The sequence below is a fragment of the Podarcis pityusensis genome (genome assembly GCF_964106645.2).
Source record: "Podarcis pityusensis genome assembly, chromosome: 5".
Taxonomy (NCBI): Eukaryota; Metazoa; Chordata; class Lepidosauria; order Squamata; family Lacertidae; genus Podarcis; species Podarcis pityusensis.
The window spans coordinates 77878347-78129982 of NC_138032.1; the positions used below are offsets into that span (position 1 = coordinate 77878347).

General features: G+C 41.6%; 7 protein-coding genes and 1 long non-coding RNA gene across 14 annotated transcripts; 5 read left to right on the plus strand and 3 right to left on the minus strand.

Annotated features, from left to right (window-relative positions):
- The first annotated feature begins 4641 nt into the window (after positions 1-4641).
- On the plus strand, positions 4642-32366 carry GPRIN2 (G protein regulated inducer of neurite outgrowth 2). Of its 2 annotated transcripts, XM_081004997.1 has the most exons (3): positions 4642-4967; positions 13190-13356; positions 29184-32366. In XM_081004997.1, the coding sequence occupies exon 3, from the start codon at positions 29198-29200 to the stop codon at positions 30965-30967; it is 1770 nt and encodes a 589-aa protein (XP_080861123.1). In that variant the 5' UTR covers positions 4642-4967; positions 13190-13356; positions 29184-29197; the 3' UTR covers positions 30968-32366. The 2 variants fall into 2 exon arrangements, with proteins under 2 accessions (XP_080861123.1, XP_080861122.1); XM_081004996.1 differs by lacking the exon at positions 13190-13356.
- Positions 32367-37957: 5591 nt separating this feature from the next.
- On the plus strand, positions 37958-44507 carry LOC308476930 (chymotrypsin-like elastase family member 1). The gene is made up of 6 exons (XM_081005133.1): positions 37958-38149; positions 39863-39972; positions 40904-40998; positions 42127-42407; positions 43238-43404; positions 44320-44507. Exons 1-6 carry the CDS (start codon positions 37990-37992, stop codon positions 44494-44496), a joined length of 990 nt encoding a protein of 329 aa, XP_080861259.1. The 5' UTR covers positions 37958-37989; the 3' UTR covers positions 44497-44507.
- Positions 44508-46432: 1925 nt separating this feature from the next.
- NCOA4 (nuclear receptor coactivator 4) lies at positions 46433-63916 on the plus strand. 4 transcript variants are annotated; one of them, XM_081004990.1, is made up of 10 exons: positions 46433-46573; positions 57115-57266; positions 57669-57809; positions 57987-58075; positions 58989-59097; positions 59323-59400; positions 60225-60371; positions 60537-61523; positions 61901-61990; positions 62755-63916. In XM_081004990.1, exons 2-10 carry the CDS (start codon positions 57117-57119, stop codon positions 62758-62760), a joined length of 1797 nt encoding a protein of 598 aa, XP_080861116.1. In that variant the 5' UTR covers positions 46433-46573; positions 57115-57116; the 3' UTR covers positions 62761-63916. The 4 variants fall into 4 exon arrangements, with proteins under 4 accessions (XP_080861116.1, XP_080861119.1, XP_080861118.1 ...); XM_081004993.1 differs by having other exon boundaries at positions 60228-60371; XM_081004992.1 differs by having other exon boundaries at positions 46482-46585.
- On the minus strand, positions 48546-51615 carry LOC308476986. The gene is made up of 2 exons (XR_013986314.1): positions 50709-51615; positions 48546-50646 (listed from the first exon to the last, which is right to left on the minus strand). It is a non-coding gene; the product is annotated as an uncharacterized lncRNA (long non-coding RNA).
- A 729-nt stretch (positions 63917-64645) lies between the features above and the next one.
- LOC308476918 (mitochondrial import inner membrane translocase subunit Tim23) lies at positions 64646-82344 on the minus strand. The gene is made up of 7 exons (XM_081005111.1): positions 82083-82344; positions 80136-80194; positions 76346-76439; positions 75000-75084; positions 70586-70644; positions 69115-69225; positions 64646-65095 (listed from the first exon to the last, which is right to left on the minus strand). Exons 1-7 carry the CDS (start codon positions 82189-82191, stop codon positions 64980-64982), a joined length of 633 nt encoding a protein of 210 aa, XP_080861237.1. The 5' UTR covers positions 82192-82344; the 3' UTR covers positions 64646-64979.
- A 140-nt stretch (positions 82345-82484) lies between these two features.
- Positions 82485-152662, plus strand: PARG (poly(ADP-ribose) glycohydrolase). 2 transcript variants are annotated; one of them, XM_081004911.1, is made up of 18 exons: positions 82485-83070; positions 85117-85183; positions 86002-86997; positions 88797-88983; positions 89842-89964; positions 92607-92690; positions 96867-96941; positions 115166-115258; positions 121642-121799; positions 130150-130229; positions 132536-132596; positions 134599-134674; positions 139526-139673; positions 142197-142275; positions 143724-143832; positions 146926-147031; positions 150245-150373; positions 150596-152662. In XM_081004911.1, the coding sequence occupies exons 1-18, from the start codon at positions 82851-82853 to the stop codon at positions 150751-150753; spliced, it is 2949 nt and encodes a 982-aa protein (XP_080861037.1). In that variant the 5' UTR covers positions 82485-82850; the 3' UTR covers positions 150754-152662. The 2 variants fall into 2 exon arrangements, with proteins under 2 accessions (XP_080861037.1, XP_080861038.1); XM_081004912.1 differs by having other exon boundaries at positions 88800-88983.
- A 19927-nt stretch (positions 152663-172589) lies between these two features.
- OGDHL (oxoglutarate dehydrogenase L) lies at positions 172590-236630 on the plus strand. Of its 2 annotated transcripts, none has more exons than XM_081004909.1 (23): positions 172590-172716; positions 181620-181851; positions 187675-187866; positions 192508-192610; positions 194669-194784; positions 195692-195846; positions 200481-200627; positions 201086-201176; positions 201916-202095; positions 202662-202790; positions 203336-203515; positions 204683-204835; positions 206859-206961; positions 207898-208026; positions 210147-210297; positions 213638-213765; positions 225940-226118; positions 226991-227062; positions 227977-228102; positions 228657-228729; positions 229302-229465; positions 231999-232153; positions 234349-236630. In XM_081004909.1, exons 2-23 carry the CDS (start codon positions 181645-181647, stop codon positions 234470-234472), a joined length of 3057 nt encoding a protein of 1018 aa, XP_080861035.1. In that variant the 5' UTR covers positions 172590-172716; positions 181620-181644; the 3' UTR covers positions 234473-236630. The 2 variants fall into 2 exon arrangements, with proteins under 2 accessions (XP_080861035.1, XP_080861034.1); XM_081004908.1 differs by lacking the exon at positions 172590-172716 and adding an exon at positions 180190-180300.
- A 1440-nt stretch (positions 236631-238070) lies between these two features.
- On the minus strand, positions 238071-245657 carry LOC308476925 (UPF0728 protein C10orf53 homolog). The gene is made up of 3 exons (XM_081005121.1): positions 245390-245657; positions 240168-240287; positions 238071-238925 (listed from the first exon to the last, which is right to left on the minus strand). Exons 1-3 carry the CDS (start codon positions 245481-245483, stop codon positions 238861-238863), a joined length of 279 nt encoding a protein of 92 aa, XP_080861247.1. The 5' UTR covers positions 245484-245657; the 3' UTR covers positions 238071-238860.
- Positions 245658-251636: the final 5979 nt, after the last annotated feature.

Sequence of the window (251636 nt, forward strand, 5' to 3'; positions counted from 1 at the left end):
TGCCACTGAAGGCAAATGAACATAACGGTCACAAATCCAATACATTCAGGATTGCTACTGTCCATAAGAAATCCAGTTGCATCAGACTTATCTTAAACTTAACAAGAACTTATAGTAAGACTAAACCTTAACACTATAGCATACAGAACAGAACAGTACACCACACCAAAACAAAGAGTTAGAAAGAGAAAGTGTGAAACCCAGGCTCCTCCTGGCCTATTAGAGTCAGCATGACCTTGACACAAAGTATAACAGAACCAGTTTAAACCAGCTGTATTCAGCTTCCCAGATGGAATAACCCAAACAAGAACCTTCTGCTTGCCCCCCCCCCCCGCGAGCCTTTTTTTGTGACTAAGTCTGGCTGGATTGTGCTCTGCATATCCACAGGGTGGCAGTGCTGTGCTAATCATTTACGACAATGTTTTTTGTTTTTTTTACAACTACTGTATTTGTTTTGTTATTATTATTTAGCACAATGTGCTTTTATTTTTTTAAAAATTACCAGCTTCATCCTCACAGTGTCTCTGGAGTTAGTGAATGAGTAGTCCCATTTTACACGTGGCAGACTTGACCTTGGAAGAGAATGACTCAGTTACATGGAATGACATTCGAATCTGATCTGATTCAGCGTGTGTGACCCTTTGTGTATTAGGGTGTGTCCAGATAGCAGCCTGGTTTTTGTGCAGGAGCACTAACACAGATCCAGCATACGGATTCACGGTTGCCAAGTTGCAACCTCCAATTCCCCCTGTACCTTTCGGCCTCTTACTGAATCAGGAGATGGGGCAGCTACAGTTTTTATGTGTTTCCCTCCCCACTCCCAATAATTTTGTCTCTCTTCCCTGGTGTGACCTGGCAACCTTAAGGCACCAACTAGCACAGGATTTCTGTTCAGCTGAACCTGCCTTGTACAGAATGAGACCAATATTTCATGTAGCTCAGTATTACCTCCACCATCTAGCTGTGGCTCTTGAGGGTTTGGGGGCAGGAGTATTTTACAGCCTAACAGTAAGAGCTGTTTGACAGTTGAACGGACTCCCTCAGAAGGTGATGGACACTCCTTCCTTGCAGGTTTTTAAGCAGAGGTTGTGATAGTCATGGATGCTTTAATTGAGATTCCTGCATTGCAGCGGGTTGGACTAGATGACCCTCGGGATCCCTTCCAACTCTACCTGTTAAGTTGTGGGCGAACATATCAGACGACACAGCGATTCTTCCAAAGCAGCTCTTTATTTGTAAGCTGGAACAGAACTGAACTGAGGAGCTCAGTCAGCCTGCTTATATAGAGCTCCACTAGAATGCAACAGTAACCATTTTCTGTAACTAGCCAATCACTGAACGTCACTTTCGATCCTTCATTTGCATAACTATCTACAGTATCCCCCTGCTGGCCCAGGGTGAGAACTTCACTATATAACACTACCATTCTACGATTCTAACCTGGAGATGCTGGGAATTGAATATGGGACCTCCTGAATGCAATGCAGACCCACTGGGCTATGGCTCATGAAGCTTTTCAGGTATTTTAAAAGAAATTCACCAAAATCTACACTCCTGACATGGGCTGTCGTACGTCCAGATTTTCCCAGACATTTCAGCAATTTTCATCCGGACAGTTTCCAATGGTCAAATCATGGCTACGTCCAGGATGTATGGTAGCCCTAACCACTTGCAATTAGAACCCAGACTTATCAGTGCAAAATTTAGCATGAGAACCAGCAGGGTCCCCATTTGGCTTGTGGTATAGGGTGGTGGTGATTCGGTGTGGCTGATGTTCTCAAGGCAACATTAATGGACCTAGATGTTCCAAACTGTACAAAGTTAAAATTAGCAACATAGCCTTTTGACAATAACATTAAAACACTTTCAATATGCCTCCCTCCCGGACTTGATTAAAATTAATTGTGGCAGGTGGAATTCAAGCAAACAAGCAATGTTGCCCACAAAATGGCATCTCTTTACTTTCCCTGGAAGCCTACATTATTTTCACTTTATAAATCAGACTTTTTAAAAACACACCAAGCCTGCCTCAAGGCGAACGTTAAGTGGTGGAAGTGCAATTCTACCAGCTTAAATGGGTTTGGGCTCTAATGTGAATGGTAGAAGCTTTCCCGTGCTCTTCAGATCACAGAGCCTGGGGCCATCATGAGCCAGCACACAAGTAGAGCCATGACTGCTGTGACCTTCGCAAGAGACAACTGGGTGGTAAGTTTTCTGCTTACCCAGAGTGCATGCAAGGGGAAGACGCTGGAGTACGAAGGCCATTAAATTCAAAGATCAAGTGGCAATCAATGGGGTGAAAGTAGTCCCTTTTCAAAGTGAGGCCAAGAACTAAACCATCACAATAAAACAATCTGCACATGCAGATGAATCACATGGTGCAATTATTCCTGGAATGTACTATTCAGACTGGAGGGGAATTTTTTATCAGCAGGTGTCAGGGTGGGGGTGGAGGAGAAGCCTCGTGTCAAAATGCTTCTGTGTAATGTGCACACTCAAAACCAGCATATTCTGAAACAGGATGCAGGCTAGCCTTTTCCACATCGTGCTGGTTTTGCATGTATACTGCATAAACGAACTTTCAAACATTTCATCCCCCATTCACATTCTGAAGTGGTACTTACTGTCCAGCATCAAGATGCATCATGTGAATCTGCAGATCAGGTAGCTCAGCTCTAAAGTCATTTCCTACGTTACAGGAGCAGCGTGGCTGTGGTCCCCAGTGATACAGCAGCTCCCAAAGCTACCCCAATAATGAGGGATAAAGTGAAAAGCCACCTACCATACAAGGATGGCATGACTAGATTAGGGAAACTAACTGTAGGTATGCTCTCACATCTATTAAGGCTGCAGCTAATCCAAAATTTAATGATGTTTTTAAAATATTTCTCACTGGACTCCTTTGTCCCTATAACCATGTGAACTCTTTTCATTCATTTTACCATTCCTGATTATTCTGGTTTTTCCAGTTAAAAATGCCTATTTATTCATTTATATATTCTGCTTCCTCCCCAGTTCCTTCTTTTTAGGGAATTTTCACCATATTCTTAACTAAATAACAGAGTCTTGCTTTTACGGTGTGTGTTTTAGACTAACAAATGCCTCACTCCAACAGCACCCGTGGCTGGGAATGAAGAGAAGGATTCAAATTAAGAGAATATGACATTACAGATCCAGCTGTCCTTCACTTTATCTTAACTGAGGCTTTTGTGCAAGCCTTTGGGGCATGGCAGGAGTGTCCCCATGACACGCAGTTGTCATATTTTATGGTGAACTGTGGTTAGGAAATTTTGCTTTTAACGTGGTTTTACAAACGTTGTTAGCTGCTCTGTGTGCAGAAGAGTACGATGCAATAAAATAAATTACCTCCACCTTCAAATTCAGTTCTGCTCTACTGTAATATTTTCTTTCCTCCCACCTATCCCCTGAGGCTGACAAGACAAGGAGGAGGACAAGAAGGTGTAACTTTCAGCATTGCATGGGAGAGGGAACTTCAGGAGAGGCCTGCTTTTTCTCTCAGCCCTTCAAACTGCCTCTTCTGCACAAATATGAAACGCCAACGTCCTTTGCAGCCAGCCACCCGAATATACTCTGAATTGACCCGATTATTATTATTATTATTTTGAATTGCCTTTTGCATGCACCTCAAGTCAATTTACAAATATATCTAAGGCTAAGAATAGTTTTTAAAAGGGTGCAAAAAAACCAGCTAAAGACAGCTGCTCATTTTGTGCTGTTTTTAAACCTAAAGCCAGTGCTTTTTTCCTTAAAAAATGTTTAGGGGTACTCTCATTTTCCTATTCATATTGAAATACTGCCCCTCAATGAGGTCAGATTCACAAAATGTTTAGGGGTATGTGTACCCCTGCGTCCCCCCAGAAAAAAGCACTGCATATGGCAGAGACCTTTCCACCCGGCTGGAAAAGCTAGTCAAAACAAAAAAATGTCTTTGACTGCTTCCAGAAAATACAGATTGTGGGTGCCCATCGTCTTTTGACAAATATTCTGCCACTCTGTGAGCATGGGCGCCCGGACTGAAAGCCCTGCCACGGAGCAGGCTTCCGTATTTTAGGGACGTGAAGGAAGAGCTCTCCTGCAAAACACAGCGACCTCCTGAGAATATGAAGGACAAGGAACACTTCTCATTATCCATAGAGCCGGCATCGAACATTTTTCCAGCATGAGGCGAAGCTGAAAATGCACCCCTGCCTCCTGTGACTGTGCCCATCGCAGTTATTTTGGCACCCGAGGCCGAAAACCCCACAAGCCGCCTTCCCCTTCGGTGGCGGTAGAAGGTGATAATAAATAAACAAACGAAGCAGCTCCTTGCCCTTGGATGAGGCCTCAAATCAGCTCCCTGAGGCAGCCCTCTCCCTCTGCTTAATGGTAGAGCCGGCCCTGTCTGTGCCACTTCCTCCGTACACACAAACACACCTCATTTCTTCTTATATATATATATATGTCTATATACATACAAATATGTGCCCCTTTATCCTTTCCCTGACACTTTTCTTCCTCCCTGCCTTCCTCCCTCTCTCCTCCCCTCGGTTTGCACAGGCCCAGTAATCAGATGAGGCAACCGGATTATCTCTAGTCCCTCTGCTGCCAGTCTCCATTTTGTTTCCTCACAGCCTTTGGGGTGGCAGGCACTCCCAAAGTGGCTCACCTGGAGATGTGAAGAGGGGGGAAACACACGCACAACACCTCGGGCTATTTATTATTATTATTTTATCCGCCCCCCCCTCCCGCGCGCCCTCTTCCCTTCTCGCTTCGAGGGCTGTTTTGCCGCCTTCCCTCAGCCTCATCCCCTGGTGGCCGTTCCCAAAGGGAGACTTCGAGCAAGAGATCGCGCGCCATTCCGGTCCTCTCTCTTCGCCTATCGAGCATCCTCATCCTTCGTGGGAATCCCCCAAGAGCTGGAGGCGTCTGCGGCCTGGATGTGAAACCTCCGTGACTTGGAGGGAAAGGTAAGGTCTGCGGAGGCCGGCGCTTGTTTCCCTCTGCCCTCTATCAAAGAGGGAGAAACCTCGTCGGAGAAACCTCTCTTCTTTTTTTACACACAAAGCGTGCGCGTGAAAAGGGGCTGTCGAGGTTTTCCCAGGGAAACCTAGCAGTGACTGCGTAGCCATGATGGGCTTCCTTTTCCCAGCGGTGGCGGGAAAAAAGAGCCCCTTGAGACGCCAGTAAGGAAACTCGCCGGATTCAACGCGGATTCATAAGTGTCTTTTCTCGACCCCCCTTTGCCAGATGTGTGCCAGCTTTTGCTTAACTATCCCTTTCGTCCCGTGGAGGATTTCCAAAGTTTGATTTGCGCGTTTCAGCTTGGCCCCCTCTAGTCCTCATCTTCGTCCCAGCTTAGGCCACTGTGGCGGGGGGGGGGTGTACTTTGCACATGCTCAGGGGCACCCACGTCTGCTTTTGAGGGTTCCAGAATTAAACACAGGTTGTGGGACTGAGTTAACACCCCTCTGGTGCTGGGCCATGTGGCCGGAGTCAAGTCTCTGCTGTGCTTGTGTTGTGTAGTGATTTTGTTTCCATTCTTTGATGTTTTAGGGATGCTCAGCTGGGGCGCTGGAGGTTATGTTCTATTTGTTTATTATTATTATTATTGATTGATTGACTTTATATACCACTCTGTACCCCGGGGTCTCAGGGTGGTTCACAGAATAAGATCAAGATATAAAACCACAAAATACATGATAAAAATAAAAATAACAACCCACTAGGCCCCCCACATACAAAAAACATGTTTTAAAAGGGCATAGGATGTTGAATTATTGCTGTTGAATGTGGTCTGTGAGAAATGGGAGGGAACAAGCACTCCCCTTTTTTGCTATGAGGTCGCAACCAATAACCTTTGAATTGCCCCAGAATTATAATCAAGAGATATGCTGTGCTAGGAGTGCCAACATGGCCCCACGATCATGGGTGCCCGGGGCTGTGGGTGCTGTGCAGCATGCATGGCCCTGGCACCGGAATTTGTGGGTGCCCGGCCCCTTGGGGAAATTTGTGGGTGCTCGGGCACCCAGGGCCTCAGGGACTTGGCACCTATGCACTGTGCAAATATTAGTGCTGTACATTTTGTTACGCCCCCTTCTGGAATAAAAATTGACACTTCCACATTGTTTCTTCCTTAGATGGAATTCACTAAAGTTTTGGTGCTTTTTTAAAACGGCAATCTGGAGATGGATCTCTGAGATCTTTGTATTGTTGACTTTAAATGAGACAGAGTTCTTCTGCTGGTGGGTAAATGTAGACTATGACGGCAGATACTATAGCTGGGAAAATGTATTGATTGTGCACTGGCAGGAGGTGTGCATTCAGTTACTGCCCTGTGTGTTTCTTTAACTAGCTTTTGCTTAATTGCTGGAACCAGGAAAAAAACAATATTGGGAGGGCTCAGAAACAGCAGCATGCATGATGCGTGAATATGTGTGAAATGCTTTTCCTTGTAAATACATGGGTCCAACAATGGGGGTTGGGGGTGTGAACTGGTTATCTGGGAGCAGGAGGAGAACCCTCTGGGTCCCAGCATTGGCTCCTCTGCTTTTAAGGGCAGTGTGGTTTGCAGAGATTTAGCAAGCAGAGCTTTCCCAGCATAGAAAACATATGGTGGGAGAGAGCATATCTGCTTAATCTGGCTGCAAGCACAGAGCTGGTAAAAATGTTGGCAACACTACATGCAGCTTGCTCTTGAATACACTGCATGCCCACACACTGGTTGCTCCAAAAGGTGCAATACCGCAAGATTTGGCAGTTTGTGTTGTGCTCACTGAACTAGAGAACTGCAGGAGAAAAGTCAAACACGTTTTCTTTAGGAAAATTGCACCTTTGAAATGTTAAATTATAGGAAAGAGTCATTGCTGAATGCAACAGGCTTGTGTGTTAGGAAAACATACAGGACAACTTTCCAAAAGATACCTGTATTAGTAACCAATGAATTTTTAAGTCAAATCTTACAGCTGTTTTGTGCCTAATAGGCACAAATAGGATCTGAATCTACACAGATTTTTTTTAAACGCTGTGAAAATGCCTTTTTAAAAAAACGTAAAGTATATATGGAATCTGCCATTAGCTTATCAGCTCCATCTAGTGTCACATTTGTATAATGCACTTAAAACACACTTAAAATGTTATCAGTTACAGATAGGTAGCTGTGTTGGTCTGCCATAGTCAAAATAAAAAAAATCCTTCCAGTAGCACCTTTAAGACCAACTAAGTTAGTTCTTGGTATGAGCTTTCGTGTGCAAGCACACTTCTTTCGTGTGCAAGCACACTTCACTTCTTCTTCTGTTTCAGTGTATCTGAAGAAGTGTGCTTGCACACGAAAGCTCATACCAAGAACTAACTTAGTTGGTCTTAAAGGTGCTACTGGAAGGATTTTTTTTATTTAAAATGTTATATTTGCAGCTGTATAACTGAGTCCATAATAAAGACGCCCAAACTGTACTTTAACAGATAGTTAAGGAGGCATCTTGGAAGTGAAAGCCATACATAAAAGTGGAAAGAAGGCTACCATTACAACAAAATTATATGCATATTTACTCAGCTTGCACTGATGGAACATACTTATAAATTATTGCATCCAGAACTGCAACATTAGTTGCCAGTATTCAAAATCCTGTAATAAGTCAAGACTGAAGCAATATCATGCTCTCCCCACCACAATTATCATTTTTTCATATTTTTTAAAAAATGCTACTTTTAATACGTATATTCTACACATTTTTTTTATTTCCAGGAAATAGAAATTATTTTTAAGAAGATGGTAGCAATTAGTATTCCACTGGGGATTAGAGAGGCCAGATGCAAAGAAAGACAGGACTCTCCATGCCACCTTTAATAGCAGAATTCCAGCAGATGCAGCTTAATGCTCAGAGGTGAGAAGAGCTGTGCTACCAAAATTTCTCCTCTCTGTACAACTATTAAAGGTACAGGAGGCTTCCTTTTTTGCATCCTAGTGAGGATTGTGGTGGTTATGTGGTTTCTAGATTAATCTGACAGCAGCTTGGAAGAAGTAACTTTTTTATTTTCCAATGCTTCCATTATAACTTTGCTGGAATATCATTCTGGCTAATATAAGATGATAGATAGATAGATAGATAGATAGATAGATAGATAGATGTTGTTGTTGTTGTTTAGTAATGTCCAACTCTTCGTGACCCCATGGACCAGAGCACGCCAGGCACTCCTGTCTTCCACTGCCTCCCACGGTTTGGTCAAACTCATGTTGGTAGCTTCAACTACTGTGCTGGACTAGTGCTAATTAATATGGGCACAGCTATTGTTTAAGTAGAATCGGTGCGTCTGGATACCAGCTAAAAGCTGATCTGTGCATGCAGCAGGATCAGGGATGAATCTACACACGGGGGGGGGAACGCTATAAATAAATCAGAAATTAAATTGTTATAACAAAATAAAAAAAGCTATGTAAAAATCACATCAAATTTTTTTTGCTCTCCACCGCCATCTGGTGTTGCATGTTTATAACACGTTCAAAATGTTGTTTGTTGACTAATGTAGCTGAGTCCCAGGTCATATAGTTTCCACCCACCTAGACTATACTATTGTGGTGGGAATATCTCTGTATATAGAAAGCTAGGGCACCAGGGAGAAGGCCAGCCTAGAACTATGCTCCATGATATGCTAGTTTTCTATGTTCAGGATGTTGGACGTTGGTGGTTCGTTTTTTGTGGGGAAGCACTCAAATATGCAATTGCTACCTGCACTTTGAATAGCACAGTCCATTCACCACGTGATTCTGCTGCATGTGAAAATCAAGTATCAACCCCCTTTTGCTAAAAAGTCACACTTCATCTGACAGTACCGGTGCTTGAAAAGTTAGTTTTAAACAGGAGAATGTTATAGTTCTAGTTCACCTTGTCCAAAAAGGAACACCTGTGACTCTTCACCAGCCTGACTCGTGTCTGCATCTTGGCCTCCCTCATTCCACTCTCCTGCTTCAGCTTCTGCCCCTGATTCTGGACTTCTCTCTGCCACAGACTCTCCCAGCTCACTAAGCCATGTTACCCCTTCAACTTCTGACACCTCCTCCTCCCAGTCTTCTCTCTCTTCTCCCTCTGACCTCTCATTGGTGCCCCACCACCAATCCCCAAGCTCTGGGCCTTCTTCTCTTGGGGGTTCCCCACTGGCCTACTCTCACCATTCCTACTTTTCATTCTAAGCACTGGACAATATCATCTGCATTCAAGTATAAGAGACTTGTACTTGAATACTTAATCAGGTTTCATAATTCAAGTTACACAAGCCCTGCTCCACACACCCCTCAAGTGCTTTTGCCCAAGTGGAGGATGGAGAGTTTAAGTGTGTAGAAACCACTGGTGCCTGCATAGCTGGTTAGTAGCCTGTTATGGAAGTAAAAGTAACAGTCGCCTCCACTGTTCCATCCACATTTGCCTCTGGCTGCCACACCCACCATTGGCATGTGGTGCCCAGAAAAGAAGCCCACAAGGAAACGTAGCCCACAGTCTGAAAAAGGTCGCCCACCTTTGCTCTAAACCATCTTCCTTAACCAATGCCAAAACTGGCATGTCACGTGGATATTGAAACCAGTGATCCACAGAGCTTAAACTCAGTTATCACATGCATTTCAGACAAGGGCATCTGTTAAACTTCATTTATTTGGTATAAATGATGGGGAAATGGGGAAGAGTTTAGGAAAAGTCAGGAAGCAGGGGTGGATATAGAACAGCATGAACGGTTCCCTCACACTGGGCACTGGGCACTGAGCTGAAGGGGGCACTGCGACCAGGATGTTGTGTGTGTGCTGAGCATAAGGCAATAGGCGGGGAGGGCATCGAATTTTATCCTCACACAGGGTGCCACTGAAATTTGAAAGAAGGCTGAGGTTGAACCAGTTCTCCAGTTGGAGGTCCTGTCTCACTTATTATTTTGAGAACAAAGGCTACACAATAAAATTGGATTGGTTTTATATAAGTTGAACACATGCTGCCCCCTTCCCTCAAAGAAACCTAAGAATTGTTTTTGGATTCTGACAAATATCCCTTAGAAGTACAATTTCCACAGGTTCGTTTGAAGAAGGGTTAATGATAAACCAGTTTTAAGTCTCCAGTGTAGATTTATTAGCCTTTCCATTAAGTCTCTGTCAGTTCCCTCCTCCTTAATAGATGGTACCTATTCTTGCCAATTCATGTTAGCACAGCAAAATGGCTGGGCAGTGCATGCCAAAACCCCTTTGTGCAGGTTGGGGTGTGGGTGTGTGTGGGTGTGTGTGTGTGTGTGTGTGGATTGGGCAGAGGGGTCCTCAGAGTTTCTACCTGCAAAGCAACGCCGGTGTCACTCTGCTGGCCTGGAGTTCCCAGTGGGACCACTACTGGCAGCAGCCCATAGAAAACCCCCAAACAGGTGCAGGAGGGGGTTGCAGCAGCCCAGAGTGCGCTGGATCCTGAGCTGGCCCCACTGGCATTGTGAGATGTCATTGGGCCTGATCTGGGTCTGGTCATTGCACCAACTCCATGCTCCACCCCACCCACTGGCACCCTCCACCCCAACCAGCATGATTGGCAGGGCTATGGACACAGTGGTGCCCTCCCTGCTCTCTGGCCAGGGTTTAGGCTGCAGCTTTAGCCTTGTTGTACAAAAGTATAGATTTAACACAAGTAGTAAAAAATCAGATATATCATATAACTTAATTCTACTTCACCAGTACTGGCACAGTTGTTAATCCAATTTAAGAATGTGAGAAGAGCCCTTTTGTACAGTTGTAGTCACAGCCCCTTTTCATTGTAGCTATGGAGCACCACTTCATATGCCTTGGACAGCAGCTGGTGTCAATTTAATTTACACTCAGCCTGTTCCTGTTCCACTTTTCTAATTGCACAAGGGATTAACTAGACAACTTCACAAAAAGATTACAGTTTGATGAAGAGGTCTTTCATGTGGCTGCAGGTGTTCCTCTTCAACAGCACGCTAGCAGGTCTCTCTTTTTTGAAACAACAACAACCCAAGTGCGTGCACATTCAGACTTTATTGATCTCAATGCTAAGCAACACCGAAGCTCTTCTTTATCTACAGTTTCCCTTCCTACCTAAACTCTTTTTCAATCGGCAATTTTAATGTTCACAAGCAGTAGTAGTGCCAGGTGAATAGATGTGGGGGAAATGACATTTCTCACTACCACAGCCACCACCTCTATCCAACCAATGCTACTCAGTGCTCCCTGCATAGCTGGCACTTTGATTTAATTCTTAGTTGTCTACAGCAAGCCAGGACCCACAGCTTCGCTTCTACCTCCCTGCATGATTACAAACAATGGATAGCAGAGTTTTTTTCATTATTGCTGTTAGGTCATGACGCTTAACATTCTATATTGGTGCAACTGACTTTCTGGAGGTATAGGCTGCTTGAAATATCTCTTAAGATCCCATGCCTGTGGTCCACTGCTGTGTCCCGTTCTTACAGGGCTAGTGAAAGTTGGCAGTGTTTTGTTTTGCTCTGATGCTAGAAGTTGGTTTTGCCAGCTGGCTTTTCCCTTTCCATTGAGGGAGCATCAGCAGTCAGTTATAGCCCTTAAACTTCATTTATTTCTTGTGCAGTGGACTTCCTTAGGGTGGCAAGGAGCAGGGTGGCGCTGTGGGTTAAACCACAGAGCCTAGGACTTGCCAATCAGAAGGTCAGCAGTTCAAGTCCCCATGATGAGGTGAGCTCCCGTTGCTCGGTCCCTGCTCATGCCAACCTAGCAGTTCGAAAGCATGTCAGAGTGCAAGTAGATAAATAGGTACCGCTCCGGCGGGAAGGTAAACGGCATTTCCGTGCGCTGCTCTGGTTCGCCAGAAGCGGCTTAGTCATGCTGGCCACATGACCCGGAAGCTGTCTGCGGACAAATGCAGGCTCCCTCGGCCTATAGAGCGAGATGAGCGTGCAACCCCAGAGTTGGTCACAACTGGACCTAATGATCAGGGGTCCCTTTACCTTTACCTTTATACCCCATTCAAAGGGCTTCTTGTTAGCAGACTTCCCCCTCACCTGCCACCACCAATTCTTTACTTCCTATAGCATCTACAATGTGTTTTACAGAGTAGCATAAACAGAAGGGAGGGGCACTGAGGTATCTGCAGTCTAATATTTCACAATGGGGTGACAAGGGTGGGGTGGGGATTTGAAAACATCAGGGCTAAGGGGAGCAATATGCCCAAATTCATTTGACTTGGAGTGAAATATTAGACCACAGTTAGATGGAGCATCATCCAGAGAAGCAGTTTGTCTCCTAGCTTGTGTTGACTTTTACAATTGTCATTGAAGTTGAGTTAGGCTGTCCAAAGCACAGTATGCTCCACAGGCAATGATTATTGCATGAGTATCCTGGCTGGATGTTTATACTGCTTACCCCAGGGTCCCTAACTTTTTGGAGCCCAGGGGACACATACACAAATCTAAGAAACTGACGTGGACACCAGAATATACCCATTTCACAGAAGAAAAGCTGGTGCTGCTCAGTCATAAAAAAGAGAAACCAAGCAAAACACAAGTATCTCAGACCAAAGGAAACATTAAAAAAACATCAGGCAACACCCAACAATGACACACACACCCTGCCAAAAAAAAACCCCCATGAAAAATAAAAAATATTGGGCAGGGGCCTTGGTGAGCACCAAGGTGTGTGTGTGAAGGCACTATGGTGCCCGTGGATGCCACGTTGGAGACACTAGGATCACTCAATTAGACCATACACACGGTCCTATGCAAGCCCCTCCCCCCTCCTTTAATCGCAACCATTTAGTACCAGTCATCTGCAGTTATGACCCTTCTTGAAAGAAATATGAATCGGTAGCGGCCAATCTGGTGAGATGGAGCCCATGCAGCCCTGATCTCACACTGCCTCCCTAGTGTGAATTGCCTGGTTAGTTTTCTGCTGCAGTTCTCAAGTTGGATCAAAGCTGGCTTGCAGTATCAAACGGCAGTATTTCACGAGAAACCACAGGCTATCTTCATTCTGGGTAATGTATGTACACAGATGCAAAAACCAGTGGTGGGAGCACATTGCAACCAGAGCAAATGGTAATTGGATGCAGACTTGTATAGGATTGCATTGTTTAAAAAAAGGAAAAGTATCCTTTAGATAGAGATCTAAAAATAAGCAAAACCCTGGCATCAACACCTTGAAGAGGGGATTAACTCAGTTAACTTTTGTTTCTTTCTCACTCTCAAGGCTTCCAAAAGAATAAATGACCACCTGTCAATATTTGTGTTCCAAAGCTTTCAGCATAATCTGTGAAGATTAATCCTATCAGAAGTTGCCTCAAGCTCAGCAAGTGCTGTATAAAAAGCTCCCTTTGCTCTCAGAATATTTAATCTTATGGCAACTGAGAATATAAGGTCAGTCAACCCTTCCCCACATCTTAAACTTATCTGTTCTTCTGAAATTACAGTATATTAAACTTGATCTAAATTTCCAGATTATTCAGCAAGAAGCCCAGGTAAAGTTTTGAAAGAACCACCAAGAAAACTTATTGGCCTAGTAATTACTAGGGTAGCTTTAGTCTTATTTTCTTTATTTATAGTATTTGTACCTCACTCTTCATCCAAAAAGGATCCCAGAGTGGGTTACATAAAATCAAAACAAAACATTTTGCCTTTCGAAAAAAATAAACCAATAATTGGCTCATAATACTCATCTTCAAAATATTGAGAATCTTACCACAAGTAAACAGCTTTTTTCCTTTTTCTTTTTTAGTACAGGTGCTAAATTTATGCAACAAAGTGTCTGAACATAAAAGAGGGCTATCACAGATTAAGGAGCCATTTACCGCATTAGATTCAATGGCACATTTACATCCGCCAGCAAATACTTCCTTTGGTTTCAAGGTTCTGAAAATTGAGGTGCACATTAAATTTGATGGCACATTAGACTTGAGTGAATACAGTATTTTTATTAGGTCATTCTGAATCCCCAAAGGGTCTGATAAATGAAAACTGAGGCTTGATATTTGTAAGCGTCTGCTCACTGTCTGTTCTTTAATTAACAACTTTCCCACAGCCTTCCCAGTCAACAAAGTGTAGATATCCTCTAACATGCACCAATAACTCCTCTAAAAGTAGAATTTGCCAAGCATGGTAGATTTGTGTTTATAAATGGGACTTTGCGCCCTCCACCCCTGGCTGTTCATCTTGTATTCCAACAAGAATGCTTGTTTAGGCTAGAAAAAATGGCTTGCATTCTCATTCTGAATGCTCCATTTCTCAGTTTGTGAGCAGAAAGAACGGTATATAAATTTAATAAATAAAATAAAATATGGTTGATTTGGGGATTTTTTTGGGGGGGGAGTGTTATTGGGTTGTTGTTGTTTATTTTGATCATATATATTGTGGTTTTATATTTTGATTTTGTTCTGTGAACTGCCCTGAGACCTCTGGGTATAAAAAGGTAAAGGGACCCTTGACCATTAGGTCCAGTCGCAGACGACTCTGGGGTTGCGGTGCTCAACTCGCTTTACTGGCCAAGGAAGCCGGTGTTTGTCTGCAGACAGCTTCCGGGTCATGTGGCCAGCATGACTAAGCCGCTTCTGGCAAACCAGAGCGGTGCACGGAAATGCAGTTTACCTTCCCGCCGGAGTGGTACCTATTTATCTACTTGCACTTTGACATGCTTTTGAACTGCTAGGCTGGCAGGAGCTGGGACCGAGCAATGGGAGCTCACCCCGTTGCGGGGATTCGAACCGCTAGCCTTCTGATCGGCAAGCCCTAGGCTCGGTGGTTTAGACCACAGCACCACCCGCATCCTCTGGTTATAGAGTGGTATATAAATTCAGTAAATAATAAATAAAATAATAAAATAAAGAGCTCTTCAGAGGATTTAAGTAATACGACATACATTTAAAAGGAGAGGAATCTCCATTAATCATGTCCATGATTTGGGAAACTGTTGGAATTCTAGTTCAAACCATAATGGCTGAAACCCTTTCGTGTTTTGTTATGTTTATTTACAATGACCCTCATTGCATAATTGACTTTTTCCAAAACTTCCTTCTCACTTTGCATAATATGGCAAGATTAGCTAATACATGTATTTTAACAGCTTCATGTGGTGTGATATAATACAGTCACATTATGCTTACAGAACTATAGCGTTGGAAGAGAATGCAGGCAATCTTTTACCCAACGTGGGGCTCAAACCCACAACCCTGAGATTAAGTCTCATGCTGTACCGAAGGAAACTCTTATATGCATGTTATACCCAGTTTACAGTCTCTTACACAGTATGATATGCAGGGACAAGAAGGAAGCATGTGTTAAATCAAATTGGTTAAATCAAACAGAGATGCCCAGGTGTAACAAAAACTTTAGGCCAAAGTCTCTCTTCCCTTTTTTCATGGAGTAGTTACTAGAGGTCTTGGTTAACAGTTTTGTTTAAGAAATCGAACACATAACCCATATTTTAACAATTATAGCAGAGCTTTTCAAACTTTTCATGTTGAGGACACACTTTTCAGACATGCATCATTTCACGACACAGTAATTCAGTTTTACTAGCAAACCGGGAGGGCTGCCCGCTCCCTTTGCAGCCTCGGGGGGAGCACAGGGAGCGTTCGTGCGACACACCTACACATTGCAGCCAAAACACTAACGTGTCACGACACACCGTTTGGAAAGTTCTGAATTACAGCCTTTATACCTGTCTAGTGTGATGGATGTGGCTGGGTTTTCAGAGGTGAAAGTCAGGTCAGGTTCATCAGTCACCTTTAACTGGTTTTTTTTTTTGGGGGGGGGGCAGAATCAGTGTGCTGTGTTATGAAAATTACGGGGCCAAGCCTGGGCCCTTGATGACCTGTCCGATAACCCAGCCCTGCCCAAAACGGCCTCAATATCTGTCAATGGGAAAAAATTAACCAAGTGCAAATGTTCTCAGCTGCTCTCCAGCCTTTCAGCAGCCCACCTGAATGGAGCTTGTGGACCACAATTTGGGAACCTCCAGTTTAAAGCTTGTTTTTCTGTTTTAAAAAAACAAGTCTGCAAGCTCTGAAATAGAATATGGGCAAATATTCTTGCTGACCTACATTTAAACACACATTGCCTTTGGTTTATTTGCTCGAACAAGATTATTTCAAGTGCAGCTAGAAGTAAGAGGAAGGTCAGTCTAAGCATTAAATAAAACCTAGCGCAGTGATTTGATTAGTAGCAATTTACCATCTGGAAGGAAGGACATTTTAAAGGCAGCTGCATTTGGAGACAAAATTGCAGGTCATTTTTGTTTTTCATTTTTAAATTAGAGAAACTATATTACCTGTCAGGAAAACAAAACACTTGAGTAATCCTTTCGGTTACGTGTACGAAATCCTCAGGATTAGCCACCCCACCTGACACATCAGGAGCAGGGAAGGAGAAAAGATGGCTGAGTCCCATATGCTGATATGCAGCTGGCAATGGCTGATGAAACAAAACAAAAACTCAAATAGTTTTTTGTGCGTGTCGTGTCGCCCAAATCTCATTATGAACACGGAAGGATGAAATTATTGTATTAGTTTGTGGCAGGAGCAGGAGGGGAATTTATCTTTGATTTTAGTCAGAGATCACCCCTCCCCACCCTCCAGCCTTGTCTTAATGCGCTGTATAAACATAACATTCCAAGAAAGATATTGGGAATGCTTTGCAAACACGAATTAAACCTTGGGGTGGATGGGTGGGAAATCTTATCCCCTTATTGTGATTAAGTAAACAGAATGACAATTAGATTAAGGAGCCTTCAAAGTCGTACACAGGTGGCTCTCAACTTATCCTGGGGTTACCTTCCGGAGACGGCACCCGGAGCCAAAATTGTGTACAGTCAAAGTGCATTGGGTTCAGTGGCAGCCCGGACACTGAGACCCAGCGCCGAGGGCCTTCTGGCAGTTCCCTCATTGCGAGAAGTGAGGTTACAGGGAACCAGACAGAGGGCCTTCTCAGTAGTGGAATGCCCTCCCATCAGATGTCAAGGAAATAAGCAGCTATCCTATTTTTAAAAGACACCTGAAAGCAGCCCTGTTTAGGGAAGTTTTTAATATTTAATGCTTTATTGTTTTTAACACTTGATTGGGAGCCACCCAGAGTGGCTGGGAAAACTCAGCCAGATGGGAGGGGTATAAATAATAATTTATTATTATTATTATTATTATTATTATTATTATTATTATTTAGGATTGCCAAAGTTTCTTCCTCCAGGTACCTTCCCCCCTTTCCAATTTCTTTTGCCAAGTGCAAATAGCTGAATGTGCGCAAGTTAAATGTGTGATAGGAATTTTATGGTTTTAGATATATGGCAACATTCATAACCACACGTACATGGATCAGCACAGGAAGGCCAACCTGGAACCATTTTGATTCCTAAACTGAGCAAATGTTTCTCTGCATGGTAAAGATGGAAAAGCCTCCCCATTGTCTCTTTCCTCACAGTTCCTGTCTCAAGGATATGTCTGTTTGAATAAGGTGTGAGCCTGTGACCTGGCCCAGGAAATAAGTATTTTACCACTACAAAAGAATGGCCAGGCTCCCCAGGCAATCCAATCAAGTAACTTGCCAGACAGGAGATAAACTGTGACAGGAGAAAAACAACATTTAAATTTCTGTGATGTAGGTGGGATGTATCTGAGGGGTGGTCTTAGGTTACACCCCTTCTGTGATGTATGCATAATGTTTCTGGGGGTGGTCTTGATCTAGAGGATGGGAATTTCAAAAGTCTTTATAAGCCCTTGCACAGCATTTTTGTGGGTCCTCTTCCTCTCCTGCGTGTGAGGGGAGCACCCTGTTGCAACAGATTAATAAAGATCAAGCTTACTAGCTGCTTTGCTTCTCAATATTCTCTGGTTGGCCTCTGTTATTTTCTCCTACCAATAGGGAACCTATGTAAGGACTCTATATGGGCTCTTGGATACCCCATAAGGGAAAAGGGCATATTTTTATTTACAACAGATGCCCACAAGGTGCAAGTTACCTGTAGTGAAGTACTGATCAGTTTTAAAATAGACTAAATTCCTGTTTTATTATTCAGATTTTTGTGGGGAAGGAGGCATGTTTCATAATTTTTAAATTGAGGGCTTGAAATGATATTGTTGATGGTTTATGCCTTCTCAGTAGTTTGTCCATACTGTAAATATGCTGCATAGAAGTCTGGACAAGCTATTAAATTACAAGGCCTAGCCTGGTAGGTAATTGGCTTTTGACAGCAGTGGGGTGTGACTTACCCCCTATTCCCTGCACGTACAATTTGTGACCTGCAGAAACTGAACGGAATCACCACCCAATGGACTTCATGGCTCTTCTCTCCCTCCCCACCCCCTTTGTAGTTTCTAGAAAGTTTTTAAAACTCCATACATGTCGAGCAGACTTTTCTTATTTTCAGGTCCAGAGCACAAGAAATACTTGCCCCCCCCCCGATACTTGTGTTGGAAGAGATGGTTTGCTACTGCCATGTATTATTTAGGTAGTGGTGAAACTGATCTTTTGCATAATCGAGAGATTTCGGTGTAGTTCACAAATTGTGGATTCTTTTGCACACTTATTTCTTCACAAGCAATGCTTCCCAGAAGTTGCCGGTTGTAATCAGGGTGTCTGTAATGAGCTTACGAACAGATAAGAACCTAGATACAGCAGCCTTCTACGAGAGTCAATCTTATAAGTAAATTAAAATCACACTGCCCTTCTTGGTGTAAAACGAGGCATGTGGTTGCCTTGGTGTTAAAAGTAGAGCTCCTTGCCCTCTATTATTTCTGCACAGGCTTCTGTCTCATGGACACTGCTGTTATAAAGTCAGTAACGGTTACCAGGAGGAGGTCTCAGTAGTCTCCTTAGATGTGGCAGGCAAATAGGTTCCTGTGAATCCTCTGTGGATGCTGAAAATGGTACTACAGTGGTACCTAGGGTTAAGTACTTAATTTGTTCCGGAGGTCCGTTCTTAACCTGAAACTGTTCTTAACCTGAAGCACCACTTTAGCTAATGGGGCCTCCTGCTGCTGCCACGCCGCCGGAGCACAATTTCTGTTCTCATCCTGAAGCAAAGTTCTTAACCTGAAGCACTATTTCTGGGTTAGTGGAGTCTGTAACCTGAAGCGTATGTAACCCGAGGTACCACTGTCCTGGTTTCTTGACTTCTACCAGGCTTTGCCTACCATTTTGTTTACCTGAGTTTCCCACACTTTTTCGGTTCATATGGAATGGGGAAATTTTATTTCCAATTGGTTGAAATTTGGAGGGCTTCCCAGCATTTAAAGCCACAATCTTCTACCAGTTGCTTGGGGCAGCTAGGTGATACTCACTCCCAAACCCCACAGGAGAACTTGAGCTAATGGGATCATTTTGTTGGATGGAGCCCAGAAGCTTTGGCATAGAGTTTGGTGGGAAACCAGATTTCAGACTTCCGGAGGCGGCGCGAAACGGCAATGGCGGTCCTCTTCAGCTGCTGAAGAGGGGCTCCGCGGAAAAGGGTCGTGCGCTGCGGCACAGCGACGACCCACTTAGAAAAACCACGGGTAGAGTGAGCCCGTGGCCGTGGGATTCGGCGGGCACCAGGAGCGACCTCCGAAACGAAGAAGGGACCCCGTAAGGAGCCCCGGAACGTGGAGGGGGTAGCGGTGCTGTGAATCCATCGCTCTTTCCGCGGAAGTGAAGCCGCGCGGCTGCTGCTGATGAGCGCTGACCTTTCTTCTTTCAACATTTGATTCTGAAACTACTTACTCGTGAGTAAGAAATCTGAGACTCTATTTGAACTCAAATTTGTAAATTTTGGCTGAAAGCGGGAGACGCTAAAAAGGAAGTCAGTCTTCCGTCTTTGTTTAAAGTATCAAGCAAAGTTTTTTTTAAAACTGAAGCTTGGAAAGGAGCTTAAAAGAAGTTGGAATATACCCTGCAAATTCGGACTTGATTGGATAAAAGTAAAAGAAAAGTTAAAACTATATTATAAGTGGACAGAGACTGTGATTTTTCTCTCTACTTTTTGTGGATTACAAAGTTACGAACTCAGCTCTCGGGCTGCCTGGATACAAAGTAACATCAGACAGCGGTAACTGTGTATGAGGCATTAAAGTTACATTGGGCTACTTTGTAAATTACAAGAAAGGAACTGTGGTGTGCACCTTTGTAAAGAACTTTTATTTCTGCAGCTTAAAGTGAACCCAGAGGGCTCTCTCCCTTGTTTTGGTTTTTATTCAATTTTTATTTGGGAACTTAATGGTGGAAAATTTCTATCCTTATCCCTAATTTTTTGGGGAGCTCCCCCTGCTGGATTGTGGAACTATTTGTCTCTGAGAACTGCTGCCTGCCTTGGAATTTTTTTTTTGTGTTTGGATGTTTACTTTCTAGATTGCTTTTCCCATGGGATTTACAATTTGACCTTGAAACTTGGACAGCTGTGGAATGAGTGGTGCAGCAAAAACAAGGGCTGCTAAGAAAGCAAAACAAACTGAACTGTTGCAATCAACTCTGCCAGTGCAGGTACGTAGGTCATCTGTTCCAATTGTGACAGGTCTACAAGAAGGCCAATCTAGACAGCCAGCTTTTGGGGATATGGCTGCAGGAGGGCTAGACCCTGTTTCTAAAGAAATATTGGACCAGCTGGCGGCATTAAACAAGAAAGCAGATGAACAAGCGACCAAATTTGACCAGGTGACAGCTACAATAAATAGATTGACAGACCAAGTTGCCCAAAACACACAGGCAATAGGAAATTTTGAAAAAAGCATAACAGAAAATCGAAAATTAGCTGAGGAAGCAAGTACAAAAGCAGACCTTAATAAAAAAAGGATAGAGGAACTTAGTGGGGAAGTAAGACCACTGAGTAGACAGGTTACTGAACAGCAAGCGTATCTGTCGATGGCAGAATTGAAAAATAGGGAAAGCAATCTTAGGCTTAGAAATATCCCAGAACTAGAAAAAGAAGACTTGATTGGCTATTTGACAGCAGAAATATCTAAGTTCTGGGGTTTGGCAGAAGAGAAGGATTTTAAAATTGTCACCGCTTTTAGATTGGGAAGAGTGGTCAAAAAGGACAAACCAAGAGATTGCTTGATCATTTTGAGATATAAGCAAGAAAAAGAGAACATACTCGGCCTACATTTTAAAAATCCATTGGTGATACAGGGAAAGACAGCAGAAATCTTTAGAGATATACCAAAACAGTTGTTGGATTTAAGAACTACATATAAAGACCTGGCAAGCTTGCTGAGAAACAACTCAATCCGATACAGGTGGGAATTCCCTCAAGGACTATCTTTTAGTGTGAAAGGGAAGAAGGTAAAAATTAGAACAGCAGAAGAGCAAGAAAAGTTCCTAAACGACTACGGGGAGGACCTTCGGAAAGGAACAATAGGTACTTGGCCACCCCCCACGCCTGGTGCAAAACCAGATCCACCTCTGGATATAGACGACAAGGGAGACAACCCCACTGGTTGACAAATTGAGCCAGGATGTCTTTGCAGCTTTTTAGTTGGAATATTAATGGCGCAAATTCCCCCGAGAAAAGGAAGAGAATTTTTCATATATTGAGGAAAGAACAATTAGACGTCATTTGCCTTCAAGAAACTCATGTAACTAGGCTCCATAGAAGAGTATTAACTAACAAGAGACTAGGCCAAGAATTTACATCATTAGATAAAGTCAAAAAAAGAGGAGTGGTGATATATGCAAAGGAGAGCCTAGTACCAAAATTTGTGTTTAAAGATGAACAAGGAAGAATTTTGGCGATTGAAATACAATCACAAGGAGAAAAATTTCTGATAGTAGGAATTTATGCACCAAACGAGGGGAAATCGGAATTTTATAAGAAGCTGCATGAGATAATGCTGGAATATATTGACTATACTAACATCATTTTGATGGGAGATATGAATGGGGTTGTCTCCACGCATATGGATAAGTCACAAAATCAAAATTTGACTAAAGTTGGCAGACTACCTAAGACTTTTTTTGAACTTACAGACAATATGGACTTGATTGATATTTGGAGGACAAAAAACCCTCTAGGTAAAGAGGGAACATTCTTTTCTGAAGCCCACCTATCTTGGACAAGAATCGACCAAATCTGGATATCTAGAGGACTGGCTCCTAAGACTAAAAAAATAGAGATCTGCCCTAAAACTTGCTCCGACCATAATGCTTTGAAAATAGATTTAAGACTTACACCAGCTGGATCCTTCAGATGGAGAATGAATGACTCTCTGTTTAGAGATCAGGAGATTGTGAAGAAGGCCCAAAAAACGATGAAAGATTATTTTGAAATAAATTTGAACACTTCGGTGGAAAAGAAAACAATCTGGGACGCGAGTAAAGCTGTTATGAGAGGGTTCCTGATACAACAGAATACCATAAAGAAAAAACTCTGGAATGGTAAAAAGGACAAGATTTTGGAGAAGATAAGAGACGGAGAGAAAAAGTTGAGACTTAATCCAAAATCAAAAGAGGTTTTAAGAGAAATAAAGTTCCATCAAGCACAATATGTGAAATTGACAAATCAAGAAATTGAATGGAAAATTAAACAGATGAAACAAAGATCATTTGAGTCTGCTAATAAATGTGGGAAGCTGCTGGCATGGCAGCTGAAAAAGAGACAAAAATTGAACTTTGTTACCAATCTAGAGGTTGAAGGAGAATGTATTCAGAAACCAGAAGAAATTAGAAAGTGTTTCCAGAGATACTTTAAAAAATTGTTCACCCAAGGACCCCAAGTGGAGATGGAGATAAATAAATTTTTAAAAAGTCATGGCCTGCAAAAACTTACACAAGATAAACAAACAGCCCTGAATTACAAAATATCACAACAGGAAATTGAAAGTGCCATTCAGAACATGCAGTTGGGCAAATCCCCAGGCCCAGATGGACTTACCTCCAAATATTATAAGACATTGAAGGAATATTTGGTTCAACCATTAATGGAGGTATGTAACCAAATTATGGAAGGGAAGGGGGCACCAGAATCGTGGAAAGAGGCATTCATCACCTTGATACCAAAATTGGAATCTGAAAAGACTCAACTTAAGAATTACCGTCCCATCTCACTCCTAAACGTGGATTACAAAATTTTTGCTGATATCTTGGCAAATAGACTGAAAAAAGTTTTAAAAGAAGTAATTCATAAAGACCAAGCAGGCTTTCTCCCCGGCAGGCATTTGTCTGACAACACCAGGAATATTGTTGATGTTTTGGAGTTACTGCAGACAAATTTGAATACGAAAGCAGCTTTGATTTTTATAGATGCGGAGAAGGCCTTTGATAATATATCTTGGAAGTTTATGAAGAAAAATTTGGAAGGGATGGGAGTGGGAAGGGCGTTCCAAAATGGTATTGAAGCAATCTATTCAGAGCAAAAAGCTAAATTGATAGTAAATAATGTGGTGACAGAGGAGTTTAAAATTGAAAAAGGAACACGACAGGGGTGCCCCTTATCACCCTTGCTATTTATTTCTGTCCTGGAGGTGCTGCTTAACTTGATCAGGAAGGATCAGCAGGTGGAAGGAATACAGGTCGGAGGAAAACAATATAAACTGAAGGCTTTTGCAGACGATTTGGTTTTGACATTACAGGAGCCAGAATCTAGCACAAAAAGAGCTTTAGAACTAATTTCTGAGTTTGGTCGGGTGGCGGGATTTAGGTTAAACAAACAAAAAACTAAGGTCTTGGTAAAAAATTTGACACCTTCAGAAATAGATGGGTTTCAAAAGGAAACAGAATTAAATGTGGTTAAAAAAGTGAAATACCTGGGGGTTAACTTGACCGGGAAAAATTTGAATCTATTTAAAGATAATTATGTAAAATGTTGGACCGAAATCAAAAAGGACCTAGAAATTTGGTCAAGATTGAAACTTTCCTTGTTGGGAAGAATTGCTGCCGTTAAGATGAATGTATTGCCAAGAATGCTGTTTCTGTTTCAGGCCCTGCAGATCGTGGACAGAGTGGAGTGTTTTGGAAAGTGGCAGAGGGACATTATGAAGTTTGTCTGGCAGGGCAAAAAGCCCAGAATAAAATTTAAAATATTAACAGATGCAAAGGAAAGAGGGGGATTTGCCCTGCCGGACTTAAGGTTGTATTATGAAGCTGCATCCTTCTGCTGGATGAAAGATTGGTTTTTGCTAGAAAACACTGATGTCCTAGATCTGGAAGGGTTTAACAATGCTTTTGGATGGCATGCATATTTGTGGTACGACAAGGTGAAGTCTCACAAGATGTTTAAAAACCATATTGTCAGAAAATCTTTGTTCATTGTCTGGACTAAATACAAGGACTTAATTGAAAATAAAACTCCGAGGTGGTTATCACCGATGGAGGCTAAGGCCACAAAAATACTTAATATGGGGGGTGGATGGGCAAAATATTGTGAAATAATAGAAAGAGAAGGTGACACTTGGAGGTTGCAGTTTTGAAAAATTGAAAGGAAAGGTGCGAGACTGGTTGCATTATGCCCAAATTTTAGAGATATTTAAAAAAGACAAAAAAATCGGCTTCCAGGTGGAAAAATCAGAATTAGAGTTGGAATTACCTGAACCTAAGACGAAAGTGCTTTCAAGAATGTATAACGTGTTGCTTAAATGGAATACTCAAGATGAGATGGTTAAATCAGCCATGATTAAATGGGCACAAGACATTGGATACAACATTATGTTTGAAGACTGGGAAAGGTTATGGACCACCGGTATGAAATTTACGGCATGTAGTGCCTTAAAAGAAAACATTATGAAAATGATATACAGGTGGTACATGACCCCAGTCGAACTCGCAAAGATATACCATTTGTCAGACAATAAATGTTGGAAATGTAAAGAGGCTGAAGGAACATTTTTTCACCTCTGGTGGACATGTCTGAAAGTGAAGGCTTTTTGGGAAATGATTTATAACGAGTTGAAAAAGGTATTTAGGTATACCTTTAATAAGAAACCAGAAGCCTTCCTCCTGGGCATTGTGGGCCAGAGAGTGTTAAAGAAAGATAGAACTTTCTTTTTATATGCAACTACAGCAGCAAGAATTCTTATAGCTAAATATTGGAAGGCACAGGAGCTACCCACACTGGAAGAGTGGCACACGCAACTGATGGACTACATGGAATTAGCCGAAATGACGGGCAGAATCCGAGACCTGGGAGAAGAGGCAGTAGAAGAGGATTGGAAAAAATTTAAGGACTATCTACAAAAACATTATAAGCTATATGAAAGTTGAGAATTTGCTAAGTTTTGAGGAAACACGCTTCAGTATTGAGAATTGAAAATGATTGAAATTAAGTCATAACGGTGAAAAGTTTTAATTTAGAATATATAAACAGATGAAAGTACAAAAACATACGAAACAAGGTGTTAATTTGCTGTATAATATTCTTTTATTGTAAAGAATGCAGGGATGGAAGATTTGGGGAAGTCCAGTTGAATATGAAAAAAGATGTGGAAAAGTGAATTTTCTTTTTTCTAACTTTTTCTTTTTTTGTAAAACTGCTTTTGTTGTGTAAATTGATGATGGATTTTGACTTTGGAAAATAAGCAATAAAAAATATTATTAAAAAAAAAAAAAAAGGAAACCAGATTTCAGAGCTCAAGTGTTTCTGCTTGTGGGTGTCAGGGGTGCTTCTCAGCAAAAGCAATGCACATGGCAGATAGTTAACGATTTATTGTCAAAGATAAGACTTGCAGTCGCTTCTGCTGCTTTGGATATCTACACACACCAATCCCCATCTCAATCCCGATTTTCCTGGGACATCCCGGAATTACAGAAGCCATCCCAGCTTCTGATTTGATCCCATAATGTCCCATTTCCCCCCTCCGGCGCTGCCGCCACTGAGCTTGAGGAGGAGGATGAGCCAGCGCTTGCAGTGGTGCTGTGCTCTCACACGAGTGTGGCGCCAAAAGACATTCTCATCCGAGGAATGTTGGAGGGTATGTAGCCTAATGGCTAGGCAGCTATTCCCAGGTCCATGCTCTACGGAGCAGTTGCAGCAACTGGGGACCACTCCCCCTCCTCTGGTTTATATACCTTCCCTCAATGGGCTGCACGCATGTAGCTGGAAACTAAGCCTACATGGAAGCTGCCTCTGCTCTTCCCCCTTCAGTTCTCTCCTGGCTCTGGGAGGCAGTGGTGCAGGAGAGGGTGAGGAAGCACCCAGCCCTTCACTTGTGTGCCTGTCTCTTCTTCCTCCAGCCCTGACATGTCCCATGCTTCTGATTCTTACCTCTTGGCTGGTATAGAATCCCCACAAACCATTGCCCCCCTCTAGTGAGTCAGACTCCGGCCCCCTTTCCCCCCCATGGCACACTTGTCAGTGTTCTCCTGCCAGTGGGGCTCCCAAGACCAAAAGAAACTCATGCTTAGAGAAAAATAGCTTTAGAGAAGCCATTTGTGGGGTGGGAATAGTAAACCCTCCTACCTTTCCAGAATAAAGCAACAACACTTGCAGTAAGTTACTTGAACTTGGGACGAGGGGGAACTCTTGAGACCTGCCAAGCTCTGTCCTAAATATCTGTACCAGCCTCTGACCTCTTGCCTATTTTACTTCTGTGGTGCCATGCAATATACAGAGGGAAGTACTATCCTATAGAGATGGCCATGGAGATTCTGCACTAAGGCCAGTCTATCTGCTTGGGAGGTAAGACTAAGGAACGTAGAGAACAAAGTAACCCTCCCTTTGTGCAACCAGCTCTCCAATGTCTGTAGCCTGTTGGCCTGACTTTTCACGTATTCAAAAAGCAACGACTTTGCAGTTTGATCAATCTGCTGTTCTTACAGGCTGAACCTCAAAAGATTAGCAGTGTGTTGTTGTTTTTTATGTGCATCTCTCAAATGCTTTGTGGGTTGTTTGTACTTATTGTTGTACATACACTCTGTTTCAAAAATAAAACAGGCTGTTAATTTTTTAAAAATCACATATGAATTCAAATATGTACAGGTGTGGCGTATTCAGGTCTTGTTTGAATGCAGGAAAAGTGGATTAACAGCTGAAAAACGCTCAGATGTGGGCAAGCCCAAAGCCTTCTCTACCAAAGCCAGCTTCTAAGCTGGGTGTGAAATGCATCAGGATGGATGAACTGTCCTGGTGAATAGGATAGGGAACCAGGGAAGAGGGCCTTATTTGCATATGTGGACCTGAGTGGAAACTATCTACAGTTTCCCCCTGCTGGCCCAGGGTGAGAACTTCAGTACATAACAAGGGCCTTCTCGGCAGTGGCGCCCTCCCTGTGGAATGCTCTCCCACCAGATGTCAAGGGGATAAATAACTCTACAACTTTTAGAAGGCATCTGAAGGCATCCCTGTATGGGAAGTTTTGAATGTTTGATGTTTTATTGTGTTTTTGTATGTGTTGGAAGCCGCACAGAGTGGCTGGGGCAACCCAGCCAGACTGGCAGCATATTATTATTATTATTATTATTATTATTATTATTATTATTTAGCATGGAGGGGCATGCTGAGTAGAGGAGAAGCTGAAGCAAGGAAGGCAGGTTGGGAGGAAGAGAAGGCAAGGAGAAGATGGGTGTCTATTACCCCTTCTGGCATCACCACCCAACACTTTGGCCTATCTATGAAATTTCCTAAGCCTTTACACAACAGGGGCGAAGAATAGATGGTGGCCTTTCAGGTGTTGCTGGTCTACAGTTCTCCCTATCCCACTCTATTGGCCATGCTGGAATGAAGTTGATACTGGAGTTGGAGTTGAACACCTGGAAGCCAGACCAGCAGGTTCCAATCCCTGCTATACACTTTATAAAGTATACAGCAAATTTATTTCTTAAAAATAAAAATGGGTTTTTTGTTGGTTTCTGCTGTCTGGATATTGTTTTTGTTCCAGTGTGTTTAATCTTTTTTGTCAAGATGGAAAACTTGGCTCTTTATCTGAAGTGTCAGTCAAATACAACTTTTAGTTTAATACTTTAAAGATGAACTTTCCCAGTGCTTACTCTTGAATAAAAGATTAGCACTGGTGCATTGCTAGGCTTTCCTAAGCTCTTTGTTGACAGCAACACGTGCTCTAAAAAATCTCCTCCCAATTCTCCATAATTTAATTAAATCCTTATGTATTTCATCTGCCTACTTTCCATTTTCCAAATTGCTATTCAGACCCTGCAGGTTATTCAGAGTTCCTTTAAAAAAAATAACATTTTTTTTAAAAAAAGATTGTCCAGGGATTTCAGTAATTTGCCACCAGATCAACATCAGCAATCAAAACAGAAAATCTAATAATAATTCAGATTCTATATTTACTAGTACATTAAATAGGTCACTGCTTTAATCATAACTCATAGAGGAGACACACACGCACACATGCATTTGTTGGTTTCAAGCAAAGCAGTTCAGTGCAATTAGCAAACGCATTTCAGATCCGCTTCTGAAGCTAAGCCAAAAATAGTGGATGTTAATTCCATTTCTATCCTAATCCTTCTTCTGCTTGTCTAATGTTTTGGTACTCATAAGTCATAACATGTCCACTTCAAATTGCATGTTTCCTGTTTGCTGTGCCCAAATACAGATTTGTTGCAGATTTCCAAACATAAGTACCATATTAAGAGTGAATTCAATGTTAATATTATTTTTTTTGCTTGGAAACTGGTTTCATAACACTGCGATTGGTTGTGAACCTGTCAGCCGTGGAACTAAATGTAGTCTCCACACAGGCGTGCACACACACACACACACACACACACACACGTTTAATCTTACTCCTAAGTGAATATTCTCCTATCATGTTGCCTCCATGGCAGGAAAGTTCCACCTTAATAAATTTAAGGGATTATATCCTACCTTTTGACTTAGAAAGCTGTCAGGGTGGCTTTCAGACTAATTTGTAACCATCAAAAAAGCAGCTGAAAACAAACAACAAAATTAAAAACAGCTGAACACTAAAATATAATTAAAAACCTGAAAAAAACAGGTGGGTTTTTGCTGGCATCTAAAAAGAAAAGTCTCTTGGAAAATAGAAGCTTTTGACTCGTTAAAATGCCAGATAAGTAGCAGGGATTACGACATATGTGAGCTGTAGTATGGTTGCGTATACACTATACATTACATTTTCCACCCCTCCCACAAAATCCTAGGAATAGTAGTTTGCCCCTCTCATAGCATCCTCAATAAACTACAATTCCCAGGACTATTTGGACGGGGGATGTGAGTATATGCACGGCCTTGGGTGTGACTTTATTTTAGAACCTGCGCAAAGCTGTTTTAACACATGAACTGCTTTTAATTGTCTCTTTTCCCCCCTTTCTTGCCCTAGAACTCTCCTGTGCCATGGAAACAAACAGCCACCAACTCCGCCCTCATCAGGAAACCTTGAACTCTGTTTGCCACAGCACTCTGAACCTGAACTATCACCCTCTCTCAAAGAGCTCCACAAATCTGGCCGGCGTTGGGCAAGTGGGTTCTGAGGAGGGACACAACAGCAGGCAGGAGCTGCGAAAGAGCCTCAGCAGCTCTGCCTGCCAAGCCCAGGCGAGGGAGAATGACCTGGGAAGCACACCTAGCTCTGCATGGTCTTCAACCCGCTCGGAAATTGCATCCACTCTCCGAACTGTGAGCAGCCTGTCTCCAAGCGACAGCGTGCAGAGCACCACCAAAAGCACAAACCACTTCCTGGGTGTTGAGCAACCCCCAGCGACTGCGGGGGGGTTTGGCCCTAGGACACACACCAAGAGCAGTACCGCTGAGGATGGGTCCGCAACCTGTGATGCAAATCCGCAGCAGGTGAGCACGATGGAAGCACTGGGAGCTGCTGTCCAGAGAAGCCTTTCTGACCTAACGTGCAGCTGTAAGCAGCAGAGCTCCACTCCCCACATGGAGACAAGTGCCACATACTCTGCCATGCGCTCCAGCAGCAGTTACGGGGCTGCGGCCGGCAGCGTAGCATTCCCAAGACCGAGATATGGATCAGACACATGTGAAAATGCCCCCAGTTTTCAAAGTCACATGAGCCGGGCCCCAAGTTTGCCTAGAGACCAAGATGTGCCCACTAGCGTCTTTGACAATGGTGCTGTATCGCAAAACGTGAACGTTTTTGCGGACCCTGGAGCGTATCACTCAGCTGTTCTTGGGCCGCATATGCCTGGAGACCACTTCTCAAACAGGGCTATGTACGCCCAGGGTGGAATTGTGTATAGCAACTTTGCAGCTGGCATGTACCCACCTGGCATGGTGGCCATCCATAATAGTACTGCTCTTCCTTACGGCATGAGGCCGGAGTCTTCAATGAAGATGGAGGGCACCGTCCCGGCCTACTGCCATTCCTTGCCCATCCCTTCCCTTCAGTTCATCCCACGGTTGGTCTGCTCAGTTAGTGAATCGGGGAAAGGACAAGTGACCCCCGGGTATTGCCAGTCCTTGCCGGCTGCTGAAACGGCAACGCTTCCAAAGCTCGTGTCGTCCGTGAGTGAGTCGGGTCTGGATGCAAAGCGCATCCTGCGCTGCTGCAGTGTGCGTGGGGAGCACATGATGCACATGCAGCCTTGCGTGCAACCGAGCAGGGCCCAAGAGGAAATGAAGACGACGTACATGGTGTTGAATAGCTGCCAGGACGGCGTCAACGCTGTCCTGAAGACCAAGGACACAGGGACGATGACCTCCATGAATGACCTCACCCGGGGACTGCAGCCCCTTCTAGAGTGCAGAGATGCAGAGGTACAAACCATCCCAACGAAGGAATGTAAATCTGCAGCAACGAGCCCCTCGGTCGCAGCAGAAGGCCACCCTCACGTGTTCCCAGAGGTTAATCTGGAGCCCGAGGCAGAGGGTGAGAAGTCTCCGGTGCGGGAGGTGAGGTGGGACGATGAAGGCATGACATGGGAAGTGTATGGTGCGGCTGTAGACCCCGAGGTCCTTGGCTTGGCCATCCAGAAGCACCTTGAAATTCAGATAGAACAGTTTCAAACTGAACCGGAAGAGATCTCTAGGAAAAGTACTGAGGAGCTGCCGGCTAAACAGGAAAAGAAAACCTCTTTCAGAACAATGATGCATTGCCTAAGAAATCCAGGCTGCTGTGCCCGTTCCAGCACAGCAGTGGAATAAACTTTCCTAGCAGACTGCAAGACCGTTGTTGTTTTTTAATAGTTGCAAATAAACACGGGTACACAATATGGAGTCCCTTTGGAATCAAACTGGAAACTGTGAGCTGGTCTAAAATAGAACTCTGCAAAGCAGAGGCTCCAGGGACAGTTTTAAGTACATATATCCCTGATCTACATGTTACTCAGAATGAAGTACAGTAGTAGAATTTTGGACTGTTTCGCTTCAGATTACAGGTGGGGTTGGGCTCTTGTTTTTGAATGCTCTTCCACATGAATAAACCCTAACAACATGCATTGAACTAGCGCATGAGAGAGAGAACTGTGTTAAATCTTCCTCCCTGCTGTGCTAGTTTGCTACACTTAAAGAGTGTTTTTGAGGATGTGTGTATTGTTTTTAGGGGGAAAGCACTCAGTTTAATCAGTTGTCTTGAAGCTATGGACTCATGTCTTCCTGACCCCTTCCTTGCTGCATAGGTTAAATATGCTTTAAGTGAAATAAACAAATAAAATACTATTATTCCTCAACCTGTAGCCTAAAGTGCTACAGAATTATATAAATTGTTAAAATATATTATTCTCTTCCTCTACCCTCAGCTTGAAGTGGTCCAGAATTGTACCACCTTATTTTGAGTAATGTGTAGATCTATTAAAAGAAGAAGAAAGCCCAAATACCTGCATTTTATATATGGTATTGCTTTATCCAGGTGATCTAGCTCTGAATAATACTTCAAGCAAATACTGTGTTTTTCTGAACGACAGCTTGAAGCACATCATTGTATTTCCCTGTACATGTATGAATTGTAAGAACCTTTTAAAAACCATGTATAGAGAGAAAATACTGACTTAGTGTTAATCTTTGGTCCCTGCATTTGTCTTACTGCAACATTGTGCAGGTAGTTTTAAATACTAGAATTCCATTTTATACTTTTTACACAGATGGCATGTAGTAATTTATGAAAGCACATAATTGCGTACACTCCTTGTTACTAGATAGCTTATTGAATTACAATGCTGTGTACAATAAAACCTGTGACTTCAGTGCAATTAGTCTTTCCTCTAGACCGGATGCATTGCAGATCATTGCACAGCTCTTTGCAGAACATCACATCCAGTTTCTTCAGCCATGAGGAATTGCATCCTAAATACACAGGGGAGTCGGTGCTTACACTGTTACCAAGGCACAACTGTACCAGTGTTCCCAGAGAAGAGTCACAAATGCCTGGTTTACTATGAATTTTAATCTCAGGTTAACCTGTCATTATGCGACACGGCTACTTTTGTTTTCCTGGCATTAAATGTAATTGTCCTCTTGAGCTGATGTCCACCAGACTGAAACAGGTGGCAGTTGATGAGGAAAGCCAGCAAGGCAATGAGCTCAGTGTCTGCTAATTGGGAAAAGTAAATAAAACAGATGTTTCCTTATTTTGCATATTGCAGGTCATTTGGTTATTAATTGTGTTGCTCTTGCGTGTACAGCAGAGTTTCTCCAGGGGTGTTCCTGCTGCTTTTTGAAAAGCATTAAAGCATAAAGGATTTTCAAGGGGGGATTTAGGAAGTCAAAAAACCCACCCAGACACTCATCTATGTGCTGGCTGCATTTGTACATAACGCTAAACCATGGTTTATGAGAGTGAGCCTCAGACATGCATGCTTCCATTACACACACCCCGGCCTAAGGTTGGCAGTGGGGAAGAATGGGGGTGGGGAGACCTTTACCTCCATTTTTGACTAACCGCAAGATAAAGTTATGTCTGAACCTAGACAGACTGTGGTTTAGTCATAACTATGGTTTACTACAATGCACTAACGCCAAACTGTGGTTTATAAAGCTGGCCAAAGTTAAGATTAACCACAATTTAGGGTTCAGACATAACCCTAAGCTATGGTTAAATTGGAAGCTTTCCATCTCTTCATGACCCTCCCAGAAGGAGGGAATACACGAGCCTGAATTTTGCACAGGCTCACTGTCATACCACCAAGCCATGGCTACCTAAATGTTGAAAATAGCAGATACTTTTTAAAGCCCCGTCCCATAAAAACATGGCTCTGATTAAGCCTAAGGATGGCCTTTTAGAAAAATAAATGTTCTGAACTGGGATGCTTACTGGATTAATACTGTCTTTTTCAGTCTCCTCTGATGTGTGAAATTATTTGATGTAGATAAACAAGTGATGACCTTTCAGAAGGACGCGGGTGGCGCTGTGGGTTAAACTACAGAGCCTAGGACTTGCCGATAAGAAGGTTGGCAGTTCGAATCCCCGCGACGGGGTGAGCTCCAGTTGCTCGGTCCCAGCTCCTGTCCACCTAGCAGTTCGAAAGCACATCAAAATGCAAGTAGATAAATAGGTACCGCTCCGGCGGGAAGGTAAACGGCGTTTCCGTGCACTGCTCTGGTTTGCCAGAAGCGGCTTAGTCATGCTGACCACATGACCTGGAAGCTATACGCCGGCTCCCTCGGCCAGTAAAGCGAGATGAGCGCCGCAACCCCAGAGTTGGCCACGACTGGACCTAATGGTCAGGGATCCCTTTACCTTTTTAAACAAGTAGTTCTCGATGAGTAGATTCACCTTTTCCCAGAATCCTCCAATTCTACTTGGATGGGGAGTTGCTTTGCCATCCTGCTGTTACTTTGGATGTAATTATTCTTTCTGCGTTCTGGTTTCTCGGTTTTTGATTCACATGCTAGCCTAGCTGTGCCATAGACCTTCATCGTGAGCTAGGGCAGACCAGCCAATCGTTTAAAGGTGCAACTGAAAGGACAATAACATAAGCTCTGGGGATACCCCTCATGGAAGAGTGTTCCACAGGTCTTTTGGGGGGGCACCACTCTCTCTAGCAGCCACCCAAGTATCTTTCTGCGCAAGCAAGTCGATATGGAGACAGCTTGCCTTCCTTGGTGCTAAGCCATTAAGGGCTTTAGCCCAGGCATCATATGATCATAACACCCATAATCTTGTCACCTGCCCAGTAGGGCAGATCTCAGAAGCCATGTGGATCAGCTGATACTGATCCTCTGGCACCATAGCGGGTTTCCTTCTGCAACACCTGTCATGGTGGGCCTTTGCAGAGGCACAGCAAGGTCCGTGCGGAGGAGCTGCCGCATTGGCGGGAAGACCTATCAGGGGATCTAAAGCATAATTCCCATCAGCTGCCACTGCCACTGCTAATGTGATGCAGTTGTTAAAGTATATTTGTGCTGTGGAGAAAACATTCAACTCCCTGCTCACGTTTTTGAAAGTCACTGGGTTGCTCTATTAGGCTTGACATTCTCTCTCTGCCTAACCTATCTCACAGGCTTGTTTTAGGGTAAAATTGGGATAACTCCCTCATATAACCTGACCTCGGAGGAAAAGGCAGGATACAGTGGTACCTCGGGTTAAGTACTTAATTCGTTCCAGAGGTCCGTTCTTAACCTGAAACTGTTCTTAACCTGAAACACTGCTTTAGCTAATGGGGCCTCCTGCTGCTGCCGTGCTGCCGGAGCACGATTTCTGTTCTCATCCTGAAGCAAAGTTCTTAACCCGAGGTACTATTTCTGGGTTAGCGGAGTCTGTAACCTGAAGCATCTGTAACCCGAGGTACCACTGTACAAGTTTGATCGCTTTTTAAATTGTGACCAGTGTGTACAAAGGAGCTGGGCGTATGATAGGGATTTGAAACCTGTACATGCTGACATCTTGCAGACATCCTCAGCGAGGCCCCTGGGAGTTGATTCTGAGCCTCATGGTTGTTGTGGAAGATTGTGCTCTGACTGCAACGCTGTACAGCGCTTTAGTTTTCCTTCTAGGCATGTGTGAGTGTGTGTGGCAGAGTCTTCCCATCCAGCCCATTTACTTTGAACTATAGAAACTTTTCGAGAATGTTCATCTGCGTGAATCCTGACCCAGGATTCTCTTTCTTACTCACCCAACAATATTAGGAACTGGCTTTTATATGCATAGATTTGTGAAGCCTTCACCACATCAGAGCACTGCTGAATAACTTGATCCCACTGCATACAGTGGTACCTCGGGTTACATACGCTTCAGGTTACAGACTCTGCTAACCCAGAAATAGTACCTTGGGTTAAGAACTTTGCTTCAGGATGAGAACGGAAATCGCACGGCGGCGGCACGGCAGCAGCGGGAGGCTCCATTAGCTAAAGTGGTGCTTCAGGTTAAGAACAGTTTCAGGTTAAGAATGGACCTCCAAAACGAATTAAGTTCTTAACCCGAGGTACCACTGTATCTCCACCCATTTTTACTGATGGGGTGTTTTGTCACCCTTAAGATACCATGTCCCATCGTAGGCCCGGCTCAACCAGTTAGAAGAAGACTATCTGCTGCACTTTGTCGTTATTTCCCAACCTTTCAAAACTCACACGCAGAAAAAGGATGGATGGAGGTTGCAGAATCCTGAGCTGCAGCTTGCGAGTCTTAGATGCATTAATCCCATGTCTAATATGTGAGCTAAGCAGATGTCACCTGTCTGCTTATCGAACTCCTAATAAATCACAGAGCATGCTCCGCCTTCAACAATGTTTGAAATAACACTAGCATTTCAAGACAGAAATGAAGAAAAACTCCCTGTGCAAATCATAGGCAATAAGAAAACGAAGCTACCCTTTGTAGCTTGCCAGCATTTTCACGGCAGCCTCTTCAGCTGCATAATCAGGCTGGCCAGCAACCAGCCCTCCTCCTTCCCTCTACACACAAACACTTGATGCAGTTAGAGGCAGTGTAATTTAACGAATCTGGGTCAAGAGCTGCCAAGTGCATTAAATTGGCTTTACCGCCTTCATAGAAATATGAAGAAGCTTCTTCACGCCACCTAGTGTTCACCTGGTGAACAGTCATGAATTTCTAGCAAGTGACCTACAATGGTACCTCAGGTTACATATGCTTCAGGTTACAGACTCCGCTAACCCAGAAATAGTGCTTCAGGTTAAGAACTTTGCTTCAGGATGAGAACAGAAATCGTGCTCTGGCAGTGCGGCAGCAGCAGGAGGCCCCATTAGCTAAAGTGGTGCTTCAGGTTAAGAACAGTTTCAGGTTAAGAACGGACCTCCGTTCTTACTTAACCTGAGGTACCACTGTATAATGTTCCATAGTTCCAAATACAGTGGTACCTTGGTTTACGAACTTAATCCATTCCAGAAGTCTGTCCTTAAACCAAAGCTTTCTTAAACCAAGGCGTGCTTTCCCATAGCAAAGGGGAACTCAGTTTACAAATGGAACACACTCAACAGGAAACGAAACATGTTCTGCTTCCAAGGCAAAGTTCACAAAGGAAAACACCTACTTCTGGGTTTGAGCGTTCTTAATCCAAGTTTGTTCATAAACTAAGCTGTTCTTAAACCGAGGTACCACTGTAGTTGTTTTGGTCCACTGGAGCAAGATTCAAACGGTGAGTAAAAAAGAAGACACCTTGAACCAAGCATTGTTGAAAATGCAATGTGCAAGCTTTTGAGTTACACAAAGAGCTTTCCCCAGTCTGAGTACAGCAGCTCTGCCCTGACTGACCCAGCCCCTCTTTGCTACTCCTGACCTTCCCACATTCAGCAGGAAGGTTTGAAGAAAGCCTTTAAGCACCGTCAACTGAACTGTTTGGGGATTGTGCTCCTTCCTCCCATATTCACTGAATGTGGCTATCGGAAATTAGACACAGTCCCTTTTTATTCCTTCAGGAAGAGTGTGCAGGAGGCTCAATGTGTGCAAAGCATGGGCATAGCCAAGGAGGGGCATAGGGGTAGTTGCCTCCTAAATGAATAAGAAATAACAAATGGAAGTTCTGTGTCTTTTTGGTGTTTGTCTAAAAACAGCTCAGCAACTCAGGGTGTCCTGGTTTTTACTTTTTGAAATATACCTAACATGAAGCCTGCCCACCCACCAACATAAATTCTGGTTATGCCAACGGTGCAAAGCGGATTGGAATTGTACCAGCTGTCCTCATCCCAATCCCATGAGAGTGGGAACAGATCCTGAATATGCACATAAGTTGTATGCACTTATGTTGTATGCACACAGGCTCTCAGCTACATTAGTAAAGAAACAACAACATGAATGTGCTTTAAGCATTCAACACCAGATGGCGCCAGAGAGCAGGAATAGTTTAAAACGACATTTCCCATAGGAATTTTTTTCTTTCGTTAAAACCATCTAATTTCTGACTTATTTATAGCATGTTTCCCCCCCCAGCGTTTAGATCCACCCCCTGCAATTAGGGTGCTGAATTTTGCAGGGTTCCTGACTGCAGCCATGGATGCTGATGCACAGCCTATGCGCATGTAATTGCATCTACAGAGGCTCGTTCTGACATTCAGATAAAGGTATGGAGATTAGAGGCAGAACTAGTGGGCGTGATCCCCCTCCTCCCATTTTAATCTATGAAAAAAGCTTGTCCCCTCTCTTAAAAGGGAAAGTGTCAATGATATTTTCTTGATCATCCTCCCCCTCTAATTCCAAAATCCCTGCAATAAATCCTATCATTTTCTCCCTTGCATATGACTGACCTCGTACACTTAGGGTTGCCAACTTTAAACTCAGCTTTGGCTCTTCTGCCTTTAACTGCAACCCAATGCCCAGGCAGTAGCAAGCTGGAGCTTTTCACTGCAGGAAGATGAGTGTTATCTGGAGTCAGTGAACAGCTTCCTTCTGCTAATGAGGGCAGATTAATCTGCACTTAAAAGCGCAAGAGCCGAGCCAATAAAGAAAGTAGCAACATTATCTCTGCATTCACTTCCGCTTGTGGGAGTTACGGTCAACACTTGACTAATTTCTTTTCCTGGTCAGTTGGCAATCCTTCTGTGCATACCCCATATCTTGCAGCAGCTGCTACCTGACTTGTTTGGGCCTTTTGGTGTAAAATTGCTGATGAGAACGGCTCTCTTGCAGCCAGCCATAGAAAGGAGTGTCGCGTCCATGCAGAAGCTTCTAGACCTCATTGTTTTGATCCTCTGTGCTTTGTCTGAGTGCATTAACAGGGACAGCAACAACGAGCAGCAGTCCCCTTTTCTCTCACGCTGGACCCAGCCATCCTGTTCACATGCAAACTCAGTTTCCCTTTGCACAATTCCTGGATCCAGTCTTTTTTTCTTTTCTTTTGGCAATGATTTTGGACAGATTCTTTGCTTGGCTTTCTGTGCTTTCCTTGGCCAAGGTGTCTTTGACACAGGCGGTATTTCTTCCCAGACGCCTGGATTTAGGTAAGATGGGATTGTCATTTCTTGGTAGCAGTTATTACATAGGAGCACAGGAAACTTGCTTATACGGAGTCAGAACGTTGCATCATATAGTTCAGTTTATTCTTACCATTGTGCAAATTATGAAGAAGATTGCCATGTTTTGTTCCTAGTCTTGCTCTTGTACCTTTAACAGAAAGCTTTGGTGACATTAAGGTAAAGGATGCTATCCTATAATACCTACCAGGGCATACTTTGAAGTAGACACGCATGGGATTCCACTGGAAAAGATGGGAGATTTCACACCTCCAACACATACCCAATTTCTTTTTGCAGATAGACACAGAAAAAGGTTGGGATATGCATCAGGAATGGTTTAACAATCAATCTGTATTCCCAGGGCACTTTGAAAACAGTTAACTCTGTGAGGGGAATAGGGGTCTGCTAACAATTCTCACCACCACCAAATGTTGCTTCAGCAACGGGTAACCCCAAACTGAGCATGACAAAAGATTTCATACCTTTCAGAAACAAATCATTCACAAATATTTTTTTTGCGATGATTTTTTGGTGTGGTTTTTATTGGATTTTTTATGCGTCATGTGTGTATTGGCATATTGCTTTGTTATTGTAAATGAGAAAGGGTATATCATAAGAAGTAATAATAATAATTATTATTATTATTATTATTTATTATTTCTACCCCGCCCATCTGGCTGGGCTTCCCCAGGCACTCTGGGCGGCTTCCAAAAAAATATTACAATACTGTAATACATCAAACATTAAAAGCTTCCCTAAACAGGGCTGCCTTCAGGTGTCTTCTAAAAGTCTGGTAGTTGTTGTTCTCTTTGACATCTGGTGGGAGGGCGTTGCACAGGGAGGGCGCCACTACCGTGAAGGCCCTTTATTTCATGGCCACTACCGAGAAGGCCCTTTATTTATTTCATTTCCTTTATTTCATGGGCAATGAAACATTATGGCCATTACTTTAGTGTAATATGTGAACAAACAACTCAGACCCACCCCAGGCGTGAATTTTTGGAGGTGGATCAAAAGAGGTTTGCAAATACCGTGGGTTGACGCACACCCTCCAACATTTCTCTGATGAAAATAGGGACGTCCTAAGGAAAAGCGGGACATTCTGGGATCAAATCAGAAACTGTGATGGCTTATGCAAATCTGTGACTGTCCCTGGAAAACAGGGACACTTCGAGGGTCTTGGCATCAATAAAGAAGGTGGAAGGGCGTAGGATTGTACCCTTTGGCTCTACCCAATCGCTGTGTGTATGCGAGGGGCTTCCACATGTGGCTTACGAAGAAGCCTCTTTCACGCTTCTGCTAAATGTATGGAGGGACAGACTGGGACACTACATTTATTAGATACATGGAGGGGCGATCTCAAAAGGACTTGCAGCACTTTTCGGACCATTTAACGCATGTGGAAAGGACCACAATCAGACTTGCTTTATCATGTTTTAAATATTCTGTCGGGAGCCGCCCAGAGTGGTTGGGGAAATATGAGTGGCATACAAATATTATTATTATCCCTGCACACACACCCATTCATTGTACTGTACTGAAAAGACCCCTCTGTACACACAAAGGACTCTTCTCTGCACAGTTGGGAACTGTGAATATCTATCTATCATCTATCTATCTCTATCATATATCTATCACTGGCTTAAATATCCCCCTTGCTTTTCTGTATAACCCCATTATTTTTCTTTCGGATTTCAGACTGGCCTAAAAACTGCGGTGTTGCGTATTTCCAACCAAACATATTTGCTAAGATTATTGCCGGCAATGAAGCGAGGCCTCATTCTTGGCCGTGGCAAGTCTCCTTACAGGTACGAAATGTTTCAGTGATTCCCAAACCTTGGGCATGTACAAAATTTGGAGGAGGGCTTGGAGTCTACGAGAGAGACCTCCAACCTGTCTGTTCAGAAGCTAGGTCCAACCAGAAGTAGTTCCAATCAGAAACTAAGTTCAAATCAGCAAAGGCTCTTTCTAAATTTGCTTGACACTTTCCTGTTTGTAGGTTCAGCTAATTTTATTACTTCCCTGTTCAGCATGGCTGGGAGATGAGTTGCTAGCTGCCCATTGTTTTGCTCCCAGGGTGGCGTGGTCATGAATTACTGGTTTCTTTGTACAGTCGTACATTGGAAGTCAAACGGAATCCATTCCGGAAGTCCATTCAACTTCCAAAACATTCGAAAACAAAAGTGCAACTTCTGCTTGGCTGCAGGAACCTCCTGCAGCCAATCGGAAGCTGCGGAAGCCCCGTCGGACGTTTGGCTTCCAAAAACAGTTTGCAAACCATAACAGTCACTTCTGGGTTTGCAACGTTCGGGAGACAAAACGTTTGGGAACGAAGCTGTTTGATTTCCAAGGTACTACTGTACAGTGGTACCTCGGGTTAAGTACTTAATTCGTTCTGGAGGTCTGTTCTTAACCTGAAACTGTTCTTAACCTGAAGCACCACTTTAGCTAATGGGGCCTCCTGCTGCCGCCGTGCCACCAGAGCACGATTTCTGTTCTCATCCTGAAACAAAGTTCTTAACCAGAGGTACTATTTCTGGGTTAGCGGAGTCTGTAACCTGAAGCATATGTAACCTGAGGTACCACTGTATCTGTTTCTTCCTTCTTTAATCTCCACCACAGCAAATTGTACTTCACCCTGCAGTTTGGGAACCGCTGTTGCAGAGGTTACTTTTGCCCTACTTCCAATTCCTTCCTGTGATTCAGCTCTGCATTTTCTCCCTCCATTTTCCTTCCCAGGTCCGTTCTAAACCAAGCGATAAATTCGTCCATGTCTGTGGTGGCACCCTCATTCACAAAAACTGGGTTCTCACTGCTGCCCACTGCTTCCAGAAGTAAGTTATCTACTGTGTGTGAATTTGTGGAGGCAGATCAAAACAATGTGGGTGGCTCATGCAAAATGGTATGCCTTTTGGCATCGATAAAGCAGGTGGGGCGTACCTACTATCATGCAATGCTTAGAGGACTCACCAGTCAGGAAGAACGTTATTGATTTTCTTAAACAAGTACAGAACACCAACAGGAAACCCCTAACCCCACCCAAAGACAATTAAGTACAGTGCCACCTGCTGGCTAAACTATATAATGACATTATCCACACACTAACTTTTCTCTTCTCCGTCACTTTTTCTCCCCCTATTTTCTGTCTGGCTAAGCTTCTTTCTGGTCATTGAGCCTGTCTTGTGGGAAAGCCATTGGAGGAGAGGAGATGAAGGAGTGGGAAGCAGTGGGCAGGAGAAAGACTTGAACAGCTTTCCTCCTACCTGTTGTTTATCCCTTAAGTATAACGTCCACCTCCACATGTGGCAAAAGGGTTGGGAACCTGCGTTGGCCACTGTAATCATTCATATATATTTTTTTCTACATGTAGAAAACAGAGTGGTTTTATTAACTTGTCCCCCAGTGAAAAACTATACTTGGGAACTTCTTGTGGGAACATTTTTTTCTGAGTCCCCATGCGGTTTCGCTCATTTATGGTAGCGATACTAGTCTGGGTGGAGAATGAGACTTAAGTATGAAGGCAGGTGGGGTGCGGGTGGCGCTGTGGGTTAAACCACAGAGCCTAGGACTTGCTGATCAGAAGGTCAGCAGTTCGAATCCCCGTGATGGGGTGAGCTCCCGTTGCTCGGTCCCTGCTCCTGCCAACCTAGCAGTTCGAAAGCATGTCAAAGTGCAAGTAGATAAATAGGTACTGCTCTGGCGGGAAGGTAAATGGCGTTTCCGTGCGCTGCTCTGGTTCGCCAGAAGCGGCTTAGTCATGCTGGCCACATGACCCGGAAGCTGTATGCCGGCTCCCTCGGCCAATAAAGCGAGATGAGCGCCGCAACCCCAGAGTTGGCCACGACTGGACCTAATGGTCAGGGGTCTCTTTACCTTTACTTTACTATGAAGTCAGGTAAAAGCAGATCGGGGCGGGGGGCATGTGAGACAACACACCCAACCCTACGGTGCATCATTTTCAGGGGACAGGAAGAAGATGTCACCAACTGGCGAATTCTTCTCGGCAAGCATCACCTTAACTACCCGGAATCCACAGAAAGAAGCTACCGGGTGAAGCGAATTTATCGGCACGAACGTTTTCAGTACCCTCAGCTGAATGAGCTAGAGTATGACATTGCTTTGGTCAAGCCAGTGGAAGAGATTACTGCCAACAGGTTTATCCATTATGCCTGCCTGCCAAAAAGAGGCAGTTTTCTCCGTCCGGGACACTCCTGCTGGGTGACTGGCTGGGGGGGCACGAGAGGTATTTCAGAGTGTCGTGTGCCACCAATAAGAATTACATTGTTTTCAATAAGTGTCTATAGCTCTGCAGCCTTAATTTGTGCAAAGTTAAAAGAATTTGGCCCTGGAATCCGTTTTTGGTAGCCAAGTTGAGTCTTGGAATATGTTAAAGAGTCTCTAAACATGTGCAGAGTGCATTTCCTTGACAACCAAGAAGTCCAAATCAGCCACACATGCTTAGGACTAAAAACCAGGCCTTCTAACACAAGTGTTGTTATTCTGAGACAGGTTTGAGCCCTGACATGATACCGTATTTTTCGCTCTATAGGATGGACTTTTTCCCCTCCAAAAATTAAGGGGAAATGTGTGTGCATCCTATGGAGCGAATGCAGGCTCCTTGGCTTCAGCGATAGCAATGTGAAGCCTCCGAAGTGCAGAGGGAGCGCTCCTTCCGCGCTCCGGAGGCTTCAAGTTCCTTTTGCTGAAGCCGGGAGAGCAAGACTCTCTTGGCTTCAGCAGAGAGGGAGAGCTGCGCAGCGCCCCTTCAGCCAAGCGGGAGGAGAAATGGAAGGGGCTCCGTTTCTCCTGCTGCTTCGCTGAAGGGGCGCTGAGCAGAGAGGGGGAGATTTGTTTTTTCTTGTTCTCCCCTTCTAAAACAAGGTGCGTCCTATGGTCCGGTGCGTCCTATAGAGCGAAAAATACGGCAATTTTCTTTAGAATTTAAGGACTTGTAGAATATAGAAAATTCGAAGTATTTACCATTTCCAGCGTAATGCAAAGTCACAAAATGCTAATCTTCAAGGTTCTAAAAATGTTCTGGTTCTTACTCTTCTTCTGTTTTATGCACTGAAGGTGGACAAGATGAAAACTTCTCTCTCTCCGAGGTTTTGAATCAGGCCAAGTTGCCAGTCATAGATTTCAACACATGCCACCTCAAGAAGTTCTGGGGAAGCAAAATCCAAACATCAATGCTCTGTGCTGGACTGAAAGATACGGCAAGGTCTTCAGCTGCCTGCCAGGTACCAAAATGGGATATTCATGCAGAGCCTTTCCACACAAATCTGGTTTTAGGTGCTATCAGTAGACAAATCTCCCTGTCACTGTCGGTTTGAAAAATTTGCAACTTCAATAGCCAAAGATTTAAGAGCTTATCATGCTACTACAGTGGTACCTCGGGTTAAGATCTTAATTCATTCCAGAGGTCTGTTCTTAATATGAAACTGTTCTTAACCTGAAGCACCACTTTAGCTAATGGGGCCACCTGCTGCTGCTGCGCCGCTGCGCCAAGATTTCTGTTCTCATCCTGAAGCAAAGTTCTTAACCTGAGGTAATATTTCTGGGTTAGCAGAGTCTGTAACCTGAAGCGCCTGTAACCTGAAGCGTATGTAACCTGAGCAACCACTGTACTGTTAATTGGGTCCAGATTTTCACTTTGGGAAGTATGGCAACCCTATTATGTCACTACTTAGAATACGACTGTTTCAAGATCAAGCCAGGTATGTATGACAAAGGAGATCTGTGAATAGGATCTCCAATAGTTTCTTAGAGGGTGAATACTAGGGGCTGGGGAGTGTTTCAGAACTATGGCACTGGGACACTGTGGCCTAACTCTCCTCCTGTACCTCCTATTGCTATGTGTTGCGTTGGTCAATACATACAGGTATCAAATTGATACCTTCATGTTTTGCCATGTGAGAAAAGACATTTGGGGTGGATGCTTTTAACTGGGAGGGTAGCACAGAGGAAGAGTTAACCTCATGCAGCCAACACTGTGATCTTGAGATGCTAATAACATTGCTAATAACCTCGAAAAACTGTGGAAGATTTTACTCCTGGATATTTAGCATCCCATCTAGATCGACACTCAAGTCTACCACTGAACCCTCACTGGCATATGAACATGTTTCAACTCTTGGACGATATTTTATTTTCAGGGAGACTCGGGTGGCCCACTGCTTTGCCAAACTGGGAGAGAGACATGGGAAGTCCATGGGGTCGTGAGCTTCGGGCCAGTTGGGTGCCAGGTGCAGAACAAGCCTACTGTCTTTACTAGGACATCTGCGTATATTCCTTGGATTGAAGCAATCAGAATGCGGGATTTTTTTTTGTAAAGGACAGGAAAGAGAAGGGAAGTCCAGGGATATCAATAAAATCCTTTGCAAATTTAGGAATGTGTGCTTATTTTAATACTGAAATTCTGGAAATGAGATTTGGGAAATGAGATTTGAGTTCATGGCTGAGCTGAAATTGGAATCTAGGGCCAACCCTGCAATCCTACTCACAAACGAGTCTACCAACTAGAACAGCTGACTTTCCAAAGACGCCTTTTTCCATTTTGGTTTGTGGTAGGATGCCTCCCAGCAAGTTCTTCCGCAGACCGTTGTGCAACTTACCGTTACATCTGAAATGTATGGAAAATAAAGTCAGAAAAATATTTGGGGTGCTTTATCCTGATTGGTTTGCAGGCTGGTAAGATGGAAGTTGGCTATTTAAAGAGCATTCATTTTTATTTTTGTGTGTGTGTGTGTGTGTGAAATTAGGTGATGTCGCGCCAAACAAGTGTTATCACATACTTTCCAGTCCATTTCTCCATCCAGTCTTTTGAGGAAGCGTGTTTCTTGTGTTAGACCTCCCCATCAACTATAATCGTGCAACCTGAATTTGCCAGAGACGGTCTGGAGGTGTCTGTTGATTTCTGCGCTTAATAGAGGGAGGAAAGCCTCTTTCTCGGCAGCCACCATGGAAACACAGAACAGAGGCAGAACAGTATCCTCCTCAAACAGGAGGCTTTAAAAAAAATAGGTCAACGAAAGGCAGGAAGCTTGTGTTTGCATACGGGCTCCAGAAAATGGGGTTTCCCATCTTCCTTGACCAGCAGGAAAAATGCAAGCAACTAGGCCTTATCGCAAGCTAGTAAAAATTACCTTCAGGGTATATATAGAGAGAAAAAGAAAAAAAGAAAGTGAGGTTAGAGGGAGACAAAAAAACACTCAACACACAACCCTGCATCTGAAATAAGGACAGCAACCATTCACATAGCAGCATTGACATGTCACTCAAGGCATGATGAACAGCAACAACGGGGGAAAAGATAGACGTAACATTTTACAAGGACAGGAACACTATGGACAGAGTAATTGCCACACACAGAAAGAGCAAGGATATAGCTTGACTGCCTCACTTGTAGTTCTATAAATCATTTAATGTGTCAACATGAACAGACGTTATTAATATTGCAGTTGTTGTATAAGGGATTATTATTTTGACTGGAATGCAATTTAAATTAGTAAGATTTTGAAACGCAGAAATAAAATCATCAAACCATCAATTCTAGCATGCGGGAGGCCACCTAAGTTATATACAGAATTCGGTGTTTGAACAATTGATATTAGTAACTGTATTCTAATTTGGTTCTGTTATAGTGAGGGTATTATTGGATTGAAATTGAAAATTAATGAAAATTATTATAAAAAAGTAGCGTTGACACATATATCATGGCAATGGTGAGTGAATGCAAGCTTGTTTTTCCAACACTGTACAACTGTCATTTAATTCAGTCTACAAGCTATTAGGAAATGCTTGTTCGTTTGCTTTTATTTTGCTAAATTTGTATACCGCCCTTCTTCCAAAGGCCACAGGGGGGTTTACAACGCAAAACACATAATATAATAACAAATAATAACAACTCCTACACGACACATTTTCATAGCTGTCAACGTTTCCCTTTTTAAAGGAAAATTCCCTTACTCCGAATAGGATTCCTCGCAAGAAAAGGGAAAAGTTGACAGCTATGCATTTTTTTAAAAAGCTTAGTAAGCCCAAGGCCAAGGGGAAAGCCTTGAACCAAACAACCTCCCTGGCTATTTCTTTGAGCTACGAGCTATTTCCCTCCTCCCGGCCTGCTTTACGTAAAGAGGAGGTGGAAGCGACGTCGCCCACAATTGAGTCCCGGCAGCGGCTTCTGGAGGCGCGAGTGCGCATGCCTCTTCTCCCGGGAGCTTCCGTTGGTGCCTCTAACCAACGGGAGGGGGCGGCCGAATACCGTCACCCGAAGGCGCCGGGCCTCCGCCGAAATCTCGCGATATCTTGCCCCCGCTCCACCCCGCGAACCCTCTTTTCCGGCCTGAGCTCCTTGAGGGGAAAGTCGCTTCGTCGCCTTTGCGCCGGCCGCTGTCTGCAGGTTGCCGGGTGAGTCAGAAGGTGGGAGCCGCGGGTTGGGAGAAAGGGCCTCGGCCGCTGACCGGCATGAGGGTGTTGAGTGAGGTGGGGCGGAGAGGCTCGCCTTGACCTATATTGCCCTCCGCTTTCCGTCCCAGGAGCCGGTTACGTAACTGCACGTGGGAAGAGTCCAACGCGTGTCAATCTTTCTTGGCGTTCACCGTGAAATGTAACGCCCTGCGTTGCTTCCTTATGCTGAAAGTGTCTGGTATTTCTGCGGTTGGGGATTGAACGTAAGCCCCTCCCCCTGCCAAATAAAATATAAAAAAATGTTTTTGGTGTCGTTGGGGGCCTAAGAAAACCCGTGGCGAGGGTGGCTCACATTCTCACCTGTTTATTAATGCCATTTATCGATCGCATTCATAGCCCAAGCAGCTCAGAATGCATGGAGCTTTCCCCCATTCTGCTCATTTAAGCCCCACAACAATCAGTGGTTTTTTTCCTGGGGGTACTCAAGGGTACGCAGTACCAGCAGCTCCCCCAACAGATCATCTTAAAAGTGTGGCACTTACTGTAACAACTTCATGGTGAGTACCAGTACCATATTTTTCCTTTATAAAAGCAGTGACAACAACCTTGTGAGGTAGGCTAGGCAGAGAAGCAGCGAGTGGCCCAAGGCCACCCAGTGAGTTTCATGACCCAAGTGGGGGATTTGAACCTGGGTCTTCCGGGTGCTCGTTCCTGTGAGAGGGTCTGGATTCATTTATTGGCTACACAGTATTGATGCTCTTAAACAATGCTGGGCGGACTTATGTCTTACAGGATTTCCTTCGTTGTCATTGTTTTTGCTTGATCCAGCAACTGGAACATTGTGTGGGGACAGGATGGGAAATTATATATTTAGAATTAAGGAATGACAAGCCTGTTGCTTTTCAGTAGCAGAACTGGGTTCATAGCAATCTCCACCTGGTTTTCTTCATTTTAGCCATCTAATTGAGGATGAGGTGGGAGCTTTGCTGCCGCTATCATTAAATAATCTGAGAGTCAAACTCTTGCAAGTCTACCATAAATTGCCCAGATCTCAATCTACCTTCAGCCCACCTCAGTACATGATTTTGAATATGCAGCTATCCTTATCCCTCAGTCTAGCCTCCCCACATCAGCAAAATTGGAATTATGATGCCCTGTACCACATAGGAAGGGTGGAATTATGACCTCTGCCTTTTATATAAATAAATCCAAACATTGGACATGATCAAGCCAGAGTTAAGTGTTTCTCTGGTTGGTTACTTATATTAGGAATTAAGAGGCAGTGGTGGCAAGCTGTAGCTGATGTGGATAGGGGAAAGTTGTTTAGTACGGTTGTTATGGAGTGGGTGGGGTTGCCTCTCAAAAAGGCCAGAACTTCCCTGGCAGGTGCAGCCACACCTTGCAATTCCTTGCGTGGTATGATTGCAGCACCAGTCTCTCTGGTGCATTATTGAAAGCTTTGAGGTTACACTGGCTGGTGCAAGTCTTGTCTTCTGGTATTCTCAAAATAATTTGGTTGCAGATATGAGTGCCATGGTAGATACAGCAGGGCTGTATACCCCGCCAGATGGGTGGAGTATAAATAATAACAATAATATAATATGCTTATCACTACAGTTGGGGTTGTGGGGCACAGGGAGAACTTTCAGCCCCTGCTAAGAAGCAAGAATGTAGAACTGCATGACAGCAAGAGCTATTTAAATGTTTGAGATTAAGTGTCTGCATGCTGAAAGCTACAGGGAAATGGAGTTGTTGGATATAAGATTATCTTGGGCTTTGAAAAGGGAGAGAAATTTCTTTAAGTGAAACGGCATTTACATTCATCTCTGCTTAATACTCTCTCACCCTGGTATCAAGGTAAAGGAAATTTAGGAAAGGAAACCCCAGCTCTGCCTTAGTGATGACATAGTGGCCTGTGTGCATCTCAGGAAGCTTCACTTGCACAGCAGTTAGGAGTAATTATTTTCAGCAGCAGCAGCAGCAGCAGCCTTCTTTATTGCCTACTATTCTCCTAAAAGCTAGAATTGGGACTAGTCTTTGTCATAATGCTGGAAGTGATGTGTGTAGAAAATTGGGAAGTGCATGCATTTAAGAGTCTCTGAATCTTGGTCTTAATGTAAAAGGCACTTACCACACCTTCCAGAGTTTGTATCTTAAAATTATATGCTCCAGCAGATTTAGTTTATTGTGAAACAACAACAAAACCATACATCTATAAATCAAGAACCAATTAATCTTCAACATGTCTTGTTTTCTGTCACCAATGTTCTGTGTTGGGGGTAAAAGGAAGTATACTTGGTTTCAGTGATATATGTTTATTAAAAGTTGAGTCCTGTTGTTGAGACATGGGCAAGTGGCTTTTTGTTGAAGCTTCTGGGTTTTTAGGGGAAATTCCTGAGGCTTTATGCTGCAGCTTTTATTTGCATGTGTTTTATGTTTTTCTCTCTTGTATTGGATTAAGAGGAAAGGTTGTCAAAATAGAACAAAGTTGTTTTTTCCCTTTGGTCTCTTTTTAATAGAAACACATAGATAATGGAAAACTGGCAAGTCATAAAGTAGGTGACTTGATGATTCTGTAAGAATATAATCTTGTGTTTACGAGCATGCGAAGAATGTGACCACAAAACCTTTCAGGCACCACATGTTTTGAAGGTGGGATTGGATTTGCAGTCCCTTCAAAATGATTTGTTGGAAAACCACACAGAGCATTATGCTTCTATTAAAATAACCTAGAGGAGCACTGGGTAACATGAAGTGGTTGTGTTTATTTTACTTCACATTGTATTTCAAATGTCCCCCCCCCCCCATTGCTGCACACACCGTAAGGATATAACCCCATGCATGTACTGGCTGTGATGGGGACACTCCAGTTCCTACTTACAACCTTAGAAAATACTATCAGTGTTAGGACAGACAGTTGTCAAGAATGTCAGTGCTAACTTCCTTTTGCTTTGATAGGCTTTGTCTGGCGTGTGCAAGTTGTATGGAGCAGGGAATGTCTTTAGCTTGTAAACAGCCTCTTGACTATAAGGTTCACTGGGCAGTTCCCCCCTTTCCTTGTAGGCCCCAAGTGACTGACATAAATACTGTATGTGTGGGTAAGTTGGCTTGGTCTTTCCTTTCCCCTCCTTCCTCCAACCCCTCATGAACACCATGAGTCTTTGCATGAGGATCCTCCAGACTGCGTGAGGGGCAGTCCAAGCTCACAAAGTTGGATTCCACTCATAGTTTTTATTTGTCTTGTGCTCTTTGTTTTTAAGAAGCTGGGCAGGAAAAAGTTATATGGGAAGAAGTGTTTGGTTTTAGTTTCAAGCGATCAGAGCATTAATTAGGTTTAGTAAAATGATGTTGCTGCTGGATTATCTGATACAGAGATACTTAATGGTGCGTGTAAAACAGTTGTATCCATACAGTATTCCTTGTGGTTGCATGCAGGTACTTGGTTAACTATTTGTGCTCATGTAGATGGGAAGGGGAGGACTTAGCTATGCTGGAAATTTAGGTTCTCTAACATAACACAGTGCCAGAATATAGGAGGCGGGAGGCCTATGGTATTGCTAATAAGTGCTTCTTTCCACAACCTACTTTAGAAATGATATATTCTGTGAAACAGGAACACAATGTTGCAAGAGTTGCAGTTCCTCTTGTAATGAACCTAAAATATCTTCTAGTTCCGTTATAGAAGGTTATTTGAACTAACTTGTACCTATACGTCTGCTTTCAGTCTTTGGCACAGTGAGTTGTGTGTTTCAAGGAAAAGCCATTATGCTTTTAGGAACATCCTGACCCATTTTGTCTGCATATGTAACACAGCTTCTTCTTGTGTCTTGGTCCTACAGTCATTAACAATCCTTGAGCTTTTATGGAAGTCTTGTGACTTATAGGATCTATAGTTTGTTGACTATAGTTGACTATGGAGTTAGGATACATTTCAGAAGGCAAGGTAGCTTAGAGCTCATATGTGGGAGGTGTTTTGGAATAGATAGGGTTGCCATATTTCAAAGGGTGAAAATTTGGACACAAAAGTTGTTGAGCTGTTTTCAAGGAGACTTCTGGCAGATATGACACTCAAGCTATTTCCACCCAGACACTGTTTCCAACTGCTGTATTCTGGCTATGTCCGGGAATTCCGGACGTATGGCAACCCTAGAATAGGAGAAACTTGGGAGAGGTGGCTGGGGTAGGATATCTGCTTCCTTGTCCTGATGAGTGGGTAATCTGGAACATTCCTATTATTAAAGTCTGCATGCTGCTTGTGATATGTGTGAACATGCTGCAATAATAATAATAATAATAATAATAATAATACCACCCTATACCCACAGGTCTCAGGGCAGTTCACAGGATGAAATCAGAATATAAAACCACAAAATACAGAATCAAAATAAAAAAACTGAAGTCAACCTTAACCCTATCTGAAGTCAAATATCACAAGAACTCTGATATCTCCTCACATACCAGTGAGATCATAGCATGGTAGAGTTGGGACCTTGAGGGTAATCCAACCCCTTGCAGCACACATTTTGTTTTCCAAGTACCAAACAAGCAATAATTCCATTATACACATGTCTGTGCTTGAATTATGTAAGCTTTGTCAGGTAGGGCATAACAGTGGGATATATTGCAACATTTTGTGGTTTAAGCTGGCAGATGGATATTAGTATGATTCTTCAGGCAAAACAAACTAAACCTAGAATGATCTAACTGAACACCTGCATTAAGCAGGCAAGAAGGACTGTCATCTTGTAAGCAATAAAAAAACAAACATTCTTGAGTAATGCAGGTTTATTTAAATGCTGATTATGAGTAATAAGGACTACATTTGAGAAAACTGCTCGTAGTTTGTCCCACAAATGCATAGCAGACAAACTTACAAAAGAATTATGTTATCTGCAGCCTTAATTGGCTTAGCATTTTAATTTGTTTCGTTTGATCATTCAAGCATTGCTGCAGTAAAATAAAGAAAGAAATAGGAAGGGGTATAAACCACTTATATGCCCAGGGTTGGCTGCAAAAGTACAAATGGTGAAAGTTGAGCTAATAGTTTACCGTATTTTTCGTTCTATAGGACGCACATTTCCCCCTCCAAAAACTAAGGGGAAATGTGTGTGCGTCCTATAGAGCGAATGCAGGCTGCGCCGCTAAGCCCAAAGCCAGAACAGGAAGACGGAGCACTGCAGAGCGCTCCGTCTCGCTGTTCTGGCTTGGGAACAGCCTTGCTAGCTTCTGCAGGACAGCGGGGTGAAGGCACCCTGCTGCCCTGCAGAGGTTTGCGCGCAGCCCTCCCCAAGCTAGAGCAGACGGCTGCGCGCAAACCTCTGCAGGGCAGCGGGGTGCCTTCACCCCGCTGTCCTGCAGAAGCTAGCAAGGCTGTTCCCAAGCCAGAACAGCGAGACGGAGGGCTCCGTCTCGCTGCTCTAGCTTGGGGAGGGCTGCGCACAAACCTCTGCAGGGCAGTGGGGTGCCTTCACCCCGCTGTCCTGCAGAAGCTAGCAAGGCTGTTCCCAAGCCAGAACAGCGAGACGGAGGGCTCCGTCTCGCTGCTCTAGCTTGGGGAGGGCTGCGCGCAAACCTCTGCAGGGCAGCGGGGTGCCTTCACCCCGCTGTCCTGCAGAAGCTAGCAAGGCTGTTCCCAAGCCAGAACAGCGAGACGGAGGGCTCCGTCTCACTGCTCTAGCTTGGGGACGGCTGCGCGCAAACCTGTGCAGGGCAGCGGGGCGCTGCGCTCCAAAGGCTTCAGGGATCTTTGAGGCTGGCGGTGGGGGAAAGCAGCGCTTCCCCCCACCGCCAGCCCCACAAGCTCTGGTGAATGCACCTTGAACGCACCTTGTTTTGGAGGGTTAGAACAAGAAAAAAAATCTTTTTCCCTGTTCTCGCCCTCCTATGATCCGGTGCGTCCTATGGTCCGGTGCGTCCAATGGAGCGAAAAATACAGTATATTTGATTTTTGGGTGTATGCTACACTTGTTGATTTGAGAGAAGGCTGGTGTGTTGTTGTGTCTGGAGTGCTCAGCAATAACGTTCACCTGATGGCCTCAGAAAATTTGTGCCCTCACAGCCTAACTTTGTAGGCTGGTTGAGATGATAGAATTGGGTGGCTGGGGTAGAACTATGTATATTGCCTTCAGCTCTTGGAGGAAAAGAGGTGTGAATAAGTGTAAAAAGAATTTATTATATACTAAAAATGTGCTAGAGACGCAGGTGGCGCTGTGGGTTAAACCACAGAGTCTAGGGCTTCCCGATCAGAAGGTCAGTGGTTCAAATCTCTGCGACAGCGTGAGCTCCCGTTGCTTGGTCCCACCTCCTGCCCACCTAGCAGTTCGAAAGCACATCAAAGTGCAAGTAGATAAATAGGTACCACTCCGGTGGGAAGGTAAACGGCGTTTCCGTGCGCTGCTCTGGTTTGCCAGAAGCGGCTTATCATGCTGGCCACATGACTCGGAAGCTGTATGCCGGCTCCCTCGGCCAATAAAGCGAGATGAGCGCCGCAACCCCAGAGTCAGCCACGACTGGACCTAATGGTCAGCGGTCCCCTTTACTCCTTACTAAAAATGAACTTCTTCCAAACACGGAGTCTTCCATAGTCAAAACAGCACTGCTTACACAGGGAGCAAGTTTTGGGGGGAGCGCCATGCTTTGCAGAAGTAACAGAGAATCTTTTGAGAGTGTGCTTCCTTAGGGTTGACTCTTAATAGCGACGTGAGGGCAATGTATGCTCTGCGCACATGGATTGCTGGCTGGCTGTTGGTGGGGGATGGAGTGCCCTGGAAAATGGTCTGGCAAGCTCTCTGGAAGGCTGAACAGGAGCACGCCACCATGTGCGATTTTGTACCACTGGTCCTTGGATGGTAATTCTAATAGCCACACTTATTAGGCTGGTTTGGACACCTAATCCTATGCATGTTCTCTTGCAACATTTAAAGATGCCTCATACTGAGCTGGACCATAGATCCATCTAGCTCAGTAGAAGGAAACCTGTGCTTGGAAACCTAGACACTTGGACTTCAGCTTCCATCAGCCCCTGCCAAGCTGGCTAATGGTTGGGGGGGGGTGCAAGTTACAGTCCCAACAGCAACTGATGCAGCTCAACACCCCACCTCCACCCCCTTAGCCAATACCAGCTCTTCTGAAAGTGGATCCCTGCAGAAATATTTCTCAATCCTGCTTCCTGAAATCCTTTCAATCAGGGCTTGAACGTGGCACTTTCTACATGCGTGCAAAGCATGTGTTTTGCCCTTGAGGAAGGAAGGAAGCTCTGCATGCCTTTCAAATATGCATATAGGATCAGGCCAATGGTTGCATTTTGGAGGGGCCGTAGTGGAAGCACTTGGCATAGCAAAGGCTTGAAGAAACAGGCCTCTTTTAATGCACACCTTTTGGTAGTCTCAAGATTGAAACCTAATTAAGAATGCCACATTTCTGTGTCTCTCTCTTTAGTGGATAACTTTCCAGTATGTTGAAGGCATGTGTGTGCAGTAAGTAGTCTTTAGCTATTGTTGTAAAAAAAAAATCTGCTCTTTTTCCCTTATGGGGTATCCAAGAGCCTGTATAATTCTTATAACACTATGTTAAGACTTTTCTTTCCTGATATGCCGCTTCTAAAGTTCTAACACTGAAACCAGTATCCTTCTAAGCTTCCAAAAGATGGCATCTGCTATCTTTGAATTTTTTTACTTTGCATTAAACATCATCATAAGTAATCCTGTTTATAGCACATGTATGCAAGCACTACTTCACATTTTGGACATTCATAGCTGTAAGGCCATATCTTGCTTTGGCCAGCAATATAGTTTGGGTAAAACCTCAGCGCCTAGGGCTCACCGATCGCATGGTCGGCGGTTTGAATCCCCACGGCGGGGTGAGCTCCCGTCTTCCGGTCCCAGCTCCTGCCCACCTAGCAGTTCGAAAGCACCCCTAAGTGCAAGTAGATAAATAGGTACGGCTTTATATCGGGAAGGTAAACGGCGTTTCCATGTGCTGCGTTGGTGCCGGCTCGCCAGAGCAGCTTCGTCACGCTGGCCACGTGACCCGGAAGTGTCTCCGGACAGCGCTGGCCCCCAGCCTCTTAAGTGAGATGGGCGCACAACCCTAGAGTCGGACACGACTGGCCCGTATGGGCAGGGGTACCTTTACCTTACCTTTATAGTTTGAAGATACACTTTTGTGCATGAATGTTTAATAATTTGAAAATTTAAAACACCTTTTCAAATCTCTGAATCTCTACTGGAGAAACAATGTGGCTATATTTGACATGCTTGCGGGAAATGCTTTTCACATCATTTTCAAACAGTGGCCATTGTGGCCCAACTCTCGTGCCGGATCTCCTCCGGCTCAGAAGAGCTGGCTATCTCTGCACACTTTGCTGGATCCCATATTTCAAACACTGTGCAGAAGCAATGTACAGTATAAATAAAAGGAAACATGCATAATAACCTCTAAACCAAGCCTTAGGTTCCACATGGAGGGTTGGAATATGGCAATAGCTCTGGCTGCACCCAAACCATCTTAGAGATGGTCCTGTGAACCACCCTGAGACCTGCGGGTATAGGGCGCTATACAGATTTTATTATTATTAATAATAGTCGTAAATCTATAAAGGCATGCATGCGCCTAGTGGCAGATCCTCTTTTAGGAGGCGGATTTCCCCTCTTTGGAACAAGCCTACGTGCCTCTCGGTTCCATTTGCATTTGGCCTTTCGCCCCCGATCTGCAGGACGGATCGGGCTCCCTCCCCGCGAGAGTTGCTGGGCAGTTTTCAAGCCTCCTCGCTCCCTCCCTCCCTCCGCGAAGACGTGCAAGGCTCCGTCCCAGCTGTGGCGGCTCTGGCCACGTGGGCGAGGAGGGCGGGAGCGGGGGAGGAGCCGGGGGGTGGGCCCGGAATGTGCTCTGGGAAGCAGGCGCTTTTAAAGCAGCCTTGCGCTGGGCGGATAGCGTTTTATCTCGTGCTGCAGGCGCCGGCCCCTGGCTCGGGAGGAAGCGGCCCTCGTCCTCCCTAGAAACGTGAGAGACCGGTGCATAAGGTATGCAGGATTGCAGGGCGGGAGGGAAGCGAAGGGGCAGCCCAAGGCAGCCAAAATGGTCCCAAGGATGCACAATTGGGATCAAGCCCCCTTCCGGGAGAAATGTGCGCAGGGCCGGCCGCTTCCGATGCCAGGAAGCAGAGAAGCGCCCGGCTCTGAACACTGCACACGCGAGCAAGCCCCCTGGATCTTAGCGGGGAAATAAACGTAGCACCGGGCTGCCGAGGTTGCCTGGTTTCATTTCGCGTGCTGGTTAATATTAACAGAAGCTGCTGCTCGTTTCCACATTCCTCAGGAGTGCAGGGGCTAGAAGTCTTGATTTCTTTACAGGCTACGTCTGCTTCTCTGATCTGCTACTTGGAGCAAGGTTCATGCTCGTTAAGCTCTGAGTCAACTCACTGAGTAAAACTTGGCCGAGTGGCACCTATTATTCTTAAAGCTGGTGTCTGAATTCTTTGCTGGATTTACATTCGAAAGAATGCCAGTAGCATAGACTGGCTGTGAGCATGACCAGGATTTTTGTTGGGGGAGGGGAGTCGTTGAGCTTTTTAGGGGGGATCACGGTTAAAAAAATCCCTCCAAAAAGAAGATATTAGGGGGCAGGCCCCTGCCTCCCCTTGGCTATGCCCATGTCTGTGAGGCATCTTAAACTGAACTAAATTTTAGTTCTGTGTGCTGGGAATCACATCTGTGTCATCTTGGGTTCAATGATGGAAGAAAAGAGGGGTGAAAATGTAATAAAATAAAAAGTAATGGGGCTGAAAACTTTTTTTAAAAAGGTGAGTGCAATATGCATGTTCCCTCAAAAGCATGGTCTATTGCAGACAATGGAATTTCTGCTAAGTAAGTGTAGGAGTGCTGCTTTAATCACCCAAAAAAATGCTTCAAGGGGCATGGAATATGGCCTTGTGGAATTGAACAGGGGGCTAGTATTGAAAAACTGGTCCCTGCTGGGTTCTGGCAAGTGCAGGTGATTTGCTTTAATAGGGGAAAACATTTATTGAAACATTCTTTCCAATTACAATCTGAAGTCCTGTAAAACATAGTTGAGTTTGTTGGTTGTGTAACTTGACTCTAGGAATGTGCTAGTATCGTGGGTGTCTGAAAGAATATTTTAGAGTTTTTGGGAAGCCTATGTACAACTTGAATTTATAATCTGTGGTCATGAGCATTAGTTAAACTTGTTGTGAGCAAGGCAGGAGTGTGCAAAGATGATAGAAGCCATCTCTGAAGCCAGCTGGATAATGCAGCTGCTGCTTCCACCTAACAAATACTGGAAGTGTTGATCTGTTGAAAATGCAGAGGTAGGACCATAGTCAGGGACTGGGAAAGAAAAGACTAACAGCACAATTACGACAGACTTGGGTTGCAAGAATCCTTGGGCACAAATATGCTGGCTGGGTGGCAAAACTATCTAGAGTAGTGAAAACAATATTGTGTAGTCTGTTGCCCATTTCATCCTCCTTTGTTTGTTTGAGTGGGGCATATTGGCACATTATTTTTTTGTGTTTCTCTTTTTAGAAATGTCAAGGATGAGTCTACCCCAAGAGACAAGTGCAAGCTCCAGCAGCAAGGAACCCCTTGTCAAGTGTCTTCAGGCTAAGAAGGACTTGGAGACAGCAATTGCTGGAGTAGTCAAGGCTGAACAGCAAGTTAAAGACAACTGGAGAGAGGTATTTGGGGGACAGGAAGGGGAAGAAATAAATAAAAAACCCCATAGCTGATTCTGGAGGTTATCATCTTGATGCTGCTCCATGTATACTAAAGCATCATATATGTAGCAGCACCTCCTGCTTTACTATACCTGAATACTTCATCATTCCTCATTGATGCCAGGGAGGAATAATATAAATGCATCTTGTGGCAGTGTTGGGAGCCTTGGAGGAGGGTCACTTGTGTGCTAGCTATCTCTTGAAACTTTCCACGTTGAAATGGGGGCCCACCGCTGCATGAAGTACAAACAACTTGGCATAACAATGATATTAAATGGGCTTTGGTTGATTCTATTTCAGACACTTGTGGCTTAGAACTAGTCTTAAGAACAGTGACTGAATCCAGCATTTTTTATCTTGCAGGTGAAGGCTCAAATTCACAGCTGCATCAGCCGCCACCTGGAATGCTTGCGCAGCCGTGAAGTTTGGTTGCTTGAGCAGGTGGATCTCATTCAGCAGCTGAAAGAGGAAGCGTTGCAACAGCAGGCCCAGCAACTCTGTTGGGTAAGGTCTAACCGTACACTTAGTTCAATTTATGCTTGAAACTCTTGGTTCAGAACTACAGTAATTTAGCCTTGAGTGTGTGCTAATTGTGATTGGCATAAGAACACATTGAGCCTTTCTGAAGTTGGCTCTTGATATTCATAGTGAAGTCACGTATAGTCCTTTTGTCTCTTACAGTTGTTAGGACAATTCAATTGCCTCATCCATCAGCTGGAGCAGCCTCACAGTAACGACCTTGCCAATCAAATTTCATCGTGTTTGGAGAGGTAAGCAAATCTATTGAATTCATCTTTGAAGGGAAGCTTTGCTTCTGCACATGACTGTGGCATGATGGAAAGTCTTGCTTCTAAGCTTTTCTTCTGCACATGCTGCACAAACCGTTCTACATTCCCTCATCACCCTAGAATGTTCAGTTCATATTGAGTTCATGAAAACATTATACTCTGACCTGTTCTTAATGCATAGTTGACCACATCTATCGGAATGTAATTGTCTAAGTCTTGCTATATCAATCACTAGTTATAATTTAATTAGGAGGTTTCATGCCTGTCTAGTTCTGTGCTCTCTTTCCCAACCTTTAATCTATTGGTGATTAATGTAATATGTAACCTTTGCTTTGTACTTGTGTTAACCAATCAGCAATAAGCACATATGTGGCAAATGCTGTAATATTCAATAAAAGGGGCTCTCCGAGACTTGCTCGAGAGATGCCTCCCGTATGACACCTTGCCATTCGTCTGTCGTTCATTTCAACCCAACACATCTTACTGCCAGGCTTAGAATTACTAAAATTACAAGGTGTATTTCACACCATTATCAGCGGTATGAGATTGCATACAATTTATCTTCCTGCAAAATAGAATCTCCAATTTCCTAATGTGTCTTGAAAATATTGAACTACAGATTTAAAAATTGTGACCTTGAAAAGTGACTCACCTATATGTGTCTTGGTTTTGATTTGTTGATCAAATTCATAAGCACCTGAGAGGCCTAATATCCTTGGCACAGTTCAAAATAGGTCACAAAGGCCATGTTTTCAGCAGGATCTGCTCAACTTTTTAATCTAATGAACAGTGGCTTCATTTTGGGGCTATGTAAAATGACCATGGTCATTTGCTTTTTCAACTTGAGTGCTTGATGCATATTTTCTCTTCACCCCCCACCCCACCCCTTTGACAGACTGGGCAATTTAACTCTCCAGCCAGAAGAAAATTCCATTCTGAGCTTTGAGGCGAATATGCCATTCCTTCGTGAGGCCATCACATCTTTTGGCTCAATCACAACAATGGTGAGTAGAGGATTTCCTCAAGGGTGTGGGATCTGTTCTATGTATCTGCTACTTGGAAGCCTATAATCAGTAGCTACAGTCCTGAAGGGCTGCATAAGTTCATGGTTTTCAACATGTTATTAGCTTGAAAAATTCCAGAGTTTTAAAATGACAAGCTCAGTAAGAAGTAAGTTACAACCAGTAAGTTTATCATAATTCTGACTTGCTCTGTGTATTTAAAAATAGCAAACCTCTGATGATGAAGAAGACTACACCCCATGGATTTCTGGGAAGAACTGCCCTGTGCCAGCCAAACTTGAGCAGGTAGAGTTAAAAGTTGTTTACTGCATGATAGCAGCAGAACAGAAGTATCTACCAGCATTTCATTGTGGGTTCTGTGACTTGAGAGACTTAACAGAAGGCTTGATTACAGGTATAGGACCAAGTGCGCTTGCTGTGACCTTACAATCCAGGAACAGGGAATGTCTTCCAGCACATGCCCAACTGCCCCACATCTGACATCAGACTGCAAAGAAAGAATTCAAATTGCCATTTAGCAAGTGGGACTTGCATTCAGTGCCTTTCCAACTTTGTGCCAAATGGAAGCCTTGCTGGGAATGGCTACAACTCCAGAGTTCCTGATTTCTGCCAAAAGCAGGGCTTGTGCAGGCACTGTTTGAATCCAAACTACCTGAAAAGTGGTTCGAACTCATGGTGATAGTGGGTAGCTGTGCCCACGTTAAAATTGCTAGCAGGAGGTGGGGAAGTTCAGGATCTGGACAGCAGGCCCACCCCTATTCTGACTTCTCAGGGTGATTACCTTTTGCATGCACCATAAGCGAGCATGCCTTTCATCTACAGGGAGTTGCTACAATATTTAGAACTCTATGTATTTCCTGTGAATAGCTATCATGCCATGACCCACCAATTAGGGCACTTGATAATAGGTCTAAACTGAGCATGCTGTGCAAATTCACAACAAATCCGATTCCAAAAGTGTTTCCTGCTCAAATGTTGAAAGAATCCCTTCATAAATCTGTCAGGCTCCAATGATGGTTTGGTTGTTCCTTGGGGTGGTGGTAGTTTTTTCCTGGTGATCTCTAACCAGAACTGAATGTGTAACAATAAGTTTGCTGTTGTGATGTTAGCAGAAGCCTTCTTATGGAACTGTGGGGTGCCCACTCTCTGACTGGCTTCTTGGAAGTAAACCTGACAGTGCCTGCTGTGGTCCGCATGTTCCTAGCAAGAACTACGAAGACTGGCTCTTGAAAACACATTCACCAGGGACCAACCAGGTAACATATTTTAATTGATTACAGTACTTGGGAAAAAGTAAGTTTTAGAACTGGTGGGATGTCTCATTTTACATTTTCTGCATTACACCAAGGTGCAAATGGTATATTGTTAACTGAACTTTTTCCTGGAAGTTTATAACGTTTGGTATCAATTTTGTTTGTCAGGATTTAAAGTCTCCCAAAATGTGTTACTTGGAGCAAGCCTGGGGAAATCTGAGAAACTTGGAGAACTGGCTTCTGCAGAACCAACAAGAAGGATCTCCTGAGAAAATGGATTCACGCCGGCGCAAAAGTTCCACCTCCACAGTTAGTTCCTCTTTTTCCATTGAAAAGATAGATGAGTTGGAGCTCCTGGAGCAAGAAGAGATGGATCTTTCCGACTGGCTGCTTACGCCTTCTGAATCGGAAAACACGAATGCCTTGGAGAAGTGGGAATGCGTGTTTAAGCCCTTTAGGGAGGAATACAATATCAGCGATTGGCTCCCCAAAGCCGATTCCTGCAACAATTGTTGTGGCATCCAGGCCAAGGGTATAGAAATAGAAAACCTTGGCAATCTCAGGTGCCTCGGTGAGCACCTGGAAGGGAAGAAATCGTCCACCAATGATGCCTGGCTTCTGCAGCCCTCTTTCAAAGTCGAAGATGTATGCAGAGCCAATGAGCCATGTTCTAGCTTTTCAGAGTGTGTGTGCGATGGAAACTGTGAGAAGGAAGCTCTGTGCAAGTGGCTTCTTCGGAAGGAAGGCAAGGATAAAAATGGGGTGCCAGTAGGACAGACACCTAGCTCCATCACTGAGCCTGGTGAAGCTAAGCCTCCCCTGAACATCTGGCTCTATCCTTCTCAACAGCTGGGGGAGGAACCGGTCCCTTCTGCAACCGAACAGGACAGTCCCGATATTCTAAAACCACTGAAAGAATTGCTTGAAACCCCATTATCAGCCTGGCTAGCCAAGCCAGAGGCCGTAGCATTGGGTGCAGAGGAGAAAGCAAGCAGGGAGAAAGCAGAAGTGAGTTGCAAGAGTTCTCTTCTGGAGCTTCTAGAACCATTCCACCTCCCTCTTAATGTAAACAGCTGGGTGTTGTCTTCAGCAAACACAGACTCTTCCAGTCAGCCTCCTGCAGAAGACAAATGGCTGCAACGCAAGAAGGCACACGTATGTATTAACACTCAACTGTCTCTGGCTCCTTTAGCATTACCGTATTTTTCGCTCTATAACACGCACCCAACCATAACACGCATGTAGCTTTTAGAGGAGGAAAATCCGTAGGCATCCCACCCGTAGGCATTCCCTCCATAACACGCACAGACATTTCCCCTTACTTTCTAGGAGGAAAAAAGTGAGTGTTATGGTGCAAAAAATACGGTACATTTTTTTAATAGCTCCTACAAGTTCCTTGAAAGTCTGTGGTGAGGAGTCTTAGCTTCTTAAGATTACTTTTTAGCACCACTTGCAGCTTGTTGAAAAATACAGGATTAGCATGGTGGTCCACACTAGGCGCAGCTTAATGAGAAATCTGCCTTTTATTCCAGGACTACGGCCTTCCTACAGTGTGTGACCTCTTTGCATGTATGAAGCTGAATGGAGAGAGAGAGAAATGGCTATATCAGAATCCTCTACAGGTAACATTCAGCTGCCATTTCTCATTTTAGCAAGAATCTTTAACACCTTTCCTTTGATAAGCTTGTTTATTCACCTCCAAGGTTTCAAGCAGCCCAAGTTCCTAAAAACTTGAGGGATCAAACATTACCATCCCTGGTTCCTTGAACTATGAATCATTATTGTAACCCAGTCATTTTGCCCTGTGTTCCTTGGATCTTTAAGCAAGACTTGGACTAGTTTTTAAAGTTCTATATTTGGCCAACCTACAGTTTAGATTTTTGTGATGAAATCTGAGGTGGTCGTATTCTCGAAACCGAATACTCTTGTGATGGAATGGGTAGTGATGACAGTGCTGGGTGTCACTACTCAGTTGCTCTGTAACAGTTCGCCCACATTGACCTTCAGACGAGGGAATTTCCTTGCTCTGGAGTTTCTGTAGGTTTATCTTCTGTTAGCCACATGGCATGTTTGAAGGGAGAGGGGAAAGTTTAATGTGCATATGATGGCATTGTGTAGGCATAGACTAACTGTTGCACTGGTCTATGAACCCTTATCCAGGTCAATTGCTTCAGGAATGTACACTGCAAAGTACGTAGCCTACAACCAGGATCTGCTAATACAGAGTGCGTTTAACCTTCCAAGGATATCATGGGTGTAGTTGCACAATTCCAGCAATATTACTGTTTCCAGTAATTGAATCTAATAAGACAGGTGCATTTGAAAAAAAGATTTGTTTTTTGTGTAGCTTCTGTTCTAATGTAACAATTCTGGATTGCATTTCTAGATGTGAAAAACCTGGACTGTTTGAGGAGTTACCTTTTTGCTGATCATCGCACATTTGTACTGACTGCAATCTACTGCATTTATGTGGCTGATTCATCTGCCTCTTCCAAACTTCACTTTAAAGCTGTATGTAGCTGAGTTATGGTTGCCAACTTTGGGCTGTGGATTTGACTCACGTCGCAAAGAAGCAACTGTATGCATCCTAGGGGCCTATGAAATGAAGATCTTTCCCTGGCTGGTCACATGGAAGTGCTTTGAAATATCTTTCTGATTATATTTGGAGTACACATGGCACAAAAGACTCTTGCTTCCTGTTCCATGACTGCTGAGTAGAGGATTTAGAAGTAAACTCTAACTTAGACCCCAGGGAGGGAAAACTCCTTTTATTTAGCAAACCTATCCTTTATTTTAAACAACTCCTGGTTGTAAATATATTACACATTTTAGACCAATATATTTAAAGTAATCCTGCTCTTATGCAACAATGATTGTTTTAGAGCGTCATACCAAGTGGTTAAAATGTTTTATTTTCTTGGAATGGATCCTACGCCAAACAAGATCAGAAGCTTCCCAGTAACTTGGTGCCAACCTTAAGTTGTGGAAATTGACCAGGATTCAAGTGGTGTCTAAGTATTCTAAAGCACATTGCTATTTAATGCAAATTTAACTTCCATGTTTCTTAACTTTATACTATTATTGATATTTAGATTAAGTAGATTTAGGTGTTGGGGTAAAGAAAATGTTGCTTAAGTACAACCTTAATACCACTTGCCTTGTATCACAGGATATTAAGGCATTTCTGAGAAGCTCTGATCTTCGTCAAAAAATCATCTTAAAGTGCTCTTTGACTGGTGTGAGTAGACTGATCTAAACTACTGAAAACTATATAAACTTAGGCCTTCAGTAGCAAAAGGGTTATTGTCACCTGTCTTTAAGCAGTGCACTCCTTTAATTGCAGTAGTAGTTTGAGCCATTTAATGGAAATGTGTGGCTTTTGAATGTTTAACAAACCTCAGATAGTTGACCTGAAATGAATAATGAAAATGGAGGCCAAGCCTACTGTCTTTATCAAGTCCTAAGAATTGCTCTCTCTTCATCAGTTCAATATTTCCTGATGCTGATTAAGTCTTTCCATTAAACCATTGCTGTGAACAAAAAACAAAGTTTTTCTTTGCATACTTCTGTTTCTTCATGGGAGATTTTGTGAAAATGTTATAAACAGGGCACGTACACAGAAACAGCGGCAACTTCTTAGTTTGACATGTGCAGACTTTGTATAATTATATGGTTTGCATGTGTATACTAGAAAATACTGACAACTCAAGAGTTAAATTTCTTGGAAAGCTGAATCATTTTGAATTGCAGACCACACCCAACTCTGCTAGTAAGGCATGGTTGGGCCTCATCCATCAGCTGGAGCTCAGCAGCAGGGTTGTGCATTATGTGGCAGCATAGAGCTCATGTGCCAGCACCATAATTGCCGTGGGTTAAGGGGTTGGTTCAGTTAGCTGACAATACCTTAAAATATAAGCATGAAACCCAACAAAGAATTTGTTAGTTCGGTTAAACCTGAAATAGAACAAGAACAACACAGACTCAACATGCTTTATATTTTTCATTCCTTATTATATTTTTACATGTACATGTTTCTATAGAGGAAAACTAGATTATGGTAGCATTGTCAAATGAACCTCACTCTGCAGATTAATTTAGGTAGAAGGTGGAATCTTGTTCCCCAATACTGGACACAACACAATTCAGAACAGAAGTTATAAAGCAAATGAATTGAATTGTGCAAGTTGTAAAATCACTCTAATGTACTGAGGCACAGTTACCTGCTACAAGAAACAAGTTGCCTATTGCCAACAGAGGATTAAAGAAGTGGCAAAAGCTGTAGGGACAAAAACTTTTTATTAGAACCAAATCAAGCAACAGTATAGGTACATAAACCTCATCACGGGACAATTAACATGGGTTATGTAAAGTAAAATAACTAGCCCAGGCAAAAGTGAACATGCTGCCAAAGCAAGATCTTCAGCTGACAACTTCATCACACCCTCACAGATACTAGCACGTTACCATCTGGCAGCTGGAAGGATAGACCAGTTCTGATAACCATGTCACAGTGAGGTTTTCTAGTTTTTGTTTCCATTCTGCTCCATGCTGTACTGAAAGGTTTCAAGTCTGATTGCACTACATGTGTAGATTCTCAGTTCTCAATGCTGCTCAGAGTGATTGCCTCTGCACTGAGCCCTTCATGTGCTCCCAGTTGTTGTAGAGAGCATAGAGACTAGTGAGCATGAGTCCTGCAACGCCACCTCTCGCTATCCCTCGTAGTCCACCTGTGGAAAACAGTGGCGGTAAAGAAAAGAGATCAGCTAATAAATCTCAGGGGCTTAGTCGCATGGGCTGTGCCGTACTAGAACATTTGTACAAGTAAAACCACAGTACCAGAGATCACAAAAACTGCCGTTGCTTTGGAAAATATTGACACACCTCAATGGGAACAACTTCTTAAAACAGTGGTTCACAAGCTCAGCCACTTATTAGTTGGTAGAAATTTTAAGTGTCTTAACTCACAGACCCAATGACTGCTACATTTAGGTTCATGACATAAGGTGTGAAGAAGAAAAAAACAATTCCACTTACATACAGAAAAGGGTCAAATATATTAAATTTCAGCCCTAGCTGGAATATGAATATATGAAAACATAAACAATAGTTCCGTGGCACTTCAAAGACTTTTTTTAATGGACTGTGTAGTCCATGAAAGCTTATGCCGTGATACATTTGTTAAGAACCTTGGTTGTTTTTGGTAAAGTAAACTACCAACATTACCACTATGGAAATTATACTTAACTAGTGGCTAGTGTAAAGCTAGTTTTATGGTACCAGAATCCCCTTTCTATAGGTTTAGATTCGTTTTACTGAGGACTGTCATTTCCAGTGCCTTAGAAAAGAAGCAGTTTGCAGCAAAGCCATTACGTTTTGCACTGATAGATAAAAAAATATGTTGAGCAGGGAGAAAATCCCATCTATATATACAGCCTACAACGGGCTATGTGACAGGATTTTTGTGTCGTGACTTTATATGTGATATAGCTAAAAGCAGTTCAGGAACTACAACAGAACACTTAATGCAGTCTTGACTCTTTTAAGAGTTGTATTTTCAAGCAGGACAAAGGGGGAAAAGCTAATCTAGTTTGGGCTTAATTCCGGTGTAACACACCAGTAGAACTTGCTCATGGAGATGAAAACCAATTCTCATTTTTTCTGATAATGTGCAAAGCCCTGCAATGAAACCCTTTGCACTGGAATGTAGTTGTCCAATACCCAGCTATGGAACACCCCAAAGGAGAACAGCAGAACTAAGCACCAACGTACAACCAAGTCACTTGTGTGAAATTCAGTTTGCATTTGCACAGCTGGCAGTGTTTGCCTTTCCTGCCTGAAAATATTCACATCAAGGTGAATATGTGGTGTTTTTTTTTTTTTTAAAAAGCAAGTTTGGCAAAAAGAAGAGTGCCTTTTGAATAACAGGGCTTGGAACTCTCCTGACCCTTTTCAGTTCTGCTTGCTAAGTGATAGGCGAATGTACTCCTGTCCCTCTTCTGAAGTCAATTCTGCTAGCCTTGGATAGCAAGTCACTTTACTGAATTCCCCCAAAACAAGCAGCTGTCATTATCTTTCTCTTACATACACATGTTGAGATAGGAGAATGTCAAAACATGACTTAAAAGAGTTGCAGGCTGCAATATTTGAAAGCAGACACTTACAGAGCCTGCCAATTGGGAAGGCCTATCCAGTACCAACTTCTGCCATAATAGGGGACCTCCACAGAGACAGCTTCCTGATTGCCATTGGAAATCCCCCCCTCCAAATCATGGGATTGCTAAAAATAAAATAAATGCAAAGTCACAAACCTCTGCATTTCATACCAGGTGTGGGTGGCATGCCATCTGCTCTTATTTCATGGTAGTTTTTGTTACATAAATCAGCCTTCCAATGTAAAACATTTTGTGTAAAAATGTAAAAAGTGCTGTGTTTTCTGATGGTTCTAGTAAACAGGTCATTCTAGCCTACAGGTGCAGCATGTATTAAATTTATAATATATTGGGACAGTACTCTTGACAATGGTGGGACCCACTCTATGTGAATAGAACCAAATGGTTTTCAATACAAATCATGCCATTTCCACTGATGAAGAGGTGAGAAAGCTAAAAACACCCAGTTTCAAGCCTGATGAAAGCTCCAAGCATGTCAGACACTTTCTAAAATAAAAGAACAATTGCTGGGCAGGGCTATCAAACTCCAAAAACCTAGACGTTTCCATATACCTCCGTTAAACCCAACCTAGCTGGTTCCTGTGCCATTGCTTGTTTCTATTTAGCCTGCATATATCCAGAATAATGCCACCAATACAAACTATTTCATTAGATCTCCAATTATACAGGCATGGTTATAAAGCACCACACATTCTGGTTCCACAAATATATTTTCCAAGTAGTGATGATTTAATTTCCGTTGGGATTCCCTCATAATTAGCTTTCCTTCTCCAAGTTCTCCTTCAGAATTCTCAGAAAGAGCTTTGAGTTATAGTAAGAAAGCTCAGATACACCAACTGTCTCTGCTGGTATAGGCTTCTGCAAACTGCACGTCTCAGCTTTAAATCTTGATGCTCCTGAACTTTCCTAAGCATACTTGAAAGAATCTATTGCTGCATGGGAAGTAGCTTCCCAGGTTTCCCAGTTCAATCTTTTGGGGGAGAATGGAGACAAAGAGGGCTGCTCAGCTTTAATGCCTCATTTTCCAAACCAGGGGAGTTAGTTTCTGAAATACACCCACACACCCTTCCAAATCCTGCTGCCACTCTAACTTCGAGTTTAATTTATACAGCAAGCAGAAGGCAACTGGCAGCAACTATTAAGTGGAAAAAGCAAAGACTGTTCATAGAAATACAACCAAAGTGGCCAACTTTTTAATAAGCACAAACCAAGATTTGAATACATTTTTTCCTTTCTATAGATGCATGTACTTTTGGCACTCAAAAATGATGACAGATCTTTTTCATGTTTTTCGCTAATGTATCACTAATTTCAATTGGTTTTCCGATACTAGTCATATTTAATCTAATGGCACTTTGCTAAGATAAGACTTGCTTTTAGAATTGCAGTAGCATGTGTCAATAACATAAATCTGCCATTTAAAATTGGGAGGAGCCCTGAAAGTTAACTAATGTTGAAACAAATAGAACAAATAGCTTTATTGCTTATGATAATGTTGGACCAGGCTGGACCTGGAGAGTGATCTATTACAGCTGTAGTAGGTAGAAGTTCAGGTAAATATTTCTAGCTAGAAAAGATGGACAGACTTTTTAAAAAGGAGCCTGCTCTACAATTGATAAACTGGTTTCCTATTTACTGCTTCCAGTGTGTTAAAATCTGTGTAAAAAACCATGGCCTAGTTTCTTCAGCTCTTTTGTTGTCTGTAACTGTTGCACGCAGAGCAGATCTATTATGCCAGCACAAATGTCTCTTAACATATTTGTTTCCACTTGAGAATTTGGAATACATTTTTGCATTGGGTTCTGAGGTATGTAACCTAAGGCTGCCCAACCCTTCCTTTGTTCCTAGGGGAAGCATAGAGTTTTTTTGTGTTTCAAATATCATTTATCAGTGATGTTTTCCAGCTACAGTCTGAATCATCTTACATATAGTGCGGTCCTGTCGGGCTAAAATTGTAGGATGTCTTTTTTTACACTAATCCTTACTGTTTCTGGATGAACTATAGCTAACTGCCAGAGAACTGTTATGGAGTTTCATGACCAAATTCTGGTGTCATTTTCATTGTCAATGCATTTCTCAGACTATATGCACTGTGCAGCTCAATTACTTGGGTAATCTGCTGTTACCACAACACCAAAAAGCTAAAGTCTATATTTAGAACATTTGCCACATTTAAATTTATTCTGTCTTCTCTTATCACAGTAAGACAAATTGCCTTATTTTTTAAAAACCCTCAATATTACCACACAAAGCAAAGCATTCTCTCATATTTACCCCCAATTTCTATTTTAGGAACTGTTTGTTTCTTTTAGCTCTGGATTAACAGTTTCTATCACCATTAATCAGAAGGCAGAACTCATTAAAGGCAGAGCCCTTGTATTAGGATTTCAGACAAAGGTTTAATGCATATGGAAAAGGGAAACTGAGTTTTCACATGGCTCATGCCTTGTTCTTAAGAATATATAATCGCAAGTCAGTAAACATGACATTAAGCACACACAGAACAGATAAGCTTACTTTTGACACAACTCATGTACGCAGAACCAAAATGAATAAAGGTAATTTTGCCAGCGTACCTGTGCTTTTATACAGCATGCCTGTCATGGTCCCAGCAGCAACTGTGTTCAGATCATCTTCTGCACCTCGAGTTTTTTCAATTATGACTCCAAATGCGCTATACAGCAGTGCTGGAATTGAATTAAAGTCGACAGTGAGAACACAAACACACAACAACAACAGCAGCAGCACATGTCCAACACAGTACAACCCAGTAAGATTCTGGTCTCAATATCATTCTCTCTTGGGGAAAGTGCCCAAAACTGAGCTTGCATTTTAAGGAAGTTGACTTAAGACCAATGAAGGAAAGATTCCCATTACCCTCTCATCCCCAGTAGTGCCATTCCGTGTTGTTCAGCAGTGCCCATTGGCCATCCAGAGAGGCTTTTCAGGGTATGGACGTGTGCAGAGCGATGTCAATGGGGAGAAGAGGGCATAAAACCTTTCTGTAAACTTAGTTAACTTTGGATGATGAAATGAGGAGGTAAGTTAATCAGAGACGCAAAATGCAGCCCTGTAATGTAAGGAAATGGCAGAATGTGTAGATCCAGGGGACATGAAAGTACAGAAGCTTCTGAAGGGAAAGGTAACTTGCTACTAAAGTGTTTCAACTGGATCAGCTGAATAGTTCTACACAAGTGCCAAATGCAAATATCAATCAATTGGGGCCTTTGAAAAGCACCATCAACATTATTCAGTTGTATTATAGAAGGGTGGTCAGCAGCAAACCCAAATGAGCAGACCTGCAATGTTTTACAAATACTGAACATAAAAGAGCATCACAGTTGAAACAGGTTAGGGTCCACTATAACTTCTGAAAAACTTATTTCACACTATTTCAAAAGGGTGACTTTTAAACATCCTATAAAACCATTCCTAATCTCATACTGGAAACTAAGAACGGCAGTTGAATTTGTCTTTTTGTTAGGAAGCCACACTCACCCACCCATCCCAAAGCCCACAACTGAAGATTCTCTTCCCAGAAAGGAATTGAATTCTAAAATATTTGCAGACTTGTCACTAGACAGGTCAGGGTAAAGGACTATGACAAACAAGGAAATGTTACTCAAGAAAACAAACACAGCTGCGAAGTGTCTGTTAATGTATCACTTGCAAGGGTGGAATCTTGAACTTTGGGACCTTTGAGCTCAAATGGCAATTTTCCATGATTTCTCTGCTGATGGGGGCGGGCAGAAAGTGGGGAGGGAATCCTTGAAGATGCCAGAGTCTTCTGTGACGAAGGGAGATTTTTCAGGCCTCTAAATCTCATTTAAGGGAAGGCAAGCACCCCTAGTCAGCAGGCCCTAGATTCATTTTAGGCTTTGCAATGCAGTGCAATGACTTTCCAAACCCGAAGAAGCCAGAATCCTTGACAAAACTTCCATTCTAATTCTAGTAGACTTCCAGGATTACTGAAAAATTCAACTGAGTTACAAAGAATGATACTGACATTTCCCATGTAGATTTGATTTACACAACAAACTTACTTACCTAGAGATCCAAGAGTGTTGGCCCATAATGCCCCTTGCCTTGTCACCATATTTAAAATCCTACAAGGAAGTAATGAGAGAAAGAGATTGAGCTGTACTGCTTTATCATAGGCTATATTGTTTTCAAGGCCTAAACAGAACCAAAGACAACTTAAGCTTCTTCTGCTCACGCCTTCTGTCCATGCATTTCATAAGGCAAGAGTGAAAAAGGGAAAGCTTAAATGAAACTTGTTCTACCTGGAGAAATCAAATGCTGCACAAACGTTTGATCTCTAGCACACCAGCAATACAGGTTTTACTACAGAAACCTAACTTGAAAGGACAAGTTAAATTCATTTGCATTTTTGAACAAATCTGCTCTGCTTTAAGGCAGGTGGCACTACATGCCAAGGTGAGTTAAAACGTTTATGTAACTCAAATGCAAATTTGGAGCTCAGTGTTATGCAATATTTTTTCCAGGTCCCCCCCCCCCATAAGCATCCTAGCTAAAAGATTAATTGTTCACTTCTTTTTTAAAGAAGTAGATCCACAGATTTTTCTGTAGGCCAACATACTTAGCATGTTTCAGGTTCTGGAGAAAGCAAGTGCACAAAACATGGACTGTGATCCAAATAATTAGTTAAGGTGTGCATAATGGCTTGATCATACCCACAGTGAATTTTCTTTTTATTGCCCCATCCCTTTAAATAACAGAGCCTTGTACCTAATTCAAAAACAGCCTCTGGAAGTCCCTCAGTTTCAGAAGCGCTTTGCCTTGTGGCATGAAGAGCACTGTATTGGGGCTATGAAGCATAATATAATCATTTCTGCCCCATTAATTAGTCTGAATAACTGAAGCTTATGAACAGATTCCATGGGACACAAACTAAATGAACTACCAAAAGCACATGTTTATATAGACATTTCTCTTAGTTCTACTATATCAATTAAATGGTCATTAGAACACGATTCCAGAAGCAACCATATTTGGGTGAATCTGAAATCACGACTGAAAATTCTGAATGGGGTGACTGCTGCCTAGGAATGAAGAAGTATTTCTATGCATAGGTAGCTACTAAAGATGCATTACAGTGCATTAATAATTCAATCCCCCCCCCCCCTCCTTCAGCTATGGCTTGAATTTAGAAAACAGCTTTGGGAGCCTGTTGAAGCTAGATAATTTTCCCCTCCAAGATAGACAATTGATTTGAATATATTCATCAAGCAATTCTTTAAATCGAAATGCAAGGCTGATTTTTTTACATTCTAAAGAAAAGTGCTTTCATCAAAGGCAACCATGTTAACTGAGCCAATTCTAGATTACCAATTTTTACCAGTACACTACTCTACATATTTTAAGAATTAGATCACAGTGCAGTGTGGAGTGCTCTTGTTCATTTTTCCTACCTCTGCAAGCCTTGGGAGTTCCCCTGAATATGCTGATGCTCCTACATTAGCCTGGATTTGGCTACAGTTCTGTCAGCACTCAACAAGAGAGTTTGCTATTAGAAGACATTATACCAAGACTACCTAAATAGTTTAGATTGCATTAAGGAGTTTGTCCTTTGGAAGATCGTTAAGCATGCAAAAATCCAAGTGCTAAATTATACACATTTTAATTTGGACATCCTTAAATATCACTTCTTATAAACTTTATAAAAACAAAGGGGGGAAAAGGTCAAACATCCTCTACCATAGAAATTAAAATCACATGCTGAACAAGTGTGTATGCTCCCAGACTAGTGCTGAGTAGAATGTTAACTGCTCAGCACACTCTCAGAGAAGCACAGTATTGCCCCACACTGGTGTCAGCTGCCTCCAGAACAGAGACAGTGACAGACAGATAAAACAGGCAGTACTTTTATCTCCCAGCAGTGTAACACCGTCACAGGCATGATACTGACCCAGACAGCTGACTACTGCTGGAACCTAGGGACAAATGATGAACGGGAGACAAAGGTACCTTTCAGAGCGTGCAAGGTGTCATCTGCTCACAGCATGCTGTGCACCTTACAGAGAGCAAGAAAAGTGAAACTAAATCGAAAGATGTTCTTCCCACTGTGCAAGCTCCTGCCCAAGCAGAACTGCCATATAATTTGCTTATTACAATCCTGCCTACCTGCTAGTACTTGCACACACATGTGCTGAATGAACACCCATGCCAATTTCCCTCCTGTTTCTTTATTATGGTTCTACTAATCCAGGAGATTCAGGACTACTTGCTATAAAATTGATGGTTCATTAACTCATAGTAGCAAATGCTGTACAGGTGACTTACATCTTACATTTATTTTACTTATGCAATTGCAGCTTTGAGTGGAAGGGGAGGGGGAATAATAAATGGAGCACAAAGGAAACACACTTTATTTATTTATTCTCCCCACATTCTTGCGCAAAGCTTCAATTGTGGGCTTACCGGGCTTTGGGAAGGTGGAGCAGTCCTCCGCCTCCTTCCCAAAGTCAGGTAAGCAAGGCGTCAGGCTTTGGGAAGGCGGTGCTATGGCTCTGGAAGGGTCCTAGAGCTCTCCCTCCTCCTTCCCAAAGCTGGGCAAGCGCTTACTGGGCCCTGGGACCTTGTCAGAGCCCTTGTGCCACTTCCCCATAGCCAGGCAAGCAGACCTCCACCTTGCAGAGGCCCTGGTTCCATGGGATCCTGGCTTTATGAGATTTTGCTTATACACACAATGGCCAGGAACGTAACCCCAACCTAAGATGCGAGCTACATACCTGTATAGTCATTGTAGCTTGAATACTCTCACAGAGCCTTATTTTTTGGACTAGTGAGAGCCTATGGAAGAATATACTTCAACTGATCATTCAGGTAATGTGGGCTGCCAATTGCGTTAATGCAGGCCAAGGTGTCCTTTTTTAATCCACCATACTTTAACAGAATCTGGAGTTAAGATGTCTGAGCAATGAATATTGCTATAACTGAGGTAAACGGAAGAAACATGGGAGGCAACAGTTATATCCAGTATGGATGCTATAGGAGGCAGACCAATAGCAGCAGCAGTTCCACAGAGCTGAGAATCACAAAGAATCAGAAGGGAAATGCTGATGATTCGAGGAAAAGGGTATGTCATGGATTCTGAGAGGCAGTTGGGTTATCAAAGTTTAGAGAACATATAACTTCCCTATTGTGTAGGATACACTTGCCATTTTTCCGAAACCTATCTTCACTAGTTCTGTGACAATGTTGCAGTATATAAATAAATAAATAAATAAATAAATAATTTCTGAAGGTATGTGTTTCATCTGGGATCATGCACCAAAATGTTAACAGTTTCTGTACCCCCATTGTTCTAGAAAATGTTAATAAGAAGTACTAACAGATGAATAATTAAAGGATTATACATAAATCTTATAGATATTGTTATAGTTTTCCTTTAAAACAGTTTTACAAATGAGGGCCACATATGAGCCACATTTTGTGGAGAATATTTATCCTTGCAACTGCTAAGAATGGAGTGACTGGGATAATTGACCTTCAGCATATCTTCCTGAAGGTCCAGTAGAGCATTAATATTAGTTTGCTGCCACCTGCTGGTCTAAAGGATTTAATGATTGCTATCTTTCTACATAACAATCTGTTCAATATACATTTTTTAAAAATGCCATAGGATCATGCATCTGAATCTTCTATGTCCAGCATAATTTGTTTTTGGCCAAGATTTCTCTGAAAGAACAAGAAATCTCATTTGAAAGAAAAGCTTATAGAAACTAAGTGAATATGTGCATGTACTGACATCCTATGCCCTTTTAAAATGTGGCTCTTTTTTGGTGGGGCGAGTGTGTGTTATTGGGTTTTTATTTTGATTACTGTGTGTGTGTGTGTGTGTGTGTGTGTGTATATATATATATATATATATATATATATATATAGTGTTCTTTAAGTTGATCTTTTCTCTGAACCACCTTGAGACCTCCGGGTATAGGGCGGTATATAAATTCAATAATTAATTAATTAATTAATTAATAATGTAAGCATGCACAAATTGATAGGAGGGGATAGAAAGAGAACAAAAAGGTTTTCCTCAGAAATAACTCAATTGCTTTCTTTTTAAAATTAATGAAGTGATCACCACCACACGTTGAGCTCATCCTAATTCAAGACTTCTCACACAACTCAGGGCAGTGACAATCCGCTGTCAGGAATACTAAAACACCCCAGATTTGGTATTTAGTCCTTTAGCTTTATGGGCACAAAAGGCTTTATAAGTTAAGACTTACACAGAAGTGTAATTTTATCCTGACTGCACTAAAGGCCAATTTAATGATATCTCACTTACACTTATAGGAAGTCAAAATTCAAGGCAAGCAAGCAAATAAGTATCTGGAAGGCTGTAAGACCATGAATACTTATGAATTCTTCTGAAAACAAAATGAAAAATGAGCAACCCTTGAAAGCTGAAAAGTATCTGGAATTATGTACTTACTGTACATTTCTAGGTTTAGACCAAGCCATGCTCTGTGTCTCCTTCAAGCCCAGTCGCAGGCCATTTAGAGCACCAAATGCAGCTCCTAAAAGGCAGGACATCAGGATTAACCACAGGAAATGAAAACTGAACACACATTCCAGTAAGGATTAAAACAGCTCACCAATTAAACATGCAGTCTACGGAAAAATAAACTATAATAATGGTACGCTTCTACTGAAGCAGATATAACAGGCATATGTTGTATTATTGAAGGCAATTTACATTTTACAGGCAAAATAGTGAATGTGGCCTGCGTGAGTCACTTGCCCAATCCTTCTTTGCTCTTTATTTTTTGTTCTTATGTTCTCTCTTCCTGTACCATCACACCCCATAGCAATTACCTACTGTATTCTCTACCTTGGGGTGGGGGAAAATAAACAGCCCCTAGAAGATGTAGGAAAGTGAGATGGAAAAATACCAAATCATGCCACATCAGCAAAAAATATCTATTAGTCTATGCATAGAATCTTCGATAACCTGTTATAAAACTGCAAAGTTTGTATGTTCAGAAAAAACACAAATGCCATTTTTAAACAGCATATACTATACTGCAGACATGAATGCCATTATAGACAGCTGATGTGTATGCTCCCATTCTAGTGCTGAGCAGGATATTAACTGCTTAGCACACTCTCAGAGAAGCACAGCACTGCCCCACCCTGCTGCCAAAATGCCTCCAGAACGGTGACAATGACAGCCAGACTGGACAATATTTTCATCTCCCAGCAGTGTAACACTGTCAGGCACGGTAATGACACGGACAGCTGACTACCGCTGAAATTTAGGAAATCAACAACAGTCTAAAACATCCCAAACCTTCACTCAAATGTTCCATCGTTCATTTTTGGCAATGAAGGCCTTGCAACTGTTGTTACAATTTGATGATTATGTCCAGAAAAGCCTTCAAAGGGAATGTTGTTTGAAAAATAATAAATTGCCCAAAGCTTACAAAGTATCAACAGTGGAAATGGGGGAGAGATACAACCTAGATCACAGGGTCTGGAAATCAATGCACCGTGAAAACAGTGTAAATCATTGACACTCTCAGTGGTGCTAGAAGACTCTGTTCTGTTGTGCCGCAAGACTATTGCATTTGCTACAAAAGAGTAACACACTACCCCTCTAGAATTTGCTACTATAATGCACTCAAGTTTGTTTTAGACAAGAAGTATGTCACTGGAGACTTGGCTAAATTTGATACATTACAAATATATTTTTATACGCTACACTCACCCCCACACATACAAATTCTATCCATTTTAAAACAGAACAGTATCACAATATAAATTAAATCTTACCCATACCTGTCATGCAGCATCCTCCAATCGTAAAGAATGCCAGCTCAAACCTGCCCCTAGTTTTGCTAGCTCCAGTGGGTAAAATGAATTCATCTGTGTCCTGAAATGGAAATATCCTTTTAAATTACATTTGTGGCTAAAAACTCATTTGCTTTATAAAAACAGGTGCAATACATTCAGAGAAAAATAAGGAGCCTTGCTATCTCTGAGCTAATCAAGTGCTCAAATGAAAGATTAGATAACAAGGTCCATAAGAGAATAATACATGGTAAATAAATCTACCACAGAAATTCAAGCCATTGCATGTTGATCATGTGTGTAAGCTTCTAGTCTAGCACTGAGCAGGATATTGACTGCTTAGCACACTCTCAAAGAAGCACAATACTGCCCCCCACTGGTATCAGCTGCCTCCAGAACAGAGGAGCTGACAGACAGCTAACATGGACAGTACTTTTATCTTCCAGCAGTGTAACACTGTCACAGACATGGAGATGACAAAGACAGCTGACCACCACTGGAGTTTAGAAACAAAACTCTGTATCACTGGTTCCCAGATTAGAGAGAATTCACACTTAGTTTCTGCCCATACTAGCCTACAGACCTAGAAGCTGCAAGAAGCTGGGACTGGGTGGCTGTAGATTGATAAGAGCAAGCATGGCAAAGAGGCAATTGAACACTAAGTGGACACTGCGTGTTTGAACCCTGTGAAAGGAAGCTCCCAACTTATCTTCTAGCTTTTAAGAGTGGGTGGTGCATGCTTAAGAAGGGCTAAACATCTATATATATTTATCTTTCTGAACTGTTTGGTGCTGTTTGAAAATGGGCCACTTCACACTGCCCACTGACTTGATCTTCTATGAATAAAATTAACAGAGAACCTTAACTCTTCTGTTAAGGTTTATCCATTTATCCATATTCATTTACTGAAATATGAGAGGACCTGTCCTCAATTTGGAGCGCTTGATGAGGAAACTGGTCAAAATCTTTTTGGAACTGGACTTCCGGGGTGGCTGAACTGGAGGGACCAGCTCCACGGGAAACGGGTCTTTACCGCTACGGCGAAGCGGGGACCCACTTAAAAATCACAGGCGGATGAAGCCTGTGACCATGGGACTCGGCGGGCACCCTTAGCGCCCCGCCCATCTCGCTAAGGAACCCACTAACGGACTCCGAAGTGAAGAGGGGGAAGTGGCGCGGTGCTGTGAGTCAACTGCTATTTCCGTGGAGCGAAGCAGCATAGCTGTTGCAGGAGAGCGCTGCCTTTTTCCTGGGACAATTTGGACTTTAAAATAAGCACCCGTGAGTACTTAGACTTTGAACAACTGGACATTAAATAAGGACTTGCGAGAGAAAAGAATTAGATCTTAAAAACCTATTTTAATTCGGTACGGAACGGGAAGGTCTAAACAGGAAGTCAGTCTTCCGTTCTTTTGTAAACAGAATAAAGCAAAGACAACGTAAACTAGAGCTCAGAAAATCGCTTTTAAAGGATTGGATTTCATCATTTAAAATTGTGGAACCCCCCCTTCGACAGCAGGAGAAGGGGGGGGGGATCTTTTTCGGACTGTTTAAAGTGAGTTTAAAGTAAAGTAACTTTCCTCCGTCCTGATCCTGGAGAGGGGTGTCAGGACTGACGTTTGAAGTTCATTGACCAGAGACAAGCGTTTTTGACAGATAGCTAAAAGAAGAGAAACATAGTGATTCCACTGTTTCCCTTCGCATTTTAAAGGAACAAATATTGACAAAGTATCTCAAAAAGGGAAACTTTGTTGTAAGAACAAATAGAAGTTTCCCCCCTAGAGGGAGACTGTGAAACTGTAACCAACTCCAAGGAGCCGGCAGCTGTTACAGATTACAATCGTGGGAACAGGCATTTGACCTTGCAGGACAATGTACTCAGAAGCTTTGTTGTGTGCTTTCTATAAAACAAATGCCCTACTGGAACAGTTACATGAGAAGGTGAATTGGATGGCGACTTCGACTAGAAATTTTGAACAGGCAGTGGGAAATTTTGAACAGACAGTGGGGAAATATGTGGAGCGCGCTCAGGAATTAAATCAGGAGTGTGTCCTGACAGAACAGGCCCAACAGGAATATGAGTTTTCGGATTTGACAAATGAACTTGGAAAAAGCCAGATTTGGAAAGAAAAAGTTTGGTTTGGCTTGGAAATGGGGGGCTGGATTGACCCCCCTATGCTGGGATGTTTGGACTTTTCAAATCTGGCAATGGGCCGTGAGATGTTTGGGATTGTGGGGGCTCTTAATTTTGGAGGGCCTTTGACACATGCTTTTAAATATCATATGGAATTCAGTGTTGAATATGGAAAAGGAGCTGATCTGTCGAGAAGGGCTAAAAACATTGCCAAGCTGGAGTTACCACGAGCAGGAGACAAGGGAAAATACAGTTACAAATATGAAGAAGAGCTGCGGAAGGGACATGGAAGAGACTTGAGGGCCTCGGATATAAGGTTGCCAGGTTAATGGGCTAGATCGACGGGATAATAAGGACTGACAAAACCCGGAACCAGGAGGAAGGGACGTTGGATGACGATTGGACCTGTTTGTATCTCTTTTCTTTACCATTAGAACTGTTTTATAAAATTGATGAATGTTAGAAAAATGTTGGAATGAAATTACTTGGCTTTAGTAAAGATGTTTAAAGAATTATGAAAGAATATTATGGTTATGAGAAGTTGGTAAGGATAAGATTTAAGTTTTAAGCTTTAAGGTTTATTTTATTATAGAAAGATAAGATTAAAACAGTTTAGGGCAATGTAATGACAGAATATTATGAAATATGGAAAGAATTTGCTGGGATAATTAATAACTAGGATACAAAGAAAGGGAGGAGGAGGAGGTCAAAGAAAGAAGGCAATGGCAGTTGAGGATTTGAAAATAATGAATTTGTTTTTAAATGTTTTTAATTGTTTGTGATGTATTTTTGTATTTTTCTTTTTTTGTCACTTTTTTATTTTTGAATTTGTATTCATATGACTGGAAGGGGTTTGTTTTTTTCTTTTTCTACTTTGTTAACTATTTTTGTGGTTTAACCTTCCATGGCTAACCATGGCAAACTGGGCCAACATCTACTTACACACGTACAATGATACCTCTGGTTGTGGACGGGATCCATTCCAGAGCTCCGGTTGGATTCCGAGGTGTTCACTACTGGAGGTGACTGTTCTGCGCATGTGTGCGGCACGACAGAGCGCTTCTGCGCATGTGGCGAAATCCGGACAAATATTTCCGGGTTTGCTGCGTTCACATCCTGAAGTTTATGTAACCAGAGGGTTACGTAACGCAAGTGTATAGGTAAAAAGGTAAAGACCCATAGATGGTTAAATCCAGTCAAAGGTGACTATGGGGTTGCGGCGATCATCTAGCTTTCAGGCTGAGGGAGGTGGTGTTTTTCCGCAGCTTTCCGGGTCATGTGACTAAACCACTACTGGCACACAGAGGACTGTGACAAGTGCCAGAGCGCCCGGAAATGCCATTTACATTCCCGCTGCAGCAGTACCTATTTATCTACTTGCCCTGGTGTGCTTTTAAACTGCTAAGTTGGCAGAAGCTGGGACACAGCAACAGGAACTCACCCTGTTGAGCAGATTTGAACTGCCAGCCTTTTGATTGGCAAGCCCAAGAGGCTCAGTGGCTTAGACCACAGCGCCACCCACGTCCCTTTACCTTTATGTTACATACATATACTTGTAACCTTTACATAAATTTCTTAAATGAACATTTAGCAATCAATTGTAACTATATAGTAATATAATTTGAACAAGCATTTACATCTCACCTGTATAAGGTATCTGGGATCTACATTTAAATATGGAGACAAAGGATTCATTCCAGTCACTGCAAAAAAATAAAACAGAAAACAGAAGATAAATTTCAGTATAACTAGATGTAAAAGTTCATATGACGGTAAAGGGCTAAGAAAGAAAAAGATGAAAAATTAAAACAGTGTTAACTTTCAAATGTACATTGTGGCCTGGGTTGCACGAAATGCTAAGCCAGACTGGCTTAGAACTATCGTGAGCTCTTCCAGAAAAAACATGAGCTGATTCAGACAACACACCAATCCTTGGCAATGCAGCAGCAAATAAAGGACCAGAGAGAAGTAAAGCAGCTGCGTTCTTGCTAAGTCAAGGTGAGACATGCTTAGCTTGTGTCTACCAAGCAATCCCTACTCAATGCAATAATATTCATAGTGTGAGCCATGTCTGTCCTATGAAGCTGATTAGTACAGAAGAGAGCAGTGTGGAGAATGAAAGGAGAGAAAAGCCAGTACAGTGGTGCCTCGCAAGACGAAATTAATTCGTTCCACGAGTTTTTTCGTCTTGCGGTTTTTTTCGTCTTGCGAAGCACGGTGTCGGAAAAGTTTTGGGAAAGCTTCAAAAATACCAAAGTCTTCAAAAACCTCAAAAAAGGCTACCACACTGCGTGCTATGAGTTGCTCCTCGAAGTCAAGTCGCAACTGTATTAACGGTTTTAAGAAAAAGGAAACAAACTTGCAAGACGTTTCCGTCTTGCGAAGCAAGCCCATAGGGAAAATCGTCTTGCGAAGCAACTCAAAAAACCAAAAACCCTTTCGTTTTGCAAGTTTTCTGTCTTGTGAGGCATTCGTCTTGCGAGGTACCACTGTACATGAGTTTCAGGCTAAGTAGCCACACTTAAGAAATCTGTCTGTTAATGTAGAACTATCACCTTGAAACTCTACTTACAACAGAGTAGAAAAGCCACATGCAGAAATACATCAGGAAAATCAGGAATACATACTTTTTCTGAAATGCTCAAAAGTTATTCAGACCATTCACTGTGTCAAGGCCTTAAAACTGGTATGCCTCATGTTAAGAAAGGAGGCATTTGATCATGCTGGCAAACCCAAGTTAAAACAGGGACCACTTTCAGCCTCATGCCTGGTAGAAACACCACAGATGCTTAAAGGACAGGGATAGCTCAGTCAGTAGAGAATGAGATTCAATCTCAGGGCCATGGGTTTAAGCCCCACATTGGGCATAAGATCACTGCATTGCAGTGGGTTGGACTAGATGACCCTTGTGACCCCTTCCAACTCTACCATTCCATGACCTTGAAAATACACCTGGAAGAGATAAGCTGTTTTCCCTCCTTCACAACTTTTATGAGCTGCAGCCCCACAAACCTGCCTGCCAGCACCTTCATCCCTCCCACACAGACTTCCTTTGCTTTAAAATGTACAAAACTGCACAGTAGGGAAAATAAAAGAGAGGCTCTAATACAAGTTCCAAGAAAGAGCACCAGCTTTCTGTTCAATCCTATGTGATATTCTTCCCACGCTTTCAAGGTAGAATTCCACGCCGCCACATCGGTCAGTTTTAAGTCTTTTATTTGATTGTATTCTATGGTCAAAGCTGGTTGTTATTATTTTAAAATTTCATTTGTACTTTTCAGGTTTATACATTTCACTGATTTTAACATTTCAAAGCCTGACTTCCTTCCCCTTCTTTCTGCGGTTCCTTAAATTTATTTTTATTATCTTCTGCATATGCAAATTAACTTAATTTGCTCATTTACTCATCTACTTTAAATATGTACTATTATAAAACTGCAGGTTATTACAATAATCCTGCCAATGTATCGCCATCATCATTTTATTCCCCCCCCCCCGCATCACTTGTTATAAAAGAGGGATGAATAAAACAGGTCACCCCAAACCCGACGCCCGAAACGAATGACGAAGCTCCCCGCGCCAAATACTCACGAGGGACTCCGGCCAGGTCCGCGTGGGAATAGCCGGGCCCACCCATCGCCGCGCCGCCGAAGAGGCCGCCGAGCCCGGAGCCCTTCGAGTTCCCGGCTCCCCCTTCCATGGAGGACGAACTTTTGCCGGGGGGGCTTCAGCAGCCCTCTCCCCTCCCCCTCCTCGTGCTCAGCAGCGGCGGCTAATGGACGTTTTTCCCTCGGCGCCCGCTCGCTCGCTCTTTCCTTCCTCCCTCAAGGCCGGCGCGGGAAAGGAGAGCACGACGACCTCCTCAGCGCCAAGGCCGCGGCTGCCGTAAAACGACTCCGCGACGCCGGCGCGCGAGGCTGCTTCGCGCGCGTCTCCACTTCCGCTTTGCGACGGCGGCGCTCTCTTGCTTTCCGGCTCGGCCGGGAAACGGGAAGCGGCGGGCGGAGAGGGAGGCCGTCGACGAAGGCTGGTCCCTCAGCTTGGGGAGCGTGTCCGAGAGAGGCGGGGGGTCGTTGGGGGTTGAGGGAGAGAAGCGGTGCGGAACCTCGAGCGGCATAAGAAGCCCTCACAACGGCTAGGAGGGCCGGCGTGCGTGCGTGCGTGTGGCCGCCTCGCTCCCCTCAGCCGGGAGAATGTGGAAGGGAACTTTCTCCGTCGCCTTTCCCCCTCAAGGAGCCCCTTCGCCGCCCCCGGGCCCGCTTTCCCCCCGGTGGTGACCCTGTCGTCGTCCCCCACTTCCACCGGGGCGTGTGAGGCGAGCGGAGGAGGGTCGGAGGGCGGGTGCTGCTCCCCCCAAGCATGAGTACGGGGTCTGACGCCCCCAGGAAAAGGATCAGGTCGGACCCCCCGCTCGCCCCCTCTGCCGTCGGCGTCAGCAGCAGCAGCGGCTCGGAAGAAGAAGCGCAGCCCCCTTCCTGGAAGAGGAAAGTGACCCAGTGGCAGCCGCCTCTTCCCTTCAGCAGGGAGCAAAGGTCCAGCAGCAGCAAAGCCAGCCCCGCAGTCACAGTGGGGAACAAAGGTTCGCGTCGCCGTGGGGATCCTTTCTCTACAAAAAGAAGGGGGAAAGGCCATTCTTAGTCACTTGCTTTTCTCATCTGGTTTGCTGGGATGGGGGTGGGGAAAGGGGTGTGTGCATTTCCATTTCCCCCGCGCATCAGTTGTGTGGGTTTCCATTGCCACAGCTGCCATCATGCTCTCCTTTTGGGTTTACGGTGCCAGCCTTGATCCCTGTGCTCTGCTTGGGAGAAAGGTTGCGGCCCTTCCAAGCTGTTTATGTCAGGATCACGCTTGGGTTTAAGGCTGTGGTCCACGAGACGCGCTGCAACTTGGAAGAGAACCTAAGGGTCATCTAGCCCACCCCCCTGCGATGCAATCTTTTGCCCGGCATGGGACTCGAACCCGTGGACCTGGGATTTAAGAGTCTTGTGCTCTACCAATTGATGGAAACGGGCCCATTGAATAAAGTGGTACTCGTTTCTTACTCAACGTGCATAGGATTGGGCTGTAAAGTAGACAGATTCGGCATAGTCGCTTGCAGTAATTTAAAACAAGTTCTGATGCTTTTGTCACATTACCTTTAAAAACTGAAAATCATTGTCCTGCTTGTATAATGTCATAGTTTGACAAGACAGTGGCTCCATCTAAGAAGAGTGGTCACTTCCGCTTTACAGAATATGCTGCAATTAAAAGGGAAGCCATAGGGAGAGCATTCTTGGGAGAGCATTCTTGGCTTTGGTGTTCATTTGACAAGAATTAACTGACAACAGTATTTGACTAGTCAATTTATTGGCATCACAGTTTTCTATAATGTTGTTCTGCAACTCTTATGAGTACTTGGAACAAAGGGTATGCTTCTGAATTTGATTGTTTTAGCATCTTAGATTAGTTGTTGAGGCCCTGGTAATGTGTATTTATAAAGGCCAGAATGTATTAAGATAATTATTATTTGATCAATCAAGATTGATGAAAGATAGGAACTATCTAGTACAGTGGTACCTTGGGTTACATACGCTTCAGGTTACAGACTTCACTAACCCAGAAATAGTACCTCGGGTTAAGAACTTTGCTTCAGGATGAGAACAGAAATCGTGCTCCGGCGGCACAGCAGCAGCGTGAGGCCCCATTAGCTAAAGTGGTGCTTCAGGTGAAGAACAGACCTACGGAACGAATTAAGTACTTAACTCGAGGTACCACTGTACAAAGAAAGTTGCTTGGTAAAACTCAAAGTTGTGAATAAAAATTCTCAGCCTGAGAAGGGATACATTGTTGGTATACAGTGGCATAAGTGTCTTGTGGCACTTGAAAAAGTGACCCAGTTATTATGGCATGAGCTTTCATAGACAAGAGCATACATATTTCATGGAATCCATACAGTGTAGTGAAGGTGTCAGAATTGGGTGTGTAAGGCGCGAGTCCGAGAGAATTGGAGTGGAGCTTCCTTTTGAAGCAGAAGTGGAGCTTCTGTTACTGAAGAAATCTCTTAGTTTGCTGTGCTCTTTTTAGCTTTTCTTAGCACAACAGTTTCTCAAGACATTGTTTCAAATGCACTCGTCTTCTCTCTTTCATTGTATCAATTCTGGACAGTTTTATTTTTGAATAGCTCAAATAGTACAAACTATTTGATTGTACATATAAATTCATCCAACTTTCTGTTTAGTAATAACCTGAAAATAGCATCTGATTTAATAGTTCTGAACTTGTTTTACCTTCATGGAGTAAAGCATGAACAGAATTGGAGAAGAGATGACCCAAGAAATGCCATTTCTAGTACACATTTTAATTAAATAACTGGTGGTATTAGTAATTTGATTACTCGGATAACCTATTGTTATCATATCATACAGATATGCTTGTCAGGAAGCTATGATTGGCTGCAGCTGCCTTTTGAGCATGCCTCGCTGTCTTACCAGAGTTAGCTAAAGCACCATGAAACAAGTTTGGAGTTTGCAGATAATTCAGATGCCAAGACAATTATAAAATATAATATTGTATCTCTTTTGGTTTTAAAATAGGAAGCTGGTTGTTGCAATATATTGTACTGTGGTTCTTCTTTCCCCCCCTCTAGTTTACAAACAAAGGAGGATTACCTCTTGGATGGAGAATAAAGGACCCAAAACAGTGGAGTCAAAAAGGTAAAAACAGAATACAGGGGTAATTTATTTATCCAGAATGTAACAAAAGGAGAGAAAAGGACTCATAATCAAAATATGCCTGGTGCTTCTGTTCATTCTACACTTACTGCGTCTCCACCCCCATCGTTCATCTGAGGTCCAGCTCCGAGGTCCTTCTGGCGGTTCCCTCACTGCAAAAAGTGAGGCTACAGGGAACCACGCAGAGGGCTTTCTCGGTAGAGGCTCCTGCCCTGTGGAACACCCTCCCATCAGATGTCAAGGAAATAAACAACTATCTATCTTTTAGTAGACATCTGAAGACAGCCCTGTTTAGGGAAGCTTTTAATGTCTGATGTTTAATTGCTTTTTTATTATTATTATCATTAATTCTGTTGGGAGCCACCCAGAGTGGCTGGGGAAACCCAGCCAGGTGGGCAGGGTAGAAATAATAAATAATTATTATTAGCCACTGCATTTTGCTCCAGCTGCAGCTTCTGGACCAGGCGCAAGGGTAGCCCCACATTGAATGCACTGCATTATCAAGTCTTGAGGTTACCAGTGCATGAACTTGCTCTTTTGAGCCCTGCCTCTGATGGCTGCTGAAATTTAACTGGGTGTGTTGAGCCGGTGGGCCCTGGGCACGGGGAATGCCTGATACCTTAAAGAAGGTGGTGCGGCCACTACTGAAGAAAATGGCCTTGGACTCAAAGAATTGCAACAACTTTATTAAAATAGTGAAGCGTTACTATAGCGTTAATTTGTGGGAAGATAAACATCAGTTTTACCTTTGGTTATGGGACAACATTTTATTTGTATTTGTGTTGTTTGTCTTTTTACAGCTCACAAAACAAAACTTGCAGCACAGAAGCAGAGCCCAAAATGACATTTGTAAAGCAAGACAATGTTTTTGAACATGAAGTGAAAAATGCTGAGGATGTTCTTCAGCAGGGCTGTTCCAGATTACCTGTGGAAATGAATACCAGGCATGTGGCCTTGCCTCAGACTGCTGCCCTGCGTAATTGGGAAGCTGAGCAGCTAGGTAGGGATCAACTTTCAGAAGCAGAGTCTTTGAAAGGAATCCAAACTGGAGACCAGTTGAAAAATGCTAATGCTAATCAAACACATAAAACTGGCAGTCAGGGCCATCGGGGTTGCAATGAAAATCAGGAAAACTGTACTCATAGGAAACTTTCATCAGGCAGCCCTGTGAAGGTAGCAAATATAAAACAGCCATCAAAAGACTATGATCCGGAGAGGCAAGCAACTTTGCAAAATTTGCAGCCGTTTAAGAACTACAACTCTGAGCATGTAACTTGCATAGCTGTTGAGTCAGAGGAGGTGGATGTAGTGCCTGAGAGCCCACTTTCAGATGCAGGCTGTGATGCTTGCTCACCTGATTTGTATGCCACTCAGAAAAGAGATCAAGGATGCTGGGGGGAATCTCCTTCTTTTGAGAAAGAGAGTGAACCTGACTCACCAATGGATGTAGATAATTCCAAAAACAGCTGTCAGGGCTCAGAGGCTGATGAAGAAACCAGTCCACTTCTTGAGGACCGAGAAGACATTGATGTGCCAAAAGCACCAAACAAATCCTCACGGTTTCGAAAGGCTGACCTGGATTCAAGAAAGTCACAACCCCGGAGAGGTGAAGGTGCTCGATTTAATCTCCACTTGGAAGGGATGGATAATCAAGTCAAACAGGGTGAAACGCCCACTGAATCACCTGGGATATCACTAGCTGTGTCATCAGAATGCAAAGGTGCCAAACATTGTGGGAGGAAGGACTCTAAAATTACTTCCCATTTCATGAGGGTTCCCAGGACAGAGGAGAAAAGGTAATCTGTCTCCCCTTCTTCTTTCCATACTATTGCACTCAAGTAGCACTGCAGTTAGAATTTCATTCTTGTCTATATAGTAAAACTTTACATCTGTTAAAACAGACATAAAAACATGTCTAATTCAGTGTTACTTTAACATGAGCTATTGCGTAACCGAAGGCTTGTGCAGCAACCACAACTCCTACTGGACAGATATAACTGCTCTGGTAACTTCTAGGTTAGACTACCTTAAGGCCTTCTTTGTGGAATGCCTTTGAAGATTGATCAGAAACTTCGCTTTGTTTAAAGTACAGTTGTGAGCCTAAATAGAACCAGCTGTAGCAGAGGTGGTAAATTGGATCATCCAGACTTCTACCTACCTTGGGTCATTTTGACAAGTGCAAGGGGCCACCCACGTGACAATCACCAGAAGCAATGTTATCAGCTGGAATGTTTTCCTTTGCTTGTACAGTTTGAAATCAAACAATATAGGTAAAGGTACAGGGTTTTGCATGCATCACCAATCTGCTGATTGGTGGTGCCTGCAAATCCCACTTATGGCAGGGAGTCATATCCTTTCCTGCCTTGCATCTGTCTTATAGGATGTCAGGTGTAGGACAGGTTGGAGTGACTTGAAGAAAATGTCTCCGCAGGCCAAACTAGGGCTCCTGCCATGCCTAATTAGACCTGAGATCAGGAGATTTCCCACCACTGGATTACAGGGATCATAGTATCTCAACAGGTCATAAACAGTTTGATTTTGATGCATGTGAAAGTGTTGGTGCTTATGTTTAAAGCCCTAAATTGCTTGTGACTAGGGTATCTAAAGGATTGTCTATTTCCAAATGAATGGAATGTTTCGCCCTTTTGCTGGTTTTTATTGCTCGACTGTTGGTATTCTATTATTGTTAATAATCATAGAGTTGGAAGGGACCTTGAGGATTATCTAGTCAAACTCGCTGCAATGCAAGAATATGGTTATTGAACACACAAACGTGGTGTTATCAGCACCATGCTTTAACCAACTGAGCTAATTTGTTTCATTATGGGTTGTGTGTGTGTGAAATTGTTAGCTGCTTTGGGAGCTACCTGCTGAATAGCTGTATATAAATTATTTTCATAAATGAATAAATTTTGTGTATCCTGCAAACATCTCCCAAGATTAACTGAATATGCTCACTTGAGTTTATCACGTGTCCATTGTTTTAGGACAGCAGGTGAGCATTTTGAGTGTGTAGCAAATCCCCTTACCTACCACTCAACACTAATTTTCTTTAAAAAAACTTCAAATGATGACTTGGATATGTGAAATAGTCATCATAGATTAAACATCATAGCTGTTTCCTATTACTTGATATCACCTCAAACACAGTACTTTTCAAGAAAGGTGGTTCACTCATGCAATTGTGAGCTGCATGTCATGTGACAAGAAGAAATGTATTACCAAATGATGCATTACTGGATGATATGCATGTTCATATGCTCAGCCTGTGGGTGGGGGCAGTGCAAAATTTGCTTCCCCTCCCTCCAAAATACAAGGATTTTTATGGAGGGGGTGAGCATAAATGCCTCTGAGAATATTATATTTTGCCCCCACTGTGTAATAATAGTTCCTCTGTTTATATTTTGGAGAGAATGAAATTATTTCTGTTAGATACAAAGCATCAGGCAAGTTTACATGATGCAAACATACTGCATTACTGGTTCTGAATGTTAGTAAGACATCTAGAGGAAAAAAACCATATGTTTGACACCGAGAGTCTCTGTTCAGCGAAAAAGGCATGTTTAAGATGATAATTTAACTTTCATTTTAATAGCAGGAATGAACAATGTGAATTAAAGCCGCCTCGACCAGGAAGGAAGATTGCTAAATATACTCCTCCTCCACTTCCAACTAATAAAAAATGGTTTGGGACACCAATTGAAGAGATGAGAAGAATGCCAATGTGTGGGACTCGCCTGCCGCATTTGAGGCCATCTGCCAATCATACAGTGACAATCAGAGTATGAAAATCCAAGTTGCTTTACCAACAAAGCTTCCTTTGTAAATTAAAGCTAGACAGTTATTGTTCTCTTCATAAAGTCTGGATTAAGTATTGATTCAGCAGGTTGGGGAGGTCTTTAGATCGCCATGCCTTGAGAATAGTAGACCCTAGAATTCAGAAGAGCAGCATTTAGGGACTAACTACCTGTTGCACACAGGTGTAAATGTTCATGCCCTGTTGCCATCTTTTGTTTTAAAAGGACGACCACTTCAGGAAGGGATGAGTGAGATCACAGAAGTGTGGAGGGCAGGCACTTAAACACGTTTCCACCTGTAACTTAGCTTAAAATTGCCTCTTTGCTATTCTAGAGGGAGAGCAGTTTGTTAAGTAGCTCTGCATAGCATTGCAGCCTAAGTTAGAACTACCTACAGTGGTACCTTGGTTCTCTAATGGCTTAGTTGTTGAACAAATCGGCTCCCGAATGCCACAAACCCGGAAATAAGTGTTATGATTTGCGAACGTTTTTCGGAAGCTGAACATCCGATGCAGCTTCCGCTTGAGTGCAGGAAGCTCCTGCAGCCAATTGGAAGTTGTGCCTTGGTTTTCAAACAGTTTCGGGAGTAGAATGGACTCCCGGAGCGGATTAAGTTCAAGAACCAAGGTACCACTACTTTTGCATAGTATTGAATATGTTTATTTTGGTGTAATGCAAATTCTTGCATATTGCATAGACTGGACATTATTGCCTGTGTATTTTTGGATATGTATTTATATTTTAAGTTTTAATGTGCATTGTACTTGCAGATAAGATCACAGGTAATTTCTTCCTTTTTGTAAGATTTAATACAGTGCTCCTTACATATTTTCTCTGTTGCAGGTAGATCTTTTGAAGGAAGGAGAAGTGCCTAAACCTTTCCCAACACATTATAAGGATTTGTGGGACAATAAGCATGTTAAGATGCCTTGTTCAGAACAAAATTTATATCCTGTAGAAGATGAGGTGAGGCATGCTAAAAATTTGGGCGATAAAACTTTTGTCAGGCTAAAAACTCCACCAAGTTTCTTAGATATGCTCTGAATTCATGATCATAAATTATTGTGGCTTTAGATGATTTGTTCAAGTTTGATAACTATTCTAATGTATGTGATGTATTGCACTACATTAAGTGTATGAATCCAGATAATTGTGTGGCAGAATGACAGCTCATTTTCCTGTCTGCTACTTTTAAATATGATTGCTTAGCACTGATAAAGTGTTTGTATTATGAGTGAAGATAAAGTTGCCATAAACGACCTTTACTTCTCGCTTCTGTGGCTTGCATTGACAAAGTTAACACAGTAGGTGCATGCCAATATATTTCCATGGGCTACAAAAATCCATGGTTCCAAGCTATTCTATTTCAGCAGAGCAACAAATGAACAAACTTTGAGCCAAATAATTATATCTAAATATTAGAAGCTGTTTATTAGCTACTTGGGCTTATGGTAGAATTTGAGGTGATATTATTGGTTTTTGTAATTCCACGCTTAGTTTTCATTTTTTAAAGTATAGCTCCCCATCCCAAAGGTTCATGGCAATTGATTTTACAGTGTAGAAAGGATTTGCAGAGGTTCATAGAACATTACAGACAGAGCAGCGGAAGATTTCAAAAGCATGAGAGTTGCTTTTATGAGTCATGTAGTCAATCTAGTGTTCTCATTGCGTCAGTGGCCAGTTTGATTCCTCCAAAAAGCAGGACATGAGATTGATTCTCCCCCTTTGTTGCTAGTGTATGATATTCAGCAAACTTGCCTCTGTATATAGTGGATGGTTCCTGATTAATTTGATTAAGCTACTGGAAATCTCCACGTTTTGTTGATAGTGAAGTCCTTGATTAGTTATGTGGCATGTGAAGAAGTACTTCCTTTTTGTCCTTCCTGAATCCGCTGCTAAATGACTTCACTAAGCATAAAGACAAAGACACCATATAATCATACTATTTTGCTGTATGGAAGACCTTTGTTGTCATTCTGATGTATATACAGTTTATTTTTCTAGAGTCCACAAAGGCAAAAAAATGCCGAGTACTGAGTTGTTTGATATACCTGATCTTTGGAAGAGTCACTTTACCTTACTTTAGAGCCAGCTTGAGTGTACTTGTACAGCTTTCAGAAAAAATGTGTGAAAGCCAAGCATTTCAACGGTCCGCAAACATTGATGCCATGGTGACCAATAATTTAATGCTATAATTAGTGTGTAGTCTCCTTTCCTGATATCCCCCCCCATTGTTTTTGTTTGTTTAAACATGCTGGCATTTTCCCTATTAGTAGCTAAACTATGATGTTGGATCAACCTCTGCTGCTGAATCACTAATTCTGCCACATCTCCCCATAGTCATCTGATTCACTGACTGAATGGGAACTAGCTGCAGCATTTTATTTTCCTCAGTCCTTGTTCTTGCTTCTGTGCTTACCTATGTCTGCAGCTCTCCTCTTTGCCCCCACCTTACCAGAGTCGAACGCCAGTCCCTCAGCTCTTTTTCAGGTATCAGAGTCCACTTGTAACTGGCCTCAATTTTTCCTCTGGAGGAGGGATGAAATTAGACATTTTCCATCAATCCCTTCAGCATTGTTCTTACAAGGTTGATTGAAGAAAAAGCTATCTGTAGCTGCTATAGGAAAGGATCTTCAGCAGAAAAACCTGGAGTGGACTTTATTTTTTGTTTTGTGGGAAAAAGGATGGCATTCACTACTTGTCTTTTTAGCCATGAAAACATATTGTATTGTTTCTCAAAATAAATAAAGCTTTGTGTTAGGGGATGTGGGTAAAACAGGGGAACACACTGATTCCCAGACCATCTGCGTGCCAGATTGAGGTGGTGATTGGGCCGCATCCGGCCCCCGGGTCTTAGGGTGCCTACCCCTGGTGTAAAGAATGAAGAACAGTAAGAGCTGTTCAGCCATGGAACAGTCTCCCTTTGGAGGTTGTGGACTCTTCCTTGGAGGATTTTAAGCAGAGGTTAGATGGCCATCTGTCATGGATGCTTTAGCAGATATTCCTGCATTGCAGGGGGTTGGACTAGATGACCCTTGGTATCCCTTCCAACTCTATGATTCTATGAATCTTCCTATGGCAGGAAAGTTGGAAAGGTCTGTGTGAGACAATATTAATTGTGAATTGCTGCTGAGTTGGAGTTGAGGGGAAAACAAGGGCTACATTTTGCAAAGTGGGAGTCTTAATTATGTACAGCTCCTAGAGAGATGAGTGCAGTCTTAATTTTTGGAAAGAGCCTTTGAGAGAGTCAGGCTTTTAGGTGAGGTATTCCATTTGCCCTGTAAGTCTTCATCCTGAATTCTGTGTGAGCAGCAGGCTGTATTTGCTCAGGCCAAAGGGTAAGACACATTGCATGTGCTAAGAAGTGCATCTATAGTATAGCCACTAGTTAACGAAAATAATTGTTGGCTACCGTATCAAATTTCAGTTTATGGACTCCTGTGAATTCTAAAACTGAACCAATAGATCTCTCCTCTTTTCCTCCATAATTGTGACACAATTACCAAGTAGGCAGTCATTCTATTCCAATTCACTATTATTTTCATGTTAGTTGTGAGCCTGAATATAATTTTCTAAGCTGAATCTTAAATATTATTTTCTTTCTTAAGAATGGTGAAAGAACTGCTGGGAGTCGATGGGAATTAATCCAGACTTCACTGCTTAAGAAGTTCACCAGCTCCCGTGATTTGAAGGTAAGGCGGAAAAACACTATGCTTTCAAAAAAAATAATTGGCTGCATTTGGTTGTCATGTTAAACCATAATTTAGCATGATGTGAACCAACATATGCAGGTAGGTCCCCTTTCCTCCTCCGGCACTGTAGCTAAGAGGAATTTGGAAACTTTCTCTTCAGTTTTGCCTAACCATAACTTACCTTATCATCTGAGCTGACAAACTGGTTTGAAAGCCAGTTTGAAATAATGGTTTCATCAAAGAGATTTCTATCTATTGGCATAGTAAGAAAATTGGAAATGTTGGAAGTTTCCACTTAACAATATTAGAGAGTGGATGACCTGATTTAGTATGGTTACATTTTTGCACTCCCCAAAGCGTGAGGATATCCAGTTGACTTCATGATTTGGAGAGGTGACATGTTTGAACTGCTGATTACCCAAACCATCAGATTTGCTACCATTTCCTCCTATCTTGGCAACTGGCAAGGTACACACAGCCTATGATTTGGGTGGCTTAACAAAATCAAAACTTTGGAACTCTTTGGGGAAATTCTAAAACTGAGCAAATATTCCTCTGCTAGTTTCCTCCAAACAGGTTGTTTAAGAACAGGTGAAAGTACAATGATATTTCTCATGTTTCAACTCAATCACAATTTAGCCCCTGACCATTAGGTCCAGTCGTGGCCGACTCTGGGGTTGCGGCGCTCATCTCGCTTTATTGGCCGAGGGAGCCGGCGTACAGCTTCCGGGTCATGTGGCCAGCATGACTAAGCCGCTTCTGGTGAACCAGAGCAGCGCACGGAAACACCGTTTACCTTCCCACCGGAGCGGTACCTATTTATCTACTTGCACTTTGACGTGCTTTTGAACTGCTAGGTTGGCAGGAGCACGGACCGAGCAACAGGAGCTCACCCCGTCACGGGGATTCAAACTGCCGACCTTCTGATCGGCAAGTCCTAGGCTCTGTGGTTTAACCCACAGTGCCACCCGTGTCCCATACCAATCACCTTTTAGGGCTTCTATTTACAGTTGCATCAGATGCATAACAAGTAGAATTGTGTGGTCTGATTATATAGTATTTTTAAAAATAATATCTCTTTACATTAGAATGAATAAAATGCTTGGCACCAGTATCCATGAAAAATACTTTTAAATACTAATGTGTGGCTCTTGTTAAGTCCTTGCTAAGTCCTTGCTATAGCCCATTCACCATGCTGGAATGTTTAATCCATTATGGTGGAATTTAAAGCTGATAATCCTCATGGAAAAAATTGTTTTTTTCTTTAAGTATTCTTAATTTGAGCTTCCAAGATTCTCAGAACAGGGTGGTCTGCCATGCAGGCACAGCCAAGACCCATATATGTTTAGCTTCAGCAAGGTGGCAGCATCATTTTCCGTTGCATTCTGCCCTGCAAGCCAGAGTTGGTGTAGACAAATTTAAGTTGGTTTGTGTGATATAATAGTAAATATTTATTTATTGAATTTATATACTGCCCTATACCTGAAGGTCTCAGGGCGGCTCACAGAACAAAACCAGAACACAAAACCACAAAATATATAATCAAAATAAAAACAACAACCCAATACCCCCCCAACTCAATAACCCTCCAATAATTGATTTCAAAATGCCTAAATGGTTGTTTCAGCACAATCTTCTGGGAAGGCAAAGAAATGTAATACCTGATCAGTTCTTTTATGAATGAGTAGTTCTGTTAGTGTTGTGACACTAATGCTTTAGTAATGTGTAAAGAATAAAAAGTAACTCGATAATTTTGCCTATATGACAGAAGCTCATTCTACTCAAAGTTGCCTGGCATCCTTATTCATGTACTACCAATATAGAGAAAATACCTTTTCTAAATGGGACACAATTATTATTGTAGCTCAAGGTCCTTTGTAATGCAAGTGGTGTTGAATTATGGGGTTTCCAGTGTTTCTTAGGTGCCTACCAATGACAATAAAGCAAAATACCTGCTTAAATAATAAATTTATACCTGCTTAAATAATAAATAACAATAAAGCAAAAAACCTGCTATCAAGGTTGATGGTGGCCTGAGTTTGCAGGACAGAAGATAAAAAATTGCAGGACGCTTGAAAATTGAAATTGATCACACCTGTGCTAACATCTCTGTAAGGCAGTCTGGCATCCTTCCATTTATGATTGTATTCCTATCCTGTCATCTATAGAAATAACTGTTTGACCCCATCTTGATACAGTTGCTAGAAAAGAGGTAGGTGGTTCAAGATGTTGATGAAGTGGAACTCAAATGAATGACTACATGCTTCACAGTTAAATGAACATCCATCAATTTTGCAAGATCCTACTGCATGAAAGATAGCACAGTGAAATATTGCTGTGCTGCACTTTGAGAATGATTAGTACAAATAGACTGTTTTATTGGACAGTCTGTATACTATTGCATTGCATAGTATACTTTGTCAGCATTTTTTCCCCATCTTGCCTGAGGAAACTCTATGTTGTTGTAAACAAAAATCTGCCCTTTTTCTCTTATGGGGTATCCAAGAGCCCATATAGAGTCCTTACGTAGGTTCCCTATTGGTAGGAGAAAATAACACAGAGGCCAACCAGAGAATATTGAGAAGCAAAGCAGCTAGTAAGCCTGATCTTTATTGATCTGTTGCAACAGGGTCCTCCCTCACCACACGGGAGGGAGGAGGAACCCAGAACAATGGCGCGCAAGGCCTTATATAGACATTTTAAATTCCCTGCCCTGGAGCTCAAGACCACCCCTCCATACATCATACATACATCACAGAAGGGGTGTAACCTAAGACCACCCCCCAGATACATCATACCGACATCACAGAAAAGGCGGTCTAAAACAGAAATTTGAAAGTTGCTTTTCTCCTGTCTTACCTCCTGTCTGGCAGGTTACTTGATTGGATACCCTGGGGAGCCTGGCCAGTCTTTTGTAATGATAAATACTTAGTTCCTGGGCCAGGTCACAGGCTGTTCATATCTTAAGTCTTAAATCTTAAAAGGATTTGTGAGGAAAGAGACAATGGGGAGGTTTCCCACTTTGACCTTGCAGAGAAAACATTTGCTCAGTTTGGGAATCAAAATGATTTTGCTTGGTTGGTACACTTAGGAACATTTAACATATATCTAAGACCTCAACATTCCAATCACAATGTAACAGAGACGGTCACTTCATGTTCTCATTCAAAAGGGTCAAAAGAGTGACCCTTAGGGACATGTTGCAGAGATAGTGGGAGTTAAGAAAATTGGGGAGCGGTGTAATAGACAGTGGCATAGGTCTGAGTCTCTGATATGACATTATTTTTATGTCCGAGCAGAATCTGGGTTGTGATGACCATTGAGGTTTTAATACATACAGTTCCCACCTTGGCTGAAACCCAAGGAGAATTGGTTCCCAAGTCACAGGGCACCTGGTTGGAGCTCTTTGCATGAAATAGCAGTTATAAACAAAATAAAACAAATAACATAAAAAGCTGGTTGGAGATTTGGCACAAAAGCTTATCAGAGGCTAAATGTGTATTGGGGCGGGAGGGGAGACTAGCTTATGCAGGCTGGCAGCATTCCCTGTTTAAAAAGCTCTTATGCTAAATCCCCAGACTGCATTTTGAACTTAATGGAATTTAAAAAGTTATTGGGGGTCAGATGGAGAGAATTTCTGGAAAGGAAATACCACCACGTATTGATTACACTATTCTGCGTGCACTGTGGTAACGAACCTGTTTAAGAGCCTTTCTGTATGATTACGTGTATAATTAGAAAATCTGAATTAAAAAGAGAGATGAAATCAGCACAAATTGTGAAAATCAGACTGACCAAAGATTTTGAAAATAAGTGCCATTACTAAAATCAATAGCAGTAAAAGGTATGTAACTGAAGAAAATAAATTCTGAACTTACTACAGTATTGGTAAGATTTTACCAGAATAAGGGTTGGATTGGCCTTTGCTGGGAATGAATTAAATTTGGGAAATTCTGTCCCAGGGTGGGAGGTGTTGGACTGAATGGATCAATGGGTCCATTCTTGCAACTCTGTGTCTGCTGAAATTTTGCTTCTCCTTTATCTTCTTGTGACAGGGTATGTTTTCTAAGGATTGCTGAAAAATTGTCCAGAACTACTTGGACCAGCAGAGGGTGCTGATTTCTCAAAATTCAAGTTGTCCTACTGATCACCTTTTTATCACTTTTTGTTTCATAGGAAGCTATTCTCAGATATAATGTTGCATATGCCAAGAAATGGGACTTCACAGCCCTTACTGAGTTCTGTGATAAGGTAACGTGTTTTTCATATTGGAAAATGAAATAAATATATATTTTGTCATTATTTGTTTCTTTGTCATTATTGTAATATAATTTATTTGTAATGTTAACCGGTAAATAAGTGAATGCACTTAGTGAAGCATGTGCAGAAGCGATAATTATAGATAGAATAATGGGAACAGACTTTGTGACTCAATTAAGACTTTGTAGCCGATAATGGCTAAACAAGTTTTAAGTATGGTTTGGCATGAGCTCTTAATTGACAGACCATAGTTTGTGATTGGCCCTCAAACCAGAATTGGAAACCATGATTTGAAGTGGGTTTGCAAATCATAGTTTTAACTAAATTCAGATTAACGTGATGCCTGAATTGACAAGTCATAGTTAATACAATTGCTTCCCTCCAGGTGTTCTTTTACCATGGAGAAGAGAATTAAGTTTTGGGATGGTGAAACACAGAAGCAGACATGTCCTAAACTATGGTTTGCCTGCTTTATATTTGGATGCTAAAACAATAGTTTTTCTTTTTAAACGATGGTTAGCATAAACCATACTTGGTGTGATGTCTCAGTTAAACGTACAGCACATTTCTCTAGTAACATCCATCACCTGAGTGAGTACTTAGTGAAATTGGACAAAACTAAGAAACGACGGAGGCTGTACTATTCGAAAATATTTCATTTTGTTTTTGATTCCACTCATTAATATCGAAAAGTAGAAGGATGTGACCACCATCTTTCCCCTTTCTATTATTAAAAATGCAGTTGTGTATTTTAAACTAATGTTAAACACAGGAGACACTTATAAATGGCAATAAAGCATGCAAGAGACACTTAAAAGTTCAAGAATATGATGGATTGGATTGAGAATGTCATCCAAAGAGAGTAGTATATGGTTTCAGTGGCCTTTGCAGAAGAGGCAGTAGGGTTCAGTAAAAAGAGAATGGTGATGTTTTCTGGTTTATTAGAATAGTAAATTATTTTGAATTATTTTGAAATTTCTTAGACATTTAAGGAGTGAAGCTAGAGTGACACATTCAAATGATTACTGGGTCACATGACATTACTTGAATGATTAAAACTAGAAGAAAAGGTGGTGACCTATTTAACCATCTTTTTGTTTGCATACTTGCACATGCACAAAACCCTTGCACAGTTAACTGACAGCTTTGAATTACTTCTGTCTATCCTTCAAAAACTGAAGAACTATATTGACTGTTCAGGCATGTATTTTAAAGAGAATTGACCTTATGCATAAGAGTTAAGTACTGCAAAAGCTTTGAGGTATTCTGTTAATTACCAAGGCAGCTGCCGAAAGCTTTGCAGTTCCAGCGCATGCTAGCTATTGAATGGAAATAGAGTTTCCTTGGGGACTAAATGGAGATGATTGCCGATTAACTTGAACATGCCAGCTGGAGTGAAATGCAGAGTTTGATCCCAGTGATACCGCAAGCTGACAGAGCTTCAGCAATAGCTGATGCTTTGACTTGTTCGTCTTCTACTCTTATTAAGGCAATATGTTTCATGTAGACTTAGCTTCCTTTTGCTTGGGAGACTAATAGTTCAAATCAGAGAACTGGCTGGACAGGGGACAAGGGAGAATAGTAAAGTACCGCTGTACAATTCTTAAAATCCGTGTAACTGTGATCACTCTGTAGATAATAAACCGTGACCCCAAAATGCCAGATTCCATGGCATCTTCTATCTTCTATCTACTACCTTTTTTTTGTTTTTAATACAAATGAAGAAGTTTCTAGCCCTTGTGATTAGTGTTTATATGATTGTAGAAAAGAGAAACCACAGTGGTCAGGGGGCTGTTGAAGCTCTCCTATGAGTAGAAGTTAGTGTTTGGGGCTTTTTAATTCAGAAAAAAGTGAGTAAGTGGGGGGCATATTAAAGGTGTTAGGTAAGATTTATTGCTTTACTCTTGTCCGGCACGCTCCCTGCACTCCTCTGCAGGTCGTAAAGCAATTAGCAGAATTGCACAGCGTCCGTGTATGAAAGGGCAGTCAGTAAATAGGTCCCACACGTTTCTTCTTTCCTAGTAGCACTTTATTTGCTCAAAAATAGCATATTTACAGTCCATCTGATTCAAGTTGCATTTTGCGACCTGTCTCTCTCAGCAGCTGCGTAGCAAAGCTGCTTTCACTTTTCACTCAGCTCACAGCATTCCAAGCTGCTTTCCTCACGTCCTGGCTTACTTCCCTTGTAAGCGCCTCCTCTCAGCCTCGAGACACAGAAGGTTAACCCTTCACTACACCCAACAAAAGGTGTATACAGTTATGTGGGGAAAGTAGTTTAGGAGAAGTCCTTTCCCTCTTCAAATATTAGAATATTATGAAGCTGAGTGGTAGAAGATTCAGGAAAGGAAGAGAAGCCACTTTGCACAGCAGTTAGTTAAATTGTGAATTTGCTACCACAAGAGATGGTGATGCCCACCAACTTCGATGGCCTTAAAAGAAAATTATACAAATTAATGGAAGGTAAGGATATTGATGGCTCCTAGTCTCAGTATCATGGTTTGTTACATGCTGTTTCTGACCCTGGAAGTATCTAAATTATCAGTTGCTGGAGAAGATGAAAGGAAGAGGACCAGTGTGCTTTGGTCCTGCTTGTGGCCACCGTTGGAAATAGGGTGATGGACTAGATGTTGGACATTAGGGTGGCAGAATCTCTGTATGTGTGTACATGCACAATTAAAGTGTCCACAGTTTATTAGGTTATTAGACTATGAAGGGCTAGAGGGGGCTGGGTATTTTTTTGGTGGGGGGTTAGCCCTCAAACAAGGAAAGTATATATGAAGGCACAGATGCTCTTATGTACTAGGAGGTATCTTCTGGTCATGCCCAGGAGGTCTTTGTATGAGTAGTAGGGGTGGAATGGAATTTTGTCTATGTTGCAGTTGAGGCCTGTTGGATTGTTTGAGCCTGTTTTGTGAAGGAATATTAAGTGGACTATGGAGGTGCCTATGGTAAGAAACGGGAGTCTGATGTGAAGAGTAAAGAACTGAGTTAGAGTTGTGTTGTCTACTACAAATCCACCTCAGACGCATTCAGCTAAGGTACTTCCTATGTACAGTACTGCAGAAAGGAGGTTGGTGATGGCAGTGGCTCCTCAGGGTAGTACGTATACCTAAATTAGAATGTTGAGTGATAAAGTGATACTAAATCCAAATATGTACTTCTGCTTGAGGAAACAGGAGAACTGTGTGGAACTTACTAATAATAGCATTGTGCAAACCTTTCCACTAGCATTTGAGCAAGATATTTTGTAGCTATGTACTAGCAGCTATTTTCTTTCAGTAGAGTCCTCTAAAGATGAGAATATAATCTATTTTAGTAAAAATGACATCTTATCAATCAATCAATCAATCAATCAATCTAATCTGCTAATGTTGGTTTTCCTTTTACCTGCTGCTGGAAGTAATGAGCTGTATTTTATGGCTCACTTGTGTCACGTTCCACTAAATTAAATCTCAAACATTTACTCCAATAATTTATATTCCTAATGTATCAGTTCACTTAATTTGGCAGTTTCCCCTCCCAAAGGAATTGTAATAGATTTCCAATAAGTTACAGAATAAAGATCATCAGTACTAATGAATGCTTTTAGAAGCCTGTATCTTTAATCAAAGATTTATTTTTCATTCTTCTCTGATGTTTAGCAGTTATATAAATGAAAGGTAAATTAATGAAATAGTGCATTTTTTTTGCTATTCACAAGGAGCAGCATTAAGTGAATAGTGCCTGGCTGGGTTTTTTTTAAGGGTGTATCTTATTTTATAGTAGTATTGCTTTTCAAAAGTAATGATCATTGTTGGCCTATGTTGCCCGTTAATTCTTTCTGATGAATGTACACAGTCCAGCCTTGATTATTCCCTAGTCATAAATAAGAGATGGAAGAACCTTTGGCCTCCATGCTATTAGGATCCCTTTCCATTTTAATTTAGCTCCCAGAGCTGGTCCTATTAATGAGACACATAAGGATTTATTGTTGACTTGAAATAAGTCAACAATGATAAGGAGCCAACAGTAGCCTTACACAAGCACTGGGTGAGCTTAAAGTTCCTTGGGAGTCACTAGGAGAAGATTAAGGTCATATGCAATTCAAGTTTGTGACACGCCCCCTTAACCAAATGCCAAGTTTATAATGCTGCAGTTTGCTTTCCAAATGAATGTTTGCTAGGAGCATCAATGGGTGAGACATTCAAGTTCCTTGATTTAAAAAAAAATAAAAAAATTCTACCCCTTTCTTGTTTTTCTCAGAAAGCAAAGCAATGGAAATGGGCCATTGATGCTATGAGATTGATCTTGTGCAGCAGCTGTTCTGATAAGAACATATGGGCTTGAAGTAGAGAGAGGTTAAATCTCTCTATATGCTCTCTACTATTTAATTGACTTTTGGATGGGAAAGAGAGACTACGGCACTTTTCCTACTTCCTATTTCTGTTTCCTAGTCTGCATGTGAGTTGCTTTTGTGTCCATGTGGAATGGTTGACTTCATTTAACCATGATAATATTAGACGAGGAAGGCTTTTAGAAAAGCGCAGTACTAAATGACTGATCTTACATGACAACACGGGACAAAATTAACCTATTTCTCAGACTTGCACATCTTGTAAGAAACTTAAAAAGGATCTCAGCTGAATGTACTTAAACATACACCTAAAACTGTAAGCTATTCAGACTAATATCTTTAATTAGAACTGAAATGTAAAACATCTGGCATGCTACAGCTGGGATAATATGACCATCTGGAAAAAAATTGTAGATAGGGATTTTTCCAATATGTCAATACTGTATATCTCAAGAAGAGAGACCAGGATGTTAAATGCTGGTTGTAGCTCAGCCTTTTCTATGATATTGCTGTTGATATTCATTCTGTTATAATTTGTATATATAGCCAAAGTGAGAAGCTCTATTTTCAGAGCAAAAATGCATAAGGTTTGCCTATACGGTTGTCTGTATCTCCTAACTAAAGAGGACTGTACCCTGTTCGGTTTGCTGATGCACACTTGAAAGGGATAATATGAACGATCCCTCTTGTATGTCACTGTGGGAGCCAGCCTTTATATTTCTACAAGCTCACATCAGTGCATCTGTTGCCCCTTACCATCTGTGTGTGTGTGTGTGTGTGTGTGTGTGTGTGTGCTGTGTAGATATTTAGATCAGACAAATGACTCTGTTGATTTAACAATTGCTTGGATACTCAGAAAGCACTTACTTAGTATTTTTGTGGGTTTTTTAAAACACAACCAGTTCTACTAAAATACTGAATTTGAGTGTGATAATCTAATGAAGACTTGTTAGCTTTGAGCTTTAGTTGAGGTAAGCAAGCACGATGCGTACAAAATCATTTAAAAAAGTTGTAGTTTAATAAAACCTCAAACAAATCCGGACACCAATTCTGGAGCCCTCTGTCCTTCTTCCAGTATGTATGAAATATTATATTTGTTACAAGCAGTATCTTGCCCTAAATAAGCATAAATGTACCTCTGTGCACTTATGAGCACAAATTACTGCATTTGTCACTGAAGTAATAAGCAGTTTATCTTGCCCCCACTTCATGATTATAATTCAGATATTTTTGTAAATGTCTGAAGAGAGCTTAAGATACCATGATTCAAGCTGGCTTGTTCCTGTTGGTTAAGTTGGCTGAGAGCAATAAGAATTCTCATCTGGAGACCCAAGATGGAAGAACTTGGGCTTACTGTGATGTCCAGACATGGATATCTTGTTTTATAATATGCAGAAATAGCCTTGTGTCTGACATGTAGGCCTCTCTTTTACTCCTCTTGATTCCACAGAGTGTTGAGATCTGCTTGATCTAACATTGAAGTAAAGCTTAGGGTTAATTTCTACTAGTAGTTACAAGGTCAAGTGCCTGTTATGGACTGCTCAATATAAGAGATTTGGTTGGAGTGAGAATGACAAGAGTATATTACATGGTTCAACATTGCGTTGGTTAAATGCTATATCTGCTCCAGCCTACTCTCTCCCCACACATAGTGAAATCAGATGCAAGTTTTCAACTTGCACGCTACTTCACTACTTGTAGATTATGATAACCACACTGTTCCCAAATTTATTTGAATATAAAGTCTCCCAACCTTGTGGCATAGAACTGGGAAGGGAGCATGCAACTCCCCCAGCTACATCTCACATTAACGATTAAGGTTCTGGTTGTATTTAAACAAGTCACTATTTCCTCGGTCCGTGTCTGCATTACTGGGGTTATAAGAATGGTTTCTAGTCAAAATAACACAATTTTGGTATCTCTTATGGAATCGACATAACATTCAGGAGGTGTTTTAGGGTTGTGGTTTGAGTTCTGAGCTCTTGGCCTATACCTATGTAAATTAATTTGCCTTGAAACAAGTTGATTATATTTTGAGGCAAATGTGTTGAAACAGGTTGGGTTAGCTAACGTGCACTCCAGATGCATAGTTCTGTACAATATGCTTGCATGTATTAACTATGTTTTTAAAAGACCAACAGAAGAGGGAGCCCTTCCACTACAGAAAAAAATATATTCCTCTAGACCTGAATATTGCTAATCTTCTTTAATTTCAGATGCATGTTTAAATTAGGAAAAGTCAAAGCATTGCTTTCACTGTAGATGGACATAGTCCAAAATGTGCATAAGTCATGTTTATTTTAAGATTTATTACCTTCTCTTCACCACAAGCTTCCAAGGGGGACTACAGCAGGACAGTACACAATTCTAAAAACAAAACAATTATAATTACAAAAGGAAGTGAAAGCATTCCATCCAGAGCAGGTATGCTATTTATTTTATTTATTTACTTGCTTCTCTCTTTCCCTTCCTCCCAAAGGAGCCTAGGATGGCAAACAACAAGTGATAAAACAATAAATGCAGATTGGAATTCAGTTACAGGCCTATGCAAGTAGTTCATATAATAATGACTGGTCTTGGCCTTTGTTTTGAAAGTTAAGGGGAAACTGAAAGGTTTATGAAAACTGTCTGGGTGGAGTTAGTCTCCTGAAGCAAACCAGATGGAGAATTTGTATTGTTTCATAACATCTACTTGTTAAGTTTGGCAGATTTTCAAAAACTTCTAAATGTTTAGCTTTTAGCTGATTAATAAAAATGTTAATCTAGATACAGTGGTACCTCGGGTTAAGTATTTAATTCGTTCCGGAGGTCCATTCTTAACCTGAAACTGCTCTTAACCTGAAGCACCACTTTAGCTAATGGGGCCTCCCATTGCTGCTGCGCCGCCGGAGCACGATTTCTGTTCTTAACCTGAAGCAAAGTTCTTAACCCAAAGTAATATTTCTGGGTTAGCAGAATCTGTAACCTGAAGCGTATGTAACCTGAAGCGTATGTAACCCGAGGTACCACTGTATTCCAAAGATCCTGAAGGAAAGAGGCTGTAATTATATGGTCAGCAGACGATTAAAAGAGGAGTGACAAATTCATGGAGGTCAAGGCTTTCAATGGCTACTAGCCATGTTGGCTATGTTCTGTCTCTATAGCTGGTATCAGTAATACTTCTGAATACCAGCTATGGAAGACCACAGAAGGGGAGAGTGCTCTTGTGCTTGAATCCTGCATGAGGGTTTCCCACGGGCATCTGGTTGGCTGCTGTGAAAACAGGATGCTGGACTAGATGGGCCCTTAGCATGATCCAGAAGGCTCTTCTTATGTTAAGGCGCATCTGGTTTTTAAAAAGATACTCATAATACAAAGTGCTGTGGGGAATTTTCATTGGGACTGTAGTGCACAGGGAAGGGAGGGTGAGGTCTTCCCTTTCTGCGTTCCTGGTTAAAATCCTGCCCCCGCCCCCAGGCGTTGGGCCCCAATGACAGCTTTTCTCCCTAAGGCAGCCTTCCTCAAACTCGACCCTCTAGATCTTTGGGCCTACAACTCCCATGATCCCTAGCTAGCAGGACCAGTGGTCAAGGATGATGGGAATTGTAGTCACAAAACATCTGGAGGGCCGAGTTTGAGGAAGCCTGCCCTAAGACTTATTGCAACTCAAAGGAGGTGCAAATTCATCGGGATAGAGACTGTACAGGAAAGGGTTAAATCTCACCTCCAACTACATGGGGGTCTTATAAACCTCCGATTTTTATTTCAGCAACCATGCAATTATAGTAATTCAGAGTTTGGTCCTAAGAGCATTTATAATACTTTTGTTTTCATGGACCAGGCAGAGGGCCTTCTTGGTAGTGGCGCCCGCCCTGTGGAACGCCCTCCCATCAGATGCCAAAGAAATAAACAGCTATATGACATTTAGAAGACATCTGAAGGCAGCCCTTTTTAGGGGAGTTTTGAATGATTGATGTTTTAATGTATTTTTAATATTTTGTTGGAAGCCGCCTAGTGTGGCTGGGGAAACCCAACCAGATGGGCGGGGTAGAAATAATAAATTAATAATTAATAATAACAACAACAACTGTATTTATGAACACATACAGATGATGAGCCATAGCCTTTTTGCAGAAAACTCTATATAGGTAAAATACATATTTGGATGCCTGCCTCATGTCTGTTCACTCGTTTGGCGTAGGAGATGGTGCCTGATATATGTTGTTAGCTAAAATCCAGATATTTATTGCAGTGTTTTTGCTTTCTTTGCAATTATTTCTAGAGTGCCTTCAAAGACTATGGGTTGTGCATAAAATAAGGCAGATCCTGTTCTCTGACTTACAAACTATGTATAGATGGCGTGTCAGGTAGAATGTAAAACCCATATAAATTTTAATCAAATGGTTGCTTCAATTAATAAAACCAGAATAAATGGCAAAGCTAGTATATATACGCACTTTGTACCGATGACTGGTTTTTTGATAAATCATTTTTATAATTGTCTGGACAGTACTAAAAGAAACAAGCTGTACTGAGAGAGGTCAGTGCTATAAACATAGGCTTTTAAGCTTGGAATGAATGACCTAAGGCACAAGAATATATTATCCTGTTACTCCATGCTCCGTTTCATTTTAGTTTGTACGCTTTAAAAATACTAGGTCATATTATAGTTGCAGAATCCAGTATTAATAAAACTGAACTTTCAGATGGAGAGTGGAGGTCCGTCCCCCCCCCGTGCAGAAGGGCAGAAACATTCCTTTTTTATTGAACAAATTGCAAACTTCTTTAAACTCTAGAATTGAAAGATGGTTGCTTTGTGGACTATATGCATTTTGAATATATGAGTTAAGCATTTTAAAGATGAAGCAACAATAAGATTTAAGTATTTGTTCAAAGTCGAGATTTCAAGTGTCTCAGGATGGACTTTATTTTAAACTGATATCAAAGGGCTCAGATTAACATTTATATGCAGCAGTTGTTGAATTATCTGTTCTAAGACCTTTCCTGGTACTGATGTCAAGCTCACCGGTCCGTAGTTACCTCGGTTCCCCCCCGCCTTTTGAAGATGGGGTCAACATTTATCCAGTTTGCAGGGACCTCAACTGTTCTCTAAGAATCCTCAAAGATTATAGATAGAGGATCTGATATTACACCTGCAAGCTCCTATAGTACCCTTAGGTGCAGCTCATCAGGCCCTAGAGATTTTAATTCATTTAAAGCAGCTATGTGTTCCCTTACCACCTCTTTCCCTATCTTGGGCTGCATCTCCCTCCTTGCACCCTTTATTCTCTTATCACCAGGTTGGGCACTACCGTATTTTTCGCCCTATAGGACGCACCGTCCCATAAGGCGCACCTAGCTTTTTTGGGGGGGGAAATAAAGGGGAAAAAATTTATTTTCCCCCCAGGCGCGGGGCTGGGGCGGGGGAAGCCCGAGCTTCCCCCGACCACAGCCCCCAGAACAGGCAACTCTCCGCAAGCCGTGGGAGCCCGGTGCCGGGCTCCCGCGCCTTGCGGAGAGCTGTGCGAAGCCTGGGCATGCAGGCAACTCTCCGCAAGCCGCAGGAGCCCAGCGCCGGGCTCCCGTGCCTTGCCGAGAGCTGCGCGAAGTCTGGGCGCACTGAGCTCAGCGCGCCCAGCCTTCAGCATGCAGGCAACTCTCTGCAAGCCGCGGGAGCCCAACGCCGGGCTACCGCGCCTTGCCGAGAGCTGCGCGAAGCCTGGAGAGCAAGAGGGGTCAGTGCGCACCGACCCCTCTCGCTCTCCAGGCTTCAGGGAAAGCCTGCATTCGCCCCATAGGACGCACACACATTTCCCCTTCATTTTTGGAGGGGAAAAAGTGCATCCTATGGGGCGAAAAATATGGTACTTTCCTTTTGGGTGAAGATAGAGGCAGAATAGGTGTTGAGCAATTCTGCTTTTTCTCTGTCACCCAATAGCATTTCTCTGCCTTCTGTATACAAGCCTACTTGCTTGATCTTTCTCTTTCTCCAAACATAGCTGAAGAGGCCTTTTTAAATTATTATTTTTCACCTCTCTTGCAAGCCTGAGTTCATTATGAGCCTTGGAGAAATATATAAACTGTGAAAGGAGCTGGTGGGAACACTATCTCATGCTTTATTTAAAAATTAGAAGTTTACATTTTAAAATGAAGAAAATACATTCTTATTATACACTCTCATAAAACATTTGAACTTTATTTAAAATTATGGAAATCATTTAAATGAAGCATTGCTTGTCAAGTAAGATACACCTGAGAGATCATTGCAGTCTGGGATTGGCAGGAGACATATTTTAGCTTTCAGAAACAATTAAAGAGAGTCAAATTAACCTCTGTCGGTGTAAGCTGTCTCCTCCTTTCTTTTCCAAGTGTCAGTCTGTGGTTTTGATAAATGTCAAATGTTCCTCCCCTCCCCTCAAATAAGGCTCTTTCCTGCATAATCCAATGAGATTTCCTCCCCCTACTTCCTCTGAAGATTACCTTGTCTTATTCTTTGCTTTTTCTAATCAGAAAACCATTCTAAGATAGTGGCTGCATTTTGACAGCTGTACATGTTTTCCTAGTGGATTCATTTCATACAATAACTGAAGTAGAGAATGGGTACAGCTTGCCATTCTCCTCTTGTGGTGCTGGTAATTCATTTTAACAACTTGTAAGAATAGAAAACTTATGTGTAAAAAAACAACAACACTAAATAACTTGAGCTTACTGACACACTTTCAGTGTTTAGAGCAGGGAATTGGTGCCCTTCAGATATTTGTTGGACTATAACTCCCACCAGCCTCAGCAAGTATTGCCAATGGCGGCGGATTATGGGAGTTGTAGTTCAGCATCATCAGGAGAACATCCCACTGGCTGCCCCTGGTTTAGAGGATGCATTTGTATTGTGCTGGTAGTCTTGAGTATTTCCTTAACCTGAAATGTTAGAAACTGGAATTAGCATTATTTGTGGGCCAATGCATCTAATGCACAATAAGCACATATAAGCAATCTCAACCGATTTTCTCCATTTACCCTTCCTACTGCAGCCCCATATCCCAAAACTTTCCTGAGAGTTCGCTCAGGAGAAGCTTTTCAGGGGACTCAGGAGAGTGTAGTCTGGAGAAGGGAGGAGGAAACTCCTCTTGGGCAAGCCATCTCTATGCTCATGCTGTCTTGGATACAACCAAGTGATATTTGATTCAGGTTTCTGGAGTCACCTTCATGGTTCTTGGTTTGCTCAGATGGTTCTGCCTCCAATCTCAAGGCTGAAGCGTTTTTTACTCAGTGGCCTCTGCTAATACATGGTCATGTAGACTAGGCTTTGTAAGTGGACACTTCATTGACTGTGGATAGTAAGAATTTTCTCCGTGAAACCAGGTAGTGAAGCTTCTGTAAAAATATTTTTAGAATGAGCTGATCCTTTCTTCCTTTTTTGCTGTCCAGTCAAGTGACTGCTTGAAAGCCAGGTTGAGGAATAGCAGGGCATCAAGGGCTGCTGGGGGAGTTTCCAGACCAGCTGGCTGTTGAACATTCATATAAAACTTGCACGGAGGTTATACAACGTCATCTGCTTATTGAGTAGTCTTCCTGACACATTTGTGTTGTGATTATGAGGCGTTGCCAGCTGGTGACGGTTGCCCCATACTTTCCAGTGCAATTTCCCATCACATTTCTTATTGGACTTCCTTCAGTTAGAAAATTGATGGGATAATTGCGCTAGAAGATGCAGGATAATAACCAGATTTTGTGTGAACAGATAATCCGTCTTAATAAAGACAGTCTGGGGCTATCTGTTGAGATAGGAGAGACAGTGCTAGCTGAGAACACACTTTTACGTCACATTCTTTTCTAGAATCACATTTATGATGCCTATTAATTTTGTTTGATTCTGTTCTGAAATGTGTTAAAAATAAGGAATGTCTTTCTGATGCAGAAATAATCATATGGCTTAAAATAATTTGAAAGCTATGCTATACTGAGAAGCAGGTGACTGTCGTTTTGGGGGAAACTGTAGTCAGTTTTCAAACAGAAAACAGCAACTCATTTTGAATGCAGCAGACAGCCTTTTTCCTGGAATTGTCTTTTGTATTCATTTAACATAGCAGGAGAAACTTCCTTTTGTTAAAGAATGCTGTGGCAGTAAATGGCCACATGTAAAGACAATTCCTAATCAGTCATGGCACTTAGTTTATAAAAAGTCCAGCAAGCAAAACCCCTTTTATTTTTAAAAGTAGGGAATGTGTGTGTTTGAGCTTGCGCAATTGCAACTGGTCTGAGGGAGACATTCATCTTCTTAAGGGGAATATCAATCAGTTAGCAAGCATCCTTTGATTTAAAATGGGGCAGACAGAAGAGAAAGTGAAGCCATTTTTGTGTGGTGCATCACGTGCTTAGTTTTGTCTGTCAAGATTACAGTGGTACCTCGGGTTAAGTACTTAATTCGTTCCGGAGGTCCGTACTTAACCTGAAACTGTTCTTAACCTGAAGCACCACTTTAGCTAATGGGGCCTCCTGCTGCTGCCGTGCCGCCGGAACACGATTTCTGTTCTCATCCTGAAGCAAAGTTCTTAACCTGAAGCACTATTTCTGGGTTAGTGGAGTCTGTAACATGAAGCATATGTAATCTGAAGCGTACGTAATCCGAGGTACCACTGTACAGTTTAAAAACTCAAACCAGCATTTCTGTCCCATGCTATCTTTCCTTGCTTCTCCTTTGTGATGTCAAGTGTGCTCAGGGTTTGCATTTTGGAGGATCAGTTTATAAAATTATGAGATCATTACTTACGGTGCTGCCTACCAAGCCCACTTTTACTGCACGATGAACATTTGTTTTGTGAAGCTGCAGGTCACAGTTGTTCGGCCTAGAGCTGTTAACCTCTTGTTTATAATATGCTGAGCTCCTTGAATCCTCAGCACAGTCCTCAAGTGTAATCTGCCTGAGCAAATTCCCATTAAAATGAGCAGGACTCTTGCTGATACAGGTCTTTGGTGATCAGAGCTAAAACTAGGTTTCATGTAAGCAATCACTCATGTACTAACCTTGATAAGACTCACCCAAGTAATTTCTCTGGTGAGTGGCACACAGTATTGTGTAAACAAGGTACTTTTCCTGAGAAATAAAATTTGCTTTAAAATGAGAGTTTTAAAAAATGGTATCTGTCTGTGTTCTGACATCTCTTAGGTGGTAAGATAGATATAGTCTAGGTTTTATACCATCATACAACTTTGTTTTAAAGTGTAGGTTGCTCAGAAGATGAGACAACCGATACAGTGTTATAATAGGATATAGATAAAAAGTGGTTGGAAGTGTGTGTGTTGGGGCGGGTTATGAACAGTATTGTAGTGTTATTATATGTGAAAGAAAAGTATCCCCTTTTCCTGCAGGTTTCAAAAAATACCAGTGCCATTAAAGAAAAATGCATGTTCTTGTTTTCATTATTCAATACAGTGGTACCTCGGGTTAAAAACTTAATTCGTTCTGGAGGTCCGTTCTTAACCTGAAACTGTTCTTAACCTGAAGCACCACTTTAGCTAATGGGGCCTCCTGCTGCGCCGCCGCTGCACAATTTCTGTTCTCATCCTGAAGCAAAGTTCTTAACCCGAGGTAATATTTCTGGGTTAGTGGAGGCTGTAACCTGAAGCGTATGTAACCCAGGGTACCACTGTAGTTGAATCCTGAAGGTAGAACTTGAGCAGTAATTGGTGACAAAGGGCTGCTTCATACATTATACTGTGGTACCTCGGGTTACAGACGCTTCAGGTTACAGATGCTTCAGGTTACAGACTTCGCTAACTCAGAAATAGTACCTCGGGTTAAGAACTTTGCTTCAGGATGAGAACAGAAATTGTGCTCCAACGGCACAGCGGCAGTGGGAGGCCCCATTAGCTAAAGTGGTACCTCAGGTTAAGAACAGTTTCAGGTTAGGAACAGACCTCCAGAACGAATTAAGTTCTTAACCCGGGGTACCACTGTACAGCAACAAACCAGATTTGCCACTGACTTCGTTGGTCATTGCAGGAATGAGCATTGGGTTCACGTACTCTCTCTCCAGTTGCTTATTGAGTGAGGAACTGGGAAGCTTTTGCTTTAATTTGAGAGTTGGAATAAGTATTGTCTGAACCTGGACACACTAGTTAGTCTTAAGTATGATGGGTTGAAGCCATAGTGTTTGATGCTGACTAGCTTCAACCAACCATAGTTAAGATTAACCACATTTTAAGTTTCAGACAGAATACTCAACTGTGGTCAATTTACAGTTAAAACTTCTGTACCACAAGAGGGGAGGGGAGAGACACAATTCTGACTATCATGCATGTAATGATAAACAACATTAAGTCTGAATAGATCCACTCAGTAGCTGAGTAGTATCAGCTTGCTCTGATAAAGGTACCCATATCATATATGTGCTATCAGATACCTGCTTGTTGCACCATGTGGCAAGTCTAAACCAAATAAGCCCTTGCTTTTAGAGGTTCAAGATCCAACATAACTTCCTATTTTGGATCTGGCTGAGCTCCATGGCAGTATATAAATTCATCAAATAATAAAAATAAAATAACAACAAACCCTTTTCATTCTTAAGTGACTGGTGACCATATTTGTCTAGGTAGATGCTGCAAGAGCAGCCTCTGGAGGCTGGTCCTTAACAAAGCTATACATGTCCTTATTCTTAATACCTGATGCATTTATTCTAATGTGAAGTGCCAGTTTGCTAATTGATTAACTTATTTGCTGCAAGTAAATGAAAGACCCTTTTACATTCAGGCAGACCAAAGCAGGATGAAGCAGGTGTCAAGAGACCTTCTTATTTGCCCAGGCATTGTAGATTGTAGTTGATTTTTTTGGAATTGTGTTCTGTTTTTAGTGTTTTGTCTTGTTGTATTTTGTATGTTTATTTGTTGGTTTTAATTTTTTTATACGTGGTGTGAATTAATTTGATTTGCAATTCCGTATACTGCCCTGGAATCCTTTGATGGAGGTGGGTTAAAAAGAAATAAAATACCCATTTTAAACAGAGCAAGTGCAGTTCTTATTTGTTTTCCAAACCTGCTCTCTGAAATTGTTGGTTGTGGTTCTGTTTCAAGGGGGAAGTCTCCTGTGCTCTTACTGCATTTACTTCCAGAGCTGCATAAGGGAAAGGTTGAAGTGTTGACAGCTGTGACAAAGTCCAGTGCCATAATCTGTCACCAGATGAGTGAGACTATAGAGTTTGTGGCAGCCAACAAAGCATGGCAGCTACTATTCATGTGTCAGTTTTAAAAGACAGGAAGTGCTACCCAAAGGAGAAGAACTATCAGAAGCTGACAGTTTATAGATGCTTAAGGTTAAATGTCTTTCTTTGAATTAAATTTATATGTATTTGTTTTATATTGCCTCCTGAAATCCAAATTCAACCTTTAACATTCCAATATGTTACTACTTGGGAATATGTTTACTTTGGCAGAACACATTCACATTTTTGAATTTATCTCTTACAATTAAAGCCTAGTGCTATTTTACAGCCTAAACACCCTTATTTGATGCAATTTGTGTAACAAAGAAATCTGTTTCCAAAAATAGGGATCACTGTGGAAGTATGTAGGTCATACATAAATAAACAGAAGACTTATTAGAATATTGCAAGAGCTGTGCCATAAAATTTACAAGTCTTCATCCATGAAGAAAATGCATGTGGATGCCAAGGAATACATGGATCTTCTTGTAGCCCCCCCCCCCCTTCAAGTCAACGTTCATTGGCATGGGTTGGTCACACAGAGAGTAATAGCTTTTTGGCATCTGAAATCTATTGCATTTATTTATTTGGCACGTTTGTATTTCACCTTTCCTCCAAGGAGCTTAAGGTGGCATAAATATTTTTCCTTCTTTCCCCAGCTCCACTTTATCCTCACAAACAGGACTTGAAGGTAGAGATAAATGGCTTTCTCAGGGTCAGCTAGTGAGCTTCATAGCTGAGTGGGGATTTGAACTCCAGTCTCCCTGCTCCTAATCTGACATTTCTAACCACTTCCCCACACTTGTTCATCTCAACTGACAATTGAAATTACTCTTGTGTCCCATGCCTGTAGTTGAGAGCAATGAGGAATTTTAGTGCGCTTTTACATTTTGTGAAAGCTTTTGGACCAGTTTGATAGCTTCTTCATTTTCCTAACTGTTATGATTTCTCTATGCAGATGCACCCCCCCCTAAAATTACTTTGAATTAATAGACTTTCTTCACTATGTGCCTTCTGCAGGATATGTTATTGTTATTATCATCTAAGCACCTTACAAATATTATAAAGCAACACAGCTCCTGGCTTGCAGTCTAGATGATGATTTGTGAAATGGAGAAGAGAAAAACCCTCAAATGAAACCTTAAATCTAATAGTACTGTTCCTTCTCAATATTATGTGGTTACCAGCTGTTGCAAGCCTAAAATTCAAAGCGTAGTTTTCTAGGCTATGCAGCTGCAAAATATGAAGTTGTAATTGTGTGGTGCATGAAATGTTCATAAGATAAAAATCTGATTGTTTTGCAATTTATTTTACTGGTATTTTTAGATGGTCTCATCTTCCATTTCTTCCCTTTTTATTTTTGTTCATGTTGTCTGATTAGATTGTGAATAGAGCCTTGTTCTTTTTATTGTTTGTCATGCTTGAATGTTGTTGTTTTTAAGGTCCTTGATAGATAGACATTATTCAAAGTAAGCATAAGCCTGTCAAGTTGGGTTGTAGAGAAGAGGGGTTTGGAGGGACATTGTCAAGGCTGACAATGAAAATCTAAAGACTGGGGAGGGGGCATCTTAATACCATCACCAATCCTTCCCCATTTCTCTCCCGTCCCCCGCCCCCGTCCCAGCTGCAAGGAAGAGCCAAGTACAGCAAACTGTCTGCTTGAGTGAAGAGAACCCCAGTCCTTAGGGACAAAAACATTTGGTGTCATTTGGTCTTGGCTGCTAGGTACCACACTTTCTTGGTGGATAGTGTACTGTACACCTATTTGGAAAAAGTAGCAGGACTACTTTGCAAAGCCTTCCACAGCCTTCCCCTGCCCAAAGCAAACTGCCTCCATGGGTCTGAACATATAGTTGGGAATACTCTGTAACCTAGGAACTGTGCTTCCCTTCCCCCTAATCTTTTGGATGGGGGGGGCATAACTGTGGTGGGGCACTAGTGTGCCCCTCCCCTTCAATATGAGTCAGAGTTCTTGTCTTTGATGTTCATTGGGAGTCTAGAAGTATCCCTTCCAGACATGAAATTAGTTAACGACTATAGTATTTTCCTATCTCTCTGCCCTCAACATTCCATATTCATGGAAGCTCTCAGGGCCACTTCTGGGTTTTTTGTAATCTTTTTCCTTTTAATTTATGAACTTCTGCATATTCAGGGAGTCAATTTCCTTATTTTGAATAGCCCTGTTCGCTTCCAAACTGATGCACACTCCAAACATCTGTGTGGGTTGTTAGAATAATAGCCTTACTTCTAAGCTTCAGGATTGTTAAATATTCAGGATTGAAAATGTCTGGTCTTGATTTCCAGGTCGTATATGAAAATCCAGGTTATGTTCTCCAGGAAGATGGAAGAGTTGAGTGCCAAGAATGGTTCTTAAAGAGATTGTTGTGATGTGTGCACCCTTCTAAATTCCGAGAATCTTAATCTTTCATTTTAGTACATTCCCATGCACTTTTGTTGCAGAAATAAAATTTTAAAATATAGTGTCAAACATTTCAGGTTTGACTTGGTGCCAAACACTGATTCTACTCTAGCATTAGAGGCTGAACTGTAAGGGCTTCCGAGTTTTATGTTTGTACATTTGACTTTTAAAAATGCTTGCACTGAGAAATGACTTTGTCTTGAAAAGCCGGTTGCTGTACAGAGAGACTAATTTGGCAGACCATATTCCTAATACTAGGCCTAAATGCACCCTCTTATTTGCATTCTAGGTGCTTGAAGATGCAGAGGCTCAGCATTTGTTTCAGTCCATTTTGCCTGATATGGTGAAGCTTGCACTCTGTTTGCCTAGCATCTGCACCCAGGTTAGTAGACGCATCTTAAGTATACTCTCCGTAGCAGATTAATTTGCTGTGCACCACCACGAATGGTTGAGGTCAAAATGCCAAGGTCCTTATACGTGGTATTTGCCTTGTTGAGCTGAGGCCTAGGGAATAGTGAAGACAACACACATCCATAACAATATAAAAGGACATTAAAAATTCCCTATCCCATTTCTGAACCTTGATTTGAGCTATATATCAAAATTTTGCATACACTGGAGAGATGTGCTAGAATAGTCAGAAAGCTGGCATTTCCAGGTGGCTTCTTTTTGTTCAGGTCTTTCTAATGTACAGAAGGATAACTGGTTGTGAAATCATTGTTGTTGCTTAAAGCAACTCCTTGCTTTCTGAAAATTCTTGATTTGTCACTTTTTGTACAAACTCAAGTGTAAAACAATGATGGTATTTTGCGCACAGTATGTCATTTCATGCACAAGTAAGGCTGCAGTCCTAACCATATCTACTCATGGGTAAACCCCATTGAATTTAATGGGGCTTTAAGGTAAGGGGTTAGGATTGCAGTCGGAAATATTTTACAGTGATATTTGATCAGGTGAACATATTAATTTCAATTTAAATAATAATATTTTGTATCCAAGTAATAATTGTGTAATTGTGGGGCGCATTTCCCCCCTTCCCCCAGTAATACACTTTAAAAAAAAATATTGGAGTACAACATTTATGCTTAGTTAAATGCTGACAAAGATATTTTCAGGAAAAAAGTAAGTAGAATATTTTTTAGTCCTTTTTTAAACACGGCTATTTGACAGCTGTATTATTTTTAAAACAGCAGAGCTCTGAGATCCACAAATAATTATATATTTAAAGCTGTTTTGTTGTGAAGATAATACTACTGCAAGGTGAGCAAATTCAAAACCCCAAGTTTCCTTTGGATCTATATATAGACACAGACCCTTGTGGCAAAAAAACAATATTTATTCTAGATTCAGTGAGAAGCAGTTTGACTGGAGTGACTCATTTCTAACCTCTAAACCCATGTCATCTCAAAGGACCTCTCGGCAATAGTTTTAATGGCAGGAAAGAGTTTGTCCAACATTGGTACCTTCTTGGACCGCATCCTGTATAAAAATTGCACAAGAGTTGAGACCTTCATATTTCTCAGGGACCTCATGCTTTTTCTCCAGAGCTCCAAGTCCATTAGACTAGGCTGTCCTGCACATTATATCCTTCAGTTGGGGGTAGCATGTTATTGTTAGTATCTTCATCAGCTCACAGGCAGAAGTACCTGGCCTCCCCCGAGGCAATTGAGCGAGATACTATTTTACCGTCCGTCTGCGACCTCCGGCAGGCTAGGTAAATAAACCGGCGATCCTCCTCAAACGTGAGCAGGACACACCCTCCTCCTTCCTCCCTCCCTGCATTCCTTCCCAGGGAGGGGAAGAAGAGACAGACAGGAGTCCTTTCTACATGTTTTATTCCTGTCACTCAACAGTACATAGAAATGTGGCTGCACCCTTCAGTCTCCATCAGAAGAGTCTCACACTCCTCCCCTGTACTTCCAGCACAGGTCATATGACACACTGAGCTAACATCCGGTGCTCAGTACAGAGAATAGGCTCCACCTTTTCTCCAACAGTACATCTGCACTGTTTTGCATTCCAGCCATCTGGAGCTGGCTTTTGCCTTGGTGCTTTTTCCTGACATCCTCCCCCAAAAGCATCAATTGGCAAAACATTATTCAGAGAAGAGAACAAACAGTTGTTATACATATAACAGTCCCCTGTTGTTTCAGTTCCACCCTTGGAACTCCCCACCACTGGTTCCACCAGTGTACCTCTCTGGTTGTCTTGTTTCCAAGGAATGAGTGCTTCTGCATTACCTTGGCTTGCTACTCTCTGTTGTGTCTTTGTCTCTGACTTAGACACTGCTTCAACCTGCTTTGAGTTGTTAACAATAGCAACACATGCAACAGCTAAGTTAGCAAACTCTTTTGAGTACCTCTTTGGTGGTACACCCTTTGTGAGTCTCTCAGACCTGCGTATGAGGTTCTGATCCTCTGTGCTCACTGGTTCAACCTTTGGACTCTGTTGAGAACCAGTAGCAATCAGTGGTTCTTCCTTCACCTGTGAAGGTCTATCCATTGTGTGAGATTTCCTCTCAATGACTGTTACTACTGAACTCTCTGAGCTCTCACTGTCATCATCATCAGTACCACTGTAATCTGTGACATCAGAAAAATCATCATCATCATCTGAATTGCCACCTGTGGGAAATGTTTGTACTATCTGCTCTTGCTTTGGAGCACTCTCTAGGAACTTTGTGAGAATCACCTGACCAGATTCAGACAAAATTACTCTGTAGAAACCTTTTTCATAACCCACAAAAATGCCTCTGGCATTCTTTACTCCACCTGGAGCTTCTGTTCTCACATGAGACCCGAAAACCTTAAAATAGGCAACAGAAGGTTTTCTATTGAACAGCTTCTCAAAAGGAGAACATCCCAACTCTGTTGAGACCTTTCTCAGCCACACATGAAGATAGGACGCTAGCGATTCGGCCCAATATTCATGTGGCAAATGTGAACTCAGCAATTGCGCATTCATCCCCTTTTGCAATTCTTTGTTCACTCTCACACAGACCCCCCTGTTCCACGCTTCTTGCGAGACTGCAACTTTGTGGTCTATCCCTTTTCCATCCAGGAACTTCTGAAACTTCTGTAACAGAAAAACTTGCTTCTCATCTGTGAAAAGACAATCAATGTTAGCATCATGCATATTTTTAACCTTGTCACAAAACTCCTGAAACTTTTCTAAAGTTTCTTGCGGTTTCTTCATCATATAAACCCAAGAATAATTAGTGAAACAATCCACACACAAAAGGTAATATTTTGCACTGCCCCTAGATGGTTCTAGAGGACCAATCACATCAGCATACACCCGCTGAAATGCTCTGTCGACCTTCTTCGTCACCTTCCTGGTGCTCACACTGGTCACACCTGCGAGAGAGATTTCGTTAGAAACAGAAGAATTACATTTCATGTAATCACTTTGATCAAAAGTCAACAAATACAGTCCATCTTTCTCTTTGGCAGTAAGAAATAGTTCTCCATCTTTGTAGATCTTGCAACTTTTAGCATCATAGGACAGTTTCAGTCCTTTCTTTGCAATCTGCGACACGCTCAGCAGATTAAATCTCAGTTCTGGAACCAGGTAAACATCACTTATAGTCAAGTTCAGACTCTCAAGATACACAGTCCCAATTCCGGTTGCGTCCAACTCTTGACCGTTGGCTTGTTTCACAGCGAAGCTTTGCTTCCTCAACGTCGAAAATAGTCCTCTGTGCGGGCACATATGAACCGTGGCGCCCGTGTCCAGTATGAACGAGTTCCCAACATCTGGCGTGGTTCCTTTCGCCATCATAGCCTTCGCAGGTTTCACCTGGCACTTGGTATGGCCTTTGCCTGACGCCTCAGGCTTCGTAGAGCTGCTCTTTGCTCCTCTTGACTGGCGCGGCTTCTTACAGTTTCGCTGTAGATGCCCAGTCTGTCCACAATTGTAGCATCGGACAGCATTCAATGCTACTCCATGCTCTCCAGTAGCATCATCAGTGGGGAGATTTGAACTCTGTTCTTCCCTCCCCCTGTCAGCAACACCCATTGCACCTTGTTCAGGAACACCAACAGTTCCAACAGCCACAGTTCCTGCACTCTCCCCTCTGGGGTCAAAGCTCTCCTCAGCTTTCGTTGAGCTCTTAGGAACTTGGCCAGCATCATCTTGGCTCACCCCTTCTGGGGTAGTTATCCATCCAGACCCTGATGAATAACTGTCTCTGGTCAGGGGAGATGAGTTAGGCAAGTCTCCCCCTTTCTTGGCATCCATTTTGAATCCAAGCCTCTCTCACTTTCAAACAAGCTGTAAAATCCAACAGTTGTTTTTTTCTTTCTCAGGCAGGCAAAACTGCAAGTTGTTTACGTTCTTTTGCACCTGGCAGCTAAACTCTGGCTGCTATGAAAGTCCCTTCCAAGGGCACGTAAACTTTGTAGCCAAAACACTCTGGTTTTGTTTCGCTTTCCCAGGCTTACATTCCAGCCCCTTTGCCAGTAACTTTCCAACTTTCCGTTACCTAGCAACAATGCATTTCAATAGGACTTCTTATCTTAACCACAAGAATTTGTGGAATGCAGGCCTCTTCTCCCGGAGCTTTTGTTTTCTTTGAAACGCAGCTCCGTGAACCAGGGAATTAATCTTCCTGCGTTCACACTTTTAGCCCGAAATGCAGCATACCTTGAGCTCCGTTGCTTGGAAAACACCTCTTCTTTCCACCAGCTGTCTGTTGAGCCTCTGGCTGCTTTCAGATGCTTTTCTCCCTCCTTGGAGCAGAGGAGGACAATCCACCAGCCTCTCATGCAGATGTCCGATGAATCGAAACCATCCGAAGGCTGCCATATGTCATTATCTACAGCCCACAGGCAGAAGTACCTGGCCTCCCCCGAGGCAATTGAGCGAGATACTATTTTACCGTCCGTCTGCGACCTCCGGCAGGCTAGGTAAACAAACCGGCGATCCTCCTCAAACGTGAGCAGGACACACCCTCCTCCTTCCTCCCTCCCTGCATTCCTTCCCAGGGAGGGGAAGAAGAGACAGACAGGAGTCCTTTCTACATGTTTTATTCCTGTCACTCAACAGTACATAGAAATGTGGCTGCACCCTTCAGTCTCCATCAGAAGAGTCTCACACTCCTCCCCTGTACTTCCAGCACAGGTCATATGACACACTGAGCTAACATCCGGTGCTCAGTACAGAGAATAGGCTCCACCTTTTCTCCAACAGTACATCTGCACTGTTTTGCATTCCAGCCATCTGGAGCTGGCTTTTGCCTTGGTGCTTTTTCCTGACAGTTATGGCAACAATGCGAACCCCTTCAGATAGGAAAAACTGCAAAAACCTCGTCCTCCCTAGCTCTGCAGGCCTTCAGCTCTGTCTTTCCTTGTTCTTCTCACTATTCTTGCCAGGGACAACTCTGGCCCAGCCCTTTTTGAATATTGCCACCCATGGACTCTACCCCCACCCTACTTCCCTCTGCTGGCTTGCTCCCCCTACCCCACCTCTGCCTCCAACAGGATCTCCCTAACAGCCCCTTCTCCTCCATGTCCAGTCCTTAAAGTGCTTCCTTGTTTTAAGGAAAAGGGAGGTAGCTGCTCAAACAGCATTTCTCCTTTAAGAGTCGTGAATCAGGCAAAATTTCCAAAGGCAGCTGTTTATCTTGATAGTTCCTTCAAAGCCTTCCCTACAGTTGCCCTCTCACCTCCACCCCTGATGCCACGGAGGACCAAGATTGTGCCACAGACTGGAGGTTCCCCACCTCTGCCTTTAGAAATATACATATTTGAAGATTGTTCAAAGATGATACATTAAGCTGAATCCATCCAGGAATCTTGGTTGTAGCTCAGACTACTAACTTGGAACAGCTTATGAATTCTGCTGAAAGTTGTTCACATGTATGGATCTCTAGAAGTCGTTCCAAAAGCCATCCTAGATACAAACAGTTAAGTTTTAATAGCTACACTTCAGTTAATGGAATAAAGGCAAAACTATTGATTTCTCATGAATCAGAAAAGCTCATATTTAACTAAGGAAGAATAAGGGGATTTGGAAAATCTATAGAAAAGGTATGAAATCCCTTTACTGATTAATTCTAACTGTGCATTTTGAAGTAGCTGCACAAAATAATTTTAAATTGCCCAGTTCTCACTTAACATTGAACCATGGTCTCCATGAGCCAGAATCAGAGCATCTGGCTCATATATTTCCCTTTCTTCTCTATTTTGAGTATTGGGAGCTAATGTATAGAATAAACATATAACAATGGTAGTGTTTGAGTGAAGCATTATGTGGTTTTTCTTGAAGCTTGAATTTTTTTTGCTCTTAGTTATAGCAAGAAAATCAAAGAATACCTTAGTTATGTTGTTTTGTGTATCATCCTGTCGTCTTCTTTTGCTGTGATTGCTGTAATTGCCCATTTTCTTTAATCTGTGACAGGGAGACTGTAAAATACAACTGTTGCAATCTCCTGATGTTTTATTTTTCCTTCACGATTAATCATATTGCATCCGTTGTTCCTATGGATGCTTCCTTTTTGTTCAGACTAGTGGTGCTTTGTTTGACATTTTTTGTTGTTATTGATTAGAAATCTCCAGTTCGTCAAACAAGACTTCCCAATCATCTTGGATAAACAGCTCTTGATTTTAATGGTGCTGCTGATTTAAGAACCCACTAAGGCCCCTAAATTACTTTTGCTCTAAATTAGTAAATGTAATTTTGTTCTCCTGGGTTCTGGGTGATGGTTCTGTTTTTGTTTTTTGAATTGCTAAACTAATTATGTCCATCTTTCTGCCCTTTTGTTAGCCAGTACCTCTACTGAAACAAAAAATGAACCACTCCATCACCATGTCACAGGAGCAGACTGCTAGTTTGCTAGCAAATGCCTTCTTCTGCACTTTCCCCCGGCGAAATGCCAAGATGAAATCAGAATATTCCAGCTATCCAGATATTAACTTCAACAGGTATGGTGCCAGTTTAAGTAGCTGATACTCAGGAGTGTCTTGCTGTAGGGGAGAAGTTGTCCATATTGTATTGCTAATTCCTGAAAGAATCTCATTAAAATAGGAAATGATTCCTGACAAACCTGTTTTGTGAGATTTGGAAAATATGGAAAAGTAGATCTGAGACTAAAGTTATTGATGGAAATGTTATGGAGCTTAAAATGAGCAGAACTGTTCATAATCGGTGAAGATAATCTTTATTGTTAGAGTGCTAATTTCCTTCCATTTAATCATGCTCACCGCTTCAATTCTAATAGTGGTCCTTCCCCTCACTTGTCACTTCCTTCAACACTTCCCCATTTATAAGAACAGCCCTGCTGTATCAGACTGAAGGTCCATCTTGCACAGCATCCTATTTCCATTAGTGGCCAGAATGATGCTTCTGGGAAGCCCAGAGTCAAGACATGAAGGCAACAAATTCTCTTGTTGAAAATGTGTGATAGGGCACAGAGGGTTGCTTGGGGGAGGGCAGAATTTGCCCCAAATCAGGTGGACGCAATTTAGGGGTCTAGCAACCCCCATGCCCTTTCCCACATTACTCAGAAACCCCTCCGCCCCACCTGAACCTATTCAAGATACTTGAGAAGGGGTGCAGATGGCTACAGGACAAAGAAGAGACTGGAAACGTTCCTTCAAGTTAACTTGTCTTAGGATCCAAATCATTGATAGAAGCTTAGGAATCTAGTTATCAGAGTTTTTAAAGGTATATTTTAACATGCTTGTGTTAATTTCAGATTTCATTTGAACCCAGTTAAAATCCTTCAATGCATAATGAAACAGTAATTCCAAAACTAAAGCCCAACGCATAGATTTTATCTGTCTTGACATGAGCAATGGCAGTGGAAAGTGTGTTTGTTGGCAGACCAGCTTAGATGATTGGGGGGTTCTTTAACTTTTGTTCCCTTGTCCTCTTCTCTGTTGTTCAGGGTTATACATGCTTGTTTTTTTGTTTTGTATTTTATCACATTGGACACAGCCCTTTCTGGGAGCATAGTGCATTCACAGCTACTTGTAGTTAAAAGTAGGTGACAACCACCAAAAGTTCTCCAAAATGCTTAGTGAGGGTCTCTTATGAAAGCATACATCTGGGTAGAAAAGACATTAGGAGTTCTATCCTCAGATCCCAGGGTTACATCAAATTGTTGCTTGTAAACACTTAAGTAAAATTACATAAACCATTCCATTTATAACTGCACCCGTTTTCAATAAATAAATAAAAATAAATCAATTGGATGCTAAGACGTGCTTGGCAGATTAGGTTTAGCACCTTCCTTAGATGGATATATTCCTTCTCTTAGGAAATATCATTTTTACATTGTGTAGGGCCTGGCCATTTTAGGTAATAAAATGAAATGACACATTTAATATGTACATATTAAACAGAAAACTTTCGGTTGCGTGTCTTGAGATCTGACAGGACCATCAATCTGTTTTATCAAAACAAGAGACACTTGGTACAAAAGGTTGAGAACACTATGTATTTTATTTCCCTTAAATCTTCTCAAGTATACCATTGCTTGGTACTCTTACATGCTGATGACAGCAAGTGATCCAAAGTGCTTTGAAACATCCAGCTGACAGAATTTTTAGGAATCTTTATGTATTGGAATTGGAACATAAGGACTTTCTTCTTGTATTTGACTGCTTTCAGATAATACCAGTGAGGGGATAACAACACAGGAAGTGCAACAGGGAGCAGAAATCAGGCATACATACTGTCTCAGAATGAATGACACTTGCAAGCTACTTTGCCTGGAAGGCCCCTTTAGGTTACAGTCCTGTGGACACTTACTTGGGAGTAAGCCCCATTGAACTTGATTGGATTTACTTTTGAGTAAACATGTGAAGGACCAGGCTTTTATTGCAAGGGGACATTCCAAATTTTATTGTCCCTCTGGCCTTCGCTGCCAATCTCACTTAGATTTCTGCCAATAGTAAGTATCTAAAAATGTTTCCATATTGCTTTTCTTCTGTGATTTTTGCAGAAGAATGAAAGGCAAATCAAATATTTGCTGGTGTAAAAATAGCCACTTGAGAAGGGTGTATTCTGGGTGTTTTTTTTAAAAAAAATCATGTGATATATATCACATGTGTAATATTTTGCCTAAATAACTATTTTAGGAATGTAGGTGATTATTTGGTTTGTGTACATGTGGAGCTTTATATATTTTTTTAAGTCTTATAAATTAAAGGGGATCATGCTAATTCACAGAGCAATCTTATGCATGTCTATTCAAAAACAAGTCTCTTGAGTTTAGTGGGGCTTACACCTGAGTAAGTGGGCGTAGTGTTGCCCCTCCCATGTAGTTTCTTTAAAAACTTCAGTTCAAAAGACTGGCCTGCTATTTACAATCTGTGAGAGAACCTCTGGCTGAAAAATCATTTCAAACCATTTATACCCCACCTTTCCCAATTGCTCAAGGCAGCATTGAACATCAGTTAGCACAGCTACTCTTATTGTATCAAACTTAGTGTATAAAAGCATCAAAACGTACATAGCAGCAAAACCAGAAATGGGGGAGGGGTTACTTTCCTTTGTTAATCTAGCTCAGTGTTTCCCAAACTTGGGTCTCTAGCTGTTTTTGGACGACAACTCCCATCATCCTTAGCTAGTCATGGATGATGGGAATTGTAGTCCAAATACAGCTGGAGATCAGAGAGTATATAATTACTGTAACTGCCTCTTCCCCCCTCCATGCTTATTTTGATCCAAAAGACTTGCAGAAGAGCCTTTGTGTCCTTCCTCCCTAGATTCAGTCATTTTTAAGTTTCATTAACAAAATTGCATTCACATCAAGTAGAAAATTACTGATCGATCCTTCTTTTCCTGAAACACAATTCTGAATATGAATTTTCATGCAAATATTAAGCTTAAAACTAGAATATGCTTCTTTTGTTTAAAGGCAGCAGAAGCAATACTCCCTGACATCATTTTAGTGTCAACAAGGAAAGTTTGTTAACTTCTTTTTTAAAAAATGGGAGAGTGGGGAAATGTACACTAGTTAAGATATATGCATCTTTATGGAATAGCTTTAAGAAAGGAAACTATTATGTTGCATATTGTGTTTACACAGGGAGATTGGACAATCTAATTTAGCTGTAATGTAATTCTCTCTTACCATAAACATCCATTTGATAACATTAATGAGTATTCTCTGTGGGATTTTTTTTTCATTTGTTCAGAGTAATCTGATTAGGGGATAAAGCTCCATATTATATTTATGAAAATTGATTCTGTTTACCGTCTACATATAAACCGGTTTCAAACACCTGGATGTTTTCAGGAGCCAGGGTGGTCCAGTATGTAGGCCTAAAACTGGTTCTAAAGACCTTCCCCAAGTGTGAATTGTATGAACTAGTCGCAGAAAGAAAGAAAAATACAATAGCCTGTTGTTCTTTATTGGCTAGTACAGAGGTTGCCAACGTGGTATTCTTCAGCTGTTGTGAACTCCAATTCCCATCAGCCCAGCCATCATGCTCAGTGGTTAGGGATGATGAATGCGTTGGCATGCAGCAGTGAGCAGCAGTGTGTGATATGGGTTATCACACATTGTGGAGCGCGGTGGCAGGGGAATGGCTTCAATGTGGCAAGTGCATGAAATAATTCACTTTTAGATGAAACAAGACAATATTTTTAATTGTGTGGAGATGATATTACACCTGACATTTGCTTGACTGCAATAAACCTAAGAAGATATTGCCTGTGAGGTTAAATGGTTGAGGTGTGTTCCTTAAGCTTGAAGCCAGGGGAATCTAAAGCCTCTAAGCTACTTTCTATGTAAATAGAGAAATTGAAGCTCATTTACTTAATTAACTTGAAAAGACTTGCAGCCATAACTAAAGGTTTGTTTTCTACATCACTTTGTGTGTGACATCATTTCAAGCTGCTTTGAGGCTATCTCATCTGAAAGCATAAAATCTAATTGGGTAGTGAATAATTCTCATGTCTCTCAATTTTGTAAAAAAGAAAAAAAAGTAATCTGCAAACACCCATTTTATGCTCAATTGACTGCCTAATTCACTGCTGGATGTGAAAAGCAGTACTTAGATGTTAGAGGAGGAAAAGACAAAGTGCTGCTATGATGTAGCTGGAAAATGATTTCTAAAATAAGTCCTCTGCATTGCATCCAACTAAGTCCTACTCAGAGCAGACTCATCAAAAGTAATGGACTTACGTTGACCAGGTTCATTGATTTTGGTGAGTCCCCTCTGAGTATGACTTCCTTGAATGCGATCTTCCTTTCATAATACGGACCACACAAATAGGAGTTTTTTCTTGCCAGCCCTATGCATCAACTGCAAAATAAGGAATGATAAGCCTACTTAATACTTGGGCGGGGCAGGGGCTAAAAAAATGGTGGAAAATATTTTCAGAATTTATGCATCAGAATATTACAAATTTACCTGGAAATTGATGCCAGTTTTCTCTTGTCTTTTCTTTTTCAAAGGAAAGTCAAAGTGACTAACAGGACATAAAATAAAAAACAGTTTTTGAAACGGGAAGCTTGCCATAAACCAGTAACAATAGAAACACAAACAGCATAAAACCTAGCCTTCCAGTAGCAGATGAATAAGGGGAATAACAGCAGGATCACCATATTCAGAACATGATCAAAACCGAATCACAACCATAGTAGTAGCTGGACAACCTTGGTTGCATTTCTCATAATATACCCTGCATTTTGAAGACCTCTGGCATTCTCTCATATGTCTCCATATTATTTCAGAATGCTTAAATCTCTCTTTAAAATGTCTTCAATTTGATTAATATTGCTGCTGTATTTATTCAGAGGCTGGAAGGTCAAAGACAAATTGTGGATTGCAGCAATGATCAGCCCTGTTCAAGTTTTACATCTCTCTTCTAAATTGAAGTAGCCATGTGGCAGTTTGACAGAGCATCTTGTTCTGGACAAAAGTGGCGTACTGGAGGGAAATATGCAACTGCAAGTAATTTATCAATTACTGCAATGTAAAGCTGAGCTTGCTGAGCTTTGTCTTTTACTTAGACTGCTCCGTAATGAGATTTATTTCTTAAATGACTTGTTTTTCTGCTGGATTCTTGCATTAGTAAATTGATTATCTGAATTCCAATCAGGGAATTGCTTTGGGATTGGGCTGCAGTGTGGCTTGAGAAACTGTAATAAAATATACTCATATATTCTTGTCATTCAGAGTTGTGGGTGGGGTGGGGATCAATGTGTTAATTGCTTAGAGCATCCCTAGCAACTATGACTGTCCTGACTCATTTCTTTTGACATTCATTACAAACACGCAGGCATGATTAAGTTCTTACTAGTGAACCAGTTTCTTGTGTTTGTAAACTTCTATTGAAACTATAATATCGTAAGATGATTTGCCTGTTCAGGCTGGTTTCTGTTTTCCATCTTTAAAACAATGTAAAATGTGCAAAATAGGATTGGTGGTGTTGTACCCCACAAAACTGAGCTATGCAGAGTGCACAAGTATGATCTATATTTCTTGTGCACAGACTTGGTTTTATTTATTGATATTTTTTTATATACAGCCTTTCAAGGAAAAAAAGTTCTTAAAGAAATGTCCCTGGTAAAAAAATATGGTATAACAATTAAAACAACGCAAAACATCTCAATTCCAAGGATTTCACTAGAGTTTGTCTTCACTCCTCATTGGCAGGAAATGCATTGTAGCATGTAGATTTCATCAAATGGATGATATTAACAACTCGTGTCATGTGGAATGCTCAATGAGGTGGTTGTTGGAGCTGCTGATGGAAGAGCTGTATAAAGGACCTCTTCCCCAGTCTTCTATGTAGGGCCAACAGTGGCCAAAGAAGGAAGAAGTAGCCCTTCCCCCGAAAGGGCAGGGAGATAGAGAAATTGGCTAAAGCAGAGAGGAAGTACAATGGAAATTGAATTGATATCTTATTTATTTGTGAAACAATTCAGTGTAAAAACTGTGAGTCTGAACGTTAACTCACACTAAAAACTGGGCAAAATAAAAGCATGAAATATAGTTATTTTCAAGGTCATCTAAACCACGAGAAATCCCTTTTTCTTTTTTAAAATTGTTGTCTTGATTTGCATAATTATTTTAAAGTGGATCTTACTTTAAAATTATAGAGTAGAATTCAATATTGCAGTGTGACAAACATTCTGTCTGTACAAGCATTTCGGCTTGCCAGGCAGAACAAACCCTCTTCTCTTCCCCCCTGCAGGTGGCTCACAGGGTTCTCCAAAACCCAAAAGCTACTGGGGGGGGGGGGGGAGAGAGCATGTAGTGGGTGGGACAAGTGGGGAGGAAGTGCAGAACATCTGCTGACAGAGTTTGTTAGCTGAAACCCACCCTTATTTTTTCCTTATTGTACCTTTCATGTAAGTTAACTTCTGCAAACTAAAAAACCTAAATACATTTCAGTACTGAAAACCTGAAGGGTAATGGGTTCTTTTTGTTCTTTTTGTTTTGTATACTGTAAAAGCTTGTCTGCCTTTCTAACAAATGGAATTAGTTGGATGCTATTACGTCACTTTCCATTCCCAGTTAACATTTCAGTATTTCAAGAATAGTTTTTAAAAACGAGATTGCATCCCCCAAAGGGCTTTTACTATATCTGATATCTTTTAGTGAACATGCAACTAGAGGCATTCTGCTTCTGAAGTCCCCACAATTTCTCTCTCCAGGCAAATTGCATTATGCTACCCATAAAGACGTTTTTCGTCTTTCTAAAATCAGATTAAGCAGTGTAAGGGCAGGTTGCTGGAAGGTAGATGACACATTTTTATTTTTATTTTAAATGATGATTTGAGGTAAAAGTATGTTCTTCCTTAATGACTAAAAATAGAGGATGTCTCTTAGGTTGGTTTTCATAAAAGGGTTTATTTAAACACTAGGTGTTTTTTTAGAGTGCAGTTTTCTAAAGCTTTAAAATGCAGTGAAGAAGAAGAATTGGGAATGTTTCTTGAGTAGTGAAATTTTTCCTTCCTAACATCGCCATTGAGGTATAAGTCAGTAAAAGTAATCTTTTCACTTGAGGGGATGTAGATAGCTCTTCAGATATTCTAGAATTAGATTCTGAGTTCTTTACCACTAAAGCCAATGCAGATGTCACTGCAGTTGGTTAACTATGTATGAAACTGCTCACACAAATGGTCTACGCACAGGAACAGCATAGCACCTGAAAAACTAATTCATGTAGCTCCTTTTCCAGGAATAAGAAAATTACAACATTTTCCTGTTCATTGAAAGGAAAGGAATCAAACATATTAGTTCTAATTCAATTCAGGAAAATATCAGGCGAAGAAAAATAATTAATACTCAGTAGTTGTGTGACTGGAACCTCAAGACACATTTTCTATGATACGGCATTCCTTTTTGACATATACTGCCGAACAATCATTTTCATGACAATTCTCGTCACAAGCTTGGCAAATCTGGAACTAAACTTGATGATCTGATAATTTTGATAGTCTTGGACTTTGTTATTTTAACTCATGTGTAGCTTACTTCTACATGCCTGTTTTAGAGTTCTGTTTTTCATCTTTTAAATTTCATCTTATAATTGTTCTCTCTGCTTTATATACATTATAAAATGAAATAATTTAAAAAACAACTCAACAGTTGTCTGAGTGGTCCATGAGAAATATACTCACAAATCTAGTATATTTCCATCAGATATATTGCAATGAGTTCATGAAGAATGTGTGCTCAGAAAGTCAGTATGCGTCCTAGGCCATTTTAAATTTATGGAACTGGTAAGTAGTTTTGTTGTTGTTGGCATCCATTGATCTTGGTAGACAATGGAGTAGTACTCCTTCAGGCATAAAGTCAAACAGTTGTGGGGTTACAGCACCTGCTGTGGCTGTAGAGACCAATACAGGAAAGACATGTTTTGTTGCAGCTGGGGCAGATGAAGGCATCTGGACGTGCTGCTACAGGTGCACTATGGGGTTTCTTCTCTCTGCGCTCCTCCCAGCGGTCATTCTTCCTCTGGTCACTGCTATGGATACATTACCTGACAGTCTCCAGGCTCTGCGATTGTCTGCAAGGGATTCCCATATGCCAAGGTTAACGTTGCCAGCCTTCATGTCACATTTTCAGGCTTCTTTGTACAACAGAGTGCTTAAGAAATTTGAGGTTTCTTTGATATGTCAGGAACTGATGTGTACAGTGCTAATACTGGACTGTCTTTAACTCAGGTTAAATCAAATTTTATACTAGAGCCTCCCTATTTGAAGAATTGCTATAATTAATTGTTCATTCAAGTCACCCCTTGCTTCCGTTGGTTAGTAAATTGCTGAATTATAATAATCCCCCCCCCCTTTTTTGCTTTTTGTAGGTTATTTGAAGGGCGTTCGCCAAGGAAGCCTGAGAAACTGAAAACCCTTTTCTGCTACTTCAGGAGAGTCACAGAGAAAAGTAAAACATTTTAAAACGGTCACATTCTCCCATAATAATTTCAAGATTTCCAGGAACAGTATCTTTCAGCCATCAAATTATTTAGAGAACACACATGTTTTTAAAGTCCTCCGGAATTTTGTTAATGAGGGGGCAGATGCACCTCTTCAGGGAGGGTATTCCACAAATGGGGAACCACCACCATGAAGGCCTTCTCATGGGGTCATGACCACCAACAGGGCCTCCATTGATTGTAGGGCCCAGGATGGCTAATGCAGTCATATTCAAAATACTTCTGTATAGCTGTAGTTGAGCAGTAGTTTAAAAATGGATATACTAATTATATATGCACACTTTTACATATGTATACACAAATATATATATATATATATGTACGTATCTTAATCTAAATTACCTGAGAATACGAAAAGCAGGCTAGCAATCAAACTGAAATTAGTCATGATGGCATACATGTGGTTGTCTGGCAAAATCAGTGAGTTCTCTCCAGTGCTATCCTACTCAGAATAGGCCCATTGAAATTAATGGGCACAACTAATTTAGCTCCATTAATATCAAAAGGTCTACTCTAACTAGTGGATGTAACCCAATAGTTTCACATCTCCTTCTCATGCTGTATTTTTCCAGTGGAAATATCTAATCTTGTTATACTGCCCAAGTTTTTATTTTGCCCTTTTTTCATTTTCGTTTTTTTGAAGGTAATGATGTGACTATTAGCCTTTTATTAGTAACATGTAGCCTCTTTTTTGATGGAGACAAAATGGCATATTTGTTTTTTTCCATGTAATTAATAAGAAGACAACAGTAATTCATCTTTCAAATGAAAAGAAATTAAATATTCCATTCCCAAAACTTATTTTATTACAAACAGTAATTAAATCACCTGTAACGTTATCCTGAGTTGCTGAAAACCAAGAGCTTTGTTTCCAGAAGACAAACATTTAATTTGTGAAACATAATCTCATAATATGGCAGTCCTCTTGTGAGTAAACACAAGGTTTGTGCAGAAATCGCTGCCTGTGGAAAACAAACAAAGCTTCTGTTTAACCTTTTGAATATCTTAGAATTTCTAGCTTGGTAACAAGACTCTTCAAACATTTTCCATAAAGTCATTTGCCAGGATATTTCACGTCTTCTTCCCTTATGAATTAGGTTAGCAAACTAGTAAGCCAAATCATAGCAAACCACAAGAGATGAAACATTTCCAGGGGGCAATTCTGTGCATAGCTACTCAGAAGGAAATACCACTGTGTTCAGTGGTGCTTGCTCCTAGGAAAGTGTGCACAGGATTGCAACCTTAATTGGGTTTACACTATTAATGTTTTTAATTATGTTCACCAAAACTTTTAACAGAGACCAACAATCAATGCCTCTTTAGATTTCTAAGATGCAGCCATTTCCTTGCACATAACAATCTACATGTTTAGTTTGAGTTCTACCTGTCACGCAGATTTATTTTCGGAAATAAGCCAGAGTCATGAGGTTTATCTCCCTTTCTGAGTTCACCTTTGGAGAACACTGGAGTAACTACATTTTTCTGAAGTAGGCAGACCCTCATACAGATCAATCCTGTTTTCATTCTGCACCTTCAAATGCATACCTTAGAAGGGTTCACTATTGGAGCCCATCGCCGTCCCACTTCTAATCCATTAGAAGAAATCAAACTTAAATTGTTGCTTAGGCTTACATACGTTGTAGTACATTCTCCTTCATTGGGAAAAGGTAGCTAGGATCAGGTTAACGCTCCTAAATCAGAAGGATGTAGCTTTCCCTTCCTAGGAAGGTTACTTAAATAAAATGTGTCTTTCTATTTTACCAGAGACCACTTCATAGGTTTCTGTCCCTCAAAATCACTCTCAAGATAAAGGTACACAGAGTTTAAAATTGAGCAAAAAAAAGTGTGGAGAACACACCTCCTCTAGTAGTTTTAAATTCAAAAGAATATGAATTGAGAGGTAAGATGGGTAATATAAATAGATTACAACCACCATTCATTTTCTATTTTCTGTTCATTATTTGTTTTTTATCTATTATTTGATTACAATACTCTGTTCACTTGCAGTTTAAAAATCAAACATCAGTACCCCCTTTCAAAGAATGAACATCTTAATATAGGCAATCAACTAGTTATATGTTGTTCTTGTATTTACATGAAAGCCAATAAAAATTATTTGGACAAAAACAAATATTCAACATATTGTTTCTCTGGCAACATTTCTGTGCTAGAGGTACATCCTTTGTAGATTTATCTTCCAAATGAAATGAAGTGCTACATTTTTATATGCTTACTTGGGTTTGTTTTCTTGTAGAACCCACTGGACTGGTGACATTTACAAGACAGTGTCTACAGGAATTTCCAGATTGGGAAAGGTAGGGTAAAATATCTCTCCTAAAATAGTTGCATTTTGATTAGAGCTGGTTTACCTAAATCCCAGTAATGTTTCAGCTTTTTTCTTTTGCCTGACATCCTGGGATTGGGGGGGGGGGGGGCGTTGTCAGGAAACCCAGGTTGGTTGCATAAGCATTTTGTGCTAATGACTGATCCATGTCAGTTTCACAGAGTAGAAAATGGCTTTGGGATATGAAATAAAGTTGTTGTTTGTTGTTGTTATTGTTATTATTATATCTCAAGTTCTCTGTAACTTCTGTTTCAACCATGTTTGCACCTCGCAGTAGGTCATAAACGATTGTTTACAAAACACAAGCAACTTGTACCTACTTTGCTCCTCTTGGCTCAGGTTGGAAGGAAACAAATCCTAATACAGTCGTACCTTGGTTGTTGAATGGAATGAGTGTTCTGGTTTTTGAACATTCTTTTGGGAGGAGAACATCTGACGCAGCTTCCACTATTGTTTCCGGTGTGCCTGCGCAATTGGGAGCCAGTTGGAAGCTGTGCCTTGCTTTCCAAATGTTTCACAAGTCAAATGGACTTCCAGAACGCATTCTGCTTGAAAACCAAGGTACGACTGTAACAGGATGCTACGTGGCAAAGGGGGCTGCAGCAGGAAGAAGGAACTGCCCACCCTTCCATCAGCGGAAGTGCCTTCCACGCGCACAAGAACATTTTAGGGGTCTAAGGCCATATTTGTACATTCTATAGATTAAATTGATCTGTCTCAGTGCTATTTTCTAAATGACTTTAACTGTATGCTAATAAATGATCACATGCTTCCCATTAAGCTGAGTGAGGCTAAGCAGTCAAATGCTTTCACAGTGAGAAAGCTGCTTTTTAAATTTTTTGTTTCTTCTGGAAATGACTAATGTAACTTTGCATTAATGCCAAGGCACTCAAGTTTTGTACAGAAATGGCTTTATGAAGCCTATTAATTTCTTCTGTTAGCATTTGGATCTTGTTCAAGTAGGGGCCAAAATAAAGGTTTTTAGGAGCAGTAAATCAATAGCTAGATATGACTAATGCAGCTTAATTTAAACTTGTCTGTTTAATTGCACTACAGGATGATTAAATATGCCAGGAATACCATTTTATGCAGAATAAAAATTTCTGTCTAGATAAAGAATGGGTATTAAATCAAAAAGTTTGAGTATTATAAAAAAAGGAAACAGAAGGGAATTTTTTTGCAGTATAGTACAATGCTTCTTTTTGTTTTTGAATAAGCAAAATGGGGCCATTTTGAATGAAAACCCGAAAGCTTTAAATTTTCCATTTCAGCAGAAATAAAATAGATTTTCCATTTTCCTCAATATGTGACAAATTTTCACCTTTCCCCTCAGCATTCAGTCTGAGGTTAACAGTGGATATGCTTTCCATAGGTGTTTTTGTGTGCCAGCAAATAGGCATTTATAGAGCTTCAATTGGGTATATAAATGGTAAAAGAACAAGAGCTGCTGTTGATTCTTTGCATGCTAGCAATGCAGAATCCAAAATGGAGTTTGATTGCCCTTCTCTCATGGGACTTGTTGCTTGCTTGTATTTAATGAGAATAAACTTATTAAGGCCATAGGGCCTAATCACAAAACTGCTATGATGTGTGTTGTGCTAACACTCCCGCCAAACCTTTTATTTTTATTTAATTTCTCTCAGTATAGGGATAGTGCTCCAATTAAAGGGAACTGTCATCTCCACGGTCTGTACCAAGTGCAAACATTTACAACACTGTGGCAAACAGCATGGTTTTAGGGTACTACTAATGTTGGATTTCTATTCCTCTCACTGTGCAGATATTGTGTAGGATTGGTTCATCAAAATTAACCATAAGTGCGACCCATCCTATGTTATTATAGAATTCAGTACAGATTGATTGACAGGAGACATTTTTCTTATAAATTTGCAACATGATAACATTGATTTTTTTAAGAAAATGTATTTTCTCTCTATAAGGTATTGTTCCATTCCTCATTTCTGTATTTACAGAACCCAGAAAAAGCTGTCCAGGTTGCATGTCACATATGAAGGCACTATTGAGAGCAACGGGCATGGGATGCTACAGGTAAAAGCAGCATAATATATTGGCTTGTGCTATGCTCTAACAAAACTTTTGTTCTATTGGGCATTTTAGCAGAATGATTCAGCTGTGCCCTAGGTGGTATGTGAAAGTACCAAACTAGTGTGCAGTATAACAGACACAGCAGAATTGATTATTCTGACAGCCTTAACGTTATCTATTGTCTCCAGCTCACCTTGTTTTCCACATGTGTACTCTGTGAATAACCTTTTGATTGACAACCGGAATACCCGGATAGCTCCAGGTTCTTCAGGTCACACCGAGATTGAAGAGCGACAAGAGAGGGGTGGTTCCAGGGTATGAAAGTGACAGGCTGACAGTTTTATTTTTTGTTTCCTTTATTTTGGAAGTGCCCCAGCAGATGACCAGTTCAGTAGTTCAGGAGGCATTGTCTGTTGCTAGTGGAATTGCTTTGGTGTGAGAGCCAGTCAGCTAAAACAGATTGATAACGATTCTGCCTTGTCCATATCTACAAGCATTTTGATGTTGTTTTAGCCGAGAGGGAACTGAATTCTGAAGTCTGGTATGGGTGGCTGGTACCTGTTTCGTTAATAATGGTTGATTTATCCCTTTTATACTTAAAAACCCATTCAGCAGCCTTAGGATGCCAGAGTAATAGGATTTACACCAAACTAATTGTGGGTTGTTCTTCTGCACAAGCCTCATTGCAATCACAGGGAGATGCACAAGACCATTAATGTGCTCTCATGCTGTTTCTCTTCACTGTAATGAGGCTTGCCTGGGAGTACTTCCTAGAAGATTATTCCCATAGTAAAGGTAAAGGGACCCCTGACCATTAGGTCCAGTCGTGGCCAACTCTGGGGTTGCGGTGCTCATCTCGCTTTATTGGCCAGGGGAGCCAGCGTACAGCTTCCGGGTCATGTGGCCAGCATGACTAAGCCGCTTCTGGCGAACCAGAGCAGCACACAGAAATGCCGTTTACTTTCCCGCTGGAGCGGTACCTATTTATCTACTTGCACTTTGACGTGCTTTTGAACTGCTAGGTTGGCAGGAGCTAGGACCGAGCAACGGGAGCTCACCCCGTTGCGGGGATTCGAACCACCGACCTTCTGATCGGCAAGTCCTAGGCTCTGTGGTTTAACCCACAGTGCCACCCGCGTCCCCATTATTCCCATAGTAGATCATTAATGGAACAAAATCTACTTAAATCCAGTTTGCATCCTTGTTTTTCACTTCTTTTTTTTTAAAACCCTCTTTATTTTACAAATGATATTCCAAAATAACATATACATCATAAACCTATCTGAACACTATAGTTAGATGCGTTATAGCATTAAATCCCAGAAGAAGAAAATCTATATCATATTTTGGCATTTCTCTGACATTTAGGCCATCCTTAAAAGTAACATCTCCTAACTCTGGACTGCTGTTACAAATTTGAATGAACCTCTTATGTGTCCCATATCTCTGTATGTTTTCTGGGACTTGTGTCTCACTGTCTTCCTGCTTAAAACTTGCTTCTCACTTCTGAATAAAAAAGGAAAATGTTACAGACCATCATCCTTTTTTAAGACCTGTTACAGTAAAATGGGGCAGGAAATTTGGATCAGTAATTATTAGGCAATGCAGAAAGGGTGGGAACTCCATTTTCCAAATGCAGTTGTGGATTGCAGGAATCTGGGGTGCATCATGGGGGAATGCCCATATAATATAGGGGGGGTGTCTTGTGGCCTTCCAGATGTTGTACTACAGCTACCATCATCCATGACAATTCGTTGTGTTGGCTAGGGCTGATGAGAGTTCATTGAAATCTGGAGGGCCACAGATTTCCCATCCTCATCACAAAGCATTCTCTAGAAAGCCTCCAGGGGAAAAACATAGTTAGCAGCCACTACTTAGCAAGAGCAGACAAGACAAAATAACTGTTTCCTGCCCTTTGGCAAGGCGTTTGAGCATATAAAAACAATGTGCCTGAGACACACATAATCAGGAGCAGGGCAAATGAAGGTCACATGGGGGGGGGAGAGGAAAGTCTCAACTGTAAGAGCTAATGAAAAATTGTGTCCGTAATACATTTTGCAGTGTTAAGAAAACGCATGGAGTAGCATAAGTTACAATTTGGAATTTAAAAAAACTCCAAAAAAGTAGAATGTGCATAGTGTTGTTTGTATATTGTTAGTAGCTGGCAAAATTACATGATCTCATTATTGTGTTCATTATATTGTCTCTTCTACCATTTACTGATCTAGTTGACTGGCTTATTATCATGAATTAGATTAGTGTGGTTCTGAGAAGAGAGACTGTTAGCCCTCATACCGCCCCTTATTTTATGGGGTTTGACCCTGATTATAATCTTTGAGCACTGTTACAGTATGCAGAATGAATATAATAAGACAACAGTTCATATAATTATAGTTGATGACATAAATACTAATTTGGCTCAGGTAATAGCTGCTGTACAGTGGAGGAAGCTATAGTATTTTAATTTGGGAATTGTTCGAAGGCTTTAAGTTCTTAACTTCTCATTTGTGTGTGTGTGTGTGTGTGACCTTGGGCAATCCATTTTTCATTCCCATGTCTCTGGAGTGGGTAGTTCTAGCAAAACACAGGTAAGGAGCCTATGATGGTCACTCCACTCTAGCAGATTTTCTTTCATACTTCTCCTTGAAACATGAGGCCATTTTCTAAAGTCGTGATTATTTTCTTCTGAAGCATAACTTTATAGCTTTTGTTACACTTGAAGAGCCAGAAAATACATTAAAACCAAGGTGTGTTTTAACATTGCAAAGCAATATTAAATTTTCTCCCAAGCCACTTAAAACTGTAGCCTTGGAGGCAGGAAAATATTTAATAATGCATTTGTTGTTCCGTACAAATTTGCATTGAATGCACCCTATTTCACCTCAGCAATGTTATTGTCAGTCCCGTTTCAGCTATGTAGCTTTCTGATTCTGCATAAACAGAACAAATCCCTCTACTTGGCCAGACTCAGACTAAATATTAGAATGAGGTCTCTTGGGAGGTTTATGCATTATACTTTGAGCAATAGTTCAACCACAAATGCCTTTCAGCGTTTTTATTGTAACTCTCATTATTTTTTAAACAATTCAGATGTTAGTTAATAAATTTATATCCTGCCTTTCAGTATGTTTTGATCAGGACAATTTATAAAACTCCAGATTAAAATAGTAGCATGAAATGTAAAACAACAGACACAATCTAAAACCAGATCAAATTCCAAGCAAACGTTTCTAAAAACCCCCACAAATCTTAGAAACCCTGGGAAAATACAAAAAGATTTCTGCCTGGTCCTGAAAAGATGGCTACATAAATGCCAAGTCAGTGTCTTGTAGAAGACCATTCCATAGTGGGACACCACCATCAAGAAAGCTGTCTCCTCAGCCATGTCTACTGTGTGTTATTTGGCAGGGGCACTCAGAGAAGAGCCTCTGGCAATGACCAATTGTATGAACAGGCTGATCTACTTTTCTCTTTAATCAGACTAGTGACAGAGACCCCAGGGACTCATAAAGTAGAGGAACATTACTTGAAAGAGATAACAAGGCACTGATTATATGTGTATCCCACATGCTTTTTTGTACAAAGAAGCCAAGAGTGTACAGCTTGTTATCATCTGGCAATTTGTTCCTTTCATTGTGAATGTGAGCTCTCATTCCTTTCAGGTGTCTTCTATCATACATTTACTTAGATCTCCCTAGACTGAAAAGTGCTGATAGAATTTAATTACAGGACTTAAATGTGCCCCAGGGTAGGCTGCAGATGGCCAAGGATGTAGTGTATCAAATAATATTTCATCAGTCCTTTAAAACACAAATAATCGCAGTCATCTGAAATGCAAATAAAACACACAAATCTCCTTAGGCTACTTCATGTGTTACATGTTTGCTATTGTGTGCCCAGGTGGCAGGAGGTTGCAGCCAGTTCCACTTCCCTACTTTGTGTGTATCATCGTGTGGAAGAAACATGCATTTATTATTATGTGCACGTTAACATTTACAGGCATAGAAAAATGTTTTTATGTACCTGTAAATAATATACAGTCGTTCCTTGGTTCTTGAACAGAATGCGTTCCCGGAGTCCGTCTGACTCCTGGAACCATTCACAAACCGAGGTGTGGCTTCCGATTGGCTGCAGGAACGTCCTGCAGCCAGTTGGAAGCCACAGAAGCCGTGGCGGACATTCGGCTTCTGAAAATCTTTCAATAACCGGAACATTCACCTCTGGGTTTCAATTGTTTGGGAGCCGATTTGTTTGGGAGCCAAGGCATTTGGAATCCAAGGTACGGCTATAATGTGTGAAGATGCCTTTGGATCCCAAGTTCATTGGGTTCTATTCAATGTAGCACGGCAGCTAAGGTTCCATCAGTTCAAGGATTTTTCATCACACAACAGAATATTATTTCCCTCTTCTGTCCTGTGTGTCTCCTAAATCTGCTGGAGTCCCCCAGCCCTCCAGAGCAATTTCGAGGATGACATGGGGGAGGAGAGAGGGGCAGTTTCCTTGTACTAGTGCTAATAATCCTTGTGCTAGTGAAAAAAGTTCATTGAAATCTGCCAGGTGTGACCTTTTCTGTGTATACTTGTCATCTAAAAAAAAATCAGGGCTTAAATGTTTGTAGCCATGTAATTCTGAGTTCTGAATTACGAAACAACAAGCAAGCACTAACTAACAAAAAAGGAGCACAGTAAAATGGCTCAGGCTAGATGGTAGCATTGCTTAAATATTTTGTGGTTAAGATTAAGAGAACCCCACCTGAACATGAAAAATGAGCATGTATAACAGATGTTTACATTATTGGGGGTGTTGGAAATGTGTTTGAATGTGCTGTAACCACAAAAATTATACCTCTGTCAGGTTGATTTTGCTAATCGCTTTGTTGGAGGTGGCGTCACTGGGGCAGGACTGGTGCAAGAAGAAATTCGCTTCTTAATCAATCCAGAACTGATTGTATCTCGTCTCATTACTGAAGTCCTGGATCACAATGAATGTCTAATTATCACAGGTTAGTTTTTGTAAGCCTCACACTTGAGAAATATTCACATACCTCATGTGAACCTGGTGCCAAATAACTCCAGAAACTTACTCCCAGTTCATATCATTGGGCAAAAGACAGCAATCTAAGATATGTATTCACTGGAACTGAGCCAATGTGTTTAGACTCATTTTAGAATCAGGGAGATTCAGATTCAAATCCCTACTTAGCCTCAGTGTGTGAAATTAGGCTAGTCACTATATCTTAGCTTAACCTTCCTTACAGGCTGAGGATAAAATGGGGGTGCAGGGAGAACAATTTATGCCACTTTGAGCTGCTTGGGGGGACAAAAGTTAAAAATGAGCCATAAGTCAAATGATGCAGCTGGTTAGATGCATGGGAACTCTTGAGCGTTACCCAGCCTAGAGGAAAGTACAATACAAAGACAACTGGCAACTTGGATATATGTGATCCTTTACCGTTAACAGCAAAAAACATATGATCCAGGTACCAGATACGATGTTAGGGAGTAAAGGCATTGATCAATAACATCAGCTGATGGGCAGGTGTCTGTGGTTTGGGGGAAATGGCTTGGTGGGCCAAGATTGGCCCACAAGTTGGAGGTTCCCAATTGGATCCGAAAATTGTGATTGTATATGTATTTACTATGGCCGTTTGTTTTATTTTCCCAAACCGAAGAGAGAAACTAAGAATGACCTGAGCTATATGGATTGTTTGCTAAAAGTTGAAGCTTAGTTGATTGCTATGTACTGAATTAAATCTTGAAAAATATATAAAAAAGAGGAGTATCATAATCTGTTCGGAGGGCAAATGCAAATAGTTTTTAGGGCTTCTGAATCCAAAATGGATGCTTTTATTTCTGAGGGACGGCCAAACAAACAAAGGAAGCATTATTTCTCAGGGTTTTTTGTGCACTTTACTTTATTACAGTACTTTCTAATTAATATCTGTGATGCAATGTTCTGCTCCCTTAATGGAAACAGCCATTTCATCATCCTCATTTGATCCTTGGCTTACTTCCATATCTGTGCTTAGACGAGTCTCTGCTGTGTGCAGCTATCTGTCCAATAAATTACAGTCTTTCGATGATGCATCTTGACTCAGTGGCCTAATGGATGTAACTGTGCCTCTGAAATTTGCAGAAGAGACGGAGAGATTGGAAAGAAATTAGATTTGTTGCAATTGTCCAGCATCTGTTTGAGATCATCACAGTAGCAAATATGAAACACAGAGCAGAGGCTTTTCCCAACTGCTGAGTGGTCAGAGGGAATAGTTGAAGTCTGATGTTTTGCTTTGATACCTGCATTTATTTTTATTTTATTTATATTCTGCCCTTCATGGGCAGAATCTCAGGGTGGTTCATAGAATAAAATACAGGATATGTTGCACAGGCAATTTGAAAATGTATTACGAGTCTGATAGCTGTAGGTAATTACACATTGCTAAAATGAAAATGAACATACTTTGTGTTTGTATGAACATGGTCGATATCACCAAACTGCAATTTGATAGGCAAGTTGCATTTATTACAGTTTTCTTAAAAGAGATTTTCTCACAAATGGTGAGGGAGACACCAAAGTTGTCATTTTTTCATGCCTCCCTCTTATACCCTTCCCCAGTTCTCACTTATGTAGCTGTGGTGAACATAAAAAGTAGTCCCAAGTAGAAGGCACAGAAACAGTAACGGAGGAAAAGAACAATTAAAATTATTTTAAAGCCTTTTTAAATAAAGATGAATTGATTCATCTTAACAAAGGAGAAGGTTTTCCTTTCCATATGCTTTAGTGAAGGCATTGCTATTCATCATCTGTCTGGTTTCATATTCCAGTATTAAATCCAAGTGTATTGTGAATAATAATATGTATGATACCACAGCTATTTGGTTTTGATGAACTTTCTAATCCATGGCTTAGAAATTGTGAGAAGGTTCTTAAAATTGGACTGAAACTCACTTCCCTGACTATGTTATATGAAAGGATAGATGATTATTCTAAGCTCATCAGACAGTTTCAGGCCCCAAGACAGTGCAACCTTTCCTGGCCTTCTATACCGATCAAGCATGACAACCTCCTTCAGTTTCAACAAGGCAGTCAGCGAATTACAATACTGCTAACCAAACAATTTTCTCCTTCTCTCCCCCCACCCCCCGCTACACTAGAATTTTGCAAACTTGTTTTATTCACTTTGGATTTTGACAAGCTGATTTCCCATGTGCAAGGCATTCAGACTTCCTTTTCAGCATATAGCCATAATACCAGTAAAATGATTTGTTTAGCAGAGACAGAGAAAGATGGTTGGTAACAAAGTTTGGCAACTTGTTCAACTGTTGGTATACATATTCTGGAACAGCTCTCTTGCATAGATTTATTTGTGCATTTGGCTTTTCTGGATCCAAACTACATTGCTTTTGCTTATTCAAATGACATTTCCTAACATCCTTAATGAACAGGTATTCAGAATGGGAATGACTACAGAGGAGAGGAAAATCTCAGCTGATGGTGGCTTTTAAAATGTGACCTTTCCCCCCACCAGGTACAGAGCAATATAGTGAATATACTGGCTATGCAGAAACGTACCAGTGGGCCAGGAGCCATGAAGATCAAACACCCAGGTAATGTTCTTGCAAAAGAGTGGCTTTGACATTGTGAAAGTTGAAAATAGATCCTCAGGGCGGTACATTGCTGCGAGCTCATTTCCCGTGACTGCAATTGACGGTTGCACAATACAGAGGACCTGCAACAAAAAGTTACAGTGCATTTTCTCTTATAAAAGGAGTGCTTCTGTTTAGGATGGCAGCTAGCTATTCCCTCCCCTCGTGTTCCTTTTTTCTTTTCCAGTAGTCATCCCATAGATACTTAGCATGTTTCGTCCTCATTGTGCTGTTTTTTTCAGGAGGGTAGCCCTCTTTGAGTTTTTGGGGTTTTTTGCGGGGCCGGGGGAGGTGCGACTCAAAGACACAAGCATCTCCCTCTTCTTTCTCAGTTGCCCCATTTTGACTACGATCCTATCAAGACAAGCCCAGTTTGTTCTTAGGAAAAATTATGCTCGGGATTCTACTAAACTCACACCTTGAGTTGGCTCAGGCCACTTAGAACCATGTTTCCTCTTTACTTTGGAAAGACTTGGGGCACTTCTGAGATATATCAGATGGAAGTGCAAAGTACCATGGAAACATACATGCAGTTGGAGACAGTGCACATGTAAAGAGAAAATTTGGAGCATTTCAGAGTTAATCAACTTTTTCCTCACAAGTAGAGGGATGTATACTAGTGTCATGTTTTCCAGAATGTGTCCTCCCATCTCTCTTCAGAGCATGATAAGAAGTAACCTTTACTTGGTGTATTTAGTTTTTCTATACGACAGTAATACTGTTTCTGGCTTCAGTCTTAACAAAGAATATTTGATCTTGCTACTTGCAAAGAAGTCTTAACTCCCACTGAAACTGGTTCTGTGATGTCTCATAGTTAGTTCTCCAAAAATTCTGCCTTTGGGGGGAAGGGCACTTTCTGGCACTGCTCCTAAGATTAGATTAACCCAAGAGGGTTCTTAGGAGGGAGCATGTGTTTGATACAGAGGCCCAAGTGTCTTTGCTAATTTCTGTCACCCAGTTGAGACTTAAAGTGCCTGTTTATGCTGAGGAAAGGCAAGAAGAAAAGGATTGTGTTTGAAACATGTACCAGTACAGCAAACAAAATGAATGTTGGCTATTTTTCTTGGCCATCCAGGGAATCTTAGTGGTTAAATCACATAATGTCCATTATTTAACATTTGGGATCTGACATTCATATTGTAGAATTAATGTATTTCTAAATCTGTGGGGAAACTTCAGGTGTCCTCCCACATCCACTCCCTCTCTCTTTGATTGGAGTTCACCTATGATCTATTACAGCATTGCTTTTCCTTGACATTATTTCTGTGCTTTTTCACCACTGGTAAAGCCCTGGAGAGATGAACTCATTTTCAGTCTTGTTTATATGAGCAGTATTATCGCACAGTTAATTTTACTGCCCTTTTTTCTCTCTCCCTTCTCCTCCACCCCCCCCCCTCGTTCCAATGCAGGGATGAATGGCAGAGGCGCTGCACAGAAATTGTAGCCATAGATGCATTTCATTTCAGACGTTTCCTTGATCAGTTTGCTCCTGAGAAAATTAGAAGAGAGCTCAACAAGGCCAGTAACTCCTTAATCCATCCTGCAGCCTTAAGCCCATCATTTATTTGCAGCCATTTCATTAGTGTTTGAGTTGTGCTGTCCAATAATTTTTGCAGTGTCAACAACTCCTTGAAGGGAGACTTCCTGCTTAATTGCAGTGTCAGTTCACACAAGGCGTTATTCATATTTTCAACGGTAAGATTAAAATCGAACCTTGCCAGGTTAAATCAAGTTGGTAAGTGGTTCTCTCTTGAAATACCTCCTTTCATTTTGAAAAAAAATGAACTCAATAGTTGCGTTCTTGGAGCTTTATCCAAATATCCACAGAAATGGTTGCAAAGCAGTCATCCTTACCGATTCCTTATGCTATGTGTTGTTGTGATGGGTCAACTCCTAGATAGCTTCCTAATTTAAAAAATAAATTCTACTTAAAAAGTAGCAGTATGGTGCTCACTAATTTTAGCCATATGTGCCTCTCCTCTTCATTTTTTCACCTATTGTGCTCACTTTTCTTTTGTGAAATACTTTTTTAAAACCAACGTAAAGGCTTGGGGTGTTCGGAAATTATGGGAAGCGCTACTTGTGTGACCTACAGTTAGGATGGGCTTCTCTTGTGGGACTTGACCCATCAGTTGAAGGCATTTTAACCCAACTACAGAAGTGTAACTTGCCAAATTTGAGGTGGCAGTGAAATTTAGACAAAGTGATCCCACCAGAATCCAACACTAAATGACTGCAGAAGTGCTTTCTTATCTGGTTAAAACAGTTTGCCTGAATCCACTGTGGTAGCATCACATTAAAATGTCTTTTAAATAAATAATAAATCTTTAAAGCCATTTCTAGATATATATTTTTTCTTAAATCACCTTACACAGTTTTTAAAAGCATGCAACAAAATATTAAATCCCTGCAAAATATTAAACTATGGCATTGGTTCCACTTGTTAGCCACAGTAGTTTGTCTAAAGCAGCAAAAATACAAATACATAAGCTATTTTTACCCTTTGTAATATATCTTCATTGCTAGCATATGAATTTGTCTAATAATCTTGAGGGGTTTCGATACGACACAGCCATATATGCTTAAGCATGTTCAATTTAACATGACAGGCATTTCTTAATAATTAATATTTTCCATCTAAGAAAGATCCATACCCTTTAAGATTATGGTTTCAAAAATGCCTAGCATAATTAAGACTTATTTTACTTTTTAAATAAGAGAGTAAAACTAGTATTTCATATTAAAAGTAGCATTAGGCACTATCACGGATAGGAATAAAATAGGCTACTGCAATAGATAGTAGCCTATAAAATTAGTAAACTTCTACTGACATCTTAATTGGAAAACTAAATCACCTGCTCTAAGCATCTGACATCAGACTTGATGCATTCCATCATGTTGATAGGAAAGATACAAGTTATATATTAGGATAGATTTTATACATTTTCATGCTGTACACAATTCTTCCTCTTTGAATAGGGGTGATTTTAAAGTGGTGGATCATACTTGAAGCAACTGCTGAGCGACATATTTTGCATTTCATTAACTAAATCAAACACAGATTTATGAGGAATATGTAAACTATGTTACACTGTAGACTAAGAATCTCAAGGCATGTTTCTTTTAGGATGCTGGTTGCTTATAGGTGCTTGCAATTCCACCTGTCATGTATTAATTTCAGGTTGTTTGTGAGGTGATTTCAGGTTGTTTGAACAAATTTTTGCTTAACCATTGTCAGGAATCTTGGGCAGTGCCAGTGGCTGCCTTGTCCCTGACTCCCTCCATTGTATCCCCACACACAAACCTGGCTTGACCAATTCACTTGATTTTCCCTGTTAAGCCACAGTCTCAGTATAGCAGTTTGGTCTACAGCTTCTTCGCTTCAGAGAACAGGAGAGGGGGGGCGGGCGGAGGGGCGCCACTCTCAGTGCCTTTCCAGGTTATTTTTTCTTCTTTTCTGCCATTTTTTTTTTTAAAGCATCATATGCATTTATCTCCACCTGCCAGCTTGTGAGACCAAGAAAACCCACCCACCTAGGAGAGGCTGGCAAGCTGTGATACTAGTTCTTTGCAACAACTTTGCATCAGCATAAACATGCCTTAACCTGTGAGTGATCTGGGTGGCTGGGCAACTAGGAAAGTGACAGGCTGAGCTTCTCCCTTCCAAGACTAAGAGGGTGTCAGCTCTCTTCCCACTTTAATTTTTAATTATTGTCTGTTTGTTGCGTTGATATCCCACCTTTTTCTCAAAGTGGCATACAGTGGTACCTCGGGTTAAGAACTTAATTCGTTCCGGAGGTCCGTTCTGAATCTGAAACTGTTCTGAGGTACAACTTTAGCTAATGGGGCCTCCAGCTGCCGCTGCACCACCGCCGTGCGATTTCTGTTCTCATCCTGAAGCAAAGTTCTTAACCCGAGGTACTATTTCTGGGTTAGTGGAGTCTGTAACCTGAAGCGTCTGTAACCTGAAGCGTCTGTAACTCGAGGTACCACTGTAGGTGGTTCTCTCTGGCCTCATTTAATCACCACAGCAACCCTGTGAGGTAGGTTAGGCTGAGAGGCAATGACTGGCCCAAGGTCACCCTTCATGGCCGAGTGAGGATTTGAACCCTGGCCTCCTGGGTGCTAGCCCAATACTCTAACCACTACACTTACCCTTCTAGGGGAAGGGGCAGAGAAGATGCATTCAAAGAAGACAAGAAAAGCAGACACCTTCCATGAAAAAGAAAGTGCTTTCCTTGGGATTTTCAGACCCAGACCATACAAGGTTGTGCATATTCATCACCAAAGGAACTGAAATTGCCAAGGAAATTTCATCGCTTCAGTCAAAACAATATATTCTGAATGGGTTGAATTTACCGAAGGCTGGTTTTCAGTATTTCCCCCCCTAAGATTCAGGAAAGTTTGGGAATGGATGGAAGAAGAGCCATAGGGGCTAGGTAGGTTTAGATAGCATGAAAGAAACGTAAAAGAAATACACACAAAGAATTTTGATTTCATGCACAATCTTTATTGCAGTGATTCACTAAATACAGTTCTTTGTGGTGTTAATAGAATAACAGCTGAGAAATTCCAATGGCAAAGTGCTATGAGCTATTTTTCTTTCTTCAGGCTTACTGTGGTTTCTCTCGACCTGGTATTCCACCACATCACCTTTCTGCAGTGGCTACTGGAAACTGGGGCTGTGGTGCTTTTGGAGGCGATTCAAGATTGAAAGGTAAAGGTTAGAAATATTGTGACGAATTACGTGTAACTAGAATCACATGTAACAGAGTACCTGAGAGCAGGGTGGGCAAGAAGGGAAAATTTCTGAAATCAGCTTCCTTGTTTTGTGCCAGAAAATGTGAGGTGTTTTTATTTACCCAATTTGTAACTGCTTAATCTAAAATTTACAAAACCCAAACCTCTGAGAAATTTGCAAAGTAATAAACAATCGCAAAGCTAAAATGCAAATGTAACATTTATTCCCTGGATGACTGGCAGTGGTGCACTTTGGGGGCAAAGGGAAGTTTGGAAGGGGGATGTTAAAGCCATAAGTGCATGCAGTAGCTGTTAGAACCCTTAGCTTTTACAGGCACTTGAAGGCTTAGGGACAAACAGAGAATCATTCTATTCTGTGACTGAGATGACGTGTTATACAGAAAAAATATTCACAAATCCTGGAGCTCTAGCTAACCTAAACTTGTCGAACTGGCTTTGTTTACCGTATTTGTCTGTGTATAAGACGCCCCCTTGTATAAGACGACCCCTATTTTTTTAAACCCAAAATTAAGAAATTAAGTTGTTTAGCTTTTGGGGGGGGTCACTTCCACCAATCGCTCACTCGCCTGCCCGCCACTGTTGATCGCTTGCCACAGCCACTGCTGATCGCTCACCTCGCCGCCCACTTGCCATAGCCGCCAGTCGCCTGCCCGCCTCGCCACAGCCACCAATTGCCTGCCCAATTGCTGCAGCCACAGCCAATCGCCAGCAGGCCTTGCCACAGCCACCAATCACCTGCCCAATCACTGCTGCCAATCTCCTGCTGCCATTAATCGCACGTCCCCCCTCTGCATTCACTATCCGTGTATAAGACGACACCCAATTTTTGTCTTTTTTAAAAAAGCAAAAAGCATTGTCTTATACATGGGAAAATACAGTACACAGAATTGATGGAAGACTGAAATGTTAGCATCTGCTAACATGATTGCTTGGATTAACTGTAATAATGGCAATATAAAAATCACTCCCCAAATAAAGTCTGCCACTTTTTCTTTTTCTTAGTAATTAGAAAGCAGATAAAATTCACCTATAAATACAGCCATTGTACCACACGAAAATGTGCAGAAATTGAACACACTATAGCAATTCCTTGCCCACCAGTTATTTCATATGTCTTCCAGTTGAAGCATTGCCAACATTAGCTGAAATTCTGAGTAATTAAAGCATGCAAAGTGACCTTTTCTTTCATAAATTATTCCATGAAGCTAGGGAAATAAAGGCCAATGTAATGTATTTTTTTGTTCAAGGTCAGGGATAGTATGATGGTGCAGTAGTAAGTAAAGCTAGAAATATAGAAAACCTGCAACTATTGCACTGTTTATCCCATGGCATTAGGGGCAAAACGAGTCCTCTTATCTTTATGCCACTTTACTTTAATATGGTCAAAGCCTAAATTAATGAGCTTTGTTAAGGAGTTACATTGCTGCAGGAAGATGGGAGGTTTAATTCTGTTGCTTTAATTTTGAGTTTGCTCATTCTTCTCTACTCAGAGGAGGCAGTATATTGTACTAGGAAAAAGCATGGTGACAACTTAGCTCCTGTTCTTCATTCCCATACTGTGGGGATCACAAGTGTGGTACCCAAGTAGGGAAGCCCAGCCAGATGGGCGGGGTATAAATAATAATAATTATATACCCACATGTGCCTTCTGCAGCGCTTGCAAAAGATCTCAGTCAATATTCCCTCAGAAATCCACAATTCACAAGAGACTGTTTGTTCTTCCTGCTGCGTTCCAGTTTGCACTTGCTCAGCTTTTCCTACATTGAACACACACGCCCTTAAACTTTTCCCCATTTCACTGGATCCCAAGATTGGACACTCATCCCCTTGTCCATTCTGAACAGAGGAGCTGAGCAAAGAGCTTCTCGAGTGTGGCAGTGGCTGGCAAGGTAGCTGATTGGGGGGATATGCCCACACCATTTTGTGGTCCTGCCTCTACTTCCGCTCCTTTGGACATGGCAGCCATTTTGCCATGCCTCCGAGGCAGCCATTTTAGGATGGGCAACCATTCCAAACATGTCCGCTGGCTCAAAAATGTTGGCAACCCCTGGCCTCTTCAAACAAGCTGCTTGGTTTTATAATGCCAGGACAGTCTTTAAAATTGTGTCCTGCTGCACTAGTAGTAAACTTCCCAGTAGGAAAACTTGCCTTTTGCATGATGTGTGACGAGTGTGGGATGAGTCTGTTTTGCAGTGCAAGTACACAAATTTGACAGCCTTTGCATTCATTGGCTGATTGGTAGATGTCTTCGCGGTGCAAAAATGCTAATGCCACGTTGACTCTGTTATAAGCAAACACTTAGCTTATTAAGTGTGATTAGTAAACTCTACTCAAAGCACCTCCTTAACAAGTTTAACAAGTGTTTGTATCATTTAGGAAAATTGCACTGTTAAAATAGGATTGTTTGGTGTTCCATAGTTGTCCAAGCTCTCCTTTTCTGATGACAAACTGGAACTCATAATTCCAGTCCTTAATTTTTAGATTAGAGCAGTACATAAATGAGATCACAGAATTCTAGGAACAGTGGTTGCATGAGAGAGCAAAGGCATGACTAACCTTGAGTTAAGTTGTTGAACCAATAAGTGCAATGGCCTCCAACTTACTTTTGAAGGATGGAGTGGGCACAGTATTTAACACAGCAAGTGGCTGTGGGTCTCAGGACTGTGCAAGCAAATGGGCAGTCCTAGTGGGCTGGCTAGGTGAGGTCTGCATGCCCTGGCATCTCTATGCCCTAAGTGACAGAGGCAGGTGGGTGCAAGCTCAGCATCAGATGTACTCTCCATCATCTATCCTGAAGTCGGGAGGCTCCTGTGCAGCTGGGGACGATGCCAGAGCCAGCTCCTTGGCTGCAGAAGCTGGAGTGGGCTTTTCTGGCAGGAAAGTAACTGGCGACAGTTCTGTCAAGTTGTGTGACCCATCTATAGAGCGTGGATCTCCGTCCCCTCTCCCACTCCTTAGGACCCTCCTTAGGATCAGGCACAAAATGGGGCTCAGAATCCACCACCCCGCCACCACTTGTAACTCCCCAGGGTCATCCTGATCCAGCCCCCTGAGTTCCTCCCATTCCTTCTGAGGGTCCAACCACCCCCTCCAAGACTTTTCCACTATTGACACCAGTGAACTCCTTCATTCTGTATTCACCTGTTTCTCTTGTATCAATTTATTTCAGCCTTAATACAAATCTTGGCAGCTGCAGAGGCTGGGCGAGACATTGTTTATTTTACGTTTGGAGATGCTGAGTTGATGAGAGACATTTACAGCATGCACACTTTCCTAATCGAGAGAGGACAAACTGTTGGTAAGCATCAACTGACTCTTTGGAAGAACGTGTGATGATAAACAAGGCAGGGTCATGGTTGCTATTATACTACTGACCTAAATCAAGGAAAAGATTTTTGGGAAATGAAGAAATTGAGCTGTGGTGTTTACAATTCAATCGTTTGTGAGCAGGCTGTTAAAAACTGGCTGTTTCAAAATGAATAACTTTTGATTTTGTTTTGCTTTGTTTTTCATTTTCCAGGGGATGTCTACAGGCTGTTGCTCAGATATTACAATGAGGAATGCAGGTGCTGCTCTACTCCAAGACCAGAGATCAAACTCTACCCTTTCATATACAGTGCAGTAGAGTCCTATGCAGATTCCACTGATGACGAAAGAGGATTATGTTTTGATGACTAAAAATCAAATTTTCAAGATGAATATCCCTTCTTGTCTTCTCCATGTAGGATATTAATTGAATTGCTGGATGTAACATACAGAGTAGCTTAATATATCCATGTATATAATTCTTGTTTTATGCATTATATCTGAAGACCAATCTTGGAAAGAAACCAATTTTATTTCCAGTGTAGAATGTAAATCCTAATCATTGCATAATAGAACGAAATGTTTGGTAAACATATTTATCTCCCCTCTCCCCCTCGGTTCAAGGTTGAGTTTTTGATCTCTTTTCTTTATGGGCTTATTTGAAAGCAGCAGATTTGTACTTGCCTACCCTTTCTTTCCATTTTTTATAGAGATGCTCATATATAATAGAAAGAGATTTCCTATATAAACCAGTTTCTTAGCACGCCCTTCGGTAGTGTAATTTATGAGAGGCGGTGGGGGAAGCCTTGTAATGATCTGTTCTATTGGACATATAGTTTCATAAACAAACCACCCTTAACACCCCACTAATAATTTTAAAGACATTGGGTTGGATCCAGTGCTAGGCCTACTTTCAGAGTAGATCCATTTAAGTGAATGGACATGATTAACTTGGGTCAATTAATTTCAGTGGGTCTACTCTGAGTAGGACTTGCTGTAAGCAAAGCTGCCCTAGAAACAATAATGGCAAGTGTATCCCGAGATTGCGTCCCTTTTGATGGAGGCAGGATGAGGCAAAGCATGAGCAGCAGACGGAAAGCAGCATGATGGATCCAGGTTACAAAAAAGACAGGATCAAAAGTAAGAGATGGTAAAGGGATTTATATTATTTAGAAGAAGAAGGGGGGAAAATAAAACTATAGAAAGGGCCATATATTTATGAAAGGATGAAACAGCTTTTTAAAATGGTTTTAAATTGCACCAGTTTCTTTGTTGCAGTTTTCTGATATTCCTGCAATTCTGATGGATAAATATATCTATATGTTATTTAATGTACAGTGAAACCTAGATTATTATACTAGGATTTCAGTTATATAATATACAACCCTGTAAGGCATGCCTTCCTAAGTATGGACAATATCGTTGAAACTTTGCTTTGGTAAATGCACAAGCCGAAGGAAACATCTCCAAGACAGCCCCAAATGGGAGTTGTGTGTGGCCACAGTTCACAACTCATCATTTCAGTGGGACACTGGAAAAAAACACTATTGCTTGATTTTGCCCTTCAGGGGAACGTGTTCTAAAAAAAGGAAATAAAAATTCACAGGAGGGACATTGGCAGAAACGTTGCTATAACCAGTTCTCTGTTGGCTAATGGAAAAGCAGCATTAAGGAAACCTTGCTGCTTAATGCTGATTGCAGCATAATACTGCGTTGACTTTTCTCTCCAGCTTTGAAACAAACTAGCACGGGGTGAATAGGTTAATAAGAGCCGTATGGTCCCAACAGCTTCCTAATTAAAGAGAAAACTAAACTGTCCAGGATGCTGCATCAAAGCCAAAAGGCATAATTCCAGGTCGATTCAATATTTTCCCTTTGTCTTAATTTCTTTCACAGCTATTCAGTATCTTCCTTCTCAACTATGTGGTATACTCTCTATTTTTAGCAAGAGAGAACTTCCTGGTGCTGCAATCTTGAATACTGAGAGAGCTGATGGGCCAATGATCCATTAGATGGGAATGTGCCATCACAAACAGCTGTGTAATAGAGTGCTTTTCTCTCTTGACCAATCTCTCTCTAAATTCTGCAGTGACAAAACATGCAATTATAGTCACCCATGGCTGTATATAATAATTTATAAAAAGCTGAAGTATAACGTTCTTTAAACTTGCAGGTTGTGCGTTTGTTATTTTTGGATTGGGGCGGTGAAAAATCAGTATGCTACATTTACATGATTTCTTTTGTAAAGGAAAATAATAAACCCAATGAACATTTTTCTCCACATTTGGCTTTTGGTGTGTTCATTTTTTTAAAAAATTGACATACGTTTTTTATGAGCAATGCCACAGACCTATCTCCTGCCTACTATTCCAAGCAAAAATAATTAAAGTTCTACGGCCAAACTATTCAAACTATGCAGCTGAAGAAACTGAACAGTACAACTGAAATATGTGCAAATTAAACAAAAGTACATATATATATATTTCCTATAACTTACTGTGGAATTTTTGCTTTTTTAATTTATTCTGGTGTTGCTAGTTGGGGTTGGGGAGAGGGATTTCAGAATAAGAAACCTTTATTGCGTCTGGGTCCCTTCGGACTGCAGTTGATAGCTTTCAAAAGTGTTCTCTACAGCAGGAGCAGCTGGCCTGTCAGCACACCTCCAGGGTTGAAGTCAAACCACTGGAGAATCACGGTGCCCTCTGTGGCTGCAGAGACTGTTAACTCCTAATTGCTGCATCCCACATTGTTTTTGCTACGTTAGCAGCACCAAGGTGACCTCTCCGGGGCTGGGCTTCCCAGGTGACAAGACCCTGCCCTCTCAGGCTCGTGGTCCAAAAGAAAGCAGAGCTAATACGTTTGGCACCAGCTTGGCTGCAAGAGTTGCCAGACGCAGGCATACAAAGTGCCATCCAACCATCTTAGGAGACCACCATTATCATTATATATTTATTTATTTTATAACCCTGCCTTTTCCCTCTGACAGGTGGTTTACAAATAAAATAGGAACAGCTGAAAAACATGGGTTGAGGCAATAATTTAAAAACATTCAACAGTAATAGAATATATTCTATCTAAACCACTGAGCCACTTGAGCTTGCCGACCAGGTGGTCGGCGGTTCGAATCCCTGCAACGGGGTGAACTCCCATTGCTCTGTGCCGGCTCCTGCCAACCTAGCAGTTTAAAAGCACGTCAGTGCAATTAGATAAATAGGTACTGCTGCGGTGGAAAGATAAACAGCATTTCCGTGTGCTCTAGCTACTGTCACGGTGTCCTGTTGCACCAGAAGTGGTTTAGTCCTGCTAGCCACATGACCCAGAAAGCTGTCTGTGGACAAACACCGGCTCCCTCAGCCTGAAAGTGAGATGAGCGCCACAACCCCATAGTTGCCTTTGACTGGACTTAACCGTTCAGGGGTCCTTTACCTTTTTCTTTTTTTTTAACCTTTTATATTCTATCTATTAGAAACATAGATAATTACCATAAAACAGCACGACACCAGCCCTTTCATTAAAAGCAGCCAGTTCCCAACAGCCTGTTGGAATAAGATGGTGGAAGGACAACAAGGAACGACTACAACTCCTTATCCCTGAGCATTGACCATACTGGTTGGGACTGATGGGGGAGGTAGTTCCATAACATCTGGAGAGACATAGTTAAGCCACCCTTCTCTATAGTTAACTTTTAAAAATGCCAAGCCGGGGTGGGTGGGATGACCCTTAATTTGAGGCAAACAGAGAAAGCATTTTCCTGTCTTTAAAATGACGCGAGCAGATTACACATTATCAATTATAATGGAAAGCAACCTTTTTGTGTGTGTCCTGTCTTCAGCTTGTTGCTCATGAATTTACCTTTTGTTTTGTGTACATAAATATTCATGCACAATGGTTCTTTTCAAACCCTGGATAACATCAGAGGCAGGTTGAAGTGGGTGCCCCCTGGTGTAGCTCCACTAACAGCAGGATGTTGTCAGTGGTTGCTCCTCAGTCGAGCTGCCCCCCACAATCTTCCTTGTTTGTGACCTTTTTAAATATTTCTCCCACCCAACATGGGTGAATGTCATTACCTGAAACCAAATGCGTCAAGTAGAACTTGGGAAATGAAATTCTTTGGGGTTTTTTAAATTATTAAAAGAAGCATCTGCTCTTTAGAAATGTAAACTCTTTGTGGCAGCAACGTTTGCTGACGGGAAAGCTCGTGGCAGTCAAAGGCTTTGTTTTCTCTTCGTGTACTGCTGTTTTCAAAAGGCAAAACCTATGTGTACAGTTTGGACAGTCCACCCACCCTCACAATGCGCACATTAGTTGGGTTATATGAATTACATTGTACAACCTTGGAAATACGGGATAATCAACAGAGAAGTGGAACGCATGCATGCATTCATGTCATATTGAGTTATTAATTTTTTGCAGTTAAGAGCAACATTTAATACTTTCTTATTTCTGCCAAAAGTTGGAGTGGAGAAATGGCAGAACATTGGTGCCAAATTTATCATAACCACTGAAGATATTGTGGGACTTATAGGAAAAGATACTATAAAAGATACTATGAACTATATCAGACTGAGAAAGAAGAAAAAAGGTTAGGTTCACCAGCATGGTTTTCTTGATGCCCATATAGATGATTATAAGGTTTATAAAAAGTTTATGGAAGTTTAAAGATTGCTGTAGATCTCCCAAGTGACTGGCAATAGATCAGCAAGCATTTCAAACTCCCAATTATTTAACAACAGAAGGAACAAAACTGCTTTTGCTGCCTGTATTAAGTTGCTGAAATGAAGAAAGCTACCTAGGAATGGAATTGTGTGGGAAGACAGAGTTCAATGTAGATTGGTTACCGAATGTGCTCAGAGGTACCCTATTCATTCATTATAACTCCGACCTGTCTCTGGTTTATATATGTTACGTTTATAGTAAGAAATGAGGTTGATCCAACAAGTCTGAAGTCTGTCCAATCATGCAATATACAGTCAAATGGCTTAGCATTCACTACACTGTTAGTTCCCAGCTTCCTAGTCTGGGTAAATGCCAATACTGGAAGGACCTTCTGTCTTGAAAGAGGTAAAATATGTACCTGTAAAAGAATATCCCTTCAAATGCTATTTAGCATTTTTAACATGATTTAAAAGATAGATAAAATTTTGTGAAGCATCAGTTGCTTGTAGCTTTCCAATATTCCATAAAACGTTTTTTAAAAAATGAAATGCCTGTATATTTATGGCCTTGTTATGTACACAGCCTATTCCTTATTAATTTATCTTTGTTTAAGTGAATTCAACCTATATGTGAGGCATCTCTTACTCTTAGCTCCATTACAGCAGTGCCATCAATTTCTGGCTAACCAAGCTGTCTCCTTGTGTTGCAATGTTATTTGCAATTCTGAGTGGAGTGACTCTTGGAATATGGTTAAGAGAGATCCAGTACATTTCAATTACTCTTTATGTGTATTAATTATATCACAAATAGCTGACTGATCTTGTGCATTTTTTCATCAAAGGACCCAACAAATGCTGTTATTAAACCTTGCGCTAACTCTGTCTTCAGATTGCTCACACTGTAAGGTAATTACGCTGCTGGAATTTAAAGTCATTATTTCTACTGTTGCCTGAGGAATTTGCAGAAGAAATAGTATTCATAAGTTGCCAGGAGCATGGCTTTCTTAACTTAATCTTTGTCATACAGCATCATTCAAATAAACAAAATGACATTTTAATTTGTGATTACTTGACCCTCAGGTTATGAAGGAGTGTTTTTGTTTTTTATATTCCATAAAAAATTGAGAAGAAGTGGGAAACTGATAGGATATTCTTAAATTTATTTAAATGAAACCTTCAACAACATGGAGATACCCATGAATCTTTGAGGATTACACTATAAGATAGTCACATGCACAGAACAAAAGAAGCAGAAGAAAGAATTCAAAAAGTGTGACCTTCCAGTGCTGAGTTGAAAGCTGATACTGAACATGACTTGATGGACATCCCCGCATCTCTGTGGTGAAATGCCAATAGATCTGATGTTGGCCAGAGAGTGGCAACAACTCTAATACCAGAAGTACCAGTAACAATGATCTTGGGAATTGGACCCATAGTTCACATGGAAATAACTTAAAATGTTTTCTCTCTGCTTTTTGACACCCAAGTCACCAATATCAGATTTTAAAACACAGACAAATAAAATAGTAATAAAGCATCAAAATAAAATTTATAAATAAGTGAAAACTACATCATCTTAACACGTGAAGCAACAGCAGAATTAGATAATAAATTGAGATAATGGGAAAAACTGTCCCAAGCTTATCTTCAGTTGAAAGCTAATATAAACTAAACTATTCCACAACCTGAGGACCAGGCAGCTGTAATCCCTGAAGGCAGGGGCCCTGAGATCAAGGCTTCTGGTGACAACTTTAGCAAATGAGTAGGTTCACAGAGAAGGTGATCCTTCAGATGCTATGATTCTAGGCTGTATAAGGCTTTCTTTTTAGGTCAACACCAGTACTTTATCAGTAGAGTACGTCAATAAAAATGCAGTCCATACGGACAGAAAACTTAACAAGATTGTAACTACTGTGTGTTAGGCTCTTTAATGAGCTCAAGCTGCACAACTCTTCCTCAAGCTAGATTTTTTTTAAAAAAAGGTAACTTAGATTCCAACTCTAACCCCATTTTATTCAATTTAGTGTTAAACATTAGATTTACTCTCTTCCAATCCTCTGGGGAGCTCTGTGTGCACATTACATTGAGAGCATGAGCTGTCCTAGTTGCACTTTGCTAATGCTATAAAATGTTTATTAATAGTAGAAAGCTAAGAGTTTTACTCAAGCCTTTTTTCTTGGTGTTTAACAAGATTTATAAGTGCCCTCTTAGAAAAGGTGTTTCTAGTTACTTTTGACCTATAGATAATGTGCCATCGCACATTTTTGAAGGAAGGTGCCCAAAGGACAGTGTCAAAACTTTCGATTCAAAATACTTGCTCTAGCATTTTTCTTTGCAATATGGGACCTATGAAGCAAATGTAGTGTGAAAGAGTGTGCTGGTAATCTAGCCATTTCACTATTTGTTTGAGCAGCACCCTGCTATGACTTCGAAAATGACGATTTTGTTCTGAAAGCATCAATCAGGATTTGAGATATCCCCCCCTCCCACCTTCATTGTCACTGCAGAAATGGCTTGCTGCTTGGAGTCTCGCAAGGAGCCAATACCTTCTCCACAGTACCTTTTAGGAGATTGTCTTTCAATATGATAAACGTGTGAATATATATAAAAAATCTTTTTTGTTTTCTATGCACTGGTGGGAGCCACAAAAATCATGTTGATGGTCCATGTCCATCACAGTGGGTGGCAAAGATTCCCCTGAACCATTTACTTGTAATTTCTTTAACAACAACAAAAAAGAGACTGAAATAGCTTGGCCACTGGTCCTTAAAAAACATTAATCAGGCATTCTCTTGTCTAAACCCTGGACACAGCCATAGTGATCAGAACATAGAATTGTTGAGTTGGAAGGGACCCTGAGGGTCATTTATTCCAACCCTCTGTACTGCAGGAACCTCAACTAGATAATACATGGCAGATAGCCATCCAACTTCTGCTTAAAAACTTCAAAGGAAGGAGAGTCCACCACCTCCCGAGCAAGTCCGTTTCACTGTCAAACAGCTCTTACTGTCAGAATTTTCTTCCTGGTGTTTAGTCCAAATCTCCTTTCTTGTAACTTGAATCTATTTGTTCAGGTCCTAGCTTCTGGAGCAGGATAAAACAAGCTTGCTCCATGTGATAGCCCTTGAGATATTTGAAGGTGGCAATCATATCTCCTCTCAGACTCCTCTTTACCAGGCTTGTTGTTGTTTAGTCGTGTCTGACTCTTTGTGACCCCATGGACCAGAGCACACCAGGCACTCTTGTCTTCCACTGCCTCCCGCACTTTGGTCAAACTCATGCTGGTAGCTTCAAGAACACTGTGCAACCATCTCGTCCTCTGTCATCCCCTTTTCCTTGTGCCCTCCATCTTTCGCAATATCAGGGTCTTTTCCAGGGAGTCTTCTCTTCTCATGAGGTGGCCAAAGTATTAGAGTCTCAGCTTCAGGATCTGTCCTTCCAGTGAGCACTCAGGGCTGATTTCCTTAAGAATGGATAGGTTTGATCTCCTTGCAGTCCATGGGACTCTTAAGAGTCTCCTCCAGCACCATAATTCAAAAGCATCAATTCTTCGGCGATCAGCCTTCTTTATGGTCCAGCTCTCATTTCCATACATCACTACTGGGAAAACCATAGCTTTTAACTATACGGACCTTTGTTGGCAAGGTGATGTCTCTGTTTTTTCCCCCTCAACCATTTTTTCCCTCAACCGTTCTTCATAAGGCTTGGTTTCCAGACCCTTGATCATCGTGGTTACCTTCCTCTTTGCACATTCCAGCTTGTCAATATCTGTCTTAAACTGTGGTGCCCAGAACTGGATATACTACTCCAGGTGTGCTCTGACCAAGGCAGAATAGAGCGTGAACTCACAGCTATAGAAAACACTGCATTGAAAATATTGTTACATTCTTAAAAGATCATGTTAGAGCAGTGTCCAGTAGAGGGCAATGGCACAATACTTAATTAATGCTATCAAAGCTCTTTATTCGGAGTGAATGTCCCAGTCTGGCTCTGTACAAGTATGAGTTTGCTTTGCCACTTTCCCAACTGCCTGTGTCCTTACTGCTGCATAGTTATATCCACAATGCTTAGTGAATCTAGGGTATTATTAATAGCTTCAGCTCTAACATTTGAAATTGATATCCATGATAGCCCAGCAAAAGCCATTCCAAACTCAATATGAAATTGTACCAACCAGTCACTTACAAGTGGAATGGGAAACCTGTGGCTCTCCAGATGTTTCTGGACTACAATGCCCATCATCCCTGACCATTGGCTAGGGCTGATGGGTATTGGGAGTCCAAATAACTGCTGGAGGGCCACAGGCCCTCTATCCCTGAAGGCAAAGTGTTTGCAAGGCAATCTTTCTTTCTTTTTTCTTTTGCTCTGATGCCCACCTCTTTCCAAAACCACAGAGGTGAATTTAAAGCACTTAGAATCATTTACAATTTAAGAGGGATCTGTACAGCTGTCAAAGTAGTAGCCGCCATATTGTAGACAGATGAAAATAATCCTTCTGTGTATGTTTACATGTGAATTATTCAATGGGGACTGCTCAGACAGCATTGTAGTCTTGCTGTTGGTTTTCCTTTCGGTGGGTCATTATTTCCTTTAAAGCTGCCTTCTTATGGTCTCTTTTCCCTTGTTTTTTTCTCCCTCAGGTGTTCATATACCTAAACTGCTGTAGCATCTTTCAGCTACTGTTGTGATTTAGTGATGGGAGAGCCTTGTGGACTCCTATGGCCCCAAGAACAAAGCTGTTTCCAGGAAAGCCAACCATTTATGTTTCCTGTGCTTGAGAGGGTCAAATAGTTAGGAGGCAGACTAAGGATTACTAGGCTTGGTGGGACTTACTTCAGCACCAGCATGCATAGGATTGGTCCCCCGGAGCTGATCGTGCACAGAGTTAACAGCTCTAACCCGTTTCTTTAATATACAAAATGCTATTGAAAATAAATGAACAAAATGTCACTAGTCCAACTGAAATCCTAATCCTCCTTATTGTGGACTAGACACCACTGAATTTAATAGGACTTACTTCTTGTTAGATATTGTTAGGATCAACACTTTAAAAAAAAAAAATCGCACCTGAATATTCTCCACATGACATCACATGTAGCCAAAACTGCAACAGCCGTGCAGAAGGCGGCAGATACCATACTTGCAGAGTTGGGGAAACCTCAAGATTTCCGGAAGGAAGGAAACCTCTCAGAACATCTCATTAAGGACTGTGTGTGCTTATTTCCCATGAAACGCTGACTGATTATGAGAAAGGGGTACCCAGAAAACTAGATGGGAGGGGAGGATAGAAATGGCTACTGCCAAAAAGAGTCCAGTGTGGAGTAAGCATGCTTAGGACCAAATGCATGCTGACAGATTGTTGAAAGGGAAAACCTGACAGTCTGATGGGAGGGGGGATGACATGGAGCTGCCAGAAGAGCAGGACTGAGGATGAGTCACATAAAAAGAATAGAGAGTACAATCTAATTCTCTGGATAGGCCACACCCTGGTTACAACTGAGAAGCAATCTTTAAATGTCGACAGGGATAAAGAAAGATGTTAATGTAGCCAAGGATTGGGCACCGGTGGATACACACACTCCCACCCCTCCCCCACCCATCTGAATGAGGACTGAGCATGCTCAGTGGACACGGAATGCTGACTGATTGCTGGACACAAGATACAAGAAAAGTGGTATGTGCGGGATAACCAGTCTCATATAACCAAGATGATTAAGTCTAATAAATGCACAAAGGGGTTGAGACCAGAGAGTAAGCTGTCCTGCCAGGCTTAGCCTAGGTCACTTCCTGTCTCTTTGAGAGAAAAAAGGCAACCGACTATTGTTCCCTTTCAGTCTACGCATGAATTTTGGTATTTGAGGATCTCTGAGCTGCTACCACCAGCTCAACTGCATGGTTCTCACAAACCAATAATTTAGAAACTTTCACCACTTTGCATCTAAGCTAAGTTTTACTGCCTATGCAACTTCTGAAGCACGGGAACCTGATCTTTGAGGAGTTTGTAAATAAACCAATTTTTAACATGCCAAATGTGTGGTCTTTTCCTAAGCTGGGGGAAGAGGGGAGATTTAGAACTCACAAGGGCATATTTAAAAGGTCTAGCAGCCTGAATTTCCATGCTTTACTTTGCTGCATATTTTGTGATTTAAATCTCTGCTGGGGTTCTCTTACCAAAGAGAACTTGGCCCAAACTTGGATCTTAGCATCCAGGAATTCTGCATTCTCTATATATTTCTCCCTTGCACCAACAGTATGTGTGTAGAATAGAATGAAATGGCAGGAACCCTGAACAGAAGCACTCCACACTAACATTTTCTATTTTCTGCTTCTTCCTTTGTTTAATCAGGAGTTTCTTAAAATTGGAATAATACTGTAGGTTATGAAGAGTTACAATGAAGAGAGCCCGTATGAATCAGAGCACGTGGAAACAGGGGCAGCTCATGCCTCAATGGACAATTTTAAGATATTAGTTTATTTTATAAGAAGGTAAGTCAGATAGCAAACCTCTCTTAAAAACAATGAATTTAGCACTATTTGTGCTCAGCCATTCCCTCTCCCCCAACCCCCATCTTTGCAAACTCCTTTCTGTCTTCTGATGTAATGCCCATGCCACCACTCTGGCGATTCAGCTCCTGTCTAGTCAGTGATCTCAACACTGTCTTGAAAGATTCACCCTGTCTGGAGGGAGAGTCATAATTCAGACTCCCTATTAGCTTAGATGTAAGCCTGCAATGCAATGGATGACAGACTGTGCCAGTTATGCTTGGTGGCTTTATGATATTGAATGAACTGTCAGCTTCAAACATTTCACTGTAGGGCAGGGGCTAGCTGTGAGCTACAGTCCTGACACTGAGAGTTAACTGTATTCCACCATGAGCCAGGGCTTCACTTACTGCAGCATGTAATGTGCTAAGGAGAGTAGAGGTAACCCCAGGGTTTCCCCAGATACCATTTAAAGTATAAAGGATCCAAAATGGATAGTCCGATTTATTTAACATTTTCACAAGACATCTTATATTGTTAAGAGTACAGACCTCCAGTCCTATTTGTTAGCATTTTCATAAAATGCAGTACAGATAAGAATGTCTTGCTCATTTTATCCTTCCACTGCCTCTGTCTCATCCCTAACTAATATGGCCCTTATTATTTGCATAGGTCAAAGAAAATAATATTAGAGGTGTAGTCTCTTAGGTTCAGTCTGAGGAACTGGGACTACTTTATGGTGTACTGCACCTAAAGCAGTCTGCTTAGCTCCCTGGGATGAACCTGGCTATAAAGATTGCATGACTGGCTTCTCATCATAAGCATCAAGAATGAGCGCACACCTTTGATACGTATACAGTGGTACCTCAAGTTACAAATGCCTCAGGTTACAAACTCCGCTAACCTGGAAGAGTTACCTCGAGTTGAGAGATTTGCCCCAGGATGAGAATGGAAATTGTGCACGGTAGCGCAGTGGCAGCAAGAGGCCCCATTAGCAAAAACACGCCTCTTGTTAAGAACAGTTTCAGGTTAAGAATGGACCTCCGGAACGAATTAAGTTCGTAACTAGAGGTACCACTGTATATGACTAGGGGCTGTGTCCCCGCTCGCTTCGTTCACCAACCCCACTGCCATTTTTTTCCAAATTAACCCCACCTCTCCCCATATGAATTGACATGGACCCTGTGATCATAATCTGAGGCCCTTTGTGTGCCTCCTCCGTGAGAAGTCAAGGGTGGCAATACAAGAACAAGACTCTTCTGCAGTGGCACCCTGTTTGTGGAATACCCTCCCCTGGCAGGCTCGCCTGATGCCTTCATTACGTATCTTTGGGCACCAGCTGAAAAGGTTTCTCTACAACCAGGCCTTTGGCTGATTAACATTCTATATGGCCTTTAAATGTGTTTGTGGGAGGGAGACTATTGGTTTTTGTTTTATTATGAATTTTGTGTTCTCATTTTGTATTTTTATGTTGTGAACTGCCCTGTGATATTTGGATGAAGGGCAGTATACAAATCTTCTTCATCATCATCATCATATAAAGAGCCAATAAAATACAATAAAAACAATAAAAACATGAATATTGAATGCGTATCTGCTGTGGACCACCTGAATGAAGCTGAAGGACCACTGGTGGTCCATGGGCACAATTTGGGAACCCCAAATTGATGGGAAAACTTTCCATCGCTATGCCCATGCTTTACTTTTTATTTATAATTCTTTATTAAGTGGTTGTTCCAGTGCCATTGCTGTAAAGTAAAAGACAATAAAGCAGGCAGGAAAGGGAGGCAAAAGAGAAATGGGGAAGTGAGTTATCAGGGTTACTGATTAGGACAATCCATTAATCAATGGGTTAATCAAAACTTTAATTGATTAAATTACTAATGAAACAAATTCAAAACTGCAGCCCCGATTTTTTTCCTCCAAGTAGACTCCCTGCTGCACAATCCTAACTTTGTTTATACAGAAGCAAGTCCTATTTAATTCAGTAGGGCGTACTCTCAGGTAAGTGGGGTTAGGATTGCACTCTTATTGCACACCAGCGTCATCAAAACAGCACAGAAAAAGAAGAGCTATGAAATGGTCACTGACAAGAAAGTAAAAAAGTAGTGGTACTTAGTGTGTTACTATAAATGACCCCCTGCCATCCAGTCAATCTGTCTTTTTAATGGATTCAATATCTAAGCTGTGAGTTGTCTGAAGACCTAGAGTACCTTACATTAACAATGAAAGCTGATGTGGGAGGAAGGTGTTAAAAATAAATTACAAGTCCTCTACCCATACAACAGGTTCTGAAAGTAGTTTCAAAGCATTCCATTAAAAACAGATACGGTGCATGGAACAAAAGTAAACAGAAGAAGCTGTTTTGTTCTTGCAGAATAGCTCAGTAGGGGCATTACCTCTAAAGAGAACTTTAGCTTTGAGGCACAACATGGTGCTGATTAGTGCAAATAAACCTCTAAGTGAGGCACCTTTTCGGCAATTGCAATCAGACACTGCCACTGGGGCTTCGAAAGCTTCATTAGCAAAAAACCCCAAACCCCCCACCCCCCCACCTTTCTAAAGTGATAGTCTCTTTTCAAATACCAAAGGACTTCAGTTGATCAAGAACACTTTTCACAGTGAAGTACTTGGTTGTTCATATTTGGTTGTTTTCTTGAAATGAAAAAGCTCAGAAATGTAATAATGTACATTTTTAAAAAAACAAAACAGGGCTACTCCTTCTCAAATATTGGAGGAAACATATCAAACAAAGACTTTGGAATAATAGCAGAAATCTTTTTAAAAGAAGAGAGTACTGCATGGCTTTTTTAAAGGAAAAAAAGCTTGTTCAATAGCCTTTAGAACAACACTGAAAAAGAAAAGAACATGAGGTTTCCTCTCTCTGTGTAAGTGCTGTTTAAAATTAGGGTCTTTTCACTAAAGATGCAATACAATTCCCATTGATTACAGTCCAGGAATCTGAGCTCTGAATTCTTTTTTTGTTTATCTTATGTACCTATCCTAGACATTTAAATCAGTAAGCTTGCTTAATATCAGTTCCTTTCCTAATTTCTTGGGAGAAAATATTACATAGTTTCCCCTGCAACACCAAAGGCTTACAAATCACTTGTTAATCTTATTTAGCTTGAATTTTAATAATGAATGAATGAACTCCCATGAATTGGTCACTGCCTAAATTATGAATGAAGTAAATGAGGTAATATACCAAACACAATTTCCTGTCCTCTATCAAGGCATTGAGATATGCCTGATCAGAAAATTAGACTTGGTGTGATTAGTGTTCTGGTCAGCAAGGAGTGGAACAGATAGCAAAGGGTTAACTCATTATGCTTTCCCAACAATCTGCTTCTCCTAGTTTAGAGCCTTCAGGGAAAAAAAGTGGAAAGGTCCAATCATTAGCTTTCACACATTCCATTTGGATATTTGTTCTTTTCATTCATCTGTTAGACACTCAAGGGGACAAAGCATTGTTTTGGTTCCTCCATCCTCTATCACTTCTCCCATACTGGGCATATGAGCAGGTATTTCTGTAACCTTTTAAAAATATATTTTTCCCCATTGGAAGTGAACTTCTGCAACACAGGCTGATGTCGCAATCGGAACCACCTTGTTCCACCTCCTCTGCCACCTCAGGGGAGAAAGTTGCAAGCACAAATTTGGTTGGCTACCAAAGCCAGACAACATTTGTGAATATGTGCTTCTGTAGGTTGTCTCTGTCACTGTTTGATTGTCATAGTTGTCCTTAAGGTCCAAGATTCTTCCCCCTGACAGTACCTCATTTTATTTACATTTTGCTTGAACGTGTTTTATCTGTCCTGAGTGACTAAAAACGGAAAGGAATTAATACAAATGAAGTTCTCATAATAGAGTTTGAAGTGTCCTTCTGCATTTTTCTATTGCAACCTCTGCCTCACCTTGCCAAAACTGAATTGATGTGGAGACTACATAGGATAAATGCAGTAGGATGGTAGAGTATATATAGAAAGAAAGAAAGCATATTTAATTTATCCGAAATTCTTCTGTCTATGGACCTATCAATGTTTAGTATACTATTAACTAATGTAAGGCAGACTTCCCCAAGTTGCTGCTCTGCATATATTTTAGACTACAACTTCTACCTTCCAGCTGCATGGATGAAAATTGTAATTCAAAATATCTGGAAGGCACCATGTTAGGGAAAGACTTGATTTAAGCACATATGAGTATAATCCCATGTCCAAATGGACATTCCCTGTTAAAAAGTATTTATAACTTAAATATAGTGGTGATGTTATTAAAAACAAAAGCTGTGGAGAAAACCTAGAGGATTGGGGGGGGGGGAAGAATTGTCATAGAAATTCCTTGTTCTCATGAAACACCTGTCAGTTGCTGCCCTTTGCAATTTGGTTCCTTGTGAGATGATGATCTGAGCCCAAGGGGATTCAAAATTTACAATTAATACCTTCTCACTCTAATGGGCCTAAACGGGATTAGGACAGAGCAAGGCCCTTAGCAACTGGGGTGTGTGTGATGGGGCTTTTGAAGCAATGGAAAGTGATGTGTACGACAAGAATGGCACTTGAAAAAGGCTTTCAGTGAGTGTTGCTAAAACATTTTTTGAAAAATCTGAGTAAGAAATGTGGAGGCATATACATGTAAATTTATATGAATATCAGAGACTGCATCAGGCCAGCATGCAAAATTGTAAAATAAGATAATATAACATGACCATATTTAAGGGTGAGAATGTATGTAAAATAATTACAGTGCCCCCAAATTGGTGCTGATGATAAAACACACATCCTGTCATTGTAAAATGAAGAAAGATTCTTTTCCCTAAAGTTTCAGCCTAATGGCAAAGCATTCAAAAGTGCATGCCTTGCTTAGGGGCTGAGAAAGGGCAAGCAAAAGGTAATCAGTTACTAGTTTCCAACACACAGGATAATATTGTTACACGCCACCCCAATCTCTGAGGGATGTGAGATTCCAGGGGTCCAGGTGCTTATACAGAGTTCGTATTTCCTTTAGGAAATGAGGCACAACGGAGACTGTGGTGTCTTTATGATATATGGACTATTTACACACATATGCAACCTGAGCCTACGATTAAGGCTCCACAGCAGCCTTGGATTTAAAAAGACACCAGCCATGGCTCAGCTTCTCTCCAGCATGCTGCGTTTTACACACTGCAGCTATTTTCCTCCAGCCCAGATAACCCCTAACTGCAACCATAAGCTCTCCACTCTGCTGGTCTTTGCTAACTATTTCAGAACTCAGGGAGGGGCTCCACTCATTTGCCGACTGGTATAGTCTTTGCTTTGTTGATGGCCCATTTCCCTGTCTTTGTTCTCTGTTAATTGGTCATCTCTCACGGGAAGCTGAGTCCAGCTATTAAGAGTCCGGCTTCCAGCTTAACTCTCTAACATTGATACAATTCTAACACTTACTAAATCCAGGAATTATCGATGCTTGGTACCCACAAACTCTGACACCCATAAACTTACGATATTATGATATAACAAGCGAAACATCTAAGTTTGTTAACAGAGGTGATGAGCAGGGTGGATTTGATTTAAATCAAACTGATTTAAATCACTAGTCAGTAAGACTTGATTTAAATCACTAGTCAATAAGACTTGATTTAAATCATTTTTTTAATAGAAAGACTCATTCTTGCTGGTATAATCTTAATATTTACAACCAGATGAAGGTTTCATTTTTTGAATAATAAATTTTCACAGTAGTTTTTACAGTTATATCAAAAATTACTGATTTGGTTATACTATTAGAAATACATTGACAAATAATTATTAAATTATTGTGAGGTTTAATAACTTAACTGTTTATATTTTGACAACTTTTCTGCTGAACTTTACTGGAAGGAGAAAAACAATCATTTCCTTAATTACAATTTAAACAATTTATTTAATTAAAACAATAACATTATAGCATATGTATCCATGTTTGTTAACTGATGTAGTTATTATTTTTTTAAAAAACAACAACAAAACCTTAGACTGTGTTTTAGCACACATGAAAAACAAATCCTTATTTCCTGATGAATAGCCTTTGGATTATAATGTAACTTAAACAGAAAACTACATTTAAAAAGATTTTTCCTCCAAAAGCATTTTATTTTAAAAATCCGATTTAAATTAAAAGAATCTGATTTTTTTAAAAAAAATCATTGATTTATATCCACCCTGATGATAAAGGATGTTGTTTAGTTATTTAATTCAATGGGATGTTCTCAAATTATGAAATAAAATTAAAGTGTCAATATTAGCCTCCCCCAGCCTGGTGTGCTCCAGAAGCTTTGGGTTATAATTACCAGTCAGCATGGTTCGCACTGGTGGGAGCTGATGAGAGTTGTAGTCCAAAACATCTGCAGGGCATCAGGTTAGGAAAGCCTGGTCTAAAAATGGCTTTAACTGCAACTGAGTGTTTCTTCAATGTCTCTCTTCCAGCCACTTGAAGAGAAATAACATGAACGGACCCACACAGTCCTTCCCCAATTCCCTTGTTAATGTGAACACTGCCAGTGTATGGGGAAGATCAGAGTGTTTCAGGAGAGGGGAACAACCTAGCCTTGTTGCCATAATATTTTAATTTGTGGCAAAATGTTTTCTGACAGTTTATGTTAAAATAGGGTGTGGGGTGGGGTTAAATTCATTGGAATAACACTCCATGTGGATTTAACCTCAGGGTTTTTCTCCATTTGGGATTATTCTTTTCTTCTGCACCTGGATCATCCAATGAAAGCCAGGCTCAGAGCCAGTGAGTGAATGGATGCATGAATAAGCAGGCCAAAAACTGTAAACAGATTTTGAAAACCTACAGTAAAGCATTACTTTATGTATTATTATTAAAACACTTTTAAAAATATATTCAGTTTTGCTTTCATTGGATTGTGACCTGCACTGTTATCACAAATGACGAGACGTGGGATATAAATTGCATAGATAAATAAAGTAAGTAAATTATAAGAATTGATCAAATAGTGGGATTTCAGTTGTTGTTCTATATACTCACACAGGTCATAGCGGTGGAACAACACAGAACACAATGGAAAATGAAGAGAGAACTAGAAGCAGCCAAACTCCCCAAACATTAAAATGATCCAGGCTGAACAACCCTTCAGACCTATCAAGAAATATTTTAAGGCACTGAAAAATGAAAAATAAAGCAAACAAAATGTCATATTAATGACACTGTTCAGTTAGAAGTTCTCCCTCATAGAAAACTAATTGAAGAACTGGAACATCTCAGTCAGTTTGGCAAATTAATGAGGCTATCTCATGAGTTTCACCAATAATAGTGGCACAAAATCAAAGCACAAGGCAAAATCTGGATTAGGGTGGATATGGTAATACTCAATGAAAGTCATAAAACTCAACAAGCAGCAGTCCCAAAAAACACACATTAAACCAAGGCTAATGTGAGTTCTGTGGGCTAATCTGCTCATGGAATTTCTTGTATGTATCTTTTCATCCACCACGCCACACTGAGTGAATGCTCATATGATAAGGATATGACAAGAGTGATCCGTCATCCTTTTAAAGACAACCAGTGATTACTTCAGGCATTCCCACTTCTAGAATAAGCTACCAGTCATGATATTACAAATAAAGGAGAAGCATATGTCAACCTCCCCACACCTCAATCTTAAAGTTCTTCCTTTACAGCATATAAAAGCTGTCAAAGATACTAATAATGGGCATCTAGATGATTATCAGGACTATACAGAGTAGCCGATAGCAAGGACTCCTGTGTAACCTTCAACATATGAGGCACAAGCATTTCTCTGGTAATCTGCCAACGTTATGAACACATTGCCACAGAGAATGGCCTCATTGTGGGCATTCCCTAAGGAGATAACCCCATATGCCCACAAGTTCCCCCCTTTTCTTTTCATTGAAAATCTGTTAATGTCAACTGCGACAATGATCCACTTTTTCAAATTTGCTTCATTTACAGGTGGTAAGGTTCAAGCATCAAAAATTAATTAGTCACTAGCAAATGATGTTGAGAAATTTGGACAGAATTGAACTTCCCAGTGTTTGCTGGCTATCCATGGCTTCAGTCGTAAGCGTCTATTATTTGTGAGAATCCTGAAGCACAGACACAATACTAGGTAACTTTGCTGAAAAGGCAAACTGCTCTGAAACATTTATGCCAACATATTTCACCACTTCAGGGTCTATATTTGTTATTTTTTTCCCTTTTAGAAGTATACATATTCCTCATTACAAATTAAATTCCAATAGGATAGTCTGTGCACTCCTCAGATAACCAACATTCCATGAGGTTTAGGCAAAGATAGAATTAAAGTGAAATATATCGAATTTGCATGTTTTTATATGTGGTCTTGACACATTCACTCCAAATCAAATGAAAGCTTATATTGGTAAATTGCACTGTAAGGCTGTGTACAAACTATACCTTTAAAGCACATTCAAAGTACATTTTGATAAAAGGGCTCTGAAGTTTCACAAGTGCTAGGGGGAAGTCCCCAAGGACACTGCATTGGTGACCCCAGTGTTTAATTAGAATACAAAGCTTTCACACCTGCTTCCTCTTAAAATTTCTTTGTCATTATATAGATAGTTTGACCCTGGTAAAGCCATTTTAGCTACACACTTGCTCTATTGAATGAATTGCAGCACTTTTACTCTGTTTGTTTCTTTCTAGGTCAGGTGAATTTCTGCTTTGATTCCCACGGCATTGTAACCTCAACAAAAATTGTGATACATGTTGATATTTATGCCACAGAAAGTGACAATCTTAATCAGTTCTACAGATCAGACCTTGGTTGGCTGTTGCTCTGCTGCTCCATGAAGCACAGCAAAAATAGCAACAGACATAATCAAAGCAAATTTGCAGCCTGGAAGAAAACATAAGCAAAAAAGGTATGATAGGAAACTAAAGAAATAACTCAGTTCATGTTGCAATGTTGTGCTTGTGTCATTTAGCTATATATTCCAGCAGAGAATGGAGGGATAAAATTATTTCTTATAAATGGGGATTTTCAGTTATTACCAGTCATGTTGTCAAGGTCTAAGATACTTTCCTTTTATTCTATTTCAAATACTGATCATAGATGGAAAGATACAAAAACAAAATTCAAGAGTATCTGGATTTTCTTGATGAAATAATACATGTATATTATTATCAACAGGCTTTAATAAATTACATCTTTGACTTTAGCCTCTGGGTCTGCTCATCCTAAACCTATGTCCAGCTACATGGGTAAATTATGAATAAAGGTACTGAAATGAGACTTCCATCATTGGAGGTTTTTAGGCAGTGGTTGGATGGCCATCTGCCATGGATGCTTTAGTTGAGATTCCTGCATTACAGGGAGTTGACTCTTGGGGCCCCTTTCAACTCTAAAATTCTATTATTCTATGCAACAGCGGCAGCAGAACTAGAAAGGGATCAATAAAGCGGGTGTTTGAAAATACCAAGGCTGCAACCTGAAACAAACTGAAAGCTAGGAATAATTCTACAAATTCTAGATCACCAGGCCTCCAAGATCACAAAATGGTGAGCAAGCTTTTAAGGCCACCCCAACTACATAACTGGAATGTAATTGAAATTAGTAAGATTTTGGAATGCTAAGATAAAGAAAATCACCAAACCATCAATTCTAGCATGCCAGAACTATTAATCATGCTGGATGTTAAGCAAAGCGGTGGGGCGGGGTGGAGACCTGGCTTAATACTGAAGCCATAAAAATATTGGGTTTGTTTTTTTTAATTAGGTATTTTGTGGTTTTATACCTTGATTTTATTCTGTGAACTGCCCTGAGACCCCTGGGTATAGGGCGGTACATAATTCACTTAATAATAATAATACTTGTTTTAAATATAGGAGGAAGAAGATTCCCTAACTGGGGCTTCTTTGTGGTGATGCCCCAGTTGCGAAACTCCAGAGATAGAGATGTGCTATTGGGTTTCTGTCACATGGTGAGGATCCACTCCCCGCCATAGCTTTTAAAAACCGTTTCCATCAATTTCAGCGGTTCGCCTCCCTTTACATTTTCATGTTTGCCACTGTCATTTTACTGCTGGTGTTCAGAGGTCTTGCACAGGTGTATTGTTTCGACTGTTGCGTGTAAATCATTTTTAGGGGTCGTCTGCGATGGGAAGAGGTGCACAAGAGCTTCGAAGAAACACCAGGGACAGAATAATTGCCACACACAGGAAAAACAAGGATATAGTTTAAGTGCCTCGCTTGTTGTTTTATAAATCATTTAATGTGTCAACATGAATGGAAGTTATTAATATTGCAGTTGTTGTATAAGGGATTATTATTTTGACTGGAATGCAATTGAAATTAGTAAGATTTTGGAACGAAGAAATAAAGAAAATCATCAAACCATCAATTCTAGCTCACGGGGTGGGGCACCTAAATTATATAATTTGGCATTTGAACGATTGGTATTAGTAATTGTATTATAATTTGGCATTGTTACAATGAAGCTATTATTGGAATGTAATTGAAAATTAATAAAAATTATTTTAAAAAAGGAGTTTCAAAGAAACACGTGGAGCCTGCACTTGTAAAAATAAATAAATAAACCAATCATTTTTGTTTGCATAGTGACGCACCTATTGGGGCTGTGCTTTTTTCCTTCTGGGGGTACTCAAGGGCACGCAGCATGACCGAAACCATTTTTCTTTTTCTTTTCTAGAAACACTGGTTCAAAACGTGGCACTTACTGTAACAACTTCACGGTGAGTATTTACCAGCCCCCCCCCCTCCCAGCCCCCAGAAAGGCAGGAAACAACCTCGAGGAACTGAAGCGCACCGACTTTTCCGCAGTCTCGGGAGAAGAGGTAGGAAAAACGGGGGAAACCCATGGAGGCGGCGGAGGCGTCGAGGACGAAAAAAAGAGGCCCTCTATGTACCCCTCGGAAGCGTGGAAGCGGCAGTGTGAACTCCCGCGCGGTGGCGGGCCAGTTCACACGTTCCTCCGCTCCCGCGGGCGGGCGGGCGAGCTGGCGCGTGCGCATGCCGACGCGGGTTCCCCCTCCTCGCTCCAGCACCGCCCCGCGCGCGGACAGCGAATTCCCGCCGCCAGGCCCCGCCCCCGCCGCGTTTACCTCAGCGCGGGCGACGGAGGAGGAGGAGGAGGAGGCGGGCCTCTTGTTCTCCTCAGCGAGCATCCCTCGGCGAGCGGCGGGCTCGCGCGCCTCACGTGACACAACAGGTATCTCCCTCTCTCTTTCTGCGCTCCCCCCCTTCTCTGTTCGGAGGGGAGGGGAATTAAACGAGGTCTGTCCCCTTCTCTGGTGGGGGGGGGATGGAGGAGGAGGAACCACGGGTTTCTATGGTAACGGAGCGACATCCCCTCCCCCCCGCTTCACACACGCCGCTTCCTCCTCCTCCTCCTCTTCAGGCCTTGGCCGGTCGCCAGGATGATCATAAGGATCCGTGGGGGGGGGGGAGAGAAATAAAGGGGGCGAGGGGGAACTGAGGGGGTTGGATGAATGGGAGAGAGGAGGTGAATGGGGAGGGGGTTGGATGAGGATGAATGGGGGAGAGGGATGGGATGATCTTCCCTTTCACAGCTGCTTAATCAGCAAATTTTTTTTGGGGGGGGGTGTCTCTAAGCAAAGGTCTTCTTGATGGTTCCCTAACATTTACTTGGAGGCATCTTTCCATTGTAGTGATAATTGGGAGGGGAAGGCCTAGTTGCCTTGGCAGAGGTGCCCTTCAGTTTGACCCAACGGGGAGGGCGGACTTGGAAGCGGAAGATGGATTTGAAATCAATCAATCAAACCGCTGTTTTAAATGTGTCACTGAGGGCTGGGGTTCTATGGGTGCAGCTTAGGGTTGCTGGGCTGCTTCCGTGCAGGCCGAACCGGTTGGTGGTATGTATTTGGAGTAAGGAGGCAGTGTTGATGGTGATGGACTTTGGTAGACGTGGTCCAGCCAGGCATGAAACCTAAATGGATGGGGTCATCTCTGCTTTAAAAGGTACATAAATTTTCAGCTAACGTAACCTGGCTGCCGCTTGTGTATCTGGCTGAACGATTCAGGACCTTGCGTTTCATCTCCGCTTCATCGGATATCTCTGTGAACTTGCCAGCGCATTACTAAGAAGAAAAGTGATAAATGCGAAAAGGGGAGGGTGTATAATTAAACATGTTTAACAGGGAAGCAACAGTTAATTTATTAGGTGGTTTTACAAGAATCCCTGCAAATCCAAAAGAAAATATACACATTATTTGTCTGTGCGTATCGGAAAGACAGTCTCATGTCTAATATATTCTTAATAAAAGACTAAAGTATGATTTTCAGTATATATTTGCCAAATCATCATCATCAATCTTTATTACGGTCCAGAGACCCAACAAAACATTACAAATTAATACAGAGTTCATACAGTCTACCTCCAGGTTAATCAAGCACTTTGTTCGGAATATAGGGAATATATTTGCCAAATCTGTTATAGAAATATACGTGGGAATATTACTTGGTATATACTTGTGTGATTTCACATAAATTGATATCAGAAACAGTTTAATTATTAAAAGCTCCTTGTCTTATTTATTACATTTATATCCCGCCTTTGCCTTTGTTCAGATACCAAATACAGTACTAGCACATGAATGTTCAGATTTTTTGGAGAGCTGGGGGTGGTGTGGAAGAGAAGGGGAAGTTATGCCACTTAAGCAAAAGTCCATTTATGCAATATTGGATGTCACCTATCAATATTTCCCTTCTCACAGTGCCCACACACAAGTTGGCATTTTTGTTGAACTAATTAGCACAGCCTCAGTATCTCTTCTGGAGACTCCAGATTCTGAACAAGTTGCTGCTCCATCAAACTTTATTTCCCATTTTGTTGTACATTTTCCCATTCAGGAATGTCCTTTTGGAACTCTTCCTCATTTGCTTGGGTTCTTATCATCCTCAATAATTTAGGTATCCCATGAAATGTCTGCACCCTGATTTCAGAGTCTTTATGACTAGTAAAAAAGCATCATTCCTATAAAGATTACTCTTGCTCTGGAGGCTAGGAGTTGAACCAATGGCTTCAAGTTATGAGAAAGGAGATTCCTATTAAACATCAGGAGGAACTTTCTGACAGTAAGAGCTGTTTGACAGTGGAACGATTGCCCTTGGGAGGTGGTGAACTCATCTGGTTTTTAAGTAGAGCTTTGATGGTCATATGTCATTTATGGTTTAGTTGAGATTCCTGCTTTGCAGGGGGTTGGACTAGATGACTCTCAGGGTCCCTTCCAGCTCTACAGTTCTGTGATTCTATGATCCAGAAGCACCCAATGTTTAGTTCCCTTAGTTATGAAAGCTGCCCCTTTATTCCTACCCCCTGCCTCCAGTTCTTTAACCAGTTATTGAGCTATAAGAGGACCTGGCCTCATGACTGAAAAATTTGTGAATGGATTCCCTAGAGCTTGGAAAAAGTTACAAAATACAGATATGTACGCCTATAAGCGACACTTAAAAAACAAATAAATCTGCACTCATTAGAAGCTTAACTTTGGTCACACAAAACCAGGTTGAATGAGTAAGTTGTAGTGGTCCTAGATACCCCATAAAATTAAGCAGATTGTGGTGTTTGTTCCATGTTGGAGTGTGCCTTTGGGGATGAGGTCAAGCTGTTGGAAGGTTGCAGCACCTTCTGTGGCTGTAGAGACCGATGTGGGTATTTGTTCAAGCTTTGGTAAAATGGAGGTATCATTTGCTTGGACCATGATTAGTGTGTGTGTGGGGGGGGGGGAGGGAGCCAGAATCTGAAACTACATTTTTTATTCTTGTTTGGCACTTAACTTTGGTCCAAGGGAACTGTAACTTTCCAAGTTATCAGCACTTAGTTTGGTTTTCTTCTCCTTTGCTGCATAAGACAGTATCGGGGAGCTTATGAGCCTGAGACTTGTTTGTGTAGCATGGAAACATGGCTTTCTTTTACATCTGAATAAAGGTAAAGGGACCCCTGACCATTACGTCCAGTTGTGGCCGACTCTGGGGTTGCGGTGTGCATCTCGCTTTGTTGGCCAAGGGAGCCGGCGTACAGCTTCCGGGTCATGTGGCCAGCATGACTAAGCCGCTTCTGGCGAACCAGAGCAGTGCACGAAAATGCCGTTTACCTTCCTACCGGAGCGGTACCTATTTATCTACTTGCACTTTGAGGTGCTTTCGAACTGCTAGGTTGGCAGGAGCTGGGACCGAGCAACGGGAGCTCACCCCGTCGCAATGATTCGAACCGCCGACCTTCTGGTCGGCAAGTCCTAGGCTCTGTGGTTTAACCCACAGCGCCACCCGCGTCCCTCCCATCTGAATCAAACCATTACCTTAAACTAAGGCAACAGAAGCTCCCCAACCCCAGTCCCTTGTCTGCACCCTAGCCATACGGATTTATTTGAAGGAAATATCACTTTTTTTCTTTGAGCTTATTTCCAAAAACTTAGGATAGCAGTATTGGGAAGGTTCCTTGTGATATTTGATACCACCTCTGTGGCCTTTTGTGTTAAAATATCTCTTCCCAGTCTCAGTTCTAAAAAGATTAAACTCACTATTTTCAATGTGATTTAGGTCTCTGTTTAAGAGGTATACCAGGTTGCTCTGACTCTCGATCCATATTTTATGAGACAGGTATTGGGGACTCTGGCACCGCCTGTTTTGATAAAATTTTGGAGACCCACAGAGCAACAACACACAAGATTCTTTCATTGGATTTATAGTTATAAATGGCTTATTCAGGGATATTAAAACATACCTCGGGTCTATGTCACTCTGAATCCCTTCATTTATTTTATTTTATTTGGTTTAATAATAAGTACTACCAGCAGATCTATCTGTTTTAGAGGGGGACTCAATGATAAGAAATTGTGATTTGGAGTTGAGGTGGAGTAACACAGCTGGTTCAACTCTTGCCTGTGCTGATCTTGATCTTCACCTTGTGTTGAAGCTCTTTATGGAATAACGTGAATGAATTCATTATCCATTTTATACCTATTTGCTGTGTGATTAATAGGGCAGCTCCATGTATGATGGTCTGGTCCGTAGATTTTCATCATACCAGAAGTTAATATTCACCATGAGTCCAATTTTAGTGAATTTAACCTTAGTTCAATTTTAGTGAAGCCTATTGAGGTGTGTTATGACTGTTCATGAAAATGCGAATATTCAGGTTTTCCAGAGGCATTAACTGTCAGCAGAAATATGTGGGTTTGTACATTTTGAAACCTGTTCCAGGGAATTTGTTGACTTATGACATACGTAGTTCCATTGTTCCACCTGAGTTCAAAAAGAATCAGATCATTCCTAAGATTATACCTGGTACCAGAATTAGTTTGTTGCAAACTTCTCCTTAGGGGGGAATTGACTGAGAACAAGAGGTTAGAGGTAAGTTAGACATTGACAGGATCATTTGTGCCGTCAGATGGTGTCTTTAGCAGGGGTTATCTAGGTTATTGCTGTATTTAGTTGTTTTAAGGAGTATTATAAATATACATAAGAAGATGCACTGATACTTTAAAGCCCTTCAGCTGTTTATTGTCCCACTTTAGTTTATTATACCCCAGCAGTTTGATAAATACGAATCACTTTTCTTCTGCAATCCAGTTCTCTTTCACACAAACATACATTTTTTTAAACCTATGATAAACCCCATGTTTAATTAACATTTGTTTCCAGATGGAAATTTGTGTTTAATTTTTGGGTTGAGGTGGAGTAACACAACTGGTTCAACTTTTGCCTGTCCTGATCTTGAGCAAACTTCCATTCCTGGCCTGTTTGGGAGCAAGAAACCAGAATTCTGCATTCAGTCCCTATGCTTTCTGGTTTCTTTTACCCACATGTGAAGAGAGGACAGAACCTTGAGCAAATGGGATGCAAACCCCAGCATGCTATGTATTCATATTGTGGTTTAAGTAAACTAGAATAAACTAGGAATTTCTGGCTTTTTCTTATGGGATAATGCAATGTGTCTCAGATAGTTGAGTATTGTTGCTGAGAGCAGTGTAATCATTTACAGTGGTACTTTGGGTTAAGAACTTAATTCGTTCTGGAGGTCTGTTCTTAACCCAAAACTGTTCTTAACCTGAGGTACCACTTTAGCTAATGGGGCCTCCTGCTGCTGCCACGCCGCTGCCACACGATTTCTGTTCTCATCCTGAAGCAAAGTTCTTAACCCGAGGTACTATTTCTGGGTTAGCGGAGTCTGTAACCTGAAGCGTCTGTAACCCAAGGTACCACTGCATATATCTGTTCAGAGTTCAGTGGGCTTACTCCTAAGAAAGTGGATCTATAATTGCAGCCCAAGTTTCTGCTGTGGAATAAACACCAGGAAAAAATAAGCTAGATTTACTGAGGAAAATTTGAGGATTAAACAGATTTGACACTCATTTTACATTCTGACCTACTTAGTGATTTCTGTTTCATATCTCCATTAATTGAAGAGGTGTACCTTCATAGATGGGATGCAGGTGGCACTGTGGGTTAAACCACAGAGCCTAGGACTTACCGATCAGAAGGTCGGCGGTTTGAATCCTCGCGACGGGGTGAGCTCCCATTGCTTGGTCCCTGCTCCTGCCAACCTAGCAGTTCGAAAGCACGTCAAAGAGCAAGTAGATAAATAGGTACCGCTCCGGCGGGAAGGTAAACGGCGTTTCCGTGTGCTGCTCTGGTTCGCCAGAAGCGGCTTAGTCATGTTGACCACATGACCCGGAAGCTGTACGCCGGCTCCCTTGGCCAATAAAGCGAGATGAGCACCGCAACCCCAGAGTCGGCCACGACTGGACCTAATGGTCAGGGGTCCCTTTACCTTTACCTTCCCTTCATAGATATTGATTAATAAGGTTGAATGAAAAATGTTATGATACTAAACTTTGTGAGAGTAAGCAAATCTGTCTGACCATGTGGATAATCCATCCCTGAGATGGATTATTGTTTAAATGGGACTGTTATAGAAAAAAACCTGCTCCTTTTCCCTTATGGGGTATCCAAGACCCCATATAGAGTCCTTAAGTGGGTTCTCTATTGGTAAGAGAAAATAACAGAGGCCAACCAGATAATATTGAGAAGCAAAGCAACTAGTAAGCCTGATCTTTATTAAACTGTTACAACAGGGTCTTCACTTATCACGTGCAGGAGGGAGGAGGAACCCAGAACAATGGTGAGCAAGCCCTTATATGGACTTCTGAAATTGCTCACCCTGTAGCTCAAGACCACCCCAAAAACATCATACATACATCACAAAAGGGGGTGGTCTACAGCAGAAATACATTACATAAGGCGGTCTACAATAGAAATCCTGTTTGTCAGGATATCTGTTAATGGTCACTGATTGCTTTAGCTGGGCAGCCTGGCTATTGTTTCGTGATGGTAATTACTTTAATTCCTCAAACCAGGCACAGGCTCACCCTATTCATACACAGATACGCCCTTAAGGCAGGTAAGCAAGAGACAATGGAGAGGCTTCCCCATTTCCTTTCTCCTTGCAGAGAAATATTTGAGGTCAATTTGGGAGAGTCAAAATGGTTTGAGAGAGTCAAAATGGCTTCAGGATTGCTCTCCTGTACTATTTCAGACATGTGGTTTATATACTTATGTATGTGTTTTCCTTGTACATTTATGAATGTTTATTTTATATTTCAGATCTTAGAATTCTTGTAACAAGTCACTGACATGACTTTGTAGTCTCAAGGGATTTTTTTTTATTTTTAAGTTGACTGATAACCACAGAAAGATGGTTTTGATTTCCCTTTTGGGGGAAACTTTTAATTTTACAGTTACACTGTAAATAATATTTTAACTATTTTTCAAAAAATACATTTATTCATAAAGTTAATTCCTAATGTTTTTGTTGTTCTTGTCCTGTTTCATATTGTGTATTTAAATCACCCCAGAAACAAGTAGGGAAATTAATTCATCATGTGAAATAGCCTTTGGCTATAAAGATTTTAAAAAAAATGCTATGGATTGGATACTAATGAGTGGAAGGAAGTTTCCTTCCTTCTTCTCCAGCCCCATTCCTTCTGAAAACTTGGATATACAGTTGTCAGATACATTTTGGAAACTTTTTTTCATATGTGGTAGACATGTAGAAAGGGGTAAGAATATTGGGAAATGATCTATAATGACTTGAAAAAAATGTTTAAATTTACCTTCCCAAAAAAGTCCTTTTGTTGGGAATAACCCAGACAGAAATCCCCAGGTGCCAGAAAAGTTTATTTATGTATGCAACAGCAGCAGCCTGTTGTCTATTAGCCCCACAATGGAAAGTGAGCGAGGTCCCTTGAAAAGAGGACTGGCCACTTAAGATGTTGCAATATGCAGAACTTGCAGGTTTAACACACAGAATAAGAGAGCAGGAAGAACACATATTTAGAGAAGAGTGAAAATATTTATTCAATATATGGAAAATAATTGTAAGAGCTGAAAACGCTGGCAGCATTAAGATAAAGTCAACAGAGTATACAATGTTTGATTGATGTAAAAGTGGAAAACTGATTTGAATGGTTATAGTAAAAGTATGATATGTCATATGAATCATAGAAAGAGAAGAAGGGACGTCACTAGATAGTTTAAAGTTTGTAAAATGTTTGAAATTATATATGTAAAGATTAAAACTACCCGCAGGTTGTAAGGACAGGAATAGATTTGTGGGTTAGACAGGGAAATAAGACCAAGGTAGCTAAAGAAAATGCATGTTACAATCAGCGGACTGAAAAACAGAAACAGAAAGGAAGAATATGTGATAGCTAAGGAGGTTTGAAGATAAAGGGCAGAGCAAATGGGAAGGAGGGACTATCAAGATGAGCAGGTAAGAACAGAGTTTTCATATTTATGAATTAACTAGCCACTTGTAAGAGACTAAATCTTTCAACCATGGAGTGATCCTAATATCTCAGGAGGTTTTCACTACTGTTTTTCATTATGGTTGATGTAGTCGTTATTGCTGTTGTTCTGTTTTCTTTTTCCATATGTATTCTCAAAAATGGCAAAGTGACATTTTTAAAGGACGGATTGAAAAAAGAGCATCTAAATGAGACAGTATAGCAATGCCTTTTGTTGATTAGCTTAGTTTTCCAACCTGAAACATCCTTTTTGGGGGGCGGTGTGTGGTGCGTGAGTAAACTCCAATGCATATCCTTAGTGAAAGTATGTGTGATCAGATTGATGTTCTGCTGTATGGCATTTGGCAAAAAATAAATAAATCCTGTACAAGGTTATAAAAATGAAGAATTACTGTGACGTTCTGGTCATTAGTCAGAAGTGGCTTGCTTGCTGGATTGGAGCTGTTTTGGTTGCTTGCTTCCTGAAAGGTGGGTCACTGTTGCTTATCAGTTGGGAGAGGGGTGGTGTTGTAGGGAGGGTAGTGCAGTGCAAAGGGCACCAGATTGACTCCACTGGAACATCTGTGCTGCCCCAGTCTCCCCATTTCCTTGCCCCCTCCTTCTCTCTAAGCAACAGCAGCTCACCTGCCAGGAAGCTAACACAGCATCTCTTGCCCATTGCTATTGTCAAGATGTTTTAAATACTGACTTCCTGTCTGCTGCCCATGAATACAGATAAGTCTATAAACTGCGCATCAGAATGAAGTACCGTAATTTCTTTAGCATTCCTGACATCAGGAGTTCTTTTATTTCACAGGATCTTTTTCTCATTTAGCTGAAAATTACCTTGATAGACTATGCAATATGTGTAAAAGTGGTCATTGTGGGATGTATATAGAAAAATCTGTTGGTGAGGAACAATAAACTATCAGCCCAAATAATCACAGTGATAGCATCACTGTACATGGATAGATAGTGATGTAAGAGTGTGTTATTGTAATAATTATTGGGGATCAACTAGGGATTAAGCAGAAGCAATGACAACGCTGTCTTCTTGAAACACTAATGTTGCTGAATTAGATTTCAAGTGTAGCTTCCGGCTCTGCAGGAAGCTGTGTGCTAATAATTCTTGTTAAAATCAATGGCTTTCACCGTTAAGTATTTCTTAGGAATTGGATTTCTGTCATCCAGGACAAGATTCTGTTTCTAAGTAGACGCTCTATTAAAAAGGAAAGCCTTTAATTGCAAGATACCCATTAAGTGTTGGCTGCTTTTCTAATTCCTTTTTACCGTTTTCTCTCAATAGAAAATCATCTACGAAATACACAAAAATGAGTCATTTGCGGCTGATTGCTGCTACCCTGAAACATCGTGGCATTTGTTCGTTGATGAAGAAAAATGTAAACAAAAAAGAATTTCTGCCAAGTCGGAGTTATGTTTCACCAGGAGCCACAGAACCATTCTTGAGTGGAAGTAATTCAAATTACGTTGAGGAAATGTATTATGCTTGGCTTGACAATCCAAAAAGTGTGCATAAGGTAATGCTATATACGTATATATATATAATTTACTAGGACATTTCCACAGCTAAAAATCTGAAGTTTGATACACATTGTGGCTTGAGCCTAGCTTCCCTGAGCAAAATTCCCTTTCCTGTTTTAGCCCTCTGTGCATTCCTTGACTACTCAGAAGTAAAGCCCACCATGCTCTCTTTTATATTTAGAATTGAAGCATTTATTTTATATTGGTGAACATATGTGAATTTGCTTGAATTAAATTGGGTTCTTGCAACCATTCATTCCAAGTAGTCAGATAGACAGCTTTTGAAAGTACTCAAAAGTAGCGCTCACAAAAAAATATTATTCTCCTTACAAGAGCAAATGGAGGGGGAAAGTGCATGGTAGGCTCAGGACTGCAATATCTCAAGGATCTCCCCATATATACCGCCCCAGACCCTGCAGTCATCATCTGAGGCCCTTCTTTGTGTGCCACAAGTGGGGCATTTGTGGGGAATGCTCTCCCCAGGGAGGCTCACCTGGTGCCTTCATTGTATCTCTTTAGGTGCCAGATGAAAATGTTTCTCTTCAGCCAGGCGTTCAGCTCTGGCTTTAAAAGTGTGTTTGTGGGAGGGGGGTATTGTTTTGTTTTTGTTTTATTATGTATTTTGTATTCTCATTTTGTATTTTTCTGTTGTGAACAATATTCTGTTGTGGATATTCATAATATCATCTTTATTAATATTTATCAACAACAACTGGTAATAGGCAGGAGTTCATCCTGCAGGCCAGATAGGCCACTTGAGCACCTCAGAACTGTCTTTTCAGTTCAGTGCCCTGGCAGGCAGGCAGGAAGCCATCATGGAATGGGTTCATTTCTGCTGCCATTTCCCTCTCCGCCATGGGGGGTTATGGGAAGCCATAGCATAGCACAGGGTCCCCAACCTGTGGCCCATGGAGGCCGTTTAACCGGCCCACAAGCCGCCCCTGAACCGAGCCACCCGCTGGGCAAGTCCCCACCCGCTGCGCTAAACCAGCGCAGCACGGCATGGGGACTCTCTTCTGCGGCTCCGGAAATCGATTCTGCGCATGCCCAGACGCCAGAAATCGTGTCTCTGTGTGTCTGCAGTGCCGGAAATCGCTTCTGCGCATGCCCAGATGCCGAAAATCACGCCTGCGCAGATGTGATTTTCGGTGTGTGGGCATGCGCAGAAGCCTTTCTGGCGCTGCGGATATGCGCAGATGCGATTTCCGGCATCACACTGCGCTGGCCCGGCCCACGGAGGATCTCCGTGGGAGTGATCCGGCCCATGCCCTGTAAGCCCTGCTGACCCCTGGCATAGCATAATCTTCACTTAGGGATCTGAGTCAACTGGAAATGGATTGCCAGGTTTCTGCAGAACATGGCTGCCAGAATTTTCACTGGTATAGCCAGGATTTTTCATGCTGCACCTTTCATGAAAGAATAGCGTTTGTTCCTCATTTGCTCCTGAGTCTTCTTTAAGCTCCTGGTGCTTTCTCTTGAAGCCAGCTTTGAGATGGGGTGCTTCCTTGGGCATCTGGGTCCTTGTCTTAAGATTTTCTGCAGGGGCCTTTCTTTGAGTACCCTCTGCAGCAGAGGTTCATTATGTATTTAGAAAGTAGAGGACTTTTTTGTGATGGTGCTCCAAAGAAACATTTCTGCACTGATGTTACAGTCTTTTTAGTGTCAGGCAGTGCTTTTTTTTCTAGAAAAATAGGTGCCGGTACTCACCATGAAGTTGTTACAGTAAGTGCCATACTTTTTAACAACAACAACAAAAAAAAGGTGCCAGTACTGTATACTCTTGAGTACCCCTTGAAAAAAAGCACTGGTGTCAGCTTACCTTTGTATTCCTGCCAGCATTTTAGATGACCTTTTGGTTAGAACTGCTTTACCCTAGTCTTAATTGTGTTTTATTTTTGTCTGCTTCTTATCCTGCTTGTTGTTACTTTAATAAAAAAAGTGTGTTAAAAATATGTGAGTAGTTTTATTCACGGTTTTGAACATCTCCTTGGAATCTTTTGAGGAAGGGCAGCTCAGAAATATTTTAAGTAAATATACTGATACAGATGTTTGTGTCACTGCTGGACAGAGATAGTGGGCCTGCAAGCCAGACTGTGCAATAGTCCCTCCTGTGTCACTATTGCAGAAGATAGTGGGTTGGTTTTTTAAAAAGTTACGGCTAAATATTGTGATAATTTGTGTGTTTGATTCTCTCTCTCTCTCTGTCTCTGCATGTGTGTGTTTCTATGCTTGTGTGAATACATGTGTTTTAAAGCTGTGGCTTGCTTTTGGATATCGTCCTAGGTGTTTTGTAACTGGTGATTAACAGGACAAAAATAAATGGCTTGGGCTAATAAAGCTAAGGGATGAACGTCAGTGGAGATAAATGGATATAAAAAGCATGGTATAGAGCTAAACTGAAAACACTTCGTTAATAGTTGTCAGAAGCAAGGCTTGTAATCACTTGGAGCTCTAAGGTTGAGTAACTTTCTGTCACCTTGCCCAGGTTACTGGATTTATTAAAAGTATCAATAAAGCTGGTTAGAGGAACTTTGTATATTTAAGCCAAGTAAGAGTAAACCCATGTAATGAAGAGCCTGGCAGTGCTAAGGCTCGTTTAAAAACAATAGGTCAAAGCATCACATAAATACAGCTGAATCAGTTAGCAAATGATTTGTCAAACATGTTTTTTGACTGTATTTTTTTTTTCCTACTAGCATTTGCATGCTAGCATGTAACTGCATTTCCTGCTACAGTCCAAAGCTATACCTCCAGCCTGTAAAAACATACATGGAAGTCAGTCCTGCTGAGCTCAGAGAAAGGCACGTTCAAGCCTGATGCCTGACAATTAAAAAACAATCCTGCTCCACAATATGCTCATTTGAATGGTGCACCTACACCTAATAAATGCAGTGTTCGCATACCCAGCCCATAGAGTCCTAGTTACACACGTAAGTGTAACACTCCAGTTTAAACAAAATGACAAGTGTGTGGAACCCTGCACAATTTTGTCCAATTATGTCCCTCATGTTTGAGCTAGACCTCACTTTATTTAGATGATTTGTATTCTACTCTCTGTATGTCTTCCAGAGTGGCCAATGTAAGCTTTGATTGTATTTTTTTTTTTTAATTAAAGCTTATGTTGGCCATATAAGAGTGTGTGTGTGTGTGTGTGTGTGTGTGTGTGTATGTGTGTATGTTTTGATCTGTTGGCAGACAACAATAAAACAATAACAAACAAGGTTGCCACTTTTGCAGCAGTAGATCGAAAAATTCACTGCAATTTTCTAAAAATCTATACCCTGAATTGCAAAGACCATCCGCATAGTATTTTGATGTTAATCTCAGTTTGTTTTTTGGTAATTTTTAGTGTTATATATTAGTGCTAGGTTTTCCCCCTGCTTCCCTAGCAGGAGTTTATATCTGCTGCCAACTTGGTATTGTAGGTACTTCTACTGTTCCGGTGTTTCGTAATGGCCATTGGGCAACAGGCAAATAAAATCTCTCACACCTACTAAGAGGACTGCAGTCCTAAGCACTTTACCAGGAAATAGGTGCCCATGGGAGTAACATCTGAGTAAACAGATTTTGGATTGGGCTGTAACCTAGAAAGCATTTTCTAGAACTACCTTTTCCCTAGCTGATCTTTTGGGTTAGCTTTTCTTACAGTGCTCTTTGCTCTTTCCTCTCTTGTCCCTACTAATCCTTTGCTCCACTAGTGCAAAGTAGCATCTGAAATGACTCTAGGAATGAAATGATACAAGCCCCGAGAAAGGTGTCATTATTTCTGCTCATAGAATGGTGTCAGGGCCATAGATCATAAAGAAGAGACTTGACAAGGCTCAGCTATTGCTATCACAAGATTAATTGAAAAAAACTGCTTGGTTGTCTATTGAATACACAACAGTTGTCATGTTTTCCTGTATGCAACCAGTCTACCATGAGAGCGTAATGACTTCCTTGATATTGTTTGCTTGGAGATGAGTGCTGGGGTTTTTTTTGTAAAAAAATAATAAACAAGTTATTATACCTAACACTCAACAGTAATGATGGTTAAAAGCCAAACAGCTAACATTGCAGTGTTTTAGTCATCACCACTGGGCAGTAAGAAAACATAACTGAAATACACGAAATCAGCTTTTCAGGGGAGCCATTCTTAACACTGGATTTTATAAACAGTTGTATTCTGGCTCCAGGCTTCAGTCCTAATCCCAATCTGCACTGTTGGAGGGGTTGATGATTCAGCAGATGTCCTTGTCTGCTGGCCTGTACCGGTGGTGGTGTTCTACTTCTAGAGACCGCTGCTGCAGCTGCAGGAAGTACAGTGGAGGAAGCACTACGCCCAACAGTGTTCTATGGCCCATAGAGGGCCTAAATATGGGGTGTTAGCGGTTTGGAAAAAGCCAGAGCTGAGCCAGACATGGATCTACTGGATTTTAAACTGGGCCAGCAGCTGGAAAGGGGGCTTTGCTGTGCCGGCCTAAAATTGGTACAGTGAAAAAAATAATCTGCCCACTTCCCACCCTTCCTGGCCAGCTTTCTCACTTAAAATGAATGTATGATGTGACCTTCATATGCTGTTTCTTATTGCTCGCTTTAATAATAATAATAATAATAATAATAATAATAATAATTTATATCCTGCCCATCTGGCTGGGTTTCCTCAGCCACTCTGGGCAGGTTACAACATATGAAAACAACAAAACATCAAACATTAAAAAACAATATATCCTATACAAGCAACAAACAAACCAATAAATCAATAAAAACCAGTAACAATAATAACAAACAGTTTACAGTTATACCCAAATTAAAGTAACCACCAACCCCAACTAAACATTTAACCAACACCAACCTGACAAAAATGAAACAGAGGAGCCAAAATTAGAACCTTTTAAAACATTTTAGCCAGTTGCCCCAACCCTAGGAGTTGAGCCAGCAATGTCCCTTCAGCCTCCCAGGAGCGTCTTTTAGCTGTTCAAGGTGAGTCTGGGCCCCTCCCTCTAGGTCAGGTATAAATATGCCTGGCAGCGGGGAGCAGGTCTTTCTTCCTGCACTCAGGCAGCAGCACTTTAGAGCACATTGCACAAATGTTGGGGGCATTTACAAAATATAGGACAATACAGATGAGTAGATTGTGTTCCTTATGGTCCATGATTTCGGGAGCTTTCTGACAGCACAGTCCCTCCCCCCAAATTTTATTAGTATACTGACTTGTTTAAATCAGTAGTTGTTCGCCCCAGGTCTGAAAAAAAGGATCTTGTAAGCCATCTTGCTACCTAAGACTTACCTTTTAACTATTTTTGTCTTATCACTGAGACCTGCAACAAAATGTTGCAGTGTATCACTAATCCCTAAGAAGAATGCTCTTGCAGGGCTCCAGGCAGCTACAAAGAGGAGCCCCATAGTACAGTGGTACCTCAGGTTACATACGCTTCAGGTTACAGACTCCGCTAACCCAGAAATAGTGCTTCAGGTTAAGAACTTTGCTTCAGGATGAGAACAGAAAAAGTGCTCCGGTGGCGCAGTGGCAGCAGGAGGCCCCATTAGCTAAAGAGGTGCTTCAGGTTAAGAACAGTTTCAGGTTAAGAACGGACCTCCGGAACGAATTAAGTACTTAACCTGAGGTACCACTGTACTTTGAGTGGGGATGGTAGTGAAATATTGGTTTAAGAGCTAGATAATAGAGAGGGATAGCAAAAAGAATTAGGGACAAGGAAATGAAGGGATTGAATTTATCACCTGTATTGTTTTCTTTTCAAACTTCTTAGGGCTATAATAGCTTTCTATTTCCTGTTTCCCCCGCTTCTTCCTCTCTCTTTCCCCCCCACCCTGTCTAGTCATGGGATTTATTTTTCCGAAATGCTACCGCTGGAGCCCTTCCTGGACAAGCCTTTCAAAGTCCTTTACCGGACCTTTCAGGAAGCAAAACATCCCTTGTCCAAAGCCATGGACTGACAAAGTCACCTGCGAAAGCCGAGAAACTGGTTGAGGATCATCTGGCTGTGCAGTCATTGATCAGAGCATATCAGGTCAGTGTACAGAAATTCGCCTGCAGCAGCTGAGGGTGTTTGCTTAAAACAGCGTTTTGTAAATAATACGCAGCTAAGGAGCTGCTTCTTCATAGGTGTTTAAGGGCATGTCCACACAACACTTTATTCTGGACTCAGAGCTGTTTGTGCATACAATATTTTGCATCATCCACATCCTCCCCCAAATGAAACATTTTTGGTTTGTGAATCCCCTTAAATTTCTATTCTTATAGATTCTTTGTCAATGCTAATCTAAAAAGCAACCAGAATATTGTCAGACAAGTGATTTGCACGGGACCCCCTGACTAATTTTTTAAAAAATTGAACTGTTTTCGCGGCTGTTGTGTATTGCTCTCTGAATGATAAATTAGCATGCTGCAATAACTCCCGCTAACTTTGCTTTATACACACATACTGTCAATGTGTGTATTAATTGGAGGTTTTTGATATGCAGAAGGCCTTTTTGTTACAAAATACAGCCAAAACAAATGACTTGCATTCTGTCATAGGAGAATCGCCATTTATTAAAAAGATGAATTAGCAGAAGATCATTGAAATGTTGTACTATATGCAGAATTATTGTTTCTTCTGTCTTTATTTTTCCCCCTTGGACTTTGCAATTAGTCAGGACAAAAGCCGATTAAAAAAAATAAAAGGTCTGTGGAAAATATTTGTGGGAGATCTTTACTGCATGCTTACTTTATGCTGTCTGTTTCTGCCTAGTACTGAGAATTAAGGACTGTATTTGCCTAAATTGTTGTGCAACGATCCCTACTAGTGTAGCAGGACTCCCCCACCCCATCCCCCAAACTTGTTCTTGAGAATTCAGAGAATTCCCAGAACAGTGCATGGTGGGGGAGTAGAGGGAATATTGTTCTGTTTGGCAAGCAGAAATGCTTGCACTGGTGGATTTATCTCCTTAGTGCTACTTTGACTGCAACTCTGAATTTTTAAAAATAAAAAATAAATGTTTGCAACAATTGGCCCTTAAGTAAGAAGAGCCCTGCTGAATTGGATCAAAGGTCCATTTAATGACACGTGCCATGGGAGCCAACTCCTAGGGGCCAAGGTCCCTTCAGCCTCCGCAATAAAATATTTGAGGGGGACACCCCCCCAAGTTGATGAACATTGCCATTCAAAGGTGTGATCATGTGATCAATTATGCTTACCTTCCCCCCCAATAAGGGATGCGGGTGGCGCTGTGGTCTAAACCACTGAGCCTCTTGGGCTTGCCGATCAGAAGGTTGGTGGTTCGAATCCCCATGACGGGGTGAGCTCCCGTTGTTCGGTCCCAGCTCCTGCCCACCTAGCAGTCCAAAAGCACGTCAAAGTGCAAGTAGATAAATAGGTACCGCTCCAGTGGGAAGGTAAACGGCGTTTCCATGTGCTGCTCTGTTTCGCCAGAAGCGAACAGAATTGGATAAAATTTAGGAACACTTGAACAGGACTAACGCACAGTTGCAAGTGTGAACCGTGTGCTAAACTATGCTCTTCATTTCACATTGCTCAACAATGAGTTCCAGCAGGTCTGAATGGGACCAGGGCATGAGCCAAGTGTGCATCCCCTTAAATGCTCCCCAGAATCCTCTGCAGCTTGTAGGGGCATTTCAGCAGAAGGATCTGCAAAGTGTTCATTCAGCTTTCCTACACTGAAAAGCATGGCTTTAATAGAGCAAGCTTCAACAAGTGTTGGAGGTGTAAAGAGAAGGAGGGCACTTTTATCACATGTGGTGGAATTGCAAAAGAATCAAAAACTAGTGAGAAATGATTTATAATGAAATGAAAAGAATGTTTAAGATAACTTTTGTTAAAAGACCAGAAGGCTTCTTGCTAGGTATTACAGGTCAAGACTTGCCAAAAGAGTGGAAAAGACTATTTATGTATGCTACAACAGTGACTAGGATGTGACTAGCCCAAAGATGAAAAGACAACAAGATACCAACAAAAGAAGAATGGCAAGAAAAACTGATGGAGTATATTGAAATGGTGAAACTAACTGGAAAACTAAGAGACAAGGACAATAGAGACTTTAAAGACTGGGAACCGTATATGTTATATTTACAGAAATATTGTAACGAAGTGGACTCACTAGCAGGGTTTGAGTAAACACAGTTAAGAAAACAAGCATGAAAGTAAAGATGTAAGAATGGGAAAATAATAAAGGGCAAGGTGTAATATGAAAAAGTATGGTACAAAAGTGAGAAGATTGCAACAATATCAAATTAAAAAATTAAGGTAGAATAAACAGTCAGGATAAGTAAATATTTAAAGAACCAGAAGAGGAAGTTGAAGGAAGTCATGGGGAGGGGGTAGGGATTTAGATATACTTTTTGTGATAAAAATGATTGTGTTGAATATAAAATTGTAAAACAATAAAAATTATTTAAAAAAGAAAAAGGAAAGCATGGCTTTAAGGGATATAGTTTTTCTCCAAATAAGTTTCTGTCCAAGAATTTTTAGCTCACTGATAGTCCCTGAAAACTGCAGCGGCAAAACAAGATTCCTTCAGGGCTGCAAGCAAGCTTACTCAGGTTTGTTCAGGTGACTTGGTGAGGCTCTCTCATATGTGTGTGTGTATTCTTCAGCTTCTCATTACTTATATGCAATAACAGAGAGATCAGCCAGAACCCTTTACATCTTTTGAATCAAGCACTCATTTTTCAAAATATTTTTTCACTAAAAAAGGGGGGAAATTGACATTCAAGCCACTTATATACTGAACAAGCTAAGAGAAATGCACATGCAGGGAGACTGCCTTGTATGGTAGGCTGGTTAGGTATATGCATCATCTGCTGGATCAGGAACCACAGGCGTAAATCTCATGTGCATCTAAGTGTGGGTGCCATCTATTCATGCTACACTGCTTTTCAGTTGGATGAGCACCCAATCCCCATCTGCCAGCGCTGGCCACACTTCTTTAAAATAACAGCTAGATTTGGATTGGGATATCATGATTATTTTTTATCAAGCTGTGTAAAGGTGTGTAGCAGAGGGAGTATTGCATTTGACCAGTAAGGTGGGATGATTTTTTTTTACTTACTGTTACATTTTCCCTACTGAAGAACTTGCATTTTTAGAAATGAATACAATACCAGTAAAATAAATAAAAGTTGCAAATAATTGTTCAGATGATGATCCCTATGAAGCACATACAGTGGTGCCTCGCAAGACCGTTCCGCGAGTGTCTTCGTCTAGCGGTTTTTTCGTCTTGCGAAGCAACCCTATTAGCGGCTTAACGGATTAGCGCTATTAGCGGTTTAGCGGCTATTAAAGGCTTAAAGGCTTAGCGGATTAGCTGCTAAAAGGCTATTAAAGGCTTAGCGGCTTAGATAAAGGGGGGGGAAAGCGAAACAAAAAATCTCAAGACTCGCAAGACATTTTCGTCTTGCGAAGCAAGCCCATAGGGAAATTTGTCCTGCGAAGCAGCTCAAAAACGGAAAACCCTTTCGTCTAGCGGGTTTTCCGTCTTGCGAGGCATTCGTCTTGCGGGGCACCACTGTATATTTATGTGCATAGTACTTTGGCAAAGGTTTTTCTGTTTTATGATTAATTTTAATTCATTTTATACTTTTTGTATATACTGCTTAGAAACTACCATAATTAAGCCTATATTCAGCAATTAAGCAGCAGTTAAGCAGGCAGATTTGCTGCAAGAAGATGCGGTGACAGGCACTAGCTTGAATGGCTTTAAAAGAGCATGCAAGACATGAATAGAGAATAAGTCCAACAATTATAACAGCCATGATGGCTACAGACAATCCTCTCTGTATGCCTCTGAATACCATTTTCAGGGGTGGAACAACAGGGAGGAGCTGTTGCCTTCAGGCCCTGGTTGTGGGATTTGGACAAGAATATGGTTGACTTCTGTATGAAACAGCATGTGGCAAGGGTGCCAACTTGAATAAAATATTGGGGGGAGAAAGGTAAAGGTACCCCTGACCGTTAGGTCCAGTTGCGCGCTCATCTTGCTCTATAGGCTGAGGGAGCCGGCGTTTGTCCGCAGACAGCTTCCAGGTCATGTCGCCAGCATGACTAAGCCGCTTCTGGCGAACCAGAGCAGTGCACAGAAATGGCGTTTACCTTCCCGCCATTTATCTACTTGCACTTTGTGCTTTCAAACTGCTAGGTTGGCAGGAGCAGGGACTGAACAACGGGAGCTCACCCCGTCACGGGGATTCAAACCGCCGACCTTCTGATTGGCAAGCCCTAGGCTCTATGGTTTAGACCACAGCGCCACCCGCGTTTAGACCAGAATTACTTGAGTGTAATTGTTTTAGGATCTCTAACAATTCTGAACTTCTAACGCCACTATAGACAGGCTGTCCACAGTTTGAGCATTCTTTAAGGCATGTTATTACCTATTTTTTTTAAGCAGGGTGATGAGGGGAAGATAACTTTCTTTGGCCACTTTGTTCTTCTAGAAAAATCATATGCATTGAATGTATATTTTTTTAGGCAACAACCGTTTTACGCTTGTTCAATATGTGCGTGACCATATTGCCGCAACCTGGAACTGGCTAGAAAATGATTCTATGGGTGAGCTGTGGGAGGGCACAAAACTGGTGAGCTCTCTCTTTTGAGTCACAATGTTTTCTTTTTTCCCTTTCATACTGCCTTTCTTACCCACTTCAACCTATGCAGATCCGTGGACACCATGTGGCTCAGTTGGATCCCTTAGGAATCTTGGATGCTGACCTGGATTCATTCATCCCCTCAGATTTAATCACTACTATAGATAAACTAGGTGAGAATTTTAACTCCTTGGCAGTAAATTAATATCCACGGTGAGGAGCATGTATCATGTTTTAAGTGCAACAGGCAGTCAGGTGAGCACTGCAAAACTGCATAGTCGCTCCTGTTTGCAGCGGAGCAGGCAACTCGTCTTTAATGAGAGAGTCCTCTAACTTTATGTATTATTTTATGTTAAATTGTTACATATATGAGGAAGATGTGAAAATGGCATTTTCATTCTCGTTATAAAAGCACAAGTGGCCAACATAGTTTTAAAAATGATTATTTGCAAGAACTTGGCATGAATTTTAAGAGATGTTGCAAAACAAATGCCTGGCTCCTAAATGCTGATAGGTTAATAAAAATGGGCATGAAAATAAGGATGAAACACACACACAAAAAGGCAAAGATACAACAAGAATGCATGTGTGTTCATGCCAAGGCTATTAGACTTCATTGGTTCATCTCCTGTTAACTTGCATCTTTAAGATACCTTGAAAATTTTTGCCCTCAAAGTTTCTGATATTTTCGCTCCTGAATATGATTAGAGGGGACCGGTTGGTGGAAGGAATTCAGGTCGGAGAGAAACAATATAAGCTTAAAGCTTTTGCAGATGACTTGGTTTTGACCCTGCAGGAGCCAGAGTCTAGTACGAAAAGAGTATTACAACTGATTCATGATTTTGGTCAGGTGGCGGGATTCAAATTAAATAAACAGAAAACTAAGGTTTTGGGGAAAAACTTGACAGATACAGAGTCAGAACGGTTTCAGAAAGAGACAGAACTAAATGTGGTTAAAAAGGTTAAGTACCTAGGGGTAAACATAACAGCAAAAAATCTAAGGATAAAGTGCGAGACTGGTTACATTACGCTCAGATTAAAGAAGTTTTTAAAAATGACAAGAAACTAGGGTTCCAGGTGGAGAAATCGAAACTAGAAACAGAACTGTTAGAACCAAAGACTAAGGTACTTTCAAGGATGTATAACTTGCTGTTAAAATGGAATACACAAGATGAAATGGTTAAATCGGCTATGATAAGGTGGGCGCAGGACATTGGGTATAATATCATGTTTGAGGACTGGGAAAGGCTGTGGAGTACTGGGTTGAACTTTACTGCATGTAATGCTTTGAAAGAAAATGTAATGAAAATGATATATAGATGGTATATGACCCCAGTCAAACTTGCAAAAATATACCACCTGTCTGATAATAAGTGTTGGAAATGTAAAGAGAGTGAAGGAACATTCTTCCACCTCTGGTGGACCTGCCCTAAAGTGAAGGCGTTCTGGGAAATGATTTATAATGAACTGAAAAAGGTATTTAAGTATACCTTCACAAAGAAGCCAGAGGCCTTTCTTTTGGGTATTGTCGGCCAAGGGGTGGTAAAGAAGGATCGGACATTTTTTATGTACGCAACAACAGCAGCAAGGATACTTCTCGCAAAGCACTGGAAAGCTCAAGATCTACCCACACTGGAAGAATGGCAGATGCAACTGATAGACTATATGGAACTGGCTGAGATGACCGGCAGAATCCGTGACCTGGGAGAGGAGAGGATGGAGGAGGACTGGAAGAAATTCAAGATTTATCTACAAAAATACTGTAATTTGAGTGAATGTTAAGCAGGATGCTAGATCATAAACAATTGAGCACCACTAAATTAGATGATTTAAGATGATAAGTGAGATTGAGAAAAATATAAACTTTTTTGAGAATTACAAGATTAAAATAAACAGATGGGACATAAGAATACAAACAAGATGATAAATTGCTGGCAAAAAGCTATAACGATGAAAGTGGGAGCGGGAGATGTGAGGGAGTCCAAAGAAGATGTGAAACTATGTTAAGACATATGTTATATTGTTTATTATATCTATTTGTATTTTAAACCCTAATAAATATTTATTAAAAAAAACAAAACAAAGTTTCTGATATTTTCAGGTATGTACCAAATTGCATTATTTGTATCTTAAGGCCACCAAATTAATGAGGTATATGTGGCTCTGTAGAGTCAATGTTTGAGTTTTGAACTTTTGTTCTTGCCTTCTCACTAATAATGTGTATACCACAGGGTTTTATGGCTTATATGAATCTGACTTGGACAAAGTGTTCCAGTTGCCCACAACCACCTTCATTGGAGGCAATGAGACCATGCTTTCCTTACGAGAGATCATCAAACGGCTGGAGGTAAGTACAATGACATCCTGTATCATTGATTCCTCCTAAAGGGAGTTCAGTTGTCCAGTTATCAATCTTCATTCCCTGGAGTTGTATAAAATACAGCATGCTGGAAAAAAAAGATTAACATTATTTAATCTTCCAAATGCTTCAGATGTACATTGCAAGGGAAAAGTTATATGTGGAGTGCCCTGTTACAGTGTAAGAAGTGCTTCCAACTAGAAATAAAAATCAATGACATGCCAACAGAATCTGAGGATGTCATGCAGCAGGTGGTATCATTTAAGTATAGACTTGAAGACTTGTCTAAGGTTTGAGGAGGTATTAGTAACCAGATGAGTGGCTCTGGTCTGATCATTTCTTGGACCAGTTGCTAATGTAGGCCTTCACCTTGGGGGCGGGGAGGACTTTTAAGACGTGGCATTGGCCACAGTTGAGTTGTTGCTCATTATCAAATTGTGGAATGCAGAAGAGGTAGATCTGTTTGGCCCAGTTTTGTTAATAGATTCTTAATCCGGTTTTCCAAGTAAGAGTGCCTTGCGCCATTTCTGTTTTGAGGGACTTTAGTAAAAGGTAGCTAGGATTAAACCTGGAGCCTCATAGCCAAAGTATATGGTCCATTATGGTTCCTTTGTGTAGTGCATATATGTGTATTCCTTATGTAAATTCTGTTATTTTGGGGGGGATGTCTAGAAGTATTTAATTGATTTCTACCAGGAAGGCTTGTGAAAACTAATAGTTTCCAAATGCTGACTGGTTTAGGTCATGGGCTTGTGTACTCCTGCATCTGTACTAGCCCTTATGAGGAGCTAGTTCCTTGGGTGGAAAGAAAAGTACCTTTTAAGCATAGTTTATACTCTGTCTTTGCCACCTTTTAAACTTTTTCATGTTTTTAATATATCATTTTACCATCCAGAACACATATTGTCAACACATTGGGCTGGAATTTATGTTTATTAATGATGTGGAACAGTGTGATTGGATCCGGCAGAAGTTTGAGACTCCAGGTGTCATGAAATTCAGCAATGATGAAAAACGGACGTTGTTGGCTAGATTGGTGCGGTCAACAAGGTATGTTGGGAAGGAGTGATATTGTCAGGGTGCTGTCAGCGGCTCCCAGCTGGCTGCCCAGGAATTAAAAAGACAAGGAAAAATTTCTTACAGTCCTTTTTTATTTCAATCTTTATAGAACCCAGCCTCTTGGATAATGGTGTTGTCCCAAGTGAATCTCTACCTCCCCCCCGTCTTTCCCTCTTTGTCATTCTCATCATCTCCTCTATGGGTGCCATTAAGTGCCCTCTGTCTTTGAGCTCTTTGCTCTCCTACTTTTAAGGCTCGCCGGGTTCTGGGAGATGGAGGGTCTGGAATGCTTTCTAATGACAATGTGTCAGCCGGGTGTTGTTCTGGCTCTTCCATGATTTCCCAACTTTCCCCCTCATCTGCTTCTGAGCTGCGACCACCCTAAACCCCTGTTCTAAATCTATACAGTCATACCTCGTGTTGTGTCTGCTTCATGTTGCGTCTTTTCGCCTTACGACCTGCGGCAACCAGAAGTACTGGAACGGGTACTTCCGCATTCCACCGCTCGCGCATTCACAGAAGTGCTAAATTATGTCGCGCGCGTGCGCAGACATGGCACTTCTGGATGCGAATGCTTCGAGTTGCGGACGTGCCTCTGGGACGGATTATGTCCGCAACTCGAGGTTCCACTGTACTGTCTTCTTCTTCCTCCTCCCTGGAAGGGTCAGGATGCAGGGGGACTCATATGGATTCTAGATGGGTCCAAAAAATGGTTAGCATCTCACTATGTGGGGGTTACGGCCACTGCCTTAAAATAATGGTGCAGCCCCTCTTGAAGAGTCCTCTCCTAGCGCCAGAGGTTTTAGAAAACTACTTCTCTAGATGAAGCAGATTATCCAGACCCGTTTCAGTTTCAGGCCCCATTTTAGCATTAAAACAGCCTTGACCACCCTGATTGATGGCCTTTATTGAGAAAGTGACAGGGGAGTGCAACTCGGTTGGTTCTCCTTAATTTCTTAGTGGCCTTTGAAGCCATTGACCCTGATGTTCTTCTGGAACTACTCAGGGGGTTAGAAACTGCAGGCACTACGTTACAGTGCTATTGCTTCTCCCTTAGGGTCACTACCAGAAAACAGTTCTAGGATGCTTTGCCCAAATAGTTATTGGGCTATGGGGTCCTGTGTAGATCTGTTATTTGCTGGCTTGGGCTATGGGGAGCTGTAGTTAAAACATTTGAATGGCAGTGGGGAAGGATGTTTTAGTTGCATTAAATAATAATAATAATAAATAACATGAAAGCAAGGAGCTGATAAAAATATGGTCATGTTCTATTGGCACGCATCAGTTCATGAACATAACCATTAAGACTGGTTCTGCTCTAGAGCATTTGGGTAGATATTTTACTTTGTTACTCGGATATAACATTTGCTTTCTATGGCAATGTTTATATAGTGAGACAGCAGTATATAATTCCTGCCCAAGTTTAATTAAAAGAGAAATGAATTTGAACCACATGCTTTTTAATAAACAGGTTACCATGGTGTTTGAATGACAGGCTGTTAACAGTCTGCCACACAGAATGTTTTCTCATTTATCTTCCTGATATGTGCATCCCCCCCCTTCCTCCACAACATACATATTGTGTCCTGCTGTACATATTGTGTACTGGTTAACTAGAACGATCTGCATAGAAAACTAGGGAGGAGCCTGATATATCCTGTTCATGCAGAAAAAATGCTAGGAAGAGGAAGGAAGCTCACTGTCTGCCTGTCTTGTTCAGAATAAGGACTAGAAAGGACTGCCTTTACACTCTGCAATTTCTAGAGATGCTAGCTATAGCATGGCCACACTCCCACTAATGATAGACAGCTTGTGACAAAAATCTAAATAAAAAATTCTGTAACAGATATTTTTTCATGTTTTGCATTCAAATCACGCAAGCTGCGTGTCCTGCATAAAATCACTTAGCTTGCATATTCTGAACTGAATATTTGGGAGTTTTGCCATTTGCAAAAAGAAAGGGTTAGACAGGAAAGGAGAATTGGGTCAACAGGAATGTTGTGCTAAGGGAGATAATGAAAGGCTAGGAGTATCCCTGCTTGTTTCTCAAGGAACTCTGGGAATTGTAAAGGGGGCTACGTATTTCTAGATACTCAGGGTTTCTCTTAACCCAGAATTTGGGCTACTTTAAACTGCAGTTTCAGACCCTGGTATAAGAAAAATCCTGTTTAGCTTTTTGCTGATGTCAGTGCTGATTTTTCTCTTAAAGGTACCCCTGACCGTTAGGTCCAGTTGCGGACGACTCTGGGGTTGCGGCGCTCATTCCTCTCTATAGGCCGAGGGAGTTTGTCCGCAGACAGCTTCTGGGTCATGTTGCCAGCATGACTAAGCCGCTTCTGGCGAACCAGAGCAGCGCACAGAAACGCTGTTTACCTTCCTGCCAGCGCGGTACCTATTTATCTACTTGCACTTTGACGTGCTTTCGAACTGCTAGGTTGGCAGGAGCAGGGATCGAGCAACGGGAGCTCACCCCGTCGCGGGGATTTGAACCGCCAACCTTCTGATCGGCAAGCCCTAGGCTCTGGTTTAGACCACAGCGCCACCTGCATTCCCTGATTTTTCCCTTAACCATGGCTAAATGGTTTTGTGAATGAGATTTCCTACAGGGAGCGTGCTCTGGAGGGGATAGTTTGCTGCCTTTTGTTTAGTGGGGAGCCAGTTTTAAGTGTGCTCACTGAGTAGATCCTTTGCGTTACCAGGGACCAACACATATACCAATTTCCTCATCTGATCACTGAATCTCATGTCAATAAAAGAGAGACTTTGGTTTTATAACTCAGTAACTTGTGCATGCTGCTTCATAGCATAATCAGGAACCTAGCTTCAAAAATTAGTGATGAGCACTTTGACTCAGTTGCTGGGTGCCAAATTGAAGAGCTGGAAGTAATATAAGCAGAGACTGTGCAACTTTGGATAATAAAATGCAGCTTAAAGGAAACTAAAAAGCTGTCATTCTATCTCACTTTCAAGTTCAGCAGGAATGATGGTTCTCAACTGGAGTTGTCACTGTTTAACTTGAGACTGTTCCCATGTGGAAAGGTTCTCTGTTGGTGTAAATCATAACTCCTTGGTTTTACTTGGTCTCTGCCAGATTATGCTGTGTGAGGGACTCTGGCCTAAGGTTTTGATAGCTTCATGTTAAGTATCTGTCAAGTCAAAAGAATAAGGTATTTTAATTAATCACTTCCAATTTGTACCTTAAGATTTTATCAGTTTTATAAATAGAGAAATTCTAAGTATGCTTACTGGGAACAGACAGCATAATCCTAACTCTGTCTATTTGGAAGTAAATATTTGGAAGTACTGAATTCATTGGAGCTTAATTCCAGGAAAGCATGGAATTATAGAATTGTAATGTTGGAAGGGACCACAAGGGTTATCTAGTCCAATCCCTACAGTGCAGGAATCTTTTGCCTAAAGTGGGACTTGAACTCACAACCCTGATATTAAGAATCCCATGCTCTACCAACTGAAAAACTGGGTAAGATGTAGTCTGTAGACGTGGCACAATTTTCTATTTAGGGGCAATGAGCATGCTACTGATGTTTGTTATGGGATTTACAACTAATACTGTATTGGCCCGAATATAATCCGCACCCGAATATAAGCCGCACCTTTAAAATTCGGGGGGGGGGGAGAAAAAAAGACAATACAGTGGTACGTTGGATTACAGACGCTTCGGGCTACAGATGCTTCGGGTTACAAACTCTGCTAACCAGGAAGTGCTTGCTCCAGGTTAAGAACTTTACCCCAGGATAAGAACGGAAATTGCACACTAGTGGCGCAGCGGCAGCAGGAGGCCCCATTAGCGAAAGCATGTCTCAGGTTCAGAACCGTTTCAGGTTAAGAACGGACCTCTGGAATGAATTAAGTTCTTAACCCGAGGTACCACTATACCTGAATATAATCCACTCCCTTAAAATTCCACAGGCACTCACACCTGTTCCGTTTTACCGTATGTCTGTTTCAGCAGTGATATCATAAAAGCCAATTTTTGTAAGGTCGCGAATTTAAGCCACCCTTTTCACGGTCGGAATTTGGGGTAAAAAGTGAGGCTTATATTCAGGCCAATACGGTATTACTGTATGTTTAACTGGACTGCTTACTAGGAGAGCCCCATGAGAGACAGAAATCAGGATAAAATTTTAAAGAAATAAGTAATTCATAGTATTAATTGGCCCCATGATATATACGGTTCTTACAAAATCTTGGTAGCTTTAGCTCCTAAAGTGATCATAAAGACATTTCTTCCCATTTAATGTTTAGTTTAAAAAAAGAGAGCTTTAGTTAGAATAATTTTTAATTGTGTACGTTGATTCTAGCCCACTTGCATTAAAAAATATATATACTTAGATCTGTCACTAAAGGATAGCTTTATTTTTCTGGTTATTGATTCTCAAGGAATGTATTCCAGTATAGTTGTTGCTGGCAGATAACCAAGCATTATATCATCAGTCTAGACAGGTGTGTTACCCGGTGAAATTCCTAAGTTTGCTGATTGTTTCATGCTGTTTGCCTCTCTCTTTCTTCATTATTACCTCTTTCTTTTTAAATAGCATAGAATTATTGCTTGTTGCTTCACTTCCTTAATAAGTGCTCTCCCTTAAATCTATCTTCATGGACAGATTTGAGGATTTCCTTGCTCGGAAATGGTCGTCAGAAAAACGCTTTGGTTTGGAAGGATGTGAAGTCATGATCCCAGCTCTGAAAACCATCATTGACAAATCTAGTGAAATGGGAATTGAGTATGTTATATTGGGCATGCCTCACAGGTAACTATTTGCCTATTTTAATTTAATGATCATGATCACACAGCAGTGTGCAATTTAAAAACATGTAATAGTTACATTTGTTAACACAGTTACATTTTAAAGTTTCAGCATACTGCTATTTCCACAATATTCTTATTCCTTAGTTTCCCTATTTTTTTTGTTTCTGTTTATTTATTTTTTAAAAAGTAAGCCAATTTGAGCAATGTTTTCACTTTATTTCATAAGCACACACAAACAAATCCTGTACACTTTCAGGTGCTATAAAAAATAAAGTTGTTGTTGCTGAAACAAACTGAATGGGAAGCTAGTCAAAACATAAAACGGTGATAAGTTTGTGGAAATGAACCAGACAATTGGAACTCAGTATTCAACACTCTACTGAAGCTGTAATTTTACTTGCAGTTGCTTATTATTGCTCCTATGTGCGGTTCATTCACCCAATTTTTTTTGTCTCCAAGGGGAAGGCTGAATGTGCTGGCCAATGTTATCCGAAAGGATCTAGAACAGATCTTTTGTCAGTTTGACCCAAAGCTTGAAGCAGCTGATGAGGTGAGATACAATTTCATTGGCCATTATTACTAATTTAGCCATTTTTTCTCCCGTTGGATTCTTTCCCGTTAAAACTAGAGTTAAGGCTAATTATGTGTGTCATACTCAGATTCCTTCAGACCTGTATTCTGAAGGCTTCCAGATGTTATATAATATCTCAGAAATGCAGGAGGTTCTCTCTTCCTATCTGGGCGCTACCTCTCGAAGGGAGGAGCTGGAACATTTGCTGGGGGTATTATCTCAAATGGTTGTAGTTTCTGCAGGCTGTGTCTTGGGAGAGCACTGGAGACTGTCCTGCAAGCCCGAGGTGTGTCAGATTGTGACAGGTAATTTCTGCTGGGACTGCTGCCAAATGGGATCGAGGGGTTTCTGCACAGAGATCTGTGAAAGTGCCACTGAACGTCTCATCCCAGTGTGACTGGTTTCTAGCCACTCTTCTCTCACATCTCTGTAGCCAGGCAGACAGCAGAGGTGCAGTGACAAAGCAAAATAAGATTAAGTCAGGATACCAAGTTCAGATATAATGATAAATCACACGACGCAAGCTGAGTCACAAGCCATCTTCAAACCATAATTTCCTATGGTAGATTGTTGGCGCCAGTCAGACCTTAGTTGGCTGTTGTGGATTTAGAGGTGCAAATAAGATAGACTAGCTAAATAAGCCATAATTTTGTGTTAAATACGAACCCAGCCATTGAGATGATAGATAGTGTTTGAGTGTTTGTTTCTGGTGTCTTAGGGATCTGGGGATGTAAAATATCACCTGGGAATGTACCATGAGAGAATCAACCGAGCAACAAACAAAAAGATCACCCTATCACTTGTGGCTAACCCATCTCATTTGGAAGCAGTGGATCCTGTCGTACAAGGGAAGACCAAAGCTGAGCAGTTTTACCGAGGGGATACTGAAGGGAAGAAGGTAACATTGTCTGGATAATAACTTCTGCTTGACCTCATTTCTAATAGCCTGTGGTAGATTTCAGCTGTTGAAATAAAAAGATGCCACTTGTGTCTTCAGAATCCTTTTTTTTTTTTTTTACTTCAGTTGAGTCGATGTAGAAAATTTTTGAGACACGTAGCTTCTCCCACATTTTCATTTTAAGCTAATCACTTTCAATTGCCATGAACGTTCAAAATGGCAGTTTCTTAAAGAGGTCCAGTCAGAAACAAGTTTTGTTGAAAGGCTACTTTGAGAAGGGATTGAAAGCAAGAGTCCAACTCCGCTGGCAGAATGGCTTGCTGCCAAGCCGTGTTGCAACAGATCTTTCCCATCCATAATCCTCAGTTGGATCCTAGATGACCATGTGCCCTCTTGAGAGCCAGATGTGGACCAGATAGCATCAGTTATTGATCGTTTCAGTGACGTATCAGATTCTTTACAACTTGCATAACATTAGGAGGGGGGAAAGGGAATTAAACTAGGGATTTGTGAAACTTGTTGACGGATGAATAGCACCAGTAATTTTTAACTCCCTCTCCACTTAGGTTATGTCTATACTTTTACATGGTGATGCTGCCTTTGCTGGGCAAGGAGTTGTTTATGAAACTTTTCATCTCAGTGATCTTCCATCATATACCACCAATGGCACCATTCATGTTGTGGTCAACAATCAGGTAAAAAGCAGAAATAGGAAATTGGGTTTCCTTAATAGCTTTTGGCAAGCTTTTCCGTTGCCTTCATGATACATAGTGGACAGCACATTACATTCGTCCCTTGAACCAAGGGGTTGCTCTGTGGCTACAGGAAGCTTTTATGAGAAGGGAAACTAAAGGCTTTTTGGAAAAAGTTACCAGAAAGGCTGGGAAAAAATCCAAGGGAAGACAGAAAGTTTTTTTTCCTGCTGTTTATGCAGGGTCACTCTGAATTTAGAAGGCAAAGTGTTTTATTGCTCATGTCGAAATTGGTCATGAATCGCCATGAAATGACGCGGTGGCTTTTTGCCCTCCCTGTCTCCAGCACCAATAAAATGTTAATGTATGTAAGAAAAGAATGAAATGTGATACCTTTCAGAACTTGTTCTTCCTAACTGAAAAGCATAGCATAGCATTATACAGCATTTATAGCTGTATAAATAACGAGTCTGTAAACTGAAATGTCAGTTCTCAACACACTTTGAAACACTGCCACTAAAAACTACATGTTAAGTATTGTGTTTTAGATTGGCTTTACTACTGATCCACGAATGGCTCGCTCATCGCCATATCCAACTGATGTTGCTCGCGTGGTCAACGCACCTATCTTCCATGTCAATGCTGATGATCCTGAAGCAGTGATGTATGTCTGCAACGTAGCTGCAGATTGGAGAAACACTTTTAATAAAGATGTGGTTATTGATCTGGTAAGTACTGTCATTCTTTACTGTTGAATGGTCTTCCCTGCATATGGGGCTAGGTGGGCATCCATTTTCCACTACAGCTCTTTATGCCCCTTCAAATCTCTCATGCAAGTTGAGGGGCTCCGAAACAGCCTCCATTGAAGGTTGAGGAGCTGTGGTGGAAAGAGAAAATCTGCATAACCCTGTAACGCGTTGAAATACTTGAAGTATGTGCACACAGAGTCTTTTAAACCTGGACTTTTAACTTAGTGAAGTAGGTTCTGAATATGATGATATAGTGTCAATTACAGATTGTGCATTTCCGTTTGTAGCATCTAAAAGAACAGGACCCAATAGTGCTCTGAATCTGAATCCCTTAAAAATGTATTTCACCTCACAGATAATAAGGGAAAATGTTACTCCTATCTGTAACCTTTTGGTTTGCACTCTGTCTGGGCTCTGAAACTAATTTACACAATCCCACAGTCTTTAAAAAAAGAAAGACCTGACTTATGTGCCTTTATTGCTTTCTGGCCATACTTAATTACTATGCTTTTGTAAGAGAGTACAAGAAAGGAGGGAGAAAAAAACCCTCTTGTGTTGTATGCATTTTGGTCTCTAGGAACTCTCAAGAGTCAAATTGGGAAGATATCCCGGAGGAATTATCCCTGGGATGTTGGGGGAAGTATACTCTCCAAAGAAGAAGATTAAACAGCTTGAAGCATCCATCCCTTTATTGCATTTATAGACCTTTCTGCCAAAGCTCCCACCAAGGGATTCACAGTTTTAAAATATTAATTCAAACAAATAGTACAAAATATTCTCAGGCCTAATTCAGGAGCTGATGACACTGGCCTCTGGCACAGGGATTTAGCTGTAGATTCCTGGGTGTTTTGATTTCTGATGTCAGGGAGACTACCAAACTTCTGTCAGGACTGAGCGAGCTAAGTCAGGAAAATAATGGGGGGCGATTCTGCTCACTGAGCTTTCAGCTGCTCTGGAATTCTTTCCAGAACTGGGTGCAACAGCTTCGGGAACGAAATTATTTTTTAAGAACTACGTAGCTGGTGGGAACTGCAAACTGTAAAGTAAATTATAGAGAGGGCTGATCTTTAGAAAGCAACGAAGGCCCTTAATTGTTCTTTTTATTGCCCATTTCATTGTGATCATTGCATTGACTGAAATATGTAGGTTTGTTACCGAAGACGGGGCCACAATGAAATGGATGAGCCCATGTTCACCCAGCCTTTGATGTACAAGCAGATTCACAAGCAGGTGCCTGTGCTGAAGAAGTATGCCGACAAGCTAATAGCTGATGGAACTGTGACACTGCAGGAGTTTGAGGTAACAATGCTAGCAGTGGAGAGGGCCATTCATGGTGCTGGTTTTGTAACAAGTAATACTGCTATAGCTTTCTATTTTAACTGGTTTGATTTGTTTTAATTTTTCGAGGTCTGGAAATAACTTCTGACTTACTCCTGAATACTTCCAAATAAATTATCCTTAGGGGAAATCGGTTGGTTGCCTCAGTAATTTCAAAAAATAAAAACATGAAGAGCAAGAGCAGTATGTAATGGTGCATTGGTTCACAGCAGCAGTAGCAGTAAAAACTATGCATGCAAAATAGTGTTTTGGATTTGCAGGGGACACCTCTAAACCCTAGAAATGAATAAATGGTAGGATTCAGTGTTCCCTTGCGCCAGTAGCGGCTTAGTCATGCTGGCCACATGACCCAGAAAAACTGTCTGCGGAAACGGACAAACGCTGGCTCCTTCAGCCTGTAAAGTGAGATGAGTGCTGCAACCCCAGAGTTGTCTGTGACTGGACTTAACTATCAAGGGTCCTTTACCTTTACCCTTTTTTAGTATTTGGAAGATTAGGAGTATTCAGGGAAAGGCCTCTAGCTGGCTTCATCTTGCATGGGGCAGGAGCCTAGTGAAATTTCTTTTGTGTTATTTCTTTGCACCATCACTGTGTGTGACCTTTGAGAAAGATGTTCCTGCCCCGAAGGGCTTTAATTTGACACAGGAAGGCAAACGTGATAGGCTGAGGTCCAGGGTGGATCCTGAGTACTGCTGCGAGACATAAGCCTGGGTCTCTGAGTTTAGACTTTGGGATTCCCAGACATCTCCCATCTGTAACCTCTTCCTCCGTTTTTATTTTCCTTTCTGTCTCCAAGCTCCTAAGACAGTGGTGGCGAACCTTTTAGAGACTGAGTGCTCAAACTGCAACCCAAAACCCACTTACTTATCTCAAAGTGCCATCATGGCAATTTAACCTATAGATCTCACGTTTTCTGTGTGTTTCACATTTCTTTTTTATACTGCTGTTGTAATAAATAATCCTTCATAAAAGTTATTGCATTACATTCTTCATTAAATTATCTTTCCATTGATAAAAAAGGAGTAGTATGTAATTGCTGAATAATAAAGAGAAAAGAGAATCACGAGTGATTTACCACCAGCTAGACTGGTGACTGGGAGTGGCCGCCAAGACCATACAACACCGGTCCTGAAAGACCTACATTGGCTCCCAGTATGTTTCCGAGCAGAATTCAAAGTGTTGGTGCTGAGCCCTAAATGGCCTCAGCCCAGTTTACCTAAAGGAGCGTCTCCACCCCCATTGTTAAGTCCGGACACTGAGGTCCAGCTCCAAGGGCCTTCTGGCGGTTCCCTCACTGCGAGAAGTGAGGTTACAGGGAACCAGGCAGAGGGCCTTCTCAGTAGTGGTGCCTGCCCTTCAGATGTCAAGGAAATAAACAACTATCTGACTTTTGAAAGACATCTGAAGACAGCCCTGTTTAGGGATCTTTTTAATGTTTGATGTTTTATTGTGTTTTTAATATTCTGTTGGCAGCCACCCAGAGTGGCTGGGGAAATTATTATTATTATTGGCAGACCAATGATAGAAAAGTGCAAGGATTTGCAGATTTGGTGGCCATGATACCTGTCCCCACCCTCTGGTGATCATCGCTTCCCTTGTTTCTAAATTCATTCCGTGCTTTGTAGGAACTCGGAAATCCTTGTTCCTCCCCAGAGTCCTGTGAGCAGGTTTGTACAAGTGGCTTCTGCCCAATGTCCTCCGGATTCTCCCCACTCCCACTGTAACCATATAATATATGGTAAAAAACTTTGTTGTTGTTTAGTCGTTTAGTCGTGTCCGACTCTTCGTGACCCCATGGACCAGAGCACGCCAGGCACTCCTGTCTTCCATTGCCTCCTGCAGTGGTAAAAAACTAATTGCTTGTAAAATTGTGCTAGGTATAAAAAACTTGAATATTACTGCTTTGATGGAATTTTAGTTTTCCCTATCCTTCTGCATTCCCGCTGTGGTATTTGTCACATGACGTTTCGCCCCTATTCTACAGGAAGAAATTGCAAAGTACGATAAGATTTGTGAGGAAGCTTATTCTCGATCCAAAGACAATAAAATCCTACACATTAAGCACTGGCTTGATTCACCTTGGCCAGGTAGGAAGTGTTGCTGTAAATCTCATTGGCTACATTTCGATGTCACAGTAAAACATGGTTTATTGTGATAGGAGGGAATGTGGTTGTCTCCCCTTTCCCCTTCTCTGCGGTGGCTGCAAGATGCAGCCTATAGTTTTTCTGAGGGAGACAAGCCATGAGCCTGGGTCTCAGCAAACCACGGCTTAGCTCCAGTTAGCGAGGTGGCTGCAGTTTCTGCTGTGAGTCTTCACATGCTTGCACATTTATGCTTAGCCATGGTTTGGCTTAGCATTTCATGAGATTTAGGCCTATGTCAGCTTCCCCTTCTGCTTCCCCTTGTTGTTTAAAAACAGCAGCTATTTTGCCCCCCCATTCCTTTTTAACTGTACAAAAACGTCTGTCATATTTACCTCCTCAGATGACCCTCAAATGATGCTAGTGACTGCTTTTCTAGGTGTACAAACAAGTAAAATTGAGGGGGGCTGGAAGCTGCCTCCGTACCAGTATTTTTAAAAAGCAAAAGAGAAGAGAAGGCATTTGTTCCTTTCCAAGAGAGTTGGGTACATTTCACCTCTCAGTTCCCCCAAATTACTCTGCCAGTTCAGGGTTGGCCTGAAATCCCCACTCCCAATTCGGCAGATCTCCACGCTGGAATAAAGTTCCATTTTTACATGCAAACAAATGAGCCATAAAAAGATGTACCCTCCCTCTCCCGTGCCCCCAGGAACTCCAAAAACTACTACAAATGCCTGTTTAGCCCTCTAGCCAGGCGAAAAAGGAACACTTTTCTTAAGGGCCGGGGGTGCAGTTTAGCATTTGGTTCCAGGTCCCCACTTGTGTGTTTCTAAAGGGGGAATTTGTTATTACTTTTCTTACACATGATGGGATTTCTCTAACAAGCAGGATCTTTCTGGAAAAAGTTTCTGTACTTTTTCAACATGTCTCGCCATGTTTCAGGTTTTTTCAATGTGGACGGGGAACCAAAGAGCATGACTTGCCCTCCAACTGGAATTCCTGAAGATATGCTGATTCATATTGGAAATGTAGCCAGCTCTGTGCCTCTGGAAGGATTTAAAATACATGGAGGTGAGAACTTAATTCTTACTATACTTCCAGCACTGGCTTCCTTTTTCTCTAGAGATGCAGCGCTGACAGGAGAATATTTGCTAGCTGAATGCTGATTCTCCCTGTCCTGAATTTGGAACGCCGTCTGTTTCCTGAACAGAAGAAACTTCTTCCCTTTCATATCCCTTTCCATTAAAAAGTAGTGTTTGATGTACATACTACAAGTGCACAGCATTACCAGCTAGGAGGTTGTATGTTTCTCTTTTTTGTTTAGGCTTAATGCTCGTACAAGCAACATTAATGAGCTTTGCTAATTATTATTTTCAGCCTTATTGAATTGAAGCAATCATGAGTTTATTGTTAACTTCAGTGGTCTGGCAGACATTGTGCAAAGGACTAGGGAAGTTGTGGCACTTGAATTAGTGTTAAATTAATAGTACTTGCATTTATGTGAGGGGCTGATTGACTGTAAAGCCATGTTATATGTCCTTGAGGAATTACTGTGGATTGGCTGATCTTTGGCTGTTTAGCTCTCCATATGATTCATGGTGGTGCTACTTTAGTTGTACGTTTATATTTCTCCATGTGAAAACATTCTTTAAAGAAAAATGTTTCAACTGATGCTTTGCACAACACTTAAAAGTGATTAAAATGTAGAAGAAAAGGTGGACGTTGGGAAGAGGTTGGAAAGAGAGAGGTTCTCAAGGGAATCAACAAGATTTGAGGGATTACATCTCATTGTTAAAAATGCCTCTGCAGAGATTTTTGCCTCTGGAGGCAAGAGCTAGCAAATTACATTTGCTGCATGGTCTGTAACCTGCATTGATTCATTCTCTAACGTGGGTCTGTAAAGTCACATTATGAGCTGTGTGAGATTTGAATAATGCTTTGATGATCACATCTGTCTTTCTTTTATTTATTTTCCTTCCTCTGAGATTGATCAACAGGGGTTGTTTTATACAATTAAAATTCCTGAGAAGTTATTACAGCAAAGCTTTCAATTACACATCTTCAATGTTTTGTTTTCAAGTGGCATGTAATTAACATACACTTTCTTATTAAATCAAAATATCATTATTCATTAGTAAGTATCTGGAGAAATCCTTATATACAAAGTGTAGCTTCTAGTTCTGTCCTCTGTTGCTATGCATTGATGTGTAAATATTTTATTAAATATGCACACATGTTCCTGAAACACTGAAAAGTAACATGGTGCTTAGAGTGAACCATCTGCTTGGTGCCTCTAATTTTTAATAGGCAATTGTTAGGTTGATATGGATTTGATGTATCAACCATACTACAGTTTTGAAATTGCTTCATTCATAAAATAAATATTGCTTGCCAAAATCATTCAGCAAAATCTTATTCATGAAACAGCACAGCTAGCTACGCAAGACTTTTCATGAATAAGACAGAAACTTTGCCTGTCATAAAAATATTGAATTAGGCAAGGATTTGCTTTTTTCATGAATGAAGCTGAAAATGTGGTTAATTCATGTATTAGACAGAGCTATTCGGCTATATTATTTCATGAATAAAGCAAGCTCACTCATATATACAGTGAAGGGTTTTGAATAACTAAAAAGTGGAACAAAAAGCAGAACGGTTTCGATATTGGAACTTGTTTATGTAAGGGAGTATAAGTTTTCCAAGCCTTCAGTCTTAACATTCTTAAAAAGAAATATGCTAATAACTTGAGGTGTAAAAGTATACCATCGTTGATGGATACAATAAAAGAGGTATTCAGTTTTAGTGTGATTAGCAAGCAGGAATTGTGATAGTTTACCTATGGAGCAGTGGATCAGTGTAGGTGGAGAGATAAAATATTAAGACCGAGAACTGAAATATAGCTGGAGCTTAATTGTGTGAAATGTTATCAATATAAGGACAATGAACTTGTGGTTGAATTGAATTGTCTGGATTGTGAATGACTAGTAGAAGAATTCAGAAGGGAGGAAAGTCAAAAAGACATTCAGGTGAGGTCACCATTTAGTTATCAGTGTTTTGCTTTCTTGTTTGCATTTTCTTAGCACTCCAGTCTTCATCTTAGGAATGGAGACATGTATTGGTATCCTGATAATGTTGTTTTTTTGTTAATTGCAGCCAGTAATTCTTCTTTTCTCCTCCTTCTCCCCACTTAGGACTTTCTCGGATTTTGAGAAGTCGACTGGAAATGACAAAGAACCGAGTTGTCGACTGGGCCTTGGGGGAATACATGGCTTTTGGGTCTTTGTTGAAGGAAGGTATCCATGTCCGACTAAGTGGGCAGGATGTAGAAAGGGGCACTTTCAGGTGAGTTGTATAATACAGCTGCTGCTTATCCGGTAGAAAATGTCATGCGGATTTTGCTGTGAGTTAATGCTAAACTGGGTCACTCTGAGGGATGGATGTCTTGCTGTGTGTAACAGGTAACATGTTAAATGCTATAGGGGAATGCACATGTAATTGCATGAGGTAGTTGAGTATGAACATGAATTTGAATTAAGAAGTAATTGCAAAAGCTCAGGAAGAGGTGTTAGGGAGAGCTACTGCGATGGTGGAAGGAAAGAGATCAGGCAAAGAAAAACAGGTATATAAACAGCATAAAAGGGTAGGTGAACTAACTGGGGTGGGGACTCCCAAAACAGCACACTGAGCATGCTGACTTGCTGTTTTGGTTTACATCAGAGTGGTCGAGAGGGGGGTCTTGTCATTTGAGCAGCCCATGACCTCCATATGTGCTGCCCAGACTTGTGTCCTGGAGAGATCACTTAGATGCTACTAACACAGCAAAAACAACACGGGAGACAGAGGTTAAGAGTTACTGGTCTCTGCAGCCACAGCAGGCGCTGTGATTCTCTGGAAGTTTGGCTTCACCCCCAGAGGTGCTTTCCATTGTCTCTCGAGACAGACGGGTGCCAAAGACAACATGTTGCAGGGTGAAAGGTTCGAGTGGGAAGGAGAATGAAATTGAATGACAGGAATGTGGAACAGGGACACTTCACGCTGCAATCTTTTGTCGCAACAGGGCAGCACACAGCAATCACAAAATACAATCATAATGCCGCAGTAATTAAAATTATTTGATTTTATATGATAGCAAACCTCTTTACTGAGAACCTATCCTTAGATAGCCAAAGCAGCAGCATCCATACTGAAGACTGGATGTATCAGCTGGTGTAGGGGAGTTCTAAGATTTGCAGATGGGGGGAAACTTGGGGGGGTCTAAGATCAGGGGGAAACCCTAAACAGCTGGTAGGAGTATACTCAGTGACCGCAGAACCCTGAGTGTCTTTTTTGTGGGAGGAAGGATAATAAAACTGGGGGAGGGGAAATAGAATGGAATGGCATTGGTTGGCTGGAACCCATGAACAAAGAGCACTTCATGTGCTGCAATAGATCCCATTTGGACCCACTGAATTTTTTCTCTCTTTCAGTGTGCTCATGCAGGTTGGAAGATTTTTGACTTTTAGAGCCAATCTGTACATTATTTGGATCAATGACCTGTTAGACTGAAGTGAGCTACAACACTTCAGACTGCATATGGGAGATCGGGGACTACATATGGGAGAACGTGCTTTTTTTTAAATGGTTACCCACAAAGGAAGTCACTGAATGTGGCAGACTAGCTTATCCGAGTGAATGCTACAGTAAACCCTTTGGTGTGCTTGGTTTGGTGGGCAGGTTTTGGTTTTCAAGAACGGGGCCCATGCAAAAACCAGGACACCTCTGCTTGCTTCCGAAAACCATATGGTCTAGAATCCCACCATATTTGCCTACTGTCTTTTGCTACACGATGCGTAGATCGTTTGCTAGAGGGGTTTTATAGGGAAACGGGTCGACAAAAATGGCCACCTCCATTGCACTTCTGTAGTTGTCGCGTTTTAACCTCCGGCATGCCATTGGCTCCGGTTTTACGATATTAACTAGTTTCTATTTAGAGTGGTGAACGGTTGTTGCTAAGATGCTTTAGAAGAACAGAATTTCTGCTGGCAATTTGTTCAGCTTCGGCAGGCGTGCACCGCAGAATAGCTATTATCAGGGTAATAGCCCTTCTTCCTTTAGTGGTTGTAGAGCTTGAACATATTGGTGTGTTTCACTCAGTTAGTCTTGCTCAGGGAGTTAATGGATTACAGTAATTACTTCAGTCATCTCTGTTTTGATAATGTTCCTTGGTGCACCATTCTAATGCTGATTAATGGAGCTCTAGAGGGCACTAAGCAGCGAGCCGATGAAGGGTGGGCAACGAGGACCGGAGGATGCAGCTCTTTCAAGACTTGAACCTGAGAAGTGCTCAAGGAGCTGAAAGCCGGTGCACAATACAGGCTGCACATGACTCAAGGCACGAGGAATAGAATTTCACAGCTAATTATAATTTGAGCGAAAGCAGCCCTGTTGTGTAATGGCTTCCACACTTCATATTTTATGGAGTGTAACTGCATGCCACTAAAAGCTTCATGCATTGCGCAGCAACAATTGCAAAGTTATCTGCAGCAGCGTCAGCCTGTTGTCGGAAGTGAATACTTGAGATATTGAAGAGCTTTAATTTAAAATAACAGTAATGGTTAATCCCTTGCAACTGCCTAGATGCAGTGAACGGTAGCTTCCATACTGGATGCTGCTGTTGAATTTTTATAACTTTAGCCGTAGCTTTAGTCTTTCAAACGTGTGGAAAAATAATATGAGACTTTGTGTAATGGGAAAGGGTGTGAACTGAGAAATACCTAATTCAAATCTATGGTCAGCCAGAAACTCACTTTGTGGCCCTGGAGAAGCCATCATCTCCCAGTCTCTCTTTTTTTAAAAGGGTTACATTTATTTATTTAGATATATTTTTTAAAATTAAATTTTCTGTTTTACAGTTTAGAATATTCATTTAAACAACCTTAACATATCAGTGACTTCCCTTCTTCTCTTTCCATGGTTCATTTTGCATAACATAAATCCCTGCATATTTTACGTAAACTAAACCATTCAGTACAGTCATACCTTAGATCCTGAACGCCTTGCAAGTCGAACGTTTTGGCTCCTGAATGCCGCAAACCCGGAAGTGAGTGTTCCGGTTTGCGAATGTTCTTTGGAACGGGGCTTCCGTGGCTTCCAATTGGCTGCAGGAGCTTCCTGCAGCCAATCAGAAGCCGTGCTTGGTTTCTGAACATTTTGGAAGTCAAACGGACTTCCAGAACAGATTCCGTTCGACTTCCAAGTTACAACTGTATTCCATTATTACATCCATCAAAACTTATGTACACTGTTGAATTTATTGAAAATGTTGCTGTTTTCAAATGTACTCAAAACACCCCCCCCCATATATTCAGTAAACATTTTCCAGTCTTCTTTAAACGTATGTTCTTCTTGTTCTCTTATTCTATAAGTTAGGTCCGCAAGCTGCGTATATTCCATGAGTTTAAGTTGCCATTCTTCTTTAGTTGGGACCTCCCTCGCTTTCCATTTTGGGGCTAACACCATCTCCCAGTCTCAGTCCTCAGCCTGCAAATGGCTATAATACTGAGCTGCCTTGCTCGATGATTGTTGTAATAATTGCGAAGACTCTGAACATTCGAAAAGTGTTCTGTGTGTGCTCTTGCCACGGTTTCCTTTTCTAAAAGTATCTTTTCTTAAAATGTCATTGTGTTTTTAAAAATCTTTGTAGCCATCGCCACCATGTGCTCCATGATCAAGATGTTGACAAGGGGACCTGTGTTCCTATGAATCATCTGTGGGAGCAGCAAGCTCCTTACACCGTATGCAATAGCTCCCTTTCAGAATATGGGGTCTTGGGTAAGTTTGGCAGTTTTTTATTGAATTACTTGAGTACCTTGAGATTGTATAGAACTACATACCATACTTTTCCATGTATTAGACGAGGGATTTTTACTCTAAAATAAAGTTTAAAATTGGGGGGGGGGGGTCCGTCTTATACATGATAAATAACAAGATTAAAGATGAAAAAAATATTTCTTAATAATTCCAGTGGCACCTTTAAGATCAACTAAATATAAGCTTTCAAGGTATGAGCTTTCATGTGTAATACACACTTCGTCAGATATTCTGAAGCGGGAGTCACTTCAACCTTATGACTGTTATGGCAGTTGGTTCCACAGGGAAGGGCAAGGGATTTTTAAAGGGACAGATGACCAAAATTGGTCTCAGTATGTATAATGGGACATGAATCCAATATCCCTATTCAGACCAGGTCTCCATAGGTCTCTCCATGTCATATACATGGATAGTGCAGAGGGGGGATGGGTGATTGGTTGCAGCCGCCAGCAGGATCTTGTGATTGGGTAAGTGAGTGGTGTCTGCTGCAAGGGCTGCTTTTTATTGGCTGCTGCTTTGTCAATTTGGTGTGCGTTGCTTGCGATTGTTAGTGTTTGTCAGTTGGGTGACAACTCTGGGCCATTTCCCCCCATTTTCTTTAATTTTAGTCCCCTAAAATAGGTGGTGTCTTATACATGGGAGTGTCTTATAGACGAAAAAATACGGTAGCTTCGCTTATTAGGGTCAGCAGTGCTTTGAATTTATCCGAATCTATACACTTAGACCTTTGTCTTTATTTTTTTAAACTGTGACCTCCCTTTTCGGATAAACAAGCAAATGGATTATTTTTGCAATATGCTTGTCAATACTGGGCTCCACGCGCATTAAAACTCTTGAAATTTTTCATTCACTTTAGCATGGGTTTCTTTATCATTGAAGGTTGGGGGAATGAGCTCTCTGCATTCCTTCTGATTGCAAGTCATTTTAAATAGTAATTAGGGAAGGACATTTGACTGCGAGGCAACGTTTTTGAGAATGACCACTTTGAAAGAGAGAGAAATTATTAATGCTCCAATATGCGTATAGACCAACAGCATCCGATCCAGAAATTCCTGCTTTGTTTTTCTAAACTCATCCCATCATAAACACAAGTAAGCACAACTCCAAAAAGAGAGAGAAGAATTAAGCCCTGAACTTGAACCTCCATTTGCGTAAACAAGCAAAATGATTCTGTCATTTTAGGAATTCCCATTAGTGTCTTAGATTGCAGCTAATTAAGTAAAAATGAATTGAATAGCCCTGCATGATGAAGCTTCAAATTGTTTTTCTGGCAGGTGCACAAGCAGGGAGCTGGCACCTGTTCAGAGCTGCGAGTCAGTGCTGAGTTATTATTGAACCACTAAAGAGCACCAAGTGTATAATAGTTCTACTAAAATGTTATTCTTGCTGGACTAATTTGCCACAGGGATAAATCCACTGCAGCCTAGATACTCTGCAGTGTAAAAGAGCATTTTTGGGAAAAGGAAGAATTAGGTTAAAGATTATGGAGAAAAAACATCTTGTTTAGCTTGCATTCCTTCCCTGTAAACTGGCGTCATCACTTATTTTGTAATTTTAATGATGGGGATTCTGTAGACAGTGCCAGCCTTGTATTTTGCCAGTCATCAACTTGCCCATGCTAAATAGCAGCTGCTCCTGTTTAAACATATGTGGCAAACTGCCCGGGAAACATCTAGGTAATGTCACAAAAACATAGCACAGCATTTTAGTTTTCTTCCCCATATTGAAAATGCAACCATTTTTTTCCTTCCGCAATTACTGTTAGAAAGAATCTTAAAACCTAATGGCAGTCACCTCCTTATTGGTCTTCATTGAGAAATATAGGAGGAGATCTGTTCAGAAAAGTGAAGAAGACATTACAGTAAATTAAGTGCTACATTGCCATTTCAAAGCACTTTGGGTGTTTTCTTCTTTGTTTTAAATCCCAGCCTGAGAACCCTTGACTAATGACAAATCATGTTGCATTAAACTGCAGCTTAATTAATTTTAATTGAAAGACTCTTGCTCTTTCTGACAGTCACGCAACTTGCTGTCAGGGAGAAGGGGGAGAGATAGCATAATATGAAGTGCAAGCTGACGCTGCGTCTCAACACCTCTGTCTGTCAGAGTGACACATGAAAACAAAGAGGAGAGGCACCAAAAATTGGGCTGATCGCTGTTTCCTCATCTGATGATTCTGTTATCTGAAGTTCTCCAGATAACAACATAATATTTGTACCATCATTGGACTCCACCTTTAGAGGTTTTCTACTAAAGAACACTTGCGCTTATAAAACCCCAAATTATTTTAATAAAGTGTACTCATCTGTTAGTTAAACCCATCATGATTCAGAAATGACTTCCTTCTTTGTACACTATCAGTTCCTGTCCATACACACATACCACCAATGTATTGCTTCATCCTTAATGTCACCTCCCACCTGAAGGTCAAACTAAAATATGTTTGCTTTAGATTTTTGATTCGTGGGGTTCCAGCCCCTCTTTTTGGAATAACTGGGTTGAGACCAGTTTGATGAGGCCCTAAGCTACTGAAGGTAATGGTGCCCTCTATATGTCCAGCTGCCCTTTGTCAACAACAAATTGTTGCTGTTTTTTTTGCGTTGAATATATGCTATATGGTAATTTATGGACCTAATAGGTATCTAAAGCCATTTGTACATAACAAATAGGAGCCTACACAACACAAAACACTGTTGCTGTACATAGGTTTTATTTTATTTGTTTTTTATCTTATATTTTGGAAATGTACATCCTGGGTTTTTTCCCCTTTAATTTTTTTGGGGGGCCCCCAAGAGACTGGGCCCCTAAGCTATAGCTTGTTTAGCCTATACGTAAATCCAGCACTGGTTGAGACCAATTGCCACAAGTGACTTTCCACATGTGGAATTGTTTCTTAAAACTGTTCCTGTAAATAAAACCACCAGCACCTTACTAGTAAGGTCAAGGACACATTCCTGTATTGTGGAATTATTTATGACTTGGGAGACCTGCCCTATCACTGGAAATCATAAGGGAGAAAGCAGCTGTTAGTCTGTCTTTTATGGTATTGCTTAATTTAGTGGTTTTTGACAGTGTGCTGTTATAGTAGAGTTAGGAGAAAGGAATTAATGCATTGTCAGTTTGAAGACACAATTTAAATCTACAGGGCAATCTTTAAGACTAACCAGAATATAAGTATTGAAATCTTTCATGTGTACTTCAGTAGGATCTTTGACTGAGATTAAACTAGTTTCCATTTTTATCTTGACAAAGCCTGATTTCCCTATTCTAATATAGTGGCATGTGTGTGAATTAGGCTTGAACAAATGAGCCATCTTGGGTGTTTCCTCATCCATGTCACCCAATCTGTAGAAAAAGTCTTTGAATGCTTGTTTAAAAATAGAATTGGACTCAAACCTATCCAGGAAAGCCTATTTAGCTTCTCCCTTTATTTAAAGAATACCTTAGGGAACTTGCAAGAAGAGTTACAAAAGATTTTCACTATTTCAGCAGATGATGACACAGCATGACAATTAGAATGGTTGTTTTTTTTAAAATAAATTTGTCTTGTCTTGTTGGAAATGAGTATTAATAGCATGAAAGAGTATGAATCTCTGTCAGAGAATCAGTAGTACAGACACCTTGAATGAAAGGTTAGAAAGCTAGTATGTCGTGCTTTCTAACTTTTTGGCAGAGGGAAACATAAAAACGTGTTTACAGATGGGTTCTTCATGGAGTTCAGCACCACAGAAACCAAAGCAATTTATTGACATACCTTCATCAAGATCTGGCTGAATGTCTTGAATACAATTAGCATCAGGATAGCACATAAAAATTCACATCCTCTGCAAATGAAGTCTGTTTGTGCATTCATGGATGGACATTATAAGTGCCACATTCCTGCACATATTCAGACTATTCAGCATATTTGCCTGGCATCAGGAATGTTACTCTGGGTTGCAAAGTTGTCATTTTGCCCTCGTTCGCAGCCTCTTCTGATAGACATCTAGCACAGGACTGAGGGAAACCTCCAACCTGAGGGCAGGATGCACCTCCAACTTTTAATTAATTTCTGTTCCAGGAATTTTGAGAGACCCCTTGAACATTGAGGTTGGTGGGTAAAGCAGTTTGTCAAGGCCAAGCCAGTGTAAAAGGCAAGGACTTGTTCCAGTGGTGTCTAGGAGGAAGTTGAACAGTGCTGTTGAAGAAGGCAGCTCTGGACCAAGACTGGCCTTGGGGGAAAACAGAGGGAAAATGGAGAAGGAAGAGGTTGAGAAGCCACTATTTTTGTATGTGTGAAAGAGCCAAGAGGCCAAAAGTATGCAGAGCTGGCAGTGTTAGACAGTGGCTCAACCATCCCATTACCTCCCATCTGGTGCTCACTATGACAGTCGCCATCGACTGGGAGGTCTGCTTGCTCCACCCATCATGAGGTCAGGCAGTCATCATCATCATCATTTATTATTTATACCCTGCCCATCTGGCTGGGCTTCCAGCAAAAGATTAAAAATACATTAAAACATCAGTGATTAAAAACTTCCCTAATCAGGGCTGCCTTCAGATGTCTTCTAAACGTCAGATAGTTGTTAATTTCTTTGACATCTGATGGGAGGGCGTTCCACAGGGGGGCACCACTACCGAGAAGGCCCTCTGCCTGGTTCCCAGATTTAGTAAAGAAATAATGTAAAGATAATAAAAGTGGCAGAACATGAAAGAAAAATGGAGAGTTAGCAAGGCTCTCTTCATGTTAGTAACAATCAAAGGTTTCTGTCTCCATCCTGGAAGAACCTTCCCCATCTCCACTTCAATATCTGTAATGAAAACCCACACTGCATGCTGTGATCCTACATACACTTCCTCGGGAACAAGTCCCATTTCAGTGCCATCTAATTACTTCTGTGTCAATGTGCACTGAGTTAGGCAGAGAAATGGCAATCTAACCTAGTTTACCTGGAACTAAATGTTGCTACTAAAAACGTTTGTGTTGGGGGGACAACTTACCTGCTAGAGCACAATAACCAGCACCGCCTGATCATTCAATAGTGTTAGGGATCATCTCATTTTTATTTTAAAGTCTCAGTTCTGTCCCTCTAGGCACAGTGGGATTGCATCTGATCCAAGGGTTAGTTTCTGGGCAGAGTGTGGATACGCAAAGTTGCTTATAGTCCAGGAGCCTTAGAATCCCTGGATTGCTGCTTTCCAGCCCAGCTGGGACACTAGACTGCCACCTCTCTCTTTCCCCCTGTGGTAACTAAATGCTTGCTGTGGGGCTGACTCAGACCACACTTTCCCTGCTGTCAGCTTCTTGCCCGGAGAGCAACCGCAATGCATGCTGGGATTGGCAGTGCCCCTCTCTACTGAACAGGCAGCTTCCTTCCAGTGAGTGAGCCAAAGCCAGCTAAGCTGGGAGAACGGAAACCCTCCCCGGTCATCTGGAGGCCGCAGTGTTTGACCAACGCCAAGGGGGGCAGCCACGAAACCTCTGCTGCCATACACATGCTTCAATCTCTAGCTCTGGGACTGTGGAGGAGCAGGAAGAAGGAAGAGGCGATGGGTGTGAGACAGGGGAAGAGAAGCCACGCCAAGTGCTTACCCGAGTTTGCTTTCTCCTCCCCCTGCCATCTTTCCTTCTCCACCCTCCACAAATCCCCTGAGATCCCAAGGGGAAGCCCCCTCCCAGCAGATACTGGTGGGGCACCACTGTTCTCGTGGCTCTTCTCCCCTGCACTTGGGGATGTTCCTTGCAGAGAAGTGACAATGAACACTGCTTAAAGGAGAGCTTTTTTCCTTGGCTCTTTACTTTCGAAGGGTCTTTCCCCCAATAAACGCAGACGCTGCAGCCAAGAGTGTAAAGCAGAATCTGTGTAAGTCAAATGTGTCCAAGATTCAATCTTATTTTATGGTGTATCTGTTTATTTACTGTATTCAGACTAGATATTTTTTAAAAAATAATAATTTTTATGAGTATAAAAATATGACAATACAATCATACACCTTAATATTTAAAGATTCCTCCGAATCTCTGTACTTCCCGCCTTCCCTGGCATGGGTCCTATTGTCAACCCTTTCAACTGCATATTATTCAGTAGTCCATATTTTATATCACTGCATTGTGTCCATAGTATTTGCTACATTGCAAGTGTTAGTGCAATCCTGCTAACGTTTTCATCTGCTTACAGTGGTCTCCAAGATAAATTATAAAATTTCCTCACTCTTTGTTAAATTTTGGACTTCTTGGTCCCTGAGCTTCCCGGTCAGTTTTGCCATTTTGGCATAATCCAACAGTTTAATTTGCCATTCTTCTCTGGTAGGGACTTTGTCTTCTTTCCATCTCTGGGCTAGCAACATCCGTGCTGCTGTCATCATGTACATAAAAAGTCTTTTCTGCTCCTTTGGAATGTCAGCACCCACAATTCCTAGTAGAAAAGCCTCTGTTTTTTAAAATAAAAGTTAGTTTGAACATTTTTTTCAACTCATTATATATCATTTCTCAGAATGCTTTTATTACCATACAAGACCACAACATACGATAAAAGATGCCTTCTTTTTCTTTACATTTCCAGCAGATATTTGTACCTGTCTTATACAAACTAGATTTTTTTTAAAGCCTACAATCCACTTAATAAAGACAATTAGTGGAATACTTGTGTGTGGCCCAGGATTGATTTTTTTCTTCTGTAGAACAGTGGTGCTTGGTAGCGGGGGAAAGACCCCCCCCACCCTTGATGTAAGGCAGTAACCGTATGCTTTTGAGTGGATTTTGTAGAAATCTACAGGTACCAAATGCACATTTTAATTATGATGCATATGGCTGCAACATTCTAATGGCAGTGGACCTCCTTGTTGTCAAGCTTGCATTGCCCATATTGATATACATTCTGTGAAATAAAACAGACCTCAAATTCCCACAGGCGCACTACCCTTGGCTACATTCTACAGTCCCCACAGTATAAATCACAAATGACAAGTACATGAGACCTGTCAGTGACTGCTTGCTGGTGGGTTTGAAGTGGTAGCCTACTGTGTGCAGAGCATATCAAGAGCCAAGTTGCCCTCCTTTGGTCAGCAGGAGTTTCAGAGTTCACAAAACTTTCCTAATTAAAGGTAAGAATGCAAATTCTTATCACAGCTAGAAACGGAGTCTAGAGACTTCATTCTGTGCTTATTAATAACTTCTCCCTAGGTTGCCTCATATATTTGCAAATGGTACTCTTGGGGGTAAAATTACTCTAGCTACCTGAATATAGTAAATTTGACAGATAGATTGCATAGATAATTGCAATTGTAATTTCTATGGGTTTTGAGTGTCGTAATTGTTTTATTTGTATGTCGCTTTTCTGCAAAGAGAATCATGCTCAAAGCGGCTTACCACAAAGGAATCGGGAAAACATCTCAAAATCAATCATCACTAGAACGATTTCATAATAACTAGAACGGTTTCAGCACTATAAATATAACAAGATTACATTAATTACATTACATCTCCTGGCGGTAGCCAGAATAACACCTTGGTTCTATAAGTCCCTCTCAGTCCCACCCTGAATCTGCTTCTTATAAGGCTTTCAAAGGCAGAGGGTCGGGTACTGAGAAGCACCTTTGCCATGATGTTGCTCGTGAATAGACCCTTAGATACAGAGTTTTGAGTAGATTGTTAGATTCTGAATTGTCAGCTTTCAAAGTATTTTCCATAATTATAGATCATGTTCCCCAGTTTGTAGTTTTGTTTTGTTTTTGAAATACAGAAATCACAAATGAACACTTAGATTTAGGACAACTCAAAACATCACACTTGTTGAAAATAACACTGATGTTTCCTGCAGCATAAAAAGATGTAATATGCGCAGCCGCCCTCAGTAATTGTGAAACTGCAATTACTTCATCTCAGACTTACGCATGTATATAGTGACATGGAAATGGGAACGATAATTTTACAGAAAGGGAAAAGGCGTCTTTCACAACACAGTGACTAAAATTTAATAAAATAGTTTCTTAGTAACCTTGTTTACATAACTAGATTTACATTTCAGCAGCCAATTGTATATTCCACACACTTCGGCTTTTGTCTTATCAAATGTCGCATCCAGCTCTGCCTTTCAGCAAAAAACAGTAAAATTTTTAACTGGTTTTATTTAATTGTATTTCTTAGCTGCCTTCTCTGCCCAGAGACTCTCAAGGTGGCATGCAGCAGTCCAGTTTATAATACAACTGTGTAAGTTAATTAGACAAAAAGCATTTAAAAGCACAATTTAAAATCAGTAATGAAAAGCAAACTAACAGCATGTGAACTAGAAAAAGAAGACATGTTGAACATTTGAACTTTTTGATTCATGCAAGTATGATGAAAACTTTTACCAGCTGGAAGAACTGAAGGTTTCACCTAAGTAATGAAAGGTACTTCTTTCATTTTATGCAGTTGTGGTTGTATTTTATAATGTAAATGTTCAGTCTTCATGTCTTCAGAAAAACAAATCCTGAAAAAAACCCCTGCAAAATGCAGCTGCAAAAGTGTTCCCTTAGGACTTACATTTACCAGATGCCGTTGCATGCTTTGAATGGCTTCGATAAATAAATGTCTGTGAATTATACACTTTGATCACGGTTGGTACGCCAGACCTTGCCCCTCTTTCACATTTCCTCCAAACCCATTTCAGCTTCTGTGCTGTCCATTGCGTTCTAACCTAACCTAGCTACCGAAACCTATTTCCACCCTTCCTCATCTGAATCCCTTATGCTTGGTCACAGATTCATGGAATTAGTCAGTTGGAAGGGATCCCAAGGATCATCCAGTCCAACCCCCTGCAATGCAGCAATCTTTTCCCCCCAACGTGGGTCTCAAACCCACAACCCTGAGTCTTAAGAGTCTCATGCTCTACCAACTGAGCCATTCCTAACCTCTGTTTCACTATTGACTAACTACTGTCTTTTCTGTTCAGTATCCTGGTATCCTTTTCACAATCTGTGCTTTTCTCTTTCTTGTATTCTCCTGAAAAGAAATTTCCTTGATGGATTCCCATCTTTAAGACAGGTCCAAGCAGCTACTGCCTTCTAGTAGTGTGACTATGTGGAACTCTCTTTTCTTCATACAATTCCATATGAAGCGCCAATAAGGAGCTCAGGGTTTGAGTTAGTGCAAATTCAATATTCTGGAGAACATCCAATACCTTATGGTTATTTGCAAACATTTCCCTGCTTTATTTTTACCATAGACTCAAAAACAGCACCTTAAACTTTGTACTGGATTAGCCATACAACAGGGGTGCCCAACGTTTTTGAGCCTTTGCACACAATAAGAAATCTAAAACCATTGTAGATACCCCAAGGGACTCGTTTCACAGAGTGGAAATTGGTGATGCTCATAATCTCCCCCAAACAGACGAAACACGTACACCCATCCCAAAAAAACAGGCAACACCCACCAAAAAAGGCAGCTGCCTCACACACAAAAAAAGACAAAACCATTAATCAGAATAAATTGGGAGGAGCAAGAAGCCTCGAGGGACACAGGGTGAAGAGTTCCAGCCCTTTAGCAAACCTTTATGAAAGTTTGATACTTTAGAATGTGCAAAGAAGGTTTCAGTTATAATTTCCAGAACTGCCCAGTATCCCCTTCTCTCTTTCGTTTTCGCAGCACTTAAGTTGTAACGTGTGGTGTTCTTTTTTCATTCTCTGTGCAGCAGAGAATTAAAAATTAAGGACCATACAGATAAATACAACATGTTTCAAAGCACAGCCTCATCAGATGATTTAAAAAAAATTTAAAATCTAAATGTTTACTTTAAACAGTGTATTTTTTATTGTTGTTGAAAGGGACAATCTTGTTTTAAGCGCTATGTATTAACAGTGCACCTATCTGCAAATCTGCTTGTCCTCTTCCTGAAATGCTTTGGCAGTTTGGATAGGAGCAGGTAATGGGATATATTCAGACAACTTACCTGGGAGATCAGGGAACCTCAACCCAACACCTTTCCTGCTTGAAACGGCATAGGGCAATATTATTTAATTCCTATTCTTGAGTTATCTACCACTACTGTTGTGGCATTGGCACCCATTGTTACTTGAGTGCATACCTCACATCCAGGAAAAGAGCAAGAATTGCCATTCTTAACAATCCTGGAAGCAAGCAGTCAAGAATGAATATTGCTTTTGCTGACTGGCCACACAGCTGGTGATGGTTTTTAACATCTCTTGAGAACAGAGATTCATATGACATGCTGGGTACTCATTCAGTAAGGTGGCATTTGCACATATGTATCTGCGGATTAGATCTAAAGAGCCTCAAGGTGTAAAATAGAGTTGCCAGATTTCAAAAAGTGAAAATCTGGACACAAACGTTGTTGAGCTTTTTGTTTTGCCCGAAGTTTTTTGAGTTATTTTAAAGGAAATTCACCAAAATCTATACTCCCAACATGGGTTGCCATATGTCCGGATTTTCCCGGACATTTCAGCGATTTCCCCCCAGAAGCTGTTTCCAACTGCCAAGTCCCATCTATGTCTGGGAAATTACAGACGTATTAAAAGGTAAAGGAACCCCTGACCATTAGGTCCAGTCGTAACTGACTCTGGGGTTGTGGCGCTCATCTTGCTTTATTGGCCGAGGGAGCCGGCATACAGCTTCCGGGTCATGTGGCCAGCATGACTAAGCCGCTTCTGGCAAACCAGAGCAGTGCACGGAAACGCCGTTTACCTTCCCGCTGGAGCGGTACCTATTTATCTACTTGCACTTCGATGTGCTTTCGAACTGCTAGGTTGGCAGGAGCAGGGACCAAGCAACGGGAGCTCACCCTGTCGCGGGCATTCGAACCGCCGACCTTCTGATCGGCAAGCCTTAGGCTCTGTGGTTTAACCCACAGCTCCACCCACATCCCATACAGACGTATAGCAGCCCTATAAACATGTATATATATCTTCTTTGAGGGCAGGACTGTTTCTGCATATAGAACTGTGGGTTTTTTTATCCATTTGAATGGATCGCATGCCCCAACCAAAGAAGGGACCAGAAACCGCCTTTTCCAGCTTCCTTAAGCGTATGTGATTTGCCTCAGTAGCGTCACACGAGAGTCTCCTACAGGGTGCGATGCATTTCTAGATATCATACCGGTAAATTATCGACCATTCTGCTCACTTGACATCAGTCCATCTGATGTATGTTGATGATTAGGGCTACATGGCATCATTTAAAGTTGCTGCAGGAATATTCGTCCTCATGCCAATCCAATGACCTATTTAAATGCAAATGATCCTAGAAAAGGGGGTAACGTGAGGGGCAAAAGGGGGAGGAGGCATTTTGTCTAACAGGCACTATTAGCTGGAAGCAGTGAAATAAATAAATAAGACCCTGGAGTCAAGGTGGGTCATTAAAAGAGAAACTAGGTTAATATTATATTTAATTATGTTTCTATGAACTCTCTGGCTCTGCTTGAAATCTTGTATTTTGAAATAGCACAACAAAGCAGCATTGTGATTACAGCTATTAAAGCAATTTACCGTCAATCTGCCTTAGCTGAGTTGCTGGGCAAGAACTATGATACTTTAGTTTTTAGTAAATTCTTGTTCCATTTTTACCCATTATTTAATGCCCTAATTCCTACCACGGAAGTAAGATTTTGCTATATGGTCGTCCACAACACATGCAAACTACACAGAGGGGAAAATTTTATTCGCTTCCTACAAGAATCCCATATAACATTCCAGACGGACCCAATTGTGTTTGCTGTATGTCAGATTTTAGGAAATATTGCAACATCACTGTGCTGTAAGCTATAACATGTTAAGTGTAATGGAAGTGGCACAACCTATCTTGCCACAACCACTCCAGATTTTTGAAATGCTACCCAAGCCATTCTGGTATTTGCTTTTTTATTGCAGAATATGCTTTCCTTAGGCCTCATTTTTCCTTTTCATTAGTCGTTTGTGATAGTTCCGAAGACTGAGATGCACAAAGTTGTATTGAATCAGTTTTTGACATAGATGTTTTGTATATTCGTATATACTGAAAGTTTCTAATTCTTGGATGTATAAGAGGCACAGTCCTAATTTACTTCATTCTGTAATGCCATTCTGTAATTCAGCTTCAGGAGTTATTCTCAATACATTTTGTATAGTCATAACAGAATATAGTGTGTACTGATAATATATTTCCTCTTTCCCCCCTCTTAGGTTTTGAACTTGGCTTTGCTATGTCAAGTCCCAATGCCCTCGTGTGCTGGGAGGCTCAGTTTGGTGACTTCCACAATACAGCACAGTGCATCATTGATCAATTTATCAGCTCGGGACAGGCTAAGTGGGTTCGTCACAACGGGATTGTCCTGCTTTTGCCTCATGGAATGGAAGGAATGGTAGGGCTTCCATTGATCAGAATAATAGTTCCCTGTGTACAACTAATTTCACAATTATATATCTCTAATATTTATTTAAATAAGAAGAAGGAATTGCTGTTACAGATGTGTATCAGTGGGTATTTCCCAAAGAACAAACGTGTAATGATTGAAAGAGAGAATAGCCCCCCCCCCAATGCATATAGTGGTTAGTTAAAAGTAAAAGGAGATGTGGTCTAAACCACTGAGCCCCTTGGGCTTGCCGATCAGAAGGTCAGCGATTCGAATCCCCACGATGGGGTGAGCTCCTGGTGCTCTGCCCCAGCTCCTGCCAACCTAGCAGTTTGAAAGCACTCCAGTGCAAGTAGATAAATAAGTACCGGTGTGGTGGGAAGGTAAATGGCATTTCCATGCACTCTGGTTTCCGTCACGGTGTCCCGTTGCACCAGAAGCGGTTTAGTCATGCTGGCCACATGACCCGGAAAGCTGTCTGTGGACAAATGCCGGCTCCATCAGCCTGAAAGCAAGATGAGCACCGTAACCCCATAGTCACCTTTGACTGGACTTAACCGTCCGGGGTCCTTTACCTTTTACCTAGTGGTTAATCCTGGGCATTTGTACTTGGAAATAAATTCCACTGCATTCAATGAGGTTCAACATCTGAGTAATAGTGTGCACTTATAAGGTGCTCCATTTATACAATAAACATAGTCAGCCATCTATTAAACCTATGTCAGAGAGGGTGATTATAAAGGCTACACACAACCACTTCTATCAAACCAACTAAATTCACATCATCCTGCCCAGTATGGAAATTAATGACAATTATATTTAGGATCTATATTCTTCCAAGGCATGCCAACTTGTTTTTCTTTACATGATGTGATTCTCAGGGCCCAGAGCATTCTTCAGCCAGGCCAGAGAGATTCCTTCAGATGTGTAATGATGATCCTGATGCCTTTCCAGTAAGTATATATATATATTTCCTTCCTACCCAGTCATGTCTCTTCAGGCACCACCTCTAATAATATTAACATTAACATTCACATCAACATCATCATCAGCAACAACAACAACATTTATTTATTTATTTATTCATACATACATACATACATACATACATACCCTGCCCATCTGGCTGGGATTCCACAGCCACTCTGGGTGGCTCCCAACAGAATATTAAAAACACGATAAAACATCAAACATTAAAAACTTCCCTAAACAGGACTGCCTTCACATGTCTTCTAAAAGTCAGTTAGTTGTTTATTTCCTTGACATCTGATGGGAGGGCGTTCCACAGGGTGGGTGCTAGTACTGAGAATATTATTATTATTAATCTCATTCCCACCCCATTTTCCTTCAGCATGGGACATGTCTGGCAGGCTACGTCACACACTTTGTAAGCCCTGCAGACGGAAAGTCCTGTGTTCAACGACGCTGCAGCTCCTGTAGGCCCCATATCTGAGAGTCACCAGAGTGTTCCTTGGCATTGCTGGACCAGGTTGCAGCCCTTGCTGGGAGGGTCCAAAACAAATAGGGGGGAAGGCTGTTTCAGGACAGAAACAGTTGTGGACACTTTCCTTCCTCTGCTGGAGACTGTGGAGAAGCCTGCTGCTGCTGCCCCTGCTGCCTAAGCTGTGTCTGTTGTGTCATTCACTGCCTATTGTTGTGTCATTCACCACTACTATGGTTAAACCAAGTCATGTGTACATTCAGTGTAGCACAGCTGCAGGATGACTGGGGAGAAGCAAATCTGCCACATTCTCCATCCAGAGTCTACATATTCACAAATTCACACCAAGCCATTATTCGGCTTAGCAAGATGTGCAAACCAGGCTATTGGCTTCCTTTCTAATGCCCATAATCTGCCTTTGTTCAGGAATTTGAAGATGATTTTGCAGTTTCCCAACTCTATGAATGCAACTGGATTGTGGTGAACTGTTCAACTCCAGCCAGTTACTTCCATGTCCTCCGAAGGCAGCTCTTGTTGCCATTTAGGAAACCTGTAAGTATTGACATTTAGTGCTTTTGTACTAATTAAAAGTATTTCAGTCTTTTCTGTAAAAAAATAATGAAGTATGGATGATAGAAGACTAGGCCTGTACTGTAGAAAGTGGGTTTAAATTCAATTATAGTTAAAAAATTAAAGAGCCCAATTGCTTATTTTAGGAAACTTCTAGAATATTCAAAATTGTTTCAGAAAGTCATACTACAATTTGTTTAGATATAGCTATGCCACACAACAAACCCCTGCCCCACTGAGACAAACTATTTCGGCTAATGGTTGACTACTTTGTCCATTACTGATTTATGTAACGTACTTTTTAGACATCAGAGGGATTAGGGCAGGCAGAGGCATCCAAGGACAGTAAAGTGCTCATATCTCCATGAATTTTATTAAAACTTAAGACCCTTTAGATAGGGGTACTTCTACCCTAGTTCATCTCCAGGCACTGAACCCATTCCTTTTTTGTATGGAAACCAAATTCTTTGCTTGTGTGAAGTAATCTGACTCAATAAAGGCAACATTTTACAATTGTTATACTGCCTATTTTACAGCTGATTATTTTCACACCAAAGTCCTTGCTGAGACATCCTGAAGCAAAATCCAGCTTTGATGAAATGGTGTCAGGTAGGTTCACTTATGTACGTTTTGTTTTGAAACATGCCTTACATTACATTGTTGGCATGGGAGTACTGCGTTTGTGGCATGGAGACCCTTCCATGGGAAGAAAATAGCAAAAACACAGTAGAATAGCTGCAAATGGATCCGCGATTGCTGGGGGAACTTATTTGTGATGTCTACTTGTCAGCCAAGATAGGGTGCTCAAGGTCTTCACTGATACAAAGCAAATCTCGTATTTTTTTCTAAAAATTATAATAGTTATAACAATGATTGTTGTTCCTCTGCCTGTTCAGAATATTATTGAATTTAAGAATTACAGAACCGATACAAGTACATGAGAGTTAGGAAAAATTGCCACTGAGAACCAGTTGTGTTTCATGAAGGGAATCATTTTCTCTGTGTAATTACTAGAGAGTGGCAGTATCCCTAAGTTATGGTGAGACTGGAAACTATGGAAGGAGGGAAAGAAGGCTTTCTAATCCAAGGAATATACCAAAAATTACTTCTATTTTTGAGAAATCCTCTAGGGTTGATCAGACTAGGCACCTTGTATTAAAACACCTTTGTTGCACATCTAGGTACCAGCTTCAGGCGTGTGATCCCTGAAGAAGGACCTGCAGCTGAAGCTCCCGGGGAGGTCAAGCGGGTCATTTTCTGTACTGGGAAGGTATACTATGATCTTGTTAGAGAGAGAAAGAACCAGGATTTGGAGAAGGAGGTGGCTATAACCAGATTGGAACAGGTAAAGCAAAGAGAGAGAACTTGGTGTGCGCATTATTTTTAAAATGTACATGCCTGTGAAGTACACATAATAACCTTTCTCATACTGAATCTGTTGTTAATCTGATATGAGGTACACACATGGTGGAAGTTGCTCCCAGTACCAGTCATCACATGGAAGCAGCCTAAGGTCTAAATAGCTTACTGCTGCAGAAGATAAGGCTCTGTAAAACAGTTCTGGACATAGATACAGACAAATACAGATACAGACAAAGTATCTCTGTTGCTCCTTATAATACTGAACAAGCAACACCAACAGACTCAGGACCGACAGACCAACTAATAGACTGCTGAGTTGACATGCATTAATCACAGATATAGTTGGGGCACTGGGCCGTTACCATCGCAACTGGCTCGGCTGACTGTGCACCTGAAATTAGCTCATCCATGGGGTGATTTAACTCAGGAAGGAAATTAACCCTATCTCATGTCCAGTTACTTCAGCAAAGTCAGACTAATGGTTCATCTAGTTCACTACTGCCTTACACAGACTAGTAGTGTCTCTTCAGGGTTTAAGCAGGGAGTCTGTCCCAAGCCTACCTGATGACGTGGCAGATTGAACAAGGGGCCTTAAACCTAGACATGTAAACCAAATGTTGTGCCAATAATAATAATAATAATAATAATTTATTATTTATACCCCACCCATCTGGCTGAGTTTCCGCAGCCACTCTGGGCGGCTCCCAATCAAATGTTAAGAACAGTATAGCATTAAATATTAAAAACTTCCCTGAACAGGGCTGCCTTCAGATGTCTCTTAAAGATAGGATAGCTGCTTATTTCCTTCACATCTGACTGTTCCACAGGGCAGTCGCCACTACCGAGAAGGCCCTCTGTCTGGTTCCCTGTAACCTCACTTCTTGCAATGAGGGAACTGCCAGAAGACCCTCAGCACTGGATCTCAGTGTCCGGGCTGAACGATGTGGGTGGAGACGCTCCTTCAGGTATATAGGACCGAGGCCGTTTAGGGCGACAGCCCATCCTGTTGACACTTTTTGGTGTCAAAGTAACAAAAACTTGAAGTTCTGTTTTTAAAAAAAGAGGGGGGGGGGAGAAACACGAGGTGTTTTGATTTGGTGAATGGAGCATAAGATTATGTAGAATAACTGGACTGGAATCTTACCTGATGGGAATTGACTAGGTTGACTTCTGCAAATTATGAACCCCGTTCTGTATTTATAAAATGTGAATACTTAGTGATCTTCTGCCTTCACAAGGGTATTCTAATGCTGCTTTTCACAAGTGATGCTTAAAACTGTTTTCCCATTTCTTTCATCTGAAAATGAAAAAAAAATACTATATTGACCAAAATGAACATTTGATTTTAAAAATGGTAGTTTCCCACTTTCTGCCTTCTCAACACTAACAGGTAGTGCATTGCAAATGAAAGTGCTTTTGGCATCACTTTTGATCTGAGGATTCTCGTGATGACATCCAAATACTGCATGCCATTGTGAGACGCTTTTGGTTCCTTTTGATGTGAGCAGGAATGTATCTAAGTCCAAGAATAACAGTAGGATTACTCAACAAATGTAGTGCCTGGGCAGAATATATCATTTGCAGAAAGCAACGTGCTCTTTTCTTTGCTGTGACTGTATTGTATAATTCTTTTTAACCAAATTATTTTTTAAAAACCCCAGCAATGTCATATATACTCATATTGGTAAATTTTCATATGTCCATATTAACTAGTTGGATTCTGCCCCATGTATAAAAAGGTAAACACAGTTAAAACTCATTGATCTAAAATGAAAGTTTAAACATGGTCAGTGCCACTCTTTTGCTAAGACAATGAGACCTGAAAGTGCTTAGCTTTGACTAGATTGTGTCTATAAGTATTCATGTGAGTGAAATAAAAAGTACATTTATGATGAAAGTGGCAGTACATGTATTGTCTGTCAAACAAATGACAGTACTCGCACCACCTTCAGAAATTTGCAACAGAAGTGAAATACACACAACTCTCAACTTTCGTGGGAATAGCCTGTAAAGCCAAAATCAGATTTAGTCAAAAAACATTGGGTTCAGTGGAGGGTTGGATTGCCAAAGTCTTTTTCCTTATATGCCCATCCGCTCCCTTGTACATTTCCTTGTATGCCCATCTTCTCTGCTCTCCTCCTCCTCCTCCTCCTCCTCCTCCTCCTCCTCCTCTTCTTCTTCTTCTTCTTCTTCTTCTTCTTCTTCTTCTTCTTCTTCTTCTTCTTCTGTTACATTTTTTTGTGAAGCACGTAAAGCTGAGTGCACAAAATTGCTAGTTACCTGCATATACTTGCTAACTGTTCTTGCCTTCACCAATGTAACTGTTGTGTGTGGGTCAGATCGGGATATTAGAACATTCCTTACATACTAATTTGGAGAGATTCCTTTTTTGAAATGTGCCACACTCACTGGGAGCGGTAGACGATATTCCTCATGTATTTGAGGAATAAAGATGTGTATACGCAGTGGGGACCTGTTACCATGCCAGAAATTTCTATATTTCCATTTCCTTCTAGATCTCCCCTTTCCCTTTCGACTTGCTAAAATCGGAAATTGAGAAGTATGCTAAAGCTGATCTTGTCTGGTGTCAAGAAGAACACAAGAACATAGGCTACTACGACTACGTCAAACCTCGTTTCCGCACCATTGTGAACCATATTCGACCCATATGGTAGGATGCTTGCAGCGGTTTTCTTTTCATTCAGGGCTGCTGCCCCCTTTTGTTTTTGTTTTTGCTTTTGGTGCATTGCCAAGAACATATGAATTAAGAAGTTGAAGATGAAGCCTTGATATTTCCGTCTGGGCTGCTGGGCTGTACTCTGACTGGCAGTGGCTTCAGTGGCAACTTTTCCTAGCCAGGCTTCCTGGGATAAAAAATGGAGATGCTGGACCTGGCCTGGGACCTGCTGCAAGCAGAGCACTGCCTATGTCCCTTTTGTAGGCTGCGTCTCTGCCACTTTCAGATATGCCATACTTTTCCGTCTATAAGATGCCCCCATGTATAAAATTATTTTGGGGGACTCAAAGTTAAGAAAATGGGGGAGATGGCACAGAGTTGTTGAGCTTTTTTTGTGGAGGATTGCCCAAAGTTGTTGAGTTTTTTTGGGGGGGGTTACCCAGGGTCGTTGAGCTTTGGGGGGGGGGGATTGTCGAAAATCACTCACTCACACGCATCACAAAATCCACTTCCCACAAAGAAATAAAGAAAATATTAAGAATATCATATAGTAAAAGGCCAGAGGCATTTCTTTTAGGAATTTTAAATGACAATATTCCAAAAGACAAAACTAATTTTTTCTTATACACAATGTCTGCAGCAAGAATCCTGGCGGCTAAGTACTGGAAAGGGAATCAGTTACCCACTAGGGGAGAGTGGTTATGTAAGCTTTCAGAATACTTAGAATTAGCCAAACTGACAGACATAATAAGACAAAAACCAAAAAGTGAAGTAAAAAAAGAATGGGAGTGCCTAAATGAATACCTCAAAAGTCAAGGTTCGAGGACAGAAATCTGGCTGAGTCTGGAATAACCTTGTGAAGTGAAAGGATAAGAAAGAGGGATTTATATCTAGATGTTAGGATAGAGATGATAAGGAAAACCAGAAAACAGGAAAACACAATGAGAGGTAAAGGAGGTGCTGTGGGATTGGTGGAAGTCAATGTCTTGTTGTTGTTTTAGTGTTTATAGTATTAACTTATAAGATATGGATTTGTTGTTGTTTTTAGTTGTTGTTGCTTTCTTTAGTTTTTGAATGTTGGTTTTTGTGTGTTGTGTATTGTTATTTTTCAATATTTTTTGTGTTGTTGTTGTGAGGAAAATACTAATAAAATTTATTTAAAAAACAAAAAAACAAAAACAAAATCTACTTCCCATTTGTCCCATCGCCAGCAGAACCTGCCAATTGCCTGCCCAACTGCATCAGCCATTGATGCATCAACCAATAACACACACAATAGCTGCTGACAGCCATGGCAGCAACCAATCAAACATCCACCCTATGCACTACCCATGTATAAGACGACCCCACTTTTTAGCATGAGTTTTAAAGAAAAAAACCACATAGTCTTATACATGGAAAAGTGTGGTATGTGAACTTCCTATAGAACCTTGAGGTGTTGCACTCAAACTATGTATGTGAGATACATAGATCCACAGGACTTGCAATCTGAAACAAAGAAAGGGGGAAATGGAAATGAGGGTACGCAGAGAAAGAATATGATCATTACAATTATGCACACTTAGTTACTGTAAGGCATACGGATTGGGGGGGGGGGGACACCCAGAAAAGGTGTTTTGAAATAAGGGAGGTGGTTGTACAGAGGCATTCTGAGAGGCAGGCCCCGGCATACTGGAGAGCATGGGGAAATGGACAGAGTATTCAGGAAATGGGAGACTTTTAGACAGCTAAGGCTGATTGAGCTAGATAAAATCACAGAGAGGGAACATAAGAATGGAGAGAGACAAGGCAACAACTGATGATGAGGGGAAGTTTGTGCAGGATCTTGGAGGGAAACAGAAACCAGAGAAAGGATTTAAGTAGGAAAGTACCAGTGAAGTTTCAATAAAGCAAGCATCTTGTACATGAACAACAGTTTGAGGAGTCACTCACAATGGAATTCATGAAGCTTAACAGTACAGGTTGGCTGAAATAGTTTTTACCCACATAATAAGTGGATAGCCTAAGCAAGTAAGCCTAGCCTGGGGCAAATAGTAACTAGAATCCTATACATATAAGTAAAAGTCTATAGAAAGTATCTAATATAAGAGGTGACTAATGTAAGAGGTGTTTATTATCAGTGTGTCTCTGCTTCAAAAAACGTCACATCTCATTTCTGTCATTTGCCTCCTTGTCTCTTCTGCTTCAAGGTATGTCGGCCGTGAACCAGCTGCCGCTCCAGCAACTGGTAACAAGAACACGCATCTCGTGTCACTCAGAAGGTTTTTGGACACAGCCTTCAACCTGGAGGCATTTGAAGGAAAGATGTTTTGATTGTAACGTTGTGGCCCATTATCTCCGTATGTAGTATAGTATGTATGTATTTAGGGAAGGCCATGACCATAACATGAAATAAAATTCAGCAGGGAAAGACTTCTTGGGATTTTTTTTGAGGTTGGCTTTTTCAAAGACCTATTTTAAAGCTTACCTCTTCTAAACCACTGTGTGTATGTCGTAAATGCTAAGGGTTCCTCTTAATTCTCATCCGGTCAATGTGGTTCTGTTGATTACATCACAGCTACCTCTTGTTAGGGAGATGGAAGAAACAATTATTTTGCTTTAAGTTTGGGAATATTCAAGAAAACTGGTGTGCATATTTTAATGGGATTTCCTAACATCAGATACTAATTTCTATTTTACTGCAGGCTGTATAAATGGTCTCATATAGTTCAAATGAGCAACGTTTTTCTTGCAGATTCCACCCCACCCTGCCCCCAACCATTCTTTGTTGAATTCTTACATATCTGAATGCAGCAAACAATTTAGCAGGCTTGCTTTCCATTTAGCCACCAGAACTGGGACACGAAACACATGGTACTGTTTCCTCTCCCTGTTAAGTGCTGGGGGGAGTTAGTGAGAGCATGTAGGAACCCCAACAAGAGCTGCTGCTGTGCTTACACTGGATTTTGGCATATTTCTTGTGTCAAAAAATGTGATCATTGCCCTTCAAGGTTGGTGGGGCAGTTGCAGACACCATTATAGTTCATGTTGAGATCCCTGCTGCTACTTCCTGATTTACCCGGCAGTGGGGAAGTCTGCTTTGTTGTTTAAAAATCACAAGGTATGTTTTGAATAAGTTACTGGGGGAAAACTGAGCAGATCTGGCTGTTTCTGATCAACTCTGGGCATTCTTGAAGCCCTATACACTGTAGAATAGTTGAAACTATCAATGCAGTGGACAGGCGTAACAGCTGGGCTTTCTAAACAAGGGTTACAGTTCTGGTTTGCTTTACTGTAACAGGATCTAAAATATATTGGAATTTTGCTTTGCATTATTTAACTCTAAATGGCATTAATTAGCTAGCTAGGCTGTGATCCTGTGCCCAGTTACATGGAACTGAGCAGCGTTGAGCACAATAGAACTTCTCAGTGAACATACTTAGGGTTGTGTTGTAAGTAGCCCCAAGGCACAGCATTTTGAGCTTTTTTATAAACAAGAATTTTAAAGGGAAGAAGGATGCTGTCTAAATAATAATAGGTCTATATATTTTGCTCTGTTTTTACAAGGAAGGCCATCTCGGTATAACTTGAAATATTTTCTGTCTCCTTTTGAGTGATAAATGCTCTTGTGGCTGGAAACGCACAAATTTAGAGAACAGAATTAACATAGACATAAAAAGTAGGAAATGGCAGGCTTCCATTTTCATTGCTGTTTGTGGACTGTAGCATTATATTTTAAAAAATAAATTCTATCCAAGAATGTGAAAAATAAGCAGTGGAATATAATGTCTGTTTTCTTTATGGTTGTTTTTTGACAGCTTGTCCCCTGGGAATTGGTATTAGCATCCCATTCACAAAAATGCTGGCATCTTGCAGATCTTCTTTCCTGTATTTTTCTCTTCCTCTGTCTTCTCTATATTTTGACTTGAAGTCTGTAGAATTTAATACAGTGAAAGGAACTAGTCTGTTTGGGTACAGGTTTTTAAAGAAATCTGTTCTATTTTATTTTTTCCAAAAAGGTGATTACTGTTGGCACTGGTGAAAGAGAAGATGAAGTAGTTAGAACATGTTAACAAAACTGTTCATACCTCTGGCAAACTCAAAACAAAGCTAGTTTCATTCATTTCCCAAAACTAGTGAGCCATTGTCTTTATATATCCGTAGCAGCAGCAAAGCTCTAATTTCTCTAGAAATATTACATGTTTTGAAATCTTAGATTACTTACTTCCCATTATAGAGATCTCTATCTTTACATCACTTGGTGTATATTTCATAATTTACAAGTGTCATTTACCTCAAATCGGCTGACAAGTATAAGGAGGTTTTTCCTATGTAGCCTATTTTTCTCCCAGAAAATCACTCTGTGTTAGTGTGTCTCTTCTAGTATTTTCAGAAACTTTATGAAATTCACTGTCTTGCTTATTATTTTGCATTGTGGCATTTGTGCCTAAGACACCATGAATGAGTGAAAATAAAATGTATGCAGAAAAGAGCAATGTCTTGTGTGTTTCTTGTTTTTAGTTGGAAAGGGGTCTCTCAGTTCAGCAAAAAGAACAGTATGACAGGTGGAAATTCTATCTAAGCCTTCCATTAAACTCAGTGGGACTTATTTTTGGAAAAACATGTATAGGGTTTACTGACAGTCATCAACTAACGTTTATTCAGAGTAGATTTGATGAAATTAATCGTAGAATTTTAGAGTTGGAAAGGCCCCAGAGGGTCATCTGGTCCAACCCCCTGCAATGCAGGAATTACAACTAAAGCACCCATGACAGATGGCCATTCAATGTCTGCTTAAAAATCTCCAGTGAAGGAGAGTCCACCATCTTCTGAGGGAGTCTGTTCCACTGTTGAACAGCTCTTACCAACAGAAAACTATCCCTGATGTTTAATCAGAACCAACTTTCCTGTAACTTGATGCCATTCATTTGGGTCCTACCCTCCAGAGCAGGAGAAAGCAAGCTTGCTCCATCTTCCATGTGACAGCCTTTTAGATATTTGAAGATGGCAATCATATCTCCTCTCGGTCTCCTCTTTTCTAGGCTAAATATACCCAATTCCTTAACCGTTCCTCATAAGGCTTGGTTTCTAGACCCTTACTCATCTAGCTTGCCCTCTGCACACATCTGAGCTTGTCAATATCCTTAAATTGTGCTTAGAACACCTCACCTGCTCCTCAAAAGATTATAGTCAGAGGCTCTGAGATTACATCCACAAACTCCTTTAGTACCCTTGGGTGCAGCTCATCAGGCCCTGGAGACTGGAAATCATTTAAAGCAGCTATGTGTTTTCTTTCCACCTCTCCTATCTTGAGCTGCATCATTGATCCTTGCATCATTGATGCTGTTATCTCCATGTTGGGCACTACTTTCCTTTTGGGTGAAGACAGAGGCAAAATAGGTGTCGAGCAATTCTGCCTTCTCTCTAACCCAGGTTAGTCCTGGCCATTAATTTCAATGCGCCTGTTCTGGATAAAACTCAGCTGAATGCATTGCCAAGTGGTTTACCAAGAAACAGGCAAGGGATCGCAATGCAGTCTTGTGTAATGCTCTCCGGCCAAACATTTGGATCCGTGTCACACCCCTTTCCACTACTGCCTCTGAAGGAGGCTAGCTGTTTGTGAAATTAGGAAAAGGATGGAAGATATTGCACAAATTGTATGTAAGGGTCTCGCTCGGAAAAGGGAAATAGTTGGAGTAATTGTGGGGTTCTGCCATTAATGCCACTCGACTGCTGATTGCAGCACTGTCTTTGCACAGTTGGCAAAGATCTAAGTATGCTTCCCCCCCCCGACGGCAAACAGTTCTGAGGACTGACGGGGGCGCAGGGCAAAAGCACTTAATGATACATTTTCTTCAATGATGAAGAATACTTCAGATCCATTTGGGGGATGAGAAATGTGTCCTAATGAGGCAATTAGTCAAGACAAAAAGGCTGTAAAGCAATTTAATTAACACTGCTCCTGGTACATTTGAGGACAACTTTGTATCTTCTGGAGATTACATTTCTCACTGGAGTGAACAATGGGCTGCTGCAGTCCAGGTTTTGCATGGGAGAGTCATTTGAGGATGCAAATACATCTCATAAACGATGGGATGCATCGCAAAATAAAGCCTGTGTAGTGGATAGAGTATTGAGCATCAAAGCAACCGAGATTCAGATCCCCACTTAGTTTGCTGGGTGCCACCACTGGTCCCTTTCAGTCTCAGTTGGGACCAGATTATGGTGGACTGCGCTGAGGTCTTTGGAAAAACTGTAAGATGCAGGTCAGATCCACGCGACACATTTAAAGCAGGACTGTCTTGTAGATTGATATATCTAGAAGACATCATACAAAGTCTACAGTCTGAGGAGTTGCAGATCCTGGGTAGATGCAAGACTAGCCGCTACCCAAACGTATCTCTCCAAACGTAGTCATCTGACGATGGTGGCCTTATATCTTAATCATTGTTTGCACATCTTGATTGCACATGATCCAAAAGAAACAGAACTGTCATCTCACACTGCCTATCAAGCCAATACCAGCCCTGAGATTAAATCTCTGTGGCCAGTTAAACTGCCTCTTCCACTTGGATGCTTTTAGCCACACTGGTGGTGAAATAAGAGGACTCAATAGAACCCTTTTGAAAGACAGGGTTAACAACGTAATGGGCGATGCAAGGAAAGAGTCTTATTTATTTGATGTGAGATTTGCTGTCAAGAGCACACACTGGGCCTCTTACTCAGTAAGCATTTAACACTGCATGTCTAGCTTCTTGGCAAAGTGGGTCCAACAGGCCATCGCCTCCTTAGAGAGAGAGAGAGAGACGGACAATGTTAAAACATAAATAGGTCATTGGAGGTTTCCCCCACCTCTTAAAAAGGACACTGCTATTCATGGCTTCAGGCAGCATGGAAAAGTTTTGCAATGCTATTCAAGCCTCTTGGTTGGTGTGTGTGTGTGTGTTGATTTCCCCCTACTGTACCATATAACACTAGAATTCCTCAGCCCAGTATACCTGAAGGAGCATCTCCACCACCATTGTTCAGCCCGGACACTGAGGTCCCACTCCGAGGGCTGTCTGGCGGTTCCCTCCCTGCGAGAAGTGAGGTTACAGGGAAACAGGCAGAGGGGCCTTCTCGGTAGTGGCGCCCGCCCTGTGGAATGCCCTCCCATCAGATGTCAAGGAAATAAACAACTCTCTGACTTTTAGAAGACATCTGAAGACAGCCCTGTTTAAGGAAGTTTTTAATGTTTGATGTTTTATTGTGCTTCTAATATTCTGTTGGGAGCTGCCCAGAGTGGTTGGGAAAACCCAGCCAGATGGGCGGGGTACAAATAATGAATTCTTCTTCTTCTTCTTCTTCTTCTTCTTCTTCTTCTTCTTCTTCTTCTTCTTCTTCTTCTTCTTCTTCTTCCACTAGCCCAAACCTGGGCACTGTATACTGTATTTGTTTGTTGTATCTAATATTTGTGGGAGGCTGAGGATGTGTTGCTCTGGAGGCAGGCAGGGCTCTCACACAAGTGTACACAAACATCCAGGTCCATTTCATCTCCTGCCCTCCATTTTTCTTTTGTGTGTGTGCTGTTTTCAGCTGACCCATCTCAAACAAACTCTGAACAATAACTCGCAAAGCCAGCCTGAATGATAGTTTCCTCTCTGCAGGCTCAATTTCCACCAGTAGTCTGCAGGATCTTATCTGCCCCCCCCCCGAATACCATTTTCTTTTAATTCACAAGCATGTCTTCCATATACCTAGCTGTTTGGGGGCAAACTTGGGGAAGGGTTTGGGCAAGTTGTGAGGCGAGAGGCAACAGGGTAGGTGAGGTGTCAAGGGACGAGGGGTTGCCTAGTTGTGGGAGAAGGGATTGGCAGTGGGGTTGGGGGCTAGGGGTTTTTTGGCAAGCAGCTCCCATAGTTAGAATCAAAATCTATGAGCCCTACTAAAGAATGGAAGGAGCCATCTGTATTTCTTCTATCATTTTTTTACATTTCTTAGAAATGTTTTTTTAAAAGCAAAACAGAAAACAAGTTTATATTGTACCCACCAAAATCCAGATCATTAATGTTGCACTGAAACACAGTCTCTCCATTTACTATAAGCTGCACTTCATTCCAATCCGGTATTTCTTCCAGGATTACCTGGTGTCCATCGGCTTTCAGCACAGCTACAGAAAGGCAGTAGGTAGGTAATGTTGCTAAAATACAATGCTATTGACAACCAGATTCAGATAAGAAATGGAGAATACTGCTGGTTTATAGTACTTCTCGTTACTTTAAGGGGTACCTTATTCAAGTAAGCAGCTGAATTTCTTAAAGACACTTAAGATTTATATTAAGACAGCTAAGAATAATATCGTGCATTCATTTGGGAGGAATATGCATTAGTACGGTTTAAAAATAGGAGGGACAATACTGAGTTGGACGCTGAAGTTTCGTCATGTGTTCTCTGAGTCTGTAAGCAGGAAAGCAACAAACATGGCTTCAGAGTCAAGGGTAGAGTACGAGGGTTTGATATAAGGCAAAAAAGATGGTTTAAGGAGCGAAAGTTACTTCAGACATTTTGGCTAATCCGATTACACATCATCTAAAACATTTTGAGAGAGGGAGAAACTCTGGCATATCAGGACCTTCTCATAGAAAGAGGTTTGCTTACTTTGGAAGTCGAATGGAATCTGTTCTGGAAGTCCGTTCGACTTCCAAAACATTTGAAAACCAAAGCACGGCTTCTGATTGGCTGCAGGAAGCTCCTGCAGCCAATCGGAAGCTGTGGAAGCCCCATCAGATGTTCGGCTTCCAAAAAAAGTTCGAAAACCAGAACAATCACTTCTGGGTTTCAATTGTTCGAGAGCCAAAACGTTCGAGAACTAGGCTGTTCAATTTCCAAGGTACAACTGTACCTTGGTAGGTGGGCACCAGAATGTTCTCCATAACGGCATTTGACAAAATGAACATGCAGGCTCAAGGAATATGGATTGCAGCAGACTTCATATCCCTTTACAAGCATTGTCACAAACACTTATTTCAAAACTGGGTTTAGGCCTAGGTTCAGCACTGAAGTAGCCTTCATCACCCTGTTGACCTCTTGTGGGAGAAAGCATAGCCTCCGATATTTCTCTGATTAAAATAGGGGTGTCCTATTCAAAAACAACAATTTTACTATTCATACCCCACCTATCTGACTGGGTTGGTTATATTTATATCCAACAAATATAAAAACATAAGGGGGGGGGAAATAAACATTTTAAAAAATTCCCTATACAGGGCTGCTGCCTTCAGATGTCTCTAGGGCTGGATAATGCCATACCCTCCAATATTTCTACAATGAAAATAGGGACACCCTAAGGAAAAGCAGGGCATTCCAGAGTCAAATCAGAAACTGGAGCTGCTTCTGTGCATCCAGGACTGTCCCTGGAAAACAGGGGCACTTGGAGGGTCTGAGAAAGATGAATTCAGCCCTATTGATTCCTACTGATGTTTCACTAAAGCAGTGGATCCTATCAACCATGGTATCTCACTGGTTTTATAGATTGAGAGTAGGAGTAGGAACAGTGATAAGCTGGTTCTGCTTCTGCTTACAGGGCCGCTTTTAGAAGATAGCACTGGAGGTGAGATTGCTTGATTCCATGGCAGTTGTGCTGTGGAGTCCTGTAAGGTTCTATCTTATCTCCCATGCTTCTAAACACCTATATGAATCCTCTGGTTAAGGTCATCGGGGAATGTGGAGTGAGATGCCATCAATATTCTGGTGACATATAATAATATAATAATAATAATTTATTATTTATACCCCGCCCATCTGACTGGGCTTCCCCAGCCACTCTGGGCGGCTTCCAAAAAAATATTAAAATACTGTGATACATCAAACATTAAAAGCTTCCCTAAACAGGGCTGCTTTCAGATGTCTTCTAAAAGTCTGGTAGTTGTTCTCTTTGACATCTGGTGGGAGGGTGTTCCACAGGGAGGGCGCCACTACCGAGAAGGCCCTCTGCCTGGTTCCCTGTAACTTGGCTTCTTGAAGTGAGGGAACCGCCAGAAGGCCCTTGGTGCTGGACCTCAGTGTCCGGGTAGAACGATGGAGGTGGAGACGCTCCTTCAGATATACTGGACCGAGGCCGTTTAGGGCTTTAAAGGTCAGCACCAACACTTTGAATTGTGCTCGGAAACATACTGGGAGCCAATGTAGGTCTTTCCAGACTGGTGTTATATGGTCTCGGCGGCCTCTCCCAGTCACCAGTCTGGCTGCCATGTTCTGGATTAGTGTTCTGGATTAGAACACTGTGTTGTTCTCCTGCTCCTTGGGTTCAGAGACAGGCGATGCTGTGTCAGTACTGAATTTGTGTCTGGACTTGGCAAGGGTTTGGAAGAAGACCAATAAACTGAAGTTGAATTCTAATAAGATGGAGGCCCTATAGGTAGATGGTTCTCATGCCTGGGAATTAAGTGTAAAGGCCTTTCTGAAGTAAGCCTGGCTTTGATTTATAGGGGATTTCTTTTCTTGTTTTTAAATGAAAGGGATCTAAAGTCATTGAATCAACAGATGGATTTGGTATGATTAAGAACAATGGGAGGTTGATTGAACTCAAAAGTCGAGAGTAACTTACTTGTTGTGGCATCACACCATAATAACCAATAATTAGCCTCCAAGTGGCCACAACCTTTTTATTTCTAATCTATTTTCTCATGCAGTCCGTTGCCCACTTACCTGGGTGTCAGCCCCACTGAACTCAATAGGATTTCTTTCTGAGTAGACATGCATAGCATTGCACTGTTAGTTCAGGAGATATGACTGCTTTTCAAATTTGCCTTGCCTGCAAATGTACAGGAATCACGTATGCTTGATTTAAAGATGGCCTTCTTTTGCTTTTTAGTCTACGGTTGCCATACGTCCAGAATTTCCCGGACATAGCCGGGGTTTGGCTGTTGGAAGCAGTATCTGGGTGGGAATCACTGTAATGTCCAGGAAAATCCAGATGTATGGCAACCCATGTTGGAAGTGTAGAATTTGGTGAATTTCCTTTTAAAAATGCAACAACTTTGGCAAAAACTTGGTTTTTTTTCAGATTTTTCAAAAACAGAAAACAAAACTCAAAAACTGTTGTGTCTGGATTTTCACTTTTTGAAATATGGCAGCCCCACTCCGGTGTGCAAAAAAAGAGTGAGAGACTCAAAGTTGTTCTACTCCCCGTACTATGAAAACTTCTCTTCTGTCCCTTCACAAATGTAGCTTGGGTTGCCAACTAAGCTCATTTGCCCTTAGCTAGAGGAGGATGTGAAACCAGAAAAAGCCCGGCTATAGAAAAGAAGGGCATCCTTGGTTTAATAACAACAAAAGCAAAATGAAAGTCGAAATCATAGAATTGCAGAGTTGTGTTTTTATATTGTAAACTGCCCTGTGATCTTTGGATGAAGGGCAGTATAGAAATTTAATAAAGAAAATAAAGAAATAATAATAATAATAATAATAATAATAATAATAATAATATATTTCTACCCTGACCATCTGGCTGGGTTTCCCCAGCCACTCTGGGTGACTTTCAACAGAACATTAAAAACAGAATGAAACTTCAAACAATAAAAACTTCCCTAAACAGGGCTGCCTTCAGATGTCTTCTAAAAGTTGGATAGTTGTTCATTTCCTTGACATCTGATGGGAGGACGTTCCACAGGGTGGGTGCCACTACTGAGCAGGCCCTCTGCCTGGTTCCCTGTAACCAGATTTACTGCAATGTGCTCTATGTGGGGCTACCTTTGAAGGGGACCCAGAAACTACAACTAATCCAGAATGCGGCAGCTAGACTGGTGACTGGGAGAGGCCGCTGAGACCATATAACACCAGTCCTGAAAGACCTATATTGGTTCACAGTATGTTTCCGAGCACAATTCAAAGTGTTGGTGCTGACCTTTAAAGCCCTAAACGGCCTCGGTCCTGTATACCTGAAGGAGTGTCTCCACCCCCAACTTTTACCCCGAACACTGAGGTTCAGCGCTGAGGGCCTTCTGGCGGTTCCCTCACTTCAAGAAGTGAAGCTACAGGGAACCAAGCAGAGGGCCTTCTCGGTAGTGGTACCCTCCCTGTGGAACGCCCTCCCATCAGATGTCAAGGAAATAAACAACTACCAGACTTTTAGAAGACATCTGAAGGCAGTCCTGTTTAGGGTAGTTTTTAAGGTCTGATGTTTTATTGTGCTTCTAATACAGTGGTACCCCGCAAGACGAACGCCTCGCGAGACGAAAAACTCGCAAAACGAAAGGTTTTTTCGTTTTCGAGTTGCCTCGCAAGACGAATTTCCCTATGGGCTTGCTTCGCAAAACGAAGCTTGCCCCGGGGACAGCGGGTCTTCTCTTTTGAAGCAAGGGGCGGCGGGGAGAAGCGATCTTCTCCCCGCAGCCCCAGGTCCGGGGGCAGCGGGAAGCGCTTCCCGCTGCCCCCGGACCTCTTTTGAAGCAAGGGGCTGCGGGGAGATCGCTTCTCCCGGTGCTCCGAAGCGGGGTGGGGGGGTGGGAACACCTTCCCCCACCGCCCCGCTTCGGAACGGTGCTCCGAAGCGGGGCGGGGGGGTGGGAACACCTTCCCCCACCGCCCGGCTTCGGAACGGTGCTCCGAAGCGGGGCGGGGGGGTGGGAACACCTTCCCCCACCACCCCGCTTCAGAACGGTGCTCCGAAGCGGGGCGGGGGGGTGGGAACACCTTCTGAAGGCTGGCGGGGGGCAAAAGTCTTTGTCCCCCCTGCCTGCCTTCCCAGGGGCTTTTAAATCGCCCCGGATAGCGGAGAAGTCCTCCGCTGTCCCGGGGCGATTTTAAAATGCCGCCCGCCAGCATTTTAAGATTGCCCGGACAGCGGAGAAGTCCTCCGCTGTCCCGGGGTTTTTTAAAATGCTGGGGGTGGGAAGAAAAGCCCTTATCCCCCCCCCAGCCTTCAGAAGAGGTCCGGGGACAGACTGTCCCCGGACCTGGTCTGAAGGCGGTTTCCCTAGGAACGCATTAATTGATTTTCAATGCATTCCTATGGGAAACCGTGCATCGCAAGACGAAAAACCCGCAAGACGAAGAGACTTGCGGAACGAATTAATTTCGTCTTGCGAGGCACCACTGTATTCTGTTGGGAGCCGCCTAGGGTGGCTGGAGAAATCCAGCCAGATGGGTGGGGTATAAATAATAAAGTATTTTTATTATTATTATTATTATTATTATTGTTATTATCATCATCATCATTCCCACCCCATTTTCCTTCAGCATGGGACATGTCTGGCAGGCTACGTCACAAACCTTGTAAGCCCTGCAGACGGAAGGTCCTGTGTTCAACGACGCTGCAGCTTCTGTAGGCCCCATATCTGAGAGTCACCAGTGCATTCTTTGGCATTGCTGGGCCACGTTGCAGCCCTTGCCGAGAGGGTCCAGAACAAATAGGGGGGAAGGCTGTTTCAGGACAGAAACAGTTGTGGACACTTTCTTTTCTCTGCTGGACACTATGGAGAAGCCTGCTGCTGCTGCCCCTGCTGCCTAAGTTGTGTCTGTTGTGTCATTCACTGCCTACTGTTGTGTCATTCATTGGAACTATGGTGAGCCTCCCTCTCTGAGATGTAACAAAGGACAGCTCCTGATGCCCAGCTCTGGTGTCAGGGACCGTGCTGAGGAGGGCTGCACTGAGGAGGAATGGTGGGAGCCTCCCCCTCCCCCTGATCAGGATCCTGAATCTTCCCAGGAGCAGGAGGACAGTGTACATTTGGAACAGTGGTTTGCAGAGGGGCATAGTTCAGAAGGCAGAAGCTGGGAAATACTGGATTGGGAACAGCTAGGAGAAGAAGCACTGGGAGAGAGGGGGTTAAAGATTTACTGTCTCTGGAAAGCACTCATCCTTCTCCACAAGGTCTAGAAGAGCTGAGAAAGTGGCAGAACAGAAAGCACACAATGCACAGAGGGTACAAGCTCAGATTACAAGATGTGGGAGTGATGTGGATTAATAGGGGGTAGGATTCTTAACTGGGAGCACTGCCATTCCTAGGAGATAGGTTCTTTGTTTTCTCGCTGTGGTTATTAAAGTTACTAACTGGTAAGAAGACTCCTTTTCCTTTGTTCTGCTTATCTACTGCCCCAAGAGGAGGAAGCCGATTCCCTGAAGCCTGTCATCTGGTGGTATTTGATTTCCAGAGGGAGAAAGGGGAAATTGCTGGGGCTCATACTTGTTTGAACAGACTGTGGTCACTTAGTGGCAAAGGGCAAGTGTCATGGACTGGTTGGACCCAGAGGAAGGGTGGGAGGCATCAGCTGGGGAACCCCCAAGGGAAGAAGGCTCAGAGCCTGGGGATTGGTTGTAGGATGACAGTGAGTGGTCAGAGGAAGAATGCCTGGGAGGAGGAGGTGTTGGAAGCCAAAGAGGTAGCAGGGCGTGGTGAGCAGGGAGAGTCTGTGGCAGAGAGGTCTAGAATCAGAAGCAGAGGTGGAAGCAGGAAAGGAGGGAGAGCAAGAGGCAGAGATAAGTCAGACTGATGAATAAGCCTGGGTATCTCCCCTTCCCGCTGTGACAGGCTCTCCCCCCCCCCGGTGTTCCAGGACCAAGAGAGGTATGAAGAGGGAGGAGCAAAGGCAGCATGCCAGCATAGTCTCAGATTGCTTGGGAAAGGCCCAAGAAAGGAGGAGACTTAGGCAGCTGTGAGACCTCCAAGCTCCACATGGCCTCACAGAGGCAAGACCTATCAAGAACAGTTGTTCTGTTCATTAGGCTTGGAACTCCTGAGTGGATCCTGTTTCTTCTAATAAAGAGTTAACTTCACTTCCACCGTGCGATTTATTGCTGGCTTGTTCCCGACAGCACATGTACAAAATGAAAGCCACACATCTTTTCTTTGATATACTTTTTTATTGACTACAGATTTTAAACTGTTTTCTGGATTCATCATAGCTGGGCTACAGTTCACTTTGATATCATCTATCAGAACGACTCGTAGATCTTAAAGCATAAAACATATAGCTCAGTCTAAACAAAGACACTATAAATACACCTTAGATTTGCCATAAATCTACACTATGTTATAAAAATAAAATATCACTAAAATAGTAACTTTAGGTATATAATATAATGCTCACATTATAAAAAGTTTGGGACGTATTGCCACTTCGTATTGTATCATTAGCTCCACGAAGACAGCTCACCTGAGTAAGTCCAGGAGCAAAGGGGGCTTCTAAATTCTGACACTATGGGAGAAAGTTATTTCACTTTTAGCTATGCATTGGGGCAAGTTAGACATGACACTAACTTGTGAATGCAACTGCCATGCAGTACATATGGAGGGGGAGGGACAACCCTTCCCCCATATACTCCAGTGACCTCCCGCCAAGCTGTTGTTAGTCTCCAGGGGTGAATCTTCCATGGGAAACTCAGAAAAGCTCTCATGATCTTCCACAAGGCTTTTAACTTGCTCTGCGTATGTACATACATGCACTGCAGCAAACTTGAGTTTTTCAAGTGAAACGTTGTACAGTGGTGCCTTGGTTCTTGAACGGCTTAGTTATTGAACAAATTGGCTCCCCAATGCCACAAACCCTGAAGTAAGTGTTCCAGTTTGTGAACGTTTTTCGGAAGCCAAACATCTGATGCAACTTCTGCTTGAGTGCAGGAAGCTCCTGCAGCCAATCTGAAGCCATGCCTTGGTTTTCAAACAGTTTCGGGCATCGAACAGACTGCCAGAATGGATTAAGTTCGAGAACCAAGGTACCACTGTACCTAGGAACATGGGCTGGTGTTTTGGCATTTCCAATCCATGCAACACACAAAGGCCATTCCAGCTTTTCTGGGTTCCTCCAGCGATCCACCCAGAAGAGAGAAAGACTTGTATATTTTCTTTTGCCTGATCTCCAAGGAGCTTGGGACAGCATTCATAGACTTCCCTCATTTTTATCTTTGCAACAACTGCTTTGTAGGATGTGTCAAGTGGTGAGAGAGGGGCTGGTTAGGCCATCCAGTAACCTTTAAGAATGATCAGGGAATTAAAATGCAGGACCCCCAGTCTACATCAGGGACTATGTCTACTACATATCACCATCAGTCAGGAGGGTGGGGGGACCAGACCAGACTGTGCAGTGAGTCTGCATGTGTGACTTCCTACGGTGATGTGAAGATGCCCTGGAGAAATGCTGCCTTTTCCCAGGACACTTCACACAAACCCAGCCGTATATAGCAGTAGTACACTCTTGGCTTCAGTGGAGGCAAAATAAGAATGTGGAATAGTATTTCCTAGGAGGAATTAAATTCGCTTGGAGGACATTCAATTTCCAGTGTTCAGGTTCTGAATGCCCTTGGACCATTGGCACACAACAGGGAGGAGTCAGGCTTATGGGAACCCCAAAGCTGGCAAAAGTACAATTTTTAGGACACCCCCAAAAGGAACTGAGTGTGCTCAGTGGGGACATAACTGGCTATTGGGGTGGGGAATGGAAACCCAGAGGAGAATGGAATGGAATATCCAGGGAAAGGGTATGGCTGGCTGGCTGGTTGGCTGGTTGGTTGGTTGGTTGGTTGGTTGGTTGGCTGGCTGGAACCCTGAACAGGAATCCTCCATGCCACATCTTTATTGCAGGTCCCACACGTAATATTTCTAAATTCAATCTCTCCATTGAAATGCTCAACGTGCTTATTGTGGATGGTCCATCCTGCAGTTCTGTAGCTGACACTTGTGTAAATCTACTGTTAAGTTTGCATAGATACACATGCTGCGGTTATATATTTCAAAGCTGCAGAATAAGCTTGCGTTCTACTGCTCTAATACAGCTAATTTTAAATGAAGTTATTGAGCACTAACAATTCCCTGAAATCCACAAAAAAATGAAACCCACAAACCTCTACTAAGTCACAAGTTATTACATGACCTGGCATGTTCACAGAAGGGTATTCAGACAGTATGTGCAGAAAACAGCCACATTTCATTTGACAGCACATTGATAAGTTACATAGCATCCCATATAAACACTGATTCCACCTGATCAAAAGATAGCTTGATGCATCCCCAACTCTGAAGTTTCCATCGTTACCCAATTTTAATTGTGAGCTATGTTGCCATTTACGGAGTTTAGGACGTAGCTGGAGCTTATTCTGCTACTAGATCTGAGCCTTAGCCCTAAACCTGAAAGTTTCAGAAGATACCCCAAGGGGGGAAAATGCACCATGTTATACAGGGCAACATATCCCTTGAGTTTAGATTGTCAGCTGCATCAACTGTTAGATAGATACAAATCTCCAGGTGACTTGCAGGGATCAGAAGCAGAACATTTTCACACAGACATATCCTAAGAGAGCCTTTGCCAACCTGGTGCACCCTCCAGATGTGTTGGGCTACAACTCTCACTGCCTGTAGCTGGAGTTGATGGGAGTTGTAGTCCAAAACACTGAGATGGCACCAGGCTGTCCTGAGATATCTTAAGATGCAGAGTAATGATGGGGAGGAGGAGGAGGACAGTGGTGATGATGACAATGAAATGAATGGATGCAGCCAAATTAAAATTTACAAATTAAAATCAAATACCTGTTGGGGATGCAAAAAAGAAATAGGAACAATGTTTCACATGTGGTGGGAATGCCGACCTATTAAACAATTCTGGAATGAAATTTATGAAGAAATCAAAAAGATGTTTAAAATATCTTTCAGTAAAAAACCGGAGGCATTCCTTTTAGGTATAATTACAAACGATATTCCCGACAGTCAAAGGAAAGTATTCCTTTATGCAACGACAGCTGCCAGGATGCTTATAGCAAAAAAATTGGAAAGGGAGAAAAATACCATCAATGAAAGAATGGCAAATTAAATTTTGTGAATATATAAATCTGGCAAGACTCACAGCATTCATAAGGGGACAATCGGACCAGAAATTATTAAAAGAATGGGGATGTGGTAAAGAGCATATGAAAAAACATTGTTCTGGAGTAAGCATATCGGTATGTAATGAATGATGCTTTACAGGGTTAAAGAAAAAGAAAAATGGTGTAAAAAAGTACAAAGATGGAAGTAATCTACATTAGACACAACAATACAGTAAGAGTAAAAATTTTGAGGTCTTAGAACAAAGGAAGGAAGTCAATATATGTATATGTATGTAATGACTGACTAGATTAGAATGATGATATGGTTTTATTTGTAGATGTATGCTTTTTTGTTTTGTTTTGTTTTGTTTTTTCTTTTATTTTCTTTTGTGTGTGTGTGTGTGTGTTCTGTTTTTCTTTCTTGTTTGTATAGTATTATTTTGGATTCAATGTTTGTAATTTTTGTTACGATATTTTTTTTTATTAAAAAAGAAGAAGAAGAATGGATGCAGCCAAGAGAACACAGGACGAACATAAGGATTGGTCTTATACCAATTTGGTCCATCTAGCTCAATTTCGCCTACACTGACTGGCAGCAGATCTCAAAGGGTTTGGGGCAGGGGATGCCAAGAACTGAACCTGGGCTGTTTTGCATGCAAAGCAGATTCTCTGTGCATCTGAACCCTTTTAAGAGAGACCCTATAGGTTCACACCGGCATGTGTACAAGAGACTTCTCTGCACCCGACAGCAAGAGGAACTTCACCACTTATGAAGCTGTCACAAATTCCAGTCTTGCATGCGGCTTAGCAGCTGGGAAACATGACGCCGAAGCTTCTCAACCCACCCTGCCAAAAAAACTGTGCACAGAGTCTGATGGGCAGCCCCCTGGACCAAAGTCAGAGGAAGCAATAGGGGTCTCCCCATGAAAACTATGACGACACAAAACCCAAAGCGACAAAAAATATAAAAATATATGCTGTACCACCTGAGGTCTGAGAGCTATTCTAGCAGACTTTCATCTGCCTGCTAGTTTAATAAGTTAATTTGTATGAGGTGGTTCAGAAAGGTCCTTTGGGTACATTATTATTATTATTATTATTATTATTATTATTATTATTATTATAAAAAATAAAATTAAAATTTATATACTGCCCTATACCTGGGGGTCTCAGGGCGGCTCACATCAGGACTTCTCTGCTTGTGTGTGTGTGTGTTTGTAGGAAAATATAATCTAATAGAAGCTCCTCGCATTTTCAAAATGTCCACAGTCTTTCTGCATTTCTATCTCATTTTTCTTCTGTGGAGCTTACTGCAGTCTTGCATGGGGTTATTCCCTTTTTATCCACACCTGTGGCAGGTTAGGCTGAGAGGGTGTGAATGGCTCAAAGTCACCCCATTGAGTTCTGTGGCTGACAGTGGAGGTTGGTTCATGAGGGTGAGTGGAGCATTGCTCCATCAACATCAGTCTGCCCTCAGCCAGGCCCATCTTCCTCCTTTGGCTCTGGCTCCATCTACTTTTGGTTTCGCTGCCTTCCTACCCCACCAGTCTCAATGGGAACTGGTCACAACCCATGACCGTGATGCTGTCTACAATACCATGTTGTCTCCTGAGAGGTCAAGTGGTATGTTGGGGTGACCACTAAGAAAAGAAAGGGCTCAGAGTTGCTTCACATATCACATGTGCAGGACAAAAACACATCCCTAACATACATTCATGCTGG

Coding starts and splice junctions, on each gene's coding strand:
- GPRIN2 (XM_081004997.1), top strand. CDS start 29,198: ATGGAAACAAACAGCCACCAACTCCGCCCTCATCAGGAAACCTTGAAC.
- LOC308476930 (XM_081005133.1), top strand. CDS start 37,990: ATGCAAACTCAGTTTCCCTTTGCACAATTCCTGGATCCAGTCTTTTTT. Junction 39,973..40,903: donor CGTGGCAAGTCTCCTTACAG/GTACGAAATGTT, acceptor TTTCCTTCCCAG/GTCCGTTCTAAACCAAGCGA. Junction 43,405..44,319: donor GGTCTTCAGCTGCCTGCCAG/GTACCAAAATGG, acceptor TTTTATTTTCAG/GGAGACTCGGGTGGCCCACT.
- NCOA4 (XM_081004990.1), top strand. CDS start 57,117: ATGTCAAGGATGAGTCTACCCCAAGAGACAAGTGCAAGCTCCAGCAGC. Junction 57,267..57,668: donor TTAAAGACAACTGGAGAGAG/GTATTTGGGGGA, acceptor TTTATCTTGCAG/GTGAAGGCTCAAATTCACAG. Junction 59,098..59,322: donor TTGGCTCAATCACAACAATG/GTGAGTAGAGGA, acceptor ATTTAAAAATAG/CAAACCTCTGATGATGAAGA.
- LOC308476918 (XM_081005111.1), bottom strand. CDS start 82,191: ATGGAAGGGGGAGCCGGGAACTCGAAGGGCTCCGGGCTCGGCGGCCTC. Junction 76,440..80,135: donor ATCCCAGATACCTTATACAG/GTGAGATGTAAA, acceptor TTTCCATTTCAG/GACACAGATGAATTCATTTT. Junction 65,096..69,114: donor CATGCTGTATAAAAGCACAG/GTACGCTGGCAA, acceptor TGTTTTCCACAG/GTGGACTACGAGGGATAGCG.
- PARG (XM_081004911.1), top strand. CDS start 82,851: ATGAGTACGGGGTCTGACGCCCCCAGGAAAAGGATCAGGTCGGACCCC. Junction 83,071..85,116: donor AGTCACAGTGGGGAACAAAG/GTTCGCGTCGCC, acceptor CCCCCCCTCTAG/TTTACAAACAAAGGAGGATT. Junction 88,984..89,841: donor ATCATACAGTGACAATCAGA/GTATGAAAATCC, acceptor TCTCTGTTGCAG/GTAGATCTTTTGAAGGAAGG.
- OGDHL (XM_081004908.1), top strand. Junction 181,852..187,674: donor ATCCAAAAAGTGTGCATAAG/GTAATGCTATAT, acceptor CACCCTGTCTAG/TCATGGGATTTATTTTTCCG. Junction 208,027..210,146: donor AGGATTTAAAATACATGGAG/GTGAGAACTTAA, acceptor CTCCCCACTTAG/GACTTTCTCGGATTTTGAGA.
- LOC308476925 (XM_081005121.1), bottom strand. CDS start 245,483: ATGCCAAAGAATGCACTGGTGACTCTCAGATATGGGGCCTACAGAAGC. Junction 240,288..245,389: donor CCGTCTGCAGGGCTTACAAG/GTTTGTGACGTA, acceptor GCCTTTCTGTAG/CTGTGCTGAAAGCCGATGGA. Junction 238,926..240,167: donor CATTAATGATCTGGATTTTG/GTGGGTACAATA, acceptor TCTCTCTCTAAG/GAGGCGATGGCCTGTTGGAC.